This window comes from Podarcis melisellensis, assembly GCF_964234715.1.
Source record: "Podarcis melisellensis genome assembly, chromosome: 7".
Classification (NCBI taxonomy): domain Eukaryota; kingdom Metazoa; phylum Chordata; class Lepidosauria; order Squamata; family Lacertidae; genus Podarcis; species Podarcis melisellensis.
In genome coordinates this window covers 76,122,741-76,358,879 of record NC_138539.1, presented here as the reverse complement: position 1 = coordinate 76,358,879, position 236,139 = coordinate 76,122,741, and the positions used below count along the sequence as shown (strand labels likewise).

General features: G+C 43.9%; 1 protein-coding gene across 3 annotated transcripts; it reads left to right on the top strand.

The window, feature by feature from the left end:
• The first annotated feature begins 17,768 nt into the window (after positions 1 to 17,768).
• Positions 17,769 to 233,293, top strand: FBXL7 (F-box and leucine rich repeat protein 7). Of its 3 annotated transcripts, none has more exons than XM_081919120.1 (5): positions 17,769 to 17,804; positions 36,494 to 36,549; positions 110,699 to 110,788; positions 219,689 to 220,300; positions 232,503 to 233,293. In XM_081919120.1, exons 4-5 carry the CDS (start codon positions 219,703 to 219,705, stop codon positions 233,237 to 233,239), a joined length of 1,335 nt encoding a protein of 444 aa, XP_081775246.1. In that variant the 5' UTR covers positions 17,769 to 17,804; positions 36,494 to 36,549; positions 110,699 to 110,788; positions 219,689 to 219,702; the 3' UTR covers positions 233,240 to 233,293. The 3 variants fall into 3 exon arrangements, with proteins under 3 accessions (XP_081775246.1, XP_081775244.1, XP_081775245.1); XM_081919118.1 differs by lacking the exon at positions 17,769 to 17,804 and adding an exon at positions 27,691 to 27,758; XM_081919119.1 differs by lacking the exons at positions 17,769 to 17,804; positions 36,494 to 36,549 and adding an exon at positions 74,197 to 74,924.
• The last annotated feature ends 2,846 nt before the right edge of the window (positions 233,294 to 236,139 follow it).

The following is a 236,139-nucleotide window of genomic DNA, read 5'->3' as shown; positions in this document are numbered from 1 at the left end:
TGATATAATTTATATCTTCTTCTTCGGCGATCGCTCGTAGCCGAGTAAGATTGCCTTCCATGAATATGGTCTTAGTATTACATTACTGTATATATAACATCTATATAATATAATATAATATAATATAATATAATATAATATAATATAATATAATATAATATAATATAATATAATGTGTGTGTATTACGCCAGGGGAAAATGCAGGGTATGAACAAATGAACAAATGTGTAACAATAATAAAATAATAATAATAAATAAAATAAAAACGAACCAAGAAGTTCCATCTCAGGCAGCACCGGTTGCTGTTCTCTACTTTTCGTACCTCTTTGGTGCTTCTTCCCCCTACTTCTCCCCTCCCCCGCCTCTTGGCCTTAAGCGCCAAAGCCGCAATTAATAGCCCTCCCACAATGCTTTGCGGGAGGAAGGGAAGGGGGTGGCCTCTGCCCTTGCCCAAGATGGCTGCTCCCTGTTTCTTTGGGCTCTACTCTCCTCGCTGTTTTAGCGGAAGCGATCGAGGTCCTTAGTTAGCCGCTTTATTATATTTTATTATTATCTATTTTTATTTTATTTTATACCTGCAGAGGGAGAGAGGGGGCTGCATCAAGGGCGCCGCGCCTGCTTGCAACGGCGTGTTTTGGCAAATATTTACTGTATTTTCTTTCCGAGCGGGCAGGCACCTGCCCTTCCATAGCAGGGATATTGCAGCGAGGCTGCAGTCTTACGCACGCTTCAGTTGGGACAAAAAACAAACAAGCGCAAAGGTGTCCCTTAAATAACCTGACATTTCAGCATGTTGCAAGTTTCCTTGTCCCTGGAGTGTCCTCTTTGCAAGCAGCAAGACTTCTGTAGAAAGTGGGTGCACCCTGAGCCGCCACCCGGCTTGCGCAAAAGCCCCAATAAAACCTGTGTCGCATGGTATGCAGTCGGGCTGGTCGTTCGTGGCAGGGGAAAAAACCCATAATATCTGGGGCAGGGCACAGACCTTGAGAGGTAGGCTTGGGATTTGCAGGGGAGAAGTGTTTTCTCAGCCCTGTCTACCCCAGTAGGGCTGTTAAGAGCGTTGACTCAATGGATATTGTAGTTAGGAAAGGTTCGGAAAATGGCAGCCAAACACACACACCTCAACCTCAACGGGAAACTGTAAAAGCAGATAGATGTGAAGTGCACAACTCCCAGTCTAGTCCAGAAGTTATGCATGTTATTGTTGTTAGAATTTATATACTGTCCTGTACTCTGGTCTCGGGGCGGTTCACAGAATAAAATCAAGATATAGAACCACAAGATGGGACGCGGGTGGTGCTTCCCAATCAGAAGGTTGGCGGTTCGAATCCCCACGACGGGGTGAGCTTCCGTTGCTCGGTCCCTGCTCCTGCCAACCTAGCAGTTAGAAAGCACAAAGTGCAAGTAGATAAATAGGTACCGCTCCAGCGGGAAGGTAAATAGCGTTTCTGTGTGCTGCTCTGGTTCGCCAGAAGCGGCTTAGTCATGCTGGCCACATGACCCAGAAGCTGTACGCCGGCTCCCTCGGCCAATAAAGCGAGATGAGCGCCACAACCCCAGAGTCCGTCATGACTGGACCTAATGGTCAGAGGTCCCTTTACCTTTTATAGAACCACAAAATACATAATAAAAACAACAACCCAATACCCCCCCATATGTGGCCAAATTAAAAGTGGAGGAAGAAAAAGCTTGCATTTCTGCCCATCAGCTGTGCAGGAGAAAACTCCACAATAAGCGTTGATTCAGTCCCGCTCTGTGTTCCCCTTCGCCTGCCAAAGAGCCGGATCACACAGGACTCGAGCTGCTTCTCTCTATGCGTGGTATGGAGAAAGTGACTAGAGACAATTTTTCTCCCTCGCTCATGACACTGAAGCTGAATGTTGCAAGATTCAGGACAGAGAGAAGATAGTGTGCAGTTAAAACAATGGCATTCACTTCCACAAGTGAAGGCCACCAACTTGGATGGCTTTAGAAGAGGATTAGACAAATTAATGGAGGATAAGGCTAAATTTAGGGACGCGGGTGGCGCTGTGGGTTAATCCACAGAGCCTAGGACTTGTTGATCAGAAGGTCGGCGGTTCAAATCCCCACGACGGGGTGAGCTCACGTTGCTCAGTCCCTGCTCCTGCCAACCTAGCAGTTCGAAAGCACGTCAAAGTGCAAGTAGATAAATAGGTACCGCTCCGGTGGGAAGGTAAACGGTGTTTCCGTGCGCTGCTCTGGTTCGCCAGAAGCGGCTTTGTCATGCTGGCCACATGACCCGGAAGCTGTACGCCGGCTCCCTCAGCCAATAAAGCGAGATGAGCTTTATTAATCCCAGAGTGGGTCACGACTGGACCTAATGGTCCGGGGTCCCTTTACCTTTTAAGGCTAAATTTTACCTCCAGTATTGGAGACACTATCCCTTGGCTTGTCATGCCTAAAATATATCATTTTTAGGATCCATCCTCTTCTCTTGACTGTAACTTGTTTTAATTTGCTTTAACATATTTTCAAATTGCTGTAACCTGGATGGGAAAGCTTATGGTGAAGGGTGGGTAACACAGTGAGGTAATAATAGTAATAGTAATAATAATAATTCACCATTCATTAATATTGTATATTATTGTGTGCAGGGATACCCCCATTGCACCACAGTTTTAGGATGCTGGGGGAGAAGGTGAAGAAAATGAGGTAATTGAATTAAAGGATAAACTGTGGCAAGATCACCAACACTGCCATTGAGACAACAGATGGTTGTCAATCTTAGCATCAGCCAGACCTGGAGAAGTGGAGCATGAGACTGCCAGCACCTTGGCCCCAGGCATGGGACTGGCCAGGGTTAGTGACTACAGCCTGCTTGTGATAAAGCCTACTCATGTGTAGGAAGGTGGCATGGTATAGGAAATGGGTGTGGCTTGAGCTGCCTATAAGAGGCCGGCAAAGAGAAGTTTCTCTTGTCTCCCAAGCAAGCTGGGAGATGGGGAAGAGCAATTGGCTGGGAGTAGACTTCCGAAGCAGAAGTTGTTGTATAAATCTGTGACCTGCTTTAGTATTTGTGCAGCTGCAAGAGCTCTGTTTTGAACTTGGTGTTGGAATCACAAACAGATTTTTGGCCAATATATACAATTCAGTACAGGCAACTTCCAATTTATGCTGGGGTTACGTTCCAAGGCACCATACATTTAAGTGAAATCACCTACAGTGGTACCTTGGTTTACAAACTTAATCCGTTCCGGAAGTCCATTCTTAAACCAAAGCATTCTTAAACCAAGACGTGCTTTCCCATAGCAGTGGGAGACTCAATTTACACTCAACAGGAAGCAGAACGTGTTCTGCTTCCAAGGCAAACTTCACAAACCAAAACACCTGCTTCCGGGTTTGCAGCATTCTTAATCCAAGTTGTTCATAAACTAAGCTGCTCTTAAACCAAGGTACCACTGTATATTTGAAATGCCATTGAAAAAGCTTGCAAGTACCCGGTTCTGACTCGGCCCCCCTGTTCCCCTTTTGTGACATTTTAAAGGCTATATTTGGGGTGATATTTGGTTTCTTTTTTATGGGGGTATTGTTTCTATTATTTTCAAAGAGGCTTGTGTTGGTCAATCGCCCCCCTCTACCCCTCGAGTTACAGTATTTAAACTGGTTAACTTTTGTCAAGAGATGAGACCAGCAACCCTCTCTGAGCCTTACCTTTGGGGGCTGGTACAAGCCCACCCCAATAAGAGGCAAGTTTTTAAAGCCCATAGGTTATAGTTGTTGTTTAACTGTACAGGCCACAGAGGAACTGATGGCATCCTTTGGCTTACCACCACTCATTCACTCGCCCCAAACTTCCCCCTAAGTTTACTTACTGATCTGGTGATGCTGGGAGTAGGATTGCTGCCATTGCAGTAGTACTGAGGAAAAGAAGAAGTCCAAAAACCATTCCACTTTTCAACTTGGGGCACTGATATTGAGGGTGGCGGAAGTTTTGAATCAAATGTGCACACTAGTCAATATGTGCCCTTCTCAGCTGACTTCTCTAGTTTCTTGAGAGTGCAAGAAAAAAAAGCACATCTGTTGACAGAGCGGCAAAGATTATATCAAACCACCTCCACATTCCTAAAATTAGCCTTGGCTTTACAGTGGTACCTCGGGTTACAGACGCTTCAGGTTACAGACTCCACTAACCCAGAAATAGTACCTTGGATAAGAACTTTGCTTCAGGATGAGAACAGAAATCGCGCGGCAGCAGCGGGAGGCCCCATTAGCTAAAGTGGTACCTCAGGTTAAGAACAGTTTCAGGTTAAGAATGGACCTCCAGAACGAATTAAGTTCTTAACCCGAGGTACCACTGTATTTAGGAAGTCTATTTATGTTTATCTTGCATGTCAAAAACCCAGTGATTCAAGTATAAAACAGCTGAATGGAAACCAGGCCTTAGGAGGAAAGGTTGAAGGAGCTGGGTATGTTTAGCCTGGAAAAGAGGAGACACAGAGGAGATATGATAGCCATCCTCAAATATTTCAAGGGCTGTCACATGGAAGATGGAGCGAGCTTGTTTTCTACTGCTCCGGAGGGTAGGACTCGAACCAATGGCTTCAAGTTATAAGAAAGGAGATTCCGACTAAACATCAGGAAGAGGTTTCTGACAGTAAGAGTAGTTTGACAATGGAAAGATCTCCCCTAGGAGGTTGTGGACTCTGTTTCCTTGGAGGGTTTAAAAAATAATAATTAAATTGATTTTTACAAATAATTTCCAAAAATCATATAACATACTTTCTTATCTTATACAATGTTTTGGACTTCCATCAACTGCATCTGAAGATTTTTCAGTCTTTATTACTTAATTTGCATTTCATTATTTTCAATATTACATTTAATACTCCTTCACTAATAATCCTTAGCATGGTTTTCTCTGCAATATTTTGCATAATGCTCCTTCCAAAACTTCTTGCAATCCTACTAGCGTAATCTGTTGATTACAATTGCTTTTCAAATAATTCATATATTTACTCCAGTCCTCTGAGAATCTCTGATCCAGCAGGTTTCGAATCCTTCCTGTCATCTTATCTAATTCTGCATAATCCATTAATTTCGTCTGCCATTCTTCTTTCATCGGTGGTGCTTCTTGTTTCCATTTCTGTGCCAAGAATACACTTGCTGCCATTGTTGCATATAAAAACAGTTTATTATCCTGTCTATTAATGTCCTCATTTACAATGCCAAGTAAAAACGCTTCTGTTTTTTTTATAAAGTACAGTGGTGCCCCGCAAGACGAATGCCTCGCAAAATGGAAAACGCGCAAGACGAAAGGGTTTTTCGGTTTTTGCGTCACTTCGCAAGACAAATTTCCCTATGGGCTTGCTTTGCAAGACGAAAACGTCTTGCGAGTTTGTTCGCTTTTTTCCTAAAGCCGCTTGAAGAGGCGCAGTTGCGACGGACCGTGCTTCGCAAGACGAAAAACATCGCAAGACGAAAAGACTCACGGAACGAATTAATTTCGTCTTGCGAGGCACCACTGTATATTTCAACATCTTTTTCATCTCATTATATATCATTTCCCAGAAGCTTTTCACTTTCTTGCATTCCCACCACAATCCTTTCTTTTCTTTACATTTCCAACATTTATTACTTGTTTTATACATTTTAGCTAATTTCACTGGTGTAAAATACCATCTATACATCATTTTCATCACATTCTCTTTTAAGGCATTGCATGCTGTAAATTTTATTCCTTCTTTCCAAAGTTTCCCCCAATCTTTTAACTGTATGTTGTACCCAAAATCCTTGGCCCAGTGTATCATAACTCTGACTTCTCCTGAGGTCGTATAAATCTTTCGCCTTTCCTTGGAGGTTTTTAAGCAGAGGGTGGATGGCCATCTGCCATGGATGCTTTAGCTGAGATTCCTGTATTGCAGGGGGCTGGACTAGATGACCCTTGGGTCCCTTCCAATTCCGTGATTCTATGAATGTACTATTGAAATGGAAAGTTGTTGGGATTCAGACCATCAGTATGGAAACTCCAGATGCACACCCTAAATTTCCTTGTCCTCTGCTATCAAACACAGGAAACAATACGGTTTAAGCCCCCTTTTTGCAATTAAAGTATAAACACTGGAAATGGTAACACAAGAGTTGTATTCTCCAGGTGGTCTTTGTCCTCTCTTTTTTGACTATCGGATTTCAAAAATGGAGTCCCTCACACAACGGTCCCTCACACAAAGCCCATGCTCTTCTCCAAGCCACATCTTTAATAACAACCCAGAGTCAAACAGAGATTTCCTCTTCCAAGAAATTCAATTTAATTAAATTCCAGCTTGAGAGAACCCACCGGTATATGTCTAGACAACCGCTGTGATTCTTTCTAAATTACTTTCACATAATACCATGAGGAAAGCAGGACTGAGCAAACATGATTGTCTTATTATGTGTTTTAAAATAAGCTTTTCCCTGGAGGGAGTTTGGTACTGCAGTATTCATTCATAATCCGAACTCATCGAATTGCCTGGTGTCCTCCTTCATAAATGTCACCACAAGGTGACCTCGTAAGAACTTTCTGAGTCCACTCTTCCAATTTGCATCTAAGGTTTTATTCCATTTCTCACTACAAAGACTATTCCTGGCCAGCGTTGGGTTTCTGCGTCTGCAGGCTTGTGGTGGTGAAGTGCTTCGCCATCACTTCATGTGTAAGAGTGATTGGTGAGGTAGCTACCTAAAACTCAGTCTCACAGGATCTGCAATGCTAATCACAGCTAGCTGAGAGTAAACCACATTGAACTCAAGGCAGAGGGCCTTTAGTGGCGCCCGCCCTGTGGAATGCCCTCCCTTCAGATGTCAAGGAAATAAACAACTATCTGACTTTTGGAAGACATCTGAAGGCAGCCCTGTATCAGGAGATTTTTAATGTCTAATGTTTTGCCATTTTTAATGTGCTGTAAGCCACCCAAAGTGGCTAGGTAACCCAGCCAGATGGGTGGGGTATAAATAAAATCATCATCATTATTATTGGTATTACTTCTGGATAGCTACGCATAGGATTGCACTGTAAGCCTTAGGCAAACCACTATCTTTCAGTCTTAGCTTCCATATGTGGATTATAATACCTGCTTTAGGTGTTGTTTGCAAGCCTTAGTGAGAAAATATAGTGATACCTCAGAAGTGGAACAGAATCTGTTCCGGGAATCTGTTTGACTTCCAAAACGTTCTGAAACCAAGGCACTGCTTCCAATTGGCTGCAGGAAACAGCCAATCATGGGATCAACTTAGTCTAGAAGTTAGGTAAAGGGATGCCTGACCATTAGGTCCATTCATGACCGACTCTGGGGTTGCGGCGCTCATTTAGCTTTACTGCCCAAGGAAGCCAGCGTACAGCTTCTGAGTCATGTGGCCAGCATGACTAAGCTGCTTCTGGCGAACCAGAGCAGCGCACGGAAACGCCGTTTACCTTCCCGCCAGAGCGGTACCTATTCATCTACTTGCACTTTGAGGTGCTTTCGAACTGCTAGGTTGGCAGGAGCAGGGACCAAGCAATGGGAGCTCACCCCATCGCGGGGATTCGAACCGCCGACCTTCTGATTGGCAAGTCCTAGGCTTTGTGGTTTAACTCACAGCGCCACCCATGCAGCCTTTAATTTAGATAAGCACCTAGTGTTTGTGAGGGAGCAGGATGTGCCTTTAGGGTGCCTAGGTGGCAAAAGGGATGTAAACTCTTTAGAGATTTTCCTTGCAATCCCGCAGTATATAAATTTTGTTAAATAAATGAAATAATGTGTGACAGACCTAATCCCTCTCCTTTCCATGGATTCTTTGCAACCCAGAGGGACATGTTTAAGATATCAGAGGCCAGCTGAAAAGTGGGGAAGGAGTTCTAGGCAGCAAAGACACATGGGCCAGGAAGGGACTGCCTACTGCCCCCTGACCTGTGTGCTCCTTTTGTCATTAAATTTGCCCTGCCCCCCTTCATTCACGATTGAAGCAGACCCAATAATGTATGCCCAAGACATAAAATGGTCTGCCACCTGTAGTTCCAGTCTTATTGGAATGTGCTTGCTTTCATATAGTATATTTGGAAACATGTAACACTGCAATACCTCTTGCTGAAACCTTTGTGTAATTTTATCTGTCTGCTTCATGAATCAACATAAGGTAAAGGTAAAGGGACCCCTGACCATTAGGTCCAGTCGTGACCGACTCTGGGGTTGCGGCGCTCATCTTGCTTTATTGGCCAAGGGAGCCGACGTACAGCTTCCGGGTCTTGTGGCCAGCAAGACTAAGATGCTTCTGGTGAACCAGAGCAGTGCACGGAAACGCCGTTTACCTTCCCGCCGGAGTGGTACCTATTTATCTACTTGCACTTTGATGTGCTTTCGAACTGCTATGTTGGCAGGAGCAGGGACTGAGCAATGGGAGCTCACCCCGTCGCGGGTATTCGAACCACCGACCTTCTGATCGGCAAGTCCTAGGCTCTGTGGTTTAACCCACAGTGCCACCTGCGTCCCATGAATCAACATACCACACCTCAATAGGTTTTTCCACAGTGGTGCTGTATCCTTGCACACGGAACATCATATCAGATACATGGAACCTAATGACAGTATTCTGGGACAATTTCTTTGGCGATCACTCATAGCCAAGTAAGATTGTCTTCCATAAACATGGTTTTAACAGAAACATGGGTTTCTGGGTGGGAGTTGATCACAGTGAGGGTTTGCCAAGCGTGCCTTCCTCTTGGCACATTTCTCCCTTTCATCCTGAGTTTGAGCGTCTTCAAAGCCCATGACACCTTTGGTTCTCCAATTGGAGCGCTCGCAGGCCAGTGTTTCCCAGTTGTCGGTGTTTATACTACATTTTTTCACAGTTTCTCATGTGTTGGTGTGTAACTTTTACCTTAAACTTTAAAGATGAGCTACAACCCACTGTCCTGCTGTTCCAAGAGAGGCGAGTGAAAGCGGGATGTGTTTTATTGCATGGTTTTGCCACAAGATGTCACTAAATACTGGGTTTGTTTGTTTGTTATATGTTTGTAGCTGTCAATGAGTTGTTATGGGCTTATAAAATGTAGGTAGGATATTTTGAGACTGAGAGATGGATGAGAAACAGGCAAGACTTTAGGAAGAGCATGCTGAATTATCCAACAAGATCACACCTGATTCATTCTGCACTGTGAGACCTAAGGCAAAATCAAACAAATGAGCCATCATTTAAAATTTCCCACATACCCCTGAAAAATCTAAGTTGGAGACGGAGTTGTTGGATACTAAAGGTAAAAACTTGTCTAAAATGTACAAATTATTGTTGGAGTGGCATACAAAAGCTGAACAAGTTAAATCAGTAACGATAGACTGGGCAAGGGATGTAGGACGTAGCATAATGTTTGAGGATTGGGAAAGATTGTGGAGGAAAGGGGTCAGGTTCACTGCATGTACGGTGTTAAAGGAAAATATAATGAAAATGATGGTATTTGACTCCTGTTAAATTAGCAAAGATATATCATAACTGTTATAATTTATATTGGAAATGTAAAGAAAAGGAAGGTACTTTTTATCACATGTGGTGGACTTGCCCCAAGGTGAAAGACTTCTGGAAAAAGATTTATAATGAATTAAAAAAAATGTTAAAATATACATTTATAAAGAAACCAGAGGCCTTTCTTCTTGGAATAGTAGGTTTGGAATTGCCCAAGAAAAATGTTAAATTATTTTTGTATGCCACAACTGCTGCCCCACCCCATGGCCAAAAGCAAAAGTCCCCCAGATTACGAGTCTACCGCTCTTAACCATTACACCACACTGGCTCTCCAGTGGCTCTCTACACCACACTGGCCCAAGGTCACTGGGTGACCTTGGGCCAGTCACTGCTTGCCAGCCTAACCTACCTCACAGGGTTGTTGTGGGGAGAACCGTCTACACCACCTTGGGGGGGGGGAAGGTGGGATATCAATGAAATAAAGAAGTAAATACTCACCACCACCCCAGATCCTGGGCATTTCGGCACTGGCGTTGCATTTTAAAGACGTTCTGCCCTTTTAAGTGTGGTTGCCGTTTGAAGAAGCATTCAGAAAACATCCAAAACCCTGCTCCCATTATGTTTTTAAAAGAGCAAACTCCAGGATGCTGATTGCTTTAAAGTAAAAAAAAAAAACACAACTTCACTGCAGTGTCGTTTTGCCAAAAGCTTGTGCAGGCTCGGTGAATTCCATCAGGGAATATTGGAAATAAAATTTTAGTAGGCTGTGCTGTTTCTTTTGGGAAAGTTCCAAACTAAAGTTCTTTTTCTTCTTCTTTTTTTGCTCAGTGGAAGCTGTTGCAGATCTGTCTGAAAGCCGTTGCATGGATTATTCTGGAGCCTACCCGCAGTATCTGTGGGGAAGGGAGGGGGGCAAAATATTGTCCCATACCTTTGAACGGCTTTGGGAAGGTTGTCTTGCTGCTGCCTAAATCCTTATTTTGACAAGTTCAGCTTCATGGGATTATCGCCAGCTCTCTGGGGACCTTTTGAAAGCAGCAGGATCCAATTGTGAAGTCTGTGTATACATTTATCCAGAATACTATCTAGGAAAATTGACAACTTCCTGATCTGTTCTTAGGTTCTCTTCATATACTGCACAAAGATTCTAAACGCGCTAAGCTGAATGTCCTTAGAACATCCATTGAGAACTTCTCACTCAACTTGGGAGGTCCTGAAGTGGTCAAGAATGTTGGGACCTTCCATTAGGCAGAGTGAGGCAGCCGCCTCAGGTGAAAGATTCTGAGTGGAAGGAAGTGGACAGAGCAGTGTTGGCCACACACCCCGTTGTACGCTCCCTAAGCTAGTCTACTTGCTCTCGAGGGCAATGGAGGATGCTATCCAATCACTAGTGCTGAAGTAAGATTCAGCCAGCCTGGTTGACTTGTATGCATGGAATGAAGGAGGCGCCATTTTGTCCTTCACTTCAGGCAGCAGAATGCTTTGGAGCCATGTCCCACCCCTTCCCACTTTTTGCCCTGAAGAAGTGCGCGTGCACATGAAAGCTCATACCAATAACAAACTTAGTTGGTCTCTAAGATGCTACTTTCATTCTGAAGGAAATCAGCCCTGAGTGTTCACTGGAAGGACAGATCGTGAAGCTGAGGCTCCAATGCTTTGGCCACGTCATGAGAAGAGAAGACTCCCTGAAAAAGACCCTGATGTTGGGAAAGATGGAGAGCACAAAGAGAAGGGGACGACAGAGGATGAGATGGTTGGACAGTGTTCTCGAAGCTACCAGCATGAGTTTGACCAAACTGCGGGAGGCCGTGGAAGACAGGAGTGCCTGGCGTGCTCTGGTCCATGGAGTCACGAAGAGTCAGACACGACTAAACAACAACAACAACAAAGGTGCTACTGGAAGGATTTTTTAAATTTTGTTTCGACTACGGCAGACCAACGCGGCTACCTACCTGTAAAGCGAAACACCAGCGAGTCAGGACTGGTGGCAGCTTCTTGTAGTGGGGTTACTTATTTGCAAGCCTGATTTGTCTTGTGTTGTGCATGAAGCATGCCTCATAGCAAACACATATCATTCCACTAAGTTTCCATTAAAGAACTCGATTGAAGACTAACCATGAGAAATGCCTGTGTTCCCATATCTCTCTTTGAGCCAATCGCTCTCTCTGTGAATCTGAGCCAATATATTATCTCTATGAATCTGGCTATCTACAGAAAGCGTTAATAAGATCCATCTCTTACTTTAGCATTGGAACAAAAAACTGATCACATCTATGGCGATGTTAGTTCTCCTACTAACCATAGTGAAACGCTATCACCGCCAGTTAGGAAGCATTTTGAGTTGTTAATAACCCAATTTATGTTCATTATCGAGGTAGCTTTCAACTGCTAGTGGTGTGAGATGTTTGTTATTAGTATTTTGCTCAAACAACAGGTTGTGAGTGATAAAACACTGTTGTTTTCTTTAAAAAGCAAAAGAAGTTTTTCGTTGACTATTGCTGGTATAAGGGACTACAACTCACATCAGCCTCAGCATGGTCAATGGATGATGAGATTTGTAGTCCAACATCTGGAGGAAACTCCATTGGCTACCACTGGGACAATAAGCCCAAAGGTCATCTAAGCCCTTTGGTCACCTTACCATGACCTAATGTGCTCTGCTGTAAGCCAATGCTTATCCTTGTTATTTTAAGATGCATCTAGAGTTAAAACTATTTAACTTGTTCCTTTTTCATTGTCCAATATTTGCTGGACGCTCAGCAAACTCGCCTCACTTAGATGGAAAATGGTTTTCCTTTTTACTCCTCTGAAGCCTATTTTTAGACTTGCCAGAAGCCTATTCCGCGTGGTCCTTGAGCTTTCAAAGTGCACATCGATCTTAATTTTTTAGCAATTTCCTCCAGCAAAAGCAAGTTATAATTAACAGTCTCCTCAGTTCCATTGCCAAGAAATTCTGGCCACGGTCTTGCGTTTCCTCCTAAGTGCTGCCCTCCCTTCAAATAAATACATACTTCTGCACCTTGTTCACACATTATTTTGTTTCCTTAACATCTCACAATTACTGCCTTTGAAGGGATGAACCCCCTAAAAAAGAGAGGGGAAGGCTTTTTTCTATGAAGAGACAATTGGGGTCTGCAACCGATGGTGGTGGAGTCAGTCACATTGTGGGATTGCTACCGCATCTCTCTCTCTTTGACACTCCATGTTGGGGGGTTACATGAAATTAGACACACAGGGGTGTAGCAGGGGGGCCATAGCCCTGGGCACACAATTTTGAGGGTGCCCTGAATTTAGGGAACCCTGCTGAGGGTCATTGGGCAGCAGAGCCAAGCCTGGCCTCGCTGCCATGTCCCCAACCCTCTCACTGAAAGGCTGCCTTGCCAACAGGGGGTGGGGGGGTGGGATTCGCCAACCAAGGGATGTGTCACCTGTCCAGGCTCCATGTGGTGAGCATTGGGCTGGTGAGGCAGTTCTGTTTACCCTCTTGGAGAGCCAGTTTGGTGTAGTGGTTAAGAGCGATGGACTCATAATCTGGGGAACCTCCTCCTCCTCCTCCTCCTCCTCCTCCTCCTCCTCTTCTTCTTCTTCTTCTTCTTCTTCTTCTTCTTTGAAAGAAGATAAAGTCCCTACCAGAGAAGAAAGGCAGATTAAGTTGATGGATTATGCCAAAATGGCTAAATTGACTGGGAAAATCAGAAATCAGGAAGGCCAAAATTTTAATAAGGAATGGGGGAAAATTATTATTTATCTTAAAAACCATTGTAAATTGTTAGTAGGATTAGAATATAACGTGTACAGTGGAACCATGGTTGTCGAACGCTTCGGAAGTTGAACGTTTCGGCTTTTGAATGCTGACAACCTGGAAGTGAAAGCTTCTGTTTTTGAACACTCCTCAGAAGCTGAACATCTTCCGGGGTGCATTTCTCCATTTTTTCAATAGATTTTGCCCACTGGCAATTGTACCTTGGTTGTCGAACGTTTTGGAGTTCAAATGGTCTTCCAGAACAGATTACATTTGACAACCGAGGTTCCGCTGTAGTTTAATGATGAATTTTGGAGATGTAAAAGATTTGGATTATCATAAAAGATGCGTACAGGGGAGGAGAGAAGTCCAGGAGATCTTTGGAATCTTGTTTTGATGTTGTATGTTGGATATGTGATTGTAAAATTTTAATCTGAAAAAAACAAATAAGTAATTTATTTATTTTTTAAGTTCTGTTTACCCTCTGCACCTTGCGCCCGCCCAGAGTGCGCCCTCGGCGCCAGCAAATGCTGCAACTCCATTGCACATAGTTACAGGTTTCCCATATCTGTTGTAATCGGAATGGGGTGGGAGTAGGTTATTTTTAAGCTCTTCCTTCGATTTTTAACTAATCTAGGATATTGTGTTGTTGGAAAAGGTTTGGAAAATGGCAACTGATATGTTCAATGGGCTCACACAACTCCTCTGTGGGAAAAGCTTAAAACATCTGGGGATTTTCAACTTAAAGAATTTAAAGGGCTTATCCACACATATTTTTTGCCACACTCTTTCCAGACACAGGTCTGTGCTTAAAAGCTCTGTGTCCAAGCATTTATTTCTATGTTTTGCCTTAGAACTTTCCCATCAAAAACCCACTCTTTAGCACTCAACCGGAGCAAACGTCAATTGGGATTTTAAGTGGGTTGCCATTGGCTCTGACTGAGCTTTAAAGAGCAGGTTTCATGGGGAAAGCTCAGGACCAAAAAAAAGGGTACTTGAACACAGAGCTTTAAAGTGTGTGAACGGTTCTTGGAAAGAGCAGAAGGAAGGTCAGTGTGGATGAGCCTGTGATGGCCTGGGAATCGGATTCAGAGGCTGAACCTAAGGAATCCCAGCCTGCACAGGAGTCCCTGCCTCCAGGACCAGCTGAGCCAGGGCTGGGGCTTGAGCCTGAAGGGTCCTCACCTGTGCCGGATCCTCAGGAGCAGACATCAGCTGAATCTGCTCTGGCTCCGGAGGTGGTGGAGGACCCATTGCCTGCAGGTGCTCCTCTTCCAGCCCTGTCAGGAGAAGGTGAGGTTGCCTCTGGGTCTGGTAACCCTCCAGCCTCTCCTGAGCTGCTGAGGCTCAGGGCAGAGAGGTGGAGGGAACTAAGTTATTGCAGGAGTAGTGCTCACCTCCAGGCCAGGAGAGGTGAGTCACCTGTGGACCAGGACTGCCCTATGCCTCAGGGCAGATAAAAGCCAGCCAGCCCAGTCCCAGGTTGTTGGTAACCTGGTCCAGCTGGCACCCTGTCCTGCTCTTCTGCCAGAGTTCCTGACCACACCGGACTCCTTGCCTTGGACCCCGCTTCAGCCGTGATGGACAGCCTCCATACCACACCCTTGACCTCAGACTGGACTTGGACCATGCCACACGGTAACCCCCTGGGACCAGCACAGAGCCCAAGGAGGCAGCATAATGGAAGTTTATTTTTAAAAAATGTCACGGTGTGGATAAATTGGACTGAGAAACGTTTTCTTACCTCTCTCAAGCGCTAATACCTGTGGACATCTTTTGAAGCTGAATGTTGAAAGATTAAGGTAATAATAATAATAATAATAATAATAATAATAATAATAAAATTTATTATTTATACCCTGCTCATCTGGCTGGGTTTCCCCAATCACTCTGGGCGGCTTCCAACAGAACACTAAAATACAATAACCTATTAAACATTAAAAGCTTCCCTAAACAGGGCTGCCTTCAGATGTCTTCTAAAGGTTTGGTAGTTGTTTTTCTCTTTGACATCTGATAGGACATAACAAAGAAAGAAATTCTTCACACACTGCATAGCTGAACTTTGGAACTTGCTTCTATGGGAGGTAGTGATGATCACCAACATAGATGGTCCCAAAAGAGGATTAGACAAATTCATGGAGGATACGGCTGCCTGGGTCTTCTAGCTATCATGACTATGCTCTCACTTCACAGCCAGAGGGGGTAATGCTTCTGAATATCAGTTACTAGGAAGCTGACGTGGGTGGTGCTGTGGTCTAAACTGCTGAGCCTCTTGGGCTTGCCGATCAGAAGGATGGCGGTTTGAATCCCTGCGATGGGACGAGCTCCCATTGCTCTGTTCCAGCTCCTGCCAACCTAGCAGTTTGGAAGCACACCAGCGCAAGTAGATAAATAGGTACCACTGTGGTGGGAAGGTAAAGAGGATTTCCGTGCACTCTAGCTTCCATCACCGTGCCCCGTTGTGCCAGATAGCACTTTCCCTATGCTCAAAGTGGCCAAAATTATATTAGTAATGCTCATAAAAACCCAGCAATGTAGGCCACGATTAATACTTTGGGGAGCCCTGCCTGTGGAAACCCTTTGGAAGCTTTGACGGGTGTAGACTATGGCAAGCTAGCCGAAGCACATTGTGCCATTTCTTGGTATCTGTGCCGATTCCCTGTGGTTTTACCTGGCACAATTCAAGAAAGTACTTATTGAAGGAATGGGGGAACAGCACAGAGACCCATAAAGCACTAATGCAAGAGGGAAACATTGGTGTGACTCGTGTGTGCGGGCGCTGATGTGCAGAGGCTCTGAGGTAGTGTGGCTTACTTGCCTAAGGCAGCAAAAGATTTGAACCCAAGACTTCCCAGCGCATGATCAACTCTTAACCACTATGCTATGGAAAATCTTTGTTTGATAGGTGCCATTAACATTGTTCCTGAGAGTTCCATAACAGATAGTTCGAGGCAATATTTATGGTTGATCAATACCTCATAGCTTGGATATATTCATATATTTTATACCTTGGTCAACTGCTTTTTCTTTTTTACCATTTGCTTCACTTTTGTCTGCTTTGGCACTGTAATTCCAGCTCTCTGAGCTATCCCTCTTTTGTTTGCTTCACATGCTTTCCTTTTGCCCTTTTGTTTTTCCTGGATGTTCCTGCCATGTTAGTGAATGTAACTTTTCCATTTATAGAAATCCTGTTAGTTGTTGAGTCTAGGAACCACTCACCATTCAGCTATTGCCATAAAAGTAGTCTCTCTCCCTCTTTCTTTTTCAGTAAAACCCAGACAGTTGGGTTCGGGCAGGGAGCGATCCACTTGGCAAAATACGTCAAATTGATTTTATGGATAGATTTACCATTTAAGTCACACCAGGGATGATAACATCTGTCCGAGGAAGAAGCCAACTTGCTTACTAAGGGAGCTCAGAAACAAAATATTGTTGCTCTTAACTTTTTACTCCGAGTTGTGTAAGACAAACTGACATTAACAACGGCTTACTGTAACAGCAACAACTGCCACTAAGTTAGTGCGGTTCAAAATATACCGTATTTTTCGCTCTATAAGACACACTTTTTTCTTCCTAAAAAGTAAGGGGAAATGTCTGTGCATCTTATGGAGCGAATGAGTGGTTCCTGGAGCCAAATTGCCCGGGGGCAAAAAGCAGATCATGCTTTTTTTTTTTTGAAAGAGGGAAGTGGGTGTTGAAACAAAGCCGCTGATCGTTTGCCAATCGGGGAGAGAGATAAGGGACACTAGAGATAAAGGAGGCTGCCTGGGAGGGGGGAGGTAAAGACAGCAAACTTGCAAAGGGGGGAAACAGGAAGACTAAAGCAATAAGGAGAGAAATTAGAAGAAAAGGAGGAGCAAAAAACTGCTCCAGCTAAGGAAAAGACACTAAGGCAAACAAGAGGGAAGGGAGTGTTGAAAGGAAATAGCTGGTCGGTGGGATCGGGGGAGGTAAAAGCCCATGGTTCCTCAGGATTTTTACATTGGGTCACCCCAAATTCACCATCAGATCACATAGCATGTCCATGGCTACAGCCTGCACCAAAAATATCACAAACCCGCTGTTGCGTGGGGCTGCAAAACCATGGTTACAAAGCACGGATCCACATGGATCCTCAGGATTTTTGCATTGGGTCACCCCAAATTCACCATCAGATCACATGTCTGTGGCCATAGCATGAACCACAAAAATCATACATCCACTGTTTAATTCAGAATATTTTTTTTCCTGTTTTCCTCCTCTAAAAACTAGGTGCATCTTATGGTCAGGTTGTTTTATGGAGCGAAAAATATGGTACATCAAAAAGCACCAGCGCAAAAAAAAAATACATTGGGGACTCATAATATTTCTTATTGTTCATTGTAGATCTGAAACCTTAGGCAGGTAGCAGAATATTCTTTCCCTTAAAAAAGGCCTTTTCTGTCTAGCATTGCATGCCCTGCCTCTTACATCACAACGCGAGAGTTCTGGTCTCCATGAGGACGAGCAGAAAACAGAAAGGGGGCTGCAGAGCCTTTTAGGCTCACTTTGGAAACAGGACTTGCTGAGTTGTGGCCGAATTCACAGAGGTCTGCCGCCATAATCTGTAACCGCAGCCATGGAGGAAACTGCTAGTCATAACGTCCACCACCAGGTAAGAGATGACCATTGGTCAGAGCCGAAGAGATAGGGATGGAATTGTTTTATGACCTTTAACCTAACACGGAGCTTGGGGAGAAACAGAAATGTAGGAGGGCTTCTTGGAACTGATGATGCAGACAAGTATTGGCATGTAAAGGGCCTTCCATTTTTATTTTTGATAATAATTTTTATTAGTTTTCAATTACAACCCAATAAAGGCTTCATTATAGCAATACCAATTTATAATACAATTACTAATACCAATCATTCAAATACTGAATTATATAATTTAGATAAAGTGGGCTAGAATTGATGGTTGATGATTTTCTTTGTTTCTGCGTTCCAAAATCTTATTCGTTTCAATTGCATTACGGTCATCATAATAATGCCATTATACTTCAACTGCAATATTAATAACTTCTGTTCGTGTTGGCACATTAAATGATTTATAAAACTACAAGTAAGGTACTGAAACTGTAACCTTGTTCTTCCTATGTGTGGCAATTATTCTGTCTGTGGCGTTTCTCCAATCCTTGTAAACTATCATCCTTGTAAATTATCGTGGGTGGAGCTGATATCATGGGTGGAGCTGACTGTTGTACCAGAAATTTCTCCCTCACTCTGTCCCATGAAGGGTGTTCATCGGGTATGACTCCTGAGGCAAGAAATGGGAAATAAGAAGTCTAAGGAAGCTTTAGGAACATAGCTGTCAACCGTCCCTTATTTGGCGGGAAAGTCCCTTATCCCAGCGCTGTGTCCTGCTGCTGTCCCTTATTGATGATGTCCCTTAAATTTCCCGGGTTTCAAAGGAAGCAGCTCCTCTCCCTCCCTCCCTGCCGGTCAGGGAGGAGGGAGGCTCCAACTGTGTTGCTTGGCTGCGTTGCTCACCCAATAAGGAGTCTGAGAACGACGGGGTGTGTGGAGCTTGCATGCCTTGTGCTGATCAAATCGGCTGCGTTACCTGGGGACTTGCCTTTGCTCAGTGCTTCCCAGCGGAGAGGTGACGGTGGTTTTCCTTGCTGCATCCCCTTTGCTGAGTTGCTGTGCTGTGGGAACCATCGCTTGAGGCTTTGTTTGGCTGCTGGCTCGGCTTCCTGCCTTTAGCTTGGAAGGGCTCAGAAGTTGAACATACCTGGGCTTGGAAAATCCCTTATTTTGGCTGCTGATCCCTTATTTTCGAGGCTGCTGGTCCCTTATTTTCGAATCTGTAAGTTGACAGCTATGTTTAGGAAGGACTGAGGGCACTTCAAATCTTCCAGATTTGTTTATTTTATTTCTTTGTTTGATTTCTATACCACCCTTTGTCATAAGATCTCAGGGCGGTTCACAGAATTCAATACAGGATAAAAGCAAGTAAATAGTTAAAAACAAAACAGCAAAACAATAACTCCCTCCTTCCTACAGACACATTTAAAAGGCTGTAGAATATTAATCGGCCAAAGGCCTGGTCGATGAGGAACGTTTTCGCCGGCATGTTGTGACGCCGGGCTGTTTTGTGCAAAGCAACTCCCTTTTTGCTCGTGAACCTTGAGTGGCAAGTAGTTGGGGGCTTTCTTTTGCCACCCATAACATAACAAGCTGCTGGCGCAGCCCTGCTTGCCTTACAAACGTTTTTAATGGCTTTTCAGTTGGAACGATTTCCATCCGTGGAAGTAAACGCTGTTTCTAAGCGTTGCCTTTTACTTTCCCAACCCCTTGCCAGCCTGCCTGCTCCGCTCTATCATGAGCTGGGGTTCCCCTGCATCGTAAACACCAGCACTGATTTGGCGCTGGAGGAAATTGCTGATTAAAAGTCCATTTCCAAGGGCCAAGGGTGCGCTGCTCAGTCAGTCTAGACTCCTAACTTGCCTCAATTAAAAGTTAATTTCTTCACAATGTTAATAGAAGACCGTAATCCTGTCCACTTTACAACTTGACGTAAATCTGAACTGATGCCTCTACCTCCTGAAGTCATAGCGAGGTCACAGAGATCATTATGCTGGCAGCTGACATGGGCTAATCTTTTAGGCTTTAGTAGGTAATCAGTGGTTAGAATTAAATTTAACAAGAGAGCCTGATGTTGAGGGGTTTCCCTCCCCCTTAACTTTTGCCACCATTATCCATAGCACAGCCTTTTATATATTTACAGAAATACATTCTGTGGAATGAAACACTTTCCCACAGGAATGAGAGAATGGATGGGGAGAAAGCTACACAAGGGAGAGAAGGAATCCAGCAGGGTTCACAAGCACCTGTTGCCGCTGTGTGAAGCCCCATGAGGTTTGGGAAACCAGTGCATGAAACTAGGCTGTTTATTTCTGGGTGGAAGGAGATAAAGGTCCAAGGGTGAAAGGAGCGTAGAAATACCAGGATAAAGGATTCAAATACATTAGTAAAGAAACAGTGATTTGAATGCGCTATAAACATGGAAACCAGATGGCACCAGAGAGCAGGAAATTTTAAAAATGCAGTTTTCCATAGATTTTTTCCCTTTTGGTAAATAATAATAATAATAATAATAATAATTTCTTCTTCTTCTTCTTCTTCTTCTTCTTCTTCTTCTTCTTCTTCTTCTTCTTCTTCTTATTATTATTATTATTATTATTATTATTATTATTATTTATACCCCGCCCATCTGGCTGGGCTTCCAACACTCTGGGCGGCTTCCAACAAAATATTAAAATACAGTAATCCATCAAATATTAAAAGCTGATCTAATTTCTGATTTATTTATAGCGTGGTCCCCCACCCCCGTGTTTAGATCCGCCGAAGACTGCAACACATAAGGTTCTTGAAACCTTAACTCCAGGTTTCAAAACTTTTGCTATTTATGTGCAAAGTGGGACCTGTGAATCCACAGGCCAAATCCAAAACAGAAAATGTGGATTTTCAGGTGCGGTGCAGATGAGCCTAAAAAAGAGGGGAGGCTAAATTATTAGGAGAGCTTAATCAGAGGCTTGTTCCTGCCTCCTAGTGGTGCTAGAAGAAAGTGTAGATAGTTGATTTATAAGTCGAGAAGTGTCATGAGATGTCTTCTCACTGAGTTCTAGTAACTTGGGACCTCAGCCTGGAATTTCCCTCAGCGGGTGGAAATGGAAACATATATCCTGTTCTGCCACAAGAGTACAAAATACAGATATGACCTATTTGCCTAATTTGTTATTACTTGATGTGATGGAAGGCACTAAAGTCTTTTCATTTTTCAAACTGCATCTGTTTAGCCACCTTAAAGCTTGTTCATTCTTCGGCTTGCAATTTGAATTCCAGCCTTCTGTTATTCTCATTGCTAAAATTAGGCAGCAGTAGATTTAGTCCAGAATTACCATTGGACTTTTATTTCTCAATCTTGCTGTAGTGTGGACATCTCCCTTGGGGAAGGCTCTACGCTTAAAGAGGTAACAAACTATTTTGTTAGGAACCATAGACAATATGTCTGGCTTCTTACATGAATCAAGAAAGGGGAGATTTTAATTGCAGATGTCTTCCAGATGGTGCTAATTTAAACTAAACATGTGCATGGAACAAAAGGACTTTAAAATTTTTTAGAATGAGTAGTTGGTGGTAGTGAGATTTTATGCACTCCTTCAAACACATCAGCTTTGCTCTGTATGTGTTATGCAGTACTAAAACCGTCTCTTTTCCTTTTCTTAACAAATCATCGTTATTTATATGCACATTCATTTCTGCAAGGTCTCCAGTTCACTGATAACCTTTCCTCGGCTTATTACACATATGAATCTGTACTTCAAATTCTGCTTCCTGGAATGCAGAATGAGGTCCAACAAGCCTGGAGGCAGATGAGCAGCCCGAGGAGTGAAAGGAAAGAGAACTCTGTGTTTATCGAAGTTTATCAAAAAGCAGCAAGCCAGTTCAAAGTTAATCTAATCAGCATGTTATTGAATTAAAGGCTAAACGGGTATTTCAGGGCTTAGCTAGACATGGCAGTAGCATGACCTGTGTCTTAAAATGTGGGTTGCACCACTGTAAAGCCAGGGAAGGGGGCAATTTAAAATGGAGTGGCCAGCTGCTAGACTCTGGCCTTTCTTCTGGTTGGGTTCATAAAGATAGTAAGCCACTGGAAAATGGTAGCATTGTGTAATATTTGGGTTTATTTGCAAATACTGTATACAAACAGAGAATAGATGGATGCAAGCAGTTTCATCATCATCATCATTTATTTATTTATACCCTTCCTATCTGGCTGGGCCTCCTCAGCCACTCAGGGTGGCTCCAAGCAGAATATTAAAAACATGATAAAGCATCAAACAATAAAAACTTCCCTAAACAGGGCTGCCTTCAGATGTCTTCTAAAAATCGGATAGTTGTTTATTTCCTTGGTATCTGATGGGAGGGTGTTCCACAGGGTGGCGCCACTACCGAGAAGGCCTTCTGTCTCGAGTTCAATGTGGTTTACTCTCAACTAGCTGTGAATAGCATTGCAGGGCGGCGCCACTACCAAGAAGGTCCTCTGCCTGGATCCCTGTAACTTCACTTCTTGCAGTGAGGGAACCACCAGAAGACCCTCGGTGCTGGACCTCATTATCTAGGCTGAGTGATGGGGGTGGAGATGCTCCTTCAGGTATACAGAACTGAGGCCGTTTAGGGCTTTAAAGGTCAGTGCCAACCTTTGAATTGTGCTCGGAAACGTACTGGAAGCCAATGTAGGTTTTTCAGGACTGGTGTTATATGGTCTCAGCAGCCACTCCCAGTCACCAGTCTAGCTGCCATATTCTGGATTAGTTGTAGTTCCTGGGTCACCACTGAAGGTAGCCCTTCGTAGAGTGCATTGCAGGAGTCCAAGTGGGAGATAACCAGAGCATGCACCACTCTGGCGAGACAGGCTGCAGGCAGGTAGGGTCTCATCCTGCGTACCAGATGGAGCTGGTACACAGCTGCCCTGGACACAGAACTGACCTGCGCCTCCATGGACAGCTGTGAGCGTACTTGTAATACCAACAAAATCCATTGCCTCACATCAGATTTCCAGAGAAGCACCCCAAACTGCAAATGTCTTTCACTTTCCAAAGTTCAAACCTTATCCTCTGCAGTTGTAGATGAAACAAGAGAGAGGCTGGTTGGTGCTGAAGGATAAACTTTTAAAAATATATCAGAAATGGCAGAAGGCAAACAGTTGCAGTGATTTTCTGGTGTAATGCAATACTTATATTTTCAGCTAGTGAAGTTGGTGCTGAAGCATTAGTCCTAATAGAAGGGAAATGCTGGCAAAACCACACCATATCAGGATGGAAGGAGCACAGCTTCTTTCTGCTGGTGGAGTTAATTTTATTATTGTGATTTTTCACTAACAGATTAAACATCTATCCCAAGCCACATACATACACTTACATGTTTATTAAAATTCATCATGCTGATGAATTTTCATGATGATTAAGAAAGAAGGCAATTGCAGACTGCTGCAAGATGTGGAGAGAATTCAACATTGAGAAAATTAGAGGCCAAAAGGACAGTAGTGGAGAGATTCTTCCATCCCTATTAGCAGGGCTGCGAAGGACCTTTGTCTGTGAGAGAGGCTTCAAGATCTTCCCTGCCGGTCAGAGAGTACTAGGTTAAATAGATTTGACTGAAAAGAAATCTTCATGTGCAGTTCTGGAGTTTGAGATCAAAAACAGTTTTATTCCAAAGCACCCCAGGGCTCCTGTCTGATCGCTGTGAGCGCTGTTATGGGAACTCATAGTACATTCCTTATGCTTTGTGAATTATACAATTCAAAAGTGTAATGAAGAAATATATATTATATATATATATTAAAAATAATAGAGAGAGGGAGTTTTCTAGCAATCCCATAGGGATTCCTAGTTAGGGAAGTTCCATAATTGTACAACAGCCCCATGACTATATTTCAACACACCCTTTGCTTTTCAAACATGGAACTCACTTGGGCTTTGAGGTATTTCAAAATGTGGTGGGAAGGTTTATAGGAGACAAGAGTGTCACATTTTGGAAAGCTCTTAGCTATGTGTTTGTGTTGGCTTAAAATGCAGTGTTACATTTTACAGTGGCAATATCTGCTCGCTTTTATGGTACGTTATAAAGGCAGAGTTAACTACGATAAATCTAGATAAGGCTATAAAATTCAATGTGACTGTAACTTAAAGACATGAAATGGGAGGAAGCATAACATTTGACACATGGTCTCTTCCTAATGCATGTTTGCACTGGGAACTGAGTATGAACAGTCAGAGAATACTCTGCTCATATGCAATGGTGATTCATTCTAGTACCGATGAGCTCCTGTGATGTTGTTGCCAGTCAGACTAGCTTTGGACAGAACATCCCCCATCTTGGCTGGGGACGATGTGCTCTGCAGTTCAACTACAGCCTCAGGCGTGCTCTCTAAAAAATGGTTTGCAGGTATAGAAATTGAGAAGCAGGAAAGGGACCCAAACAAGCCATTGTTTACTGCAACCTGCATTGCTGTGTTCCTGGCTAAGATGGATCAGCTGCCTGCACTGTTCCAGGTGGTCCAGCCACCAGGAACAGAGACATCATCACCTCCACCACCACCACCATATTTATACCCTGCCCACCCTGCCCAGCTCCCAAAAGAATATTAAAAACACAATAAAACATCAAACATTATAAACTTCCCTAAACAGGGCTGCTTTCAGATGTCTTCTAAAAGTCAGATGTTAATTTCTTTGACATCTGGTGGGAGGGCGTTCCACAGGGTGGGCCCCACTACCGAGAAGGCCCTCTGCTTGGTTCCCTGTAACCTCACTTCTTGCAGTGAGGGAACCTCCAGAAGGCCCTTGAAGCTGGACCTCAGTGTCCGGGCTGAACGATGGGGGTGGAGACACTCTTTCAGGTATACTGACAAGACCCCCTCTAGGCCTCACTGATGTTCTCCAAAGGAAAGCCATGCAATACATTTGGCATCAGTTTGTGCAGGAGTTGCCGGAAGGAGGCGTACAAGGTGCTATCCAACTGTCTTCGGGACTCTTGATTTGTGTGGATTTACTCCTTAGCCTTTCCTTCTCCTTCTTGCAAGGCAGTGGAGGTTTAGGGTCAGAGTTTTCCTTCTCCTTGATGGAAGACCTTCGCAGGTTGGTGAGCCTCATCTGCCTCTCACTTCTCTCTACGGCACATGCAGAAACCACCTTCTTCACTGTTGGACCCACTATTAGTCCCATCCACACAATCCGTCAGAGCCAGTTTTTGCAGCAAGGGAAGTCCCTAACTCACTACAGGTTTGCTTGAGACCCATCGGCTACATTCACCTGGTTTAACTGGCAGGTTGAATCCATTCCCAGGGTGTGGCTGCTGTCACATGCTGACAGCTTATCTGGGAGCCACAGGTGAGAGCTGAGTGCAGGGTGGGGGACCAAAGGTGGACAAACAACCCCAGAAGGAGCATGACATGTCCCCCACCAGAGGAACTATCTCTCCTCAAAAGATTCCATCAACGGTGTCTCCGAAAAATTGTACACATCACTTGGGAAAACAGGCAAACTAATGCAAAGTTCACCAGTGTCAAAGTGATGATTCTTCATATAAAATCTTATGAAATTAAGTGTTGATTACCAAAAAGAAAGGTGAGAGCCAGTGTGGTGTAGTGGTTAAGAGCAGTGGACTTGTAAACTGGTGAACCGGGTTTGCTTCCCTGTTCCTCCACATGCAGCTGCTGGGTGACCTTGGGCCAGTCACACTTCTCTGAAGTCTCTCAGCTTCACTCACCTCACAGAGTGTTTGTTGTGGGGGAGGAAGGGAAAGGAGATTGTTAGCTACTTTGAGACTCCTTAGGGTAGTGATAAAGCGGGATATCAAATCCAAACTCCTCCTCCTCCTCCTCCTCCTCCTCTTCCTCTTCTTCTTCTTCAACATCAACTTCGTCGGATTGGTCATGTGTGGATGCCTGATTATCGTCTTCCAAAGCAACTATTTTATTCTGAACTTAAAAATGGAAAGCATAATGCTGGCAGTCAACAAAAGAGGTTTAAAGACTCTCTCAAGGCAAATCTAAAAAAATGTAGTATAAACACCAACAACTGGGAAACACTGGCCTGCGAGCGCTCCAGTTGGAGAACAGTCTTTACCAAAGGTGTCATGGGCTTTGAAGACGCCCGAACTCAGGACAAAAGGGAGAAACGCACCAAGAGGAAGGCACATTTGGCAAACCCTCACCGTGATCAACTCTCACCTGGAAACCTATGTCCCCACTGTGGAAGCAAGTGTGGATCCAGAATTGGCCTCCACAGTCACTTATGGACTCACTGTTAGAACCGTGTTTATGGAAGACAATCTTACTTGGCTACGAGTAATCACCAAAGAAGAAGATGAAGACTATCTCTCCCCTAACACCCCATACATGTCTACTGAAAAGTAAATCTGACTTGTGGGTATAGCAGGGATGGGGAACCCATAGAACTCCAGATGTTATTGGACTGAGGTCACCATGAGCTCTAGCCAGCATGGCCACTGGTCAGAGATGTCTTTCTCCCTGGGATACAGGGTAACAGCTAGAATCCACTCCATTTCCCCCCCTAAACCTGTTTGGGATGCCTGCCTTCTCAGTAGAGGCCAGAGCTTCAGGTTCACCCCTCTTTCCCCAAAAGAGCCAAGAGGACAATCTCAAACCCCAGAAGCCCTGCTCCTCTGATTGCAGGCAAGGTGGTGTTGGCTGTACCTATAGCTGAGGATCAAGGTGCTCTGCATGGGCTCAACAGCAACGGAAGAGGATAATCCACAGAAGATAATCTACACACACATTTTAACAGGGCTCAATTTATATGAAGTCATTAGGAAACTACTGAAGCAATCTGATTGCGGGCAACAGCTGTCAGATTTATGTAGACACAGCTGTACGTCTCTTCGAACTGAACGAGCACAAAATTGTTCTTGCAAGATAAACCAGATTATCTTTAAGTGAGGAGAAAGCTGTTAAGTGAATGATATATAAATGGATGTGAATCATTTGGCAGCCACCAAGATGAACACCTGACATACCCTCTAGGCTGTGATGTAGCTAATAGCTAAATATGCTTCTGCTATGAACATTGATATCTAGGAGAAGCTTCCTACCGCCTTCCCCTTGCCCCCGAGTTGAATCAAATAGCATTTGAAGCATGGATTTGTTATTTGGACACTATGTACACACCATACATTTAAAGCATGCACTCCCACAAAGAATTCTGGGAACTGTAGTCTACCCCTAACAAAGCTACAATTCTTAGCACCCTTAATGTATGGTTACCAGATTTTTTTCAATGACTCTGGGGACACTTTTTTTTTTTTTTTGAAGCTGAGTAGCAACAGGGAGTCAGTAGTGGGGATAGTGAGGCAAAAGACCCTGGGCCCAAGCACACATGCATATTGTATAAAGGTGCAAAGCCCCTCTTTCGCACCCTGTGAAACATAAATATGCAGTTTTTAAAAAACTGGGCAAGGGTGTGCTGCCTGTCCATGACTCCCAAGGCTTTCCTGATCTACCCCTTTCCCCCTTTGTTTTGACAGATCAGGGGAGGCTTGGGAGTCACGGGCAGGCAGCTGTTGCCCAGTTTTTTAAAAACTCTGAGCATTTATGTTTCGCAGGGTGCGAAAGAAGGACATTGCACCTTGCCTGGCAGAGAAACCGTGTGCCTTGCAACTCTCCTGGGCAATGGACGCCAGCCTGCGACTCCTGAGCCTCCCCCAATCTGTCAAAACAAAGGGGGAAGGGGGCCGGACGTCCCTGGTTCACCTTCAGCAGTGGCGACGGCAGCGAGCAGCTCCTGAAGCCAGCCAGAGCCAACTGCACTACCAGGCTGGCTCCAGGCTGCTGAGACTGCCACTGCCAAGTTTCCCGGGGAAAGATTTGCAAATCCAGGGACTGTCCCCGGGAACCAGGGACGTCTGGTAACCCATCTTAATGTCCTGATCCCCTGGCCTACCTAGCAGACAGACAGTGTGCCGAGACAATGTTCCAAGTCCAGAAGCCAATCCACGCAAGCCAAGTCCAGAAATCAGGAAACGCAGTCCGGGGTCAGTCCAGGTAAGCCAAGATAGGAGTTCAGTAGTCAGGGTACGATCCAGAGTCAGTCTCGAAGTAGAAACCCATGAAGGTCCAACGAGAATCCCAGGTGAGGTCCCTCAACATGGGCAGTTGACCAGACCTCAGCTCTGATGCCTTCTTACACTAGGACTGCCATACATCTGGGTTTTCCCATCTGGGAGTCGGGCTGTCAAAATGGTGTCTGGGCAGATTTTTGCCGAATCAGCAAAATGTCTGGGGAAACCCGGACTTGTGGCAACTTGGCCATTATTTTTTTTTTAAGAAAAATGCTATAAAAATCCAAAAGAAGCCCAAAGACTTATGTTTTGGGGGAAGATGTTCAACAACTTTGACCCCCACAAAGGTCAACCAGAGAAAAATGGCAGATGAAGTTAATGGACTATGCTGAAATGGCTAAAATGACCGGAAGAGTCAGAAATCAGGAAGACCAAAATTTTAATAAGGAATGGGGAAAATGTATAACTTATCTTCAGACCATTGTAAACAGCTAGACTCGTTAGTAGGATTGGAATATCACTTGCAGTTTAAGGTTGAATTCTGGACATAATGGAAGAGGCAAAGGATTTGGAGCATCATAAAAGATGCGGGAGGAAATGTTTAATAACAGGACCCACAAAGGGGAGGGTGGAAGTCCAGGAGATTCCTTGGAATCTTGTTTTTATGATTTATGTTTGATTTTTCAACTTGAGGCAAGTTGAAAAACCAAATAAATGGTTTTAAAAAAGGTTAAAAAGGTCAACAACCTTGTCCGGATTTTCACTTTGGGGAATATGGCAACCCTATACTGTGTCTGCTGATTGCAGCATCTGGGCTTGATGTAGCCTAGAACCCTCACCTGCTCTCAGCTTGCCTCAGCTGATGAGTCACATGCCTCCTTGCTCTCCTGGCCAGCTAGTGATCTAGGCTGCAGATCCTCTGATTCCTGGAATGCCCCATCCACTGTTCCTACGTCTTAGGACCTGCCATGTTCTTGGGCAAGAGAGCCTCTCTGGCTCTGGCGAGGGGTCCCACTCCTCGTCTTCCTGTGCCCTAGCCCCTGTCCCCTCATCATCTTTCACCCCGTGAGTACTATCTCCACCAACCTCTCCTTCCCCCTCCCCAGATTGTTCCTGCGTGACACACTCTCAGCTGCCTCCCCCCTCGCCGGGATCCTCTTCCTCCTCCCTGAAGTCATGACACTTAACAGACGACAGTTTCCAAGATTCTTTTAGGACTGTGTGTGTTTCCCATGCACTTTAAATAATGGTTTGTACACAGCCGTATAATCGTAGGAATGTGTAGCTCAGATTTTGAGAATATACACATTCTCATGTTTTGGGCAGTACCGTTTCTTCAAGCACGCCAGATAGCCACAGTTAGCTCATTTTGAAAGTATTAATCTAAGAGCTGTACATTGTTTCTAATTCCTACGCATTCTTTTCTGAGTAAAAGAAAGATTCCTGGGACTCACTCCATGGTGTAGGATGGTAACTCTGCCTGCTAGATAAACGGCACATACCATATTACTGCCCCTTCCTTCCCCCATTAATTTTCTTGCTGCCATTAAAAGGTTTACAGCCCCATTGAATATTCATTTTGGTGGGGTTCTAAAAACATTTTTAAAAATGATCTGTGGAGTCATTCGCCAGATCAAGAACTCAAATGCACTATTCTCCTACTTCCCAGGATCCTTAAAAAGGCAAATTGCCAGTTTAAAACGTTAATGCGACTCAGTTTAGACCTGTTTTCGCCCACAACTTAAACCAGCCCAGTAAACACACGTCTTTGTGTAGATATCAGCCAATATTGTTAAGGCCTGCATGTTTTAGTCTAAAGCTATTGCGTCTAAACACTAAAAGGATCCCTGGCAGGGGGTATATATTAGCAGAGGGTTTTGTTGTTAATTTATGGTTTGAGACAGCTCTTCGTGGAAAGCAGCCTATTGGGTTTGCTGCACTTTAAGAAGCATTCTTATTATTTGGTATTAGTGTTAAATTGCCCATTTTCATCTTCGCTAGCACTCCTCAATAGGCAGACATAATTTTAGGCTTCATCATTTCCACAGGCAATTCTACTAGAATGGAAATTTTAAAACAGGAGTATTCATTGTCTGTATGGAAATGAAATTCCAAACCTGAGGGATTGTGAGATTCTTCACTCAGATATTCCTTTTGCCTCTTTGCGTGGACAGGCAGAGTCCCCAGATCCCGAGCGCCCCCCCGTCATGTGGAATAACGACTCAAGACAACGTGCTATGGGATTAAATTGGCCACAACTTTATTAAATTTCAAATGTGGGTAGACCTTGGCTCAGGCATTGGGCGTTCTCCTTCCCCGGTCCCTAGCCGGGGACCTAGGGAGCATCAGGGTTATCCAGTGTTTGTGTGGGGGATGGGCCTGCTCTGGAGAACATATGTTCAAGCAGAGATAGCCGCCCCCATTATGCCGCCGCCGCCGCAGGGGAGAGCAATGACGACCTTTCGGCGTACGGTCAAAGCCTCCCTTCAGAAACTCCTTTAACGGGGAACCCTGGTATCGCCACTGCAAAGAGGAAGATGGACAAAAGGATTCCGCCCAAGGCCTGATACCGCCAAAGTTGTGACGTTTTGCTATGGGAAAGGCGAACCTGCCAATGCGGGGAAATTCCTTTCCGGCCCTTTAATAGCGACCTTAACGTAGCAGCGCCCGCATATTTGTGAAGAAAAGTTAACCTGCAAAACCTATGAAGAAAAGTTAACCTGCAAAATAATGCATTAACTGAGGGTGGGTAGGGTGGGAGAAGCTCTGGAGCCAAGTGAGGATTCCCAGGTAAGATCCTCCCTCTATTGTGTGGGCAGGTAATCCCTCCCCTACCTGGCCTGATCTCCTTGGCAACGCTTCCCCCAGGTGGGATTGGACAGCTGACCGGGGTAGGCGGAGACTTCCAGGTATCCCACCTGAGGGAAGGCGAAGCCAAGCCTATGCTGATAGAGCCGCTCCAGATCCAGGGGCTGCACGCGTCCACACAAAAGTCGCCCCCTGTTTTATGTGGGGAGTGGTCATTCCTGTGTTACTCACATTCACAAGTGGCGGTACAAGCGAGGTTTAAACATGCATTTTAGTGCGGATTTAAAGAGTAAAAATGTCAGGCGAACATTCACGAGGCTCTGCTTAAAGATGTGTAAAGTTATCCCTAAGAGAGAGACCTGCTGATATAGAATTCATAAAAAGACATCCGTAGAATAATTGTGCAATAATACTTTGTTTCTTACAATAAAGGTAAAGGGACCCCTGACCATTAGGTCCAGTCATGGACGACTCTGGGGTTGCGCGCTCATCTCGCTCTGTAGGCCAAGGGAGCTGGCGTACAGCTTCCGGGTCATGTGGCCAGCATGACTAAACCGCTTCTGGCAAACCAGAGCAGTGCACGGAAACGCCGTTACCTTCCCGCCAGAGAGGTACCTATTTATCTACTTGCACTTGATGTGCTTTCGAACTGCTAGGTAGGCAGGAGCTGGGACCGAGCCACGGGGCGCGGGTGGCGCTGTGACCTTCCGATCAGCAAGCCCTGGGCTCTGTGGTTTAGACGACAGCGCCACCCACGCCCCTTACTTCTTACAATAAGCATTTTTAAAATAACATTTTTTTTTTAATTGCCAGGTCCCCAAATTCCAAGACCATGATGATGATAATCCCCTGCTGCATGGTCTTGGCCAAATCTCATAGTGTTGAGAGGCTCATAAATGCAAGCGTTGCTGAAACATTATTTACACAATGGGCTGCACGTGATTGGCTAATTCCGGAATTCTCCTGTAGGCCAATCAGGTTGTGAATTCACTTCTATCTGGAGCTGGATTGGGTGGCTCCTGCGGACCAATCAGACTGCTGCATTGTTCTAGGACCAATCAGACTGCTGCATTCTGAATCCTATTGTTATAGGACCAATTGGACTGCTGCAGTTTGGATCCTATTCAGCTTAGTACACAACAGTTGCGCTCAAAAGTAGAAGCAGAGCCCGACTCTCTGTAGAAACGGAAAACCTCTGTCATTCCATACATTATAATATGCCTGCCTTTGAGTGGGACTCCAGCCCAGCTGTTTTGCATTGGCTGTAGAAGGAGAAACATAGGAGTGCAGGATAGGACAAGGGCTCAAGAGCAGGGGTACTTTGAGGGTATTTCCAAGGAGGTGATGAAGCATTAGCTGACTGAAGGCGAAATAGGAGAGATTCTGGCCAAAAATTAGGAGGCATTTTAATATGACTGGGCAGTGTAAGTATGGGAACTGCACACATTCTACTGTAATATAATTGGTGTGCATACTGTTCCTGATATTGCCTGTTATTTCAGTGCTTAATATGCCTAACATGTCTAGCTCCCTCCCGCTTTTTCAGTTGCACATCATCAGCTTTCCCCATCAGCGGCGCAATTTGTGTCCAACTGCACCCTAAAAAAAAAATCCCTGAGAGGTGTGTTCAAGCATTCATAACTGTGTTGTATTCTGGCTGTAATATTCAGACATTACACTATGCCACATCCCATCATCGTCATCATGGCTAATTAACATTTTTAGACCGCTTTCAAGGGTTCAGGGAAGTTTTTAATGTTTAATGCTGTATTGTGTTTTTAATATTCGATTGGGAACCGCTCAGAGTGGCTGTGGAGGCTCAGCCGGATGGGTGGGGTATTATTTATTTATTTATTTATTTATTTATTTATTTATTTATTTATACCCTGCCCTCCCCAGCCAGAGCCGGGCTCAGGGTGGCTAACACCAGTAAAATTACAGTTAAAACATAATAGGAAAAGAAAAAACGCAATTTAAAATACAGGTTAAGATCAAAACCATAAGGGGAGGGAAACATAAGGGTCAGGCTGAGTCCAAACCAAAGGCCAGGCAGAACAGCTCTGTCTTGCAGGCCCTGCGGAAAGATGTCAAGTCCCGCAGAGCATTAGTCTCTTGTGACAGAGTGTTCCACCAAGTTGGGGCCAGTACTGAAAAGGCCCTGGCCCTAGTTGAGACCAATCTAACCACCTTGCGACCTGGGATCTCCAAAATGTTGTCGTTTGTGGACCTTAAGGTCCTCTGCGGGGCATACCAGGAGAGGCGGTCCCGTAGGTACATGGGTATAATATATATTATTATTATTATTATTAATCAAACCACTTCATACACATTATCTACTTGGAATGCCTACAATAACCCCCATAAGTGAGTCTTATTCAGCATTTTGCAGATGGGGGGGCTCAGGTGGAAAGAAAGTTTCCAGCTGCTGAGTTCATGACAAAAGCAGGATTTGAATCAGGGACTTCTTGGTTTCTAGTTCAGTCCCTTAAGCTAAAAAGTGGGTATTTCTGCTGTGTTTTATGTTCAAAATGATAGAATCATAGTATTGTACAGTTGGAAGGGACTGGGAGGGTCATCTAGTCCAGCCTCTGTAACGCAGGAGTATTTTTGCCCAGCACGAGGCTCAAACCCACAAGCCTGAGATTAAGAGTCTCCTGCTCTACTGACCGAAGCAATTCAGTGGTTTAAAATGGTAGATTCCTTTTCATGCATTAGAACATTCTTTGCATTGTTGCAATGCATTAACATGCTGAACAAATAGGCACATTGTTTAGTAAACTATCACCAGATGTGCTTAATAATAACTACTTTTCAATAGGCACTGAGCCTGCATCTACACCGTTCTTGCTAAAGATAGGAAGAGTTGCAAATAGACAAGCACTGGGAGAGCATGTGTTCTCTATAGGCCTACACATCCCAAAATTATTTGAAACAAACTATGGCAGCTTGAGAAAATAAGGTAGGCAAGCCCTGTGTGCTTGACTGGCCTAGCTCAGGAACGACAATATGCTAGTTTCAGAAGCAGATTCTGTGTATACAAAGCGGCCTAGGACCCTTGTACCTACGGGACCGCCTCTCCTGGTATGCCCCGCGGAGGACCTTAAGGTCCACAAATAACAACACTTTGGAGGTCCCAAGTCACAAGGTGGTTAGATTGGTCTCAACTAGGGCCAGGGCCTTTTCAGTACTGGCCCCGACTTGGTGGAACGCTCTGTCACAAGAGACTAGGGCCCTGCAGGACATGCCATCTTTCCACAGGACCTGCAAGACAGAGCTGTTCCGCCTAGCCTTTGGTTTGGACTCAATCTGACCCTTATGTTTCCCTCCCCTTATGGTTTTGATCTATGGGCTACTATTAAAATGAGGCTGCATTTTAAATTGTATTTTAACCTGTATTTTAGTAAATTGGTTGTCCCCCCCCTTATGTTTTTATTGTAATTTTACTGGAGCTTTGAGTGTTAGCCGCCCTGAGCCCGGCTCTGGCCGGGGAGGGCGGGGTATAAATAAAATTTTATTATTATTATTATTATTATTATTAGACATAAATAGAAGCCCAATCCAAAAATATCTGTTGTACTTAAATCCATTGAAATAAATGGGACAGGTTTAGCGTGGCTTAAATAGGTTCATTCATCTCAACAAGACCTCAGTGCAAATTTTTACTGAATTCACTAACTTTTATTGAATTTAGGTCAGTGTTTGCTCCCAGATTGGCTTATGAGAACAAAAAATCAAAATGGAAGCATCCTTTCCAAGGTCAATGAAGAAGACAGCAGCAGCAAAAACAAACAAACAAACAAACAAACCAAGGAGGTAAACATATGCCAAGGCTATACCATTTCTTACTCACATAACTGAATATTCCTCCATACAAAATAATTCCTACATAGAAAGGTTCTAGCCTAGCTTACTAGGGGCGCAATTTTTAATATTTTTATTTCAATGGAAGAGCATTTCACTATGGACTCAGCTGCACAGCTGCAAATAAAAGCTGTGCTGTAAAATGCAAGATACAAATGTTGCACTAGATGGCGACAGTGAGCTATGCCAAATTCAATGTATTTTTCAAAACGTTTCCCCAGCGTTTTTTATATGTGTGTAGATTCCACCTGTGTGAGTGCTCAATTGTTGACTGAAGTGGTAAAGGTTGTTTGACCCACCAGGTCAGCCATGTTGAGATGGTGTTGCCTGGAATATAGTTCTGTTAAAGCCTTAATCCAGCTGCCTGGTTCTAGATTTAGACCTTCTGGGAGCTCCCCATAACACAAAACAAAATTAATGGGAATATTATACAATATATTGACAATCATTTATTTATGCATTTATTAAAAATGCATGTTTTTATGTATTTATTAAAGTTATATACATCCTTTCAAGCTGACTTAAAAGAAACATTATACTGCATTTTGTAAGAAACCACAGCAAACAATATCAACATATAAAAAGGTGTCAAAAACAGGGCAGCTGTGGTTCAGGATGGGGAATCCAACTGGAGCAGAATTTGTGGTTTTTGCCTATGTTTCTCTCTCCTCTACAATACTTCCCAGAGGACTGCTGTTGCAGGAAGGGGGTAGTCAACCTGGAGCAGGCTCTGAGGTGGTTTTTGTCTGTATCTATTTCTCTTCTGACAGGATAGTTGGAGGTAAAACGAACGTGTGGCAGATATGTTTGCTATATTGATGTCATATCAAAGTTGACTTTTCCGTGGCTTTGAAAGTACTCATGTGAAAATGCTCTATTGTATACCCAATAGGGATGGAAGGGTCTGTCAGTTTTATTTCTCTCATTTTCTCATTTTTTCCAGTCTTAAATTCTGCTCTCCACATTTCTGCATCAATTTGAGTTATGATGATGATGATGATGATGATGATGATGATAATAATAATAATAATAATAATAATAATAATAATAATAATAATAATAATAATATTTTATTTATACCCCACCCATCTGGCCGAGTTTCCCCAGCCACTCCCAATCGAGTGTTAAAAACAATACAGCATTAAATATTAAAAACTTCCCTAAACAGGGCTGCTTTCAGATGCCTTTTAAAAATAGGATAGCTGCTTATTTCTTTCACATCTGAATGGACGGCGTTCCACAGGGTGGGCGCCACCACCGAGAATGCCCTCTGTCTGGTTCCCTGTAACCTCACTTCTTGCAGTGAGGGAACTGCCAGAAGGCCCTCAGCGCTCAATCTCAGTGTCTGGGCTCAACGATGGGGGTGGAGATGCTCCTTCAAGTATACAGGCCGAGGCCGTTTAGGGCTTTAAAGGTCAGCACCAACACTTTGAATTGGGCTCGGAAACGTATTATTTTTAAATCCTCATGAAAATTCTTCAGCATTTTTGTGTGAATTTCTCCTAATAAACACATTTTTGAATGCAGTTCTGGCTATGTACACATGGTTGCTAGCAATTTCTCCTAATATAATCCAGTTTTGGATGCTATTTTCACTAATATAGTTATTTTGAAGCACACCCTGCCCCTAACATGTATTTTGGTAAACACTGGTTGAAGGACTACACCACAAAATTCAGATAAGTGCAAATTTCGGAGGCTGGCTCTGTTCCATTTGTCATATTTTTAAAACCAAGTGTGAAAGAATTGGCTTTAAATTCTCCCCACGCCACACACATCATGACGTGTCATGTTCTGGTTCAACCCATTTTCCCCAAGCTGTTTTCAAGACACAGCGTGTTACAACACATGCTTAGCATCTCAGAACCTACTGAAAAATATCAGCTAAAGCAGACTTCAAAACAGGCTTTTGCATTACTGAATTGAAATGTAATTCTGTGCCCTTTATCTGTTCCATTAGAAACACATGAATACACTGTAAATCTGACTGGGAAGATCTCTTAGAAAATGCAGTTTTTCTCCTCACATCTTATTCTTTCTCTTGGCCAGGTTTGCTGCGCACCCGGTATACGTGCTGAATGATGACGACCTGCCCTCCTTGCAAGGTACAATTATTACAGCATCGACCCAGCCTAACATTTTCAGAATCTAATCTCCTTAGAGCCCAGCAGGCAGTTCCCTTTGTAGGCTGAGCTGCTGGGCAGCAAAGGTGATTTAAATCACACAATCAAAGGAAACCATAATCCGCCCCATATGTTGGGGCTGCAATCCATGCAGACAGGAACGTGGGGAGAGAAGCCCTGAATCAGCAGTAGGGAAGACTGAAACCTATCCAAAACAGATTGTCTTAAGAACTGAGGAGAACGTCGAAGACTGCGGATGAAGGGAGACTGTGGAGAAAAGGGGGTGGGTGAAGGTGTAGAATTTCGTAGACCAGCGGCCGTACCGTGAGAAAGGGAGACACAATCAGATTGATGCAATCTGGAGCATTTTGCTTTCAGTATGTTCTGACAGTTGTAAAGTTTCTCAGAAAGGAAGACAAGAGATTTTGAAGTTGTACCGGGTACTGGGGGTCCTATGCTGTGGAACATGTGACATCCCCTTTTATCCTCTATACAGCTTGCCCCCGGCCCATAAGAACAGATGTTTTGGTTCAATATTTCAGGCTTTTGGTTTGTGCAATCGCAGAGGGTGAACCGCAAGTGCCCAACTTGTTGTTGTTGTTGTTGTTTAGTTGTTTAGTCGTGTCCAACTCTTCGTGACCCCATGGACCAGAGCACACCAGGCACTCCTGTCTTCCACTGCCTCCATCAGATTGGTCAAACTCATGCTGGTAGCTTCGAGAACACTATCCAACCATCTTATCCTCTGTCATCCCCTTCTCCTTGTTCCCTCCATCTTTCCCAACATCAGGGTCTTTTCCAGGGAGTCTTCTCTTCTCATGAGGTGGCCAAATTATTGGAGCGTCAGCTTCAGGATCTGTCCTTCCAGTGAGCACTCAGGGCTGATTTCCTTCAGAATGGAGAGGTTGATCTTCTTGCAGTCTATGGGACTCTCAAGAGTTTCCTCCAGCACCATAATTCAAAAGCATCAATTCTTCGGCGATCAGCCTTCTTTATGGTCCAGCTCTCACTTCCATACATCACTACTGGGAAAACCATAGCTTTAACTATATGGACCTTTTTTGGCAAGGTGATGTCTCTGCTTTTTAAGAGGCTGTCTAGGTTTGTCATTGCTTTTCTCCCAAGAAGCAGGCGTCTTTTAATTTCGTGACTGCTGTTACCATCTGCAGTGATCATGGAGCCCAAGAAAGTAAAATCTCTCACTGCTTCCATTTCTTCCCCTTCTATTTGCCAGGAGGTGATGGGACCAGTGGCCATGATCTTTGTTTCTTTGATGTTGAGCTTCAAACCATATTTTGCGCTCTCCTCTTTCACCCTCATTAAAAGGTTCTTTAATTCCTCCTCACTTTCTGCCATCAAAGCGCCCAACTAGGAAGGCACTAATGTGAGCAATTTTCTCGTAACTGTCTCATGCGGAGCTAATTTGTTGTGTCCCAGATTTTCCTTGCTCTTGCCTCTGTGTACCCAACAAACTAGTTCAGCAATTCTAGACACAGCTACTCAAGAGTAAGCCTAATCAGAGGTGTAGAGAGCGGTTTGACCCAAAAGTCATGAAACTGACCCAGTAATGTGAGGAGAAATGGGTTCAATCATTTGCCTCCTCCTTGTATGAATATAGAGTGATGATCTAAATACTATTATATATATAGTACATTAACTGATTTACCTCATGAAAAATAACACATACATTATCCTTTATATAAGACATCATTATCTCTCCCCACTCCACGCACAGATAAAATGTTCCGCTGAATCATTTCACCAAGTTATCAGCATGTTTACTGGGAACTGAGGCAAATCTCATTGAACTCAGTGGGGATTACCTCTGATCTGACATGTATAGATTTGATGGGCAGCTTAGACCCCACCCCTAACATCATGAAATCAGGTGTAGGGGGGTTGGCTGTGGCTTCATGAAAGTGGCCTCAAGGACCAAATGTGGGGGACGGGAGGGTCAAGTTTGGCTTGCTGTCCAGAAGTTCCCCACCCCTGGCTTGGAGACGATTCAGAAATGTCCCCATCTTATTTATTCACAATAAATAATCACCATAATTTTATTATTCATATGATTGTGTTGCCCCAGCCACTCTGGGTGGCTCCCAACAAAATATCAAAAACATAATTAAATTTAGTTAAATGATTAAAATTAGTTTTTTCCTTTTACTAATTTGGAGACGTGTCTAATAGTTTCTTCGTAAAATGGACACACAATCAACAAAGAACACCAGTTTCCCAGTTGGTAATATTATATGCTTTATTTTTTCATTTACACTTTCCTCTCTTTTTTACTATTTGATGCGCACTTGTCATCATTAATAAACCCTCTGTTTCCTGCACAAACAATCTGCAGCATGGTATCTATTTTCCTTCCTGCAAAATTCTGAAATGTCTCTTTCATTGGTCCATTTAGTACAGTATAGTCTATGCTGATTGACAGACTTCAAGGTCCCAAGCAGAAGTCTCCTTCCCAGGCTGTTTCCTGAGACCCGTTTAACTGGAGAAATCGGGACATTCATCAGTCTATGGTTGTTTGAGCATCCAGAGTGATGAGCGGCTAAAGAAATAACTGATCCTATACAATAGTTGGCATTTTCCATTACTTGAGACAATGGCCACTTGTAGTTAGCTTTACATTTTGAAGGGCCATTGAAATATACTCGGAGTTGAGAGTGGATTTCATGCTCTTTATTCAGCTCATAGTGCTGAGCAGGAATGGAGGTTTCCCCACAATATCTGCTTATATACTGGTACATTATTTACACAATGGGCTGCACGTGATTGGCTAATTCTGGGATCCTTCTGTAGGCCAATCAGGTTGTGGATTCACTTCCAGCTGGATCTGGATTGGGTGGCTCCTGCGGACCAATTATACTGCTGCATTGTTCTAGGACCAATCAGACTGCTGCATTTTAGATCCTATTCAACTCAGTACATAACAGTCATGTTAACGGAACAGCAGTGATTTTTTTTTTTTTTAAAAATGTGTGTTAAACTGCCTGATCTTTGCATTTAAAATAACCATCAACTGAGAAAGCTGTAGTAGAATTGATCAAGGATGAATGATAACCCAAATTGGTCTCATGGATCTCGCATTGCTCGTGGATAATTCCGTCATATACATCTCACTCTAGATCTGAAGATTACAGATGTCGTTGGCTCCACTGACCTCCTTTTATCATAAATATTCTATAAACAGGTGTTCCTTTACATTGGAAACAGGAACCCTGTCCTGACTCCCATTCTGCCCCAGCAAAGTTTGTTGGAAGCGATGGAGACTGCCGTAATGAAACTAGCACGATAGTGTATTTGTGCTATAGACGACACATCTGTTACCATTTTAAGAAGGATTTTCTGCTTGTCTTCTCAGTTACACCAGGATAGGGGTGGGGAGTAAATGTTGTCCTACTTAAACAAGAACCTAGATATAACTCACATGGTGGAACATTCCACTGCCAAAGTGGTAAATCTTCAAGGTATACTTCATCTAAAGTTACTTTCTCCATGGTGCCCTCCTGGAGAAGACATCCTAAAAGTAAGTTAATCTGATGTGGAGAATGAACCAAAAGAGTAGCGACAGGGAATGAGTCCACATTTTGCAGAAATGTGTAAAACCTATTCTGGTTCCAGGCTTTTTTGGAAAAGTTTTGTTCTGCTGCAACCAAAGTGATGGAAAGAAGGGTTGGGGATGGGAGATACAGTAGATGATCACGAGGAACAGTATATTTTGTGGAAAGGGTAGTGAGAACAGCAGGGAGCAAATCGCCGTAGTGGTACCTTGGTTCTCAAACGCTTTGGTACTCAAACAATTTGGGACCCAAACACTGCAAATATGGAAGTAAATGTTCCGGTTTGCAAACTTTTTTCAAAAGCTGAACAGGCTGTGTTTTGAATGTTACGCTTCTGATTTGAGTGCCACACTTCCGTTTTGAGTGCCACACTTCCATTTTGAGTGTTACGCTGAGGTCTGTCTGCTTTTGCTATTTATTTTGCATTTTTGTTTTTGCGGCTCTTTTTGTATCGTTTTTGTGACTGTGTGGAACTCAGTTCAGTTACTGGATTGATTGTGTGACTGCAGTACATTGTTTATTGCTTTCTTTATGGATCAATGGTCATGTTAGGTAGTAAGATTCATGTTAAATTGCTGTTTTAGGGGTTGTTTTTTAAAAGCCTGGAACGAATTAATCCATTTTGCATTACTTTCTATGGGAAAGCGTGCCTTGGTTTTGGAACGCTTGGGTTTTGGAACGGACTTCCGGAACACTTTGAAAACCAAGGTACCACTGTAATTGCATTGGAGGACCAACTCTCTGCCCATGTGCAGAGAGGTAAAAGAAATGTCAAGTATATTGTCAGGAGTTTCTTCCCTACTGCTTCAAGAGGTAGAAATTTGTTCTTCAGAAACACAGAAGGAATATTGATGTGCCCAGCATGATTATGATGAAGCTACCAGAAAGCTGGACTCTCCACTCTGCTAAAAAGTCACAGCCATCAGCATTTGAAAAATCCCAATTTTTAAAAGAGGAATATCAATTATTAAAATAAATTTTAAAAAAGTGTGTGTGTACACACACACACACAAACACTGGAAAAGGCAACTCTTGCAAAAGTTGCATTTTTCTTCTAACAATGAAATCCTGTACAGTGCTACCTCAGTTTACAAACTTAATCCGTTCCGGAAGTCCGTTCTTAAACCAAAGCTGTTCTTAAACTGAGGTGTGCTTTTCCTAATGAGGCCTCCCCACTGCCAGTACCCTTCCACCATTCGGCTTCCGTTCTTAGACCGGGGTAATGTAGAATCATAGAATCATAGAGTTGGAAGAGACCACAAGGGCCATCGAGTCCAACCCCCTGCCAAGCAGGAAACACCATCAGAGCACTCCTGACATATGGTTGTCAAGCCTCTGCTTAAAGACCTCCAAAGAAGGAGACTCCACCACACTCCTTGGCAGCAAATTCCACTGTCGAACAGCTCTTACTGTCAGGAAGTTCTTCCTAATGTTTAGGTGGAATCTTCTTTCTTGTAGTTTGGCTCCATTGCTCCGTGTCCGCTTCTCTGGAGCAGCAGAAAACAACCTTTCTCCCTCCTCTATGTGACATCCTTTTATATATTTGAACATGGCTATCATATCACCCTTTAACCTCCTCTTCTCCAGGCTAAACATGCCCAGCTCCCTTAGCCGTTCCTCATAAGGCATCGTTTCCAGGCCTTTGACCATTTTGGTTGCCCTCCTCTGGACACGTTCCAGTTTGTCAGTGTCCTTCTTGAACTGTGGTGCCCAGAACTGGACACAGTACTCCAGGTGAGGTCTGACCAGAGCAGAATACAGTGGCACTATTACTTCCCTTGATCTAGATGCTATACTCCTATTGATGCAGCCTAGAATTGCATTGGCTTTTTTAGCTGCCGCGTCACACTGTTGGCTCATGTCAAGTTTGTGGTCAACCAAGACTCCTAGATCCTTTTCACATGTACTGCTCTCAAGCCAGGTGTCACCCATCTTGTATTTGTGCCTCTCATTTTTTTTGCCCAATTGCAATACTTTACATTTCTCCCTGTTAAAATTCATCTTGTTTGTTTTGGCCCAGTTCTCTAATCTGTCAAGGTCGTTTTGAAGTGTGATCCTGTCCTCTGGGGTGTTAGCCACCCCTCCCAGTTTGGTGTCATCTGCAAATTTGATCAGGATGCCCTTGAGTCCATCATCCAAATCGTTGATAAAGATGTTGAATAAGACCGGGCCCAAGACAGAACTCTGTGGCACCCTACTAGTCACTCTTCTCCAGGATGAAGAGGAACCATTGATGAGACCCTTTGGGTGTTCGCTAACCAGGACGCTACTTCCAGTTTTGCGGAGTTCTTATACCGAATAGTTGGTAAACAGGGCTGTTCTTAAACCGAGGAACCACTGTATATAAAATGCCCAAGACTCTGGGTGCTTCCAGTTGTAGGGTGCTCCTTCCAGCTGCAATCCATTGAAATGAATGGGGTTTGGGCAGGAGCACAGAAAATGTTATTTTCCAGAGTGGGTTTCTCAGCTTGTAAATTTGCTGGCTCCTGTTCCAAAGCTGCTTTGTTCGAGTTTGGAGTAGTTGATTTTTTGCCTCACGCACTTCATTTGGGAAAGCTTCAAAGCTTCAGAGTTAGGCACTGATTTATATAGTTGGGTGTATTCTAGAATTATTTGTCAATAGCAGGAAAGACATCCTGCAACCATTTAGCTTCAGGGAGATGTTCTTTTATATCTGCGGATGGCTAATGCGAACATAAAGGCATAGAGTTGCATGTGGACTCCAATGTTTTGGATATATTGTTGCTCTCTGGTTTTTATTAAGAATTTTCTAACAACTACTTATTTTGGGCTAATATCTTTTTTGAAAATCAGAAAAGATTACTTTTTGGAAAGAAGACAGTGGTTTGGCAAGGGAAGGTATACCTGATGCCAAAGGCTTGCCGAAATGCAATATTATTGCCAATTAGTGTAGTCTGAGTACCACAACTGTTTGCGTTTTATGAGAAAATGAACCAAGAATGAAACTGATTATGACTGCAAACTCATGCATACTTACTCGTGAGCAAGCACCATTGTTTGTTTCCCCTAAATTTTAGAACGGGACCCAACATGTGGAAATATGGGTTACCAAGAGGTTTCAAGAAAGTTATTCATACAATGGTTGCCTGCAAACCTCAGGAAGCTATTCTGAAAGAACTGGTTGTATTAGTCAAACCTGAGTACTTCTGCTTTCTAAATAATTGGTCTCCATTTTGATTAGACCCAGATTTAGTCTTTCACATTATCTGCTGAGCATTTTCCCAAGAGAGTTTTAACCTGGGACCTTCAGCATGAAAAGCATGAGTTGTACCACAATTTCAACCTCAAATTGTATTGTTATCACAGGGGAGGGTTTTCCTCAACCTCTCTTTCCCAGAAGTTCAGAGTTGTTACATTCAATTTTCCTGAGCGAACGCTAAATCCCTCACAGAAAACCACTTTTGTCTGTTAAAGTATTCTATGCAGTAACCCGAAGAGCTATTTCTAACTTGTCTTACTAAGGTTACTATACAGGGTCCCCAAACATATCAGCTTTACAGGTAGCCATGATAGCTGCTATCATGGCAGCTACACTCCCCTTCCACCTGGATGTGACAAGCCTTCTGTTTTCCTTTTCCCAGTCTAGAATAATGCAATACAGGAAGCATTTCCCTCACTCTGAGTTGGCTACATTTGCCGTTAAAGACAGGCAAGCCAGAAAATCACATCTCATTGGCTTTTTGGAATTGTGATGTCAAAGTGTTGGTGCTGACCTTTAAAGCCCTAAACGGCCTCGGTCCAGTATACCTGAAGGAGCATCTCCACCCCCATCATTCTGCCCGGACGCTGAGGTCCAGCGCCGAGGGCCTTCTGGCGGTTTCCTCATTGCGAGAAGCAAAGCTACAGGGAACCAGGCAGAGGGCCTTCTCGGTAGTGGCGCCCACCCTTCCAGCAGATGTCAAAGCGATAAACAACTACCTGACGTTCAGAAGACATCTTAAGGCAGCCCTGTTCAGGGAAGTTTTTAACGTGTGATATTTTACTGTATTTTTGGTTTTTATGGAAGCCGCCCAGAGTGGCTAGGGAGACCCAGCCAGATGGGCGGGGTATAAATAATAAATTATTATTATTATTATTATTATTATTATTATTATTATTATTATTATTATTATTCCATTCACAGTGTGATCCCTGATTGGCTGGGATCCCATTGTGATAAGGAAGATACTCCACTAGGCAACAGAAAATAGTATCAAAGCAACTTCCCGGAGAAGTGGCAACCAGTGGGTGAAGAAACATAAAAAGCTCTTTTTCCTCCCAGAAGAGGTAGATGAAATAATAGTTTGGTCCCTCCCACAGCCCACTTTTCATGTTGGGGAACACTTGGTGCAATGCTTCATAGAGAAATAAAAGTACCTGCCCACTGAAATGGGAGCCTCTGGTACTCCAGCACCATCTTCTGGCCATAGAGGAGGCTGCAGATTTTTAAAGAAGGTTTGACCCAGAACCAGGAAGGAAGAGGAGAGGCTGACCTCATCCAGGGCCGTCTTTAGCATATGCGGCGATGAGGTGGAAAAAACTGCCCAGAGCCCCCATTTTTTGGGGGGGGGGGAAAGGCCAAAGTTGTTGAACTTTTTTTAGGGGGGCAGCTCAGAGTTGTGGAGCACCTATTTGGTGTTTCGCAACTTTCTGACTAATTGCAGGACCTTAGCCAGACCTAGCAGAGTACATGCAGAATCCACGGAAGCAATTGGCAACTCAGCTGCAGGCAGGATAGACGAAGCAGGAACCAGGAACTTGGAATTAGGTGTTTATTATATACAGTGGACTATTTACAGGAACAGAACACGGATCTTTTGCTAGCTCTCTCTGACACGACTCACAACTCCTACACTGACACAGAACAACTGAACTACTGAACTCTGAACACTGAACTAACACATTCCAGTTAGTAGGCCATTAATTATCACGCCCTTGAGAGAGCTTGACCAATCAGGGAGTTGTCTCCATGTTTCTGTTATTGAGGCATCTGATCAAGACCTGTATTTTAAAATGAGCTTAAAGATATATTTGCAAATGTTTGTATGTTTTATGCCAGGCAGAAAACCAGCTGGCTAAGGGCTTTGGCAGATGTTTATTCTCCTGGACAAGGGCCCCCCTGATTTATAGCAGGAGCCAAAATTCTCAAAGTTGTAAAAGGGAATTATAGGCTGGGAGCAAAGGTTACACTGACCCCACATATTACAGAATACAATCAAGCTGCAAAAACACTAATTAAGAGTTAGTAAATAGTAGGATTTATTGTTTAACAGAAAATAATACCATGTGCCTCCCATTAGGCTTTAGCCACATTTTCCTAAGGTCAAAGGGCAAGAGCTAATGGGAAAAGCAGCTGGCCGGGAAAGGGGGGTGTAAACTGAAGAGGTTTTACTTTGAAAAGGATCTATGTTAATGTATGAGATTTGTTGGCTTAAATGTAATGATGCAAAGGATTTAGAAAGTAAGAAATGTTAGATTCTTATGTTAGATTCTTATTTCATTGATGGTGTGTGAGAATGTGAACCCAAGATCTCTGTTTAAGACAAAATGTAAGACCATGAGCCATCTGTTTTAGCCATCTATTTTGGAATGGAGGGGCAACAAGGGCAAAAGGTGATCTGGTAATTAAGGTGCCTTGTCAAGGCAAATGTAAGATATATGGCTACTTGTTTGCCATTTATGGATAGAAGGAAATATAGCTCTTTGTCTCCCATAAAAGGTAATAGGAAATGGGTGTATCTTTTATGATTAGTTCTAGCAAACAGCCAATAGGAATTTCAACCAGGCTGATTGGACAGAGGCAGCCAAAGGAGGAGCAAGGGGGCTGGGCTGAGGAAATATAAGTGCTGACCATCAGGGCTGGAGTGGGCAGAGCTTTGGTAATCATATACCACTGTGCCTATCATTTATTTGTCTGACAAATAAATTATTATTTTAATTTCTCTATTGCTGCGTTGAATATTTCATTCCAGCTAAGCGTTAACCACAAGCAGGGTGCTACATTATCACCAGGCAGACTTGCCCCTTCAGATTGCCTTCTGGCTGTCTGCCAAACCTTAAGTGACTCTGTGTGAGTAGCTGCATGTACGCAGTTTCCCAACAGGCCACACAACTCTCTCCAATGCCTCTGTGGGTAGAGGGAAGAGAGCAATCCCCACAGAGGCTTGGGAGGGAAGCTGCGCGCCTCATGTGAGCAGCATGCATGTGCTGGGTGAGCCTCTTGATGGCCCACCAATCCCAGGTGCGCAGGAGGACGGAGTCAGTCGGCTGCCTCAGCGCCCACAGCAGAAAAGCCTGCAGTGCTCCAATGGGCTCCGCTCTGCTCGGCAGCAGCTGTCGGTTGGCCTGGCTCTTCAATCCCCAGACTCCAAATCTCGGCCCTGGACTCTTGACCTGGCACCCCTGAGAGCCCAGCGCCCAGGTGCCCCGCACCCCTAGCGCCTATAGGTAATCCAGCCCTGACCTCATCCCCTCCAATATGAAGATAAAATATATAGGCCTCCATTTATTTCCATGGCTACCACTTTCATACGCTGCTTGTCAGCATGGAAGGCTTCTAATAACTGGATGCTGGACTAGACAGACCTTTAGGCTCACGTTACATCTTATACCAAGTACTCTCTGTGGTTTTCCCCCTGCACTTTTTTTTAAAGAAGCTTCTTTTTTATTTTATTTTTTTACTTTTTTATTCAAAATTAAAACAAAACATATTATCCAAAAACATATCATCCTTATTTCCTCCCATTTTTCCTCCCTCCCCCCACAGAACTCCCCCACCCCCCGACTTCCCTCAGTTCCAGTCTTTGATTTCTCTAAAAATGCTGTTTTCTGCATGTTACACAGTTGTATAGATCCTCAAACTATTTAGCTGATAATTATCAATAAAAAGTTTGTGAATGTTTATTCAAAACCAGCCAAGAAGTCCAGTTCGCTTTGTTGCATCTTCAAATACTTTGTAAAGGGTTCCCATTCATCTTTAAAGCTTCAATCAGCCTGGATTAGCTATAAAATGGTTAGAAGAATGGTGGCTAGTCCTCCAAGGTGTTTTCAACTCAAAATTACCCTGCCAAAGATGTTTTTTGGCCCACGGGAAAGTTAAAGGATCCTCGGATAGTTTATCAAACTCAGCTTGGCGATAAGGTTACCAGCTACAGAACAACCAGGCGCTACAGAATTAAGGTGCGGACAATGTTTCTTTCCCTCTCTCATATTGAGCCTCTTGGGCTTGCCGATCAGAAGGTCAGCAGTTTGAATCCCCAAGATGGAGTGAGCTCCCGTTGCTCTGTCCCAGCTCCTGCCAACCTAGCAGTTTGAAAGCATGCAAGTAGATAAATAGGTACCGCTGCGGCGGGAAAGTAAACGGCATTTCTGTGTGCTGTGGCTTCCGTCACGATGTCCCTCAAGTCCTGACGGAGGGCATCTGGTTGGCAACCATGAGAACAGAGTGCAGGACTCAATGGGCCTTGGGCTGGATCCAGTAGGCTCATCTTATGTTCTTAATACAATAAAAAGGTTATAAAAGCCCAAGAATAATATATGCAACCAGCAGCTACTAAACCCACCCATTAAAAAGCCTAAGAGAAGTAGAAGGTTTTTCTGGAGAGGAGCTAAGCCAAAAAGACTTTGGGTCTGTTCCCTTAAACCATTATTTATATTGCCCTTTGTAATCCCACTAAACTGGCCCTAGGGTGAACTTGGCTGGTTAGTTTTTGAGCAACTCTTGTCTGCAGCACCAAAATGCTTTGCCTTTCTTGAGAATCCCAAAACGTTTCAAGGATTATACTGTATTCAAAATAATACTGCTTCGCTTTATATTTTATTTAATTCTGAATTATAATAACAGTAGCTGTTGGCGATATGTGGACATCTGTGTTTGAATGTTGACTATCAGTTGCCCTTTTCCAGGTTTCTCTGCAAAAGTAGCGTTCTGATTTCAGTTACAAGGGCATAGTTAGTACCTTGGTGTTTTGATCCCCCCCCCTGGCACTGGTGTTTCAGATACAAATGGTAAGCTATTAGTCTGTCAGAGGAACATTCCTTTTAGTCAACCTCAGAGTCAAGAATGAACAGAAAAGTTCAGGTTATTAGCTTTTGCCAAATATGCTTGTACATGTGCTACATGAGCTACAGGAACAACATAACTACAATCTCAGCTAAATAATCCAAAGCAAGCAGACTACATTCCTTATGTTGTAGCTACATTAAATATAAAGTATGTGTGTGATCCAGTGAAGTGGCAATACTTGCAACAGAAATCTGGTTTTCTAGGACTGTTGGGAAATCTCGTACCAGTGGATAGCTCCATTCACCTTAAGTTAGGAAGTGGAGAAACTGTGGCTCTTTCAGATAATGGATTCCTGCTTCCACAACTATCAGCTGACCTCCACGATGGAGATTAACCCATTATCATTTGGGTGGCAATAGGTTCCCCATCTTTGACATAAGCGATGGACTCCAAAACAATTCCTTGATCTAGTTGAACGTTCATTGATCTGAATCAGAATTAGAAGAATCTTTATTTGCATCAGCCACTAACCATAGCAATAAAATAAAATGTACTGAAGATAGAGATAAAAACTTAACTATAGAAAATGCATTTAGGGGTTTTACATCAAGAATCAAATAGTAGATCTTATTCTAATTGCCCCCACTAAAAACCTTGCAGTTTTTGCTGTCACCTGATCATCATGATCTGCTAAAAGATAGGACACAGTAGCAATGGTTGAGCGACCAAGTATGGACAAAGTAGAGGGGCATGAACCTCACTCCTCAAATCTTTATAAAGAGTGCAAGCCAGAAGCACATGAGCCACTGACTCAGTACTGCCATCTCCACATGGACATAACCGTTTTTCCAGCGGAATTTTGTGAAATTGACCTTCAAGTACAGCTGAAGGCAGTATATTCAATCCTGCCAAAGTGAAAGTGCATCTGTATTTTGGAACTGTTAAATTTTGCAAAGAGGGTGCCCAAGTGTCAAAATGACTAGGTGGAAAGTCATCATACCATGGACAAAATTTCCTTATTGTGGCCAAATTATTCTGTCGCTCGATACCATATAGGCACTGTCTAATTAAATTATTTGCTTTACTGAAGCCCAGTGTTAATAACTGTTGTGCTGATTAACCAGAATAGTAAAGTACCGTAATTCTCTGTAGTCTCAGCTTCTGTTCAATGCAGCTACTTTTTTTGTTTTTTGCTTTTGTATCTCGTCTATCATCCAAGGAGCTTAAGGTCATCTACATGACTCTCCTCCTTCCCATATTATACTCACAAGGTTGGGATGAGATGGTGACTGGCCCAAGGTCACCTAGTGACCTTCATGGCCAAGCGGGGATTTGACCCTTGGCCTCTCCCAGATCACAGTCCAATTCCCTAACCACTTCCCCCCCATTTTTTTTTATTGCTTTCCAAATTTATAACAAATAGAACATACTAAAAAGAGAAAGAAAAAAGAAAAAGAAAAACATACAAATAAACACATATTCCTTCTAGAATCCAATTTAGTTTTCATTGTTAGGTGACTTCCTCAAATCCCCCTAACTGAATTTCATTGTATCCCCTTGTAACAGTTTTCCAATATCCTCTTTCTAATAAAATTAACTTCTTCAAATTACTATCTTCCTTCCTTTTCATAATATTCTCAAACCATAATGTTATACAATTCATCATACTTTAGTCCTAGGCCAATTTGGTACTTACAAGTAGTTCTACTTATCTTATATTACAATATCTAGCTAAATAATCTTCAATTTTCTTCCAGTCTTCTTGATTTTCCTCTTCTTTCTGATTGCAGATTCTTCCAGTCAGGTCAGCCAGCTCCAAAAAGTCCAACATCTTCATCTGCCATTCTTCTCCTGTCGGTATTTCTTGTGATTTCCAATTTTTAGCCAGTAAGATTCTTGCTGCAGTGGTGGCATACAAAAACAATCTAACATCCTTTTGGGGGCAATTCCAATCCTATTATTCCAAGTAGAAAGGTTTCTTAATAAATGTATATTTCAACATTTTTTTCAATTCATTATAAATCCTTCCCCAGAAGTCTTTTAACTTAGGACATGTCCACCACATATGATAAAAGGTACCTTCTTTTTCTTTACGCTTCCAACATAAATTATCACTCGTATGATAAATCTTTGCTAATTTTACTGGGGTTTAGTACCATCTATACATCATTTTCATGTTTTCCTTTAACACAGTGAGGGCAGTAAATTTAACCCCTTTCTTCCACAACCTTTCCCAATCTTCCATCATTATACTATGTCCAAAATCTCTCGCCCAATCTATCATCACAATTCCCTAACCACTGTACCACACTGGATTCTCACACGGAAAACCCAGCAGCGAAATAGCAGAGCTACTCTGTGTCCTAGAATCCCAATGGCAAGCTGTTCCCCCCCACACACCAGTCCTGGTTAGACCACTATGAGCTACTGTAGACGGCTCAAGTTAATTCCACCTGAGAGTGGCAATTTTCGTTTTCTAGCCAAGGCCATTCGTGACATACAATACAGAGCAACAGGGGCCCACAACTGGGGTGGAAATGAGGGAGCAGCATCCAAAAGCAACAAAGAATGTCGAGATCTGGGACCTGTGTGCTAGGTTGGTCAGTAATGGAAAAGGAAATTAAATTGCTTAACAACAAGCTTTGAAAACATCAAGGCACCTTGCTTGGTCTCTCTCCTGTTTTGTGCATCTGCAATGAAAGCTTGCAGAATATATATACCAAGACCTGAAATCTTTTCCACAATTTGCATGCCTCGTAAGATCAGCTGACGTGAAAAGACTCTGAACAGGGTTCTGTTTTTGCATTGTTTTAGGTCTTACGTAAACCTAGAGGAGGCCCAGAAAGGGCAGGCTCTGCTCAGTTTCAGGGCCTGTCCTTCATTTCTCCCACCCTGCTTGGGGTAATGTAGATGAGAAATCCATCTCTAATTAAAAGCAAACAAAAAAAAATTGTAGCTTTCCCCCCACTCACATTCTTTGCATACATTTTAAGCAGAGCTATGTTGTTTTCTTTGAACTCGACCAAACTTGATCCAGAGAGATTCAGCTGAGGAGGAACACTGAGACGTTAATGAGAAGTAACGTTTAATTTTTCCTCTGCGAAAAGCAAAATGTTGTGCTAAATTTTAACGATTGGAGCATGAGAAACAAAAAAAGAGCAAAGCCTTGTGTTTTCCTGAGAACACAAAGTGCCTCCCAGTAAGTTCTCTTAGCAGAAGTTCAGCTGGCTGCGTTATGATCCACTCTCAAGGTGGTCCCCTTGTTGGGAACACTGGGTGGGGTGTGTTACGTATGAGTGCATAATTGCTTATTTGTAGCATTGTTTTAGGGTGGGGTGGGAATCCTACGATCCTGCACATAGCTGTCAGCTTACAGATTTGAAAATAAGGGACCAGCAGCCTTGAAAATAAGGGATCAGCAGCCAAAATAAGGGACCTGCAGCCTCACCTGTTCCAGGCACTCTAGTCTTCCTGTCCTCCTGCAGTCTGATCAAACTCATGCTGGTAGCTTCAAGAACACTGTCCAACCAACTTTGTAACCAGAGGTTCAACGGAATAGAATCTGAATCACATGCACCACAAGGCCTATGCAGCCTCAACTTAAGATGGCTCCCCGGCCTGGCTTTGCACTGCAAAGTTTGCAGCAGCACGTGCAACAAAATGGCGTCCAGCATTCAAAAAACCCCTCAGCTTGCATTAACTAGCCACACACACACAGCCTCCCCCCCTCGCCACAAGATCGCCAGTCACCCACCATATTAGCCAACCAACTTCTTTCTTTCCCCCCATAAGTCAATCGAAGGAGCCTCCAAAACCAATTCAAAAGCCCCCCTCCCATGAGATCTCCTTTCCTTTCCCCCCACCATGTGCCCCCGCTCCAGACAGACCTTTTCGCTGGCCGTTGATGACGTATCCATCCGATTCTGATCCGAGCACTCAGCACAGGTATGTTCAACTTCTGAGCCCCTCTGAGTCAAAGGCAGAAAGCCCAGCCAGCAGCCAAACGAAGCCTCGAGGAAAACCACCGTCACCTCTCCGCTGGGAAGCACTGAGCAAAGGCGAGTCCCCAGGCAACGCAGCAGATTTGATCAGCACAAGGCATGCAAGCTCCACCCCCCCAGTCATTCTTAGACTTCTTATTGGGTGAGCAACACAGCCAAGCAACACAGTTGGAGCCTCACTCCTCCCTGGCCGGCAGGGAGGGAGGGAGAGGAGCTGCTTCCTTTAAGGGACATCATTTAAGGGACATTTAAGGGACATCCATCAATAAGGGACAGCAGCGGGACATGGTGCTGGAATAAGGGACTGTCCCTCCAAATAAGGGACGCTTGACAGCTATGATCCTGCAGTTCTGGGTGGGAGGAAGCGCATGTTCATAAGAAATACAGGGGAAATACTGTCAGGATATTTGAAGGGATGAGTGTTGTCAGTCCCAAGGTGTCACCAGGTTCAGGACTGAAGTGGCAGGTTGAGATGGAGGATGATGATATGGTGATGGGGTACTGAAATTTGGGGAAAGAGGCAGAAGGAAGTGGATATTTTCACCTCCCAGGATGCAGCTGCCCTGGCTGGGGAAGCAGGACTCCCACCTCTCCTCTACCCTCCTGAATCTGCAGGGGGCATTACTTACAGTTGGTGGTGGAAGAACCAGAATCAGAAAGGGTAAAAACTGTGGTCATGGTCTGAGTGGGGACCATGGTGATAAGACTGTAGAATGCAAGTGGGAGTGGCCACTGAGACCATATAACACCGCTCCTGAAAGACCTACACTGGCTCCCAGCACATTTCTGAGCACAATTCAAAGTGTTGGTCCTGACCTTTAAAGCCTTAAATGGCCTCAGCCCAGTATATCTGAAGAAACATCTTCACCCCCATCGTTCAGCCCAGACACTGAGGTCCAGCTCCGAGGGGCTTCTGGCAGTTCGCTCACCATGAGGTGAGGTTATAGGGAACCAGGCAGAGGGCCTTCTCGGTAGTGGCACTCGCCCTATGGAATGCCCTCCCATCAGATGTCAAGGAAATAAACAATTATCCGACTTTTAGAAGACATCTGAAGGCATCCCTGTTTAGGGAAGTTTTTAACGTTGGATGTTTTATTCTGTTTTTAATCTGTTGGGAGCCGCCCAGAGTGGCTCAGGATGCCTGGCCAGATGGGCGGGGTATAAATAATAAATGATGATGATGATGATAATTCATTATTTTTACCCCAGCCACTCTGGGTGGCTTCCAACAGAAGGTTAAAAATACATTGAAACATTAGTCATTATAAACATCCTTGATGTCTTCTAGAAGTCGGATAGTTGTTTATTTCCTTGGGCGGGCATTCCACAGGGCGGGTGCCACTACCGAGAAGGCCCTCTGTCTGATTCCCTGTAACCTCACTTCTTGCAGTGCAGGAACCGCCAGAAGGCCCTTGGAGCTGGACTTTAGCGTCCAGGTTGAACAAAGGGGGTGGAGACACTTCTTCAGGTATACTGGGTTGAGGCCATTTAGGGCTTTAAAGGTCAGCACCAACACTTTGAATTGTGCTCGGAAACATAATAGGAGCCAATGTAGGTCTTTCAATAATAATAAATTACTATTATTATTAAGTTTAGCCTTTGACAAGTTCATTCCCATTTATCTGTGCCCTCATAGCTTGTCTCTGTCCATGGTAGTTCATGTGCCCTGTGCCAGAGTAACATCAAGAAATATCCTAAACTGGTGTTTTTACTCAACCTGCTTCTCTGGGACCCTTTCCGCAGTTTTGTGTGGACCTCAAAACACCCATGTGCAGAAACTGCCATTGTTCCAGAGGATACTCTGGCACGTTCCAGAGCAGGGTTTCCCAAACTTGGGTCTCCAGCTGTTGTTACACTACAATCCCAACAATTCTCCACCGGTTTTTGGACTACAATTATCCCTAGCTAGCAGTCTGCCTGCCTGTCTAAACTGTTGTAGCTGTTTTTCTTGAACTACCATGATAGACATGATGGCTAGGCTTATTCTGATGCCGTTTTGAATCCCAATCTTGTACTCATCTTTTCACACCCAACATTTCTTTTTATTAAAAAAAATATTTTATTATAAATTTTACGTAAAGATTATACATAAGAATTCCAACCAAAAAAACCCAAAACAGAAACAGAAAAAAGGTTCAGACCTCCCTCCCTCCCTGGATTCCATTTCTAAATTTTATCCCTGCATTTTTTACTGTAATCTATCTATTATATATCCATCAGATCCAAAGTTCCTGTTACTTTAGATCCAAAGTTCCTGTTACTTTACAAGTGTCATTGTATTCCTGCCAAAGATTTTAGCTGTTTACAGTGGTCTCTCAGATATGTCAAAAAGTTATTTCAGTCTTTCACAAATACTTGGCCTTCCTGGTTTCTGATCTTTGCCATCAATCTTGCCCTTTTGGCATGTTCCATCAACTTGGTCTGCCACTCTTTCTGGTCGGCACTGTATTTTTCGCTTCATAAGACGCACCAGACCACAAGACACACCTAGTTTTTGGAGGAGGAAAACAAGAAAAAAAAAATATTATGAATCTCAGAAGCCAGAACAGCAAGAGGGATTGCTGCTTTCACTGTGCAGCGGGATAGCTGCGCAGCCTGCATTCGCTCCATAAGACGCGCACACATTTCCCCTTACTTTTTAGGGGAAAAGTGAGTCTTACAGAGCAAAAAATACGGTACTTTTTCTTCTTTCCATCTCTGGGCTAAGAGCATTTAGCCACTGCTGTGGGGAGCTTACAAAGTGACTGCTATTGTTGTTGACTCATCATTTTGTCATCAAAAAGCTGAAAGGCTTTGTTTGGGCTTTGGCAGCCAAAAACCACGTGACCACATCTGACTCTGAGTAGACACCCAAGGTATGTGGCATCCAGATTTCCACATCATCAGTCCCCCATTTGTAGTACAAAATCTATCAGTTCACTGTTTTAGAAGAGAAATCTTCTCCTTTGACATATGCTCTTAAGTGCACTCCAGTCTCTGAGTGGGGATTACCAAGGACCAGGTCATAGAAAATGTTTTGTTATGGTTATCAACTTAGTTTAAAGTTATTTCCTGCTTAGATTAAAGTAGCATTCACTGATTTTTGTCAGGAGCAAGCCAGCAGGAAATCACACTTCAGTAAGTTGGAGTTAACGCTTTATTAGCCAAAACAGGATCTTCGCAATAGTATCAGGCCTAATGAGCATAGCAACTCTTCTCCGAAGAAGATCAAACGTATCCATTCTTCAGGAAATCAGCCCTGAGTGCTCACTGGAAGGACAGATCCTGAAGCTGAGGCTCCAATACTTTGGCCACCTTATGAGAAGAGAAGACTCCCTGGAAAAGACCCTGATGTTGGGAAAGACTGAGGGCACAAGGAGAAGGGGAGGACAGAGGACGAGATGGTTGGACAGTGTTCTTGAAGCTACTAGCATGAGTTTGACCAAACTGCGGGAGGCAGTGGAAGACAGGAGTGCCTGGCGTGCTCTGGTCCATGGAGTCATGAAGAGTTGGACACAACTAAATGACTAAACAACAACAACACTCTTTTCTGACAGATCTTGCTCCCATGAAGCAGTTGCTGAGACTGAAAGTCCCCGCCTTCCCACAGCTGCTTAAGTTTTTCCCAAGCGATCTGAGTCTGCGCCTGCATGAATCCAACTTCTCCTCCACCCTCTACATGCCTCTCCTGGTTCTGGGAGACCAAGGTGGAAGGGAGCTCATTGCAGCAGGAGGCGGAGACCCCTGTGCCTCTTCACCTCATCTCTGCCTCTTGACCTACCTTCTCTCCTGCTTCAGCCTCTGCCTTTGAGTCTGTACTGCTCTCTGTCACAGACTCCCCCAGCTCACTATACCTTGTTACCTCTTCAGCTTCTGACACCTTCTCCCCCCAGCCTTCTCCCTTGGACCACTCATTTTCATGACTCTACCAATCCTCTGGCTCTGAGCCTTTTTCCCTTGGGGTGGGTTCCCCAGCTGCTTCCTCCCACCATTCCTTTGCATCCGAGCAGTCTGTGACACTTCTTTCAACGCTACAAAAGGATGAAATGCCTATGGGTTGTGATATAGAGCCCATCTGCCGTGATGAGTAAAAGAGAGGCTTCTGAGATATGGAGATACAGCTGGGAAGCTGATGACGAGACTAAGGCACTATAGTGGTACCTCGCAAGACGAAATTAATTCGTTCTCCAAGTTTTTTCGTCTTGTGAATTTTTCGTCTTGCAAAGCACCTCTTCAAGCAATGCACCCTGGGTATTAACGGTTTTAAGAAAAAGGAAACAAACTTGCAAGACGTTTTCGTCTTGCGAAGCAAGCCCATAGGGAAATTCGTCTTGCGAAGCAACTCAAAAAACGAAAAACTCTTTCGTCTTGCGAGTTTTTCGTCTTACGAGGCATTCGTCTTGCGAGGTACCACTGTACTAGAGGAAACCGAATGGAATCCCTGTTAGCAGCTCTGACTTTCTTCAGCATAATTAATTTCATCTGTAATATAAGTAAAGCTTATATTTTTCCATGCCCCTTCCTTTTCACCTCTGCCTCACAATAGGTGGAGCATCCCGTAGCGCAAGGGAGTATCCTCGATTTCTCAGGAAGAACATATTAGTTGCTCTGCTGAATGTGTACCTTCTCATTTTCCCATGGCGTAGCTCACTTTAGAGCAGAGTGCTTCTTTTGCTCTCCTACTGAGAGAGCCGCATTGAACTTCGCAGCGATGAAAAGATGATTAATGAATCGCTAAAACAGCATGCAACACCCTATTTACTGGGGGGAGGGGAGGGTGGAACCGCACAGGAAAATGTGACATTCAAGAATTGTGGTCAAATGGTGTGTGAAATTGCTAACAAATTGCTTTCATTAAGCTTTCCAAATTGGGCGGTTTCTCCAGGATGTCAGCTCTGCATCCGTACGTGTAGATTCCTGTTAGAAAGGGCTTCTGTGTGTGAGTGGGTTGTGCGGGTGTGTGTTTTGGTTGAGTATACAACCACTTACGCTTCCATCCTAAACAGTGTAAGAAGTTGTTACCCAACAGATATTACATTTTGTCTATGTCAGTGCCGGGGCATAGCGATATTTGGAAACATTTGAGGAAGCTGGCAAACCTGGTAACATTTGTGAGGGAATTGAGATCAGCAGTGCCAACCTATGCATGTCTTCTCCTCAGAAAGAAAATTAAAAAATTCCTTCCAGTAAAAATTCCTTCCAGTAGCACGTTAGAGACCAACTAAGTTTGTTATCGGTATGAGCTTTCGTGTGCATGCACACTTCTTCTCCTCAGAAGTTAGTCCTGTTGGATTCAATGGGAGCTTACTCCCTACTTGCAGGTAGGTGAGAATGAGATCGCAGCCTTGCAGTCTCCTTGGCGATAAATTCTACCGAGACTCTTCCAAGTATATAAGAGTAAGATTGCAGTCTGCGGGAACTACACACCGAGCCAGTGAAAAGGACAACCATGCGTTTTATTCTATCTTCCCCCACTGTGATATCCAGGATGCTTTACTTGACTGCCAATTCACATGGTGTGATGTCAAGACATAGGTTAGTTGTCTTGAACGTTATGGGGTGGGGGAAGGAACGAAATTGGTGGCTGCTGTTCTCCACAGCAACCATGCATTTTATGCAATGTGTCGTTTTGACCTTAAACTTCCTGATCCTTATGACTTCCTTTTGGCACTTAGGGCAAGAGACCGCTTTTCCGCCACTTGAAATCAGCTCAACCTTTCCCCCTGTGCCTTGTATCTTTTCAGATATCATTCTTCCTGCTTCGTTTCAGCCTCCTGCTTACGTTTTATTAAATACAACTGGAAAGCCAGCTTTCCATTAGGGAAGCTTAATTGTTGCAAAACAGCAAACTGGTGAACTCCCATCTCTCCCCCGCTTAATTTATTAATTCCCCTGTCAATTAAAGTCACAAAAACCCTAGAACGGATTTGCAAAATAGGGGAGGGAGGGGAACATATGCAAGTGATTTTAATGCATATACTGGAGAAAGTTCGTGCGGATGCCAGGAATGAAGCAATGCTGCTATACTGTCCAGAAGCAACAGCCTGATTTTAATTAAGCCAGAAATTAGTCTTCTATTACAGCACTTGTAAACTATGGGAAATTGTTAAACACATACTAATTGGGCTGGCGTTACATCACGCCCCATGTGTAGAATGCCCTTCTGGCGAGTCCCAGAATGAATCACGGGGCATAGAAGATATCTCAGGCTTGTTGTGGAGGAGAAAACAAAAGTTCGCTTTCCGCTCTGTGCAGATCTGCTGCGCTTACAATGTGCACTGATTGTATCAGCTGCGTTGTCTTGCCAGCTGCTTTCTTCACAGCCCAAAATGATGGCTGTGATCTGCTCCATCTTGTATACAGAGCGAAAGAAAGGTTGATGTGCTATTCTTATACTCCCAGTCGCATACTTGGGAGATTTGAGAATATCTGAGCACATTTCGTCAAACGGGGGCTTTGCAAGTTGGGAGGGGGGAGAGTGGGGAGTGACCATGGGAAAGGAAGCCCAGGTTTGGGGCTAAACCTCAGTTGTGTTTTATTCCCACCCCTCTTTCTTTAAAGGAGAAAATGGCAACTACTAGTTTGCCTGTAGGAGTCAGTTTGACAGAAGCAGCAATTTTCTCCTTTACAGGAGTGCATTAATATGCTGCAGCAACCAATGTTTTGGCACAAATCCTGACATTAAGAGATTGGGCCCTTTATTACAACCTGTCACAATCTGGTGAGCTTTTGTTGAATTATGCTGTGATGTTTCCCCATCAGGTATACTCAGTGCTGTTTTTCTAGAAAAAGAGGTGCCAGAACTCACCCTGAACGCCTCACTTGTTCTCTTATCATGGCAATGACTCTCACCAGAGAGGTGCCCGGACTGAGTTCTGGTGAGTTCTGAAAAGAAGCCCTGGCTTTACCACTTATCCATTTCAGTTCTCAAAACTTTATTGCATACCCTCCAACATTTCTCTGACAAAAGTGGGGACATCCTATTGGCATGCATACAAGATTCCAATAAGGTTCAGTCCAATAAAATCACTTGGGGAAAACTGCATCTAACCCTGAAGTTAATGTTCTGTAACATTCACGAATCTTGCCTATTTAAGAGATCTGGAGAACTTAACGCTTGCCACTATTTCTGACATTTTGGGTTGGCCTAATAAAGATATTGCCCAGCTGTGAATTTTGGAGGGTTTACAGACAAATGTGACCACCTTTGCTTTTTATGGGTTTTGGATTTTTGTCATTGTTGTTGTTCAGAAGGAGTGGAGGGAGAAGGAACCCCCACCTTGAGTGAGGCTGAAAAAGGAGGAGGATCTGTAACTGATTTGCCTGTTGTGGAATTCTCATAATTTCCCAGAATTATTCTTTGGACAGATGTACCGTTTCCAAGTAAAGGCTTGTAAAATGCATAGTGTGGACAGAGTTCCTCCCCTTTATATATGTCAGACATAACCATATTCATATTCATTTCACATACGCAATGTGCTCATTATGGGATTTTTCAGGAAGCCAGCTCAGGTCTAAATAATCAAAATTGCCTGGAGAATGTGCTTACTGTCCATACTCATGTCACTCAGGCTGAGCAAATTTTTAATCAGCTTGATTGGGTTGGAGAAAATTTCTCTCCTTTTTTAAGAATGAGAGGCACGTACATGTACTTAAAAGTTTCTGAAGTACATAACTTTTTTTGAAGTAATTCCTGATGGGATCCAAGCATAGGTCATTTGGGGAACCCTCCCGCCAAACTGGATGAAGATCTCTCCAGAGGTATCTGAATCAGTGCAGTTGGGAACATTTCGGTCCAGGATCTTGATTCAAAATGGCACCTGGCATCCAATCATAGACAAATTAAGCTGGAGTTGAAAAATTTGTTATTTGTTTGCATGTCAAGACCTCCCCATTTGTAGAATAATGAAGCACGCAGACACCAGTATTTTAGATTAATGGGATAATTAAGGCCACAACTTTATTGGTTACAGAATGTGAGTGGTATTGGCTTAGGCATTGGAATTGAACCGACTATATCTGACTCCTGCCCGCCATGCAGGTAGTCTAGTAAGGGTCAACCACCAGTAGGGGGAGCCCTGTTGATGTACATCAACTGAGAGCTCCCCCTGGGTCCCTGATGGGGTGCTGGCATGGCCTTAGCCCATACCCAGGCTTCAGACAAGATCCACACCCCTGGACCCCTTTTACAGAATACCCTTAAAGAGGAGGGGCAGGTGAAGGGCACAACCTCCCCTCCCACAAACCAGGTTTTACCAATGTCTAACCACCAAACCTTACAAAAGTTGTGACGATCGCTACAAGGCAGGTGAAAACCACATGGCTGGTGCCCATTTGCCAAGTGGGAAAATTGCTACCAGGCCCCCTCAACAGGTGACCAACTGTGGTCCATAGCAAGGCCAAGATGGCGAACGCATGAAAATAAGGCGGGAAGGCGGGAGAGCCGATGAAAGAGAAAGTAAGGGAGTCCGCTGGCTGTGCGGCAGCTTAAATAAGGCAAGCCATGCCCCCTAGTCGACTGGATTGGTCGTCCGGGGGTGTGACACTGCCGGGACTCCCTATGACATAGGTGGCATTGCCACGCCCCCCGCTGTACACGGGGAGAGTGCGTCGTCTGCTTGCAACACTGCCCCCCATGGAGGGGGAACGATTTTATGGGAACACTTTGCAAAATTGGTAAATAAATGTAAATACAACTGAAAGGAGAACAAATGCATCAACTAGCAGATTTAATTCAAATGTAGATAAAGGCAGTGGGACGTGGGTGACATTGTGGGTTAAACCACAGAGCCTAGGACTTGCCGATCAGAAGGTCGGCGGTTCAAATCCCCGCAACGGGGTGAGCTTCTGTTGCTCGGTCGTTCTCCTGCCAACCTAGCAGTTCGAAACATGTCAAAGTGCAAGTAGATAAATAGGTACCGCTCCGGCGGGAAGGTAAACGGCGTTTCTGTGTGCTGCTCTGGTTTACCAGAAGCAGCTTAGTCCTGCTGGCCACATGACCCAGAAGCTGTACGCCGGTTCCCTTGGCCAATAAAGTGAGATGAGCGTCGCAACCCCCGAGTCGGTCATGACTGGACCTAATGGTCAGGGGTCCCTTTACCTTTAGATAAAGGCATGGCTGCATACAGTATATGTGCCCTTAATGCATAAATGGTTTACTATTCTTTGTGGTGAGTGCCTAGCTGGACGCACTGCAGTCTGGACAATCCAGGTTCTGTAACCTCTGAAAGTCAGCATTTACTATTATACCTAATTCCAGAGTCCAAGGTCAACGGAGCAGCTATCAAACACATGCTTTAGAACTTCGGGGTTTTCTTTTGGATTCCTTGAGGTATTGCTGTGCCCAAAAGCAATCAACACGCTCATTTGGAATTATGAAATATGAACAGCTATTTGGAAATGTAGTCATCTTGGTAGTGTCCAAAAGAAGAAGTAATCAGAATATTATATTTGGCTTGTAGATTGAAAGACGAGGAAAACATAATGGATGGGTAAATCCTCACTGCTGTTCAAATATGAATGAGTGAACATTACACTGACATTACAGTAATTCATCATCCTTTAAGTATTAGAGCAAGATATTGGAAATATTATTAAAAATAACAATCTCAGGGACCTTTTACCATTAAGCGGCAACATACCAAAATACATTCATATCAGGGAACTGTGCAATTGAGACAAGAAGTGATCATGCCATTCTTTCAAGATTTTCAGAATAGACCTTTTAAAGTAATCAATTAAAACTTGAAGGAAGTTATGCCAACTGACAGAATTTGAGGACATCTCTTTAAAATGGTTTGATGAAAATCAAACTTTTTTAAGAACTGGGAAACTGATCAGCCATTCAACAACTGTTATGGGAATTTTTTTTTTAAAGTAAAATAGTGTTGATGGCAATGAGATTTTATTGGTGACTCACTTGGGCCTAAATACATTTTTTAATATTAAAAACCAAGCACACCAGAAGAGTGACATGCATACCTCATAAACTAATTATTCCCATGGAGCTCTTTCTCCTAGCTTACAGTATTTTAAATTTTAATTTTTAAAATTGGAATCTGAATAGAGTGTGTGTGTGTATATATTAAACAGGCTGTGTGACCATATATATTTTTTGGCATGGTGGGTGAGGGGTCATTTAAAGACCTCTTGCAGATTCCCGCAACAGAATCACTGTTTTGGTTAACAATCTTGTTCTAGTTGGTTTACATTATAAATGCATTCACAGAAGTTCTTAGTTGGATAGTGAACAATTCTCTTGTAAAATGATGCCTAATTTGCCCCTTGTTCAGTTATACAATTGACTAACAGTAGCAAAGGAGTTACTGCGGTTCTGAAACTCCCCCCACTGCCTGAGCCCTTGAGGCAAGGGCTTTCATTAAATAACTCATCACAACTCCATAAATCAACCAGAATCTCATAACTCTTCAGCAACCTTATTTTGTTCTCAGGAGACAATGGAGTAGTGAAGTCAAACTGTTGGAAGGTTGCAGTGCCTGGTGCGGTTGTAGAGACTGATACAGGAGAGACATGTTTTGTTGCAGCTGGGACAGGTGAAGGTGACTGGTTGTGCTGCTGCAGATGAACCATGGCATTTCTGCTCTTTGTGGTCTTTCCAGTGGTCATTCGTCCTCTGGTCACTGCTGTGGACACACGGCCTGTCTGTCTGTCTCCAGGCTCTGTGATCATCTGCAAGGGATTCCTACATGGCGGGGTTCATGTTGCCAGACTTCATGTCATGTTTGCAGACATCTTTGTAATGCAGAAACAGGCCTGGCACCTGAAGCCAGCTTCCTGTAGAGCACATTCTTGGGGATCTTACTGTCTTCCATTCTGTGGACGCGACCAAGCCAGAGTAGATGTTGCTGACACGGAAGTGTGAACATGCTTTTGTTGTTTAGTTGTTTAGTCGTGTCCAACCCCATGAACCAGAGCACACCAGGCACTCCTGTCTTCCACTGCCTCCCCCAGTTTGGTCAAACTCATGCTGGTAGCTTCAAGAACAGTATCCAACCATCTCGTCCTCTGTCATCCCCTTCTCTTTGTGCCCTCCATCTTTCCCGACATCATGGTCTATTCCAGGGAGTCTTCTCTTCTCATGAGGTGGCCAAAGTATTGGAGCCTCAGCTTCACGATCTGTCCTTCCAGTGAGCACTCAGGGCTGATTTCCTTAAGAATGGATAGGTTTGATCTTCTTGCAGTCCATGGGACTCTCAAGAGTCTCCTCCAACACCATGATTCAAAAGCATCAATTCTTCGGCGATCAGTCTTCTTTATGGTCCAGCTCTCACTTCCATACATCACGACTGGGAAAACCATAGCTTTAACCATACAGACCTTTGTTGGCAAGGTGATGTCTCTGCTTTTTAAGATGCTGTCTAGGTTTGTCATTGCTTTTCTCCCAAGAAGCAGGCCTCTTTTAATTTTGTGGCTGCTGTCACCATCTGCAGTGATCATGGAGCCCAAGAAAGTAAAATCTCTCACATTTCTTCCCCTTCTGTTTGCCAGGAGGTGATGGGACCAGTGGCCATGATCTTAGTCCTTTTGATGTTGAGCTTCAGACCATATGAACATGCTTTTGTTAGGATATATATTTTTTTTTTTTATAAAAATTTTTATTAAGATTTTTTACAGATACATATTTAACAAACAGAATAGGTTTCATAACATCCTTTCATTCTATTGTGGACTCCCTCACGTCTCCCGCTTCCACTTTCATCATTAAAAACGAATTTTTCCAAGCAAATTATCATCTTGTTTATACTCTTAAGTGCAGTATTTAGGTTAAACTCAAATAAAAAATTATAATTTAATGGTAGACAGTTATTTCTGCTCTGGCTTCCTTGTTAGGATTCAACCAAATTACAGTACTTTTGTAAATAGATCTTAAATTTCTCCCAGTCTTCTTCAACCCTCTCCTCTCCCAGGTCGCGGATTCTGCCAGTCATCTCAGCCAGTTGCATATAGTCCATCAGCTGCATCTGCCATTCTTCCAGTGTGGGTAGATCTTGGGTTTTCCAGCTCTTAGCAATAAGTATCCTTGCCGCCGTTGTAGCATACATAAAAAATGTTCTGTCCTTCTTTAACACGTTCTGGCCGACCATGCCCAGAAGGAAGGCCTCTGGTTTCTTGGTGAAGGTATACTTAAATACCTTTTTTAACTCATTGTATATCATTTCCCAAAAGGCCTTCACTTTAGGGCAGGTCCACCAGAGGTGAAAGAATGTTCCTTCATTTTCCTTACATTTCCAACATTTGTTATCAGACGAATGGTATATTTTAGCCAATTTCACTGGGGTCATGTACCATCTATATATCATTTTCATTACATTTTCCTTCAGAGCATTACATGCTGTGAAGTTCAGCCCGGTGGTCCATAACCTTTCCCAGTCCTCAAACATAATGTTGTGCCCAATATCCTGGGCCCACTTTATCATAGCCGATTTAACCAATTCGTCTTGTGTGTTCCATTTCAGCAGCAAGTTATACATTTTTGAAAGTACCTTGGTCTTAGGTTCTAGCAGTTCTGTTTCCAGTTTCGATTTCTCCACCTGGAATCCTAACTTTTTATCAATCTTAAACACTTCCTTAATCTGAGCATAGTGTAACCAGTCTCGCACTTTATCTTTCATTTTCTCTAAACTCTGCAGTTTCCAATTGTCTCCATCCCTTTCTAGTATTTCCCAATATTTTGGCCAATTGGCCTCCATATTGGGTCTTTTTCGGGCCTTAGCCTCCAAAGGTGACAGCCACCTCGGTGTTTTGTTTTCTAATAAGTCTTTGTATCTTGTCCAGACATTAAATATTGCTTTTCTGACAATATGGTTCTTAAAGACCTTGTTAATCTTAACCTTGTCGTACCATAAATATGCATGCCATCCAAATGCATTGTTAAAACCTTCCAAATCCAGCACATCCGTGTCCTCCAGAAGTAGCCAGTCTTTTAGCCAGCAGAAAGCTGCGGCTTCATAGTACAACTTTAAGTCTGGCAGGGCAAAGCCCCCTCTTTCTTTTGCGTCCGTTAATATCTTAAACTTAATTCTGGGCTTTTTGCCCTGCCAGACAAATTTGGAGATATCTTTCTGCCACTTCCGGAAGCACTCCGTTTTATCTACAATCTGCAATGTCTGAAACAAAAACAACATTTTTGGCAATACATTCATCTTAATAGCAGCTATTCGACCTAACAATGAAAGTTTCAATTTTGACCAGCTATCCAAGTCTCTCTTAATTTCAGACCAACATTTTTCATAATTATCTTTAAACAGACTCAAATTCTTTGCTGTTATGTTTACCCCTAGGTATTTAACTTTCTTAACCACAGTTAACTCTGTCTCTCTCTGAAACCGTTCCGACTCAATATCTGTCAAGTTTTTTCCCAACACCTTGGTTTTTTGCTTATTTAGTTTAAATCCCGCCACCCGACCAAAATCTTGGATTAGTTGTAGTACTCTTTTCGTACTAGATTCTGGCTCCTGTAATGTCAGAACTAAGTCATCTGCAAACGCTTTAAGTTTGTATTGTTTCGCTCCGACCTGTATCCCTTCCACCAACCTGTCCCCTCTAATCGTGTTCAAGAGCACCTCCAGGACCGAAATAAATAATAACGGGGAAATCGGACAGCCTTGTCGTGTTCCTTTTTCAATTTTAAACTCTTCTGTAACCACATTGTTAACTATCAGTTTAGCCTTTTGTTCTGAATATATTGCATCAATCCCATTCTCAAACCCCCGGCCCACTCCCATTTCTTTTAAATTCCCTTTCATAAACTTCCAGGATATATTGTCAAAGGCCTTCTCCGCATCTATAAAAATTAAAACAGCTTTAGTATTTATGTCTGTTTGTAAAAGCTCCAATATATCTATAATGTTCCTTGTATTAGCAGACATATGTCTACCTGGGAGAAAGCCTGCCTGGTCTTTATGGATTACTTTGTTTAAAACCCTCTTGAATCTACTTGCCAAAACGTCTGCAAATATTTTGTAATCCACATTTAAAAGGGAGATGGGACGGTAGTTCTTAAGCTGTGTCTTTTCAGTTTCCGATTTTGGTATCAATGTGATGAAAGCTTCTTTCCACGATTCTGGCGCCTTCTTCCCCTCTAAAATTTCATTGCTGACCTCCATCAGTGGTTGTATCAAATAGTCTTTCAATGTCTTATAGTACTTGGAGGTCAGCCCGTCTGGTCCTGGTGATTTGCCCTGTTTCATGTTTTGGATGGCCTGCTCAATCTCTTGTCGTGTTATTTTGCCATTCAGAATTGATCTATTTTCTTCTGACAACTTTGCCAGTCCATTTGTCTTTAAAAATTGTTTAATCGCTGCTTCATCTTGTGGCCCTTGAGTGTATAATTTTTTGAAATATCTCTGGAAACACTTTCTAATCTCTCCGGGGTTCTGGATACATCTTCCTTCAATCTCTAAATTTGTCACTGTATTTAACTTTTGTCTCCTCTTCAACTGCCAAGCTAGCAGTTTTCCACATTTATTAGCCGACTCAAAAGTTTTTTGTTTCATTAGTTTGATTTTCCATTCTATTTCCTGATTTATCAGTTTGCAGTATTGTGCTTGGTAAAGTTTGATTTCTCTCAGAATCGGCTGAGACTTCGGATTAAGTCTTAACTTCTTCTCCAACTCCTTGATTTTTTCCAAAATTTTATCTTTCCTTTCGTTTTGTTTCCTTTTCTTTACCGTGTTCTGTTGTATCAGGAACCCCCTCATCACGGCCTTACTTGCGTCCCAGATAGTTCTTTTTTCCACTGTAGTGTTCATATTGATCTCAAAATAATCCTTTAGAGCTTTTTGGGCCTTCTTAGTAATCTCCTGATCTCTAAACAGGCCATCATTCATCTTCCATCTGAAGGAACCGGTTGGAATCAATGTCATGTCCATTCTCAGTGCGTTATGGTCGGAGCATGTCTTTGGGCAGATTTCCACCTTTCTGATCTTAGGTGCCAGACCTCTAGTTATCCATATCTGGTCGATTCTTGTCCAAGTCAGTTGGGCTTCAGAGAAAAATGTTCCTTCCCTTCCCAAGGGGTTTCTCACTCTCCAAATGTCAATCCAGTCCATATTGTCTGTCATTTCAAAGAAGGTCTTTGGTAGTCTCCCATCTTTAGAAATTTTTTGGCTCTGTGACTTATCCATGTTGGTTGATACAACTCCATTCATATCTCCCATCATAATGATGTTGTTGTAGTCCAGATAGTCCAGCATAGTCTCATGCAACTTCTTATAAAATTCCGATTTTCCTTCATTTGGAGCATAAATTCCTAATATCAGTATTTTTTCCCCTTGATGTTGTATTTCTATCGCCAAAATTCTTCCATGCTCATCTTTAAACAGAAATTTAGGTGAAAGGCTCTCTTTTGCATAAATTACCACACCTCTCTTTTTAACTGTATCCGAAGATATAAATTCCTGACCAAGTCTTTTATTTATTAACACTTTTCTGTGGAGCCTGGTCACATGTGTTTCCTGTAAGCAAATAATGTCCAAATGTTCCTTTTTTAAAATGTGAAAGATTTTTCTCCTTTTTCCTGGAATGTTACAGCCATTTATGTTCCAGCTCAAAAGTTGCAGAGACATCCTGAATATATCTGGTTATTCTTGCTGTGGGGGTACCTTATTCTCCGATTTTCGGGGGTCCGGGGGTGCAGGAACCCCCGGAGGTTCAGGCCCTGGGGGTAATCCAAGTCCCTTATGAAGATCTTCTCCGTGTGCCACCAAAAACTTGTCTCTATCCTCCGGCGTTCTAATTTTGGTCTTCCTCCCTCTGAAAGTAAACGATAAACCTTGGGGAAACTCCCACCTGAAGATGATTGAGTTGCTCCTTAGCAATTTTACTAATTCCGAGTAGTCTGCTCGAAGATCCAACAGCTGTTTAGGAATATCCTTATAAATTTCAATTCTTTTGTCCAAAATATCCAGTGACTTTCCGTAGTGCAGGCCTAGAATCTTGTCCCTTTCCTCCTTTGATCTCAATATTATCAAACAGTCTCTGGGCTTCTCCTTCTTTATAAGTCTTCCAAGCCTAAAAGCAGATAGTATTTTAAAGTCTTTTTCTTCTAAGTTCCAAAACTTGGAAAATTCTTTGGTGAGGAACTCAGTTAAGTTACCTTCTTCCACTTCTGGAATTGAACGTATCCTTAAATTGGCCTCCCTGTTCCGAAGTTCTGTCATGGAAAAGTAGATCTGGTGTTCTCCTACTTGTTTGCTGAGTGGTCTTACTTCTTTTTCAAGCTGTCCCAATCTTTGGCTAGTGTCTTCCGCCAGTTTCCGATTTTCACCTACAGCCTCCTTCAATTCTCCAATAGATTGAACATTCTGTGCAACTTGTCCAGTTAGTCTATTTAAACTTTCTGTGTTTAAGTCAATTTTAGCTGATTGCTGGTCAACCTTTCTGTCCAGAGCCTCCAATTTTTCAAAAATTTTCTCCAAAATAGTGCCACTTGCTCCTGAGGCCATATCTTCCAGTTGTAATTCCTCAGTTTCTCCCTCCCCTGATTGTAGCAGGGAAGCCGCTTCTGCCTCAGGAGGCAAAGTAGTAGGCAAAGCAGGCACAGATGATCTACGCTGTGAGACTGTCGGTAAAGTTAACGTTGTTTGTCTGGTTCTTCCCCTTTTTCTTGTTCCACTCATTCCAAAGTTATCTAAAAACCAAGGTCAAACTGAATTGTTCCCATGAGAAAGTAAGAGCCCAGATGGTAACACTCAAACAGGAGGCCGGGAAAAAGAAAGTAAAACAAAGTCACTGCTGTAAATCCAAAAATCCTCTAGGTGGAGCTTAGAATGTCTTTGGGGAGGAAGTCCAATCCAATTAAAATTAATAAGTCTGAATTGATCTCCAAAGATCTTCACAAAGATAAATTTTAGCAGAGTTAAAACTTAAAGCCAAACATTGTTTCCAAAAGTGCTTAGACAACAAGTGTTTCAAAGTAACAAATTCAAACTCAGTATGTTCCAAAGTTCAGATTCAAAGTATCCAAAGCCTGCAGACTGACTGCTCAGTTACTCAGGCAGCTCCAGTACCTGGGTTTCTTACTTTTATTTGTAATCCAATAGATCAACAGAAGACAGGTATCCTTGTCTCAATGAAGGTCCAAAAATCAGCCACTTAAAGTCTTTAAATCAGCCAGAAACAACAGTTTAAATAGGTGCCAGATCAGTCAATGCAAAACGTTACTCTTTGTCTCCACTCCTCCTGCTCTTTACTTTCAAGTTCAGTGTCAGCGGAAGACGGACTTCCTGTTTTTCGTCGCTCCGCTTTCAGCCAAATTCACAATTTTTAGAGGCTTTAAAAGTATATTGTCCAAATTTACTCACGGGTTGTTGCTTTCCAAAGTTAGCAGTTTCAAGAAGAAAGGTCAGCGCTCACCGGCAACAGCGACGCGGCTTCGCTCCGTTGATCGCGCAACGACCCACAGCGCCGCTACCCCCTCCGCGGTCCGGAGCCCCTTACGGGGTCCCTTCGTCGTTTTAGGGGCTGCTTTTGGCGCCCGCCGGGTCTCAGGACCACAGGCTTCTGCTGCCTGTGGTTTTTCTGGATGGGTCCCCGCTTCGCCGTAGCGGGCGACCCGTTTCGACGGAGCTACCCTCTCCCGTTCAGGAGCTGGCAGCCATTGCCGTTCGCGCCGCCTCCGGAAGTTTTGTTAGGATATAGTTCCGTTCCACCTTAAAAGGAACAGGCATGACTGTTGTGTGTCACATGCCTGTTTACTTCCAGCACAGGCTTGCTGGGAACGTCTGCTGGTATATTGCTTTTGCTATTGCTGTTTTTCTGGACACGAAGGGAAGCAGACATGTTTTCCTTTGTTCCTGAACTCTGTTAAATAAATGCTGTAAATAATGCTTACACCTATCTCTGTCCGTCACTTTCGTTGTGAAGATTTATTCACTCTGCTGATAAGAGCATGCTCAAGTCCTCTGAAGACCTCTGAGTCGCTAATTGATGCTGTACCAGAGTTTGCCCGGCTACTGGCCGGTGGCTGGAGCCAGCCGGGGGCCTGCCAAATGCCCCCATCTCCCCAGCAGTATCCCAACAAGTAGGAATGTGGGACTGGGAGAGCACACCTTTGTTTGAAACTCTGTCTTGCCATGTGATAGGCTTGTGGAAGGTGTGGAGGCATCGGTCCCGACGGTTGTACGTTGCCCATAGCTCACTTCAATAAAGCAGCGTTCTCAACAAGCAAGCCTGGTGGACCTTCTTCATCTTGGTATTGGATATTAGCATCACGTTATCCTATACCCTTTTGGAGAAAGCTGCCTTGGCAGTGCGCTTGTCCAGCTCAGTGTCAATGGACAGGTAGCCGGTTATGGTGGAACCCAGGCAGACAAAATCGTCTACCACTTCAACCCTATCTACAACCTAGCTAAGCCATTGTTTGCTGATTGTATCTCTATCTATCATCTATCTATATCTATCTATCTATCTATCTATCTATCTATCATCTATCATCTATCTATCTATCTATATCTATCTATCATCTATCTATCTATCTATATCTATCTATCATCTATCTATCTATCTATCTATCTATCTATCTATCTATCTATCTATCTATCTATCTATCTATCATTGCTTTATTTATTTATAAATTTCACTAATTTTATACATTGCACTAATTTTACAACCATTTGGCCATTTCAAAACTTGACTTCCTTCCCCCTCTTTCTGTGGTTCCTTAAATTTGTTTTTAATATCTTCTGCATATCCAAATTAACTTAATTTGCTCATTTACTCATCTTCTTTAAACATATACTCTTATAAAACTGCAGGTTATTACAATAATCCTGCCAATGTTTTCATCTGTTTATAATTTATCTGTAAATATTCAACAAACCATTTCCATTCTTTTATATATATATAAAGATTGTTATCTTGATTTCCTACTCTTCCAGTAAGTTTTGCCATTTCTGCATATTCCATAAGTTTTTGTATCCATTCTTCCTTTGCTGGGACTTCTCCTTCTTTCCATTTTGGGCCAAGTAACATTCTTGCTGCAATAATTCGTGGATTCAAGTCAGATTTCGTTCTCATTCATGGTGTGCTAGAATGCACAATCCCTGGTGGTTGGATACATCAGTTTTTCTCCAGTGTGGCGTTGTCAGTTTAGTTCATAAAGGCCGTATACAGACTCCTGTTTACTCTGCAGCCAATGCATTTCTGCTGCTGCTGTTTTGGGAATTACGGTACAGTGGTACCTCAGGTTAAGTACTTAATTCATTCTGGAGGTCCATACTTAACCTGAAACTGTTCTTAACCTGAAGCACCACTTTAGCTAATGGGGCCTCCTGCTGCGGCCGCACCACTGGAGCACAATTTCTGTTCTCATCCTGAAGCAAAGTTCTTAACCTGAAGCACTATTTCTGGGTTAGCGGAGTCTGTAACCTGAAGCGTATGTAACCTGAAGCGTATGTAACCTGAGGTACCACCGTACATAGTCACAAACCATGCCTATCCTGTTATGAAGTGCTGAGCCAGTGTGGTGTAGTGGTTAAGAGCGGTAGTCTTGCAATCTGGGGAACCGGGTTCGCGTCTCCGCTCCTCCACATGCAGCCGCTGGGTGACCTTGGGCTAGTCACACTTCTCTGAAGTCTCTCAGCCCCACTCACCTCACAGAGTGTTTGTTGTGGGGGAGGAAGGGAAAGGAGAATGTTAGCTGCTTTGAGACTCCTTAAAGGGAGTGAAAGGCAGGATATCAAATCCAAAGTCTTCTTCTTCTATTTTGAGAGTTCCCCCCAAACCAGCTTCGATCCAAATTCAGGCAAAGAATGACCTCCCTGGCAATGCATCCACAGCCTCAGTTATAAGGTCCAGGAGGCTCTATAGCATCGAGATTTGCAAAAAGGGGGAAATTCACCGGTTGTGGCTTATCCTGAGTGTGATGGAGAAAGCCCTGTTGAAATTCTGCTCCTTATAGTATGAACCTTGTAGACCGAACCAAGAGCGCTCCCTCCCTATAAAATACTGTTGGGAAGTATGAACATAGGACTTGGAACCTTCAGTTAACCTTCATAAGAGCACGTTGTGAACAAGTCATCTTATTCCCCCTTTATGGGGTTGGGAAACTCAAAATTGCAGACGTGAACTTTAAAAGGCCTCTCTTTGGGGGAGATCAGCCAACCTGGGTCCTGTAAGATAAGCCAGACATTTATTGTTTCACTGAATTTATTTGATTAAGTGACTGCAGACACAGGTACTAAGCAAGAATTGTGACTTCTGTAGCATCTTCTTTTTATGTTTAGAGAAGTGTCTTGTTGCCAGGGCCTTGGGGAGAGGGACAAGGAGACGATGGAAGCAAAAACGGAACTCAAATATCTAAATTAAAAGCAGAAATTTGTACTGGACCACCAGCTTGGCTATCAAAGCAAATTTTTGTTTAAATTAGTGATTGGGAATTTTGCCCTAAATTGTTATAAACTTGGCTCCTAGGCACCCGCATATTTTTCCTCCAGCTCTCTCCCAAAGAATTTGGCCGTTTAATTTATCAAGGGGCTTATTAATGGAGGTTATTGTGTGCTTGCAATTCCATAGACTCCTCTGAGGATGTTCGGTGCCCCCCCTCCCAGGAAAAGATTCAACAAAAGCGGCTAGAAGAAGCTTTAATTAAATGTCTGGTTTCAATGGGATTACTGCCTGATTAATCCAGCCTCTGTCTGCCTGTCAATCATGCCTGTCATTATAATTGTCAACTATATAGCCGCTAACTATGTGAAAACTCAATCTGGCTGTTCTTTATTTAAATGTGTCATTTTGGCTTTATTTATTTATTTTACATGCGTCTCAAAGAAGCGTACCTTCCAGCTCCCCGAGTTTGCCACTGCAACCTGTTTGCCGGGGAAAAGTAGACTTGATTCAGATCCATATTCCTTCACTGGAATGTGTGGCTGCTGACTGACTTTACTCAGCAGTAGACAGTCCCACTAAGTTTTAATGGGTTTTGCTCCCAAGAAAATGTCCACAAAACCACGCCCTTTCATTAGCCCTTCTTAAAAATTGCAAGTCCTCTGTCACTGTCTGATACTATTCAGCACAGCCAATGACTGGCTATGAAGGATGCTTGGTACAGTTCCTTCTTCACTGTCATGCAGAAAAGTTCCAAACGTTGCTGTTTGCCAGAGCCTGCCTGTGACCCCGTGCCTTACCTTGCCTGGTTTCCTGCCTCGTGTCCTGCCTCGGCCCTGTCGGACTGACTCCTTGCGGAACCCTTGGATTCGGGACCGGACCTGGACTGCGTTGCTCGGGTTACTCCCGGGCCCAGCACAGGTGTAAAGCACTGAGCCTCTTGGGCTTGCCGATCAGAAGGTCGGCAGTTCGAATCCCCGTGACGGCGTGAGCTCCCTACTTGGTCCCTGCTCCTGCCAACCTACCAGTTCAAAAGCACGTCAAAGTGCAAGTAGATAAATAGGTACCTCTCCAGAGGGAAGGTAAAAGGCGTTTCCATGCACTACTCTGGTTTTGTCAGAAGCGGATTAGTCATGCTGGCCACATGACCTGGAAAAACTGTGGACAAATGTTGGCTCCCTTGGCCAGTAAAGCGAGATGAGCGCCATAACCCCAGAGTTGTTTGCGACTGGACTTAACTACCTTTACCTTTTTAAGGTCCCTTTGGCCCGCAAAATAATATATTTGAGCCCCCTCCCCAGTTGATGAGCATTGCCATTCAGATAGGATGTATGTGCCTTGTCTTGTGATTGATTATGTGGGGTGGGGCTTACCTACCCTCCCAAATATTTTATTCAAGCTGGTACCCCTGGCAGTGAGGCCGAGAGGGGAGTCTTGTTGTCCGGGCAGCCCATGACCTCCATACGCACTGCCCAGGCTTGCGCCCCGGAGAGGTCACTTCGCGGTTTGACTTCACTCCCGAGGCGCACTCCATTGTCTGTCGAGACAGACGGCTGCCAACAATTCCAAACTCCATAACAAAAGAAGCCCCCTCCTCCGAAGAGTTTCCTTTCAAGGAGGGAAGAGGGACATGATTGGAAACATCTTTCTGGGCGCAACGCTGTTCCTGATGCAATACCGCTGCGAAAACCGAAAGGCTGGCCAGGAGGGGGGGGGGCGTGCAGCGCGCTGCTGTGTCTTTAAACAGCCACGACCCTGGCTTGGTCTCTCTCAGGCTCGGGCGGTGATTGACACGGAGAGGAGGCGCCTGCTCGTAACAAAAGTCGGCGGCGTCGGGTGCGCGCGTGTTTGGAGAAGCAATCTAGTTAACAAGTGGCCGCGATTCACCGCCAGGGGGAAGAGGAGGAGGAGAGAAAATACAAGAGCCGAGCTTGGAAAAAAAAGAGGCTGGAGCGCTTGCAAAGGGCTCTGCCACTCCCCGGCCAGCTTTGCAGGAAGGAGCGCGTCTCGGTCTCTCTCCTTGCTGTGGGCTTGACAATCTCACCTTCCCTGCGCTCTGATCGACTGGTGGATTACATCTGGAGCTACTGCCCCTTACTTCCTCGGTGTCCCCTCCTCTTTCCTTGGGGAGGCTCAGTGTTTTTTAAACCCCCTTCTCTCTCTTTTTGGAGGAGTCTTAAGTTTGTTTCGATCGTCGCAAAAGGCTGAAGGGCGGCGGAGGGGAGAAACCAACTGGAGAGGAAAGGCTAGAGAAAGTCCCCTGCGCTCCGCCGCGCCTCTTTTCGCGGTGGCCTTTTAAAAACAACCAGCGCCGCATCTTCTCTTTGTCTCCTTCCTCCCCAGCCCAAACGTTTATCTGTGGTTCGACATGGTGGGTGTAGCGGGGAGGAGGAGGACCGGGACGAGAGTATGAAGGCGGCAGGATGGGAGCGAACAATGGCAAGCAGTACGGCAGTGATGGTAAGTCCGCTTTGGCCAGGGCGGGCGCAACGGCGCGGCGCGTCCCGAGGTGCCTTGGAGAGGGGGCTGTAGGCGCGCACGCAGGGCGGGCGGGCACTGCTCTGCCAGCCTCTCCGGAGCGTCCGGAGAATTTGCAGACGTTCCCCGAGCGGCAGGAGTCTGCCCGCCTCTCCCCGCTCCCTCCCCACCGCAGCTAAGGCACTGCAAAGTTGCAATCCCTTTCCCGGGAAAATCTGGATGTCACTTTGGGGAAAAGCTCAAGGACAGGCTTGGGTAGTTCCTTCCTTGGCTTTCTCTCCTCGCACCCGCAACCCAATCCTCCTTCACCTTTACGTAGAAGCTAGTCCCATGGAGTTCAGAGTTAGTCCCAACTCCTAGGGGCCGAGGTGCTTTGCCCCTCCCCAATAAAATATTTGAGGGGGTTGCCCCCCACAGTTGATGGGTAGTGCCATTCAAATGATGTCCATGTGCCGCATCATGTGATCGATTATGCGGGGTGGGGCTTACCTGCCCCCAATATTTTATTCAAGTTGGCACCCCTGTGGACCTGACTTCACAGTGACTTCACTGTGTGCATAGGAGGAACTAGTCTTGACTTTGGAGTGGGCGGCTTAGGATGGGAGGGGCACAGCGGATGCGTATCTGGTTTGTTGGGAAAAGCAAGGAGATGCTTATGGCTGAGTATGAGAAAGCTGTTTGGTATAGGATTCTAGAACTGTAGAGTTGGAAAGGACCCCCTAGGGGTCATCTAGTCCAACCCCCCTGCAACGTAGGAATCTTTTGCCCCACGTATAGGTGACATGCCAGTTACAGCATTTATCGTGCACAGCAGAGTGATCTGTCTCCTGTAGCAGGATTGTCTTGGTGGGTTGACAAAGGGAGATTGTTAATACAGGACTTTCTCCTGAATGCAGGAAAATCGCGCCACCTTAAAAATACACCCCAAGTCTGCATTCACACTTAAGGTCTCCAACAGCAGTAGTTCACTCTTGCACGTAGCTTTAGCAGCAGAGCATGCCCCTTCGCTTTTGTACTAGATTCGTGGAGAGTAAAGTGAGTTGGCAGGGTGGACAGCACACAAGTGGCACACACTGTTGTTTGAGTTTACTGCTCTTGGAGAATGTGCCCACACCCAAACTTAGCAGCTCCCCTTTCCCCTTCCCATAATTCTTTCCTAAAGTTCTTATTTAGACTAGCACAGTTATTTTAGTGCAACCGAGCCACACTTTGCATATAATTAGTTGTCGGTCCTTCCTGCCATTGTGTCTGTGTGTTTTGAGATATTCTGTCTGTAGGCCGTAACCCTTTCCGGGTCTCCTGTCTGTTTGAAATTCCTCAGTGGTATGCAAGCAGAGATTCCACCTCAGTATTGTAGCTCCTTAGGGAAGGTTGCTTCTGCTGCCTGCTAGATCAGTCAGAAGAGCCTGGAGATGTGGCAGTTCCTTTACTTTTACACTATCAGGGTTAGCTACAAGGAGGCATTTATTTCTCTGAATGTTGAGGTATGAAAATATGCTATTTGAAAAAAAAGAACTTCCATGGTACGTGCTCTGGGAATGAAAAACTGCCGTGTTCAAACACTACTGTTGTCTGGTTATTTTTCCTATGTGTGTTTGCTTGTGAGTGAATTCAGTGGGTTCAGTCAAATGTCTTTCCACATAAGCAGGCAGAAGTGTGCAGCTCATGTTTCGGGCTGCCTTTGAAGGTGACCCGGAAACTACAACTAATCCAGAATTCAGCAGCTAGACTGGTAAATGGGAGTGGCCCCCGAGACCAGATAGCACCCGCACATTGGCTCCCAGTACATTTCCGAGCACAATTCAAAGTGTTGGTGCTGACCTTTAAAGCCCTAAATGGCTTTGGCCCAGTGTATCTGAAGGAGTGTCTCCACCCCCATCATTCTGCCCAGACACTGAGGTCCAGCTCCTTTGGGCCTTCTGGCGGTTTCCTCACTGTGAGAAGTGAAGCTACAGGGAACCAGGCAGAGGGCCTTCTCAGTAGTGGTGCCTGCCCTCTGGAACGCTCTCTCATCAGATGTCAAGGAAATAAAAAACTCTCTGACTTTTAAAAGACATCTGAAGGCATCCCTGTTTAGGGAAGTTTTTAATGTTTGATGTTTTATTCTGTTTTTAATATTCTGTTGGGAGCCTCCCAGGGTGGCTGGGCAAAACCAGCAAGATGGGTGGGGTATGTATGTATGTATGTATGTATGTATAAATAAATAAATAAATAAATAAGCAAGCAGCTCTGGGTGGGATGCACCATTGTATGTGGAGGTGTTACAAACATTCACTAGGCCTTATGAATGTGGGGGCACAGGGATCTCAGAGGTGCAGGAATTTTCTCACCAGTATCCAAGTAGCATCCCTGCGTACCGGACTCAATATTTCCTTCTTAAATAGCAGTGGCATTAATCACTTAGAAAACGTATTTAAAGTACGCAATTTGTTGTTTAGTCGTTTAGTCATGTCCAACTCTTCATGACCCCATGGACCAGAGCATGCCAGGCACTCCTGTCTTCTACTGCCTCCCGCAGTTTGGTCAAACTCATGCTGGTAGCTTCGAGAACACTGTCCAACCATCTCATCCTCTGTCGTCCCCTTCTCTTTGTGCTCTCCATCTTTCCCAACATGAGGGTCTTTTCAAGAGAGTCTTCTCTTCTCATGAGGTGGCCAAAGTACTGGAGCCTCAGCTTCAGGATCTGTCCTTCCAGTGAGCACTCAGGGCTGATTTCCTTCAGAATGGAGAGGTTTGATCTTCTTGCAGTCCATGGGACTCTCAAGAGTCTCCTCCAGCACCATAATTCAAAAGCATCAATTCTTCGGCGAGCAGCCTTCTTTATGGTCCAGCTCTCACTTCCATACATCACTACTGGGAAAACCATAGCTTTTACTATACGGATCTTTGTTGGCAAGGTGATGTCTCTACTTTTTAAGATGCTGTCTAGGTTTGTCATTGCTTTTCTCCCAAGAAGCAGGCGTCTTTTAATTTCGCGACTGCTGTCACCATCTGCAGTGATCATGGAGCCCAAGAAAGTAAAATCTTTCACTGCCTCCATTCCTTCCTCTTCTATTTGCCAGGAGGTGATGGGACCAATGGCCATGATCTTAGTTTTTTTCGATGAAGTACATAATAGTTTTGTATTTAGATGGGGCTCTTACCTTTAGCTTTCTATCTGCAATTTGAATGTGGCCAGACAATGTGAATTTGGACCAGTCTGCCTTGTGTTTTCTCCCGCTCTGTCACGAACTCTTAATGCTCATTTAATATTGGCAAGAAATTCTTCTGTTTAATATAGAGGAATTCCCAAACAAACTTACTCAGTACAAAGGAAGCTGTACATATACAAAAATGAGTGAAACTTCAAATACCTTTGACCTGATGGACCTTGAGTCATGGAGGATAATGTGAGGATCTTTTTAGCTTCAAATGAACCAGGAGTAATTCAGAGTCTGGGTTGTTCCCTGCTGAAAATATGTCTTGCTTTCTGCCTCACACTTTGTGAAATAAACATGGGGGGTGCCTTGTGAATTACATTTAACGCAGCAGACACTGTCTATTCTTTTCTATGGGCTTTTGAGCAAGCACCACATATATGTAAATATATTCTTTTATAACCCTTTGTAGTTGATTCTTGATATTTCAGGGATTCCTGCCTTGTGCAGTGTAGTGTGGGGCTGCTTCCTGGCTACATGGCAAGTTTTTCAACCCCAGGGACAAAGCAAGAGAGAGGCAGAGTTTAATGTGCTCCAGCTGTTCTATATAAATGCTACCTCTGCAATTTCGCTTTACTAAAACCCTTTTTTCTGAGCTTTGCATTCAGATGTATGGAGCCTAGTCTATCCCTGTTCAGATGCTGTTCTCCATGGAACTGTTGAGATGGTTTTGTCCTTATTGTGCTTTCGTGTAAGTGATGTTTGGGAAGGTCAGATTAAATGAAACCCACAGGAACCTTTTCAACGTTGATACAAGTAACTTCAGCTACCAAAAAAAAGCCCTTTGTTTTTCAGCATTTCCCTGCTTTTTAACTGTTTGGGTTGTAGTCAGCATAGCTGTACCAGCTGAATTTACTGTTGATTTCAGTGGGGCTACTTTGAGTCAAAGCAGAAACATCACCTTGCTGACAAAGGTCTGTATAGTTAAAGCTGTGGTTTTCCCAGTAGTGATGTATGGAAGTGAGAGCTGGACCATAAAGAAGGCTGCTCGCCGAAGAATTGATGCTTTTGAATTATGGTGCTGGAGGAGACTCTTGAGAGTCCCATGGACTGCAAGAAGATCAAACCTATTCATTCTGAAGGAAATCAGCCCTGAATGCTTACTGGAAGGACAGATCCTGAAGCTGAGGCTCCAAGACTTTGTCCACCTCATGAGAAGAGAAGACTCCCTGGAAAAGACCCTGATGTTGGGAAAGATTGAGGGCACAAGGAGAAGGGGACGACAGAGGATGAGACGGTTGGACAGTGTTCTCGAAGCTACCAGCATGAGTTTGACCAAACTGCGGGAGACAGTGGAGGACAGGAGTGCCTGGCATGCTCTGGTCCATGGGGGTCACACGTTGGGCACGACTAAACGACAACAACAACACTTTGAGTCAAACCTAGTTGAACACTGTATTTTTTCACACTACCAAGAAGAGCGGAACACCAATCTTCTTTGCCTCCTCTCAATGAGAAAGGAAATTTTTCACCCATCCAGTTGGTCTCCCAGTGTGGTCAGGAAGCAAGGAGGGGGACCAGGCTTCCTGCCATGTCTTGTCTAGTGGCTGGGAAGCAGAGTTCTTGCAGAATTCTCAGATGGCTCACCTCACTGTTTCAGTCACTTACATTTTTTTACATTCTCATCCGAAGGATTTTGGCTAGGGCTGAGACTCTTCATGGTTCCCAAAGGGCTTGCTTTTTGTTTTCTTCTTCTATACTGGGCCAGTTGATTCAGCAATTCAAACCCTTCATAAGAGCCTCTATGCAGGGCCCCTGCTGGCTGCTGCTATGTGTTGGGTGCTACGTGTTGGATGCGGGTGGCGCTGTGGTCTAAACCACTGAGCCTCTTGGGCTTGTCGATGAGAAGGTTGGCAGTTCGAATCCCCGCGACGGGGTGAGCTCCCGTTGCTCTGTCTGAGCTCCTGCCAACCTAACAGTTCGAAAGCATGCCAGTACAAGTAGACAAACAGGTACCGCTATGGCAGGAAGGTAAACGGCATTTCTATGTGCTCTGGCTTCCATCATGATGTTCTGTTGCGCCATAAGAAGTTTAGTCATGCTGGTCACATGACCCGGAAAGCTGTCTGTGTGGACAAATGCCGGCTCCCTTGGCCTGAAAGCAAGATGAGCGCCGCAACCCCATAGTCACTTTTGACTGGACTTAACTCTGCAGGGGTCCTTTACCTTTACCTTTTACATGTTGGGGAACTTTCAGAATAGCATGAAAGTTAGTGTAGGGAGCTAGGTGTAGGAGCGAGAGGCAGAATTGATCGAAATGCCCTCCCTCACTATTAAACTGACAGAAGCCTCCACTGGATTAAAAAAAAGCTTTTCTGTGTATTGAGGAGAACCCATTGGATGCAACCCAGTTTGTTCAGCTCATACATTTTTATCCATAGATCCCTTTGGGATCAAACTGGCTAACAAGAATATGAAGGTTCCATAGGCAAAGAAGAGAGGAATGACATATATGGGGAGAAGATGTGGTGGAGGAAAACCGAAAACAGGTAACACACATCCTTCATGGAGCCTACTCCATAAATCTTTAAAGCAACGTGTGTCGTTTATACTTCATGCGTGCATATTTAGAAGTGTAACTTGGAGAAGAGATGGCTTGAAGGAACGTTCTGTTTGCCATAGGGTGGACAGGCTCTGTAGGAATACACATCCTTTATTATCTCAATTATTGCATATTTCACTTGGCTGAAGTGGCACAAAAATACCAGCAATATTATTTCAGCATAGAGGAATTAAGCCCACCCGCCTTTAGTTGAATTCTGGAGAAGAGCCATGTGCTTTTATCCTGCCACAGAAACATGTTCCCTTGTCTAGGTCATTCAGAGAGGGTGGAAATGTGGAGAAATGCATGGTTTCCTGGAAAGGAAACTTCAATCCTCCCCAGTATTTAATATTGGGACTATGTTGATGTGTAGTTGAGCACAATAGAAATAAGCTTTGAAAAAGTTATTCTCGGCTTAGTCAAAAGCAGGGATGGAGAACCTTTGTCCTTCCAACTGGTCCACAGCTCTCATCATACAGTGGTACCTCGGATTGCAAATGCTTCAGGTTATAGACTCCGCTAACCCGGAAGTAGTACCTTGGGTTAAGCACTTTGCTTCAGGATGAAAACAGAAATTGCGCGGCGGGAGCGGGAGGCCCCATTAGCTAAAGTGGTACCTTATGTTAAGAACAGTTTCAGGTTAAGAATAGACCTCCGGAACAAATTAAGTTCTTAATCCAAGGTACCACTGTACCTGACTGGGGCTGTTGGGAACTGGAGTCTGCAACAGCAGTTAGACAGTGGTCTAATGATTGCCTTCTTCTGAATAATCTCACTGAAAATAGTCTTTGACATTTTGCCAGGTCAGGAAAAGACTATAGGACAGTTATTCTATAAAAAAAAAAGGTGTGTTATCTGGGTCTTGTTTATTTTTGTTTTTCTTAATGGCCAATTTTATTTTATCTTTAAGATTTGTAAAGCCAGTGTGATAATAATAATAATAATAATAATAATAATAATAATAATAATAATAATAATAATTTATTATTTGTACCCCGCCCATCTGGCTGGGTTTCCCCAGCCACTCTGGGCGGCTTCCATAGAAACCAGGAAACACTAAAATATCATACATTAAAAACTTCCCTGAACAGGGCTGCCTTAAGATGTCTTCTGAATGTCAAGTAGTTGTTTATCGTTTTGACATCTGATGGGAGGGCGTTCCACAGGGCGGGCACCACTACCGAAAAGGCCCTCTGCCTGGTTCCCTGATACAATGACTGCAGCCAATCAGGGAGCTTCCTGCAGCCAATCAGAAGCCGCGCTTTGGTTTCCAAATGTTTTGGAAGTTGAACAGACTGTTCGACTTCCAAGACTGTATCTGAAAGCTTTTTTTGGGGGGGGTGTACAGTGGCTGTTAGGGAAAGAAATGGCTGACATGTCTAGTGTATCCTTCCAAGCAAGAAAGAAACAGGAAGTCCTTGGCCAGGCTTGAGCTTGAAACAGGAAATTCCTGTCTACTACCATATAAAGGTACCCCCGTTATTGTCACCATTCAAGTGATATTTGTTTCTCTGTGGTTTGCAAGATAAGATGTTCACACTGGAAGTTAGCACACTAACAACTTCTTCCCTGCTTTCTGGTCTTTCGAATCAACCTCTTTCTGTCCTGGATAAAGAGTGATATTAGGGACACTTCCTTATCTTATGCTTTGATAGAGCACTGAATATGTTTTTCCTAATTTTGAGTGCTAGTGAGATGCTGTTCCGCTAAGGGCTGCTTCTAATGCTACTAATGTCAACAAGGAGAGCAGGGCAACTTGCAGATTGGCCTCAAGAAAACATCCCAGACTCCTTCTGTGCTCCACCCCAGACTGGCTGTGTCCATGTCCAATATGAGGAATGAAGTGGCAACAAATTAAAAGGAGACTTCCTTAAGGAGCAGGGGTAGAGGCTATATCAGAATTTAGTATCCTATCCCAGATTACAGACTGGGTCCTCTCGCCTTTGGAAGACTGTGTTTCTGTGATATTTGAGCAGGGTCAAAAGTATTTGAGGGATATATTTTGACAAGATGAGCACTGGAAACAAAGTGCCTTTTCTGGTGTTAGCGTGGAACGCTTATAATAGAATCGGTGGGCGTATCCTCATTCCTTTTATTCGTAGGCTGCTTTTCCACAAAAATTCATGCTCAAAGCGGTTTGCAAGGAGGAAAACGAATGCATTTCAAATAAGAACTGCAGAAACAATGGCATAACAGAGCAAAACAATTTTGTAACAATGCCATAACAACGTAGCAAAACAGTAGCAAATATAGTAATAATAACAAATATAGTAACAATGCAACACTTTCATACTGTCTTGGATGGGTCTGCATGCAGAAGGTTGCAATTTCAACCTCTGCTATCTCCAGTTAGGACAGGCACCCCCCAACCTTCAGCCCTCCAGGTGTTTTGGACTACAGTTCCCATCATCCCTGACCACTGGTCCTGTTAGCTAGGGATCATGGGAGTTGTAGGCCAAAACATCTGGATGCCTGAGGTTGGGGATGCCTGAGTTAGGACCTCTATTAGCAAGTGGGGGGAAAGCCTTCTCTGCCTGATCTCCTGTAGAGTCACTCCCAGTACAACTGGACCATACAAGTTTCATGGGCCTATGGCTTGAGAAGCTGCACATGTGCATGAAAGTGCTAAACAAGCCCTTCCAAGCGCCTTTAATGTGCTTTGTTGGACTGGTCATGTTGTGTGGATGCCTGATTATCGTCTTCCAAAGCAACTACTCTATTCCAAACTTAAAAATGGAAAGTGTAATGCTGGTGATCAACAAAAGAGGTTTAAAGACACTCTCAAGGCAAATATAAAAAAAATGTAGTATAAACATGGACAACTGGGAAACACTGGCCTATGAGTGGTCCGATTGGAGAACAGCCTTTACCAAAGGTGTCATGGACTTTGAAGATGCTCAAACTCAGGACGAAATGTGCTAAGAGGAAGGCACGCTTGGCAAACCCTCTCCATGATCAACTCCCACCCAGAAACCAATGTCCCCACTGTGGAAGGATGTGTGGATCCAGAATTGGCCTCCACAGTCACTTACGGACTCACTGTTAAGACCGTGTTTATGGAAGACAATCTTACTCGGCTACGAGTGATTGCCAGAGAAGAAAGAAGAATGTGTGTATTTTCTATTTAGTTGAGCAATTTTTTATTTTCTTCTGGAGCCCATCTTTTAAGCACCATCTTTGAAAGTTGCGCACGCTCCTCTCCTCTTTCCGTTTTTTGAGCAGAGGACTTGTAGAAGGCTACAACCAGGTGGCTGGCTTTTAATAGTCCCCTAGCTTAAGTAACGTTGTTATATGTTAATTGGTTTAAAGGGGACTGCTCTACCCGCAGTGTGTATAAAAAGCTGTGCACTTGAGCAAGGCAGGACTTGTGGGTGGGTGTGATAGAGCAATGAGCTGCTAGAAGTCCCAGTGTGATGCTAAACTTACTGAGAGTTTTTACTCAAATGGGGAGGAGGCAACAAAAAGTTTTTTATGTAACCGTAAGGGGTAGTAGTTTTCTTAAACCCCTTAAACTATATTCTGAGAGGTATAACCATCCGGCATGCTCAGCATGTCAAATCACAGGGCTATGCTCAGATGATCATATCTCGGCTGCATGAGCCATGATAGAAATGAGTTTTGTTCCGGTTACAGTAGCCTCTTTTTTCCTCCCTCTGTGATACGTCTGAACGATGTGCAAAAGTCTTCTAGTAACTATAAGTTTCCGTTTTTATCAGAACCAGAAAGCTATGGTTACAAGCATTGACATAACACAGTGGTTTGGTTCGCACATCATGTGAATTTGCTGGGTCCTGGTGAGAGCACACCTTGAGCAACCATCCATCAAACCTTGTGTACAGATTGTGGCTTTGTAGGAAAGGTCTTCACCATGATCCTGGGTTCATAAGACATGTTAAGCCAGACTCTGGCTGAGTTGTGCTCTGCTGACCTGAAAAGCCCAGGGAGGAGCAAAGCAGCTGCAGTTTCCTCCCTGGGAGCCATGCTTTGGTGCCAAAGTTTAAGACATCCAAATTTCATGAAGGCATGCCAAAAATGGAGAAGAGAAAGGACCACATACATGACAAAAGGCTTAGTCATATCTCATCACATTAAGCCAAAACAGGTTTTTAAAATTCTGCTGATGATGGCTGCTTGGACTTACTGGTTTTGTGGTTCTTTAGCTTGTAAACTATGAATTAAATTCATCATCCCTGCAAGAGTGCTTCCTGGGACTCTAAGCACCATCCCATGTGTATACAGTTTATGTGTGATGCCCTCTTAACATGGAAAGGAGAGGGACACTCCCTCTTCTACTATGAGAAGGATCGTTTCAAGTAATTGATGTAGCCACTTTTATTGCAGCCCTAATACAAGAAATGGGACGCGGGTGGCGCTGTGGGTTAAACCACAGAGCCTGGGACTTGCCGATCAGAAGGTCAGCGGTTCGAATCCCCGCAACGGGGTGAGCTCCTGTTGCTCGGTCCCTGCTCCTGCCAACCTAGCAGTTCAAAAGCACATCAAAGTGCAAGTAGATAAATAGGTACCACTCTGGTGGGAAGGTAAACGCGTTTCCGTGTGCTGCTCTAGTTCACCAGGAGTGGCTTAGTCATGCTGGCCACATGACCCGGAAGCTGTACGCCGGCTCCCTCGGCCCATAAAGCGAGATGAGCGTCGCAACCCCAGAGATGGCCACAACTGGACCTAATGGTCAGGGGTCCCTTTACCTTTAATACAAGAAACAGAAGTGAGGGAAGATGGGGTTGTCAACCTGGGAAGGTAGCACATCTAGGAGATGGAAAACTCTGACCCTAAACCCCTGCTGCCTTGTGGGATATCTTCAGGAGAAGAAAAAGGCTAAGGAGTGGAGTGCTTAAGATGTTTGGGTGGCGCCTTGTATGTCTCCTTTTGGCAACTCCTGCAGTCAAGCTGGTGCCAAATGTGTTGCTCTGCTTTCCCTTGGACCACATCAGCGAGGCCAAGAGGGGGGCCTTGATGTCTGGCCAGCCCAGGACCTCCATACACACTGCCTAGGTCTGCACTAGTGCAGCGGTTTGACTTCACCCTTGCAAGTGGACTCCATTGTCTCTCGAGACAGAAGGATGCCAACAATAATTTAATAAATACAATAATGCAGCAGGATCAATACAACAGCAATAAGGTACGAATGGCATTCAATAATGAATGAATCAGCACTGTATCTAGATCGTACGTTGTGGGTTTCACCTCCCCCTGTGTGACCCACACACCCTTTAAATCTGCTTTGGAGGGTCGGGGAAAACTCTAAAACACGGGGTGTGGAGAAAGTCCTGTTGTACGAGTGAACCTCATTCCATGCATGCATACTTAGTGCTGCATTGAATTCTTTATATCTATATCTATAATTTTTATTAAATTTCTGTTTTACATTTTAGAAAATTCACTTAACCAACCTTAAAATATCAGTGACTTCCCTTCCTCTCTTTCCATGGTTCATTTTGCACAATATAAATCCCTGCATATTTTTTACATAAACTAAACCGTTCGGTATTCCATTATTGCATCCATCAAAACTTATTTACACTGTTGGATTTATCTTAATGCTGCTCACGTTTTCAAATATACACAATTTCCCTCCATATATTCAATAAACACTTCCCAATCCTCTTTAAACATGTGGTGTTCTTGTTCTCTTATTCTAAATGTTAGATCCACAAGTTGCGGATATCCATCAGTTTAAGTTGCCATTCTTCTTTAGTTGGGACCTTGCTCACTTTCCATTTTTAGGCTAACGAAACAAGAGCTGCAGTTGTGGCATACATAAATAACCTGCGTTGAATTCTACCTGATACCTTTGCAAGTTTGCTCTCAGATGGCTTCCTATTTGTCTCCCAAAAGTCAGTATGGGGTCTCCCTGCACCTGACGGACCTTTAGACTAGACTTACCTGCCTTGTAAGTTTGTGACTCATGCTCCAGTCTTGGATTTCTTGCAGGTCCAGGAGCTCTGATAATGCACATTGACGTCACAGGTTTTAAAGGGTGTTTCTATTCAATTTGAAGCTGCAAACAGGTCTGTGGACATGAAGGGATTTTATGTGCATTTGACGTCTCTGTTGGAGTGAAACAAATCTGGAGGGAGACATCGATGCCATTGAGTTTTGTGGCCCTCGACATACAGGAAGTTCAATTAAAAGGAAGGAATTGTTTTGAAAGCTACTCTAGAAATTGCAAATGGCTCTGGAATGCAAACCATGATGCAGGCGGTTGAGAAAACAGATTTGGTGGAATCTAAACGGGTGCAAATAGACTACAAGCTTTCAGTTCCTGGAAGGCAAGTCTTCTGTAACTCAGTCAGCACTCTAGCAGAAAGAATCCAGATTTGGCAAGTCACAGAAGTCCACCTGGGCCTAAAGGGACCTATGATTCTTTTGGACCTCCATGTGTCTTGATGGTGAAACAGTTCATAGCTTAGATTTAAACAGTAGCATGCAAAAGACGGGGGGAGTTAAATCTGGGCATTCGGCCACAGTAAACGGGATGCAAGTTCCTTCATGTTTGAATCTGGGCTACAATAAAATAAATACTGTCACAAATGAGGCATAAAATGAAGCTTGCTGGTTATGTCTCAGTGAAAACTATGTATGCATGCTTTTCAATATAATAAATAAAATACCTTGGTTGTGGGCGAAAGCTTCAGCTATGCTCCTGTGTGGTACGGTGACATATATTTTAGAAATATTGAGCCTGCACTTGACCTGGGAGTTTGCATTCAACATGTTTGTCTACTTTTTAAGTTACAAATGAGTATATTTTTTGTGGGGGGTGGGGGGTTTGAAAGCCCACAAAGCACTTTACTGATTTAATAGTGGTGTCCATTCACAGGACACCACCGAGTTTCACAACCAAGGCGTTAGGTGGAAACTAGCTGTTGAATTGCTGTTTTTGTAGGTGCTGTCAGTGTGGGCTGTGCTTTTGCAGAGCTGTAAGCAAAACATGGCATGTTGTGGCCCCAGGGAGCTTACAATCAGAAATAAATGTATGGTTTCAGTGACCTTTGGCATGGCATTTCAATGTACAACTCCCTAGGCACAAACGGAGGAACAGCACCGTTACCCAACCACTAAGCTACACTGACCTGTATGCATTGAAAATATTCTATAGCGCAGAGGCAGGCAGAGAGAGAAGTCACTGCATCTTACACACTTCTACGCTCCCTCTGCGGCACAATAAAACATTTATTATTATTATTTATTGAATTTATATCATCTATTTGCACAATACATAATTAGTTTGTGTAATTTAGTGCTACGAGATAATAGCAGTGGTCTCTAGGTTAGGCACCTTTTAAAAGCGGACTACACAAGTTGGGGGACACTGGTGGTGCTGTGGTCTAAACCACTGTGCCTCTTGGGCTTGCTGATCAGAAGGTTGGCGGTTTGAATCCCAACGATGGAGTGAGCTCCTGTTGCTCTGTCCCAGCTCTTGCCAACCTAGCAGTTCTTGCCAACACCAGTGCAAGAAGATACAGTTGTACCTCGGGTAACATACGCTTCAGATTACAGACTCTGCTAACCCAGAAATAGTACCTTGGGTTAAGAACTTTTCTTCAGGATGAGAACAGAAATCGTGCAGCGGCGGCGGCAGGAGGCCCCAGGAGCTAAAGTGGTACCTCAGGTTGAGAACAGTTTCAGGTTAAGAACGGACCTCCAGAACGAATTAAGTTCTTAACCCGAGGTACCACTGTAAATAGGTACCACTGTGGTGGGAAGGTAAACGGTGTTTCCGTGTGCTCTGGTTTCTGTCACGGTATTCTGAAGCCAGTTAGCCATGCTGGCCACATGACCTGGAAAGCTGTCTGTGGACAAATGCTGGCTTCCTTGGCCTGAAAGCAAGATGAGTGCCGCAACCCCATAGTCTCCTTTGATTGGACTTAACCGTTCAGGGGTCCTTTACCTTTACATTTTTACCTTAGACAAATGAATGGAGGATGGATCTCTCAATTGCCAGTAGTCATGATGGCACTTGTCTTCAACTGCCAGGTCAGGACCTCATAGCATAGGGTTTCCCAAACTTGGGTCTCCAACTGTTTTGTACTACAATTTCCATAATCCTTGACCACTAGTTCTGCTAGCTAGCGATGATGGGAGTTGTAGTCCAAAAACAGCTGGAGACCCAGGTTTCAGAAAGCATGCATTGGTGAGTCACAGCCTGATCCAAGGTGGGTCATAACAGGAGCATTGCCAGCATGCAAGGGTATTCAGATGTTCCCTGGGTCTGACAAGGTTGAAGAGACATACTGTAGTTTCAGAGGCCTGGTTCATGGAAGCATCTCTTTTGCCATTATGGGAAAGAGGACTTTGCAGCAGGGTTAATCATTAGGTCTAATGCAATAGGGCTCTTTCATTCTTTTATGCTTGTTACACACACACAAATAGAAACCAGAATTCAAGACATTGCTGTCTGGCAGAGAAGCAACGCTAGAACGGTCTTTCTTGCATACCAGATCTAAGCTCTTATGGCTTCCTAGAAGCTGCCCTAACCCATAATAACCACGTTCTCCACTGACTCCCTCCTGCGAGCACGGATCTCGAAGTGTCCAAATTCAGCGATTCATGACAAGCAATAGAAATTCCTATTCCCACAATAAACACAATGCAGCTGGAGCAATGATTTACAATGCCGTCCTAGACATGTTGACCCAGTTCAATGGGGCTTACCCCCAGATAAGTGCTCGTAAGATTGCAGCCTTAATTCATAAATATATTGGGAAAGATAAAGCTGAGTTGGGAGAGAGGGATCTGGAAATTCTATTCATGCTATGATTTTACAGATTTTCCTGTTGAATTTTTGACAGCCCAGTGACGCTTCCTTCCTCTTGACTGCTTTATTGGAGCTCTTCTGCATGAGCATCTTCATGTGTTTTCAATAAATAGCTCTAAATTAAGGCTGAGCTTTGTGAAACCTTTTGCAGCAATAGTTTCGGTCTGCATGGTGTGTCGAGTTCATTTTACCCTGAAATAGCCCATCTAAATGTTGCATGAGGACTGTGAGGCCATTGCTTATATGGTACAGTGGTACCTTGGGTTACATACGCTTCAAGTTACATACGCTTCAGGTTACAGACTCCGCTAACCCAGAAATAGCACCTCAGGTTAAGAACTTTGCTTCAGGATGAGAACAGAAATTGTGCTCTGGCGGCGCAGCGGCGGCGGCAGGAGGCCCCATTAGCTAAAGTGGTGCTTCAGGTTAAGAACAGTTTCAGGTTAAGAACGGACCTCCAGAACAAATTAAGTACTTAACCCGAGGTACCACTGTATAACTGCAATGGTTTCCTCATTTGTATGATTATAGGTAAAAGTGAGGTTTTTGAGCTGGAGAAGGCAGAAAGTGAGGGAAACAAGTGAGCTTTTTTATGATCAAAAACAAAACTGCACAGCATTTGCCAAACAGCAGGATTTATCTATTTTGCTTTCCTCAAGCAAGGTTTCCATTTCAACTTTCCTAAAACTTTACCTTCTGTTTATTTTATTTATGTACATCTGTAGTCAGCTGCCTTCGAACAGCTCAAGGAAGGTAACAGTATATTAATAGCAGACGGCTCAAGAACAATAACAAAATGCTAATATCCATGTCCGTAAAAGCTTAGACTAGGCGGCTATGCCCCAGTCTCCATTAAAGGGGGTTCCTATGTGAAACATGAGGGACGCGGGTGGCACTGTCATCTAAACCACAGAGCCTGGGACTTGCTGATCAGAAGATTGGCTGTTCGAATCCCCGCAATGGTATGAGCTCCCGTTGCTCGGTCCCTGCTCCTGCCAACCTAGCAGTTTGAAAGCACGTCAAAGTGCAAGTAGATAAATAGGTACCGCTCCAGCGGGAAGGTAAATGGCGTTTCCATGTGCTGCTCTGGTTCACCAGAAGCGGCTTAGTCATGCTGGCCACATGACCCAGAAGCTGTACGCCGGCTCCCTCAGCCAATAAAGCGAGATTAGCGCCGCAACCCCAGAGTCGGTCACGACTGGACCTCATGGTCAGGGGTCCCTTTACCTTTACCTATGTGAAACATAGAGCTGTTTGGCAGGCCTTATCCTAAAGTGACATGTTGAATCCATGTGCAATTTGGATTTTTAAAGGGCTTCACCTCACATTCTGTTTCGCTAGCTAGCTGAGGACTCTTGGCTATCGATCTAGCCACAGCCATATGGCTCGGTGCATGTGTGCCAAATAGTTCTGCTACAATACTGCTACAGTCGTACCTTGGAAGTTGAACGGAATCCGTTCCGGAACTCCGTTCGACTTCCAAAATGTTTGGAAACCAAGGCATAGCTTCTGATTGGCTGCAGGAAGCTCCTGCAGCCAATCGGAAGCTGCGGAAGCCGTGTCGGACGTTCAGCTTCCAAAGAATGTTTGTAAACCGAAACACTCACTTCTGGGTTTGCTGTGTTTGGGAGCCAAAAGGTTCAACTCGCAAGGCATTCAACTTCTGAGGTTCAACTGTTCTGTCATGGGTTTGTGCCTCAGTGGGTTAGTGCCTACACCAGTGTGGTGTAGTGGTTAAGAGCGGTAGTCTTGTAATCTGGGGAACCGGGTTTGCGTCTCTGCTCCTCCACATGCAGCTGCTGGGGGACCTTGGGCTAGTCACACTTCTTTGAAGTCTCTCAGCCCCACTCACCTCACAGAGTGTCTGTTGTGGGGGAGGAAGGGAAAGGAGAATGTTAGCCGCTTTGAGACTCCTTCGGGTAGTGATAAAGTGGGATATCAAATCCAAACTCCTCCTCTTTTTCTTCTTCGTCATCGTCTTCTTCGTCTTTGTCTTCACCACCGGTGAAGCATGTACATTCAATTCTGCGTATGACTGTGTTACTTCAGACATTGTCAATGGTACTTACTTTCAGGTAGCGTGGTTCGGAAACATTTACATCCATTGCTGAAAGCCATCTTTCAGTTTGCCATTTCCCATCAGCACAGATTGGATATGTTCTCTCTGGTTTGACTTGCACTGAGAAATCTTTATTTACAAAACTCGGTTAATGCATACAGATGGAAGCCGAGTTGACTGACAAAGCCAACTCAAGTTGGATTTATGCTGTTACGGTAGGCAAATGGCCAGAACCTCTTGCCTCTCCGATGGAAGGCAATTAATTTATCCAGTCTGCAATATTCACATTGCTTAATGCTAGCATGAAAGAACAGGGAGTTGGATTCTGTTTCCCCTCACAACAAATTCTTCCGTTCATTTCTTTCAGCACCTTTTTCTATAGATGGGTTCTATCTTGAACAACTTGGAACTACCGTGTTTTGTACACACTTCAGAATGACGACAAAAATAGGCAGCAGGGCTCTCAAACTTTTTTGAACCGGGGGCACATTTCAAATTTTGAGAGAGTGCTGGGGACACCTGTCACAAAATGGCTGCCATGCAGCGACATAAAACAAAATGAAGCGTGTCATAACATCACCATCTCATTTCACAGAAATTGCTTAGAAAGTACCTGCACATTTTGCCCCGTAAATTTCTAGGAGGGCTAGAGACTAGAAATTTATATATATATATATAAATATATATATATATATATATATATATATATATATATATATATATATGAGACACTTATATATATATAAGTATATTATATATATATATACTGAGAGACTTCATTCATATATATATATATATATATATATATATATATATGCTTTCGTAGATTTTCACGGGTACAGGAATGCAGGTTTTGGTGTCCTCGGGTGTCTTCCCGTGTAAAAGTTGGGGTGTCTAGGCGACGTTTCGACGAGGTCTCACTCGTCATCTTCAGGCTGGTGCTTTCGGCTTCTTGTTACTGGAACAGAGCCGAAAGCACCAGCCTGAAGATGACGAGTGAGACCTCGTCGAAACGTCGCCTAGACACCCCAACTTTTACACGGGAAGACACCCGAGGACACCAAAACCTGCATATATATATATATATATATATATATATTTGCTTTCGTAGATTTTCACGGGTACAGGAATGCAGGTTTTGGTGTCCTCGGGTGTCTTCCCGTGTAAAAGTTGGGGTGTCTAGGCGACGTTTCGACGAGGTCTCACTCGTCATCTTCAGGCTGGTGCTTTCGGCTTCTTGTTACTGGAACAGAGCAGGATCTCAGTGTTTGAGTTCCTATAAATACTGTTGAGGGGGTGTGGTGTATAGCCTCCAATGTTCTGGGCAGAGAGGAAGTTCCCAGGCTAGTGTGCCTTTTCTTCTTTTGTTCCTTAATTACTTGAGGGATATCTTGAGTGATTTCTTGAGTGATATCCTGAGTACCACTTAGGTGGGTCATTAGGTGTGGATTAGTTGCTAAAGTCTTTGTGTCTTGACCTCTTGAACTTTGTGAAGAGTTTTTCTGAGAAGATGGCTGTACTGCACTTAGTTGTGCTCTGGCTTGGCTTCGTGTATAGGGGCGAGCTGTGGTTTTGTGGCCTGTGTCAGCCAGATCTGTGTAGGGATTGCAGGGGGGTGCAGCATCCGGAGGTGCCACCATGGTTTGGCTACTGGATGGTGTCTGTAATTTATCTGTGGAGAGGGTCTGGGTTTGGGTCTGGTGTGGTTGATTGGTGATAGCGTTCTGTGTGCCTCTGGATCTGGTGTCAGTTTTTGTGGGGAGGGCTAATTTCCAGATGTCTGGCAAGCGGGATGTGTCGTCACGCTTGTTCATGTTGTGAGGGTGTTTCTCTATCTCGATGGCTTCCATGATTATTCTCTTGTGGTGATGTTCCATGTTAAAGAGCAATTTGGAATCTGCAAAATTAATTTCGTGTCCTGTTTCTTTCATGTGTTGGAAAAGCGAGGAAGTTTTTTCTTCTTTTTTGACGGCATTCTTGTGTTCTGCGATACGTGCATTTATTCGTCTGTTTGTTTGTCCAATGTACGTGGCTGGGCAGACTTTGCAGGGTATTTCATAGACCCCTTGGTTTTCCAACTGGATTTTATCCTTGGGGTTTCTGAGGATATTGGCTATTTTTTGGTTGGTGCAAAAGGCTGTTTTGATATTGTGTTTATGGAGGATTTTGCTAATTTTATCTGTAGTGCCCTTGATATAAGGAAGGAGGGCCATGCCATTGTTTTCTTCTGTGTCTTGGTTTTTGGGGGGTGTTTCTTTTTGGATTAGCTTCGTAACCCTGTTTTGCTGGTATCCATTGGCAATTAACACATTTGAGAGATTCTGTAACTCAGTTGTCAAGTGGTCTTTGTCAGCCAGGCGTTTGGTTCTGGAGATGAGAGTCTTGGCTACGGAGTTTATTTGTGCAGGGTGGTGGTGTGATTGTGCATGTAAGTAGCGGTTGGTGTGTGTTTTTTTCCGGTAGATAGTGTGTCCTAGGGAGCCATCAGGTTTTTTGTAGATTAGGACGTCAAGGAAGGGAAGTTGGTTGTTGGCTTCTATTTCCATAGTGAATTGTATTTTGGGGTGTAGGCTGTTGAGATGTGTGAGGAAGCTATCCAGTTTTTCCTTCCCGTGTGGCCAAATTACAAAGGTGTCGTCAACATATCTGAGCCAAAGTTTGGGTTTGTGTTCTGACTTGTCTAAAGCATTGGTTTCAAAGTGTTCCATGTACAGGTTTGCGATGACCGGTGAGAGGGGTGATCCCATAGGTGCTCCTTCTATCTGTTTGTATCTTTGTCCATTGTGGATGAAGTACGTGTTGGTTAGGCAGTGGTTGGTCAGGTCCAAGATGTATTCGGGGGGATTGTATTTGTTTTGAATGGCTGTCAAGGCTTCATTAATGGGCACTTGTGTGAAGAGAGATACAACATCGAAGCTCACAAGTAGGTCATTAGGATGTAGGTTTTGCTTCTTTATTGTTTCTATGAACTGGAAGGAGTTTGGAACGTGTGAAGAGATGGATTCTGCATAGGGCTGAAGTTGCTTGGCGAGAAATTTAGCGAGATTTTGTAGAGGTGAGCCTATGGAGCTGACTATTGGTCTGAGTGGTGTTCCTTCTTTGTGTATCTTGGGGAGGCCGTAGAGTTTGGGGCATCTGGATGATTTTTCTCTGGGGATGATTCTTAGCTGGATTTCTTCACTGATAGGAGAGGCTTTTATTTTGGATTTGGTGGTTTTTTCCAGATAGGTGGTGGGATCTGTTTTTATAGGTTGGTAGGTAGGATCTTGGAGTAGGTTTGATAGTTTTGCTTGGTAGTCCGATGTGTTCATCACAACAGTGGCATTACCTTTGTCTGCTGGGAGAATGATTATGTTGTTGTCTTTCCTCAGGTTGGTGAGTGCTTTCTGTTCTTCTTTGTGTAAATTGCTTCTGGGTGGTTTGCTGGAGCAGAGGATGTTGGTGACTTCAAGTCTGATTTTATTGGCTTCATCTGGGTTGATTTTGGTTAGGCTAGCTTCGACTCCGCATATGATGTTTTCCGTGGGGATGCGTCTCGGGGCGACTGCAAAGTTGAAACCTTTGGAGAGTACTTTGGTTTCAGTTGTGGTGAGGATCCTGTCTGATATGTTATGTACTGTTTGTTTCATGGGTTGTTGTGGAGGGTGGCTGGGCTTCTGGCGTTTCTCTAGTTTGTGGAGTTTGTTGGTGTGTGTGTCTGTCTTATGTGAGGTCTCCGTTTCAGCTCTCCAGACGGCTAGTTGTTTGCATTTGTCCCAGAGTGCAGGGTGGATTTTGTTACAGAGTTTGAGGTGAAGAGTGAGCAGATCTTTGTTGGTTTGGTTTAGTAGGTATCTTTTCTTGTGTAGTTCGTTTCTGATTAGGGATAGTTCAGTTCGTTTCAGGATCCTTTCGGTAGCTGGGGTTTTAGAATGGAATTTAAGTTGGAAGCATGTGGGAATTAAGTTGTTGTCTCGGCAGTTGCGTAGGAACAAGAGATCACATAAGATGGTGGCTCTTCGGACTTCTAGTTTCTCGTAGGTTCTTGTCAGCTGGAAGGTTTCCTCCCCGTAGAGGTGAGATATTTGCTTTCGTAGATTTTCACGGGTACAGGAATGCAGGTTTTGGTGTCCTCGGGTGTCTTCCCGTGTAAAAGTTGGGGTGTCTAGGCGACGTTTCGACGAGGTCTCACTCGTCATCTTCAGGCTGGTGCTTTCGGCTTCTTGTTACTGGAACAGAGCAGGATCTCAGTGTTTGAGTTCCTATAAATACTGTTGAGGGGGTGTGGTGTATAGCCTCCAATGTTCTGGGCAGAGAGGAAGTTCCCAGGCTAGTGTGCCTTTTCTTCTTTTGTTCCTTAATTACTTGAGGTATATCTTGAGTGATTTCTTGAGTGATATCCTGAGTACCACTTAGGTGGGTCATTAGGTGTGGATTAGTTGCTAAAGTCTTTGTGTCTTGACCTCTTGAACTTTGTGAAGAGTTTTTCTGAGAAGATGGCTGTACTGCACTTAGTTGTGCTCTGGCTTGGCTTCGTGTATAGGGGCGAGCTGTGGTTTTGTGGCCTGTGTCAGCCAGATCTGTGTAGGGATTGCAGGGGGGTGCAGCATCCGGAGGTGCCACCATGGTTTGGCTACTGGATGGTGTCTGTAATTTATCTGTGGAGAGGGTCTGGGTTTGGGTCTGGTGTGGTTGATTGGTGATAGCGTTCTGTGTGCCTCTGGATCTGGTGTCAGTTTTTGTGGGGAGGGCTAATTTCCAGATGTCTGGCAAGCGGGATGTGTCGTCACGCTTGTTCATGTTGTGAGGGTGTTTCTCTATCTCGATGGCTTCCATGATTATTCTCTTGTGGTGATGTTCCATGTTAAAGAGCAATTTGGAATCTGCAAAATTAATTTCGTGTCCTGTTTCTTTCATGTGTTGGAAAAGCGAGGAAGTTTTTTCTTCTTTTTTGACGGCATTCTTGTGTTCTGCGATACGTGCATTTATTCGTCTGTTTGTTTGTCCAATGTACGTGGCTGGGCAGACTTTGCAGGGTATTTCATAGACCCCTTGGTTTTCCAACTGGATTTTATCCTTGGGGTTTCTGAGGATATTGGCTATTTTTTGGTTGGTGCAAAAGGCTGTTTTGATATTGTGTTTATGGAGGATTTTGCTAATTTTATCTGTAGTGCCCTTGATATAAGGAAGGAGGGCCATGCCATTGTTTTCTTCTGTGTCTTGGTTTTTGGGGGGTGTTTCTTTTTGGATTAGCTTCGTAACCCTGTTTTGCTGGTATCCATTGGCAATTAACACATTTGAGAGATTCTGTAACTCAGTTGTCAAGTGGTCTTTGTCAGCCAGGCGTTTGGTTCTGGAGATGAGAGTCTTGGCTACGGAGTTTATTTGTGCAGGGTGGTGGTGTGATTGTGCATGTAAGTAGCGGTTGGTGTGTGTTTTTTTCCGGTAGATAGTGTGTCCTAGGGAGCCATCAGGTTTTTTGTAGATTAGGACGTCAAGGAAGGGAAGTTGGTTGTTGGCTTCTATTTCCATAGTGAATTGTATTTTGGGGTGTAGGCTGTTGAGATGTGTGAGGAAGCTATCCAGTTTTTCCTTCCCGTGTGGCCAAATTACAAAGGTGTCGTCAACATATCTGAGCCAAAGTTTGGGTTTGTGTTCTGACTTGTCTAAAGCATTGGTTTCAAAGTGTTCCATGTACAGGTTTGCGATGACCGGTGAGAGGGGTGATCCCATAGGTGCTCCTTCTATCTGTTTGTATCTTTGTCCATTGTGAATGAAGTACGTGTTGGTTAGGCAGTGGTTGGTCAGGTCCAAGATGTATTCGGGGGGATTGTATTTGTTTTGAATGGCTGTCAAGGCTTCATTAATGGGCACTTGTGTGAAGAGAGATACAACATCGAAGCTCACAAGTAGGTCATTAGGATGTAGGTTTTGCTTCTTTATTGTTTCTATGAACTGGAAGGAGTTTGGAACGTGTGAAGAGATGGATTCTGCATAGGGCTGAAGTTGCTTGGCGAGAAATTTAGCGAGATTTTGTAGAGGTGAGCCTATGGAGCTGACTATTGGTCTGAGTGGTGTTCCTTCTTTGTGTATCTTGGGGAGGCCGTAGAGTTTGGGGCATCTGGATGATTTTTCTCTGGGGATGATTCTTAGCTGGATTTCTTCACTGATAGGAGAGGCTTTTATTTTGGATTTGGTGGTTTTTTCCAGATAGGTGGTGGGATCTGTTTTTATAGGTTGGTAGGTAGGATCTTGGAGTAGGTTTGATAGTTTTGCTTGGTAGTCCGATGTGTTCATCACAACAGTGGCATTACCTTTGTCTGCTGGGAGAATGATTATGTTGTTGTCTTTCCTCAGGTTGGTGAGTGCTTTCTGTTCTTCTTTGTGTAAATTGCTTCTGGGTGGTTTGCTGGAGCAGAGGATGTTGGTGACTTCAAGTCTGATTTTATTGGCTTCATCTGGGTTGATTTTGGTTAGGCTAGCTTCGACTCCGCATATGATGTTTTCCGTGGGGATGCGTCTCGGGGCGACTGCAAAGTTGAAACCTTTGGAGAGTACTTTGGTTTCAGTTGTGGTGAGGATCCTGTCTGATATGTTATGTACTGTTTGTTTCATGGGTTGTTGTGGAGGGTGGCTGGGCTTCTGGCGTTTCTCTAGTTTGTGGAGTTTGTTGGTGTGTGTGTCTGTCTTATGTGAGGTCTCCGTTTCAGCTCTCCAGACGGCTAGTTGTTTGCATTTGTCCCAGAGTGCAGGGTGGATTTTGTTACAGAGTTTGAGGTGAAGAGTGAGCAGATCTTTGTTGGTTTGGTTTAGTAGGTATCTTTTCTTGTGTAGTTCGTTTCTGATTAGGGATAGTTCAGTTCGTTTCAGGATCCTTTCGGTAGCTGGGGTTTTAGAATGGAATTTAAGTTGGAAGCATGTGGGAATTATCTACCGGAAAAAAACACACACCAACCGCTACTTACATGCACAATCACACCACCACCCTGCACAAATAAACTCCGTAGCCAAGACTCTCATCTCCAGAACCAAACGCCTGGCTGACAAAGACCACTTGACAACTGAGTTACAGAATCTCTCAAATGTGTTAATTGCCAATGGATACCAGCAAAACAGGGTTACGAAGCTAATCCAAAAAGAAACACCCCCCAAAAACCAAGACACAGAAGAAAACAATGGCATGGCCCTCCTTCCTTATATCAAGGGCACTACAGATAAAATTAGCAAAATCCTCCATAAACACAATATCAAAACAGCCTTTTGCACCAACCAAAAAATAGCCAATATCCTCAGAAACCCCAAGGATAAAATCCAGTTGGAAAACCAAGGGGTCTATGAAATACCCTGCAAAGTCTGCCCAGCCACGTACATTGGACAAACAAACAGACGAATAAATGCACGTATCGCAGAACACAAGAATGCCGTCAAAAAAGAAGAAAAAACTTCCTCGCTTTTCCAACACATGAAAGAAACAGGACACGAAATTAATTTTGCAGATTCCAAATTGCTCTTTAACATGGAACATCACCACAAGAGAATAATCATGGAAGCCATCGAGATAGAGAAACACCCTCACAACATGAACAAGCGTGACGACACATCCCGCTTGCCAGACATCTGGAAATTAGCCCTCCCCACAAAAACTGACACCAGATCCAGAGGCACACAGAACGCTATCACCAATCAACCACACCAGACCCAAACCCAGACCCTCTCCACAGATAAATTACAGACACCATCCAGTAGCCAAACCATGGTGGCACCTCCGGATGCTGCACCCCCCTGCAATCCCTACACAGATCTGGCTGACACAGGCCACAAAACCACAGCTCGCCCCTATACATGAAGCCAAGCCAGAGCACAACTAAGTGCAGTACAGCCATCTTCTCAGAAAAACTCTTCACAAAGTTCAAGAGGTCAAGACACAAAGACTTTAGCAACTAATCCACACCTAATGACCCACCTAAGTGGTACTCAGGATATCACTCAAGAAATCACTCAAGATATCCCTCAAGTAATTAAGGAACAAAAGAAGAAAAGGCACACTAGCCTGGGAACTTCCTCTCTGCCCAGAACATTGGAGGCTATACACCACACCCCCTCAACAGTATTTATAGGAACTCAAACACTGAGATCCTGCTCTGTTCCAGTAACAAGAAGCCGAAAGCACCAGCCTGAAGATGACGAGTGAGACCTCGTCGAAACGTCGCCTAGACACCCCAACTTTTACACGGGAAGACACCCGAGGACACCAAAACCTGCATTCCTGTACCCGTGAAAATCTACGAAAGCAAATATCTCACCTCTACGGGGAGGAAACCTTCCAGCTGACAAGAACCTACGAGAAACTAGAAGTCCGAAGAGCCACCATCTTATGTGATCTCTTGTTCCTACGCAACTGCCGAGACAACAACTTAATTCCCACATGCTTCCAACTTAAATTCCATTCTAAAACCCCAGCTACCGAAAGGATCCTGAAACGAACTGAACTATCCCTAATCAGAAACGAACTACACAAGAAAAGATACCTACTAAACCAAACCAACAAAGATCTGCTCACTCTTCACCTCAAACTCTGTAACAAAATCCACCCTGCACTCTGGGACAAATGCAAACAACTAGCCGTCTGGAGAGCTGAAACGGAGACCTCACATAAGACAGACACACACACCAACAAACTCCACAAACTAGAGAAACGCCAGAAGCCCAGCCACCCTCCACAACAACCCATGAAACAAACAGTACATAACATATCAGACAGGATCCTCACCACAACTGAAACCAAAGTACTCTCCAAAGGTTTCAACTTTGCAGTCGCCCCGAGACGCATCCCCACGGAAAACATCATATGCGGAGTCGAAGCTAGCCTAACCAAAATCAACCCAGATGAAGCCAATAAAATCAGACTTGAAGTCACCAACATCCTCTGCTCCAGCAAACCACCCAGAAGCAATTTACACAAAGAAGAACAGAAAGCACTCACCAACCTGAGGAAAGACAACAACATAATCATTCTCCCAGCAGACAAAGGTAATGCCACTGTTGTGATGAACACATCGGACTACCAAGCAAAACTATCAAACCTACTCCAAGATCCTACCTACCAACCTATAAAAACAGATCCCACCACCTATCTGGAAAAAACCACCAAATCCAAAATAAAAGCCTCTCCTATCAGTGAAGAAATCCAGCTAAGAATCATCCCCAGAGAAAAATCATCCAGATGCCCCAAACTCTACGGCCTCCCCAAGATACACAAAGAAGGAACACCACTCAGACCAATAGTCAGCTCCATAGGCTCACCTCTACAAAATCTCGCTAAATTTCTCGCCAAGCAACTTCAGCCCTATGCAGAATCCATCTCTTCACACGTTCCAAACTCCTTCCAGTTCATAGAAACAATAAAGAAGCAAAACCTACATCCTAATGACCTACTTGTGAGCTTCGATGTTGTATCTCTCTTCACACAAGTGCCCATTAATGAAGCCTTGACAGCCATTCAAAACAAATACAATCCCCCCGAATACATCTTGGACCTGACCAACCACTGCCTAACCAACACGTACTTCATCCACAATGGACAAAGATACAAACAGATAGAAGGAGCACCTATGGGATCACCCCTCTCACCGGTCATCGCAAACCTGTACATGGAACACTTTGAAACCAATGCTTTAGACAAGTCAGAACACAAACCCAAACTTTGGCTCAGATATGTTGACGACACCTTTGTAATTTGGCCACACGGGAAGGAAAAACTGGATAGCTTCCTCACACATCTCAACAGCCTACACCCCAAAATACAATTCACTATGGAAATAGAAGCCAACAACCAACTTCCCTTCCTTGACGTCCTAATCTACAAAAAACCTGATGGCTCCCTAGGACACACTATCTACCGGAAAAAAAAACACACCAACCGCTACTTACATGCACAATCACACCACCACCCTGCACAAATAAACTCCGTAGCCAAGACTCTCATCTCCAGAACCAAACGCCTGGCTGACAAAGACCACTTGACAACTGAGTTACAGAATCTCTCAAATGTGTTAATTGCCAATGGATACCAGCAAAACAGGGTTACGAAGCTAATCCAAAAAGAAACACCCCCCAAAAACCAAGACACAGAAGAAAACAATGGCATGGCCCTCCTTCCTTATATCAAGGGCACTACAGATAAAATTAGCAAAATCCTCCATAAACACAATATCAAAACAGCCTTTTGCACCAACCAAAAAATAGCCAATATCCTCAGAAACCCCAAGGATAAAATCCAGTTGGAAAACCAAGGGGTCTATGAAATACCCTGCAAAGTCTGCCCAGCCACGTACATTGGACAAACAAACAGACGAATAAATGCACGTATCGCAGAACACAAGAATGCCGTCAAAAAAGAAGAAAAAACTTCCTCGCTTTTCCAACACATGAAAGAAACAGGACACGAAATTAATTTTGCAGATTCCAAATTGCTCTTTAACATGGAACATCACCACAAGAGAATAATCATGGAAGCCATCGAGATAGAGAAACACCCTCACAACATGAACAAGCGTGACGACACATCCCGCTTGCCAGACATCTGGAAATTAGCCCTCCCCACAAAAACTGACACCAGATCCAGAGGCACACAGAACGCTATCACCAATCAACCACACCAGACCCAAACCCAGACCCTCTCCACAGATAAATTACAGACACCATCCAGTAGCCAAACCATGGTGGCACCTCCGGATGCTGCACCCCCCTGCAATCCCTACACAGATCTGGCTGACACAGGCCACAAAACCACAGCTCGCCCCTATACACGAAGCCAAGCCAGAGCACAACTAAGTGCAGTACAGCCATCTTCTCAGAAAAACTCTTCACAAAGTTCAAGAGGTCAAGACACAAAGACTTTAGCAACTAATCCACACCTAATGACCCACCTAAGTGGTACTCAGGATATCACTCAAGAAATCACTCAAGATATCCCTCAAGTAATTAAGGAACAAAAGAAGAAAAGGCACACTAGCCTGGGAACTTCCTCTCTGCCCAGAACATTGGAGGCTATACACCACACCCCCTCAACAGTATTTATAGGAACTCAAACACTGAGATCCTGCTCTGTTCCAGTAACAAGAAGCCGAAAGCACCAGCCTGAAGATGACGAGTGAGACCTTGTCGAAACGTCGCCTAGACACCCCAACTTTTACACGGGAAGACACCCGAGGACACCAAAACCTGCATATATATATATATATATATATATATATATATATATATATATATATATATATGCTCAGACACTGGGAACCTCCTCAGGGGCACCAATGAAAGCCATTGCTAGGTTGGTGAAACGGTCAAGAATTTTGGAGGACAAAGTTTACTTCTAGACAAAAAAAGGGTGTAATGACTTGGAGATGAGGAACGAGCTGTTATGTAGGGTCTCTTATGGGGAGTTTTGTTCCAAAATTCAAATCTTCCAAAAGTGTGTAATTACAATCTAGGCCACTCTGCTATGTCTGCAGATTTTTTATTTTTTTTAAAAAAAGTTAAACTCTGCACTGCACCTTAGTGCATCTATCCAGTTACGCTATCTGTGTGTTAAAAAATGATTTAAGGCTATATATGACCTTATGTTCTTTGTGTGTTGATTCTGCAGAATGTCAGTTGTTTAGAAACATTGAGGGTGGCTGCCAAAGAAAAGCCTTTCCTGACAAGGAGATCATGCCCTTTATTAAAAATGTAGCTTTTAATTGTAAAATCACGTGTTTGTGGCTTGCTTTTAATCTAACTTAAGTAGCCTCTCATAAGCATATTATGATTAGCAAGTTGCCCTTTTCTTCCAAAGCTGAGGAAATCCCTTTTCTCATATGTATGATCTTATTTATTTATGCTCCTAATGCCCTGTAGTTCATTTTAGTTTCTATGTTATACACAACCAGCTGTCTTTAAGCTTTTGCTTCTATAAACTATCAACGTTCTTAGTGCCTTTTCTTTTTTAAAAATAATGTTTTTTGTTTTTTATGAAGATTTTCTACTTTTTATAATATGTGAATACCAATATTTTATTTAGACGTATAAAGGGTAAAGGGACCCCTGACCATTAGGTCCAGTTGCAGCCGACTCTGGGGTTCTTTATCTTTCTTTAATGGCCGAGGGAGCTGGCGTACAGCTTCCAGGTCATGTGGCCAGCATGACTAAGCCACTTCTGGCGAACCAGAGCACCGGATGGAAATGCCGTTTACCTTCCTGCCGGAGCGGTACCTATTTATCTACTTGCACTTTGATGTGCTTTCAAACTGCTAGGTTGGCAGGAGCAGGGACCGAGCAACGGGAGCTCACCCTGTCGCAGGGATTCGAACCGCCGACCTTCTGATCAGCAAGCCCTAAGCTCGGTGGTTTAGACCATAGTGCCACCCACGTCCCTCTGCTTTTCCTTAGGGTGTCCCTATTTTCATTGGAGAAATATTGGAGGGTATGGAATTATGCAACCCCTCCCCCCACAAAGTTAAGGAGACAAGTAACTATACAACTGTTAGAAGACATCTGAAGGTTGCCCTGTATTTAAAAAATATTTAATGTGTTATGATTTTTTTATATATGTTGGAAGCTGCCCAGAGTGGCTGGGGCAGCCCACTCAGATTGACAAGGCATAACATGATAAAATTGCTATTATTATTATGGAATAGGCTATTGTAATTGGAGAAATGTTGGAGGGTATGAAATTTATACAAGTACCTGCTGAGAAGATCCATAAAAAGCAGCTATACCAAAAGGAATTACAGTCGTACCTTGGAAGCTGGACGGAATCCATTCGACTCAAAAACCTAATCACGGCTTCTGATTGGCTGCAGAAGCCATGGAAGCTCCGCCAGACGTTCAGGTTCCCAAAGAATGTTCACAAACACAACAATCACTTCCGAGTTTGCGGTGTTCAGGAGTCAAAACATCTGAGTTCCAGGGCATTCGGGATCCAAGGTGCGACTGTATTGTGAAAATAACATCTATTGGGGGTGAGGGGCAATTTTTATCCTCACCCACAGGACGCCATATTACCAAAGTCGGCCCCGGTACTTTTATAGTGATATGTATAAACCATATCTTAAGAAGTAAAAATTCTGTGCTTTGCTCAATGCCAAATTTAAATTCAGCAAATCCACATATATTTCCTTTGCGTATTTTTTTTTCTACTTCTGTTAGTTGTGGGGAGGGTTTCATTAAACCGAAACCATAACCCTGATCATTGGATGTTTCTGTTTGAAGCACACACTGGCTTCTGAGATCTTAAATGTAATTTGCCTACACCCTTTAGAGCATATTCCCACAGCTATAAGATGAGGAAACCTCTTTTTTAAAAAAATGCTGTTCAAATATATCACCATTTGAAATCTGTGGCTTTCTGTGATTGTGAGGAGTTGCCAAATACATAGAGGCTTGAGTGCGGTTAGTGATTTCTCAGATAATAAGAGCTCCACAAATCCAGAACTGGAGAAATCGAAGTCTGCTAATCCTGGGCGTGCTCAGAGAGCTGTAGAGAAATATACCAAGGCAGCAGCAGCGGCAAGCCATTTCTTCCCATGTCTTGTTGGATCCGGATCGAAGAAAGCAGTTTATCCAACCCCTCGTGACCTTGGAAAGGAAATCTCTTGCATTATCAGCCAGGCTCTTAAGAGTTCATTCCAGTTGCTTTTGGCTGCATGCATGGCGACCATCACCTCAGGGACTGGAAGGCTGACTTGGAGAAAGGCCCTTGTTTTTCCAAGGCTTTTATAGAGTTGAAAGGCTGCCTGACAGTAGTCTTTTATGCACACGGCATTGGGAGAAAGTTATATTGCATATTCGACAATATTTTCCGCTCAGGGTGGGGTGGGGGCACTAATGGAAGAGGCAGCTTCGTTGACTGATAATTGCATCCCTCCCCCCCCCCCCCCGCCCCAAACTGGCAGCAGAGAGTAGCACATAGGCCTAGTTAGCTCTTGGCTGGCCAGTGCTGGAAGCTTGAGCGATTGTAGAGAAACAAGCAGTTTTATTCTCTTCAGCCCATAAAACTCCATTGTAATGACTTCAGGGCTGAGTGAAGGTTTCCTTAAAGCCATTGCAGCATCTAGAACACCTTGGAATGTCTCCTGAGTCCAAGAAAAGACTCCATCATGGTTTGGGAGCTAAAGGAGAATGATAGAAGTTTATTTTTCCCGTCATATGGCCTTGTGGCAACTCTGAGAAGGCTTGGCGTTGTGTCCCAAGAGCTCTCAGGAAGTGGCAATGCTCTCCTCAGGAACTCAGACTTTATCTAATAAATGAGAACTCATGAGGTGAGGGAGAGCAGGAAGGCAAGGCAACGCAGAAAGGATTTCTGCCCTGCTTCCCTTCCATATTTCTGTCAAAAGCTCATGTTGTTGTTTAGTCATTTTGTCGTGTCCAACTCTTCGTGACCCCATGGACCAGAGCACGCCAGGCGCTTCTGTCTTCCACTGCCTCCCGCAGTTTGGTCAAACTCATGCTGGTAGCTATGAGAACACTATCCAACCATCTCGTCCTCTGTCGTCCCCTTCTCCTTGTGCCCTCCATCTTTCCCAACATCAAGGTCTTTTCCAGGGAGTCTTATCTTCTCATAGGTGGCCAAAGTATTGGGGCCTCAGCTTCAGGATCTGTCCTTCCAGTGAGCACTCAGGGCTGATTTCCTTAAGAATGGAGAGGTTTGATCTTTTTGCAGTCCATGGGACTCTCAAGAGTCTTCTCCAGCACCACAGTAGCTCATTGATTCCCACTATTTCATATTGCACATTCATGGTTGCCACTGGTTCCCAGTGCTTTGAGACTCCTGGAATAATGTTCATGCAATATGGTATGGCTACTAACTGAGCTTAGAAACGCTCGTGTGGCGAGGTGCGAGATTAACCATCTGAAAAATGGGGTGATTGAATCGCACTGTTGGAGCAAACAAAACTAAGCCCTGCTCCCAGAACAAAAATGTCCCTGATTTTCAAACATTGGCAGGATTTGAGCATGGGTGTCCCAAGCCGAGATGTAGTATACTATTAGACTTTTCTGTCTATTAAATCATGGCTAGTGTGGTATTTTTAAAAAACCCTGCCGAATTCCTTTGCTGCCTGTTTATTTCAGTAATGAAAAAAGCAGTGTGTTCTCTGTCGGCCAAGGTATTTTACTGTTGTGGTTTTCATATAAGATAGGGGTGGTCAGGCAATGTTCCAGGGAATCCTCAGGTACCTCATTGGGCATTTGGTGAGAAGATCAGGAATGAAAAAAACTTGGAGCCAGATTGCCCCTCTGTTGGTAATTTACCTAGTTTTCACTCTCTTACCTTTCCTTAACTCATTCAGCCAGTGGGACAAAAGACTGCTGCTGTGTTCTTGATCCAGCTAGAAAAATTGTGATAGTACAGATCAACAGGCTGAGAGAAGCAGCTGCTTGGGGTGGAAGGAGATCTAGATCAGTCCTTTCTCTCCCTCATGCCCCTTCATGCCAAAAACAGCAGATCAGCTTAGTTGTTTAATTGGACTATTCATGTGTAGCACAGTCACCCTGTTGGATAGTATCTGTTTGATGTATGTCATGGATCATGCTTTATCCCACTCCCCCCTCAGATTTGTACAGCAAGCAGGCTGGACAATGCCATGCCAAACACACTTCTACCTGTTGTGTGTGGTCTAAACCACTGAGCCTCTTGGGCTTGTCGATCAGAAGGTCGGCGGTTCGAATCCCTGCGATGCGTGAGCTCCTGTTGCTCTATCCCAGCCTCTGCCAACCTAGCAGTTTGAAAGCATGCCAGTGCAAGTAGATAAACAGGTACTGCTGCGGCAGGAAGGTAAACAGCATTTCTGTGTGCTCTGGCTTCCGGCACGGTGTCCCGTTGTGGCAGAAGCAGTTTAGTCATGCTGGCCACATGACCTGGAAAGCTGTCTGTGGACAAACGCTGGCTCCCTTGGCCTGAAAGCAAGATGAGCTCCGCAACCCCATAGTCACCTTTGACTGGACTTAACCATCCAGGGGTCCTAAACCTTTTACTTTTTATATTTGTAAGCAATGAAGTTGCAGCCTAATTTGAACCCAGGATGCTCGCCAGAGTCCTTATTTACCTGTCACTTGAGATAAGAGGGCAGCAGGTCAGGTCGCTTGGGCACACAATTTAGGTTCAAACTGATAAGTATTCAGACACCTCAACATGGTTCTAACGTTACCCTTAGAGTTTTGGTGCATGTTGACATTTCAGGCATTCCTTTTATCTTTATGCCACTTTTCCACACACAAACATAAAAATCATGCTCCAAGCAGCTTATAACAAAGAAGACAGGAAGGCATTTCAAACAAACACCACAAAAACAATTCCATAATAACAGAGCAAAACAGTATCAGTTATAATAGCATGCAAAAAGCCACATTTCAGTACAGGGGTTAGCAACCTTTTTCAGCCGTGGGCCGGTCTGCCGTCCCTCAGACCATGTGGTGGGCCGGACTATATTTTGAAAAAGAAAAAGGAAAGTACAAATTTCTATGCCCCACAAATAACCCAGAGATGCATTTTTCTTTGTCTTTTATCTTTTCTTTTATCTTTTCTTTCATTCTTAGTTTCGTGTTTTAATCTGTAAGATTTGGAATTGTTTCTTTCTTGTTTTGGCGTATTGTTATATTTTGTTGTTAATATTAATAAATATTATTCAAAAAAATAAAATAAAAGCACACATTCTACTCATGTAAAAAACAACAACCAGGCAGGCCCCACAAATAACCCAGAGATGCATTTTAAATAAAAGGACACCTTCTACTCATGTAAAAACACGTTGATTGTCGGACCGTCCGCAGGCCGGATTGAGAAGGCAATTGGGCTGCATCTGGCCCACGGGCCTAAGGTTGCCTACCCCTGTTTCAGTGCTATAAAGGCAACAAGCTTACATAGACAGCATCCAAGAGCAAATATAACAAGGGAGCTTCATAGTTTCACCTTGGTCCTAGAAACATCCCTCCCATTGTGTTAAACTTACTTTTTGTGTGTGCCGCATTTGATCTTGACCTCAGCCGTTTAATTTGCTCCTCCACCGGTTCAAAAGAACCCCATTTGAGAGTCTAAACAAGGGTTTTAACTATCCTGTCCTTGCGCTGTTTTTCTAGTGGGAAGGGACTCCTTGTGTGGTCTCTTTCCTTCTGCCACAAATGCAAGTCAGTATCTCTCACAATTGCTCTTTGTGTAAACATGGAGTCCAACATGCACATGCACATATGCAGAAACCAGTTAAATATTTATGCCTGAGAGATGATCTCATAGATTGTCTCTGAACGGAGGAATCCTTCTTTCTGATTTGATATGTGGACAACATCACTCCTTTTGCATTGTTTTAAGAACTGTTTTAAACCTATGATGTAGCTTTTAAAGGACTGTTCCAAAACTCTTTATTATGTCACTTTGGGGCTTGTTTTGCTAAATTTATCTTGTGGTTTCTAATACAGTGGTACCTCGGGTTAAGAACTTAATTTGTTCTGGAGGCCTGTTCTTAACCTGAAACTGTTCTTAACCTGAAGCACAACTTTAGCAAATGGGGCCTCCTGCTGCTGCTGTGTCGCCGCTGCACGATTTCTGTTCTCATCCTGAAGCAAAGTTTTTAACCCGAGGTAATATTTCTGGGTTAGCGGAGTCTGTAACCTGAAGCGTATGTAACCTGAAGTGTATGTAACCTGAGGTACCACTGTATCAGAATATGTTATTAACAGCAGTGTTGCAAATGCATTTTCACAAGTTACTTGTTCCCAAAATGTTTTCCTAAACTGCTTGCCCATACATAGTTGTTTGTGGTATATTGATGGTTGGAAAAGGAGAACATAGCAGCCCTCATTCAAGTGACAAAGTTGTAGTCCTATCTAGCCACCTGGAGTTCCTTCTCACTTGTTCCAACTGTCTCGGGTAAACGGCTATTTGCAACTTGACTGTGAGATTGTCCGGCTTCACAAGTTGTCTTATTTTATTCTGACTCTCTACCCTGTCATGGCCAAATTCTGTGTTTGAGAACGTAAAAGGGCTAATAAAATCTTTGTGAGAATTCAACTCCCCTTCCCTGCTTTCTCTCTGATGATATAGGCACATTTTATGTGCAGCAAGATTGCTCTGTTTGATGTAATAACTAGTACAGTAATGGATCAACTTGATGAGAGATCACCAGCTCAACCATGTCTGAGGCTTGATAGAAAAGCCCAGAAACTAACTTGGCCCTATACTTGTTTTCATTTATATCTAAATGCATGTTGTGTGTTTTCATCATCATCATCATCATCATCATAGAATCATAGAACTGTAGATTTGGAAGAGACCACAAGGATCATCGAGTCCAACCCGCTGCAATGCAGGAATCATTTGCCCAACGAAGGGCTTGATTAAAAGTCATGTTCTACCAACTAAGCAGACTCCAATATTTTGGCCACCTCATGAGAAGAGAAGACTCCCTGGAAAAGACCCTGATGTTGGGGAAGATGGAGGGCACAAGGAGAAGGGGACGACAGAGGACGAGATGATTGGATAGTGTTCTCGAAGCTACCAGCATGAGTTTGACCAAACTGCGGCAGGCAGTGGAAGACAGGAGTGCCTGGTGTGCTCTGGCCCCTGGGGTCACGAAGAGTCGGACACGACTAAATGACTAAACAACAACTAAGCTATCTCAGATGGGCCTTTGGCTTGATCCAGCAGCCTCTTCTTACGTTCTTAGCTCTCTTTTTTTAATTTCACAGGATATGTGGAGACGACAAGGGACGCTAGTGGATTTCATCTAACAGCTTTTGTTGCTGCTTGTCTAGTTTTTTTTCTCGTAATGGGTTTTAATATTGGCTTTAGAATACTTATTTAGAATAGCCAATTCCAATGGGATTATTATTATTGCATTCTTTGAAGTGTTTTTCTCTATCCTTATGCTGGCTATTTGCAGTAATAAACACTGACTGACTTTACTCTATCATGTATCACGAAATACTTCTGAATTCTGCTTTAAAGTGGCTTGACATGCTATTCAGAGCACTTTGGGACACATGGGACGAGGTGTGTTTGAACGCTTGGGTCAAGGCCACTGGGGTGATTGTCTGCTTTTGTACATTTGCAGAATTCACCCAACCATTTAATTTAGGAACCTCAACCTGGGCTGAAAACTATAACCACATACATAAGGTGTTGCTTGGAAATAACAACAACTGTTTTCTAACGCTCCTGATTTTCCTTTGTAGGTAAAGGCAGCTCAAGCCTCTCATCCGACGTGAGTTCAAGTACAGATCACACTCCAACCAAAACTCAAAAGAATGCCGCCACCAGTGAAGGTATGCCAATGGTATTCCTTGTCTCTGTTTTACTGTCCAACTTTTTTTGGGGGGGGGGTAGATTTCCCCCTTTTGATCTTCAGCTAAAAGCAAAAGAGCAAAAACCAACAAACAACTGAAAAGCAGCATTAATTCTCCAGCCCATCTTTACTTTCACATTTTGTCTCTTAATGTGTGACAGTTGGGGGAAAAACCCATATCTTTAAGAGACATTGCAAAAAGAAGTACCGTATTTTTCGCTCTATAAGGCTCACCTTTTCCCTTCTAAAAAGTAAGGGGAAATGTGTGTGCGTCTTATGGAGTGAATGCTGGCTGCGCTGCTATCTCTGAAGCCAGAACAGCAAGAGGGATTGTTGCGCAGTCTCCAGAATAATATGATATTGCATAAAATGGGAACCCAGTTTAGTCCACCCTACAAGAGATTCAAAGAAACTATATTCAAGAGTAGCCCAGTTGGGATTCCTGCTAGCTCTCCAATCGTTAGTCTTACTCAGCAGGTAGGCCTGGTGATATACTTCCAGATTTGGGAGACCAAAGCCACCTTCCACAAAGGGAGGAGACTTGAGTGCAAAAATAAAATAAAAATCCAAGATGGAGGTGATCTCACGTGGCAATTTGCACGCGGGGGCCTTTGAAACCTCCCATGCTTTCTCGGGAAGGAAGCGTCTCCGAGGTCGGTGGGGTTTACTCCCGAGTAAGGGTGTACAGAATAAGGAAGAAGGAAGCCGGGCAGGGACTCAAAGGGGGTGAGGTGTAGGTGAGGGAATTAAGAGCGACATGGTGGGCGACACTGGGGCGTGAGGGATGGGTGTCCTCTCTGGAGGGTAGTTTCCCATCATAAAGAGTATCTGAGGGGTGGCTCAACAGGAATTCAGCCAGCCGACTTCCTTTGGGACTGATAGGGGCGCATGTAAACACGCTTGTGCAGGTTGCACTTTGCAAGAAACAGGTGCTTAATTGTTGGCAGGCGGGAGGGTGACACTTCTCGGGTCATGTGGTTTGTGTTTCCCCTTTTATCTTGTGAATGTAGATGTTTACATGCGGAATAAGTATCGGAAGGGAGGAGGGTTATTGGTTTGTTCTTGCTTTCATTCTGTATTTTGTGTTTTTCATCTTGTATTTTTATGCTGTGAGCTGCCCTGAGACCTGGACATGAAGGGCGGTGTGCAGATTCAATTAATGAATAAATAGAAGGGGCTTAAGAGAGAAAGGAACTGAATGGAGGGAAAAAGCACTGAGTTATCCCATAAAATTATATATCAATGGAAAGATAATTTAATGAAGAATGTAATTGTGGTGTTTGCCTCCTAGGATGGGTCAAAAGGAAAGGGTTCAAATGGGTGTGATGTGATTGGCCAGTGAGAATGCAAGGGGGGAGTAAAAGATAGAGTGGGAGGTTTTGGAAGTCAGTTGAGGTTTGGGAGTTGAGGTTTGGGAGGTGAAGAAGGAAGAAGGAGGATTAGGTGTGGGTTGGTAGAGTTGTATTGTGAGAGAGTGAGAGGAATTGTTAGGTGGAGTCAGATAGATAGTTGGGGATAATCAGTTTGGAGTTGTTAGGAACTAAGATTAAGAAACTGACAAGAGAAAAATAAACTGAAACCATATGCTTGTTCCTGCATTTAAAAATAAACTTGATTATTTGTTAATGTTAACAACTGTCTGGACTCCGTGTGTCCCCGTGAGAAGCCGGGTGGTGGCAGCGAAGAAAGCAATCACAGTGGTGGCACAGGGTCGATAGACCGTCAAACGTCCGGGGGCCCTGTGTGATCGCCACAGTAATGCAATAACTTTCATGAAGGATTATTTATTACAACAGCAGTCATAAAGAAGACATGTGAAAGACACAGAAAAAAATGAGATATACGGGTGAAATTGCCGTGTTAGCGCTTTGCGATAAATAAGTGGGTTTTGGGTTGCACTCGGTCTCTAAAAGGTTCACTACCACTGGCATAGTGCACTGTCCTTGCTGGGTCTTCCATTTAATACAACGAAGGCTGGACTTTTATTTCCAAAGGTGGTAATGGAATTACTCTGGAAGTTGATCTGCTACACTTGAATGTCGTGTTTTCCTGGTGCTTAGAAGTCTGTGCCAAGCAAGCGATAAAGTACATAAAATGAGGCTTCTGGTTCATTTGAAAGTTTGATGAATCTCACCTGGAGTTAGGAGGAAATGTGTCCTTTTTGGAATGTGGATGTTTTGGTGAAAATGTGTGGTAGATGTAAAGGTCGATATCTATCTTCAAGCACAATTAGAAATATAACCACTTTATGAAGATGCTTTTTACAGGAGCAGTAAGTAAACAAACAAACAAACAAACCTCTGTGTTGCAATATATGAGTCGGCATTATCAAAAGCAACACAATGGCCAGAAACAATAACAATGTGAAAAACTTTATGGAATAATTCTAAACATCAAAACTAACAAACTGAAGTCTCTGAAAGTCCTTAAATGAATCACGGTGCCTTAAATGAATCACGGCGGAGAGTAAGTTGTGAAGCTTTGTATAATCAGCAAATGTCCAATTCTGATGTCCAACTCTGAACTCTGCTGAACAATGTTTCCGGATAACAACTGTTTCGTTGAATTCTTCATCAGCCAATTAGTTCAACACCAATCTTTTTTCGAATGGATGTAATGAAAAATACTCTGGAACAGTGCTCATGCAATTATGTAGTCTAACTGGGGTCGAGAGGCAGTGATGTTGGGCAGAATGGACTCACTGGCAGGAATGCCAAACTGGTGCGTTCTTGCCCCCTTGTCTTCACCATTATGCTACGCCATGCAAGCTCTTCTTGCTTATACGGGTATACATAGACGTGCTATGGCCATAGCGATTTAGCTCCAATCCAAAGCTCATGTGCTCTGATAACATGCATGAAGTTCTGGTTGTGAAGCTGTTCCACATTCCAGAAGGATGTTAAGCCTAGTTCCACAGGCCAGTGTTTCCCAAACTTTGGTCTCCAGCTGGACTACAACTCCCATCATCCCTAGCTAGCAAGACCAGTGGACAGGGATGATGGGAATTGTAGTCCAAAAGCAGCTGGAGATCCAAGTTTGGGAAACAGTGCCGTAGACTTTCAGCCAGCTTGGCTTCTCATCTTCTACATAGAAATGTAGGAAGCCAACTTGATTCTGAGCCAGATCTTTGGTTCATCACAGTTAGAACTGTCTTATACTGCATGGCCTCCTTACAACTGAAACAGAATTACCTTCCCTAACAAAGCACAGCTCAGAGCTAGGCCCAATTTTGCTGTGTAGTGTGTTGCTTGAGATTTTATAGTCGAGACTGCTTCATTGCTTTATTTTATTGGTCTTTGTTTTTTTGGCACTGTTGCTGGTATTATTGTATTAAGCTGTTCCTGAGCTGCTATGAGAGCCTTGGCTTCTGCTTAAGCAATTCAAGACCATATTAGGCTTTGGGGTTTTTTTGTGGCGATCTGGCAATGAAAAATGACTTTACTATTTGGTTGATTAAATTTTCGTAGATAATTCATACCGAGTGATTATAAACTCTATGTTAAAAGTATTATAGCAAGGACCACTCACTGTGTCAAAAGAATGTGTGGCGTTTTCGTCCAATTTAGTTGGCTGGGGTTGGTTTACCGTAAGAAACGACCAGAGTCTGGTCTCTCTGGCTGGTGTAAAAGATGTATTTTGTCAATGAGTAATGTAGAGTAAGCTTCGCGCATTAGCCTGTTTTGAGACTTCCGGCCAGTACCCAAGTGGCTTATTTTCTCCAGACTTGTAAAAACAAATTCAAATTCAAACTTGCAAAATAAAAAGATTTCAGGAAGGCGAATTATGGGAACTCTTTGTACTTTGTTTCCTGCCCCAGGAACCCAAAGCGTGTGCCTCTTTTATAAGGCTTTTTATACTAGTATGTTTTGGTTTCATTTGATATTCCTGTTTTGTACCAACCACTTTGGGCTTGCTTTTAAAAATATAATTTGCCTATTAAACATAACACTCAAGAGATATTAAGCTGACTCCACTCCAAACCAATTCCTTTCCTGGAAAAGTGGGGGAGGCGGGGAGCAGGAAAGGTTCAGAGGTAAAAAATATCATTCTCAGCTGGCTTAGATGGGAATCCATCCCTGAGGTTGTGTCCAGAATGAGATCAAGAGTGGCCTTTGAGCTTGGGCACTCTCTTCTTCTCATCCTCCACTGTGGAGGAGAGTTACTAAATGGATCCTGGAATCTCACTAACTCTGCAAGATTTAAAACAAAAATCTAATAATCTTTGATCACCCTTGGTTTTCATGTACCTTCCTCTGCTTAAATTTAATTTGCAAGCTTCTTGGGACAAAATCTTGTCTTTAAGCCACGTCGTAAAGATCCATGGATGCTGATGTCACTATAAAACTCATAACCAAAGCAAGTTCTTTCTTGCATTTGGAGGAATTTGTTGTTGTTGTTGTTTAGTCGTTTAGTCGTGTCCGACTCTTCGTGACCCCATGGACCAGAGCACGCCAGGCACTCCTGTCTTCCACTGCCTCCCGCAGTTTGGTCAGACTCATATTTGTAGCTTCGAGAACACTATCCAACCATCTCATCCTCTGTCGTCCCCTTCTCTTTGTGCCCTCCATCTTTCCCAACATCAGGGTCTTTTCCAGGGAGTCTTCTCTTCTCATGAGGTGGCCAAAGTACTGGAGCCTCAGCTTCACGATCTGTCCTTCCAGTGAGCACTCAGGGTTGATTTCCGTCAGTATGGAGAGGCTTGATCTTCTTGCAGTCCATGGGACTCTCAAGAGTCTCCTCCAGCACCATAATTCAAAAGCATCAATTCTTCGGCGAGCAGCCTTCTTTATGGTCCAGCTCTCACTTCCATACATCACTACTGTGAAAACCATGGCTTTTACTATACGGACCTTTGTTGGCAAGGTGATGTCTCTACTTTTTAAGATGCCGTCTAGGTTTGTCATTGCTTTCCTCCCAAGAAGCAGGCGTCTCTTAATTTTGTGACTGCTGTCACCATCTGCAGTGATCATGGAGCCGAAGAAAGTAAAATCTCTCACTGCCTCCATTTTGGAGGAATTAGGGCACCATTAAGCTTATCTGGATAAGCCCATAGTGCTAGACCAACACCATGACTCTAGTGAACTCTGCAAAAATGGAAATAAAGACACTGCAGGAGCAGACTTTGCTTCCACTCAATCACCACAAAAAACCCTAACAAGAAATACACAGGTGCTCTTTTCTCTTTAATCAATCAGACTTTAAAAATAACTTTGCCTATGTTTCATCTCATTTATCATAACCTCTATTTTTTCCTGTAATATTAACACAGATTTGCCAAGAGTAATTAAACCTATAATGATTCTGATTATTTATTCAAACTGCTTTGCAAAACAACAACCCCCTCTTTAATTTTTCTCTCTGGGTGCATAGGCATTCAACTGAAAACACTTAGAAACCTCCCTAAAGTGGGAACCCTGACTCATCAGAGTTCATGATTGTAGAGATGTGTTGTTTGTTTTTTTGCTAAGGGTATTCAGTTGTGAACACTCCTAAAAACTCTCTCCTGAACTTTGTATTAATTACAGAAAGAAAAGAGAGAGTAACCTAAAACGTTGGAGGTGAGGGTCTGAAATCACAAAACCAAATCTGGATGCCTTTGGGCAGAGACACAACTTATGTATTAATAATCATTTTGATGTCTACCTTGAAAGCAGAATTTTTTATACACCTGCATTTTGCACTCCTTTTCCATGGCCTCCTCTTCACTTGTCTCCTCATGTTGCTTTTCAGCTTTTCTGGTTGCTGTTCCGCTTTCCATTGCTGTCGTCACTCCAGTGGGCTCTGGATGATGATATTGTGGCTGATTGTTGCATTGTTGACAAAAGCACATAGGTGCTACAAGCAAAAGTGGGGACATCTGAGATCAGTGATAGAGAGAGTGAAGAAGACGCTGCCAAGCCCTGCATAGAAATAATGTAAATGTGTCTGCAACAATTGCTGAAGATCACCAAATAAACAGGAGGAAGCAGTTTCAGATACAGTGGTACCTCGGGATGCAAACGGGATCTGTTCTGGAGCCCCGTTCATATCCCGAACAGAATGTAAGACATGACAGCGTGTCTGCGTGTGCGTGAGTTGCGTTTTGCCGCTTCCGTGCATGTGCGTGATGTCATTTTGACTGCGCATGCGCAAGGGGCGAAACCCGGAAGCGCTCAACCTGAAGCGTATTTATCCCGAGGTATGACTGTACACAGAAAAATAATGAAACAAAGTAGTTAGCTTCAGCTCGGCTCTATGAATTATGTCCTATAAGTGATGTATGTCAAGTATGATGTTTGGTTTGCCAGAACAGAATTCTTCTAACTCCAAAAGGCTGGGAAGTGATTAGTACAAGAACTATTCATCAGGAATCAATTCACTGCTTAGTCTCCAAAGTCTTACATTGACTCACTGTATCTTTCCTAATTATACAGTTTAACATTCTGACTAGTCCAAGCACTATCTGGGTTTCTAATTATTCATTTGAAGAGAATATCATTAGAGGGGATGCGGGCCGATCAGAATGTCAGCGGTTCGAATCCCCGCGATGGGGTGAGCTCCCGTTGCTCGGTCCCTGCTCCTGCCAACCTAGCAGTTCAAAAGCACATCAAAGTGCAAGTAGATAAATAGGTACCACTCTGGCGGGAGGGTAAACGGCGTTTCCATGCGCTGCTCTGATTCACCAGAAGCAGCTTAGTCATGCTGGCCAGATGACCCAGAAGCTGTACGCCAGCTCCCTCGGCCAGTAAAGCGAGATGAGCTCCGCAACCCCAGTGTCGTCCATGACTGGACCTAATGGTCAGGGGTCCCTTTACTTTACTTTAATATCACGAGGTGCCATTCAGACACGGTGCCAAATCAAGTGTACCTTGGACAGCTCCATGCAGAGCTCAGGCCAAATACTGCATGAGAGCAGAACTCAGATGTTGCTTCAGCAGCAGTTATTCTCAAACAGAGCCTTTCATAGACACTGCAGCTGTGTCTCTGTAGCTCACCCCGCCTTCATTGAGAGGTGCTTCTTCACTTATTTGGAACAACCATCTCCAGGCATCAGAACGAAAGGGGGGCTGCAGTTGCACTGGGGCTTCTGAGATGGAGGCCTCAAAGTTATGGAAGCCCAGTGTTTTTGGACTATAGTGCCTATTATCACTGACCACTGACTCTGCTGCCTGGGGTTGATGGAAATTAGAGTTCAAAATATCTGGAGTGCATCAGATTAGAGAAGGCTGCTGTGGGGTACCATGTTAACAGGTGGGTACAAGGAGGGATTTTGAAGGTGCACCTTATCATGCAGGAACGAGAGCCTGCCTATAGATTGTGCTCACACAGTTCTTCCCATCTCAACTGCCTTATCTTGTGCTCGAGAGTCTTATATTTTCCAAATGGATTTTCTCTTATTCTGTAAAACAGGCTTTTTATGTGATATTATAAACTAGCTCAAGCTCAGTTAGCTTTGCACGAGTGAAGGAGCTTCCCTGTTGGTCATGGTACACAAAACTCCAAACTCCAGGTGAGCTTCCTGCGGTTTCATGTTCAACTGTAAACACTGGGATTTCTACATTGGGGTGTAAAGCTACAATTTGGAATGTGCCAATAAGGAGAATTAAAGCTCACTTTAGATGGGAGGAAGGCCAAAAACTCTGAAACATTCAAGGTAGAGAATGCGTCCTATTGGTTTAGAGCTGGAGAGAGAGGATTTTCCTAGTTATTTGTTCCATGGCTTCTCACTCCCATGTGTTCTGCTTTATATTTTAACTTGGAAATGTTCTAAGATTGCTTTTGGGAGTGATGCATGTTTGCCCTCGGTTTGCATCATAGCCTCATGTATTTACTTTTTAAAAAAACAAACATAAAATAACTACTTAAAAAAAACGGACAGCAAAGCTAAATTAAGTATTTAACATAACATGTAGTTTGGCCTCTAGTGCTGTCATCTACAATGTGCCTATGTGTTAGAGGAGATTTGCAGACTGAAAACTGCAGCAGACAATGCATTTGCAACTGTATGAATAACATCCAGAAATCAAAAGTGGAATAATGCCAGGTTTGTTGGTAAATTGGTGCCACTCTGAAAGCAAGATCAAAGAACTCAGAACCTCTAAATCTAGTGAGAATTTCGTAAGCACCTTTGGTTGAAACTAGGACTGTGTATATTATTATTATTATTATTATTATTATTATTATTATTATTATTACCCCACCCATCTGACTGGGTTGTCCCAGCCACTCTGGGCAGCTTCCAACACGTATAAAAACACAATAGCATTCTTTTAAAGTATGTCCCCTATAGAATCTTGAAACTGTAGGTGCTGGTGATTGTAGCTGTGTGAGGAATAAACTACAGTTCACAAGATTCCTTGTGTGTTGGGGGGGGGTATGTGTGCCTTAAATCAAGACTACACCGTTTAATCATCAAGTAAAATGAACATTTTTAGAAAATAGCCCAGCCTCTGAAGTTGAATGCAGTCTGGGAAAGGAGCATTTTCAGACACACCTTCTGAAATCAACAAAATGTGACTTTGGTCCAGAAGATCAAAAGCAGCCACATGTAAACCAGGCTCTATGTAGTGAGAATAATCTTAAACTTGTTAGATACACACATGACGACACAGGGGCTTCCATCCACCGTTCCCTACTCTTCTTTTCTCAGCTTATTTTAGTTTCCCTCAAGCAGCTACTTGTCCCAAGTAAACAAACCCTCTAGAGCAGTGTTTTCCCAAACCTGGGTCTCCAGCTGTTTTTGGACTACAATTCCCATCATCCCTGACCACTGGTACTTCTACCTAGGGATGATGGGAGTTGTAGTCCAAAAACAGCTGGAGCTCCAAGTTTGGGAAAGCATGTTCTCTATAATAGAGAGCACGTGTTGCAGTGGGGGCCAAAAAGGCCACTGTGGCCACATGCTATGATTGGGCAAGGAGTGTTGCAGGGGAGAAAGTTATGTTGCTAAAGTGTGGGAGGGGTCAGAGGTCTTAAATACAGGGCTCGCAGCCTAGGGCCTTCTCTTGGCTGTGTGCACCAGATCACCTGCCCACCCTCCCTGAAAAGGGGGGGGGGGTTTCATTGTCCCTGACCTTGCTATGCCTGTCATGGGGTCGTCTGCCTTGGGGCAGGGGCCTGGTAGGAATTTTGTCCATTTGGCTGATTGGCTGTTGCCATTTGGTTTTGCCTACTGCGTAGCAAATCGTCACAACTTGTAAGGTTGGCGGTTAGGCATTGGTTAAAATTGGTTGGTGGAGGGGTAAGTGCCTACCCCTCCAATGCTGGTGCGGAAAAGGAATTTCGTTGAAGGAATCCAGGGGCTTGCCATCCCTTTCATCCTAGTCCCTGGCATCGGACTTGGGCCGTTCAAGCCCCAGGGGGCATGAGGGTGAGAGATGAGGGACTGATGCCCAGCTTCATTTCTCCCCAATATGGTTCTCCCTGACTGGCTTCCGCTGGAATCTGGAAGTCAGTTCTGTCCCTGGGCAAGGACAGATAGTCGTAACCAATGCCTAAGCAACCACTCACGTGTGTGTATTTAAATAAAGTTGTGGCCAAATTCATGCCAAACAAAAATTGATGTATAAAGTGTGAGTTATTGGGGTGGCCTGGGGAACCTCGATGTGCAAACATTGCTCTTGCGGCTGTCCCTCAACCCTCTTGCCATTCAGAGGATTGAGCAGCCTTGTGCACACAAAAGATGGACTGAGCTCACATACAATTCGTAAGATCTAAGAAGAGCAGCCAGCTAAAGTAGCAGTTTTCAGCTGCCTCCTCTCACAGCGCGATATATGATCGCTCGCTTTGCTGCCTATTGTGTGGTCAACGCTAGCTCTGCTTTGACTCTCATTTTGAAATCTATTAGTTGTGACATAAGTCTTGAACTTAATACCTGGTGGACCAAAGGATATAGAACGGATCCCAGACCTCTTAAATAGTCTTCATATTTTTAAGCTGCGAAACTGGCTGATAGGAGAACCAGTTCTCTGTGCTGAGCCAGGATGGGCATGCTGTCCAGACTTGCGGTCGCTTTCTGTGGAGATTTCTTTTCGCAAATAATTTTTGGAGGGCAAGTGAAGAAGAGCTTGTAATTGGTTTGTGGTGAAGGTAGACTAGGCCAATGTTCTTTGGCAAAACAAGGCCTGGAATGTGTGGTTTTTGGAGTGTTAAATAGATTATTATTTTTTCTTCGCTTTCCATATAACGCCAAAACCTGTTTTTTTTTTATTAGCTCCGTATCGGAGCTTATGGAGCAAATACCAGCATTTGTGTAAACTCTAGGCTTCTTTCTCTGGAAAATTTACTGGAGCAAGTTAAAATCGCAGAGCCAGTGTGACTCAAACTCTACATTTTATATTTATATTTTTGCACAAAACAAAACTTTGCTTGTAGTTGACTGATCTTGCATATCTTGCACCCCCATCGTTCTACCCGGACACTAAGGTCCAGTGCCGAGGGTCTTCTGGCGGTTCCCTCACTGCGAGAGGCCAAGTTACAGGGCACCAGGCAGAGGGCCTTCTCAGTAGTGGCGCCCACCCTGTGGAACGCCCTCCCACCAGATGTCAAAGAGAAAAATAACTACCAAACTTTTAGAAGACATATAAAGGCAGCCCTGTTTAGGGAAGCTTTTAATGTTTAATAGGTTATTGTATTTTAGTGTTTTGTTGGAAGCCGCCCAGAGTGGCTGGGGGGCCCAGCCAGATGGATGGGGTATAAATAATAAATTATTATTATTATTATTATTATTATTATTATTATTATTATTATTATCTTATTTGTCTTGTGAGCTTGTTGGGGCAATGTCTGTTACCCTTCTCAGGCCCTGAGAAAAGGAACAGGTCTTTTGTTTGCTCATACTCTCCCTTCTTGTCCCCTACATCTCACAATGTGACAACACCTGAACTGGGTATTATTAGATCCCACAGTAAAAGAAAATGGGGAAAAAAATCTAAGTGATGACTCCCCATGGAATGGAGAGGTAGAATATGGATGACTTTGAGAACTACTCTTATTGCCACAGGCACTATTTCTCTTCTGAACATAGGAGCCAACTCCCAGGGGCCGAGGTCCTTTCTCCCCCCATCAAATCACATCATGTGATCAATTATGTGGGGTGGGGCTTACCAGCCCCCCAATATCTTATTCAAGTTGGCACCCCTGGTTCTGAAAGTGGACAGGATTGTCTGCCGAAGCCTAAGGCCAATGTTCCCACTTGGAGGACCTTGGGATCTTCATGGTCTCTGAACTGAGTGCCTGGCACTTGTAACCTCGGACAGTTTTGTCAGATGTTAACCCTCACACATTGTTTTTCTGCATAAGTAAGAGGGAGTCACAAAACAAATGAGGAAGGCCTTTGTGACAGCAGCATAATTCTAAGAACACCCTCCCATCAGATGTCAAGGAGATAAACAACTATCTGACTTTTAGGAGGCATCTGAAGGCAGCTTGTTTGATGTTTTATTGTGTTTTTAATATTCTGTTGGGAGCTGCCCAGAGTGGCTGGGGAAACCCAACCAGATGGGCGGGATATAAATAAATATAATAATAATAATAATAATAATAATAATAATAATAATAATAATTTGAACCCTGTGGAGTCCAGTTGACATGTTTCTTCAGAGGCAGATTTAGCAGAGCACCACTGGTTCAGCACTGGGCGCAGAGCCTGAGAGGTACTGCAACTATGATGTAGAATGGAAGGCGAGAGGTGGGGGGGGGCCCTGCATTTTGATGCTGCACAGGGCGCCACTGACATGTGAAAGTCCAAAGTCCACCACTGTTGTCAGCCATCACATTGTACACCACCAATACAGAACAACAAACCCCTGTGTTGCAAACTTAACACAACAAACAACACAAGCAATACGAAGACCAGTATACTAGATAGCACTGCAATCCTTATTGCATAATATACATACCGTATTTTTCGCTCTATAAGACGCACCAGACCACAAGACGCACCTAGTTTTTGGAGGAGGAAAACAAGAAAAAAAATATTCTGAATCTCAGAAGCCGGAAGAGCAATCCCTCTTGCTGTTCTGGCTTCTGGGATAGCTGCGCAGCCTGCATTCGCTCCATAAGACGCACACACATTTCCCCGTACTTTTTAGGAGGGAAAAAGTGAGTCTTATAGAGCAAAAAATACGGTAATTTAGTACAACAAAAACAAAATGTGTGCACTTGTAAATTCTCTATTTGAAATCAAATGAACACACGTCTGCCAATCTTTGAAAGTCCGTAGAAGTATAATAAGTCTGTAGTTGAAACAGAGTAATAGATGCTATCCTGTGGGCTAGGCGGTAAAATTTTTAGGTATTCATGGTGCCAAAGTAGTAAGTGAATAGCAACATAGGACAGTGATCCCAGATAATCTGACTGTTTTGCTGGAATCTTCTTTAGCACAACTACAAAAGAATTCAAATATGAAACAATGACCTGTGTACGTGAAAAATATATAAACTTCACACATTAGAACCATATGCTACAAGATTGACAGACGTGTGTGTTCATTTGATTTCAAATATATTAGAGAATTTACAAGTGCACTGTACACATTTTGTTTTTGTTGTACTAAATTATGTATACAGTGCTACCTCAGGTTAAGTACTTAATTTGTTCCGGAGGTCTGTTCTTAAACTGTTCTTAACCTGAAGCACCACTTTAACTAATGGGGTCTCCTGCTGCTGCCGCGCCACTGGAGCACAATTTCTGTTCTCATCCTGAAGCAAAGTTCTTAACCTGAAGCACTATTTCTGGGTTAGCGGAGTCTGTAACCTGAAGCGTATGTAACCCGAGGTACCACTGTATTATGCAATAAGAATTGCAGTGCTATCTAGTATATTGGTCTTCGTGTTGCTTGTGCAGTTTGTTGTATCACATTGTACACAACTGAGGTCAGTTGCTAGCTGCCTTTTGTGAGCATGAAAATGGCGGCAACTCCACCACCAAAAACCCATTATCAGGAAGGGGATGGGATCAAGTTTGAGAATCTAAGACCTAGTGGGATATCCAAATCATTAGAAAACCAAAACCGTGTGTGTGTTATGTAGATAAATGGAACTACATGGGATGGGGAAAGTATTCAATAACCTGACACAAGCATAAAGTGAAGGAGATCTCACAGCACTGAATATCAGTGGTTTGTGTAAAAGGCCTTTCTTTTTTTGGTGGGGGGAAGCTCTTCTGAAAAAGGCTGTTTGTTCTTAATTCTGTTTACTGCTTAGTCTTCAGAACACGTTGCTGCCGTTCCTTGCAGAAGGGCCGATGTGCCGCAAATAAGTTGGCGAGCGTTGCAGTTGCAGCATGCAAGACATTTGTATAGTTTGCTTACAAGATTAGGCACTACTGTGCTTCATACTGCTCAATGTGCCCATTGTAAGGCACATTGCTCCATGGGCTGGTTCTGCCAAGAACAACATACTTAAACATTTCAATGGAGAGAAAAAGACAAATGAGCTGCAAAGAGGATCCAAATGTTAAAACTGCAAAGGCAATTGAGGCAGCTTGCTCCATTGCCTGCTGCATTAACTTTCCGGTGTTCCAGCTACCAGGCAACTTGCTCTTGTGCTTCTGTTGTTGACAGAGGGGATCAATATTCTGACGGTTTCAAGTTTATTGAGTACAGTGGTACCTCAGGTTAAGAACTTAATTCCTTCTGGAGGTCCATTCTTAACCTGAAACTATTCTTAACCTGAGGTACCACTTTAGCTGATTTCTGTTCTCATCCTGAAACAAAGTTCTTAACCCGAGGTACCATTTCTGGGGTAGCAGAGTCTGTAACCTGATGCGTCTGTAACCTGAAGCAGCTGTAACCTGAGGTACCACTGTAATAAATATCAGGTACCTGAAATGTGTGTCCCATCTTGGTACGTTACAGTGCTGACATGGGTCAAACTTTGGGTGGCTGGGTGGTAAGAAGCTAATAATTTATTTTTTATACCCTGCCCATCTGGCTAGGTTTCCCCAGCCACTCTGGGCGGCTCCCAACAGAATATTAAAAACATCAAACATTAGAATCTTCCCTAAACACGGCTGCCTTCAGATGTTTTCTAAAAGTCAGGTAGCTGTTTATTTCCTTGATGGGAGGGCGTTCCACAGGATGGGTACCACTACCTAGAAGGTCCTCTGCCTGGTTCCCTGTAACCTCACTTTTCGCAGTGAGGGAACCACCAGAAGGCCCTCGGAGCTGGACCTCAGTGTCCGGGCTGAACGATGGGGGAGAGAGACGCTCCTTTAGGTATACTGGGCCGAAGCCATTTAAGGCTTTAAAGGTCAGCACCAACACTTTGAATTGTGCTCAGAAACGTGCTGGGAGCCAGTGTTGGTCTTTCAGGACAGGTGTTATATGGTCTCAACGGCCACTCCCACTTGCATTCTACAGTCTCATCACCATGGTCCCCACTCAGACCATGACCACAGTTTTTACCCTTTCTGATTCTGGTTCTTCCTCCACCAACTGTGAGTAATGCCCCCCACAGATTCAGGAGGGAGGAGCAGAGATGGAATTCCTTCTTACCCAGCCAGGGCAGCTGCATCCTGGGAGGTGAAAATACCCACTTGATGATGATGATGATAAGATACTGCACCTGGGCTTGGAAGTCCAGGATGGGCAACTTGGGTTGCAAGCCTATTACTGCAAGGAAAAGAATGAAGCTAGGTTGGTTGCTCTTGGCCACGTTGAAGTAAAATTATTTCCCTGTATTTCTATGGGGTTTCCTGTCCAGTTGTGGGGAATCTTTGGCCCTCCAGATGCTGCTGTGCTGCTGTGAGCCAGTGTGGTGTAATGCAGTGTTTTTCAACCTTTTTTGGGCAAAGGCACACTTGTTTCATAAAACAAAATCACGAAGCACACCACCATTAGAAAATGTTAAAAAATTTAACTCTGTGCCTATATTGACTATATATAAAGTAATTCTCTTGAATAGGAATCAAATAAACACAAACAAAGTATTTTATAATTACTTTATTATAAAATAGTAAGTAAACAGAAATATGAAAAATTATAAAATACTTTATTTTTAAATCTTTCGAATTTTTCAATTTTCCCACAGCACACCAGGCAACATCTCATGGCACACTAGTGTGCCGTGGAACAGTGGTTGAAAAACACTGGTGTAGTGGTTAAGAGCGGTAGTCTCCTAATCTGGGGAACCGGGTTCGCTTCCCCGCTCCTCCACATGCAGCTGCTGGGTGACCTTGGGCCAGTCACACTTCTCGGAAGTCTCTCAGCCCCACTCACCTCACAGAGTGTTTGTTGTGGGGGAGGAAGGGAAAGGAGAATGTTAGCCGCTTTGAGACTCCTTAGGGTAGTGATAAAGCAGGATATCAAATCCAAACTCTCCCTCTCTTCTCCTTCTCCCTCCCTCTCTCTCTCTCTCTCTCTCTCTCTCTCTCTCTCTCTCTCTCCTTCTTTCTCCTCTGGCCAGTGACCCTGCTTGCTGGGAGATGTAGTTCAGGAACATCTGGAGGGCCCAGGGTTCCCACACGTGCCCTAAAGCATCAGAGATTAACTAGCAGTATCAGAAAAGAGGGGCATGAGAAGCCAACAGCAGGAGGGAGATGTTTAGGTTGAAAGAAGCAGCTGTCTAAGGAAATGATAGGAGAAGGAAAGGAAAGGAGGGGTGGGGAAAATGAGGAGAGAAAAGAACTGCGTGTTGCCAGGAGCTTTTAGATGTAAAGGGAGAAGTTCATGCTGACTTGAAAGAACCAGCCAAATCTCTGACTGCAGCCCTCCATTTGTAACTTAAGCTCCAAGATATTTCCAGTTTCCTCATTGTAAATATGCCTGCATGGAGACTGACAGAGGGGACAGAAAAGCTCCTAGGAAGCTTATCCCAAAATGTAGGCAACATTTTCCTTCCCCTGCCTTTCCCCAAAGTCAATCTGCCTTTTGGTTAGGCTTCATCCATGGAAAACGCAAATTGCAGTAAGCTAGGGTGATGGAGTTCTGTTAAGGGAGGTGAACAAATCTGTCTTAAAAATAAAAACGATGACATCCTGCTTTCTTCCCATAATCTGTAAATGAGGCTCATTCTTCAAGATATTGCCGTATGTCACTTACCTGACAGCTGGAGTTTATCAGCTCTGGGCATGCTAAACTGGGATGTGCTGAAGTTGGATGTCTTGCCACTGTTCTAGACCACAGCTTTCTGCCTCCTCCTGAATGTGGGATAAAGCTTTCTCCATGTCCTGCTCGTTTGCTCCTTGAAGCACCGGCCAATTTGGCTGAGCGAGGCAGACGTGAATACATCATATTACAATTCACTTGCTGCCAAGTCCTAGGCGGCTTCAGCGATGTTGTGGAAAAGTCCAAAGCAAAGAAAGAGAGAGGAAGTCACAATTAATTTAATCTTCTCCAAGGCTACACTAAAACATGTCTGCAAGGCTCAGAGACGCACAGCAGAGATGGAAAAGACCTGTTCACTCACCGAAAGCCACAATTATGCCTCATGTTCAAATGATGGTAAAAAAATGAGAGAGCAAGCAATAAGCAGTTTAAAATAAACATATAGTCGTACCTTGGTTGTGGAACGCCTTGGTACACGTCTGTTTTGACTCCTGAATGCCACAACCCTGGAAGTGAGTGTTCCAGTTTGTGAACATTTTTTTGGAAGCCGAACATCTGGCGCGGCTTCCGTGGCTTCCGATTGGCTGCAGGAAGCTCCTGCAGTCAATCGAAAGCCACGCCTTGGCTGTCAAACGTTTTCAGAAGTCGAACAGGCTTCTGGAATGGATTCAGTTTGACAACCAAGGTGTTTGACAACCAAGGTGTTAAGTTGTGGGTCAACATATCAGATGACACAGCGATTCTTCAAACAGCTCTTGTTTATTCACAGGCCAGAACTGAACTGAACTGAAGGGTTCAGCCAGCCTGCTTATATAGAGCTCCAGTACAACGTAACTGTACCAATTTTCTTAAACTATTCAATCACTGACCGTCACTTTCGATCCCTTATTTGCCTATCTACAGTATCCCCCTCCTGGCCCAGGGTGAGAACTTCAGTACATAACAGAAGGTACGAGTGTACTTGAATAAACCAGGGAGAGCAATAGGGAAGTATTTAACATCTGACGTTTTAATTTATTTTTAATCTTTTGTTGGAAGCCGCCCAGAGTGGCTGGGGAAACCCTGCCAGATGGGCAGGGTATAAATAATATATCATCATCATCATCATCATCATCATCATCATCTGTGGGCCACTCAGTTTTCCTGACAGTGGTCCGGCTCCAGAAATATATTTTGCACCTGAAAAAGATCAGGTTATTAAATGGTTAGGTTCTCCAATAAAATTGGCACCGTTTGTAATTACAATTTGAGTATGTATGCTTGGGCAAACCAGGATCACTGTATATTAGATCCTTCTCTTCACGCACCCAGCTTCCGACATATGACTTTGCTCTTGTTTCATACAAAAATTGATGTCACACTATCACAACTTCTTGATGACAAGTTTGATAGGGTCACCTGGGATATTTGGCAGAGCATAACTATGTTCCTTCCAACCAGCCATTGTTTTGCAAGGTAAAGGTAAAGGTAAAGGTAAAGGGACCCCTGACCATTAGGTCCAGTTGTGGCCGACTCTGGGGTTGCGGCGCTCATCTTGCTTTATTGGCTGAGGGAGCCAGCGTATAGCTTCCAGGTCATGTGGCCAGCATGACTAAGCCACTTCTGGTGAACCAGAGCAGCGCACGGAAACACCGTTTACCTTCCTGCCAGAGCGGTACCTATTTATCTACTTGTACTTTGACATGCTTTCGAACTGCTAGGTTGGCAGGAGCAGGGACTGAGCAATGGGAGCTCACCCCGTCATGGGGATTTGAACTGCCGACCTTCTGATCGATAGGTCCTAGGCTCTGTGGTTTAACCCACAGCGCCACCCGCGTCCTGTGTTTTGCAATGTAGCTGCTGTCAATAAATTGCTGCCGTCAGTAATCCTCCTTGAGTGCATAGCTTTTTGATACAGTTGAAGAGGCCTGTGAATGGAGATGTTGGGATGGTGTAATCCAATAGGATCTGAAATATATCGGCCCTGCTGTCTCCTGGTTATAGTGCTGTGCTGTGGGAATATGTTACCAGAAATTGGAAAACCATTCTCGGTTTGATGTAGAGTGTAGAAATAAACAGTCTCTAGCAGAAGTAGTGAGATCTTTAAGGGCAAATAAATCAGATAAGCAAATTGAGAGTTTTTTGGCTCAGCGGAGCGAGTATAAGAACCTTTTAAGAAACAAAGAAAGAGAATTAAGTTAATAAATTTTGGAAACCTCTTGGGCAATCTGTAATTTAATAGAAATGAAAAATGCATTTGGATCTCGTAAGCGCTTGGACCTAGGCAAATGAAACCAGTTATGGAGGGGTCAAATTCTTAACCGAAATTGCTGAAATTGGTCTCACATTTTAAAAACATGCTTAATGGAACTCGTCAAGAAGCCCAAGAAGTTCCTGTTGTGATGTACGAAGTAGTAAATTGAACCTGATGTTCGCATACTGGCCAGCTGAAAATGAAATGGAAATAAGATGTCTTGCTCCCAGAGGGGACATGTTGCCACCACATATTGTTCAAATTGATCGAGTCACTTGGTTTACTGCAATAATACAATAAACTCTTTTATGATTTTATTGTCTATATTATGCCAATAAAGGCTGAATGAATGATGTTCTTATATGGGGCTGCAGATTTTCACTAAAAGGCATAATCTCGGGGGTGGGGTGGGGTGGGGTTATAGTGCATGGTTTTGATAGTTGAGGTGCCTCTAAAAATTACCGTATTTTTCTGCGTATAAGTCGCCCCCATATATAAGATGGCCCCTATATTTTGAGCCCAAAATTAAGAAATAAATTTATATATATATTTAATTGCAACATTCCATGTATAAGATGACCCCCAATTTTAAACTTTAAAAATTTTGGGGAAAATATAGTCTTATACATGAAAAAACACAGTATGCTCCAAATTGACATACCATACTTGTTCAGCTTCGAAAATCACCTTTGGGTGCTTAGAGAACTATGTTTTCTGTCTAACTTTATGCCCACAGACAGCAGTTTTAGGAGTGAACAGCTAACAGTATCAAATTGCACTTTTTCCTACATGACTTTTCTTCTTATTATTATTTTAGAGGTCAGCCTAATACTGTACATTGGCAGATTTCAACTCATGGACTTGTTCCAAGAATTTAGTTAGAGAGCAAAGCCAGCACAACCCAGAGGACAGAAATCTTGCCAAAGCAAATCAGAATGGAACGGCACAACTTCAACAGCATTCTGACCTCTTCGGCCCTGGAGCGTTGCCATGTTCAACCTCTTTGTCCCTGTGACACTTGGATCATCACGAAGTTTCATCTGTAAAAATACCCTTTTGTCTGATAAGGGGCAACACGTTGAATAAAACAATTACGAGTGTACTGCATTGAACCAAAATGTGTGTGGTTTACATGGAAGCAGCTGAATAATTAGTTGAAAGGATGTGTAATCAGAAGTGTCATTGTTAGATGGTGCAGTACAATAATGAGTGATAAGAGAGATCAGTAGTTCAGTTAACCCACAACCAGCTAAGGTCAAGAAGGCTTCAGTGGCCTGGTGAGTTCAGAAGGATGTGCATTCATTTAGCAGTATTTTTGCTACCCATCAGTCTCCTGCAATACGTTGCAGTTGAAGAGCCACTGAGTTTAAGAAGCAGCTTTCAGTGTGTATATGAAGGCTGCTGTTTTTTAAATCAGGAAAGGTTAAAACTATGGATGAGAAGATCAGTAAGTGCCAACAAACTTTTTTTATTGATTCATTGAATTTATATACTGCCCTATACCCGGAGGTCTCAGGGCAGTTCACAGAACAAAATCAAAATATAAAACCACAAAACATATAATCAAAAGAAAAGCAACAACCCAGAAACACCCTCCCAAAAACCCCCACATTTTAAAAAGGCATAGGATGTCAATCAAATCAACCAAAGGCCTAATTAAAAAGGAATGTTTTTGCCTGGCGCCTAAAGATGTATAATGAAGGCGCCAGGCGAACTTCCCTGGGGAGAGCATTCCACAGACGGGGAGCCACTGCAGAGAAGGCCCTGTTCTTATGTTTCCACCCTCTGGACTTCGCAAGGAGGGGACACACAAAGGAGGGCCTCAGAAGATGATCTCAGGGTCTGGCTAGGTTCATATGGAAGAGGCGGTTCTTGAGATATTGTGGTCCTGAGCCGTTTAAGGCTTTATAGGTCAAAATCAGCACTTTGAATGGGGTCTGGAAACTTCCATGAAAGGCTCCTCACTGCTGCTGATACTTCCTTCTAATTTACAGTGGCAGGAAAGGAGTGTTCCTAGACACATTTTCTGCTCATGTAAAAACACCAGGCAGGTCCCACAAATAACCCAGAGATGCATTTTAAATAAAAGCACACATTCTACTCATGTAAAAACACGCTGATTCCCGGACTGTCCACGGGCTGGACTGAGCAGGCGATTGGCCGCATCTGGCCCCCGGGCCTTAGGTTGCCTACCCCTGCTCCACATGAACTGACCATGCGCCCTATTGCACGTTCCAGAAACTTCTAGAGCACATTGGGAGGGCGGTATTCTGTGTCCAAATAATCAGTGTAGCAAGGGTTCCCAAAGTTTTAAAACAAAAACAAGCCATACTGGTCCAGGAATAGCTGAGTGGATCAACTAGATCTCTGAGAACAGCCCCTAAACTCACTGGATCCTTTAGCATCACTCTAGAGGTGGCTGTGCAATGGGGGCTCTTTCAAGGGAACTTGGTAAGCAAAGCTAGGTACACTCTGGCTGCCCTTACTGATAGGAGACAACCTGTCTTTGTTGAATTGACATATGGAGTATAAGCTGTCCTCGGCTTTGCGTGTTCAGACCTTTAAACCTCCCCCTTAAATAAATTCAGACAAGGCTCAAATTTTGGTTTGGTTTTTGGCAGAATTTAGGTCACAACTTTATTGATTATAGCAAGTGAGTGGTTGCATAGGCTCTGGTTCGACTAGCTCCCTGCACCCTTGCAGGTGGCACTGACTCAGGGCACCAGCATAGGTCAGCCTAGGGTGAACTCCTGGATAAGCGGAAAGCCGGGAGCAGGCTATCTCTGTTACGATAATGAAGCAATGCAGCTGCAAAGTCCTAACTTGAAGTGTAAACATGATGGGAATGTTGGGGACTGCTGTGGGAACAGAGGGACAGTTATTTCACAGTGCGCAGCACCGGAATTACCTCACAGTGTAATATGAGCTGTACAGGATGTACAGGAAGTTTTAGTCTCAACACTGCTGGAGTATGGAGAGAGCAGTCATGTTTTCTGTAACGCTGCAAAGACAGAAATAAAAGCATGTAAATACGTTTCTGTCTATCTCTTTCCCCTGCCTGGGGGAAGGCAGGAAAGAGGGGTGTTTTCTTCTCATGTTTGAGAAGAATCGCCGATCGAGACCTTGCCTGCGTCTGCTGGGGAATGCAGCCAGGGAGGTCAAAAGGGAATCAAGCCGGGTGCCTGGACTGCTGCCAGCTTCTCATGAGAAGGGCTTGAATTCCAACAATCTCCACCACCCAAATGCCCCCCTAGACTCAGGCACGGGCACAACCCCCTCACAGGGGTTGACCAAACCATCGAGTCCCTGGATTCCTTTAATGGAATATCCTTCACATAGGTTGGCGAGAGCGTTCTCCCATCCTTACACCTGAATCAGAGCCTATCCGCAACCTTACAAGTTCTGACGATTTGCTAGGCGGCAGGTGAAACCCCAATGGCAACAGCCAATCAGCCAAGTGGGGAAAATTCCTGTCGTGGCCCCTGTCTCAACGACAGACAACACACGACGGCATAGCAAGGTCAAGTGCACAGCCCTAAATATAGGGAGAGGTGGGTGGGTGTTCTGATGCACGCACTGAAAGAGGAAGCTCTGGGTCACGTGCATAGGTCCCTTGATCCGTTTAGCTTGCGTCCCATTGGCCTGATTAAACCCAGCATCAAGGGACCTACCAACTGGGTGTTGTGGCTCATAGGCGCCGACTCCATGGGGCCTGAGGGGGCCCGAGCCTTCTCAAAAATTCGTTTGGGGGGCTCCGCCCCCCCAATAATTTAAGAAAATTATTAGTTATATTATGCTTTGTAAAATCACAAAATTATGTTGGTATTTTTTATTTTCCTTGTTTGACGATAGTTACCTTTTAAAATACATTCAGTAATGAGTTAAAACAAAGCCACTCCCGATCTAGAGAGGGGGTGGGGTTGCGGGCTCTCAGCCCCGCGAGAAGTGGGGATTCCCCCTAGCTCATTAATATTCACCGCCCACGGCGGCAGCCAATCGGCTGCCACAAAGGGTGGGCCCTCACAGGTTAACTTAAGGTCGGGGCAGCCCGGCGCTCGCCCCTTTCGTTCCCCCAGCAGCAGCGGTTTGGAGGTCTTGGGCCCCCCCAATATTTTTTATAAGTCGGTATGGGCCCCCGCCCCCCCAATATTTTTTATAAGTCGGCGCCCCTGTTGTGGCTATTCAATCGAACCCACCCACAACACAGGGTTTGGCTGCCAGGTCTCACCGCAACATGTGCCCTCTTTAAGGGAGGACCCAATTTTCCATGTAGCCCCTCTAGATAGGAACAGTCTCTTCTACGTTCTGCCCTGCACCTGGCAGATTTCTGACCCAATATAAAGAGGGAGCCATTTGTTTGGTGTGAGTTCCATTTCAGAGTGGTTGAACATTTCCTGCAGAAATGCCAGATGACAAATGGGTGGTTAAACAAATTTCCAGAGGTGGAGCTTTCCTTATGTAGCTCATTGTCCCTCCCCTTGGCAGGCAAAATAGGAAAAGAGAAAAAAAATATATTCAAAGTAGGCATTTTTTCTAATTTATATAACACAAAGGTCACAGCAGATTTCTTAGTGAAACAGAATTTGGGTTACCTTGGTGGAGAATCTCAATCTTCTCCCCCACTCTGTTTTTAAGTGCAGGAGTACAGTGGTACCTCAAGTTAAGTACTTAATTCATTCTAGAGGTCTGTACTTAACCTGAAACTGTTATTAACCTGAAGCACCACTTTAGCTAATGGGGCATCCTGCTGCCACCGCGCTGCCAGAGCACGATTTCTGTTCTTATCCTGAAGCAAAGTTCTTAACTTGAAGCACTATTTCTTGGTTAGAGGTGTCTGTAACCTCAAGTGTATGTAACCTGAGCTACCACTGTATACACAGCCCTGACAAGTATTAAACAAAGGTAGGAGTTTACAAATGTTTCATGGTTCTTAGATTATGAAAACTCAATGTCATGTTCCAGAAATAACGCAACCCCATTTGCTTACACTTTCTGCCGCCTCCTTAGCAAAACTGTTATTTTAGTGCTTGCAAAATGTGTCTGACAGGCACTCTTACTGCCTGCCTTTTTTATTTATTCTCAGATTGTGCAACCACTATCGGCAGTTCACGTGATGTTTTGTATTTAATTTCTTTCTGTCTCTCTCTCTCTCGCTTTATTTAATGTAATCAGCCAAAGAATAAAGCAGTTGGAATATATAAAAATGCATTCAAATAAGCAAGTGAAATGTCTGTTTGATGCCTCGTATGCATTGCAAAATGAGGATATCCAGACATTCACATGTACAATGTTAAAGTTTCTTTGTGTTTTCAGCCAGGAGTGCCTCACTTTTTAGAACTTTGGTTAACACTGCCTTTGAAGAGAGCCCTTCAGAATATCATACACATTCAGCCAAGTTGCCAAAACTAGAGGCAGCTGTATTGGTCAATGTGAAGCTGGATCTACTCGCTAAGCAACTGGCAAATGAGATGGGATAAGCTTGCAGTTTTGTTTTGGGGGGCTCCTCTCAGAATGAGAAGCCCAGTTCTAGTCAAATGCCTTTACTCCAGCATTATGAATACCATATAAAGACAATTAGTCTCTTTTTATTAACACCGTCTTTCCCCCAGAAGAAGAGGCAGGCTAGGATTTCTGTGTATGCCATAGGATCAATCTTTTCCTAACCAGTCCTGTGGATTGTAGTTCTGATTCATTATTGACAAACATAGTAGAGAAAGCAGGAAATCTGCTGTACGTGATATATGTGGGCACATCATCTGGCCCACAGAGGGATATCTGCTGGAGTAAACCGGCCCAGGTGAGGTAAACCTAGCCGACCTAGCTTTACATTCAAGAGTTTCTCCAGTTCAATCCCTTGCATGTCCAGTTGAACAGGTGCCAGGTAGCAAGGCTGGCAGAGCCATCTGCTAGAGGTGTTAGAGAGCAGTTGCCAGTTCATCAACGGGAAAGATGAGCCAAGCAGGCATGGGCCAAGCTTGATATGTTCAGCAGTGGCAGATCTGAATGCAGACAAGAATGCTTAAGTGCCATGTGTAAAAAGGTAAAGGGACCCCTGACCATTAGGTCCAGTTGTGGACGACTCGGGTTGTGGTGCTGAGGGAGCCAGCGTTTGTCTGCAGACAGCTTCCGAGTCATGTGGCCAGCATGACTAAGACGCTTCTGGCGAACCAGAGCAGTGCATGGAAATGCCGTTTAGCTTCCCGCCAGAGCAGTACCTATTTATCTACTTGCAATTTGTGCTTTTGAACTGCTAGGTTGGCAGGAGCAGGGACCGAACAACGGGAGCTCACCCCGTCGCAGGGATTTGAACTGCTGACCTTCTGATCAGCAAGCCCTAGGCTCAGTGGTTTAGACCACAGTGCCACCCACGTCCTAGTGCCATGTATAAAGGTAAAGGGACCCATGACCATTAGTCCAGTCGTGGACGACTCTGGGGTTGCGGCGCTCATCTTGCTTTATTGGCTGAGGGAGCCTGCGTACAGCTTCCGAGTCATGTGGCCAGCATGACTAAGCCGCTTCTGGCAAACCAGAGCAGCACTAAAATAAAGAGGTCTTTCAAGGTAACCCAAATAAGGGCTTTTTTCTCGGTGGAACTCAGTTCCGGCACCTCTTAGTTGGGCACCATTGCCATTATAAGAGAACAAGGGAGGTGTTCACCTCTTTTGCTAGAAAAATAGCACTGACCCATATAATTCCTTACACTTTATCTCTCTCCATGATTAGGAGAAGTAGGATAGACATAAGGCACGATAGCCCACAGCCATTGGAAGATCTTCTGCAGGCACTCCCAATGTGCTTTTTGTCTTTCTCTTGCAGCTATTTTTTTAAATGAAAGTTTCCCAGTAGAGTATGCTAAATTTTGCACCCATGCCCACATAAAGAATCCCGGAACTCACTGTCCAGAGTCAATGTGTCTAAAACAAAGTTAACTTGAAAACTCACTCTGAAAAGTGGGAGATACTGTTTAATAGGGCTTTGCCTTAATGTGCCTGCCACAGGGGAATTTTTCATAAACGCTGAAGTCATAAAAGGACAGGAAATATAATGAGTGGAAGGGAATCCAAGATTAATTATGACGCTTGGTAACCAGATGCTTGCAAAAGAGGAGTCCGCTGGGAATTTTGCTGCAGGATACATCAGATGGATTCATTTCACAACAGGAAGGAGAAAAGGTGATACGTTTTGCAAATGGGCATGACAACACCATTCTCAGATGACATTGTGTTAGGAGAAATGAGCAATGCCAGGAATGCAAAAAGGGAAGAGACAAAAAGCCTCAAATTGTAAATATACATTCAGTATATGCAGAAAATCCTTATGACATAACATTTGATTAAGCTATTAAAGTCAGACTATTAACTCCACTCTTCTCATAGCTGGCTACAAAGAATGAGCTTTGAGTTGTTTGGAGGCGTTCAAGGAAACACTGAATTTTGGGGGTGGCTCTTTCAGTCTGAAAGCATCATCTTCAAGTTTCCAAATTTTAAATCCAAAGTGATTTTGCAGGACCTCTAAAAGACTGCTTTAATTTGTCACTTCATTTAAAGTAGTGTCAATTAATCCTCTGAACTTTCTGGGGGGTTGGCATAGGAGAGATTTTCCACATTCATCTTTTTGGAAAGGTATCATAGTTTTATATTTAATTTTTTGAGCCCTATATTTCCATGTTGTCTACCTCATTTCCAGGAGGGCTTTTTTGTTGCACCAAACAGTCTGGAGTTCTTAAGTACTGTGGCATAAATCTCTGCATTTCTGTAGCCCTTTTTTGGATTTTGGTTATGATACTTCTCTGAGAGCAGACTCGGGGGGTTTTTCTTTACCTTGAGACTGCTAGCATGGAAAATTGGGTTTTCAAAATCATAGCAGGAAATTATGGTGGAACTTCTGAAATGCTGCTATTTTAAGTCAAGCACAAGTGTTTTGTGTCCCTGGTCCTCCCATTTTAGCAGCCGTGTTCCCAGTAAACCATGTCAGAAAGTTCCTGTTCACTGATACCTTTGGGAACAGGAAAAACAGATCAACTGCAGTCTGCTTTGCTTCTGAACATACTCCAGCAAGTGACTAATGAGCCTAGCAGATGTTTCTACTTCCAAAGGCTTTTTGTTATGGAAGAAATGCTACTAACTAACTTGTCCTTCTTCCTATCCCAGGAGGTGCCAGGACAACAGTGAACTGCGTTCTGACAATTCATTAAATACAGAGCAATAGAAGAGCACTGATACTCTGTGTCTTAAAGTTTAAATTGCATAGCACCTGAGTGGCCTATTGCATTTTACTGAAATGCAGAGATGGTCAGAACCAGTGGGTTATGTTCAGTAAATAGTTGAGTGCTGATGAAGTGATCTATATCCTTGCAAAACTTTCAGAGTCAGGTACATAATCCACTATTGCTTTTGAAGTTGGCATCCTGCTCTCTGGAATGGAGTGCAGGATGACCTAGATCTCACTGTTCACGTCCAGAGGTTTGTTGCATCTCATGTAGTATTGATCCACACAAAGTACAGAGGATTTCTGCATGTGTCACAAGAATTAGCAGAGCATGGGGGCTTTTTGAAACTTGATGGAAACATTGCCAGATTCCGATAAGGTTTATTTAGTTTAGCAATTTGTATACCACTTAACATGATGGCTTCTAAACGGTGTCCAGTGATGTTACAGAAAATAAAATTAATTTTACATACCCATAAAATGAGAAAAGCTCGCTCAAAATGGCTGTTGAGGTTGATTTCAACTAATGCTTGAAGTTCAGGCCCACAATACTGAGCTTGTGGATCTGGGTGGATGTGTGAAGTTACTCTCTGTCAACTTTGCCCTGAAGCTGATCTAGGAATCTGGGGCTGAATTTTGGTTTTGGTGGGATTTGTTGGCATACCTATTTAAGAATGGCAAAAGGAAGCTACTTTGGCTAAAGTTGTCATTACATCTGTGAAGCTGTGAAGCTGGTGAAAATGTATTAAATTGAAAACTTGGCGTTATTGCCAAGTTTTGTTTGTGGCTTTGCTTGTCTAAAGCTGCTGGCTTTGGTTGGTTCCTATATAAGGGTCTCAGTGTATCTGAAGAAGTGTGCATGCACACAAAAGCTTATACCCAGAACAAACTTAGTTGGTCTCTAAGGTGCTGCTGCACAATTTTTATATATATTTTGTCTGTGTCAGACCAACGGCTACCTACCTGAATCTAGGCTTTGGTTGGGTTATTCTAGGTTTACTCGTGTGCCCTTGACATTACTGTCCTGAAGTCAATTCATGAACAAATGTTTGTACTTTTTTCTCCTCTGTTTTGCTTGGAAAGACTGGGGTTTATATTAAGGAGGGTACAGAAGAAGAATGCAGAATTGATATGTATGCAATGCATCTCTGTACCTTTCCCTTAGCCGTTCTTAGAAGTTTTTAGCTCTCATCAACAACTAATACGTTCCTTATTAAGAGAGGTACCATGAAACAGCTTTCTCAAAAATTCTGCTTTGGTGGGAAATTTCCTACTATAAGGGTCTCCCTAGCCACCAGTAGATGCTTCCATATTGCTGTTTTATGTTGCTGCTGCTGCTGCTGCTGCTTCTTCTTCTTCTTCTTCTTCTTCTTCTTCTTCTTCTTCTTCTTCGGCATTCACTCGTAGCCATGTAAGATCATCTTCCATGAATATGGTCTTAACAGTGTGTCTGCAGGTGACTGTGGAGGTCAATTCTGGATCCGCACATCTGTCCACAGTGGGGACATTGGTTTCCGGGTGGGAGTTGATCATGGTGAGGGTTTGCCAAATGTGCCTTACTCTTAGCTTGTTTCTCCCTTTCGTCCTGAGTTTGAGTGTCTTCAAAGCCCATGACACCTTTGGTAATGGCTGTTCTCCTATTGGAGCACTCACAGGCCAGCGTTTCCCAGTTGCCGGTGTTTATATTACATTTTTTTTATATATTTGCCTTGAGAGCACCTTTAAACCTCTTTTGTTATCCACTGGCATTATGCTTTCCATTCTTAAGTTGTGAATAAAGTAGTTGCTTTGGAAGACGATAATCAGGCATCCGCACAACAAGACCAGTCCAACGAAGTTGATGTTGAAGAATCATCGCTTTGACACTGGTAATCTTTGCTTCTTCCAGTACACCGACATTAGTTTGCCTGTCTTCCCAAGTGATATGTCAAATGTTTTGGAGACACTGTAGATGGAATCTTTCAAGGAGTCGGAGATGGTGTTTATAAGTGGTCCATGTTTCACAAGCATACATCACTTTCAGAAGTGACAGACATGATGAATCAGTGTGTCTGATAATGCACAATCTTGAGTTGTGCATACCCTCTGGCGATAATTGCTAATCCAGGTTGACCGCTGGGATCAGTAGAGGTGGCACAAGGCTCTATATCTATAAACAGTGATAGTTAGCACTAAGCCTCTTCAACGAAGCACCTCCTTTCTATCTGAATGGAAGTATCCCAAGCCTTTCCTATACAATGCAAAAAGTAGCTGTGCAGTTTCTGACAAAGTACCTGCGTAGCCTTTGCATGAAAGTACTCAATGAACTCATGTTTGCGAAGTGACATCTAGAATGCTGTCAGGTAGGGAGAATTGAAGGGTTGTCTCTTAAGGCATATATGGGTAGAAGTGGTCATTGCATCTTTACTGATGAATGAGAAACTTTCAGGGCTGAAGTAAGTTCAGGGTTATATAGGAAAGAAGTAGAATCAGGATGCCTCTTATTATAGAGGCATATTAAGAATGGCTATTCACACAGGCCAGACTCTCACAAACAGCTGAGGTAAGATAACCCTGTGGCTGGACTGTACCACTTCACACCGTAGGTATAGACTCATGGTAGACTATTTCGTAGAAAATGTATGTGTAAGGAAGAAGGTTAGACTGCAATCTTGGTACTTGGAAGTGTAGGAAGGGTATTCCATCCCTGTCATAGTCCATCATAGTCCATCCTAGTCCCACCTGATTTTTGTGAGACCTTAGCCATGAATAGAGGATTTTTTTTAGATTTTGGGATTCATCATTTAGGTCACACTCCTGCGTCCCAGGTAATATCTGAGTACCGCCCAGAGCCAAAACTGAGTGAGGCGAATGCACATCCCCCCAGTTCTGTTGGGTATCACAATTAACCCTTTGCTACTAATGTTGGGATTATGTTTTATGAATTGGAGATTACTGTTCTATACCATGTGTAGCACATTGCCGCTGTAGCAGTTTGTCAGGCTTATATAAGGACTACATTTCATAATGTATGTAAGTATTTTCGGTGCTTTTTTGTGGGTTTTTTGTATTTTGTTTTAGATTGTAGAACAGCATATATTTGAAATAAAAAAGATAGGCCTTTTATCCAAATTCAGTGAATCCATAAAAAATAATATCCTTTTGAGTTCTGCCTTCTTAAATGTCAGATGAGCAGATATCGTGAAGGGATTGATACTTGAACTGTTAAGAGTGTAACCCTCCCTATCAACAAGGTTTCAGCTAAAACTAATATATTATTGCTTCTATTGAAGCAGGAGGGAAAAAAGAATTTGTATTTTTTTTAATAAAAGCCTCCAAAAATGCTGGATAAGTTTTACAACCATAAATGGTAAAAGCAACCCAGCTCCCCTGCCAGAAAGCCGACCGATAGCGTACGGTTTTGATTTACAGAAACAACCCAGCAAGGGCCCTTGTTGAGAACTTTGTGCCTGTTATAAAAAATGTGATTAGCTATAAAACAAAGAGTGATGTTGGGAGAGAATTGAAGTAACAGCTGATTGCGGATTCCTGCCTTTACCAATGCCGGGAATGAGCACCAAAAAAAAAAAAAAAGCGCCAAGTGAGGGAATTCACTAGGACTGAATTAAAATATTTTTCTTTCTTTCCACAGAAATAAAATCTGGAATTCGGGGTGGGGAAAGCTACTTCATACATTTTCTAATGCTTATTCCCTGCCATTCATCAAGAAATCTCTCCAGCTATAGGCATCTGCTGCTTAAAATGCTTTGGAACACATGCCTACTTTTTCAGGCCATCTGGAGCGTGTTCCTCTGTTACAAACCCAGAGCTGCTGGGTGTGTCTGTCTATGTTGACATGTTCTTTGAGTATGAACGGAGCGTTGAGTTTGGATCCTGTTTTCTCTTGGGCTCCTTTCACATATTACGTAGGTTTGCCACCAGGTGTATGCCCAGCTGGGGAGCTGTCGGAGAACATGCCTCCCTGCTAAGTGTACCTGCCTGGTAAATTTATTACCGTATTTTTCGCTCTATAGGACGCATAGGAGGGGGAGAACAGGATAATTTTTTTTTCTTGTTCTCCCCCTCTAAAACAAGTTGCGTTCAAGATGCATTCACCCAAAGCCTCCGGAGCACAGCAGGAGTTACCGCTGTGCTCGGGAGGCTTCAGGCGGCTACCTTGGAGAGTGAGAGGGGTCGGTGTGCACTGACCCCTCTCGCTCTCCAGGCTTTAGTGAAGACAACCCGAAGCCTCTGGAGCATGGCGGGAGTTCTCTCTGGGCTCCGGAGGCTTCAGGTTCCTTTCAACCTGCTCTTTGGGGCTGGCGGGGGGCTTTCCCCCACTGCCAGCCCCAAAGAGCAGGTCAGGGAACAGCGCAAAGGCTGCATGCAGCCTTGCCATTGCCCCCCAAGCTTGTGGGGCTGGTGGTGGGGGGAAGCGAAGCGAAGGCACCCCGCTGCCCTGCGGAGGGTTTGCGCAGCCATCCCCAAGCTAGAACAGTGAGATGGAGCGCTGTGCAGCGCTCCGTCTCCCTGTTCTGGCTTTGGGCTTAGCCGCGCAGCCTGCATCCGCTCTATAGGATGCACACACATTTCCCCTTAATTTTTGGAGGGGGGAAAGTGTGTCCTATAGAGCGAAAAATACAGTATTTATTATTTCTTTATTAAATCTGTGTACCACCTTTCATCCGTACATTGTAGGGAGCTTCACAACATTAAAAAGTGTATTTGCCTGGTAAATGTCTGCCATTTTCACAATTTAAAACATTATTTATGCACTTGGGAAATAATAATGATATGTGAACTTGCCCTGATTATTTAGCCTCCCAAATGCCATCAAGGACTTTTATTAGCCTGTTGAAAAATGTCCACCAAATGTTACCTTTTCCTCACCAAAATCCCACCCAGTCTCTTGATTTGAGTTACCCAAGCAACAGACTGTCACCATTTCTGCCTGCACGACTACCTTTCATTAAGTTCCTGTTTGCAGCAGTGTTCTCCATGCTTCCTTGTTTCGTATAATAATTTAATTTGCTGAAATTGTAAATGCTCGTATGCATGTCTATGTGTTCACATTTGAGTGGTTGGTAACTGAATTCTAGAGAGTTTTCTAGTAGTTCTCATGTGATTTATGTGAAGCAAGAAGTCTGTGTTTGAGAATCCACTGTGAACACTGCTTAGTTGAATAGAGTGTTGGAGTGCTTCTTTGAAAGAACGAGAGCAAAGCTACAGGGGAAGGTAAAAGTGGAAATCTTTCATCGGGGCTTCAAGGCATGGCCTAATTGAGATACATAAGCTGAGTGCTGAGTTCTGGAACGAAAGGAAAATACAGTTATTTATAGGTTGGTAGAAGAGACTGTAAACTCATGCTTGGATAAGCATGTGACTGTAAATATGTTTTAATTCACCTATAAGATTCTGAAAGTAAAGTTTTTGAATGTTAAAGTCTGGGCATTGGTTTAATTTCCTTTTAAAAAATAATAATAATTGTTATTAATTTTCTTTTCTCAAAACAAGTATCCAATATCATTGTTAAACATACATTTTCCAATTCCCCCCCTCCCTGTTCACTTCCCTCAATTACCATTTCTGGTTTATTATACCAGATGATACATTCTGCTTTTTATATACAATATTATGTTATCACATTGTTATACTTCTTGTTCTCTGTAAATAGAATTGTAAATGTTTATTTAAATCCTGCCAGCAAGACCATTTCTTTCTGTTGTTTCCGCAAATATATTGTAAAGAGTTCCCATTCTTTTTCAAAGTCACTACATAGTACCTTGGGTTAAGTACTTAATTCGTTCCGGAGGTCCGTTCTTAACCTGAAACTGTTCTTAACCTGAAGCACCACTTTAGCTAATGGGGCCTCCTGCTGCTGCCGTGCCACCGAAGCACAATTTCTGTTCTCATCCTGAAGCAAAGATCTTAACCCAAGGTAATATTTCTGGGTTAGCGGAGTCTGTAACCTGAAGCATATGTAATCCGAGGTACCACTGTATTGTCCTTTTCACACAGTTTGTCCCTTAACTTTACTAACTCTGCATAGTTCATCAACTTTTCTTGCCATTGTGCTTTTGGTGGTCTTCCAATTTTGAGCTACAGTGGTGCCCCGCAAGACGAACGCCTCGCAAGACGGAAAACCCGCTAGACGAAAGGGTTTTCCGTTTTGGAGGGGCTTCGAAAAACAAATTTCCCTATGGGGTTGCTTCGCAAGACGAAAAAATCTTGCGTCCCCCCGCAGGTTTTTTTCGCTTTTTTCGCCCTTTTCCTAAGCCGCTAAGCCACTTATCAGCTGTTCCGCTGATAAGCCGCTTAACAGCTGATCGCTAGAAGCCGCTAGACAGCTGTAGCGCTAAGCCGCTAAGCTGTCAATGGGCTTGCTTCGCAAGACAAAAAAACCGCTAGACAAAGAGAATCGCGGAACGGATTCTTTTCGTCTAGCGAGGCACCACTGTATTAAGATTCTTGCCGCTGTTGTAGCATACATGAATAATGTCCTTTTTTCTCTCAACAACTCTTGTCCTAAAATATCTAACAAAAAGGCTTCTGGGTTTTTAAGCATTGGTTTAATTTCCAAAGAAGGATGTCAGTCATATGTACAGTACGATTTGAGTTTAGCTGTGATTTTGCTACCCTTACGTCAACATTCATAGTGTTCCCCATTTTACCACTAGCTTTCTTTTCCCACTGGTTCCGTTCTCCCTTGCTGCCTGATATGCTTTCAGCTTTCTTTCAGAACAACGTGATCTCTCTTTTCTAGGTATTAAGGGGGTGGAATTTGATTCAGTTCTCATTAAACCTGAATTTATCAAATCCACAATGAGAACCAAAACACAGACATCCTCTGAAATTTGCACTTATCCAGCCAACCATTATTTACAAAAACACATCTATTAGGGGGAAGTGAACATATTAGTGAAAATATCATACCCAAATGTGTAATATCAGGAGAAACTGCCTGCTGAAATGTGTATATTAGTCAAAATTGCATGCAAAAATGTGTTAATTAGGAGCAAAACACACTAAAATTGTGGAGAATTTTCAGTGAGGAGGTTTTTTTGAAAGAAAATTTACAAATTGCTGCAGAAAAGTGAGCCAAATTTAAGCTTTATGTATGAACTAGTTGAGATTCCTGCATTGCAGGGGGTTGGACTAAATGACCCTCAGGATACCTTCCAACTCTGCAGTTCTATGATTTGAAAAATGAGGAACCGATGTCCTTGTTTAACTCCTCAGTCAAAGCATAGGACTTGCTGATCAGAAGGTCGGCGGTTTGAATCCCCACGATGGGGTGAGCTCCCATTGCTCGGTCCCTGCTCCTGCCAACCTAGCAGTTTGAAAGCACGTCAAAGTGCAAGTAGATAAATAGGTACTGCTCTGGCGGGAAGGTAAACTGTGTTTCCGTGCGCTGCTCTGGTTCGCCAGAAGCGGTTTAGTCTTGCTGGCCACATGACCCGGAAGCTGTACGCCAGCTCCCTCACCAATAAAGCTAGATGAGTGCCACGACCCCAGAGTCGGTCACGACTGGACCTAATGGTCAGGGGTCCCATTACCTTTACCTTACTTATCTCTAACCATAATGAAATTTTGAGTATATGGAACACAATTTTCTCACGTTCATCACTCCTTATCCTTTCTTATCTTTCTCTCTGCTGCTTAAAGTTTTAAATTGAGGTGGGGAATTCCCCTCATCACATTTCTTTTTAAAATTTTGTTAATTGATGGCACTGTATACATAAATCTGTCATCCACTTCTCATTGTAAGTGCAACCTTTTCCCTTCTAACACCCCTTCCATCTCCTTGGCTTATCAAGCAAAAGAGCTGAGAGAGAGAGAGAAGAAGAAGCTCAGCATTATTAAAACCAGAGGGGGTTCCAAATTGGCTTCCTTGGAGGTTTTTTTTGGGGGGGAGGGAGTGGACAGCTAGCTATCTGTCAGTTCAGCCTAGGAAATTGTTCCTCAGGGTGAAAGTGGGTCTGGGATTCCTTCCAGCTCTTAAAATTCTATACTTCTGAGTTAGGTGAGTTGATTTTGAGATATTTTTTTTCTGAGTGATTTGCCTTTTCCAGCATTCACTTCTCTCCCACTAACTGGTACAGCACAGGAGTATGGACATTGCGCTCCTACAGTACATGTATGTATTGCGGGGTTTGTAAATATCTACAGTTTATTACTTATTCATTTTCTCCCCCATCCAATTCTACATTGCTTTCAGTAAACACACTCTCTTTGTTTCCCACTATGTGGAAAAAAACAAAAAGGGCAGAGGATATTTAGATTCTTGGACTTCCACTTAAAAATGTGATTTTGTGGACATTGTGCATTCCTCAGACTCCCCTTCCATACACACTTGACTAGAGGGTGCATCTACTATGAAACTAGTACCACGTGTCTTTATTATTCCCAAGCGGGGGACGGGTCCTCGAATCACAAAGCCTCTCCTCCTTCCGGAGCGGAGGGATTGTGAGCGGAGGCCGATCCCCGCGTCACGCAGGGGGCGTTCTGCCCCCTGCCCTGACATCATCGCTGGCACGCCACACCTCCCAGTTGGGCACCCAATTGAGTGACACCGTGGGGGCGTGGTCTAGCCACTCAAATGCGCTGCGCCAGCTCTCCCCGCCATTGTGCTGCTGATTTCCACGAGTCACCCACCCACCACTCCCTTTAGTGCATAGCTGCTCGCTTGACCTTGCTATGGACCCATGGTTGGTCGCCCTGGTTGCCCAGGGGGCCTGGTAGGAGTTTTTTCCAATTGGCAAATTGGCACCGGCCTCTTGGTTTTTTCGCCTACCTCGTAGCAACCGTCACAACTTTCATGGTATTTGGCGGTTAGGCATTGGAATGTGTTGTTGGTTTATGGAAGGGCAAGGTGTGGCCATCGCCTACCCCTTCACTTTTGGGTATTCCATTAAAGGAATCCGATGGTCAGGATCCTGTCCGATGCCCGTGTGGCGAGGGGCCATGGCACGACCCTCGGTGACATCAGGGGAGAGCTTATAGTTGTATTAGCATCACCAGGCTCCCCCTGCTGGTGGTTAACCCCTCCTCAGACTCACCCCTCTCCGAGTGGGTGGAGTCTAACGTTCCGTGGTCCAATGCCTAAGCCAATACCTTCTCACATGCTGTAATCAATAAAAGTTGTGGCCTTTTCTAGCCCATTAACCTAATATACTGTGTCCACGTGTCTTTATTATTCCCAAGCGGGAGACGGGTCCTTGAATCACAAATGAAGCTTAAGCTTCAAAGCCTCTAATCCTGGAGGTACCCCAGAAGTGACATTAGACCACAGTGCATAAAAACTTTGCGTCTAGTAGATCATTTTTATTGTATGTTTTTCAACTATCCCAGTGTCTGAGAGTAGCGTAGATGTTGTAAACGTAGAGTGTCACAGCAAGTTGTCTATTCTGCCGAAGAGTGCATAAATTCTTTATGCATATCATCTCTAAAAAAATGACATTGCAAAGGAAGCTTTCATGTGATGAAACTGTATGTGAATAGGTTGCTAGAAAAACCAGAAAAATAATATTTTGTAAAATGTGCCTGATGTAATAGGAGATAATCCGGTAGAGGAGGTTTAATCAAAATCTGAGGTGTAGTAGTTATTATTTTTAATTGTGGTGATCAGTCATGGAATAACCCAACTGAAGAAGATAACAGCAATTATTCAGACCTCGTTGCTGGTTTGAAAGGGCCCCCCATAAAAGTTCAAGTTTTAGGTCCCCCCAAATGTAGGTCCACCATTGCACTTGACTCTTTAAGGAGGGATGTGGGTGGTGCTGTGGTCTAAACCACAGAGCCTCCTGGGCTTGCCAATCAGAAGGTCGGTGGTTCAAATCCCCACGACGGACTGAGCTCCCATTGCTCAGTCCCTGCTCCTGCCAACATAGCAGTTTGAAAGCACACCAGTGCAAGTAGATAAATAGGTACTGCTGCGGCGGGAAGGTAAATGGCGTTTCCGTGCGCTCTGGTTTCCATCACGGTGTCCCGTTGCTCCAGAAGCGGTTAAGTCATGCTGGCTGCATGACCCGGAAATCTGTCTGTGGACAAACGCTGGCTCCCTTGGGCTGTAAGTGAGATGAGCGCCGCAACCCCAGAATCACCTTTGACTAGACTTAACTGTCCAGGGGTCCTTTACCTTTTTACCTTACTCTTTAATGGTATTTTGTCTCGGTGCAGATCTACATATTGTAGTTAACACATGGGCCTTATGCAGGCATAGAATCATAGAACTACAGAGTTACAAGAGACCCTGAGGATCATCTAATCAAACCCCCTGCAATGCAGGAATATACAGTAGTCCCCCCATATGGGGATCGAAATTGCAACCTTGGCATTAACAGTACCACACTCTAACCAACATGTTTAACCGTAGTTCAATTTCCTGAACAAGGTAATATGTAAAGGTAAAGGGGCCCCTGACCATTAGGTCCAGTTGTCACCGACTCTGGGGTTGCGGCACTCATCTCGCTTTATTGGCCGAGGGAGCCGGCGTACAGCTTCTGGTCATGTGGCCAGCATGACTAAGCCCCTTCTGGCGAACCCGAGCAGCGCATGGAAATGCCGTTTACCTTCCCGCCGGAGCGGTACCTATTTATCTACTTGCACTTTGACGTGCTTTCGAACTGCTAGGTTGGCAGGAGCAGGGACCGAGCAACGGGAGCTCATCCCGTCGCGGGGATTCGAACCACCTACCTTCTGATCGGCAAGCCCTAGGCTCTGTGGTTTAACCCACAGTGCCACCCGCGTCCCTCAAGGTAATCTGTACACCTATGTAAATCAACTTTAAGGATTGGATAAATCCATGTTGTGCATTAACCATGGTTAGTTCTGCAACATGGTTAGTTCTGTGGTTTCTTGGAATACATGTGCTCTTAAGATTAAAATAACAAACCATGGTTAAACATTACAAAGGCAGTTAAAACCTTTCAACATAGGGTCTGCAAAGGTGCTCTGAGGCTGTGGAGGGAAAACAACATTTCAGAGACTTGAAGGCACCATGATACAGCCATGGTTGCTGTCCTCCTAGTTTGTAATACTACAAAACCACAAGAACTTAAAACAAACAAACCAAGTTCTAAGAGAACAGACAAAATGTGCTTGACCGAAGACCAAGAGAAAAATCAAAAATTGGTTCTGTCGTACTGCCTTTATGTTTATGGGAAGCTGATGTCTGTACATACATATACAGCATGAAAGAAGAAAGCATTTCCTAGTTTATAGAAGTCTTCAGTCAACAATCCTGTCAACAATGCTTTCGAAATGAATAACCGTCTCTTGACAGTTCAAGGAGACAAGCATGATGCTTGCTTGCTGAATGCAGATATTTCAATAAGCCTCTTTTTGAGCTCATTTCCTTGTATTCATTTACATAATGGAAGGCTGGGTCAGTTTTTAGAGGACGGCTCTTTTTTTGTGTTCTTCTGCAAGCTGTTTCCTTTGTGCACTGGGCACAACCTGGCAGGAGCGTCTCCTGAGCAAGTCTGTTGAAATGAGATGGAGTTGAGGCCAGGGGGCCTAAAAATGGGGTACTCATTGACATCTGGAGTGAATAAATAAGGGAAGCTCTTTTTTTGCCCTCTTCGTAATATTAGTATCCTTATGACACTATTAAAACTTTCATCCTCTTGGTAATCCAGTGGCGTAGCGTGAGTTGCAGGGCCCGGGGCTGCATGGAAAGGAAACGGATGGAGTACGAATGTGCATTTAGGCAGCCCCGGGTGTTGAATTTTTGCCCCAACCATTTTGCCCCCACGGCACCTGCCCCTGTAAAGGTAAAGGGACCCCTGACCATTAGGTCCAGTCATGGCCGACTCTGGGGTTGCGGCACTCATCTCGCTTTATTGGCCAAGGGAGCCTGTGTACAGCGTCCGGGTCATGTGGCCAGCATGACTAAGCCGATTCTGACGAACCAGAGCAGCGCATGGAAACGCCGTTTACCTTCCCGCCAGAGCGGTACCTATTTATCTACTTGCACTTTGACGTGCTTTCAAACTGCTTGGTTGGCAGGAGCAGGGACCAAACAACAGGAGCTCACCCCATCACGGGGATTCGAACCGCCGACCTTCTGATCGGCAAGTCCTAGGCTCTGTGGTTTAACCCACAGCGCCACCTGCACCCCAGCTGCCCTTGTGCCCCCCCAAATGCTACGCCTCTGTAGTACTCTGTAAAGATACAGAACACACTGCATATTCAAAATCTATATAATACAAGGGTGGAAATCTTATGTTTTAGATTTCACCTGTAATGAAATTGTTCACGGAACTGTCTGTCTTATGCATAATATACACCTCCTCCCCCCTTCTTTAGCCTGCTTTCTGGCACTTATCAGGGATTGATCATATCTCTACTGAGGGAACATTCTTGGTGTAAAGCAATGCTACCCCCTGTCTATCACTACAGCTCCTTCCAATTACATGCAGTATTTGGTACCACCTTCCGGAATTAAACTAGGTACTATTTTAATAGCCTGCAGCCCTAATATTTAGCCATGGCATCTGTTAACAATGAGTAGCTCTCACTGAAAAGATACCGTAGTTGCTGGTGATGGTAAAGTTAACCAAAACAACAAAACCACTTGACAAATAAAACATATTGTATGTGAAATAAAAATCAGAGAGGTGAGAACCTGATTCTACGGCAGGTAAAAGATTATGGCGAAAGGTTGCTACCATACTATTATTCCCAAATCTATAAATGCAGCAAAGTGGAGGTATAACATTTTCTCAAACCGTTTAACTAATCATAAACACAATGAGACCTTCTGACTACCTAGAATTCCTAATTAGTTAAAAATTAGAAAGGAGGAAATTTAATTCCCTCCTAATCACAATGTAATCGCCTACTTAGTATTAAAAGGAGTACTTGCCTTTGGGGGACTGAATATAAAAAGGATGAATTAGTGATTGAACTTATACCATTCAGAGGAACTTTCAAATTCCAACTAGGTTTGTGGAGCCACAGAGACCTTTTTTACCCAGGAAATATTTCAGTTTGGAAATTAGCATTATCCAAACCAGACTGGGTCAACATGGTTGCCTTCTAGTTATTTATTTATTGAACCACTGGGTTTGGTACAACATAGGACCTGAATTTACACCCTCCACATGCAAAATTGTAAAATAAAAATGAACAGGAATAAATGGATGGTGTTTAAAGTCAGCCTCCTGTGATTGAAGGAAATCAGTCACTCATACAGGATTTTGTGTTCACCTGATCCTGATAGTTGAGTCCAGCTCTGTGCTTTAGAAGTCGATAAAAAACACTTGAGGTACATTCCATCATTCTGCCTGGGGTGAGATATTATTTTTCAGGCTTTCGTTATTTGAAGCCTTGTGAGTATCTTCAGGGGGGGGAAATCAACTGGAGGTCGTCAACCCCAGTTTGCCCAAATTAAGCTGGTTCTTTCTTATTTCCCTTAGGTGGCTCAAATTTTTATTTTAACAGATACATGGTAGGTAATGTGATACCTTTTTCTTGGGCCGATTTCTGCAGGTTAGAGAATGAAAGCTGTTGCTAATCATTTGGATAGGGAAGACGGGCAGAACGCCGGCCTTGTGTCTTACACAGTTGGGTTGGCTGCACTCGGATGGAATCTGATATCTTATGCATATTCTGGTGCCCAGAAAATTTAAACTTTCATTACGAACATAGGCTTTGAATGCTCTGGGGATTTGAATGCTGCATCCCAGATAATTTTTCTCTGGTGGAAGAACAGAAAGAAGAATGATCCTCTCTCCTTCTCCACACAGAGGGTAGGAAATGGGGGGAAAAAATCCCCCCATTATTTTTAAAGAGCCTTATATACAGTGGTACCTTGGGTTACAAACACTTCGGGTTACAGACTCCGCTAACCCGGAAATAGTACCTCGGGTTAAGAACTTTGCTTCAGGATAAGAACAGAAATCGCGTGACCCCCATTAGCTAAAGTGGTACCTCAGGTTAAGAATGGTTTCAGGTTAAGAACAGACCTCCGGAACGAATTAAGTTCGTAATCAGAGATACCACTGTACGTACCTCTATGAACCTATCCCCACTAACTAGGCTAAATGGTATAGGACAATATCATAACATGTTGTTGACACCCATCCGTCTTGAGACAGTGGGGTTTTCTTACAGAGATGGTCAGTTTCGGCACGAGTCAAAGTCAGTAGTTTCCCTTAGAGCTGGATCCTGGGAAATATTGGTGTGTGTTACAAACTGTCTAGAATATATTTTGAAACACTAGAAAAACCTGCAAAGTGTGTTAACAGAAACCATAGAAAAATGAGCAAGCCTGTTAATTAGACGTGGAGGTAGAATGTGGGCACACCACATAAATAGGCTTTTTGGTTATAATTCAGCTCTGATGCTGTGCATATTGTGATACTTTTGCTGCCTTGAAAGAAACCATACTTCTGAGCTGAGCTGAGCTGAGCTCTTTAAATAAAAGAGCAGTTGTACAGGGGGTTTGGACTGGGTGTCCATCAATATGCAGATGATACCCAGCTCTATGTTGCCATATTTTCTCTTCTAATGCAATAGCTCGTGAGATTACAATCGAAAAATCCTTACACTCAGCAGTTATGCAGTATGTACACAACTGTGTGCGAGGATCTGTGTACACACAACGAGTTAAGTTTAAAAGAAGTACTTTAGTTTTAAAAATTTAACAAGTCCTGGAGTATATGTGAGCCTGTATTTTCACTCTCTCTTCTTGCATCACAGTAACATTTCTTTCCCCCATCTCGCCCTTCAAAATTGAAACCCTTCAGATGAGATCCACTAGATGTTTTGTATCATAACTGAGTACAATTCATTGGTGGTCTTTTGGTGGTGGGGATAGGATTGGCTTCAGTGTGTGTGTGTGGCCCTTACTATTCCTGGCATTGTTTGTTCTAACAACAAACTGGACACATAAATCAGGTTTTCTCCATGCATGCCTTTATTGGTCTGACAACAGTTAGAATTTGGGTTACTGTGTAAACATGTGTAATATATAGTGGTATGTTGTTTTCCCTCCCTGCCCATGTCCTCTGCAAATTGGTCACAAGTGGCGTGATAGAACGTCCTCAAATATTGCTGCAATATCTTTGCAGCAATGACCCAGTGCAAGACTGGCAAATGCGACGCTTTTAAATGAATGTGGTCTTGATAGGCACTCTATGTTTATTACATTTTTAATTATTGTTATTATCCTCTCCTTTTAAAAAATAAATAAATCCCGAGGGCAGTTTCACAAACACAAACAAAGCGCAATCACTTTCTTATACAGTCGTACCTTGGTTCTCGAATGCCTTGCGACTCGAACGTTTTGGCTCCCGAACGCCACAAACCTGGAAGTGATTGTTCCAGTTTGTGGATGTTTTTTGGAACCCAATTGGAATCTACGCCTTGGTTTTCAAACATTTTCGGAAGTTGAATGAACTTTTGGAACGGATTCCGTTTGAGAACCAAGATATGACTGTACAGTGGAACACAGTGTTAATATCTGGCATAAAATGTGGTGTCAGTAAGCTCTGCTTTACTTTTAAAAACAAAGGGTTGCATGCATTGTTAGTCACACTAACATGTAGGCATGTTGCAATTAATGGGCACAGTTAACTTAGTTCCATGAATTTCAAGGGGGTCTTCTCTGAGTAGGACTTACGGTAGTTGGATACAACCTTAATCAAAGTTATAACCTGTTGCTTCTTTATTTACTGCACCTGTATCCCACTTTTCCTCTTAGTGACTTATGTGGTGGGCTTCTTTGTGGTAGTTTACCTCAGGGCTTTCTAATGGTTCCAGAATGGGACAGTCTTCGCTTCTGGGATGTGGTGTGGGCTCATGGTTTTCCCAGTAGTGATGTATGGAAGTGAGAGCTGGACCATAAAGAAGGCTGATCACCAAAGAATTGATGCTTTTGAATTATGGTACTGGAGGAGAGTCCCATGGACTGCAAGAAGATCAAACCTATCCATTCTTAAGGAAATCAACCCTGAGTGCTCACTAGAAGGACAGATCCTGAAACTGAGGCTCCAATACTTTGGCCACCTCATGAGAAGAGAAGACTCCCTGGATAAGACCCTGATGTTGGGAAAGATGGAGGGCACAAGGAGAAGGGGACGACAGAGGACAAGATGGTTAGATAGTGTTCTTGAAGCTACCAGCATGAGTTTGACCCAACTGCGGGAGGCAGTGGAAGGCAGGAGTGTCTGGCGTGCTCTGGTCCATGGGGTCACGAAGAGTCGGACATGACTAAATGACTAAACAACAAGGAAAGGGAGCCAGTGATCGACCGTGATCTACCAAAACTTCCTGGGGATCTACCAGTAGATCGCGATCGACCTGTTGGACATCCCTGCTGTATATAAAAAAATGGATAGGATGCAGTTCTAACCAGAGGGATTGTGTTCTGTGTTGAACTGTGATAGCCACATCTCATGGCCCCGTTCCTCATCCCCTACTTCTTCTCACTGTGGTTAGTTCATTCCTCTTTTTTCTTTATTTCTCCTGAAGTTGCAGCATATCTTGTCTAAACATTCTAAATTATACAATAAACCAGTCATTGGGTTCAGAATCAAGTATATAAACGAAACTAGTTTTACATACCAACAATACATGTGTCCCTATTTGACTTGCATCTTTTCCTCGCTGTAGAATTTATTTTATAGAGCTGCAGTGGCCCCATAACGAAATAACACAAAAGCGGGGGGGCAGGGGAGGGCCCTTTTCCTAAACATCTTCCCAATTTAGATTTTGACAGCATATGGAGCAAAGAGAGAAGGGAGGAATGAGAGAGGAGCAAATGCAATTGAACAAAAGCGAGCTTACTTAGAGCTGAACTTGATTAGCTAGGATAATGGGCTTTTCCACTAGTCCCCCCGCCCTGCCCACAGTGTATTAAAAACTCTTTTTTTTCTTCCAGAGGGGATATGTTTCCCCACCCGCTTTGGGGCATTTCCAGGTGGCTGTTTATTGTGAGATGCATGCAATAAAAGAAAAGAAAAGGGCAGTAGTCACACAATATGTTAGGCATGAAAACCCCTGCCCATATCCTCCCCATTTAATGTGTATTTACCCTTTCTCTCATATATGTGTGTGTGTGTGTGTTTGTGTATATACAGTGGTACCTCAGGTTAAGTACTTAATTCGTTCCGGAGGTCCATTCTTAACCTGAAACTGTTCTTAACCTGAAGCACCACTTTAGCTAATGGGGCTTCCTGCTGCCGCCGTGCCGCCAGAGCATGATTTCTGTTCTCATCCTGAAGCAAAGTTCTTAACCTGAGGTAATATTTCTGCGTTAGCAGAGTCTGTAACCTGAAGCACATGTAGCCTGAAGCATATGTAACCCGAGGTGCCACTGTGTGTGTGTGTGTGTGTGTGTGTCTGTGTGTATCTATATCTATCTATCTATCTATCTATCTATCTATCTATCTATCTATCTATCTATCTAATCTATCTATCTATCTATCATCTATCTATCTATCTATCTATCTATCTATCTATCTATCTATCTATCTATCTATCTATCTGAGTGACCCTTTGCAATAATAAGCCCGCATGTAGAATCCCCCTTTGTTTCCCATCCTGTGGAGGTTGGTTCTGTACATTTTATTTATGGGCATGTGGGGGAAGATAATCTATGTCATTCAACTAAGTTAAATAAACAACACTGATTTAAAAAGGAGTTCTAAGAGTTAGCGTTGCAGTGCAGTTCCTCCCCATGGCTCTTGCATCAGTGAAGAAGGGTTAAACTGAGAAATTTGAAACTTCATATACCAGCAAACTTTTTCAGCAGGGGGCCAGTCCACTGTCCCTCAGACCTTGTGGGGGGCTGGTCTATATTAGGGGGGGGATGAACGAATTCCTATGCCCCACAAATAACCCAGAGGTGCATTTTAAATAAAAGCACACATTCTACTCATGTAAAAACACGCTGATTCCCGGACCGTCCGTGGGCCGGATTGAGAAGGCGATTGGGCCACATCCGGCCCTCGGCGCTTAGTTTGCCTACCCATGTCATATACTCACCTCCCTCCTCTTTGAAAACAGCTTCTTGATAGCTCAGTTGGTTGGAGTGTGGTGCTGATAACACCAAGGTTGCAGGTTCGAGCCCCATTAGGGACAGCTGCATTGTAGGGGGTTGGACTAGATGGACTCAAGGTCCCTTCCAGCTCTACAATTCTATGATTCCAAAACCTCCAAGTGTCCCTATTTTCCACTGGTGTCCTTGATTTAGAGAAGCCATCCCAGTTTCTGATTTGATCCCAGAATGTCCCACTAGGTGACGTCCATATTTTCCTTGGAGAAATGTTGGAGGATATGGAACTATCTGACCCCTGAAGGCAATCTTGTATAGGGATTAAAAAAAAAAGTTTGAAGTTTTATTATGTTTTTATATATGTTGAAAGCTGCTCAGAGTGGCTGGGGCAATCCAGTAAGGTGTGTTTGGGTATAGGTAAAGGGACCCCTGACCATTAGGTCCAGTCGTGGACGACTCTGGGGTTGCGGCACTCATCTCGCTTTACTGGCTGAGGGAGCCAGCATACAGCTTCCCGGTCATGTGGCCAGCATGACTAAGCCGCTTCTGGCGAACCAGAGCAGCGCACGGAAACGCCGTTTAGCTGCCCGCCGGAGTGGTACCTATTTATCTACTTGCACTTTGATGTGCTTTCGAACTGCTAGGTTGGCAGGAGCAGGGACCGAGCAATGGGAGCTCACCCCGTTGCGGGGATTTGAACCACCGACTTTCTGATCGTCAAGTCCTAGGCTCTGTGGTTTAAGGCACAGCGCCACCCCCGTGTGTGGGTATAAAAAGTAAAATTATCATTGTGGAATCGGACATCCCTATTTTCATTGGAGGAATATTGGAGGATATGTGATTCTATGATGAGAATATGACCGCTGAACTTGTATTAATGTTAGGACTTTGACCCCAGTGGGTCCTGAATGGACAAGCCTAGGACTGTCAGGCAGGGATACGGACTGCTTGCTACATTCCAGCTCTGATGAGGGTATTGCAAGAAGAGAAGCCCCCGAAGTCACCTTACACCAGTCTTTCTCAACCTGTGGGTCCCCAGATGTTGTTGGACTACAACTCCCATCACCCCTAGCTGGCAAGGCCAGAGCTCAGGGATGATGGGAGTTGTAATCCAACAACATCTGGGAACCCACAGGTTGAGAACTGCTGCCTTACACCAACAGGTTTGGAAGTATCCAAGTGCTACTCCCTGACCTCTATATTAATTTTTTTAAGGCCATACTGAGCAGTGTGGATTTGATTTAAATCAAATCGATCTAAATCACAATTTAAATCCCTAGACAGTAAGACTTGATTTAATTTATTTTAGGTTTTTTACAGAAAGACTCATTCTTGCTGGTATAACCTTAATATTTACAACCAGATGAGGGTTTTGTTTTTGGAATAATAAATTTCCAGAGTAGTGTTTACAGTTATATAAAAAATTACTGATTTGGTTATACTATTAGAAATACATAGGCAGATAATTATGAAATTATTGTGAGGTTCAATAAGTTAACTGTTTATATTCGGACAACTTTTCTGCTGTACTTTATTGGAAGGAGAAAAATAATCATTTCCTGAAATAAATTTAAACAATTTATTTAACTAAATTAATAACATTATAGCATATGTATCCATGTTTGTTAACTGATGTTGTTAAACAATTAAAAAAAACCCAAAAACTTAGACTGAGTTTTAGCACACAGGAAAACCTTAAAGCAAATCCTTGAATAGCCTTTGTACTATAATGTAACTTAAATAGAAAACTATCTTTAGAAAGATTTTTCCTCCAACAGCATTTTATTTTAAAAATCCAATTAAAATAAAAAAACTGATTTAAAACAAAAAAATCCGATTTAAATTAAAAAATCCATTTTTTAAATAAATGAAATCATTGATTTTTATCCACCCTGATACTGAGCAACTAGGAGGTCTACTCTTGCTGCCTAAAGACCACGACTGCCTTCATATTTCCTCTCTCTTTTTTTCCTCAACTCATCCTCAGTTTCAAAGAGGCAGCGTCTGAGAGTCAAGTTTCTCGAGCTGTGAGCAACCGCAGTGCGATGGCTCGGTGTGTTCTGTCATCGTTGCTGCTTTAGCTGGTAGCTTGGAACAAATTTTCAAATGATGGACAGAGAGGCATTAAAAAGAGGATTTCACGCTGCCCTGTTCCTTTCTTACAAGGCAGCATGGGGGTGTGCTTCATAGTCCTGCCCTCCAAGTTACACGATACACCGTCATGCTGGGACAACATCCTCACACAGTGAGGGATTCTCTTCTCTGCGCGGCGGCAAGGAAAACAATTCTGCTTTCCTTAATCCATTCTCTGCTGCAGGGGCATCTTAACCATAGAGGCTAGTGGCGCTGGGCGTCAGGGCGCCAAGTTCTGGAGGGCGCCAGGGAAGAGGCAGAGGCTGGAAGCGGCACCTCCCAGCATCAGTTCGCTGCCCTCACCCGCCTCCACCGTGCAGTGCCACACCCAAAACTTCAGTCTGCCATTGCCACCACGGCACGAAGCAGCCAGGAGGCCCTGGGTCCAACCTCCGCCTCTTCCCCGCCGGAGGGGCCGCCCTACCACTGCCCACCTCCTCCAGCTTTTAAGATGACCCTTCTCTGCTGCATATTGAACAACGTTTGTCTGCTTAGCTTTTGCACTGTTCCGTTTGCTGCTTTTGTACACGACAGAAGGTGGCAGTACACCTTGCTCAGGGCCGTCAGTGGAAATAGTGGGTGGCGCTGTGGTCTAAACCACTGAGCCTCTTGGCCTTGCTGATCGGAAGGTCGGCGGTTCAAATCCCCGCGACGGAATGAGCTCCCGTTGCTCTGCACCAGCTCCTGCCAACCTAGCAGTTCGAAAGCACACCAGTGCAAGTAGATAAATAGGTACCACTGTGGTGGGAAGGTAAACAGCGTTTCTGTGCACTCTGGTTTCCATCACGGTGTCCCGTTGTGCCAGAAGCAGTTTAGCCATGTTGGCCACATGACCCGGAAAGCTGTCTGTGGACTAACACCAGCTCCCTCAGCTTGAAAGCGAAATGAGCGCCACAACTCCATAGTCGCCTTTGACTGGACATAACCTTCCAGGGGTCCTTTACCTTTACCTCCGCTTTCCCTCTGTAAGGCCCACATTGGCTTACCCTGAAGACGGTCTGTGTAAGACTACAGTGTAAAGGCCAAAGTGATGTGTTTGAGCAAGAAAAACCAAACGTGCAGCAAAGTTTAACACAGATATAAAAGGTTTTTTGGGGGGGAAGTAAGAGTGATACAATCAAATCTAGATGTGGTAAGGAAATGGACCAGGTTTTACCTGCTTTTACAAAAACAAGGGAGCAATTGAAATATCAGGACCTAAGACTTCTGAAACAATGGACTCAGCTGTAAAATAAAAGCATTTCATATGCATTGTATTTGCATTATAACACTGTGACACCAGGTGGCGCTGCGGAGCTCCGTTTTTGCCAACACGATTTCTCATACACAGTTTACAACGTGTTTTCCCGAAACGCTTTTTTTGATGTGTCTGGATCCAGCCAATGTCTTCATCATGCATCTTTTAACGTGATTTGCTGCTTTCAGAACTGAACACTTAGATATCTGTGTTTATTAACAGGCTCGATTTCACTGCATTAGCGTTTAAAGAGCCATCTCTTGTTGATGAAACCATTCATGAAATGCAGCCTCTCTTCCAAAAGCCACATGCAGCTGTGGCAGAAAGTCGTTGTTCAGCATTTTTCTTATTTAATTGATATGAACATAACTATGGGGAGGGTGGAAGCAAAAAGCTGCTCTGTCAGCACATCGGTGAAGGAGGAATTTTGTTAATTTAAATGACTTCTACATTTTTGAGGGGTCGGGAACATCAGTAAAGCTAATGAGGCAATTCTGGCAGAGCTGTGTCCTTGCATTTTCTTTTCACACTGGAAGTTGCCTCCCAGCCATTGGCTGAGCTCCTGAGAAATCATGGAAGAGTCACAAATATGTTCCTTGCTGAATGGGACACATAACTCTCAGAATTTTGCAGTTCATGTTTGAACCTACCCTTTGGAGCTCTCTGTTGTTGCAAATAGTTTTAAAATACTAGAATTGTAGAGTCACCTATTCCAACCCCCAGCAGTGCAGGATTCTCAACTAAAGCATCCATGACAGATGGCCATCCAACCTCTGTGTAGAAAGACTTAACAACGTATGGCATAAGGCTTTCTGGGCTTTTGTCCAGGAAGGTCAGAAATGGCAATAGTGAAAAGCCAGTGGGGGGACATTTCAGCCTCCAAAGACTCTCTGGGAGGTCAAAGAAAGGAATCAACATGAAACAGCTGAACTACAATACATCAAGAGGTTCAGCTCTGTCACTGAAGATGGCCTGTCTTTTGGCAAAAGGTTTGGGCGCTGCTAGCGAATAGGGATGTGGGTGGCACTGTGGTCTAAACCACTGAGCCTAGGGCTTGCCGATCAGAATGTCAGTGGTTCGAATCCCCGCAACGGGGTGAGCTCCCGTTGCTCGGTCCCAGCTCCTGCCAACCCAGCAGTTCGAAAGCACACCAGTGCAAGTAGATAAATAGGTACCACTCCATTGTGAAGGTAAACAACATTTCTGTGTGCTGCTCTGGTTCACCAGAAGTGGCTTAGTCATGCTGGCCACATGACCTGGAAGCTGTACGCTGGCTCCGTCGGCCAGTAAATGAGATGAGCGCCACAACCCCAGAGTCGTTCGCGACTGGACTTAACTGTCAGGAGTCCTTTACCTTTACCTTTAAAGAGTAACTCAATGGGGATTTAGTGAAACTCATGGGTTTTACTATTTTCCTGGTAGAAAACAAAAGTTCTCAAGAAGTGACAGAGTAGAGATGAAATTCATCAGCAGAGCATTTCAAACTTAGGGGGCTGAAACTGAAAAGACCCTGCTGTAAGCTGCAGGCACAGCAGGATCTCACTATGCAAATTTGCACGTGACATCAAACCGTAGTTTATAATGAACAGTGATTTTGCTGGTGCATGGTGGTGAATAGTCTTTGCCCCACTCTTGCACCGCTCATGCTGTTGGGAAACAAACCGGAATCTGGCTTGGTGTGATTTCCAAACCTGGGTTCATGGCTTGTTTCTCTCCAAACAAAGTATGAACGGTAACCAAGGTTTGGACATCACAACACAGCATACTCCTGACTGGCTTCCTGGCAGTGCAGTATAAGAGGGGAAGCAAGGGAACGAGAACTATTCAGTAGCATGCACCAGTGTGCTGATCATGTGAAACCCTTGTTGTTGACTGGCTTAATGTGATGTGTATCCTGGCCCATTGAAGGGTCAAGGTAAAGGGACCCCTGACCCCTGGTGAACCAGAGCAGTGCACAGAAACGCCATTTACCTTTCCGCCGAAGCGGTACCTATTTATCTACTTGCACTTTGACGTGCTTTTGAACTGCTAGGTTGGCAGGAGCAGGAACCGAGCAACAGGAGCTCACCCCGTCGCGGGGATTCGAACCGCCGACCTTCTGATCGGCAAGTCCTAGGCTCTGTGGTTTAACCCACAGCGCCACTAGAGAAGGTGCTTAAATGTACACGGCCCAACATACCGGACAAGGGGGCAAGCATCCTTGCAAATGTAAGTGGCGTATTTGCTTACCGATTTTAGCATTCCTTACAGATGACATTGACGATACATTATTGTTTCCCCATGCGATGATGTGTACTGTGTTGCACAACTATCTCCGGCACATCTGCATAAACAATGTGTGGAAGGAAGTTGGAGTTTGCATTTGAAGGTGACACAGCCCTGTAGCATCCTGGTTACGGTGTTTGATGCATGATGAAACAGACGTTCGAAAAGCTATACGTTTTATGTTTTCAAAATTTAAATAGGACACGTATCCTTTAAGACTTAACAGTTGGAAGGGGGCATTTGAAAACATATTAGCTAAAAGGACTGTAGTAGCAGTTTGGCTGCGGAATGAACCTAGGGCAAAATATTTCCTTTCATGAAGCAAAATAAGTTAGGGATTGGGGAGGTAGTTTGTACATGCAGTCTGTTGGATTGAAGTTTTGATAAATAGTGAGTTAAAGGTAAAGGTACCCCTGCCCGTACGGGCCAGTCTTGTCAGACTCTGGGGTTGTGCGCCCATCTCACTCAAGAGGCCAGGGGCCAGCGCTGTCCGAAGACACTTCCGGGTCACGTGGCCAGCGTGACATCGCTGCTTTGGCGAGCCAGAGCCGCACACAGAAACGCCGTTTACCTTCCCGCTGGTAAGCGGTCCCTATTTATCTACTTGCACCCGGAGGTGCTTTCGAACTGCTAGGTTGGCAGGCGCTGGGACCGAGCAGCGGGAGCGCACCCCGCCGCAGGGATTCGAACCGCCGACCTTTCGATCGGCAAGTCCTAGGCGCTGAGGCTTTAACCCACAGCGCCACCTGCGTCCCTAAATAGTGAGTTAGTTTTATGTAAATAAAAGAGCTGTCCTTATCCCGGTGTTCTCCCTGACCAATGGGCTATGCTGGCTAAGGTTTATGAGAGTTTGAGTCTGAAATATCTGGAGGTCACCATACAGAGCAAGGCAGATCTAACATAATAATATATAGGGAGGATGTACAGATCACAGTTCAACAGAGGTGGAACATTTAAGAGTTTGATTACTGTACAGATTGTTTCATTTGTAGAAAAGCCTGATACTTGCCTGAAGTTTTGCAAACAGTCTGTAGACTAGTGTGGTTACTCTTCTTGGTGCATTCAAGTACAGTGGTACCTCAGGTTACATACGCTTCAGGTTACATACGCTTCAGGTTACAGACTTCCTAAGCTGGAAATAGTACCTCAGGTTAAGAACTTTGCTTCAGAATGAGAACAGAAATCGTGCAGTGGCGGCGCAGCAGAAGTGGGAGGCCTCATTAGCTAAAGTGGTGCTTCAGGTTAAGTACAGTTTCAGGTTAAGAACAGACCTCCGGAACGAATTGAGTATGTAACCAGAGGTACCACTGTATATTTAATAGCAAGAGCGTATGAAGCTGACTGATGCAGAGGCAGGCGACTGCATTTCCTCCAAGTGTCCTGATTTCCCAGGGATAGTCCCGGAATTACGAAAGCCATCCCAGCTTCTGATTCAATCTCTGAATATCCCTATTTCCCCTGCCAGTGCTGCCACCACTGAGCCGGGGAGGAGGATGAGCCGGCGCTTGTCCCAAACGACTGTGGCGGCAGCAGTGGCAGCTGCGAGGGATCACCCCACTGGGCGGCTCATAGCAGCTGCTGGGGGTCAGGAGAGGAGGAGGAGAGGCTGCTGAGGCCCAGCTCTGCATGATGCACCAGCTCAAGAAGTATTGATTATTATTATTATTATTATTATTATTATTATTATTATTATTATTTATTATTTATACCCCGCCCATCTGGCTAGGTTTCTCCAGGCACTCTGGGCGGCTTCCAATGAAATATTAAAATACAATAGTCCTTCTGATATTAAAAGCTTCCCTAAACAGGGACCTGCATCTGATCTTGCCTCTTTCTAACATTTGTTTACAGTGGTTCCTCGGGATGCGAACGTGATCCGTTCCGGAGTCCCGTTCGTATCCCGAATGGAACGTAAGACATGTCTGCGTGTGCGCGGGTCGCATTTTGCCACTTCTGCGCATGCGCGTGACATCATTTTGAGCGTCTGTGCATGCGCGAGCGGTGAAACCTGGAAGTAACGCGCTCCGTTACTTCCGGGTTGCCATGGAGCGCAACCCGAAAGCACTCAATCTGAAGCAACTTCAGACCGAGGTATGACTGTATTGGCATGTGTGTTTTCCTTTTGGGAGTCTACCAAATAATAAAAATTTTAAAATCGAGATTGAGGGATTTTCTCTCTCTTTTTTTTAAATGATATTTATTAAAGTTTCCAATAAAAACATATAAACACAAACAACAATAAAAACATACACAAACAAAAAACAGAAAACAAATATAATTTCAAACCTTATTTTCTTAAACCTAATTTCCCCGACCTCCTCATACCTCCCCCTTCTGTATTCTAATTTCATTATCAAATCAGCAAATCCAATCCCTTATTTCCCATAGTTTTTGATAATTCTGTTCTTTTTCCTGATCAACACCCCTGCAAACCACATCAAACCCATGTCATTCTAACCTTCATTAATTTTATAGTGCTTATTAAGATAGTCTTTAAATTTCTTCCAATCTTCTTCCGCTGTCTCTGTCTCCTGGTCTCGGATTCTGCCAGTCATCTCTGCCAGTTCCATGTAGTCTGTCGTCTTCATCTGCCATTCTTCCAGGGTGGGTAGATCTGATGTCTTCCAATACTTTGCAATAAGTATCTTTGCTGCTGTTGTGGCGTACATAAAAAACGTTCTGTCCTTCTTTAACACCACATGGCTAACCATACCCAGGAGAAAGGCCTCTGGTTTTTTCAAGAAGGTATATTTAAATACCTTTTTCATTTCATTATATATCATTTCCCAGAAAGCCTTGATCCTTGGGCACGTCCACCAGAGGTGAAGATTGAGGGATTTTCTCAGGGCGTGTGTGCTGTTGGTGAAGTGGTGGCGACCCTCATCCTTCTTCTGATAGTAAATGCTCAGAGGGGTGGGGACAACAAGGGGGGGTCAAGGAGGGTCATTGAGGAGGGGAGTGAGAAACGTTCCTATTTTCATATGAGGTATGTTGGAGGGCATGGGACTGGTCCAGCTAACCTAGTGTTGCCTAGGAATAGCCACAGTAGTTGTTGGACTACAATTCCCATCATCCCTGCCCAATGGCCATGCAGACTGGATCTGAAGGGAGTCGTAGTCCAATGTGTGGAAGGCACCATGTTGGCTACCCCTGGTGTAGTCTTGGCAGGCTGCACCTCTCGGATCTCAGACAGATGCCTCTCTCACCCAATTCAATTCCCTGAGATTCTTTAACTCAGATTCAATTTGGGAACTTCTGTGTGCAGAGCATATACAGTGGTACCTTGGTTGTCGAAGTGCTTGGCTCCCGAACAAATCGGCTCCTGAATGCCACAAACCCGGAAGTGATGTTCTGATTTGTGAGCGTTTTTCGGAAGCCGAACTTCCGATGCAGCTTCCGATTGAGTGCAGAAGCTCCTGCAGCCAATCGGAAGCCGCGTCTTGGTTTTCGAACTGTTCAGGGAGTCGAACGGACTCCTGGAACAGATTAAGTTTGACATCCAAGGTACCACTGTATTCTGCTATTGACCTTCAGCCCTTATTCCCCTTTCCTTCCCAAAGACTACATGAAGAATCATAGAACTGTAGAGCTGGAAGGGACCCTGTGGATCACCTGAACCCACAATACAGGAATATGCAGCTGTCCATTATGGGGATCAATCCTGCAACCTGGGTGTTATCAGCACCAGGCTCTAACCAACTGAGCTATGTTCAAGTAATGGATGGCTGTTTCTGAAAACAGCAGACTCACGTTATCGTTTTCTTTTTTCTCCCAGTAACATCTCGTTATCATTTACCCACATTGTGCTGATAAGAGCCTATGTGTGGGTTTTGTATACAAAGGCTTCAGTTTGCTTCTGTTGTGCAGGTTTCATTTTTCCTCTTTTCCTGCATTGCTGAGAAAAAGAATCTACTTTTTTTCTCTCCAGCTAAGAGCGTTGGAACAGAGATGACATGACAGAATAAGACAGTGTTTTCACTGCTTTACTTTCCCTGATTCACCATACAGGGTTAATCCCTGATGGAAAACAGTTGAGTGATTATAGATGATGAAGCACAAAGAGTAGTTTAACCAGCGGGATTTTGCAGGCATGAGAGAGTAATAAGAGAGTGTGCCGCACACTGCCGTCTATTGACATTCTGTGCCAGAAATAATAATTGTTTCAAATTGCACACTGTGGCTGACAAAACTTTATCTCTTTCCAGAAAGACAACATATATATTAATGTTTTTGAAGTTGGGATGAATGCTTTAATTGAGTCATTTTAATTCCCGGAGGTGGATCTTTTGGAATCCTTTGTGTATGATGTACATGCGCGTATATTAAGAAAAATTGCAGGCTTTATCATTCAGTATTTGAATTTGAAAGTTAGTTTTGGCAAACTTAGCTTCCTATATTAATTCCATAGATGTAAAATAATAATAATAAAAATAATTTGTTTCATATGGTGGCTGCTGGTTCTGTCACCTAACCTCTCAGTACTGCTGTTCCCTCTCATGGCGTCACCTTAGATGAGAAAATCCTAACTAGCCTTTTTGAGAAGTTAGTGTATCTTTCTTCTCTCATTCAAGAAAGTATCTTGATCCCACGCTGATGTCACGCTGCCTGGGATTCTAAACAATATAAGGCTTTGAGACTGGATCTCCTGCTTCCCACTAGGTTGCAGAAGAAGGAGACAGAACTGGCCACCTTCAGCTAAACCCCACTCCTGTGGACATTTTGGGACCAACACATTGCTATGTAAAACTAAGCCACATGATTGCATGCAGCTTGCGAAAGAGAGATTGTTAGCTGCTTTGAGACTCCTTAAGGGGAGTAAACAAGTTCCGTATAGTAAAAGCTATGGTTTTCCCAGTAGTGATGTATGGAAGTGAGAGCTGGACCATAAAGAAGGCTGATCGCCAAAGAATTGATGCTTTTGAATTATGGTGCTGGATGACTGAAGCCGGGCTTACATGTTTCCCCCCAGTAAAAAGATAATATCCTTGTTCACTATCGTGTGACAGTTCTCCTCTTTGGCTTCAGGTTTGGTGACAGAGCGGGAAGCATTTTTGTGCTAATGTCTTTGGCATTAGCAGTTAAAAGTGTTATTAATTTCTCCACACCAATATTTTTTTTTGTTCCACACAAGCATGGCCAGTGGCAGCATCTGATGAGGTCAGACATTGGCTCATGACTAGAAGCCTGTGAGGATGCTGTTGAGCCAATAGCACCTGAGAACCCTGATGATGTCACAACCATCTCCTTCTCAGGTGTGTAGCATAAAGTGAGAGATGTCAGTCATCATCTCTGGACCCTTTGCCCACATGTCCAAGAAGACACCTAAGACATTAGGAAAACTAAAGAAAGAAAAGTACCTCTCTCTTTTCGGCCAGAGGATTATGGAAGCGAGCACAGAATAATTTCATTTTAAGGAACGCTGCACACTCTTTTGCTGTCAGTTTTCAAACCTGTATTTGTATCTCAGCAGAGCTTAGTGTAATCAGCTGGAACAAAGGGATGTTGTATTTTGGCTGGGAACTAAGCGTTCCAAAATGGGAAGAGATTCTAGCCTAGCCAGATGGAAGCTGTACAGGAAATTCACTTGGGATTTACACGATGTGTAAATGTGCTTTGGTCCATAACCGAAGCTGAAATGTGTGCAAATTGAAGACGTGAGCGAGCATCAACGAGACATTCTATGGTTCGCAATACCACTTTGTGTGATACTTTTGGCTTGCTGGGGTGTGTATCTGGGCGTGTGAATGCAGCTGTGGTTTATCGGAGGAAAGTATGTCAGCCGCAAAAAGATGTAAACCTCACTCACAAAATGAAGATGGAACCAAGGAGAGGCCATAAAACTGGTAGCAATGAACAATTTAGTAGCTGCAAGCTTGGAACAGTTTTTAGCTGATGGAGGATTGGGTTACATTTTCCTTTCTCTTTATTTGACACTCCAGCTGCTGAAATGAAACCATCTAACATGCATGCTTTAACTCCCAGGGCCCACCCCTTCCTGCTCCTTACTTATGCCATAAATATGTACATGTGTACGTTTTATGCAGCAGAAATAAAAGCAATGCGTCCCAACTGTGGCTTCTTCCAAGTCAGTTTTCTTTAAATCCTGGAATCGGATGATCTCACTTGGCTTGTGATAACCAAGCTCTTTGTGGCAAACTACAGTTCTGTCAACTGCTCATTTTCCCTTGGAAACAAGATCTCATTCTTGTATATTTAGCTCATTATGGTTTGATATAACATTCGTTGAAAGTTTGTATTAATTTTATATGGGAACCTAGACAGATGTGCAATACAAACTTTTTGGTGTCCAAGTATTGGACCAATCTTTTTTCTTTTAGTGGTGGATAAACTGACATGCAAATTAGAAATATATATGTCTTCTCCCAAGTGAGCTTTCTTACAACTTTATTAAAAACAACAGTTCAGGATTTTAAACTGAGCACTAAATATGCTTCTGTTTAGAGAAGCAAAGGGATAGAGGGAGATCCCATTTGAAGAAAGCCTGAAATATTTAATAGCTTAATCAGGATAAATAAGCAATCCATCCACTTTATTCTTGTGAAAGGGTTGTACCGTTGTAAAAAGATGTGCATTTGTTTGAGTTAGAACATTTTGAGATTGTAAACAAATCCTCATTCACTCATGTCTAAATTCATTTATTCTGCTCTATCCCAAAGTCTCATGGCAATATGAAAGTGTGTGTCGCTCAAGGGAAATATGTGATATTTATCAGGTATTACCTATTTTAAAAATACAATAATATGCAAAAAATAAAAGTAGCCATGTTGTCCCATAATAAAAATTCCAAAATCCGTATTAGGTTGGTGTCTTTATTAGGCCAGCCAAAATATCATAATAGTGCACAAGCTTTCAATGCTCGAAAACTTGCCATCAAATTAGTTTAGTGGTTTCCAAAGACCGGGGGGGGGGTCTGAGAGGCAAGGGGGTGGCAGCAGGGTGCTGAAGATGTACATGATTTTAAGACTTTGAAAAGTCGGATCAAGGTCATCAGTTTTGTTGAACTGATTAAGCTAAATAGTTTTAACTGAATCTTGAATAAATGTGCAAATCATTGTTTTGCAATTAATTTTGAATTTTATTGCGTTGCTGTTGTCCTTAGTGGGTTGTGCAAGCTGCTATTCTGAACAATGCTTTTGAAAGGGTAGGGTGGGGGGCCGCTGGGGGTGAGTTTATGGGACCTGGGGAGCAGTGGCCCAAAAGTGTTTAGTTGGCAAACTAAGTGAAGAGGAAAAGGATGAAAAACCTTGCCTAGTTGGAGTCAGGCATTATTAGATGCATCAACAAGCAATATCGGCCTTAGGAAGTCCAGTGTGGTTAGTGTTAAGTTGTGGGCGAACATATCAGACGACACAGCGATTCTTCCAAAGCAGCTCTTTATTTGTAAGCTGGAACAGAACTGAACTGAGGAGCTCAGTCAGCCTGCTTATTTATATAGAGCTCCAGAACAGAATAAATGTAGCAACTTTCTAAAACTATCCAATCACTGAACGTCACTTTCGATCCTTCATTTGCATAACGGTCTACAGTATCCCCCTGCTGGCCCAGGGTGAGAACTTCAGTACATAACAGTTAGCAAATCTACACAGAATTGGAATCCTGAGTAGTCATGAGATCTTGTTTTGAAGAAGATATTGTTTCTCGAACTATTTTCCTAGCATGCTAAGTTGAAAATCATTTTTGGGAAAGTACCAAAGCCTGGGAAAACGGCAGACTTCATTAATATTTGCTGCAGTTTCAATTGTCTGGAAGATTTAGCCTGTGTGGAAAATTTACTGAGCTCCTGTTTCAGAGAGACAGCTGGCCATTTGGCTTGACAACATTCCTCTGTGATGCTAACAAGCCTTCTGACTGTCTACTTAGTGAGTGCTGTTGAATGTCCAGACTGATTATGCTGCAGATGAACAAGATCAAATATTCTCAGCTTATTTATCAACACCTTACATGCATTTTGGTTAACTAAAAATAAATATATAGTCCTTTCAGTGCTTCCTTAAAGCATTTTGCATAGGTAAGCCTATCCAGACACGTAGATGCTGACGTGCTTTAATCTCTGTTGCTGTAAATTGTGATTGTTTTTAAATGTTTTTAAATTGTTTTGAACTGTTTTTAACATTTCTTGTAAACTGCCTAGAAATTTTGCTACAAGCAAACGGTATATAAATTTTGTTAAATAATGAATAAATAAAATAAAATATACAGGTCTGTGGGATTAACTTGGCCTCGCCACAGGAGTTAAGGGACACAAAGAAGAACATGCACAAGCAACCATATAACTCAGTTGTTTTCAACCACTGTGCCGTAGCACCCTGGGGTGCCTTGAATGATGGTCAGGGGTGCCGTGGGCAACACTGGCCTCTGTCCCTCTTTCCTTCCCTCCCTCCTCTGATGCCCTCTTGCGTTTCTGCCTCCCAAAGGCTTGCACAACTGTTTGTTGCAGCCTTGGCTACAAGCGCCCCAGGTGAATGGTGCCTCTGGGGCTGGCCAGTGGGTGCTTCCCAGGCCCCTGTGGGGCAGTGTAAGGGGGCATCTGTAATTGGGGCTGGTGGGGGCAGCTCAGAGACTAGGGGCAGCAGCTGCGGCTGCCCAGGGGACTCCCAAGGAGAGGGGAGAGGGGAGGAGGCTGAGGGAACACTCCGTTTGAAAATCGGTGAGAGGCTGCCATCTTCCACAGGAAAGTAGTGAAATAACTGGGCTCTTGAGCCCCACAGAGGTGCCTCAGAAAAAATGTACAGTGGTACCTCGGGTTAAGTACTTAATTCGTTTCGGAGGTCCGTTCTTAACCTGAAACTGTTCCTAACCTGAAGCATCACTTTAGCTAATGGGGCCTCCTGCTGCTGCCGCGCTGCCGGAACACAATTTCTGTTCTTATCCTGAAGCAAAGTTCTTAACCTGAAGCACGATTTCTGGGTTAGCGGAGTGTGTAACCTGAAGTGGTTGTAACCTGAAGTGGATGTAACCGAAGGTACCACTGTAGTTGGTCAAGGAAGTTGTGGACCCAAAAAGGTTTTCATTTCCCAATTTCAAAAACATTCTGTAGAATTGGAGAGCTTTAAAGTGCATTGAGTTTTTTAATGTCATAGATTTGGGAAAGTGTGGCAAAGGATCAGGATAGTAATTGATCTGTTACATAGGAATGTGTGGGTCACGCCCCTCATTCTATGGGTATATTGAATCATTACATAGGTGAGCTTATGGAGCAGGGGAAACTTCCTTTCCACTTTATAAGTAATAGGAAGCAGAGAGAGAGAGAGAGAGAGAGAGAGAGAGAGAGAGAGAGAGAGAGAGAGAACCGAAAATGGGTAAAGAAAGGATTTCTAAGTCGGGCTAGTTAGGATAAAAAAGCAGATTTGCGCATTTATTTCATTGGTTCTCAAACCTTTTCTCTGGTCTCCAACAACAGTACAGTGGTACCTCGGGTTAAGTACTTAATTCATTCCAGAGGTCCGTTCGTAACCTGAAACTGTTCTTAACCTGAAGCACCACTTTAGCTAATGGGGCCTCCCGCTGCCGCCACACAATTTCTGTTCTCATCCTGAAGCTAAGATCTTAACCCGAGGTACTATTTCTGGGTTAGCGGAGTCTGTAACCTGAAGCATCTGTAACCTGAGGTTCCACTCTAACAATATAATCAGAAAAAACAACTTGTCACTTAGCTCCATTGTGGTAAACTCAACATGTTAGCAAGTAACTTCAGCTTTCCCTCCATTTTCTATTGAGCGCCTCTGCATGGGTCCATAATGAATTGCTGCATTCACCTTAGTTTTAGAAGAGGTCATGGAAAAACATTATATAGGAGATACAGCATGCAGGTCTTCACTGGCTCTGTAAGGGATTTCATTGTAGGAACTGTTCGAGGAAAACGTTTAGAAGCTTTGGAAAGACTTGAGAGGGAGACTGTCTCCTATGAATGCCTATTTTGCTTGTGATGGTCGGCACAGATTAAGTCCTTAATTTTCCCATTTTTGGTGCACGAAGGGGAGATTTAAAAGGTACAGAGACAGGAGACCTGGAAGAATGTAGTTTCTGATCATTCCTGGACACTGCTCAGCTTCCACTGATGTCTCTAGTGGGGATCCACCTCACCTCACCCACATTGTTACTTGTTTGGAGTAGCCCTGATGCAAGTGTTCACTTGGGGAATGGGATGTTATGAGAAGTAACATATTACGTTGATGTTGGAAAGGGCCTGCTTCTTCAATTTCCTTTCTGCTTCTTTGGTGCGCTGCTGAGTAATCTGCAGCCTTAATTTTTTTAGCAGGTAATTTCCTTTTCTCTCTTTGAAAAATCCTTGTTTCTAACAGTCTGCGTTTGCCAAAAATATTACCGCTTCATGTCTAGGAGAGAGACGGAAAAATAACAGGGACACCGCAAGCATCCAGGATGGTGGCAGCCGAGTTCTGTTCACATTTGTACAAATGTAGACGCCTGAGGAGAACTGGGGACTGAATTAAGAAAGGAAAACAAGAAATGTACCAAGCCTATGTAGTGGGGTTTTCTAACAGAGATGGTCAGTTTCAACACGAGTCAAAGTTGGTAGTTTCCTCTAGAGCCGGATCCTGGAAAATATTAGTGTGCTTTACAAACTGTCTAGAATATATTTTGAAAGAATAGAAAAACCTGCAAAGCGTGTTAATAGAAATCATAGAAAAATGAGCAAGCCTGTTGATTAGATGTGAAGATCGAATGCGGGCACACAATGTAAGTCGGCTTCTCGGATAGAATTCAGCTCTGAGCACATTGTGACAGTGGCAAAGGCACTTTTGCTGCCTTGAAAGCAACCATATTGCTGAGCTGAGCTGAGCTCTTTAAACAAGAGAGCAGTTGGGCAGGCTTTCAGTGGGCGAAGCTTGAATGGAGAAGACCTAGTGTTGTGGGCACCTGCCTGTCTCGAGAGGCAATGGAGGGTGCCTCCATGGGTGAAGTCAAACTGTTGTGTTAGCAGCGTCAAAGTGACCTCCCTGGGGTGTAAGCCTGGGCAGTGCGTATGGAGGTCCTCGGCCGCCCAGGCCACAAGACACCCCTCTCAGCCTTGCTGATGTGGTCCAAAGGAAAGGAAAGCAACACATTTGGCACCAGTTTGGATGCTGGAGTTGCCAGAAGGAGGCATTTAAGCCACCATCCAACCGTCTTAGGGACTCTGCTCCGGATTTGTGTAGGGTTTATTCCTAAGCCCCTTTTCTTCGCCTGAAGATATTCTGCAACGCAGAGTTTTCCTTCTGCTAGATGGGCTTCCTTCCCTGGTTGACAAGTCCCCTTCTGCCTCTAACATCCCTCAACTGCCTTCTTGACCATTGGACCCAATGTTGGTCTTGTCTGCTCAATCCACTGGATCCTGTCTTCCCATGCAGGGGAAGTCCCTAACTCACTGAGGGTTTGAAACTCATCCGCTACACTCACCTGGTTTAGGCAGCCAGTCGAAGCCATTTCCCGGGGTGTGGGAAATGGAGTGTATGGGTGTTAGGGGAGGGGTAGAACCTCTGGTGCCAGACACATCACGCTCATCTGAGGTAGCCTGTTCACCTTTGGTCCCCACCCTGCACCCAGCTCTACCTGTGGCACCTAGAAGCTGACGGCATGTGACAGCGACCACAGACCTATGTGTAGGGAGCATCCATTGGCTGGTGTCTATGACATTCAGGACCCAACCTTCCACTCCCTAATCTTGGAATGGTTGTGCAACTCTTTTAAAAACATACACTGGGGTGGAGATAAAATGAGGTGAACAATGAGCATGTTAATAAATTAACGTGTATGGGGCTATGTGAAGCTTGGGAGGAGGCTAATGGCTGAAAAAGCTTTCAGTCTGCTGATAGGTCCATCTGTTGTGCAGATTGCAAAGGTTTGGAAGGAGAGGCAGACTCAGAATGTGCACGGACATGTTTTGAGTTCCTTTTTAGAATTTTTTTTTTACCTTGGCTGCCAAGCACAGATGGGAATCAACATGCACATTTGCCCTCAATAACTGTGATCTGATCTTCACGAGAGATAGCAGGACCACCATCTGAAATCTTCAAGAGGCCCCCTTTCACTGTAAGTGATCACGTCATGCCGGAATCATTTTCAAGATAACAGGTGGCAGCAAATGACCCAAGTCAGACACAGGAAAAGGTTTGCACAAATTAAATAAAAAGATACAAATGGCATACTTCCAGGAAATACATTCTCTTTATCCCATCAACTGACTCTTTTTTTGGGTACATTCGTAAAACTCCATCTGTGCTTTGTAGATTTCTATAAATAGAATTTCATAGCTTCGGATATCCTGTTCATATATATATATAGAGAGAGGGGGGGGAGAGAGCAAGCGTAGTGATTCTTTCCCAGTTATACAAGAAAATATAATTTGGAAAAGATCGTGTTGAGGACACCTGTTCCGCAGCTTTCTCCATGCCTGGTTTGAGGTTAGAGTGTACAACCAAGGCTGCAATCTAGAAGGAGCCCTTTATATGTGTGCATGGAAAGTGTGCACAGCTGAACCTTTTGTAACTGAATCCCCTCCCCCCTATAGATTTGGAAGCTACAGCAGTGGAAAATAGATGGACAAATATGGTTAGACACGTAGAAAACCTCCTGCAGGCATCCCTTTTCAATGCAGTCAAGGAGGTGTTTCAAAAAATAAGAAAGTACCTTTTCCCTATACTGCATGAACCGGTATCAGCCAGATGGATAATCATAATCATAATAATTTATTTATACCCCCACCCATCTCAGGTTGACTCCCAACAGAATATTAAAAACATGATAAAACATCAAACTTTAAAAACTTCCCTAAACAGGGCTGCCTTCAGATGTTTTCTACAAGTTAGAGAGTTGTTTATTTCCTTGACATCTGATGGGAGGGCGTTCCACAAGGTGGGTGCCACTACCAAGAAGGCCCTCTGCCTGGTTCCCTGTAACCTCACTTCTTGCAGTGAGGGAACCGCCAGAAGGCCCTCGGAGGTGGACCTCGGTGTCTGGGCTGAACGATGGGGGTGGAGACGCTCCTTCAGGTATAATGGGGGACAGTGCAGGCTTTAGCAACCTTGCCATAAAGAAAGCACATCTTTCAGCTGATCTAAAGGTATGGAAAAAGCTCTTGGTGTTAGTGCAGATCCACATCTGAAGGCAGGTGGGGGTTACAATATTAAAATGTTCCTCCCCTGTTTGGAGGTGATAACCATCTCAGTAGGGTCTAATCTGTGTGCGTTTGCTGAACATGGCGGTTCACTCTCATTTCATTTATCCTATGTCACCATAGGAAGTCAACCACATTTTTGTTTATGCACCCCTATGGCCAGATGCTCCTTGAAGGAGCATTTGTGAATCCCAGCAGGTATTCAGTATTGTCTAGACTGGCAGGTTCCCAGTTTCAAGAAAGGAAAGAACAAATGCAGAACTCGGAAAGAGCTAAGAAAAAGGTTGGTCTATACATTTATAAGGAAAAGCTACTGAGTTGCAGTGACTACTGTAATAACATGGTGAGATTTTTATTCGCTTTAAATAAGGTCAGTCTTGTTTTGGCAGATCACTCTAGACTGAAATACTAAACAGTCCAAGCTCCTTCGTTACAATGCTGTGATACATCTGACAGGTGGCAGTCAATACTCCATCCGAATGAAAGGCAAAAATATCTAAGGAGAAGTTCTCTCAGTGATTCAGACACTTAAGGTGGGCTCGCTGCCTATGGTCTCACAAATCTCACCAAATATATTGGAACCAGACATAACATTTGGGAGTTGTTCATTAGCCAAAGAATGCTATCGTTTCACTGGTTTTTCTTTTTCTCGTTCCCTTCTCTTCGTCGTGACTTTCGGCAACCCAACATGATATACCGTATTTTTCGCTCTGTAAGACGCACTTTTTTCCTCCTAAAAAGTAAAGGGAAATGTCTGTGCGTCTTATGGAGCGAATGCACCGGGCGGCAGAGGGATCCCTCGGCTACCGATGCAGTCACGAGCTGAGGGATGCCTCTGCACCCGGAGCCATGGCTCCCGTCCGTTGCTCGCTATGAAGCCAGCAGAGCAAGAGCTGCTGCACAGCTATATCGCTCTGGCTTTGCTGGCTTCAGAGCGAAGCGGGAGGAGGGACGGACGGGAGCAAGCAAAGTGAGCGCTGCTTACATGGCTTCTGTTCCGCTTTGTGCAGCTCTCACTTTGCTTGCCCCTCCCTCCTCCCGCCTTGCTGTAAAGCAAGCAAAGAACCTGTCTCGGTGTCTCCTCCTCTTCTTCTTGCTCCGGCATCACTGCACTTTACAGCGAGGTGGAAGGAGGGATGGGCAAGCAAAGTGAGAGCTGCGCAAAGCGGGAGAGAAGCCATGTAAGCGGCTCTCGCTTTGCTTGCTTAAAAGCAAGAAAAGCGAGAGCCGCTTACATGCTCTGCGCAGAATATTTTTTTCTTGCTTCCCCCCTCTAAAACTAGGTGCGTCTTATGGTCGGGTGCGTCTTATGGAGCGAAAAATACAGTAAATTGCAATGTGAGACTCAACAGCCCCACATTAAGGTCATATCATCTTAAGAGATTATTTGATGTGTTACCAGAAACTGAGCACACTTGGGGTAGGGGCAAACATTCTAAAGGACTGTGTCTAAAAATTGCAGCTGTGTCTCAAGTTCCCCCCTTCCATTCCAGGAACATCTCGTTCGATTTACTCTGTGTCCTGACATCATTACAGGACAAGTGCTCTCCTTCCTATTACACCCCATTGGTGGCTGCAGGTGGAAGTAGGGACATTATGAGGACATCAGGCTACTATGTAAGTTAAACTAGAAATTACACTTAACATAGGTGGGTGGTGCTGTGGGTTAAACCACAGAGCCTAGGACTTGCCGATCAGAAGTTTGGTGGTTTGAATCCCTGCAACAGGGTGAGCTCCCGTTGCTCAGTCCCTGATCCTGCCCACCTAGCAGTTCGAAACCACGTCAAAGCGCAAGTAGATAAATAGATACTGCTCTGGCAGGAAGGTAAATGGCATTTCCGTGCGCTGCTCTGGTTTGCCAGAAGTGGCTTAGTCATGCTGGCCACATGACCCGGAAGCTGTATGCTGGCTCCCTCGGCCAATAAAGCGAGATGAGCGCCACAACCCCAGAGTCAGCCACGACTGGACCTAATGATCAGGGGTCCCTTTACCTTTACCTTTACACTTAACATGGGGCTGCCATTTGGGCAGACAGCCACTTGATGTTTGTAACATGTAGTTTCACCCATAAATGATAGTCAGGGGGTTTAAGTAAAGAGATTTTTTGCAGCTCCCATCATTTGACAAGCAAAGATAGGTCCAGTAAGTCTTCACTGACATTTTGAGTCTAAATATGGCTATGTTTTTCAAAACTCAGTATGATGAGCAAATAATTTAAAAGGTGACAATGTATTGATAACACACCTTTGAATGGTATGCTCCAGTATTGGGTATGATTATTTAGCATTCATGCTCACTTTGCTTTTTTCCAAATGAAAAGCCAGCCGATTTCAGCCCCTGTTTTTCTGGCAATAACAGACCCCTCAAAGCACTGAGCTGTGTAGTAGCTACAACAAGATGTTCCAAGCATGATCTTTGGATTAAACGTTCCTCATGATTGTTGCATAACTTTAGCTGGTGTTTGTTTTGTGGGCTTTGGTGCCTGGCGGTTCGTAGCTGCTGAAATTTGTGATGTGCCCAGTCTGCTCAAGTGAAGGCTGGAAGAGGCCGTTTTGTAGTGTCATTTGAGCAGCAGGAGTCCTAACTGAATGGCCAAGAAACCAGCCTCGGACTGCAGACAGACCATGGTGTTTCCTTCAAGAAAAGGCTGCTGTTTTACAGACGAGCAGTGTTTGGGTGTCTGCCTGCTTTGCTTAACTTGCATATCTGTAAATATGCCAAAACCATCATAAGATTCCCTTACACACAAGGAAACTGACCCTTTGAGACACTACCCTGGAAATTCCTATCACATGAGGAAGCATGAAACATCGGCTGCAAAACAGAAGTGCCATTGTGCAGCATCATTATGACACACAATGCCGTGAGTTGCGGCAGTTCACACATTGTCAGAAGGACCTAGTATCCAGGGAAATGGGTAGTGCTGTGGTCTAAACCACTGAGCCTCTAGGGCAGCGGTTCTCAACCTGCGGGTCCCCAGAAGTTGTTGGACTACAACTCCCATCAGCCCTGAGCTCTGGCCTTGCTAGCTAGGGGTGATGGGAGTTGTAATTCAACAACATCTGGGGACCCACAGGTTGAGAAAGGCTGCTCTAGGGCTTGCCAGTTAGAAGGTTGGCAGTTCAAATCCCCGTGACAGCGTGAGCCCCATTGCTCTGTCCCAGCTCCTGCCAACCTAGCAGTTTGAAAGCATACCAGTGCAAGTAGATAAATAGGTACCACTGTGGCAGGAAGGTAAATGGCATTCCCATGTGTTCTGGTTTCTGTCACGGTGTTCCGTTGCACCAAAAGCGGTATAGTCATGCTGGCCACATAACCCAGAAAGCTGTTTGGGGACAAACACCGGCTCCCTCGATCTGAAAGTGAGATGAGTGCCACAACCTCATAGTCGCCTTTGACTGGACGTAACCGTCCAGAGACCTGTCGGGCTTAGCACTCAAACTAGAATGTTTCACTTCAGACAGCAGGTGTCGGCTCATGCTATTGAATCCCCCTCCAAACAACAAAATTCTCTACCCATTGAAAGCCAGAGATCCGGGAGAAGTAGGGCCAGTCCAAGTCATTTTGCTGCCTGAGCCAAAAGTCAAGATTGTGCCTCTACCCTACAGGAGCAGACCAGGCTGGCAGCTGAATTTTACTTCAACACTGATAGCAGGACAACATCTTCCACTGTACTTAGGGTGTTGGGAGCAGCCTGTGTCGCACCCACAGCTCTGTCTACTCTACGCACCTCAGTATCTGGTGGCTGTCATGGGCACCTCACTTCTGCCTAATGGCAGGGTTGGCCCTGGGGGAAAGGGTTCTGGCTTGGAATTTTCCCTGACACGCTAGCATTCCACGTGTAGAAGCTGGATGCTTTTGTTACAAATTACCCAGCTGACATGTGAAATGTGAGTGAGGAAGGCAGGCAATGAAGACATTGGAACCTGCTGAAGACTCTCTCTCCCACAGAGCCATTTACCACCATCTGCCCTGTGGGAAGGATTCAGTGAGAACAAAGGAGACAAGTGCCAACTGGAATGTCTCTTCCCCTTGCTGTCCTTACCCCAGCCAGCACGGTGTAGTGGTTAAGAGTGGTGGACTTGTAATCTGGTGAACCGGGTTCGCTTCCCCGCTCCTCCACATGCAGCTGCTCGGTGACCTTGGGCTAGTCACACTTCTCTGAAGTCTCTCAGCCTCACTCACCTCACAGAGTGTTTGTTTTGGGGGAGGAAGGGAAAGGAGATTGTTAGCTGCTTTGAGACTCCTTAAGGGGAGTGAAAGGTGGGATATCAAGTCCAAACTCACTCTCTCTCTCTCTCACCCCAGCCCTGTCAACCATCAACTGTACTGTGCAAAGACTTCTGACACCTGTGTGTATGTGTTGGATAATATTTATTGTGATTTTGAATACAGATTTCAGTGTTACTTGTAAGGTGCTTGGCTTGGAAGGATGTTTTATCCTGAGAAGCTGCATATCAATAACTATAAGAAATAGCGAGCAGATAAGAACTGGATCCAACTAGTAGTTCTTCCATGGCGGTTGGGCGTTTGGGCAATCCATTGTTTCGGATGGAGGGGAGGTTGTAGTCTCCGCCTGCCCCTCCAAATGCTGGGGTATCCCATTAAAGGGATCCAGAGGGAGTGGTCATGTCCATGTGCCCAGGTGGGGCCAGGGCTGAAGACACTCCCCCAGATGCTGGTCCCTGCGGGGGTTGCCCTATTTCATGTAAGTCTTAGGAACCCCCGCCTGGATTGACCTACGTGTCACTTCCGGTGGGTGGGCCAGAAGTATTTCAATTACCCCATGCCCAAGCCAAATCTCTTTCATCTGTATTCAATAAAGTTGTGGCTTGTTTTGATCCAGAACCAGCCTTATTGGTCTCTTATTATCTGGGTTGGGGACTGTGAAGCATGATACCTGGATCCAGCTAGTGGTTCTTTCATTTCTGCCACCCCAGTATCCAGCCAGGTCCTTCTAGGGAGTGTAGAAGCAAAACGTCACTCCCCAAAAGCTAGTATTCATTGGCATGCTCTTTCTGAATTTGGAGATCGCATATGTAGCCTTCACAATTAGTATTCCTTGACAGACTTCTCTTCCCTTAATTTGTCTAATCTTTTATGTAGCCAACTAAAGCAGTGGTCATCACCACATCTTGTGAAAGTGAATTCCATAAATGAGCTTGACATAATGTGAGTTCCCACCTGCAGACTGAAGCAATAAAACCAAGGTAGAAACTTACCATGTTAGTGAGAACGTAAGCACTCTAGAATGTGCCTAATAACTTCCTGGCGGCTGAACATTTGTAGTCCAAGACCAGTAATCGTGAACGAGCTCTTCTGGTCAACATACCCAATGCTACCACTCTTCTGATTGAGAAACATCTTGAGATGAAAATATGTAGCGCTGTTGGGTGAGGTGTGGAATGTGGTCACATGAGAAGGGGCTTTTGCTGTCATGACATGGTGCTTGTGGAATCTATGATGTGTGCTTTGCTCCAACAATGTTATCGTTTTGGCAGCGAGATTTACTTGCTTGCCCAGGCATTTTCCGTGTCTTCATGAATTAATGTGTTGATGGTGGGTTTGGCTGCTCTGTGGTCTTAGCTGATCTTACTATTTAAGCTGGTTTTCACAGTTTATACATACAGAACCAGCCCACCCATGAGGCAAGGTAAGGCGACTGCCTCAGTTGGCACAGTCCACTGGGGTAGAAGATCTTTCTTCCTCCCTTGTTTCTGATGTAGATCTTTACTCACCCCTTCTTCCCTGGCAGGGAGGGCAGCGCCATTTTGGGGTTCGCCTCAGGTGCCGAAATGTCTTGGGCCAGCTCTGGTTTCATGTACTTTTATGTAGCCACTATTTTGTTTCATGCTCTGGGATCTACTGAGGTGGAGGGAGGGCTAAGAATATTCTTAATAAATAGATCAAATAAGTCTTGTGGTTGCTAGGAACATTGTTTGGGAGCTACTGCTTGTACCCCCCCCCCAAAAAAAAATCTGACTAAAGCACGTGGAAGATTCCCAATGCTATTCCTGCATTCAATGTGGCTTGGCATATCAGGTTGTTTGAAAGTACAATGAAACACACACACACACACACACATATAGGTAGTGGTTATACTCTGTATACTACATCAGTAAAGAATGTGTGTAGTCTCCAGATTTGACAGAGCATGTGGAATTTGATATTAGCTTCCTTTTATTAGTTCTCTGGTGTCATAAAAACACATCTTGGCCTCTGTTTTCAGGCTGACAAAAGTTGTTAGGAGGGTGTTGTTTTCTGAATTATCATCATTGTCGGCATCCAATATGATTCCCTTTCTTGTCATTTAAACCCGTGATTTAATTGGGGTGGGGCGCAGCATGTCCTACAGTCAGTGTTTCCATGGCAACACTCAATTAGAAGCCCAAACCAAAGAGGTGGACTGCACAGCTGCCAAAAACACCCTGAGAAAAAGACGACGCCATGTGCAAAAACTGTTGGGCTTGCAAAAGGCAGTCAGAAACATTGCTTGTGGGTGCCCTCTTGCCAACTCTTCTTGCCAGCTCCCCCCCCCCCCGCCACCGAAAACACATCTTGCACCCATTCGGTAAAAGCACCATCTGTAATGCATTCTGAGAGGATAATTGTATCTGGTGCACAACATATGTGATGTTAAAACCAAGCTTTTTTAATCCCCGTGTATTGCTTCACTCATATGTTTTCCATAATGTTATGGCAGCGGTAAAGGAGAAATTAAATTTGGAAGAGGGGAGATCTTGCGTTGTGTCCCACCCCTCTCCCATCTCAAACATTTCAAAAAGTATCCGCGTTTTTCCGTGAGTAGTCGAGCTGCAGTTACCTTTTGAGTATTGCTTTTCAAGCAGTTTTTGCTTCTGAGCTCTGATACGTAATTTTGCCTCACGGACAGAAAGTGTTGAGGGGTCGTGGTGTTGGGAAGGCACCTGGAAGGAAAGAGCTCTTCTGATAGGGCAAAAACTGTGCTATGCTAATAGAGTAATTTAGGCTGAAGCTCTGTTCAAACTTACATGGGAATAAGCCATATTTGACTCAGTGGGGCAGGCTTCTGAGTAAACATGCATAAGATAGCATTGTCAATAACTGTCTTAGTCTTCAGGGCCTCCTCTGTTACTACCTTTGACACAGGTGGCATGGTGGTCTAAACCCCAGAGCCTCTTGGGATTGCCAATTGGAAGGTTGGCAGTTCGAACAATGGGAACTCACCCCGTCACAGGGATTTGAACCGCCAATCTTCCGATCGGCAAACCCAAAGCTTAGTGGTTTATACCACAGCGCCACCCACGTCCCAATAATTTAGGGACCTAATAGGTATTTAAAGCCTTTTGCACATGCAGAATGTAGGCACCCTATATATAGAAATGAGCAAACCAGTGATATTTTTTAAGGAGCAGGCGAGCAGGCAGGGCCCATTACTTTAATTATTATTATTATTATTATTATTATTATTATTATTATTAATACCCCGCCCATCTGGCTGGGTTTCCCCTGCCACTCTGGGTGGCTTCCAACAAAACACTAAAATACAATAACCTATTAAACATTAAAAGCTTCCCTAGACAGGGCTGCCTTCAGATGTCTTCTAAGTCTGGGAGTTGTTGTTCTCTTTGACATTTGGTGAGAGGGCGTTCCACAGGGTGGGTGCCACTACCGAGAAGGCCCTCTGCCTGGTTCCCTGTAACTTGGCTTCTCGCAGCGAGGGAACCGCCAGAAGGCCCTCGGCACTGGACCTCAGTGTCTGGCCAGAACGATGGGGGTGGAGACGCTCATAGGAGCCTACACAACACAAAGCACTGTTGCTGTATGTAGGTTTTATTGTTTTTTCTTATATTTTGGAAATTTACATCCAGTTTTTTCCTTTAATTTTTTTGGGGGGCCCCAAGAGAATGGGGCCCTAAGCTATAGCCTGATTAGCTTATATGTAAATCTGGCACTGGAAACAGTACAGGGCTATATGGGCCATTGGGCTGGCTTCATATAAGGGCAGTTTCCATACCGTCCAACACTTTCAAGCCCCAAACCAGAACGTGTATTTTCTGGAATACGCTTCTAGGTGAGTCACATGACCTTTACCTCACACTTGCCCTGAAAAGGCACTTTTTGGGGAGAGGGGGGGAGTGTGCATGATTGCAGCACCCTAAATGGCTGCCATGATCTTGCATGAAAAAAATGTAATGTCCCCCCCCCCCCGCTTGCACTTGGCAGATATGAGTTTCATATGTTCTGTATATGGACTAATTCTACTGAAAAGCACTGTGTGTGAGTTAATATTGAGCCTGTGGTATTTTGATCTGAGATGGCATTTTCACGCACGCATGTCATCACTTGGTTTTGCAATCATATGTGTGAATCAGTAATGCCTTTCTCTGCCATAATTCTCCCGTCCCCCCGGTCTGTATCAAAACCACACAATCTCTCCAGTACAGTTGCCTGGAAAAACCTTAATCTTATTTATATGGAAATTTAAAAAAAAACGAGATTCTCATTTTAATAACAAGCGCGGTCACAGATCTAGGAGGACTAGTCTACATTTCACATTTTTGCTGAAACCATTAGGGAAAGGAAATAGCTAATTCTGTTGATTCAGGGGTAATTCTAGTAGAACGTTGGTGTGTGATCCAAATCCTTTTGGAAGCACAATTCATAGATTCTGGATGGGAAATGGAGTTCACTGTTCAGTGAGTAATATTTGATGCACACTGGTTAGAAAAGCACGTGGAGCAATGCAAGACGAACATTCCCACTTGGCTGCCTTCGCTGGCAGCACGAATCCAGGGGTATTCCAGCGTCCATGTTTCAAACTCCTTGCTTGGTAACGTGGGGAGGAACTGGGAAATTTTAATGTGCGTTGGCTCCTGCTTACATAAACTGCAGTTCCCCAAGGCTCTATATTGTTCAGGCTTGTCTTCCACCGCTATATATTTGGTATGTGCTAGCCTATAAAATGTGGCTGTTCTGCGCTCTGTGCTGTTTAGCCGGCTGTGGTGGTGAGCATTGCTGATGCTGACTTAGAATGATCAATGCTGGGACAAAAAACACACACACGTTAAGTTGCGGCTTGACTGTGGCATGCTTGGCAGTTTTCTCTTAGGAAGTGATCACAACTGGAGACTGCCTATGGAATGTTGAGAACATTGGAAATGGTGAAAAACTAGTGATTTTCCTAAAGGTGAGACCTCTTGGAAGACCTTGTTGGAACTGATATGTGCTGGGGTACATTTTCTGTAGAAACAGCTGAAAACCGATGTCAAGTTTCAATTCTGAAAGCGTATCGGCTTTGGGGATGATCTTTTGAGCAAGATCTGACTAATACATTTCAGATGGTCTTGTGAAACTTCGAGTGGTTGGTTATCTTTTGGTTTTGTATTAATTTTTTTCTTTGGAGACCATCACATGGTTCTTTGCTACCCTGGCAACAAAGCTAAACTTATAGCTGCGATTGACTAGAGTGTAATTGAAATTAATAAGATTTTGGAAAGCAGAAATAAAGTAAATCATCAAACCATCAATTCTAGCATGCTGGGGGGGGCGGCATCTAAATTATATGATTTGGTATCTGAATGATTGGTATTAGTAATTGTATTATAATTTGGCATTGTTATAATGAGGCTATTATTGGATTATCGTAATTGAAAACTAATTTTAAAAATTATATACAGTATATATAAAAGTTATAGCTGCGACATTTCATTTGGGAGAAAAGAAATTGCTAACGAAACAAAAAACTAGAAGTTTGATATCCCTATGATTTGGCTTTTTACATTTCTTTAAAGGGATTCTAGTCATCCAAAGAGCAGTCAGTTAAGCCTGATTGACGTTTTCCTCCAGAATGGTAATCAACTAACTTCTAATCAGAACAAACCCATTGAAATTGCTAACTTAGGTCCATTAATTTAGATGAATCTACTCGGAGTAAAAGTTTGCTGAATACAACCCCTAATTTATAATAGCATGAGATGCTCAGTCAGTTACATGAGAGCGAGAGAGAGGTTCAGAAAACCGTAATTTATGGATACTTCATATCTGCATGTTCATCACTTACTTAGTTCAGCACCAAGTAGTGAATAACAAACTATAACAGGTGATACATGTCAGATACAATACAGATGACAGGTGGGGTAAAATCTACACCCACAGCCCTGGAATTCAGTAAATTCTACACACAATGACATGACATCCTGCCCAGGTAAGTAGCAACAACTCAGGTGTTGAAAGGACGAAAGTGTCCCATCATGGAGTAAAAAGGTATCCCATATGTTTACTAAATATAAATCTGATTTTTATGAAAACATTTTTCCAGCTAAAACCTTCCTTTTGACCCAGGATAATTTGTTGTCACTATCATGCCTCTCGTTTTGTATAAATTATACTCATTTAGCTTTTGGGGTTTCTGTGACTCCAACTGCACCCACAAATATTTGCAAACAACCTGTAACCCTCATCAGTTGGCAAAACTTATTGGCAACTCACTTCATGAAACTTTAGATGCCCGTTTTGCTCTGCTTCTAGAAATACCGTTGCAAAATATATTGCTGTGGGATTAGCTAAGAAAAACTGATTGGCACATTGGGAAAAAATGTAAGAAATTTCCCCCGAGTTCCTTGGCCACAAATCCAGAAGTGTCAGCAGCAACATTTTTGGTTTTCAAGAAAATTTTACACTTGTAAGTTTTGTGCCAAATAAAGGAAAGAGTGATTCCCCTTTCTTCAGCGTAGCGATCTCAGGCCAGAATTTCAAGGCTGAGATCATTCTTTATTATAATAAAACTAAAGACTGAGCAGACACCTGTGATCAGATGGTCTTCATACACACTTTGAAATGCACGATCACACAGTGCTCAATTGTTTTGCTTTTTTAAAAAAGCAGATTACAGTGGTACCTCGGGTTACATACGCTTCAGGTTACAGACTCCGCTAACCCAGAAATATTACCTCGAGTTAAGAACTTTGCTTCAGGATGAGAACAGAAATGGTGCTCCGGCAGCTCAGCAGCAGCAGGAAGCCCCATTAGCTAAAGTGGTGCTTCAGGTTAAGAACAGTTTCAGGTTAAGAACGGACCTCCGGAACGAATTAAGTACTTAACCCAAGGTACCAATGTATATCATACACTTTGCATGTTTAAATGCCTGTATTGTTCAACGGCTGAACAACTCACTATGGTTTGACTGTCACAAAACGTTGCTCTTTCCAGTAGACCCAGATCTTCAGTAGATCAAACCCTAGGTCCCAACATGGCCTAGGACGTTGAGAGAGGCAGCCTCAGAACTGTTAGGGCCTGCTCCTGCTTACACCAAGTAAAGGAAAAGGTGTCCTCTCTGTGGCAGATGCAATCCTGCATCAACTGTGTATTCATGTAATCCTGTTGGCTGTCCTATTCATCATGCAGTTATGAGATGTGGTGGTTGTGCATAGGATACACTGAGTAGTGTATGTTATGGTTGCATGGGCTGTGAGGTTAGTGGCTGTTATAGGTAATTCACAACTCATAGTTATTGCACTATTATAATTGTGTGAAACGGGATGCGGGTGGCACTGTGGTCTAAATCACTGAGCCTCTTGGGCTTGCCGATTAGAAGGTTGGCGGTTCAAATCCCCGCGACGGGATGAGTTCCTGTTCCTCTGTCCCGGCTCCTGCCAACCTAGCAGTTTGAAAGCATGCCAGTGCAAGTAGATAAATAGGTACCGCTGTGGCAGGAAGGTAAATGGCGTTTCCATGTACTCTGGCTTCTGTTACGGTGTACCATTGCACCAGAAGCGGTTTAGTCATGCTGGCCACATGACTCAGAAAGCTGTCTGTGGACAAATGCCAGCTCCCTTGGCCTGAAAATGAGATGAGCACCGCAACCCCATAATCGCCTTTGACTTTGATGGTTAAGTCCAGGGGTCCTTGACCATCACCTTTTCAGTTGTGTGGATGTTGTAATTATGCTGTATGCATGCTATTGGCACAAAATGCTTATGAGTTTAACCTGTGGAGTCAGGCATTTGTACTTTACATTGTTGGGGTATTTTACATATAGTTGACTTAAGTACAACTACAGTGGTACCTTGGGTTAAGTACTTAATTCGTTCCGGAGGTCCGTTCTTAACCTGAAACTGTTCTTAACCTGAAGCACCACTTTAGCTAATGGGGCCTCCTGCTGCCGCTGCACCACCGAAGCACGATTTCTGTTCTCATCCTGAAGCAAAGTTCTTAACCCGAGGTAATAGTTCTGGGTTAGCGGAGTCTGTAACCTGAAGCGTATGTAACCCGAGGTACCACTGTATATGTTTTTACTGGAAAAGGACAATTCAGAGTGAAGGCTTGTTTTTAAATTTTCAAATGGTGTCATACTTAATTTCCACCAAGTATTTTAGCGGCATGTCTTTCCTGAGGGTCATTTGACCCTGATACCAGATAGATACAGTCAGTTTTTCTAACGGTGTGGGGTTACACATGCTTGAACTCTGTGGTCCTCCGTGTACTTCGCTCTGCGTTGAATTGTGCCTAATGCTTTTCAGTGTAGTCAGTTCTTTGATTTGTCAAATGTAAGTGTGTGAATCAGCCCTAAGAACAAATCTCTCAAACAATCTACCTTGTTTCTGGGGGAAATCTTCTCTTTAGAAACTTCTCATCTGGTGTCTGTGTTGAAATGAAAACACAAAACAGAGGGCTTTCCCAAAGGATAAATATTTTCTTCCCTCTTCTTCGCTACAAAGCCAAAGGTTTATCACAGGGGAAAAGACCTTATGGTTCTGTCTCCTCCCTCCTTCTCAGAAACATTACTATTGTGTTGAGAACAATGACTACTTTGTTTTAGGTCAAGATCACAGGAGCTGTACTTCAGCATACAATGGTGTGATCATCACACTCACTTGTGTCCCAAAGCTTTCCCCAAAAAGCTATGCTTGCAATCACACTAGTCGAAAGAGACAAATTCAAGTAGAAACAATGAGCAAAACGGTGACTTGGTAGGCACCATCATACAGACCTTTTATTCTTCCTACGAGTTTGCAAAAAAAGAGAAGTGATGCATGTTTTCTCCTTCCCTTCCTGTCCTGACCCTCTTTTACAATAGACAATGTGAATTGTAAGCTCACTGTGCTCAAATGATTTATTACTTGGAATGAAGACTCGTGGGAGAAATGAAAATACAGACCTGCAAAGCTCTGACAGGTCTAAAAAGAAACATCTGCTGGGCTTTATTTCTTTTTAATATCTTTAAAATAACTCCATGTCACTATACTTTTTAAACAATAAACGAAAGATCCCATGGAATGATTTGCAGAATCTTGTTTTATCAAGACCCAGTTCTGCCCCCCCCCCCAAAAAAAACACTGGCAATATATGTTTGGGACATCTATCCACAAAAGTACGTCTGTGTTCTGTTGCAGTGCTTTGGAATAGCAGTTCCCCATCATTTTTTGTGTATCACATACTCAGCTGCACATCACTCCCCACTCCGAACCATGGTTCTGTCTATTGTGCATCATTCTGATTACAGTGGTACCTCGGGTTACATATGCTTCAGGTTACATACACTTCAGGTTACACACTCTGCTAACCCAGAAATAGTACCTCAGGTTAAGAACTTTGCTTCAGGATGAGAACAGAAATCGTGCTCCGGTGGCACGGTGGCAGCAGGAGGCCCCATTAGCTAAAGTTGTACCTCAGTATAAGAACAGTTTCAGGTTAAGAACGGACCTCCAGAACGAATTAAGTACTTAACCCGAGGTACCACTGAACTCTCCAAAATTCCCACTCTAAAAACCACAGGCCACATTATTTTACCCTTTCCCTGCTACAGTGTATAATTTCCTGTTGAGAGCCAGTGTGGTGTAGTGGTTAAGAGCGGTAGTCTTGCAATCTGGGGAACGGGGTTCGCGTCTCTGCTCCTCCACATGCAGCTGCTGGGTGACCTTGGGCCAGTCACACTTCTTTGAAGTCTCTCAGCCCCACTCACCTCACAGAGTGTTTGTTGTGAGAGAGGAAGGGAAAGGAGACTCCTTACGTTAGTGATAAAGCGGGATATCAAATCCAAACTCTCCAAACTCTCTCCTGTTCAAAACCAGGCAGTGCCTTTTATTTTTCATCCCCTGTTCAATTTGCCATTCAGAATATTTCCCCATAGCTTCCTTAATAATGCAATAAACATACATTGAGTCACGGTGCTAGGTTTGTTTTCTACGGGTTGCTTGTTCAAGGTATTCATCGTGAATAACTGGTTTTCATTATAAAAGTGCAAAATCATGAGCGGTCAGAGCATCTTTGATCTGAATGTGCAACCCACTTCCCCTTAAAGGGAAAGGGACCCCTGACCATTAGGTCCAGTCATGACCGACTCTGGGGTTACGGTGCTCATCTCACTTTATTGACGGAGGGAGCCGGCGTACAGCTTCCGGGTCATGTCGCCAGCATGACTAAGCCGCTTCTCGCGAACCACAGCAGTGCACGGAAACGCCATTTACCTTCCCGCTGGAGTGGTACCTATTTATCTACTTGCACTTCGACGTGCTTTCGAACTGCTAGGTTGGCAGGAGCAACAGGAGCTCACCCCGTCGTGGGGATCCAAACTGCCGACCTTCTGATTGGCAAGTCCTAGGCTCTGTGGTTTAACCCACAGGGCCACTGGCATCCCTCACTTCCATTTATGCTCAGACAATTTCAGATCTGCATTATTATTATTATTATTATTAATGAAAGGGCCACGTCACAGTGAGTATTGGCCAAGCCTTCTGGGGACAGAGCTGACCCTACACACTTGATTAGATTGCCATTGATGTATACCAGATGAGGCATCGATGTCATTGGTTCTTTTTCAGTCTGAACAATATTGGGTAAAAAACTGGAATTCCAAACAATTCTGATACACTGGTTAGTTGAACTATTGCCAGAAGTAAATGTCTAGCAGTAGTCAATTACAGGCTACAGAGGAAAGTTAAAGGGAAGGAGCTGGGAATGCACAATCCTGTATTTTATTGCTGATTGTAAACCACCTTGGGAGTACTAATTTGTATTTTAAAAGCGGGGATATAAATCTCACAAACAATTAAATCCTCTGCAGAATAATTGTGGGAGACATTTTCTCCTCCCCAAATGGATCTCTGCCCTTTTCTGGCTCTCTCTTATCAGAGTTTTTGTCCAATAGCAGAGGCCGCTTTAGGGTAGCACAAGCAGTGTGATTGCGCCTGGTGCCAAAACAATGTTGTAGCACTGAGCGCAAAAGGTGGGGGACCGAATTTTAGCACTGCACAGGCGCTGCTGAAATATGAACTCCATGTCCACCACTGCCGATACCAGTAGGTCCCAGACCACAGCAACTTTCTGTGCTTTTCAATTTGTTGTTTTGTGCTCCCAAAGAAGCGAGACTTGGAGGAAAGGTACTGTCTTTTTCACATGAGCTAAATGTGCGTCTAGTTAAAGCCATGGTTTTCCCAGTGGTGATGTATGGAGGTGAGAGCTGGACCATAAAGAAGGCTGATCGTCGAAGAATTGATGCTTTTGAATTATGGTGCTGGAGGAGACTCCTGAGAGTCCCATGGACTGCAAGAAGATCAAACCTCTCCATTCTGAAGGAAATCAGCCCTGAGTGCTCACTGGAAGGACAGATCCTGAAGCTGAGGCTCCAATACTTTGGCTACCTCATGAGAAGAGAAGACTTCCTGGAAAAGACCCTAATGTTGGGAAAGATGGAGGGCACAAGGAGAAGAGGACGACAGAGGACGAGATGGTTGGGCAGTGTTCTCGATGCTACCAGCATGAGTTTGACCAAACTGTGGGAGGCAGTGGAAGACAGGAGTGCCTGGCGTGCTCTGGTCCATGGGGGCACGAAGAGTCGGACATGACTAAATGACTAAACAACAACAAAATGTGTGTGTCCTGCAGTCTGAACAGGCCTTTAAGCTTTCCAGGCCTTCACGGGTCCAGACCCTGCTGTGGTGGTCCTGCCGCTGAGGCCCCCTCCCCACTGCCTCCCTCAACGGCACATTAACTGGAGCCGGGAGCGGTGAGATTGCTCTGGATGTGTGGCACATTCATCTGGGAAGGATGGCAGGTGTAAGATGCCTGGGAAATAAATCTGGTTCCTCTGGGATTTTTTAGGAGCAGATCTAGATACAGTGGTACCTCACAAGACGAATGCCTCGTAAGACGAAAAACCCGCAAGACGAAAGAGTTTTTCGTTTTTTGACTTGCTTCGCAAGACGAATTTCCCTATGGGCTTGCTTCGCAAGACGAAAACGTCTTGCGAGTTTGTTTACTTTTTCTTAAAACCATTAATACCCAGGGAATCCGTGCTTCACAAGACGAAAAATTCGCAAGACGAAAAAACTCGCAGAACGAATTAATTTCGTCTTGCGAGGTACCACTGTACTGTCCATTTTTAATGGCTTTAGACTGAAGCCAGCTGGATGTGCAGTGGAACATCTTGAGATGAAACTGTAATAAAGAAGCATGTTTGCATATGCCATGTGAGTGATACCTCTAGCATGCCACTGTCAGCTCTCTGGGAAACTGTGGGCTGTCACCAGCTATCTTACTCATAGATGTACTCAGGGCCGGATTTAAGTTTGATGAGGCCATAAGCTACTGAAGGTAATGGGGCCCTTTATACAGTGGTACCTCGCAAGACGAAATTAATTCGTTCTGCGAGTTTTTTCGTCTTGCGAAGCACAGATTCCCTGGGTATTAACGGTTTAAAAAAAAGGAAATAAACTCGCAAGACTTTTTCGTCTTGCAAAGCAAGCCCATAGGGAAATTTGTCTTGCGAAGCAACTCAAAAAATGAAAAACTCTTTCGTCTGGCGAGTTTTTCGTCTTACGAGGCATTCGTCTTGCGAGGTACCACTGTATAGCAGGCGGGGACCATTACTTACATCATAGGAGCCTACACAACAGAAAACACTGTTGTTGTATGTAGGTTTTATTTTATTTGTTTTTAAACTTACATTTTGGAAATGTACATCCAGTGTTGTTGTTTTCTTTGAATTTTTTGGGGGGCCCCAAGGGAGTGGGGCCCTAAGCTGTAGCTCGTTTAGCTTATACGTAAATTCAGCACCAGGTGTACTGAACGTGGGGATGGCTTTCATAGTTAGGTGTAGCTGGGGTTGCCAAATTTCAAAAAGTGTAAATCCAGAAACAAAATTAAACAAGCAAATTAAATGAATCTGGGTGCGCAGAAGATATTTAAAAATAATAATTTAAGGACCCACATAAAGAGGGGGAAGAAGTCAAACTTTGAAATGTTAAAACGGTTGTGAAATTAATGAAATGTATAAACTGGGAAAGTATAAATAAAAACTTGAAAGGAAAAAATCTCCAGAAAAAAAATAAGTTTTTACCTATTGAAGTTTTTCTGATATGGGCTGCCATACATTCAGGTTTTCCTGGACATTTAAGCTGCTATTCGATAATTCCGCCCGGACGCCATTTTTGACAGACATATCCAGGCTATGTCTGGGCAATTCCAGACATATGGCAGCCCTGGGTGTAGTTGAGCAGTGATGCAGCCTTAGTCTGTATATGCTGAACAGTGTAGCTGTGGTTTGTCCTCATCAACAGCTGGGGAAACCACATATTGCTTTCCTGCAGAGTCTACATTTGTATTTTCCTCTCCGCACAACACATCAGGCATTCTCGCCACATTCCATGGCTTACAGGAACATTCCAACAATGACAGCAGCATGTTAAATTGAGTGTTGTGTCACCCATGAAAGGGGTTAATGATTACTCTGCAATCAGCCTGCAAGGAAGGCGTTGAAAAGCCATTCATAATGGGCAACAGGAAAACCTTTGCTACTCTGCAGAATTAACTTTTTGGAAGTTGCAAAATGAGTGTTTTAAATTGTAAAACAGAAAATTTAATCAAAGTATATACCAAAAAGGAAGTTGCCTTTCCTAGGGTGTACAGCTGAAGACATTAGCAGCATTTAGATAACTTCAGCAGTGTAAATAAGTTTTGATGGATGCAGTAATGGAATAATGAATGCTGTAGTTTTACAAAAATATACAAGGATATATGATATATGATATGTAAAATGAACCGTGGAAAAAGAAGAAGGGGAGTCATTGATATATTAAGGATGTAAAATGAGTATTTTAAATTGTAAATTTAATTAAAATTTAATTACTCCTAGGTAAGAAAATTTAATTAAAATTATATACAAAAGAACAAAGTTGCCTTTACTAGGGTTGGAATATTCCCCAAACTAAAAACCCCCCCCAAAATCTAAGTTTTTGGCCTTTTTATTATTTTAAAATTATTTTTAACCGATAATCCCTACCCCCACCATACGTTTCCACAGGCATTTTGCCAATTTGCTGAAGATCCACCCAAACACAATTTTCCAGCCCAATTTCTGGATGTATGGCAGCCCTAACTTTACAGTGCCAGACTGTTTAAAGATGTAGGCTGCATCCGCATGGCGATTTATTCCATTTTCACAACTTTACCCAGACTGTTCAGTTCAACCTTGTATTTGAGCTTTCACACAATGTTAAAAGCCACTTCTGGAACTATAGTTCAAGTATGGCACTCATTTCCATGCTTTGTGCATCCCCAAAAATATCCATTTGCAAATAAGATGGAAATAAGTGCTACTATAGTTCTGGAAGTAGCTTCTGCACCATACGAAAGCTCAAATAGAATGTGGAACTTCATAGTTAGGGAAACATTGTGGAAATAGATGAAGCTGCCATGCGAATGCAGCCTATAGCCCTGATTAGAGAAAGTGCCATCCTTCTAAAAGTTACTTTCTTGTTGTGTGGTGAAAACCTGAAGAAGAAAAGGCTACTTTTAAAGGAAATACCGCCTTTCCTTCTTCCCTACCTGCCTGCTTGGGTTGGTGGCCTGGAGGCAGGCAGAAGTAAACACTTCACAAGTAACTCAGCCTGTTAACCTGGCAGTCTTGCCCAAATTGAGGAGCCAGGCCAGAGTCAACAAGTTTAGAGGACCGAGTAGAATCTTATTGTCCTCTCTTGTCCTCTGATACCAGCATCTATCCATTGGCCATGTAATAGCAAGTTGCCATTGTGACCAGCAGTGCAAGACCTCGTCATGACAGCTCCCAAAGTCACGCTTTCGGGGGAGTCTATAGCAAGCCCCCAGGGACACGGGTGGCACTGTGGGTTAAACCACAGAGCCTAGGACTTGCCGATCAGAAGGTCGGCAGTTTGAATCCCCATGACCGGTGAGCTCCCGTTGCTCGGTCCCTGCTCCTGCCAACCTAGCAGTTCGAAAGCACATCAAAGTGCAAGTAGATAAATAGGTACCGCTCTGGTGGGAAGGTAAACGGCGTTTCCTTGCACTGCTCTGGTTTGCCAGAAGTGGCTTAGTCATGCTGGCCACATGACCCGGAAGCTGTATGTTGGCTCCCTCAGCCAATAAAGCGAGATGAGGACCGCAACCCCAGAGTCGGTCACAACTGGACCTAATGGTCAGGGGTCCCTTTACCTTTATACCAAGCCCCCAAGGAAAGTCCAAAAATACAGGCCGTTGTGTTAATTCCTAAGGGTGCATTCAGACATAGGGATTGTTGCATTGGTTTTCCTGATTATAATGCCAGTGCTCCTATCCAATGCTATTTTTCTAGAAGAAGAAATTCACCATGAACATCTCCCTTGTTATTGGCACCCACCTGTGAGGTGCCAGAATTGAGTTCCGGCTGAAAAAAGCCCTGCTGCTATCCTATATTTAAAGGTTCTTTTTACATGGCATTATAGAACCATGGCTTTTGGATTGATGTCCCACCAAGTCATGCTGAATTTCAAATGATGGGAAAGAACTGTGTGGCAGAATGCCGCTCCAAATTCCATCATGTAACATTACAGCACAAAACTCCCACGATTTTCTGGGTTAATCGGCTTTTTATGTTGCATTAAAGCTAGCATAAAATGTGAAAATTAACCGGTGCGGAAATATCAGGAAGATGGAATGAAGCACTTTCTGAATGCAGCCTATATTTAAAGTGAATCACCCCCCTAAAGAGCAGTAAACATAGCATAATATCCAATTTATTAGACTCTGCTGACAGTCACAGAATAGTTTGCTGACAAGTGTATCAGTTAGCACGGTGGACTGGACTGGGGAGGCCTGGGTCCCTATCCGTAGTGAGCCATGCAGCATAACTGCAACCTTAGTTTCTTAGAAGTAACCCCAATTGAATGAGGTGGTACTTACTTCTGACTGTAGAGGTTCAGCTTGTAAAACACACTGTGCTGTAACAAAAGTTCTTCAGCCAGCTGAAACGCAACTTTAGCTTTTAATTAGAAATGTCAACAATCTTGCAGAGAAGTGTTACCACTTAAACTGCTGGTACAGAGTAGGAAGCCTATCAAAGGAAAGAAGTATCTAGTTTCTGCTTGGTTATTTCCCTTGTTCTCTGACTTCCTCCAAGCTGATTTGCCACAAAGAGTAACACTCGAAAACCTTGTTATCGCTTTATGCACTTGCCAGGGGAAAGAGAGTCTGTCAGTTAGCCCTGCACTGTGGCTGATGATGTCATTGTTCCTGCTTTGCAAAAATCTCTAGGAACTGTGCTTCTCACAATTCCTTCTCCACTGCACCACTAAGAGTGACACAAAGGGTAAAGTGCCCGACTCTTCTTGCTAGAATTCCCCGTTTGCAATCCTTTGCATTTTCTTTCTGTCTGTCTTGTTTCTGACCTTTCTTTCCCCTCCTCTTTACTAGACCTGATAGATCTGCAAGAGAACGAATGAGTGGAAAGGTTTTGGAAATGAAATGGTATTGTTATGAGTAGTGAATCTTAAGGTTTATTTATTTCTCTTTCCCAGCAAATTATAAAATCAGCGTGTGTTTATTTATAGTTTGGTGTCAAGTCACAAACCACTTTTAAAACGCAAGAAGTTCCATGACAAGGTTTTGTCCCAGAGAGAGCCAAAAACAAGATCTGGGTTGAAGTAAGCACTTTCAGCATGTTGTATGACTCGCTGGAAAACTCTTGTATTTTTATTTGGACCACTATTGTTCTCTGTTATTGGCAAGCCTCTTCCCATTTTATTTGGGATGGCAAAATACCAAATGCTGCTACACACATACACATACACACAGGAATGAACTTGCCAAACTTCACACACAAACTTTGGTTGGAAATCTTTCTCTATCCAGCGTATAAGTCCAAGTACAGTTTGGAGAAGAAATAATTTAGCACACGAGTTTTTTCCACCCTGTATCATGCGTGCTTTCCTTTATTAAGTGGAGTTCAGCCCCCACCCCGGCTTATGCCTGTAGATAACAAAATACTGGTGTCTGCAGTTGCTCCACACTTAATGAGGTATGGATGGGGTCTTTACATTTTGGGCCAGGTTTTTTTCTTTTTTTAAGTTTAAATATTTTACCAGTAACTTTGGTTCCCAGAATAAAATGTTTCAAGAGGTATTAATGACATGTGAAAGTAAGAATACTGCTAGTTTTTGCAAGCTCCAGATACACACACTGAGTGATGTGTTGATGATTCTCAGTGCTTCATAAAGGTAAAGGGACCCCTGATCATTAGGTCCATTCGCGGACGACTCTGGGGTTGCGGCGCTCATCTTGCTTTATTGTCCGAGGGAGCCGGCGTACAGCTTCCAGGTCATGTGGCCAGCATGAGCAGCCAGAGCAGTGCACGGAAACACCGTTTACCTCCCCGCCGGAGCGGTACCTATTTATCTACTTGCACTGGTGTGCTTTCGAACTGCTAGGTTGGCAGGAGCAGGGACCGAGCAACGGGAGCTCACCCCGTCGCGGGGATTTGAACCGCCGACCTTCTGATCGGCAAGTCCTAGGCTCTGTGGTTTAACCCACAGCGCCACCCGCGTCCCTCAGTGCTTGATAGAGCTACAGTAAAAGCCAGTGACGTAGCGTGGGTTGCCAGTGCCCCAGGGAGGGGCAGGTGTTGCGCCTCCTGATGGACTGGGCAGCTGGGGCGCACATAAAGCCCAGCTCCAACAGGTTTCTCGCCTGCTACCTCCATCCACATGCCCACTAAACCAACCCACCCGCTGCGTTGCCTCAGTTGCCAGGGCTCTGTGCCTTTGCATGGTTCCACTGGGAAGGATGTAACCCCCAAATACCTCGCTCAGAACTTGCTGGGAACTAATGAATGGTCTACCCAACAGAAAGCTTAGTGCCTACTTTCTTTTTTTAAAAAAAAAAATATTTATACTTTTCAAATTTAAACATTGCATTAGTTTTACAATCAATTTAACATTTTAAAATTTGACTCACTTCCCCCTCTTTCTGCAGTTTCTTAAATTTGTTTTTGATATCTTCTGCATATCCAAATTCATTTAGCTTGTTCATTTAATTATCTACTGTAAATATATGCTCCTGTGAAACTGCAGGTTATTACAGTAATCCTGCTAATGTTTTTATCTGTTTACAATGTATCTGTAAACATTCAATAAACCATTTCCATTCTTTTATAAAAAGTTTATTTTGATTTCTTATTCTTCTGGTAAGTTTCGCCATTTCTCCGTGTTCCATAAGTTTTTGTATCCATTCTTCCTTTTCTGGGACTTCTACTTCTTTCCATTTTGCACAAGTAGCATTCGTGCTGCTGTAGTACCGTACATAAATAAATTTCTATACAATTTTGGTAGTTCTGTCCCTATAATTCCCAAAGCTTCTGTTTTTTTTTTATAAAAGTTATTTTAAACATCCTTCTCAATTCATTGTATATCATTTCCCAATAAGCTTTAACCTTACTACAAGACCACCACATATGATAAAAAGAACTTTCTTTCTTGTTACATTTCCAACACTTATTTGATTTAGATTTATACATCTCAGTGTTAGATACCAACAATATATCATTTTTATATAATTTTCTCTTAAACCATACCATGCTGTAAATTTTATATCCATATTCAGTGCCTACTTTCTGGCGCAGATAGAGAAGCAGCTTTCATCTCGTTTGCCTTTTACTGCTACAAAAATATGCAGACTGAACGGCCGCAGATTGCTCTATTGGTGTTGAAGGAAACTGACCGATGCAATTATATCTAATGGATTTGTGTAACTGTGAGGTTGTTTTCTTATTGGTAATGCTTTGTGGTTTTAACGAGAAAATATGAATGAATGAATGCTCTGCAGATCACTAATATTATGCATTTAGTAGGAAGATGAAGGAGGATGAAATTTAGAAAGATTCACTCAGCCTAGAAGTAATCAAATCCAGCCCAAAGCCACGGAATCATGAATTCCAATCACGTGTAGAAAACTGGCAAGCCTTCACTCCCGGGAAAATTGTTCTTCATTAAACTATTATTTATCAACTCCCTTCACATTCTAAGGCAGCTCACACACATACCACCTCCTCGCTTGGCCTTGGCTTCAGCACGACTTTGCTCTGGAATAAACTGCATCCTTGTCTTCATTTTTGTTCATATAAATGTTCATTGTACTTCTCTCTCTTTCCCCCACCTGACAAAATACCCTTCCAAGTTAGCATTGTGTCTGATGTTGGGTTTTTAGGCATATGCATAGCTGTGGATTTGGAAATTTACATTCCTGATTAATGTTTTTAAGAGATTTTAGGAGCCATATATATTAAAAACTTCTACTTGTAACTGATAGCACTCTTCAGCTTGTTCTGAATTCTCTCTCTCTCTCTCTCTCTCTCTCTCTCTCTCTCTCTCTCTCTCTCTCTCTCTCTGCAGACTCACACTTTTTTATCCTAGATCTCACAAACCCAATATCAGGTACAAATATATATGCAAATGTAGAGAATCAGGCTTGCATGGAGCTTGTGGCTTTGCTTCTCCCTAGTGAAGTCCCATATTTTGGACCGAAAACATGTATCCTAAAACAAACTAATGATTTATTTGCTTTTTTATTTCTATCCTGCATTTCTGTATTAAAATATACTCAGAGTAGCTTATAGCATTTTAACAATCTTTACAATCACACCCATACATAATCAAAAACAAAACTACCAAAGCACATTTTAAAAATCTAGTTCTTTAAAAAAAACCAGGGGAATAAGTAAGTTTCCAAAGCCTGTTTAAAAGTAGGCAAGGAAGGAGGTAGGCATACTTGTCTACGGGACGTTATTCCACATTGTATGTGCCACAACCTCTCAAATCCACTGGCCATATTTCCATTGACGGTGTGAAAGAGAGAAGAGTCTCAGAAATAGACTTTTGGGCTGTTTGTTTGTTTGTTAAATTTCTATACCGCCCTTCATCTGAGGATCACAGGGCGGTTTACAATATAAAAACACAAAAATACATAACATAGTAATAAACCAAAACAATACTCTACCACACACACAGTTTAAAAGGCCACAGATTATTTAATTACTCAAAGACCTGGGAGAAGAGGAAGGTTTTTGGCTGGTGCCTAAAGATATGGATTGACAGTGCCAGGCAAGTTTCCCTGGAGAGAGCATGCCACAAGTGAGGGGCCACCACAGAAAAGGGCCCATTCCAGTGTTGCCACTCTCTGGACCTCTTGAGGAGGAGGCACATGAAGAAGGGCCTCAGATGATGATCACAAGGTCTGGGTAGGTTCATTTGGAGTGGGCGGTCCTTGCGGTTCACGGAATAAATATGGTGTATAGGAAGACTTTGGTTCTAGGCCTTTTAGAGAGGGTTAAAGGTCACAACCAAGACCTTGAATTGAGCCCATTTGCACACTTCTTGGGCAGGCACAGACACAAAAAGCAACATGGGAAAGACCAAATTTACTTCTTGTAACAAATTCAGTTATGTGTGAGTATGAACTTCTCTGGTCTAATTCGAATATGGGGGGGGCAGGCAGGGAGTGGATTAACAGCTAAATAATGCTCAAATGTAGACAGGCCCACAATGTACTCATAGCCTAGGGAGCCAGTGGTGATTTGGTCTAAACCACTGAGCATTTTGGGCTTGCCAGTCGGAAGGGCGGTGGTTCGAATCCCCATGATGGAGTGAGCTCCCATTGCTCTGTCCCAGCTCCTGCCAACCTAGCAGTTCGAAATCACGCCAGTGCCAGTAGATAAATAGGTACCGCTGCGGCAGGAAGGTAAATGGTGTTTCCGTGCATTCTGTTTTCCGTCATGGTGTTCCGTTGCGCCAGAAGTGGTTAAGTCATGCTGGCCACATGACCCGGAAAGCTGTCTGTGGACAAATGGCAGCTCCCTCGGCCTGAAAGCGAGATGAGCACCGCATCCTCTTAGTCACCTTTGACTGGACTTAACCATCCGGGGTCCTTTACCTTTCGCCTTTTACCATAGCCTTTGAGGTGTGTTAAAAGATTTGGGTGTTCTTGGGCGAGTACAATGAGGATATAAATAGTTAATGGCAATATATGTTGACTCAAGTGGTGTTAGTATTATTTCTCAACAATTCGGCCAGAGAAAACAGCCCCGAAGGCAGTTAGCCAGTTTTTGTTCCATTTCTTCCGAATCTTTCATACTGGCAGTATGAATAGCTATCAGTGCCAAACACAATTAAGCACTTTGAGATGTGATGTATCCTTTGCAAGAAGATTTGCAACGTACGACTCAATTCAGTCCATTGCTAGAGAATGCCCAGCTGCTAACAGTGTAGACGCTTACAACCTAAATGGAATTTTAACCTGTACTTTCGTGGTTTAGGCTTGGTAACTTAGCATTATTGTGGAAATGCAGCAGTTGAATTAGGAATGATAAAAATTTAAATTCCTGGCTGTGTGCATGGTTTTCTACATCTGTCTATTAACATTGAGATATATAGATATATAATGGCTCCATTGGACCACATCCACAAAGGATAACTGCACACATATATAAATTTTAACATAAAAAAGCATACAGATGTGGAAGTCCTCGACACAGGTTGGCTGTTAAATAAGAAAACCTGGTGATCCATAAAAAACATGCAAAGCAGAACAGAAGACTTCATTGCAATCAGGTTGAAGAACCACAGCTTTAATAAGGTGATAGCCGTTATTTCTGCCATGAATATAGTGCTTTGATAAAGAATACTTCTTCTTCCTCCATGGAAACCTAATTCCTTGTTAATATATTATATAAATATACTAAGCTCCTTTATCATCTTAAATCCAGTGAGGTTCTTAGCATAATTACATGAGGTGATTGGGGGGAGTAATGAAAACAGAGTCCTCAGATAGTTGCTGCCTCACAGATTCAGAAATAAGAGGCTCATTAACTGTTTTGTGTTATGTGCCACTTCTTAGCGAGGCAGGAGACCTTCACTTTAATCTCTCTTTAATGAGAAGTACAATATAAATGAGAAACCTACTTTGTTCCGTTAGTTAACACCAAGCTTGCTGCTTATTCTAAAGGAACATCACTTCGTGCAGCCATCTCTTCTGAGCAAGAAACGACTGAAACAAATCTTATTCCATTTATTTTCATTCATTACCTCCCTAAGTTTCCCAGCTCCTTCACTCTTTGCCTTAGCAAATGAGCTCTATCAACTGTGTTCCTTTTCGGTTAAGAATTCCAAACCAAATGAGAAAATACTTGCAATGTGGACGTATGTTTTTCTTTTATTCGGCTAAGAAATCTCTGAATGCTCATGTATTGTTGTTGTTTAGTCGTTTAGTCGTGATTAAAGATCATTGAATAATAATTAAACAACTACAATAAATGATTACTAAACTATAATCAATAAAAATAACGGCAAGTCACAATACATTGTTGTTTAGTCGTTTCGTCGTGTCCGACTCTTCGTGACACCATGGACCAGAGCATGTCAGGCACTCCTGTCTTCCACTGCCTCCCGCAGTTTGATCAAACTCATGTTGGTAGCTTTGAGAACACTGTCCAACCATCTCGTCCTCTGTTGTCCCCTTCTCCTTGTGCCCTACATCTTTCCCAACATCAGGGTCTTTTCCAGGGAGTCTTCTCTTCTTATGAGGTGGCCAAAGTATTGGAGTCTCAGCTTCAGGATCTGTCCTTCCAGTGAGCACTCAGGGCTGATTTCCTTCAGAATGGATAGGTTTGATCTTCTTGCAGTCCATGGGACTCTCAAGAGTCTCCTCCAGCACCATAATTCAAAAGCATCAATTCTCCGGTGATCAGCCTTCTTTATGGTCCAGCTCTCACTTCCATACATCACGACTGGGAAAACCATAGCTTTTACTATATGGATCTTTGTTGGCAAGGTGATGTCTCTGCTTTTTAAGATGCTGTCTAGGGTTGTCATTGCTTTTCTCCCAAGAAGCAGGCATCTTTTAATTTTGTGGCTGCTGTCACCATCTGCAGTGATCATGGAGCCCAAGAAAGTAAAATCTCTCACTGCCTCCATTTCTTCTCCTCCTATTTGCTAGGACGTCTTTAAAGTGTTTAGGGAAGAGAACATATGGAGCATTCCGCTTGTTAATTCAGCTTCTGTTTGGGGCCTGTCCCTCTTCCTTCAAGGCCATAGCTTTTAAGGTTCATAATTGTAACTTGCACCCATTTCAGAGCTGCCCAGCATGGGGGCATTGTATAGGGTCTTCTTTTCAGAGCATCTTCTGGAAGGCAGTCATAACAAATTTCAGATTAGCTACCCAGGGAGCTAATAGGGGAGAAGCAGTGGATGGCATGGTGGGATGGATCTGGATCTCCTAATGTATTTACGCTGTGTTATCCTGCTCACTGCATTGCTGAGAGATCAAGTAAGTTCCTTCAGGTCAGGTAGGTACCTGAAGGAGTGTCTCCACCCCCACTGTTCAGCCCGGACACTGAAGTCCAGCTCCGAGGGCCTTCTGGCAGTTCCCTCACTGCGAGAAGTGAGGTTACATGGAACCAGGCAGAGGGCCTTCTCGGTAGTGGCACCCGCCCTGTGGAAAGCCCTCCCATCAGATGTCAAGGAAATAAACAACTATCCGACTTTTAGAAGACATCTGAAGGCAACCCTCTTTAGGGAAGCTTTTAATGTTTCTGGTTTTATTCTGTTTTTAATATTTTGTTGGAAGCTGCCTAGAGTGGCTGGGAAAACCCAGCCAGATAGGCGGGGTATAAATAATTTAGTAGTAGTAGTAGTATTACTTCACAGCTCCACACTATCTGTTGTTGCAGGGAAGGCAGGTGACATTCTTCAAGGGGCAATGACCTCATCAGGAAGCTAGCCCGAATTACCCGTATTTTTCGCTCTATAAGACGCACCAGACCATAAGACACACCTGATTTTTGGAGGAGGAAAACAAGAAAAAAAATATTCTGAATCTCAGAAGCCAGAACAGCAAGAGGGATCGCTGCGCAGCAAAAGCAGCAATCCCTCTTGCTGTTCTGGCTTCTGGGATAGTTGTGAAGCCTGCATTAATTCCATAAGACGCACACACATTTCCCCTTACTTTTCAGGAAGAAAAAGGGAGTCTTATAGAGCAAAAAATACGGTATATGATAATGCTGGATCCAGGGGTTCAGGAAGTTAGCCTGGCTTGATTAGCTTTTAATGCTTGCTGGATTCAGGGATTCAAGGAGTCTGGCATCCACAATAAGACTATTATTGTGGAGTTGGGGACCAAGAAGACAAAAACTTCAAGAAAGAATGGGAAATTTTTATAATTTATTTAGGAGACCACCGCAGGCAGATGAAAACATTAGCAGGATTTTAATCCCACTTGTAATGGAACACAATATGGATAGATATAAAAATTATATTATGAAATAATAGGCAGTTGAAAATGTTGACAATAGGACCCATAGAGGGGATGGGGGGGAGGCTTGAGATTCAGAGAAATCTCTTTATATTGATATGTATTTGGTAGTGTTATAAATTTATATTTGTATAATCAAATAAAAACAACCCCCCAGCAAAGGCTATTATTGTGGAGTTAATGGGAGTTAGAGTCCAATGATATTGCAGGGGCTCCTTGTTCTCCATCCTTGCCCCATTTGCTCAGATAATCCCTAGCGCACCTGGAACTCTGAGAAATGGATTTTCATTTTATTTTTTTTAATAGTCTTTAAAACTTGGTTTGTGGCTGATGGCTGTTTCGTTGCACTCGCAGTGATGAAACCTGTACAAAAGTAAAAACTATTAAATATATCAGGAAAAAATAGAGGACTCAGCTATACAAGTGCAAATAAAATGTTTTAAGTGTGTTTTAAGTGCAATCTACAATGTGACACTAGATGGCGATGGTGAGCTTTATGGAAAATTCAATGTGTTGCTAAAAACACTTGGGTTTGTTTTTTATAAAAAACCCCACACATTTTCAAAACGGTTTTGATAAGTGTGTAGATTCCACTAGAGAAAGAAAAGAACAACGTAGCAGTGAAAGGGATGTTTGTTGTTGTTTTCTGGTGTAGCTGTGGTTTTAAGATGTGAATATTTCTTCAATACCATTCTTTGCATCTTTTAAAATTAGATCTTTATTGGGAAGTAAGTAGCCTTGAGGGACGCGGGTGGCGCTGTGGGTAAAACCTCAGTGCCTAGGACTTTCTGATCCTATGGTCGGCGGTTCAAATCCCCGTGGGGGGGTGAGCTCCCGTCTTTCGGTCCCAGCTCCTGCCCACCTAGCAGTTCGAAAGCACTCTTTAAGTGCAAGTAGATAAATAGGTAACATTTTATAGCGGGAAGGTAAAGTGTGCTTCCGTGTGCTGCGCTGGTGCCAGCTCACCAGAGCAGCTTCGTCACGCTGGCCACCTGACCCGGAAGTGTCTCCGGACAGCGCTGGCCCCCGGCCTCTTAAGTGAGATGGGCGCACAACCCTAGAGTCAGACACGACTGGCCCATACGGGCAGGGGTACCTTTACCTTTACCTTTAAGTAGCCTTGAATATGTGCACAGGGTGGAGGAGGGCTCACTGTGATTCAATTGCCATTAAGTCTTCACATTGGGATTCATTTAAGACTGGCATAAAATGTACTGAAAGTGTTTGGAATTCTACTCTTTACTGCATTCTATCCAGGAATATGGTAATAATGAAGATGAAGATTATGATAGGGCAATAAAGTAGTGGTTTTCCCCACCCCTTCCAAACACAGATCCTCTCACAGTCAAACACCACCTTCGTTGTGCTCCCAAAGCCAACAATTTTTAATTGTCAGCGCAAGTCTCCCCAGGGTTAGGATGGCAGGGAATCAGATGAAACACATTTTCCCTCACACACATACACTTTCCATCTGATGAGGGAAGTATTTATTGTCATGGTAATCACAGAAAAATCCTAGGAGCCCATACCAGATGCTTTTCTCTGTGCCAGAAATGTTACTGGAGTGAAATGAACAAATAACCCAAAATGGTTAGCAATTGTTGCCTCTTCTCTATTTACTATGCTGTTCCCTTATCCTCAGGAGATTGCGTTCAATTGCTCAGCTTAGATTTTTGAGTGAGACTCTGCTTCAGAGTTCTGGTGAAGTGAAAAGCTCCAGTTTTTTGTATGTTTCTGAGGTATAAATCGCCCTTGTTATTGAAATTCATAACTGAACTATTATTTGCTCCTTTAGTAAGTTCTCAAAAAACAAGACTTGGAGACAAAGCTTGAGGAATGGAATCTGCTATCTCAAAAGTCAAACCCAGACTTCTTTTTGAGTGATGCTTCACTTTTAGGTGTACAGTGGAACCTCGGGTTGCGAACGTGATTTGTGCAGGAGGCACATTCGCAACCCACAGTGTTCACAACCTGCAGCGCTGCGTCTGCCCATGCGCAGGTTGCGATTCAGCACTTCTGCGCATGCACAAAGCGCGATTTAGCGCTTCTGCACGAGCACCGGAAGTAACCCATTCTGGTACTTCTGGGTTTGGCGCGGTACGCAACCCAGAAACACATAATCTGAAGCGCCTGTAACCTGAGGTACCACTGTATGGTTAAAGAAATATTAGATGCACACTTGGAAAAAATGTAGAGTGATGCTGCCTTAATCTGTAGTTTATATATATATACTTTTCAAGTTTCTACATTTCATTAGTTTTACAATCAATCTAACATTTCAAAATTAACCCTGGACAGTTAAGTCCAGTCAAAGGCAACTATGGGGTTGTGGCGCTCATCTCACTATCAGGCCAAGGGAGCCGGTGTTTGTCCACAGACAGCTTTCTGAATCATGTGGTCAGCATGACTAAACTGCTTCTGGTGCAACAGAACACTGTGACGGAAACTAGAGCACACGGAAATGCCATTTACCTTCCCGCCACAGTGGTATCTATTTATCTACTTATACTGGCATACTTTCAAACTGATAGGTTGGCAGGAGCTGGGGCAGAGCAACAGGAGCTCATCCTGTCGTGAGGTTTCGAACTGCCGACCTTCTGATTGGCAAGCCCAAGAGGCTCAGTAATTTAGACCACAACACCACCCGCGTCCCCAGTGTAAGCTGTGACTGTATTGTATGCATGTGTTGTCAGCAGGTGTCATATTTTGTGGATTGCATACCTGTGACCTGCGCTGCACATGGAATACTGTGTTTGCAACAATTAATGGCTTCATAGTCTCCAGGTTTCCTTAAGGCTGCTGCAAAGCTGCTTGAAAAACAAAATTGTGCTTTTGCTGCCGTGATCAGATGAAAAATTCTTTACATTGGCTGCTTCTAAGGTGTTGGACCGGGTTTTAAGATTTCTCTCTGGAGACACAAAACCTTTATTTGTTCAGGTTCTGACTAAATGGGAGACCACCTACTTAAACACAATGTGCATCTATACTCAGATGTGTGACTATTAGCGTGGATTACACTTTAAAGGCTATTATTGTATTTCACATCTTAGGTTTTTGGCTCACATATCGCCATCGTCCCCTGCTCCCTATATTCTTGATGTTCCTTTGAGTTATTCTTCTGCTCCTTGTCCATAATACAACATATTTCTTTTTCTGAAGCCAGATAGTTTGCAAGTTTGTGGGGGCAATCCAATGCATGTTTCCCTGGAAATATGTCTCACTGAGTTCAATGAGGCTTGTTGTTGTTTAGTCGTTTAGTCGTGTCCAACTCTTTGTGACCCCATGGACCAGAGCACGCCAGGCACTCCTGTCTTCCACTGCCTCCCGCAGTTTGGTCAGACTCATGTTTGTAGCTTCGAGAACACCGTCCAACCATCTCATCCTCTGTCGTCCCCTTCTCGAGCCAGTGTGGTGTAGTGGTTAAGAGCGGTAGTCTCGTAATCTGGAGAACCGGGTTCGAGTCTCCACTCCTCCACATTCAGCTGCTTGGGCCAGTCACACTTCTTTGAAGTCTCTCAGCCCCACTCACCTCACAGAGTGTTTGTTGTGGGGGAGGAAGGGAAAGGAGAATGTTAGCCGCTTTGAGACTCCTTAAAGGGAGTGAAAGGCGGGATATCAAATCCAAACTCTTCTTCTTCTTCTCCTTGTGCCCTCCATCATCAATGAGGCTTACTCCCTAGTCAGTGCTTTCAAAATTGCAGCCTAAGCCTACTTACCTTTCTCTGAGTGCTTTGCATATTATAAAATTCTACAGTGAGACAGAGCATATAGAAAGCAAGACAATGCCATATCCATTGTGTAATTCCACCATTTATTCACTTTTCAATTAAAACGAGGTGTATAAACTCCAGCATGTTGTCTGGATATCATATATGATATTGGTATACTAAATTGCAGCCCAAAGCAACTAACCACAGAATTAAGTTGCGTATAGTGAGGGTTAAAATGGGGTTGGCTTAATTTGGATTGATATTTCAGAACAATGTGATTCAAGTAAAATCAATGCAGAGAAAGGGATACCATTATGAATGTGGCCATACAAGATCAGAGGTGTGCCATCTTTGTGAAATAGAGTCAAAAAGCCCTTTTACCCCCCCCCTCTCATATCTATATATTTGGAGGAGAGAAGCAGAATAAGTTTGTTTATTCTGTTGTGATTGTTGTACTGGTCATGTTGTGCAGATGCGTCTCCCCAAGCACCTACTTTATTCCGAACTTAAAAATGGAAAGCGTAATGCTGGTGGTCAACCAAAGAGGTTTAAAGACTCTCTCACGGCAAATCTTTTAAAAAATGTAGTATAAACACCAACAGTTGGGAAACTCTGGCTTGTGAGCGCTCCAATTGGAGAACAGCCTTTACCAAAGGTGTCATGGGCTTTGAAGATGCTCAGACTCAGGACAAAAGGGAGAAACGTACTAAGAGGAAGGCACATTTGGCAAACCCTCACCGTGATCAACTCTCGCCTGGAAACCTATGTCCCCACTGTGGAAGGACGTGTGGATCCAGAATTGGCCTCCACAGTCACGTATGGACTCACTGTTAAGACCATGTTCATGGAAGACAATCTTACTCAGCTACAAGTGATCGCCAACGAAGAAGAATATACAGATCCACACTCAGACCGAGATATATGGCGTCTACGTATTGTTTTTAAATTCTCTCTTCATTTCCACTATACTTAGCTTGACAGTGTTCGACAGTGGATTGCAACCTATAAAAATGATGGACTGGTTGTAAAGCCTCTTTGTGGAGACAACATCCCAGTTAATGCTTCTGTATATACTTTTTGAATAGTCCAAGCACGGTATAGCCTGCAACTTTGTGACTTTATGTGGACAGTTGCTCTTCACTTTACCCAAATGATAAGCAGATCCCAGTGGCTTCAAAGAGTATGAGCGATAAAATGAAATAGAATGCACATTTCCACAAACTCGGCAGAGTACCACAGAACTTAAAACACTTAGAAATAAAATATAATCCCAGGAATCAGTGGTGGGCTTCTTCTCCCTCCTAAACAAGCCACATGGGGAAGCGTTCAAAACATGCTTGTGTTTTCTCAGTTGCTTTCCTCGGCAATGCTGTTAAAGTCTCGTTGTCAAGAATAGGCCTGACCTTTCTGCGCTGGTCAGAAAGGTCATCCGTAAAGGTCAATGCGAACAATTCACTGAATAGTCTACCTCAGAGCTTGCAGCACATAAATGGACTGCTCCTTTCCTGGCATGAAATAGTGTGTGGGCAGCTTCGCTATTCCTTGAAGGACTGTGCCGTAAGACGAAAGCTGTGTACCCGAGAAACAATTGTGCTCGTAAGGAAATTGCAAGTTAGGTCGCTTATGTAGCTCTGTTTCAAACAGTGCTGCTTTCAACAGTTGTTATTAGCTTTATCGTGAGATAAAGACCCTGCAGAGAGCAACAGTACACACAGAAAAGCTCAAGATACACGTTGATCTACCCACACGTAGTTGTTATCCTTGAGAAACGTAGAAAATAACAGGATATATTTATCCGAAAGTCTTCAAACTTACACAACCCTTTAAAAATTAGCTGATGAAGGGGAATACATCGAAATAGGGCCCTGTCCTGGTTTCTAATCCATAATTGACTTCTGACTTCTGCTCAGTGATTGAAACTAAGACCTCCACAACGAATCTGACTATGGGCTAACATGAACTTATCTCTACTCATAAACTCTTATCTCTAATTCTGTAACGAATTATTGTGTTATACATATTATTATGAGTTTGAGTTTATAATCTCTGTTAGAGTTTGTAATCTCTATGTGAGTTTGTAATCCTTGTCAGAATACATACTTTTGAATGGATTAGTTTTTGTTACTATTGACTATTGATTTGAGAGTAGGGACCACTCCCACTATTGAAACTTACATTGGCCTGAGTTCTTGGTGTGCTTTTTTCTTGGTATATTTAATAACAGGAATCTCAGCTAAAGCATCCATGACAGATGGCCATCCAACCTCTGCTTAAAAGTCTCCAAGGAAGGAGCGTCCACAACCTCTCATGGTTGTCTGTTCCATTGCTGAACAGCTTTCACTGTCAGAAAGTTTTTCCGAATGTTTAGTCGGAATCTCCTTTCTTGCAACTTGAAGCCATTGTTTCGAGTCCTACCCTCCAGAGCAGGAGAAGAGAAGTTTGCTTGTTTCCATGTGACAGCCTTTGAGATATTTGAAGATGGCTATCATATCTCCTCTCAGTCTCCTCTTTTCCAGGCTAACCATGCCCAGCTCCTTCAACCATTCCTCATAAGGCTTGGTTTCCAGACCCTTGATCATCTTAGTTGCCCTCCTCTGCACACGTTCCAGCTTGTCGGCATCTTTCTTCAATTTTCATTTTTGTTTCATTTCACTTTTAATTTGTATACCGCCTTTCTATATTACTATGCACAAGGTGGCTTGAAAGCTGAAGAAATAGACAAAATAGCGTAGATCACATACCTGATAACAACCTGATCCAATACAAAAAAGTCACAATAAAAACATAACTTGAAAATAACTTATATCAGATACAGCAATATTCAACAATCCCTTTGAATATAATAATAAACCACAAAATTAAAGATCATTGAATAATAATTAAACAGAATAAATAATTTCTAAACTATAATCAATAAAAATAATGGCAAGTCACAATACATAAAATACCACAAAACATACAAAAACATGTAAAAGGATCAAATTGAGAAACAAGGACACACAACTAATTTCCTTGCTGGAAAGAAGACTGCTCCCTGCTGCAAGGCCTATTTCCCCCTGGCATAGGTGGCGAAGCCCAGACTCACCTTGAACAGCTAAAAGAGGCTCTTGGGAAGCCAGAGGGACATTGCTGGAACAACTCTTGTGTTGGGACAACTGGCTAAAATGTTTTAAAATGTTTCAAACTGTTCTAATTTTGGTTCTTCTGTTTCGTTTTTGTTGGGTTGGTGTTGATTAAATATTTAGTTGGGGTTGGTGGTTATTTTAATTTGGGTATAACTAAACTGTTGTTATTTTTGTTATTGGTTTCTATTGATTTATTGGTTCATTTGCTGTTTGTATAGGATATTTTGTTTTTTAATGTTTGATGTTTTGTTGTGTTTTTATATATGTTGTAAGCCGCCCAGAGTGGCTGGGGAAACCCAGCAACATGGGCGGGATATAATTTAAATATTTATTATTATTATTATTATTATTATTATTATTATTATTATTATTATTATTATTACTGAACTCCCCAGCTGATTATTATTACTGAACTCCCCTGGATCCCCAAGCACCCACAAAATTTCCTATGAAGCAGCTGGGCACCCACAAATTCTGGCGCCAGGGCCAGGCACACCTCATGGCACCCACGGCCCTGGGCACTCATGGTCATGGGTCCAAGCTAACACTCCTGGTCAGGGCAGTTTTGGGGTTCCTATGTTTATGCAACTGCTCATCCTCCTTCCACCCCAACTCAGCTCTCTTAAGACTTCATGCACCAGATGTTTGTGGCTTCCCTACATCTCTCTGCATAATGTCCCAGGACTTGGATAAGAAGCAGAGAATCCCTTTTAATATTTGTGTCTCTCTCTTTGGTTAAAAAATAAAAAGCAAAAGCGTTTCACAGTGGAACATGGAACTATCTGCATGACAGTCAAAGCTCACCAGTTTGGTGAAGTCCTGAGGGTGACCTGTTTACGCAGGAGCTGTATTTGTGTGTCAGAGCGCTTTCTGGGTCAGAGTGCTTATCTCCCAGGCCAAGTTGCTAAACCAAACATCCTTATCCCCTTCTTTCAGTGAAGCTGCAAACAAAAACCCTTGCAAACGCCTGAGTCAGAAACATATGTTCTCTTATAGTCTCTCCTCATAAAGCTGGCATTCCAGGTCTCATGAAAATTCAATATCACCACATCGTTTTGTATGTGAAAAGAGATTTCCTTACATGAAACAAACATGGGTTGTGGCCAGCTCTCAATTAAAAATCCAAACAGTGAATTGTTTGCTTTAGGCAAAGAAAAGGGGTTGGGAAACACTAAAAAATATAGGAGACAGACAAATAGGCCTTTCTAAACAAAGGCTAATTGCTCTCGTAAATGTAGGGTCCTCGTTATTTAGGTTTAGATACGCTTATGAGAAAAGGGTGGACAACTGAGGGATGGACTTGCATCCCATAAAAGAGCCTGACTCCATGAGAGTCTTGGTTGTTTTGTTGTCGTTTGGATGCCCCGCCAAGTTTACATTCTCCGTGATTTCGCTCTTATGTATTTATAATAGCACAAAGGGAACGGCTCCAGAAACTTCAAGGGGAAGTTGGCGTGGTTGCTAGTGTAGCTAAGGGTATGTACGCATTAGGGGTTTAAAAGACAGCAAGGTTTCCCCACACACATTGTGCTTCAAGACGCATTTGCATGCTGCTGCACACACCAAGCAGAAAGCAGGAATGGTGACACCCAATGCGCATTGCCTGTTTGGCTTCCCTGTGCCCCCAAGCACCGTCGCCACCTCCCCACACTCCTGAGCATTCTGGAGTGGCTGCTGAGACCATATAACACCAGTCTTGAAAGACCTTCATTGGCTCCCAGTACATTTCCAAACACAATTCAAAGTGTTGGTGCTGACCTTTAAAGCCCTATATGGCCTCATCCCAGTATACCTGAAGGAGCGTCTCCGCCCCCATCGTCCAGCCTGGACACTGAGGTCCAGCTCCGAGAGCCTTCTGGCGGTTCCCTCACTGTGAGGAGTGAGGTTACAGGGAACCAGGCAGAGGGCCTTCTCGGTAGTGGCACCTGCCCTGTGGAACTCCTTCCCATCAGATGTTAAGAAAATAAACAACTATGTGACTTTTAGAAGACATCTGAAGGCAGCCCTGCTTAGGGAAGTTTTTAATGTTTGATGTTTTATGGTGTTTTTAATATTTTGTTGGGAGCGGCTCAGAGTGGCTGGGGAAACCCAGCCAGATGGATGGGGTATAAATATTTTTTTTGTTGTTTAGTCGTTTAGTCATGTCCAACTCTTCGTGACCCCATGGACCAGAGCACACCAAGCACTCCTGTCTTCCACTGCCTCCCGCAGTTTGGTCAAATTCATGTTGGTAGCTTCGAGAACACTGCCCAACTATCTCGTCCTCTGTCGTTCCCTTCTCCTTTTGTCCTCAATCTTTCCCAACATCAGGGTCTTTTCCACGGAGTCTTCTCTTCTCATGAGGTGGCCAAAGTATTGGAGCCTCAGCTTCAGGATCTGTCCTTCCAGTGAGCACTCAGGGCTGGTTTCCTTAAGAATGGATAGGTTTGATCTTCTTGCAGTCCATGGGACTCTCAAGAGTCTCCTCCAGCACCATAATTCAAAAGCATCAATTCTTTGGTGATCAGCCTTCTTTATGGTCCAGCTCTCACTTCCATACATAGATGATGATAATGATGAGCTGAAGCTGTCATCTGGACATCTGCAATGGCTATCTCAAATGTACACACCTCTGCTTAAATGTTAAGTGAACATGGCTTGCATTTGCAAACTGAATGAAAGCCGGCTTGAGGGAAAACACATCAAACTGGATTAAGATAATACAGGGTAGATTTGGTTTGTGGCTAACATCATGTGCATATGGCTTCAAATGCCAATGGTGGAAGTCTACTGGAGCCAGAATAAAATGGTAATGTGTACCAGCCTAGGAGTAAAGCGAACCCTCCCCCCAGTAAATAGCCATACGTAAATGTAAACTGAATTACATCTGGGTTCATTTATACCATTTTCCTTGTGTGTCTGTACAGTTGATATGTTGAAGCAGTGTTTCCCAAACTTGGGTCTCCAGCTGTTTTTTGACTACAACTCCCATCATCCCTGGCCACTGAATTGTAGTCCCAAAACAGCTGAAGACCCGAGTTTGGAAAACACTGTACTAAAGAACCAACAGCAAGAGGTCACATCATGATCCAAGACAAATATTGTCCCTTGTCCACCGAGGAGCAGAATTAGTATTCCTAATGAGTGAACCGGAAATATAACAGGCATTTTACTTTCATATTTCTATGTTGCGATTGCACTTGGAATACCGTGTACAGCTTTGGTTGCTGCATCTCAAAATGGATATTGCAGAGCTGGGAAAAGTGCAGAAGACAGTAACCAAATTGATCAGGAGGTTTCACAACTTTGGTATTGCAATATTACCATATTTGGGGCCGGCCAAGCAGATCCCTGTACAAAAACAGCTGCACACTGCAAGGTTATATTGCTGGTCTAACTAGTGTGTTACTGGTAAGGAACCATCCTCAGGGATCATGAATTCTTAGCAGGACAATGCTTAGCTGTCTGGCAAAAGATAAACCTTACTTAGATAAACCTTAATTAGCATTTTGTTTTGCTTATGTAATTCCTGCAATAATTACAGCAATTAAGGGGAAAAAACTTAGTCTGGTCTTTTTGCAAGATTCGCTTTCACCATGTGTATTTATTTTAAGTCACACACACTGTATGTATAAACATAACTGTTCCCCTTGATATGTCTGTATCCAAGTGACTTTGCGGCAATGACAAACCCTTTGCAGAGTTGCTGCGCTGGCACCGTTGAAGATGCTGATGCAAAACCAAAAATGTCTTGGCAGACTTCGCATATGCAGATTGCTGCTTTTTGTTTGTTAAACAAAGGCAACTGTGGTATTTTTAGTTCTATTCAAAATACGGGAAGCAAAAATCATTCTTGCCAAGTGGCAAGGGACAGAACTGGCGGAGGAAGAAATTAAATCCAGATTTTCACAAAAGAACTCCAAACCTTCCTCACGTTTTGTGCTCTGGTCTGACCTGTCATTCCACTGTGTCATAGATATTAAGTGCAGTGCAGTTCTTCTGTCTTGCGGTCACGTGGTTGAACTTTCAGAGTTCGTGTCCCCAGGCACTGGGATGTTCAACAGACATCCCAGCCAGAGGGTGGAGGAATCTTGGTTCTGCTACTCTCGATTGTGTGAGGGGGAAAGGTGATCCAGGGTTCCAGTCACTCAACTTGCCACCACAGCTACTTGGTCAAAGATTTATGGGTCAGGAAAACCATTGCCTCCACTCTTCAGTTCATCCATTGCTGCAATGGAAGTGAGTGGCCCAATGTCAGGCTTCTTCCCCCATGTCAGTGGATAAGAGATCGAACAAAAGGAACACCTTACCAATTAGAATCTTTAATAATCACAGCGAGAGAACAAAGAACACATCTTCTAGAAATGGCGGTGCTCCCAATTAAGGGTCACTCCCCCCCTCCGTCCCTATTAATCTACATCACTCCTACATTTTGTAATCTGAATTTGTACCCTCTGTGCTTTTTGTTATAACACTTTCTGAGCTCTATGTGTCTTTGGAGAATGGGGGGTGGGGTGTGAATGCTGTCCAGAGACTGTGAATGTGTCAACTCTCTCTCTTCCAGTGTTTCTTCTGCTAGTAGTTCCCCATCCAGTATTTCCCAGCTTCTGCCTTCTGAACTGTGCCCCTCTGCAAACCACTGTTCCAAATCTATGCTGTCCTCCTCTTCCTGGGAAGAGTCAGGATCAGGGGGAGGGGGTGGCCCCCACCATTCTTCCTCAGTGCAGCCATCCTCAGCAAGGTCCCTGACACCCAAGCAAGATATGTGAAAGAAAACACTCTTCTCAGCTTTTCATGCAAACCTGAAGTAGCTGAGTTGCAAGAGAACGAGACTCTTAATCTCAGGGTTGTGGGTTTGAGCCCTGTGTTGGGTGAACAATTCTTGCATTGCAGGGACCCTTGTGATCCCTTCAGCTCTACAATTCTATGATTCTATCTCCAAGTCTATTATTTATCACTTCTGCTTTTCTCTCTTTCATAGCTTTTATGGTCTCTTTCACAGCATTTATTTTCATTCTGTTCATTGCTGGGTTCAACCCACAGGCAACCCAGTCAGGTTTTCCCAGTTCCTCCTCCAGTTTAAAGAGACTGGAAAACAAAACACTGCTTTTTAAGTGAGCAAATAGTACCCAACTCTACCACACATTGGTGTCAATATGAACCAACCTGTCTCCACCACCATACGTGCGTACAATCTCACAGGTGTCCATTAAGAATCTGGAAGGCAAGGAGTAAATCCTGACAACCCTTTTGATGCAATTGTTCACTGATACTGTACCAACCCAGAGCCTCAGGAGATCCTTAGTAAGTAAATGCATTTGAATGAGACCTGTCAGGGAACTGCCATCGGAGCCAGACGCGGAGGGAAGGCTCCAGAGGGATGGCGGAGAGGGTCCCAGTAGGGAGAGAGGCAGCCCATCTGATGGGGAAGGAAATCAGCGTAGCACCAGTGGAGAAGGGGGGCAGATAGGGGAGTCGGCGAGGGGGCTCCAGGACTCCTCGCCGGAGACCAGCGGGGAGAGCACGGGTCCTCCGCTGCCCACACCCTCCCTGCGCAGAAGACTTCTGCACAGGGAGAGTAGGAGGAGACTCGGCGTCAAATAACTTCTTTGCTGGAAGAAGTTCAAGAAACGCCCACTGACGGATTCTGCCAGTGATTGAGGCAGCCATGGATGGATGGCTGTCCAGACAGAAAGGATTCACCCAGGTAACCCAGCCAGGTGTGGCGACAACTTACGCACGAGCAACCCCTAGAACCATTACAAGACCACATGTTACAAGGCTCAGCTCTCCTCTCCCCATTGAGCTGAATGAATGAAAAATATTGAGACAGAATTTTGTCGCTGCATCTCAGTTGCTCATCTTTGGGAGGCGAAGAGTGATAGTAGTTTTGCATCAACTGCTCTTTTTTTCTGCTCTTGCTTTTGGGGGTACTTGTTTTGTGCTTTTGATAATATTATTAAAGGTGTTTTGTAACTGTCGCAAGTCACCATGGGCAGGTGGGTGCAGAAAGCTGGGCTAAAAATTAAAATAATATACAATATGCACACATGCTGCACTTCTGACCTCAATATTTGACTCCGCAGTGCATGTTTATACACAATCTCTTCTCATTATGGCACTAAATCTTCACATCTGGTACAGAGAACAAGGGCTTGCACCGCTGCATAGCTGCACATTCTTCATCAAACAACCACTCCTCCTCCTTATTTCAGGGTCAACAAACAATCCTGAGAATTGGAGGGAAACTATAATTATAATCAACGTGCAAAATAGCTCCGATAATCACACAGGGGAAAGTAATGGCCTGCCTTTTCAGTGCTGAGTTCCCCATAATATAAATACACACATCCCAGGATTTTAAACAAGTGTTGCAATTAAGTGCCTTGATAAAACAAGCCACTTATCTTGTTTGGTGGAAAATAATGTTTAAAGCACACAGGGCAATTTAAAATTGCCCTCCCGCTATACTTTACCAATACCACGCTGTCATTAAAGCTGTTGTTCTTTGTATGACTGTAAACTAGCAGAGACAGTGATAGGGCATGAATGCTTGGGAAATATTTAAAAAGGTCTGAAGAAGGACTGGTGCTTTATTGGTTCACTTCACACTATGGTCAGAGTCAGGATGCTCCCGAATCTTCTTCTTTGGCAATTAGTTGTAGCCGAGTAAGGTTCTCTTCCATAAACACAGTTTTAACAGTGAGCCATAAGTGACCGTGGATGCCAATTCTGGATCCACATGTCCTTCCACAGTGGGGACATAGGTTTCTGGGCAGGAGTTGATCATGGTGAGGGTTTGCTGAATGTGCCTTCCTCTTAGCACGTTTCTCCTTTTCGTCCTGAGTTCAAGCATCTTCAAAGTCCATGACACATTTGGTAAAGACTGTTCTCCAATTGCAGCGCTCTCAGGCCAGTGTTTCCCAGCTGTCGGTGTTTATACTACTTTTTTTAGATTTGCCTTGAGAGAGTCTTTAAACCTCTTTGTTAACCACCAGCATTAAGCTTTCCATTTTGAAGTTCAGAATAGAGCAGTTGCTTTGGAAGACGATAATAAGGCATCCACACAACATGGCCTGTCCAACGAAGTTGATGTTGAAGAATCATTGCTTTGACACTGGTGATCTTTGCTTCTTCCAGTACACTGGCATTAGTTCGCCTATCTTCCCAAGTGATGTGTAAAAAATTTTGGAGACACCGTTGATGGAATCTTTCGAGGAGTTGGAGATGGCGTTTATAAGTGGTCCATGTTTCACAAGCATACAGTAATGTTGGTAGTACAATAGCTTTGTAAACAAGCATTTTGGTTTCCCTGTGAATGTCCCGGTCCTCAAACACTCTGCACTTCAGTGGGGAGAAAACTGCACTTGCAGAGCTCAGGCGATGCTGGATTTCGGCATCAGTGTTGGCCCTTGTGGAAAGATAATATTGAGTAGCTGGAAACCCCAGGAGGGGAGACTGCTGTTGTGCCACTGTGAGAACAGGATGCTAAAACAGTGGACAGCTGGCCTGATCCTACAAGCATATTCTTATGTTCTTATGGTGAGGAACTCTCCTAGGAGTTGCTGTGCCTGCTCTGCATTGTACCAGCAAACATGTAGACGTCTTGGAGCAGGTGACAGTATTATAACTTGAAAACTGCATTGTTTTATAGTTATGGTGCCCAAAGGTTGTAGTTGTGCATTTGAGAGCCTTATGTTGATCCCTGTGCTAACACAAGAACTATTGTACATTGCTGACACGAGAAGCCACCTTGTTATCTGATCTGGGATAGGAAAAGGAGTCTTAGTCATGACAAGGTAAAAGGTCAACCTTTCCTCAAATCTGCAAGTGTCTAACACGACTGAGTGTCTCTGCCAAGAGCTGATTAAGAGGTTTTGGAGGAAGCCTCGCCCAATTGTCAACTTTTAATTTCTCTGCTCCCTTAAAGCAATGCCAGATGCTGGCAGGGGCTGGGGGATTTGTGGGTAGAGATTGAGCATGACCTTTTATTTGGCCTCTTTATTAAACCTCACAATAATTGCTTATAATTTTAACATATTAAATCGCACAATAATTTCATAATTATGTGTCTAAGTATTTCTAATAGTTATAACCAAAACAATAATTTTTGATATAACTGTAAAAACTACTCTGAAAATTTATTCTTCCAGAAATAAAACCTTCCTCTGGTTGTAAATATTAAGATGAGACCAGCAAGAATGAGTCTTTCATAAAATTAATTAATTAATTAATTAATTAATTAATCAAGTCTTACTGACTAGTGATTTAAATTGTGATTTAAATTGTGATTTAAATTGATTTGATTTAAATCAAATCCACCCTGCTTACAACTGTGTCAAGAATCAATGCCAGTAAGGTTATCTGGAAGCAAGCCTTTTCCTTCAGTTATAAAAAAAAATCCCCTGTTGAATGGCTTTGACTAGTAAGCAACAAGGGACGCGGGTGGCGCTGTGGGTTAAACCACAGAGCCTAGGGCTTGCCGATCAGAAGGTCGGCAGTTCGAATCCCCGCAACGGGGTGAGCTCCCATTGCTCAGTCCCTGCTCCTGCCAACCTAGCAGTTCGAAAGCATGTCAAAGTGCAAGTAGATAAATAGGGACCGCTCCGTTGGGAAGGTAAACGGCGTTTCCGTGCGCTGCTCTGGTTCGCCAGAAGCGGCTTAGTCATGCTGGCCACATGACCCGGAAGCTGTACGCTGGCTCCCTCAGCCAATAAAGCAAGATGAGCACCACAACCCCAGAGTCGGCCACGACTGGACCTAACGGTCAGGGGTCCCTTTATCTTTACCTTTAAGCAACATTTCAGAGCTGAGGGCCACATTTCCTTTGGGAAAAGTGACTAGGGGGCGTGTACCAGTGGATCTAGGTGGGAAAAATGGACAGGATGAACTGAAATGTGGGAGGGTTTCCCTTCTCAGTACACCTTGTAGTGTACCTGACAGTAGTTTCCTGGGAAAGCCCTCTAAATACATGCTTAGGAAAAACAATACACTTCCCTATCGCTGAATTTTCGTACCAATTTTCTTATATCTAAGGATGAAGAGTTGGTAGTACATATCTGTGTTTACGGTACTTTGACAGAAACCAGAGTGCACAGAAAAGCTGTTTACCTTCCCACCACAGTGGTACCTATTTATCTACTTGCACTTGACATGCTTTTGAACTGTTAGGTTGGCAGGAGCTGGGACCGAACAACGGGAGCTCACCCTGTCGCGGGGATTCGAACTGCTGACCTTCTGATTGGCATATCCTAGGCTCTGTGGTTTAACCCACAGCGCCACCCGCATCCCACGTTTACGGTATAGAAATCTGTTACTAAAATGCATGTTCTGTTAGTTATTCCTGTGACTCGAACAGCTATGTTCATACTTTGCAGTATATCATAGTTTTGACAGAGCATGCAGTCCAGAGGAGGAGTTTGGAATCATCTACTTTTCCTTAAATGCAGCTTCCTGTGTCATCTCTATGGTTAATGCTGACTGGTTAATTTCAGAAAGTCAGATTCATAGCCCATGTTTTGCCTTACAAGTTGGTGAAGTTGATGTGTTTACTTTGAGAAAAATCATTGTCAATATTTACTAAAGGTTGGAATCCTCTTAGCGACTTTTTACATGAAAAAGAAAATGAACTTGTGATATTTGGGTTTGAGGATGGAAGTAAATATTGGTTTATAGAAAGTGGAATTGTTGGGTGTAATATTGGAGTGGGTGATTTGAATAATTTTCTACATATATAGCTGACCGACAAAGAATTGGAATTTCTTTTTTCTTTGTCTCCTTGTTTTCCTTTGTTTTGTTTTTATTTAGATTAGTTTCTCTTTTATCTTTGATATAAAATGATACTGGAAATTTTGATATTAACTTTTGTATATCTTTTTTCAAACTTTATTTGTTTGAAATAAAGAGAAGACTGTTGGCTTGTAAGACATTAATCATAGTTAGGGGTAACCACAGTTTATGACTCCAGGTGACACAACAAACTATAAGAAACAGGAAGGAAGGAAGGAAGGAAGGAAGGAAGGAAGGAAGGAAGGAAGGAAGGAAGGAAGGACTTACAGACTCCTGGTCCCAACAGAACACAGGAGAGCATACAAGCCCAAGGCTTGCTCTGGTTCGTTCCTAAGTCTTGGCCAAATTGGGTCAATATCTGATTTCGATTAGCACCATCAATCAGTTTTTTGGGGCATATTCTATTGCTCAGAATCCAAATCCTTCTGATGACTTCATGATATTTTAAAACATGTGCTCCTCCAAAACATGAGTCATTCTCATCGCTATGTGTTTTGGTTCCTTTCAGATTCGGACCTGAGCATGCGGACTCTCAGCACTCCCAGCCCAGCGCTAATATGTCCGCCAAATTCGCACATTTTGCAGAATGGCCGTGGATCTTCCACATCGTCCTCTTCAATTACCGGGGAGACCATCGCAATGGTTCACTCGCCTCCTCCAACCCGCCTCACCCATCCTCTCATCCGGTCTGCCTCCCGACTTCAGAAGGAACGGGCTAACATCGACCGGCTACCGGACCATTCGGTGATCCAGATATTCTCCTTCCTGCCTACCAACCAGCTGTGCCGCTGCGCCCGTGTGTGTCGCCGCTGGTATAATCTTGCTTGGGACCCCCATCTCTGGAGGACTATTCGTTTGACGGGCGAGACAATCAACGTGGACAGAGCCCTGAAGGTGCTGACCAGGCGACTTTGCCAGGACACGCCCAACGTCTGTCTCATGTTGGAGACGGTAATTGTTAGTGGCTGCAGGCGGCTCACAGACAGAGGGCTCTATACTATTGCTCAGTGCTGCCCTGAACTGAGGCAGTTAGAGGTCTCGGGTTGCTACAATATTTCCAACGAGGCGGTCTTCGATGTGGTGTCGCTGTGTCCCAACCTGGAGCACTTGGATGTGTCAGGTAATAGAAAATATATCTGTGCTTAAATTTGGGTGGAGAACTTTGCTTAAGGCAGGGATGAGGAGGAGAAGTTTGGATTTGATATCCCGCTTTATCACTACCCGAAGGAGTCTCAAAGTGGCTAACATTCTCCTTTCCCTTCCTCCCCCACAACAAACACTCTGTGAGGTGAGTGGGGCTGAAAGACTTCAAGGAAGTGTGGCTAGCCCAAGGTCACCCAGCAGCTGCATGTGGAGGAGTAGAGACACAAACCCAGTTCACCAGATTACGAGTCTACCCCTCTTAACCACTACACCACACTGGCTTTTCAACTAAGAGGCGCTGTGTCCAGGGCAGCTGTCTACCAGCTCCACCTGGTACGCAGGCTGAGACCCTACCTTCCCACAGACTGTCTTACCACAGTGGTCCATGCTCTGGTTATCTCCCGCTTGGACTACTGCACTGCGCTCTATGTCGGGCTACCTTTGAAGGTGACCCAGAAACAACTAATCCAGAATGCGGCAGCTAGACTGGTGACTGGGAGTGGCCACCCAGACCAAATAACACCAGTCCTGAAAGACCTACATTGGTTCCCAGTACGTTTCCGAGCACAATTCAAAGTGTTGGTGCTGACCTTTAAAGCCCTAAACGGCCTTGGCCCAGTATACCTGAAGGAGCATCTCCACCCCCATCGTCCAGCCCGGACACTGAGGTCCAGCTCTGAGGGCCTTCTGGCAGTTCCCTAACTTTGATAAGTGAGGTTACAGGGAACCAGGCAGAGGGCCTTCTCAGTAGTGGCACCTGCCCTGTGGAACACCCTCCCATCAGATGTTAAGGAAATAAACAACTATCTGACTTTTAGAAGACATCTGAAGGCAGCACTGTTTAGGGAAGTTTTTAATGCTTGATGTTTTATTGTGCTTTTAATATTCTGTTGGGAGCTGCCCAGAGTGGCTGGGGAAACACAGCCATATGGGCAGGGTATAAATAAATAAAGAATAGGCTTATTGTGGCCCCCAAAGTCTTCCCATCTGGCCCCCAGGCCCTCTCTTCTTCACACACACCCATCCCCCTCAACCTCCATGCTGGTTCCTGGGAGTTTAACCCAACAGCTTTTGTTCTTTTTGCTTGCTGTTTGGCAATGCACATTGCAGGCATAGGTCTCCAGATCAGGACCACCGCATGGGGCAAAGGGCTAAAGCCCTCTTGTTGCGGATGCCAGGGTTCAGACTTGTATCTGCTTAGCGGTACCTGATATTTGCTATGGAATGCCGATTCTAGCCTCTGTGTATAGGGAAATGAAAAAATGATGGATGAATGGGTTTGCTTGTGTGTGAATGGAATGCTTAAAAGCTAAATCCCAATATTAACTCCTTTCTGTTCTAGTTGATGCATTTTTCTTTTCTATTTTCTGATCTTTAAAAAAACCTTCAAGGCTAATCCTCATCTCTCCAAAGTGACCTTATGCTTAAATTAGTGGGAGCTTGTCTTTCATGTGTCTTTTCAATTAAAGCCATAGTTTGCAGAGGTAGAAATTGCCTCAGGTATACAAAACCAACAAAGACTCCAGTGGCACCTTAAAGACTAGCTATTGTAATACAACTAGGGGTGTGGGATAAATTCAGTTCAGGTTGCATTTAAAGGCAGACCTAGCAGACTTGCACTTTCCAAAACAATACATGAACCAAAACAAAGTCATCCTTTGAAATTCGCTGTTCCCAAATATTGCAATGCAGTTATTCAGACAAGCACAAAAATGCATGTATTGGTGTAAATGTACATATATTAGTGAAAATAACATACAAAAATGCATTATAATAGGGAAATTGGTTTGCAAAAATGCTTAGATTAGTAAAAAATGCACACCAAAATGTGCAGATCAGGAGAAATATTCATTAAAATGCTGATTTATTTTCATGGGGTCTTTTTCAAAACCCTAACTTCCCTCACTTAAAACTTCCCTAACTTCAAAATATGGAAGGTGAGAGAAGCTGCAATGGTTACTTTTGCCCATCCAAGTCTTTAGTTTCTACAGGGTTCTCTTCATTCCAGTTGCTACAACAGAATGAGATTGAATTAATTCTCAAATATTCAAAACGTTGTGCTAAACGGTGTATGCAGTACTGCCCTCTGCTGGAGAGGTTGTCTGAGCTAAGGAATGTGCACATCTTTCCGGTTCCTCTTAATATAGTGTGATGGGACGATGAGCTGCTTGTGCGTAAAATGCAAGTCCCTCAGAGTTTGATCAGGTTTTCAAACCTCTGCCTGTGACGGAGCCCCTCCAGCATGGCTGCGTCAATCACTAGTAGAATCCGAAAGTGGCTGCTTTCGGAAACGTTTCCAACATAAAAGCTCCTTAACGGAAACACGTCGTCTGGCCTCCCGGCGTGACAGTTTCCGTCGAGGTGTGGGTGTCCCTATAGGAGGTCCTGAGACCTCCCCACTGGTTTCGCTTGAAGCGTCTCTGAGCCATCCCTCCGACTCACTTTCCCTTGGAGTTCTTGCTCGCCCTCTACTGGTTCCCTCTTCCGCTGCTACTGCTCTCTCAACCTCAGGGAGCCTTTGCACCTGCGGCGCTTTAGATGTCAGTTCCCTGACATCCACCTCCCCTCCAGGGCCCCCTTCACCCCCTCCCGTCTCCTCTCCTACTGGCGGTGAGGAGGTAAAACCCCTGAAAGAACCTCCCTCATCTTCCGACGTCGCGAACACTTCCTTCCACTTGTTGCTGTTCCTACTCTCTAGGTACTCTTCGTCATCAGAGTCCACTCCATCTTCCAACTCCGACTCCGCGAACCCTTCCATTTCCTCTTCCTCATCGGTGGTGCCGAAATACTCCCTCCTAAACCTTGCTATAGGCTGAGGTTTCCTCGGGAACCTTTGGTGGAACGTTTCTGTTAAAACCTCGTCATTGACTTCCTCTGCACTTACCCAGGTGTTTTCTGACTCCGGTTCCCCTTCCCACGCCACCAAATACTCCACCTGATTACCCTTCCACCTGGAATCGAGGATTTCCGCTACATGGTTGCGGCGTTCCCTCTCTTCCAAGGCTGGTCCCCTGACGTGCTCCCCTTCACGTCCCCCCCTGTATGGTGACAGTAACGACCTGTGGAACACTGGGTGCAATTTCATGTGGTTGGGTAATCGGAGTTTGAAAGCTACCGGGTTGACCTGCTGAATCACCTCAAAGGGTCCCAATCTTCTGGGCCTCAGTTTCTTACAACCCCCTTTGAACGGCAACCCTTGGGTTGACAACCACACTTGATCCCCCACCCTTATGGTTTCACCTTCCCTTCTGTTCTTGTCTGCCTGCTTCTTATATTGTGCCTTGGCCCTTTCTAAGTTGAGCTGGAGCTGCTGATGGATGGCTTCCATCTCTTCTACAAAATGTTCAGCCGCTGGAACGCTCCATCTCTCCCCTCCTTCCCCTGGAAATGCCCTGGGGTGACACCCGTAATTAGCCAAAAAGGGACTCATCCCTGTGGACACATTCTCCGCATTATTGTAGGCAAATTCTGCCAACGCCAACTTTTCGACCCAATCGTTCTCTCTGTCATTGACATAACACCTAAGATATTGTTGAAGAATGCCATTTGCCCTTTCCGCCTGCCCGTTGGTTTCAGGGTGCCGGGCAGTTGAAAAATTAACTTCCACGTGTAGCAAGCTCATGAGCTTCCTCCAGAACCTGGAAGTAAATTGTTTGCCTCGATCTGAGTTCACCCTCGAGGGAGCCCCGTGCAACCTAAAGATATGTTCCACAAACAACTTCGCCGTTTCTTCCGCTGTGACTGCATGTGAGCATGCTACAAAATGGCACATCTTAGTTAACAGGTCTACTACTACCATGATGGCTGTTTTCCCCTTGGACCTTGGCAGATCCGTCATAAAATCTATTGATATCGCTTCCCAAGGCCGTTCTGGCGTGGGTAAAGGTTCTAATAACCCTGCCGGCGCCCTTCTTTCCCCTTTGGCTCGCTGACATTGGTCACACCCTCTTACATACTCCCTTACATCTTCCCTCACCTTAGGCCACCAAAATTCCCTGGTAACCAACCACATGGTTTTGTGTTGCCCAAAATGTCCCGCCGTGGGGCTATCATGCAACTGCTTGAGTACTCTCCCCCTCAATTCACCTTCGGGTATATACAGTGCCCCTTTGTAATACAATGCCCCATTTCTTTCCTCAAAACCTCCGGGGCTCTCGCCCTCCCCCCTGAGACCTCTGAGCTTATCCTGGGCATATTCATCATTTTCCGTTTCCTCCACCAGTTCCCGTTGCCCCACCAGCGCCGCCCCACACACCCAGCGGTCCTCCGGGATGACATGTCTCTCTTCGATCACCTCCTCCCCTTCCCAATATTCTGGTTTGCGTGAGAGCGCATCCGCCCTGACGTTTTCTGGGCCTGGCACATAACAAATCTCAAAGTTAAATTTGGAGAATTCCTGTGCCCATCTCACTTGTCGTTGGTTGAGCACTCGAGCTGTTCTCCAATACTCTAAATTTTTGTGGTCGGTGCACACTTGCACCTTGTGTTGTGCCCCAATTAATAAATGTCTCCACCTCCGGAATGCTTCGTGAATGGCAAGTAGTTCCCTGTCATACACCGTGTAATTCCTCTCGGACTTATTCAGTTTCCGCGAGAAGAATGCACACGGTCTCCACTCCGACGCACTCCTCCCCGGTTGAAGAAGGACCGCCCCTATAGCCCGGTCGGATGCATCTGTTTCCACTCTCATGGGTTTTTGTAAATCCACATGCAGAAGTTGTTCTTCCGAGGCGAAAGCCCTTTTCAGTTCTTCAAAGGCTCGATCCGCCTCCACCGTCCAAACAAATTTCTTCTTGCTGCTGAGGCAGTCGGTGATGGGCGCCGTCAAGTGGGCAAAGTTCTTGATGAACTTCCGATAAAAGTTCCCAAACCCCAAGAATCTTTGCACGTCCTTCTTGGTCTTCGGTGTCTTCCATTCCAGTACCGCTTGAACCTTGCCTGGATCCATGGCCAATCCCTTGTCTGACAAGCGGTACCCCAGGAATTCCACCTCCTTGGTATGAAACTGGCACTTCTCCAGTTTCACCCACAGCTGGTTGGCTTGCAGCCTGCCCAACACTTCTCGAACGTCCCTCACATGCTGTTCCTCATCTTCCGAATACACCAACACGTCGTCTAAAAAGGCCACACAGTTCTTGTAGAGCAAAGGTCCCAGAATGTGGTTTATAAAAGCTTGAAAACAGGCGGAGCCCCCTTGTAGACCGAAGGGCATAACGAGGTATTCAAAGGCTCCCAAAGGGGTAAACATGGTGGTCTTCCATTCATCTCCCTTCCTTATGCGTATCAGATTGTACGCCCCCCGCAGGTCCAGTTTTGTAAAAATCTTTCCCTTCCTTACTCTGGTCAAAATGTCGTCAATTCGGGGCATAGGGAAAGCCAGGGGCTCCGACACTGCATTGAGGGCCCTAAAGTCACACACCAGTCTCGGTTTGTCTGTGTTTTTTTTGTCCACAAAAAACACTGGGCTGCCCCCCACCGCTCGGGACTCTCTGATGAAACCTCGCTTCAAGTTTTTGTCAATGAACTCCCTCAGCTCCTGCATCTCCCTGTCTGACATGGCGTACAGCTTGCCTACTGGGAGTTGGGCCCCTGGGAGTAGGTTGATTTGACAGTCAAAGGGTCTATGCGGTGGCAGTTTGTCTGCTTCCCTTTCGCTGAATACGTTGCTCAGATCTGCGTATTGCGGGGGCACCTTCCCTTTGCCCATCACTTCCATCCCCGCTAGGGTGACTCTGTCTCCTCCCGAGACCTTCCCCTCCTTGCAGTGTTCTAGGCAATGCGCTGACCCAAAGGAGACCACCCTCTGATGCCAGCCCACTAGCGGATCGTGTAGCGCCAGCCAGCTCATCCCCAAAATGATGGGCGCTCCTCCCAGGATGGCCACATTAAACGCTATCTGTTCGGTGTGCCTTGCCACTCTCATTATCATCGGGACAGTCTGTTGGCTAACTTCTCCCCCCAACAGCTCTCTGCCGTCAATCGTAGTCACCTGCAAGGGGTTACTTAAAGGGATGGTCTGTATCTGGTGCTCAGCTGCAAACTCCTTACTCATGAAATTACAGGAGCTGCCTGAATCCAAAAGCGCCTTGACCTTTAGTGGGTGTCCGTTTGGCAGTTCTAGTAACACCTCTATCACTAAAGCAGGTCTGGGAGGTTCTGGCATGGGCACTTTCATTGCTCTTTGGCCTGGCTGCTGTGCCCCGACGGTGGCAGCCAGGCGTTGGCTTTTACTTGCTCCTTGCTTTCCTCTTCCTTTCCCCCAACAGCTCCTGCCATCCCTTGCCATTCCTTTCTTTGTGGGCAGACTCTGGCAAAGTGCCCTGGCTGTTGGCAGAGATAACATCTCTTGGCGCTCTTTCCCTCCTTCTTCCGCCCTTCACTGGGATTTGAAACTGCGCGCGCCCGCGCTGTTCCAACTTCCATCGGCTCTGCCGGCGGGAAAGATGGCTCTGGAATGTCTGGAATGCGGAACTCCCTCCAACGGTCTCCTTTCCCTTCCCGCCTTTCCAAAGCCCTCGCCTCCTGGCGCGCTCCTATGGCCAGCGCAGATTTGGTTAATTGTTCCATAGACTCCGCCCTGGGCCCCCGGGAAAGCTCATCTTTGACGGTTGAAGAAAGCCCCTCTTCGAAAAGCATTTGGATGGGCTCCGCCGATAGGTCCCACCCCAATTTATGAATCAGCATAGTAAATTCAGTCCAGTACTCACGGACAGATCTGCTTCCTTGCTGGCAAGCCATTAACTGCCTTCGCACCACCCCCTGCTCAATATCGCTGGAAAACATCAGGTCCATGGCACGAAAAAACTTCCTCGTGTCCTTTAAGATCTCATTATTCGCTGCCATCAGGGGTCTAACCCAATCTTTCGCCCCGGATTCGAGATGGCCAATCACATACGCCACTCGCGATTCCTCGTCGGGGAAGTCATCAAACTGCAAGTTTAGAGCGTATTGCATCTCTGTTCTAAAGGCATGATAGTTCCTGGGATCCCCCCCGAATTTCTGCACCAATCCTGGTACCTTTCTGGCGAGCGGGGTGGTTTTCTCCTTTCCCTTTTCTGCATCCTGAGCCCTCCTCTCCTCAAGCCTCGCCGTTTGCAGCGCCAACTGGATCTCCAACGCTCTGTACCTTTCTTCCAGGCTTGGACCCCCTCCAGCTGCTCCTGCACCCCCGGTTCCGGCTGGGTTGCTCATGATGCTTCTCTCTGCACAAGCTGGCTTTCGGTGACTTTCGGATTGCTGTGATGGGACGATGAGCTGCTTGTGCGTAAAATGCAAGTCCCTCAGAGTTTGATCAGGTTTTCAAACCTCTGCCTGTGACGGAGCCCCTCCAGCATGGCTGCGTCAATCACTAGTAGAATCCGAAAGTGGCTGCTTTCGGAAACGTTTCCAACATAAAAGCTCCTTAACGGAAACACGTCGTCTGGCCTCCCGGCGTGACAGTTTCCGTCGAGGTGTGGGTGTCCCTATAGGAGGTCCTGAGACCTCCCCACTGGTTTCGCTTGAAGCGTCTCTGAGCCATCCCTCCGACTCACTTTCCCTTGGAGTTCTTGCTCGCCCTCTACTGGTTCCCTCTTCCGCTGCTACTGCTCTCTCAACCTCAGGGAGCCTTTGCACCTGCGGCGCTTTAGATGTCAGTTCCCTGACATATAGCTTGGCAGACCAAGCCTCAACTCCCTGCTCTGAACCCAATTTCTTGCCATATTAAAAGGATACGAAGAACACAGTGATGCATATCAGCATCTATAGCCTATTGAACCACACACCAGAAGTACCCAGGGAGTGTTACAGGCAAATATCAATGGGACTTAAAAGTAGCTGGGGTTTTTTATTTAAAAAAATATATTTATGCTTTTCAGGTTTATACAATTCATTAATTTTACAATCATTTTAACATTTCAAAACTTGACTTCCTTCCCCCTCTTTCTGCGGTTCCTTAAATTTATTTTTAATATCATCTGCATATCCAAATTAACTTAATTTGCTCTTTTGTTCATCTGCTTTAAATCTATACTTTTATAAAACTGCAGGTTATTACAATAATCCTGCCCATGTTTTTATCTGTTTGCAGTTTGTTTGCAAATAGTCCATAAACTATTTCCATTCTTTTATAAAATGTTTATCTTGATTTCTTATTCTTCCGGTAAGTTTCACCATTCCTGCATATTCCATAAGTTTTTGTATGTTAAAATGGTGGTAAAATTATTCAAATATATGAAACTGAAAATCATAAATAAGATAAAGGAAAGGAAAGTAGCTGCATAAATTCACAACGAATAGCAAAAGAGATGACAATGGTGTGTTTGTGTGTATGGATGATTTAACCACTTTGGCTCACTTCCAGACATATGTGACAGGAAGCAGATAGAATTATCCAGGAGATTTGCACATGAGAGAATGAGATTTGTCACGACCCACATTCCTTTCCACATGTTCTTGAGCAGAGTCATCCATTGCATCGCTGTTGGTGTGAGAATTCTCCTGAATGAGCAGGTGCACACAATCTATAGCTTTTATGTGAGCGAGCGTTAAGGCAGAAAAAGGGAGCGGATGAGTGAGTTTGGTGTCCATAATCACATGGAACAGACTGAACATGCAAGGGCAGGAGGTGTGCATCCAGCTCACCACATATATTGAGTATACCTGCATGTTTCCAAATGTGTGCATGTTGCTAAAGGTGCATTTTTTCTGGGAATCTATTTGTAACCATGCAGTGAGACCTGTCCTTTGCACACATCCTGTCTCCCCAGGGAGGTTCACCTAGTGCCTTCATTATACACATTTAGGTACCAGGCAAAAATGTTCCTCCAACACCCTTTTAGAATGTGTTGGGGGCATTAATGGGTTGTTTTTGTTTTGATTACGTATACTACGAGAAGTGAGGTTACAGGGAACCAGGCGGAGGGCCTTCTTGGTAGTGGCGCCTGCCCTGTGGAACGCCCTCCCATCAGATGTCAAGGCAATAAGCAACTATCTTACTTTTAAAAGACATCTGAAGGCAGCCCTGTTTAGGGAAGTGTTTAATGTTTAATGCTGTATTGTATTTTTAATATTCAGTTGGGAGCCGCCCAGAGTGGCTGGGGAAACCCAACCAGATGGGCGGGGTATAAATTATAAATTATTATTAAATTATTATATTATTATCCTCCGAACTGCCCTGAGACCTGCAGGTATAGGGCCGTATACAAATTTATTTATAATAATAATAGCCAGTTATTCTATGAATATTACTGCGACCATTTGACAGCTTGAAAGTTTCCCAAGGCCTTGTTTGAGTCATTCAGGTTCTGTTCAATTAGGTATCCTAGAAATAATATTTTCATGTCAAAACCACACAGAAGTTAGCATTCAGGTTTTTTTCCACTTTTAAGAGAGAGATCAGTTTTGGGCAAGATTCCTATACATGTGAGCTTGACTGCAAACCATTATCTCAAAGGCTGGCCAAAGTTCTTTCAGCTCTCTTGAAACTTTCTCCTTCCATTTCAAATCCTTTACATTTCCTCTGCGGAAAACTGCTATGAGCCTGCAGGTTTTTACATCTTTATTGTTTGGGACAGGAAAGTGGTTTCAGCCACAGGAAAATGTCATTAAATTTAAACCACAGGCAGAAAGATCTTCTATGTCAAGGTGGTGGGTGAATTACCTACCTTTCATGTAGGTGGCTGTGGAGTCCCCAAATAGGTGATATTCATCTGAGAAATCTTCCTGACATCTGCAGGCTACCTTGGCCATGCTCATAGGTCATGCTGTGTCATGGCAGATACAACGCGCATGATGCAAAGTTGCTTGCAGCTCTCACAGCATGGATTAAATCTTCCTTTTAACCCTCTGCCATTGCATCATAATTCCTTAGGAGAGGCAACTTGGATCATACAGACCAGAGTGTAGGCAAAAGCCTTTTGGTACTGGCATGAATCAGTTACATCACCTGGGCCCCTCTAAAGACCAGTGTTGATGTTGGCATCTGTCTGTCTCGAGAAACAATGGAGTCATCTTCTTCTTCTTTGGCGATCACTCATAGCCGAGTAAGATTGTCTTCCATGAACACAGCAGTGAGTCCATAAGTGACTGTGGAGGCCAGTTCTGGATCCACACGTCCTTTCACAGTGAAGATATAGGTTTCAGGGCAGTAGTTGATCATGGTGAGGGTTTGCCAAATGTGCCTTCCTCTTAGCATGTTTCTCCCTTTCGTCCTAAGTTCAAGCATCTTCAAAGTCCATGACACCTTTGGTAAAGGCTGTTCTCCAACTGGAGCGCTCGCAGGCCAGTCTTTCCCAGTTGTCAGTGTTTATACTACATTTGTTTAGACTTGCCTTGAAAGTCTTTAAACCTCTTTTGTTGACCACCGGCATTACGCTTTCCATTTTGAAGTTCGGAATAGAGTAGTTGCTTTGGGAGACGATAATCAGGCATCCGCACAACATGACCAGTCCAACGAAGTTGATGTTGAAGAATCATTGCTTTGGCACTGGAGTACACCTCTGGAGGCGACATCAAACCACTGTGTTAGCAACACTGAAGTGACCTCCCCAAGGTACAAGCCTGGGCAGTGTGTCTGGAGGTCCTGGGCTGCCCAGACAACAAGACCTCCTCTTGACCTTGCTGAAGTGGTTCAAAGGAAAGTAGAGCAATATGTTTGGCCCCAGCTTGGCTGCAGGAGTTGATGGAAGGATGGGTACATGGTGCTATCCAATCTTCGGGACTCCACTCCAGATTTGTGTAGGGTTTACTCCACAGCATTTTCTTCTCCTGAAGATATCTTGCAAGGCAGTTGAGGTTTAGGATCAGAGCTTTGCTTCTCCTATGTGGGCTACCTTCCCATGTTGATGAGCCCCACCTGCTCCTCACTTCCCTCTACAGCAATGACCAACGTGCAGGCATGTGAACCAACCAGGTAGTTGGTTTTGGGTAAGCCATGGGTGGCCACGTTCCATATACTTTGGCAGCAATTTGCCCAGGACAGAAGTGTAGTTGCCATCCAAACTCTCAAGTGGCCAGAGTCCAGAATAAAGCTGGTTCCATTGATCAGAGGCCTTTTACAAATACAGTGTGCACACATAGCATTAATTACTGACACAATCAAGATAGGTAAGCTTCCATCAAACTTACATATTACTTGCTTGTTACATACAATTAAAAACAAAAAACAAAACAGAGGTACCAAACTGTGGAATACGTCTTATTTTGTGTAACTTGAAGATGCTAACTAATTATATTCCTTGCATGAAACTTCAAATTCCGTGTGTGTGTGTGTGTGTGTGTGTAATGTTTACAATTTTCAATACTCATTTAAACATCCTTAAAATATCAATGACTTCCCTCCTTCTCTTTCCATGGTTCATTTTACATATCATAAATCTCTGCATATTTTACATAAAGTGAACCATTCAGTATTCCATTATTACATCCATCAAAACTTGTTTACACTGTTGGATTTATCTTAATGCTGCCAGCATTTTCAGCTGTACACAGTTATTTCCCATATATTCTATAAACGTTTTCCAATCTTCTCTAAACGTATGTTGTTCTTGTTCTCTTATTCTATATGTTAAGTCTGCAAGCTGCGCATATTCTGTCTGCTTAAGTTGCCATTCTTCTTTGGTTGGGACCTCACTCGTTTTCCATGTTTGGGCTAACAAAACATGGGCCGCAGTAGTAGCATACATAAATAACCTTTTTTGGCACCTGGGAATTTCCATCTGAATTATCCCCAACAAAAAGGACTCTGGTTTGTTTGTTTTTTAAGTACTTTTAAATAATTTTTTCCCAATGTATTATGGATTATTTCCCAAAACTCTTTTACAGGTCCGGAAGCTTCCAATTCCTAGCATAGAAGACCCCGCTAAATAAGGTTACTGTATTTTTCGCTCTATAAGACGCACCAGACCACAAGACTCACCTAGTTTTTGGAGGAAAATATATTCTGAATCTCAGAAGCCAGAACAGCAAGAGGGATCGCTGCGCAGTGAAAGCAGCAATCCCTCTTGTTGCTCTGGCTTCTGTGATAGCTGTGCAGCCTGCATTCGCTCCATAAGACGCACACACATTTCCCCTTACTTTTTAGGAGGGAAAAAGTGAGTCTTACAGAGCAAAAAATACGGTATTTTATTTTCTTAAAGGAGAAGTAGTCGTCGATGCAGAGCCACAAAATAACCACCTTCTCTTTTCCTCCCCGAATTTAGGTTGTTCCAAAGTTACATGCATCAGCCTAACCCGCGAAGCTTCCATCAAGTTGTCTCCCTTACATGGAAAACAGATCTCTATCCGCTACCTAGACATGACGGACTGCTTTGTCCTTGAAGATGAAGGACTGCACACCATTGCTGCCCACTGCACTCAGTTGACACACCTGTACCTGCGCCGCTGCATCCGCATCACCGACGAAGGCCTCCGCTACCTGATGATTTACTGCACGTCCATCAGGGAGCTGAGCGTGAGCGACTGCCGCTTTGTCAGCGATTTCGGCCTGCGCGAGATCGCCAAGCTGGAGCTGCGCCTGCGGTACCTCAGCATCGCCCACTGCGCCCGCATCACCGACGTCGGCATCCGCTACATCGCCAAGTACTGCAGCAAGTTGCGATACCTCAACGCACGGGGCTGTGAGGGCATCACGGACCACGGAGTGGAGTACCTTGCCAAAAATTGCACAAAACTCAAGTCGCTAGACATTGGGAAATGCCCTCTGGTCTCCGACGCCGGCTTGGAGTTCCTGGCTCTGAACTGCTTCAATCTGAAGAGGCTGAGCCTGAAGTCATGCGAAAGCATCACCGGACAAGGCCTGCAAATTGTGGCGGCCAACTGCTTTGATTTGCAGATGATGAACGTGCAGGATTGCGAGATCTCGGTGGAAGCTTTGCGGTTTGTCAAACGGCATTGCAAGCGCTGCATTATAGAGCACACCAACCCTGCCTTTTTCTGAAGCGACAGGTCTCACTTGTTGAGGGAAGCAAAGTATTAAAAATGTCTGTATGTACACTTGCACAGAATGTCTGTATACAGCAACTGTACTTTCTGTGTGCCATAAGCAGAAAACATAGAGGCTTAGCATCATCTACATTTGGTCCCTAAGACACCTTTTAGTGGCCTTGTTCAAATCTTTAAAATGCCAGCATTTAGTATTTTAAAAACGTAATTCTCTAGCCTTTACGGTTACTGAGCTACAAGATAGTTGTGTGTGTGTGTGTACAGTTTGGAAAGAGAGTAGCATAAGTCCCAGTTTGTTTTTGGCTTCAAATGCCCAAGTGAGTTGTGACTAAGGCTGCAGGCCTATACACACTTACCTGGGCGTAAATTTATTGGAAACAATGAGCCTTCCTTTCAAGTAGACATGCATAGGATTGTACTGGAAATCCTACTGAAACAAATGGAAGAAGCCATGACAAGTCTCATTGCTTTCAACGAAACTTCACCACGGCTACTTTTTAGCTGAATTAGGGCCATAATATCTAGACTTAGCCCATGTTGTCATTTGAGAGGTTGTCAGGTTTGTCTGTTTTAGTTTTAGGGCGTGTGAGGTTTTTTTTTACATTTTCGGTGCTGGAATTACAGTTGAATGAACAATGGTGTCAAAGCAGAAATGCAATACACCCACCAACTCTTGTCATTACGAGTCATTATGCAACCAGCAGCATTGGCACAGGTGTGTTTTGAATGTGATGTTCAGCACTGAACAAATTGCCTGCTCCCTGCTCTTTGTGTCTGTCATGAGTCCTGTTGAGAGCTTTTCTTTGAAGAGTGTCATAAGCCACCTTCCTTTAACTCAGATTACATCAAAGTTTTCTGTCCCCTGGAAGAAGCATCTGTAGCTCTTGCAACGCTCTTTTCTCATTTCCTCCCTGCCATCACAATTTATCTCTAAAACAGTTACAGGGAAGCTGTGACTTGCCGGGAGTTTGCCTGGCCTTGCTGGCTGAAGGTTATGGGAATTGGAGTCCAACAAAATCTGGAAAGCCATACGTTTCCATCCCCGATCTGAAAGGGCGTGGGTTTTCTCGGACTCAATGCTTTCTGCTAGACTCCAAAGAAACTCTTAAACATTTCAAATCTTCACTATAGTAAATCCTTTATAGTTAGAATTCATAATCACAAACCTGCAATCTGCACCTGTCTTCTCCTCATCCCCTCAGGATCTGTTAGCCTTGTCTCTTTTCATTTAGCCAATGGGTGGCCAGCATATGACACAAATGCGACAATCAGAGAACCCATAAACTTGTCATGGCACAGCCAGTCCTTCTACTCCCATCTGAGTATTGTTTCCTGCTCTTTGATGCAATACACTAGAAACGGGTGGCACTGTGGTCTAAACCACTGAGCCTCTCGGGCTTGCTGATCAGAAGGTCGGCGGTTCGAATCCCAGCTTCTGCCAACCTAGCAGTTCGAAAGCACGCCAGTGCAAGTAGATAAATAGGTACCACTGCGGCGAGAAGGTAAACGGTGTTTCCGTGCGCTCCGGCTTCGGTCACAGTGTCCCGTTATGTTAGAAGTGGTTTAGTCATGCTGGCTACATGACCTGGAAAGCTGTCTGTGGACAAATGCCAGCTCCCTCGGCCTGAAAGCAAGATGAGCGCCGCAACCCCATAGTCACCTTTGACTGGACTTAACCATCCAGGGGTCCTTTACCTTTTTACCTTTACTAGAAGCAAAGGTACATCCTGGTTCAATAGGCTGCATATTGTCTAAAATATCATTTGTTGGCATCCATCTGTCTCAGGAGACGATGGAGGAGTGCGCCGAGGGGGGAAGTCAAACCATTGGAGCTGTGGCTGTAGAGACCAATATGGGAGAAACATGTTTCGGTGCAACTGGGGCAGATTAAAGCGTTTGGTTGTGCTGTTGCAGATGCACCATGGTGTTTCTTCTCTCTGTGCTCCTCCCAGCAGCCATTCCTCCTCTGGTCACTGCTACAGATACATGACTTGACTGCCTGTCTCCAGGCAATGCAGTTTTCTGCAAGGGCAGGGTTGATGTCGCCCGCCTTCGTGTCATCTTTGCAGACATCTTTGTAGCGCAGAGTTGGTCTGCCAACAGGCCTGGTGCCTGAAGCCAGTTCCCCATAGAAGATTTCCTTGGGGATTCCATTCTGCTGAACTTTATACCATTTTCTGTGGAACAGGCAATGTACAGAAAAGTTGAGGTTGGGCTCTCAATAGTACAGTGGTACCTCGGGTTATATACGCTTTAGGTTACATTCGCTTCAGGTTACAGACTCCGCTAACCCAGAAATAGTGCTTCAGGTTAAGAACTTTGCTTCAGGATGAGAACAGAAATCGTGCTCCAGCCGCCCCATTAGCTAAAGTGATGCTTCAGGTTAAGAACAGTTTCTGGTTAAGAACGGACCTCCGGAACGAATTAAGTACTTAACCCGAGGTACCACTGTAATTCGGGAATGGCTGGCCCAAAACAACACAGTAGGATCCTTGCTAAGTCTACACTTTCAATACGCGCATGACACTTTCCATTAATATCGAGCTCACAATGTAGTGCCTCAAGAACATGAAATAAGACCTGTGGGAATAAGGTCAATAGTATACATGCCCATCATGTTTTTATTAGTCTGAAAAGGTGATATGAAGCGTTAGCCTTTTGAGGTTTAAAGGCAGTTCCTTCGGAATGCATGAATAAGAAGTGTTATGACATTTGTGAAAGGCCTTATGACCGAAATTCCTTAATATTCATTCAGCAAAGCCAGTGCTCACCCATCCCGATTTCATCCCCATTTCCTTTTCCGCTCCTCCTCACTCCTCCTCCTGTTGCCCTCTGTGTAGGACTTGCCTTTCAAATGCTTCCCTTTCTACCCATGCAGGCACTTTCTAGTTTATT

Coding starts and splice junctions, on each gene's coding strand:
- FBXL7 (XM_081919119.1), top strand. CDS start 74,888: ATGGGAGCGAACAATGGCAAGCAGTACGGCAGTGATG. Junction 74,925..110,698: donor CAAGCAGTACGGCAGTGATG/GTAAGTCCGCTT, acceptor TTTCCTTTGTAG/GTAAAGGCAGCTCAAGCCTC. Junction 220,301..232,502: donor GGAGCACTTGGATGTGTCAG/GTAATAGAAAAT, acceptor CCCCGAATTTAG/GTTGTTCCAAAGTTACATGC.